General features: G+C 39.2%; 3 protein-coding genes, 2 long non-coding RNA genes, 1 other non-coding gene and 1 pseudogene across 16 annotated transcripts; 5 read left to right on the top strand and 2 right to left on the bottom strand.

The window, feature by feature from the left end:
- Window positions 1-32,224: 32,224 nt before the first annotated feature.
- METTL8 (methyltransferase 8, methylcytidine) lies at window positions 32,225-119,651 on the bottom strand. 5 transcript variants are annotated; one of them, XM_045480173.1, is made up of 11 exons: window positions 119,270-119,646; window positions 100,855-100,913; window positions 78,322-78,476; window positions 62,366-62,457; window positions 49,583-49,953; window positions 47,756-47,805; window positions 42,151-42,214; window positions 40,340-40,479; window positions 35,899-36,005; window positions 35,708-35,773; window positions 32,225-34,997 (listed from the first exon to the last, which is right to left on the bottom strand). In XM_045480173.1, exons 2-11 carry the CDS (start codon window positions 100,900-100,902, stop codon window positions 34,807-34,809), a joined length of 1,284 nt encoding a protein of 427 aa, XP_045336129.1. In that variant the 5' UTR covers window positions 100,903-100,913; window positions 119,270-119,646; the 3' UTR covers window positions 32,225-34,806. The 5 variants fall into 5 exon arrangements, with proteins under 5 accessions (XP_045336129.1, XP_045336131.1, XP_045336132.1 ...); XM_045480177.1 differs by lacking the exon at window positions 32,225-34,997 and adding an exon at window positions 35,080-35,577 and having other exon boundaries at window positions 119,270-119,647; XM_045480175.1 differs by lacking the exon at window positions 100,855-100,913 and having other exon boundaries at window positions 34,623-34,997; window positions 119,270-119,645.
- Window positions 86,877-86,985, top strand: LOC123600270. Its single transcript, XR_006713628.1, has one exon. It is a non-coding gene; the product is annotated as a small nucleolar RNA U13 (small nucleolar RNA).
- Window positions 98,656-105,437, top strand: LOC123599066. The gene is made up of 2 exons (XR_006712953.1): window positions 98,656-99,003; window positions 104,740-105,437. It is a non-coding gene; the product is annotated as an uncharacterized LOC123599066 (long non-coding RNA).
- Window positions 119,626-169,107, top strand: DCAF17 (DDB1 and CUL4 associated factor 17). Of its 5 annotated transcripts, none has more exons than XM_045480168.1 (15): window positions 119,648-120,101; window positions 120,506-120,609; window positions 123,057-123,147; window positions 127,260-127,396; window positions 128,814-128,892; window positions 129,715-129,804; window positions 132,423-132,527; window positions 132,825-132,930; window positions 140,709-140,851; window positions 144,167-144,276; window positions 147,759-147,849; window positions 148,484-148,567; window positions 150,423-150,578; window positions 151,355-151,447; window positions 165,647-169,107. In XM_045480168.1, exons 1-15 carry the CDS (start codon window positions 119,976-119,978, stop codon window positions 165,734-165,736), a joined length of 1,605 nt encoding a protein of 534 aa, XP_045336124.1. In that variant the 5' UTR covers window positions 119,648-119,975; the 3' UTR covers window positions 165,737-169,107. The 5 variants fall into 5 exon arrangements, with proteins under 5 accessions (XP_045336125.1, XP_045336124.1, XP_045336126.1 ...); XM_045480170.1 differs by lacking the exon at window positions 165,647-169,107 and adding an exon at window positions 152,838-157,042 and having other exon boundaries at window positions 119,673-120,101; XM_045480172.1 differs by lacking the exon at window positions 119,648-120,101 and adding an exon at window positions 120,237-120,396 and having other exon boundaries at window positions 165,647-166,448.
- A 10,305-nt stretch (window positions 169,108-179,412) lies between these two features.
- On the top strand, window positions 179,413-214,011 carry LOC123599067 (plasma membrane ascorbate-dependent reductase CYBRD1). Its single transcript, XM_045480179.1, has 4 exons — window positions 179,413-179,801; window positions 196,063-196,271; window positions 209,626-209,780; window positions 210,327-214,011. Exons 1-4 carry the CDS (start codon window positions 179,609-179,611, stop codon window positions 210,622-210,624), a joined length of 855 nt encoding a protein of 284 aa, XP_045336135.1. The 5' UTR covers window positions 179,413-179,608; the 3' UTR covers window positions 210,625-214,011.
- Window positions 188,194-189,637, bottom strand: LOC123599068 (annotated as a pseudogene).
- Window positions 214,012-226,871: 12,860 nt separating the features above from the next.
- On the top strand, window positions 226,872-253,748 carry LOC123599069. Of its 3 annotated transcripts, none has more exons than XR_006712956.1 (6): window positions 226,872-227,008; window positions 237,448-237,841; window positions 244,286-244,406; window positions 244,909-244,991; window positions 248,666-248,716; window positions 253,724-253,748. It is a non-coding gene; the product is annotated as an uncharacterized LOC123599069 (long non-coding RNA). The 3 variants fall into 3 exon arrangements; XR_006712954.1 differs by having other exon boundaries at window positions 226,897-227,115; XR_006712955.1 differs by lacking the exon at window positions 226,872-227,008 and adding an exon at window positions 228,800-229,085.
- Window positions 253,749-254,665: the final 917 nt, after the last annotated feature.

Here is a 254,665-nt window from a genome sequence, read left to right on the forward strand (position 1 = left end):
TGGGCCTTGAAGCCCATCTATGAATGTAAATCCTGGTTCTGCCAGGCAGGCAAGCCACTGTCCCTTTCTGTGCCTCAATTTCCTTACCTTAAAATAGATATGAAAGATAGCACCTACATTATAGGGTAATTGTAAGACTAAATTAGTTAACTCATAATAAAGTGCTTAACACAATGCCCGGTGTATAGTAAGCACCCTCAGATTAATCTGTTATTATTATTATTATTGCAGGTTAAAAGTTCTAGCCTCCTACCTATTTACCCGTTCAGTTATTTCAATAAAGACTATTTTCTTTTTATTTTTTTTTTATTTATTTTTTTTTTAACGTTTATTCATTTTTGGGACAGAGAGAGACAGAGCATGAACGGGGGAGGGGCAGAGAGAGAGGGAGACACAGAATCGGAAACAGGCTCCAGGCTCTGAGCCATCAGCCCAGAGCCTGATGCGGGGCTCGAACTCACGGACCGCGAGATCGTGACCTGGCTGAAGTCGGACGCCTAACCAACTGCGCCACCCAGGCGCCCCAATAAAGACTATTTTCTGAATATAATCACAGCCCTCCAAGACTCAGCAGGACCCGAAGACACTACTTATTGCAAAAAAACCCTAACAATTTTCTTGAGGATCAGGTGTTTAGAGCAAACTAGTTAGAGACCAGCCTCTGGCTGCTTTTTCTCTTTCTCGATGGCTTTAATGCTGCAGGTGTGGTCACTGAGTTGCACCTATTTATTCATAGAAGGATAAAGGAGCCCTCTTTGAATTTTTCTTTGGTGGGCTCCAAATTTAGAACTATATCTCCACTTCTCAGAGTTTGATTCGATCTTGTGATCCAAATTGGAAGAGATTCCATGTCCAATATCACCCAGCTAATAAGGGGCAGATAATAGGATTTGAACTTAGGTCTACCTGGCTCCACACTTCAGCATTTAACTTGTGTCTTATAATACCTTCCAACTAAAAGAAGAAAAGCTTAAAGAAGGCCATTTTATCCATCAAAACCAAAGAGTGGGACATAGAGAAGATCAGTTTGCTTCCCATTTCTTATTTCTAAGTGTCATCAACATAAAATAAATCAAGATCCAGCGTGGCATTGGCGCAAAGATCAGTTCCTGACTCTAAAACAGAGCACAGAGCAGAAGAGACCTACTTCCTTCACAAAACGGAGCATGAATTATAAAAAAGGCCCCATGTGCACCATGAATTGGGCTAGAAATCTGTGTCCCAGCATCATTCTGTCAGGGAAATCAATTTTCTCAGTTGAGGCAACAACTCTAGGTGAACCCATAGGAAGGGAGGAGTAACTCGGTGCTCTGAGAGCCTGGAGTTTCCCTAGCTTCTGCAGCACTTATAGTCCATGCTATCAACCCCTATCTGTCTGTCTGTTGTCTGTATCCCTGCCTGCTCAGTAGTATCTCTTTGACGTGTTTGATTTCTGCTTTAAAACTAGAATGCCGTCACCTCTGCACCCACTCTCTCAGGACACCTAAACTATTCCCCCCTGTACTGAGCTTACCAGCCCTGGGCCTGTTCCTTCCTGACATTGCTTCTCACACTGTGTATGGTTGTTTTCTGTCCTGTCATACCCCAGCTAACTCTTTGAGGTCAAAGATTACAACTTAATTTTTAGGGTTGATGGGAGAATAAATTGAGATGATGTAGGTAAAGTGATAGATCGTGTCTGGTACATAATAGATGTTCAGCAAATATTCTTCTGCTTTGTTGGTTCTCTCATTTGTAGACCCAGGATTCAGTGCAATTCCTTCAAGGCCATGGTTACTAAACAGATTTTTCTTGAATGAGTGAATGAGTAAATTAACAAATGATTCCACCTCTTGCCTCCAGGGCTGGTGTCACATCTTACACTGATCTCTATCCCCTCAATATCCTCTTTTATTTATATCCTCTGAAATATCTGTAACAACACTGGCCACATTGCTGGCTACAGTAAATAATTTGATCGATTTTCTCTTGTTGTAAAGGATATTGATAGATGGACCATTTACCGCTGGGGCAGCTACAGGAAACATGTCCTCTATTGTCTGTTTCATCTTGAATAGAGTGAAATTGCCAGGGGTCTTATAGAAAGAGCTTTCAGTCTCTCTAGTAAAACTTTAGCTTAACTCACTTGCCAAGGGCTGTTTTCTTTTTCTAAACAGTAAAGAGCCAACATAAACTCTAGAAGAATAAGCCCTCCAAAGCAAGAACCCTGCTGAAATCCAAGTATTTATTGTTATGATCCTAAGTAAGGCCTGGAGAGTCTCATTTATTTCTATATCCCTAGCGCCAGCCTAGTATTTAATACATAGTAGGTACTCAAAAAGCATTTCTTTAATAAATGAAGTCCCTTTTAAAGAAATAAAGGGAAGTTATGAACTCTATGGTATAATTTTGTGATGGTCTGTGGCTTTAAAGCCATACGGTACAGAGAAGAGATGAAAAACTAATTCACATATCTGGATAGCATTATGCAAGCATAAAAGCATTTTCCCACGTTATATAATATTATTTACATAGCGTTAATTGAACCCCTACTGTATAATAAGTGATTTACATACCATTGTGTCAAATCCTAACAGATCTTGAATTATGATAATTCCCACTTTATAGCTGGAAAAAATAAGCTGAGATGAGCTAAATGATTTGCCAATGACACAGACTAATAGTGATCCCCTCCACACCAAGTGCCTCTCTACTGCCTAGAACAGTACGTGGCATAGAGTAGATGCTAAATAAATATCTGTTGAGGAAATGTTGAGGTTGGATGACTCCAAAGCTTTCGCTCTTTCCATAACATTGCCTGCTACACCGGAAAATGGTCTTTTGAATCATCCAGAGAAAGTGGTACATCTTTTCACACCCATGAGGAACTGAGGTTATGGGAGATGAAGTTAATTTGCTTCCAGCTCACAAGGGTGGTTGGGCCAGCACTAGGACTCAAGGGTCCGGTTTCCTAGCAGTATTACCTGTTGGCCATTCCACAGAGAGGCCATAAGGCAGGGACAGGTTGTGGTCCACTTCCTTTCCCCAGGAAAATCCAGGGAGCCTGGCCTAGAGGTACATCGAAGACTTTCTGCCTAAAACACCAACAGGCATCCTAATGTTGGAAGAAAGTGATGTTCCCCAGTAGATGGGTGGCGATTTTAGGGTTACTTTTGATTATACCAGAATCTGATGTTTTCAGATAGGGCTAAGTCTTGTGGTGATGTCCAACCAGGCAGCTGCAACCTGACAGTAGCTACTTCATCACACAGTTGTTTTTTCCTCTTAATCATAACATTATTTTTTCTCAAGATTTTAAGTAATCTCTACACCCAGCGTGGGGCTTGAACTCACAACCCTAAGATCAAGAGTCCCATGCTCTACTGACTGAGCCAGCCAGGTGCCCCAATCGTATCATTTTAAATAGTCGTGGGCCTTGAACTTGTCAAGGAAGAGATGTGTATTCAATTAAACATCTTAAGGTTATACACACCTCTTATATATATGTTTTGGCCAAATAACTTTTTTCTACTCTTTTTTAAAACTATTTATTCCTTTTGAGAGAGAGAGTGCAAGCACGATAGCAGGGGAGGGTCAGAGAGAGAGAGAGAGAGAGAGAGAGAGAGAGTCCCAAGCAGGCTCCATGCTGTCAGCGCAGAGCCTGATGCGGGGCTTAAACTCACAAACCATGAGATCATGACCTGAGCGAAAATCAAGAGCTGGGTGCTTTACTGACTGTCTTCTCTTTCTTTCATTTTATTTTCAACACCAAAGAAAATGTCTATGCATATCCTACTGTTAATGTAAGTTAGAGGCAATGGCAACTCCTATATCTATTTGTTAAGTGCCCAACTGGGTTTGACCCAATGCTGGGTATAGTATAAAGTCAGTAAGTAAATATATACATAAATAAGTAAATGTGTACAATATTCCATATAACATTAAAGAGGCCACGTAAAAATAGGCAAACATATATCAAGCCCACAGACAACCAAATAAACCTATTATTATCTGATATAATGAACAATGAGGTTTTTATAGCTACAGTCAAGGCAATAGCTCATCTCAATGTCATTTCTTCCTTGCTTTGTTTATCTTTCCTCTTTTCTTCTTCTTCTCCTTCTTGTTTTAATCTCCAAGTATTTTGCCCATTAATCTTATCAAAGCATCAGAATCCAGGGAGACAAACCAGAGCATATTGTGGTTACATTCATCTCTGGAATCCCCAAACTGAAGTTTCTCGCCACAGCTTGCAGAAGAACCATACAAACTACTCCTGGTGGGAAAGGAAGTCATTGACCTCCTCAGAAGCTCATGTGCTGACAAAGGCACAAAAGGGGAGATTATATATGTGGTTATCATAGCACACAGACATACTATTTGTAGCCGACGCATCGGCCCCTGTATTCTCACACCGTTTCTGTCGTATGCCCTGGCAAAGCTAACTCTGAGGACGCCATGGAGTAGTGGATCCATGGTTTCTTCGGCTATTGTTCCATTCCTCATCTCCGCACTTAATAACTCCGCATGGTACAGTGAAATACTTGGCAATGCAAGAAAGAAATCAAGCCTGGGTGCCAGGGGCATCTCTTATCATTGAAAAGGATCTGTGACTAGCTCTTGCCCTTCTCGCTCCTCCTCCGTGCACTTTTGCTCTCCTCTAATTTTTCCATCTTATACATCTTTTATTGTTTTCTAAATATAGACATGCCAAAACCTCAGTGGAAAGACCATCTATTGAAACCAGAGTGATAGCAAGTAATGTGCCCAGCAGGCAAATCGCAAAACAAATAGAGGGTGCACTCAGCACTTTTGCTTCTGCTGCACAAAAGAACCCAAATAAGGCTCCTGGAAACATGGGTTGAGTAATCAAGTCCTTTTCCTGGATGTACAACAGCACAGCTTTGGGAGATAACGAATTCAGCTCGTGTAATTGTACACCCGCCTAAAAGAGTAAAAGGAAGCACAAAAAGAGAAAAAGAGGCGAGTGGGCCAAACTCTTAACTGCTTGCCCTCCTTCTGCACCTGCCATGACTTGCAAACATAATATCGTGTCCCAGCTGGCCACTTGTCCTGAATTCTGAGACCCCAAGACACCCATTGCCCTTGGAATTAAAGAATTACAAATGGAATTTTTGCACCTGCAAATAAAAAAAAAAGATAGTGAGAGAACTTAGAAAAGATCCTTTGAAACATTTCTATCACCCTTGTCAGGCTGTTTTCTGCCCCCGGTGAATACTAACCAGACATATGAGCAAGGACTCCGGAGGACCATTTGGCTGTTTCACTGAAATTAATTTTGGTTCCTACACATTAACCATAAAGACACGCACTGGCTGCAGGTGTGCCAAAGCCAGCATCAGAAGCAAACCCAGCATATTTTGCAGAGATGGTTAATGACTCCTGCAAAATTAATTTAAATTGAAATAGGATAAGAACATATGGAAAAAATCAATCATTCCCTATTTTGAGTGAATATTATTTTAGCATGCATAGATTTGATATAATTTTCTTTCTTTCCCTTAAGGGTCAGGATGGACTCACACTCTAAGTCTTTTTGCAAAAGAGGTTTTTTTCCTCCCCAGGAAAGAGGAGATATGTATTTCATAAATCTTTTTCCTTGTCTAATGCTGAAACACTCATCTGGGGCTCCACACACACTGATAAAAGCCCTTCCAGAAAACCTAACTCTGTTCTTGGGGTAATTATGCTTTCCTAGTGTCTGGACGCTGGTTCTGGCTTCCATTTAGAATAAGATCTGGGCCCACTTATTATGCATGTCCACATTAACTGGACAGTTTACAGAATTTAAATGTAAAATGAGGAGAAAGCACAGAGGCAATGGCAATAGGATGGAAAATATAAAAGAAAAATATTTTTCAAATGTTTGGAAGGAAATGACTACATTAACAAAAACCCCACAGCCACATGTTCACACTCTTGTACTCCCATTTCATGTGCAAAGCCATCTCCGAAGTTCGGCTCCAGTTTCTTTGGGAGGAAAAGAAACAGAAGTAGGCACACCCATTCTAAGGGAGGGGTTCCCAGAGCAGGAGTTACACCAATGTCGTCTCATCTCCATAGACATTCTTCTAATACTATTTATAGTTTATTTACCTAGGTTACTTATACCTTGTTCCAGGGAATATTCCAGGTAATATTATTAATATAAATCCTCATCTATATCACCCACAGATATTTACTGATATTTATTTACTGATATTTATTCATTCTTTATTCAACAATGTAAATTAAGATCTGTTCTGTACCAGATATTGTGTTAGGCACGAGGTAGCAGATGATACAAAGAAGAACAAAGACCAGTCCCTATTCTTTTTTTTTTTTTTTTTTTTTTGTCTTAATGTTTATTTATTTTTGAGAAGGAGAGAGAGCACATCAGCAGGGGAGGGACAGAGAGACGGGGAGACAAAGGATCTGAAGCAGGCTCTGCTCACAGCCTGATGCAGCCCTCAAACTCACAAACCGGGAGATCGTGACCTGAGCTGAAGTTGGGCGCTCAACCCATTGAACCACCCAGGTGCCCCAAGACTCGTCCCTATTCTTGAGGACCAGGTAATTTAGGAATAAAACCTATACGTAACCCCCTCAATTTAAATATAGCAACACTGTTCATGCAAAAATGATATACTGATTTTTTTTCTCTTTTTTTCACTTTGGATTTATTTTCACATATACTTATCAGACATCTATTATGTACCAGACAGTATGCAAGGAATTGGGGATATAAATTGGGCTATAAAAACCCAAAGAAGAATTTCAAAACAACATTCCATAACTCTAGGGATAGCAGAAAAGAAGTCAGAAGACATCTATTTGTAAATATGTGTGTCAGTGGAAGTGGAGCAGAGAACTAAGAAAATACCAAAAAAAGATTTATATATATATAAATATATATATATATAAACTATATATATATATATATAAACTATATATAAATATATATATATAAACTATATATAAATATATATATATATATATATATATATATATATATATATATATATATAGTTCCTATGTGGCTTTGGAAGAGATCCTAAATTTTGTGGTGCATAGCGGGGAATAGGGAATAGTGAAGAACTAATGATTGTCTAATTCAACTTTCCTCAGGCTAATGTTACAACTAATCCCTGAGTATTCATTAGCTGGGGGCAGGAGGTGGGAATCTGGAGGGGAAGTTTAAATCCAGATTCCACTATTTGGGTTCAAACATTAATTGCACAAAATCCACAAGAGGTAATCTTGAATTAGCTGTAATTATTTATAAATAATAACACACAGGGGAAAAAAGTGGACACAAGACAGCTAGAAAAGGTAGTCCCCAAGAGAGAAGGAAAGCTGGAGGAGAGTAAAATAAAAGACAAAATCAGATAGTAACAGACCAAAAGAATAGCACCCTTTTTCCAGTCTTGCTGATTAGAATCCCGGGGTAAGCAGGGCGCCTGGGTGGCTCAGTCGGTTAAGTGGCCGACTTCAGCTCAGGTCATGATCTCTTGGTCCGTGAGTTCGAGCCCCGCGTCGGGCTCTGTGCTGACAGCTCGGAGCCTGGAGCCTGTTTCAGATTCTGTGTCTCCCTCTCTCTGACCCTCCCCTGTTCATGCTCTGTCTCTCCCTGTCTCAAAAATAAATAAAATGTTAAAATAAAAAAATTAGAATCCCGGTGTAAGCAAGGTTTAACCAATTGGTGTCATCAGTTTATGTACTCCATCTGCCTAGCTAATCCTTATGGAGCTGTGACGGTGTTCTGGTCGTCGTATCCCCAAACCTAAGCACTGCACCTGCCCCAGAATTGACCTTCAGTAAGTGTTGGTTAAATAGATAAGAAAGTGAATCAAGGGGCACCTGGGTGGCTCAGTTGGTTGACTGTCCAACTCTTTTTTTGTTTTAATGTTTATTTATTTTGAGAGAGAGAGAACAAGTAGGGGAGGGACAGAGAGAGAGAGAATCCTAAGTAGGCTCTGTGCTGGCAGTGAAGAGCCTGACAAAAGGCTGGATCTCACAAACTGTAAGATCATGACCTGAGCTAAAATCAAGAGTTGGACACTTAACTGACTGAGCCACCCAGGTGCTCCCCAAGCATCCAACTCTTGATTCAGCTCAGATCATGATCAATCGTGGGATTGAGCCCTGAGTCAGGCTCAGTGCTGAGCGTGGAGCCTGCTTAAGACTCTCTCTCTCTCTCCCCCCCTCTGCCCCTCTCCCCTGTTCATGTTCTTAATCTCTCTAAGATAAATAAATAAAATAATAACAATAATAATAATGTGAATCAAATGAAGAAAATAGAAATAAACATGCACATGTGTTCATAGGAGGCTCTAATTGCATCTCCTAAGTTTCGGGATACTGTATCCTCATTTTCATCATCTTATTTCTCATTTCTTCCGTGACCTATTGGTTATTTAGGCACAGGTTGTTTAATTTCCACACATTTGTGAGTCTCCCAGATTTTCCATAGGGAAATGATAATGTTGAACATCAGTTTGGGGAGCCCAAGATGAACACAATTTGGAGAGGACATGAAGGCACAGATTAAACACAAAGTTTCCTGGTGACCTCTGCTCAGAATGAACTCGTCTATATAAACCTGCCCTCCAGCTCTCCATCCAGAGAACACATATGAGCTCAGCAAGTACATATTCTTCCAAAGTACAGCTGAGAAATATATGCCCAATTACACATGGTACCAGACACGGTGAGGTGGGGCACGTGGCAGAATCAGGATTCTGGGCAGGATTCCAGGCAGGATTCCAAGCTGAGGTTCAAATTCCTATTCTGCCATTTTTTGGCTGCATGAGCGTTGGAAAGGTACTTAATCTCCTTAGGTTTCGATTTCCTCCTTTATAGAATGGGGATAATAGTAGTACCTATCTTATAAGGTTATTGTAATAATAATAAGAATTCCTATAAAACACTATAGTAACACCACTGAAACACCATTGAAAGCGCCATAGTCAGCTTTCAATAAATGTTAGCCAGTATTATTTTACTTATTTATTTTGAGAGAGACAGAGACAGCACAAGTGGGGGAGGGGCAGAGAGAGAGAGAGAGAGAGAGAGAGAGAGAGAATCCCAAGCAGGCTTCTCCATGTCTGCACAGAGCTGGACGCAGGGCTTGAACTCATGAAACCATGAGATCATGACCTGAGCTGAAAGCCAGAGTTGGATGCTTAACCGACGGAGCCACCCAGGCGCCCCAGCCAGTATTATTGTCGTCAGTTTGGGCCCTGAAATCTGAAGCTTGTAATATCAACTGTGCTGCTGTACCTCTGGGTTCCCACTGAGTAGAACTGGAGCCAGATTTCTGGTCTTGACTCCTGGTTCTCCCATGTAATGGCTACGTGACCTTCATCAGATTATTCATCTCTCTCTCTCAGTGTCTTCATCTCTAAAAGGGGGTTCAGAAGGACCCTCACAAGGATTTTATGAGCAGATGGATTAATATAGGTAAATGTCTCTACAGTAGAGCCCCACTCATGGTAAGGAGAAACCCCGTCCTAGCAGTGATGAGATTTAAATTTTTGCTAAGGAGGCACACAAAAACCAAATGAGGAGGAAATGAAACAAAACAGTTACACATTGTGAAAAGTACTATGTGAACAATAAAACAGGGCTGAAATAGAGAATGGAGGGGAGGGGGAACTCATTAAAATATTAGGTGATTAAGGAAGCCTTTCCTGAGGAGGAAACATTTGAGAGAGCTAAAGGAAAAAAAGGATGAAAAGGACCAGAAATATCCTAATCTCAACGTTGCTGAGAACTGAAGGAATAACCTTCCAGGAATAGGGAATGGGAGGTGCAAATGGCCAGAAGTGCATTTCAAATGGAATTCCTAACAATATTTGTAATTGTGTAATTCTTTTTTTAATGTATATATGTTTGTTTGTTTATTTTAAGAGAGAGAGAGAGAGAGAGACAGAGTGAGAGTGGGGGAGGGGCAGAGAGAGGGACACACAGAATCTGAAGCAGGCTCCAGGTTCCAAGCGGTCAGCACAGAGCCCGACCAGGGGCTGGAACTCAGAAGCCATGAGATCATGACCTGAGCCGAAGTCGGCCACTTAACCGACTGAGCTACCCAGGTGGCCCTGCAATTGTGTAATTCTTTGATAAATATATCATATTTACAGAAACATGATACAAAATGATATAACATGACTAGACATGAGAACATGGGCAGATACACCTGCCTGAAACTTGGCATTTCACTGAGCTCTGCACATGTGCTACACTAGCATACTAATGTGTACAATTTTATGTAAGTGGACACGTGTAGTAGACCTGAATTTTCATAAAAGACTAATGCAGACCTAAATCTTCCTAATTAATGATACATTTAAGATATTCAAACAAGAGGGGCGCCTGGGTGGCGCAGTCGGTTAAGCGTCCGACTTCAGCCAGGTCACGATCTCGCGGTCCGTGAGTTCGAGCCCCGCGTCGGGCTCTGGGCTGATGGCTCAGAGCCTGGAGCCTGCTTCCGATTCTGTGTCTCCCTCTCTCTCTGCCCCTCCCCCGTTCATGCTCTGTCTCTCTCTGTCCCAAAAATAAATAAACGTTGAAAAAAAAAAATTAAAAAAAAAAATAATAAAAAAAAGATATTCAAACAAGATATAGATATAGATATATAGATATGTAAAATCACAGGAAGAAATGTCTGTGAAGTCCTGAAATAATTTCACTAAACTCTCAGTGCCACAGAATTGTATGAAAAGCACCGCTGCAAAAAGATCCCAGGTGGGAAAATATTATCACTGTCCGCCATTCTCTCCCCACTGGCTGGTTTTGTTTCATTCAGTCATTCAACATTTACTGAGCCCTATGCTGGTTATTCTTCATCTCCTGCCCCCTTCTTGCTCTGATCAATTCTCTACTCTGCTCCACACTGCTTAGTGCCCTGGAAGGTGAGAGGTGACCTCTAAGGACGGCATCATTCAGGATCCTATGCCCTCTGGCTTTTGATTCTCTACGGCCAGTGGAGCGCAGAAGAAGATGAAAGGCAGGTGGTCTCCCTGCTTGGCTCCACAGTTCTGGCGGTGACTGGCTCCCTCTATAAGTAGAGCTCCTGCTAGCTGATCCTCTAATGTGCCTGTAGTGCTCACCAGCTCTGGTGACATCATCTCCTTCCCTTGTTTAGGCTGAGTGTTAACTGCTCCCCTCTGTTGCTAGTCTCTTGATGCTTCAGCATCTTTTGTGGATTTCCTGCCCATACTTCTATAAATCCTCCCTTTGTTAAAATTTCTTCAAAGTCTAAACTGAGTAGATTTTCTTTTTGCTGCTAAGACACCGACTTGGACAAGCCTCTACTATGTTCGAAACCAGTCCTTTCCAATAAAAAACATAAAGGGCATCACATATATAATTTTAAACTTTCTAGTAAGTGAAAAAAAAAACAGATAAAATGAATTTTAAAAGGTTTAACTCAGTGTATCGAAAGTATTTATCATTTTAATGTATAATTAATTAATGTGATCAATATAAAACTTTATCAATGACATATTTTACATTCTCTTATTGCTATGTCAAACTCTGTATTTTACACTCAAAGCTTGTCTCAACTTGAACTAGTCACATTTCAAATGCTCAATAGCCCTAGTTCTAGATACCGTGTTAGGGCTGGATATATAGAGATGAAGGATACTGTCCCTATATCACAGAGTTGATGGTCCAGTAGGAATGATGGACAAGCAAATCACCCCCAAACAATGTAGTAAATGCTCAATTAGTGCTATGAACAAGATCCTATGGAAATAGAGCTCTTTCTAAACACCAGTGGTGCTGAGAGAGGAGACAATTGTGATACGAGTGGATCCTGCATGCTGATTAGGATTCCACCAAGAAAATGAGAGTGAAGAGGGCAATACAAGCAGAGGAAGAATCCTTGCCTTTCCATCTTCTCTAGCTATGTCAACTCTTCTTTGCCTCTACACCAAAGATGGGTATCCTGACCACCTAGGGTACACTTGGGTCTCCCTTGTTATTCTGGTCCGGATTTGGGTAGATCTCCACAGACTCAGCACAGGCTCTGGAATGAGGAGTGTTTGAAGGGAACTCAGCCAGGACATAATGGAGAGGGTGCTGGTGAGACATGTGTGAGGAGGACGCCTATAAACAGACATGTTGAGAAAACCTGGATCCATTTTCCTACGGTAATGTAAACCCGGCCACGGACAGACTCAGTCGGTGCAGGTTCCTGGGCACAAAGCAGAGCTATAATTTCATCTCATCTGTTTGCTCTGCTATTCAATAAGTATTGTCACTGAACGGATATTAGAGCTTATTTGTTGCAATCCTTTGGACATGCTTCTTTTGTTGTTGTTTTTCATCTATTGGCCTTAGATGAACCTCGTTTCTCTAGTGGTTCTGAGGATTTAAGGACCAAAACTGACCTTCCCAAAGTCTGTCTCTCTTACATGAAAATTCTACCGTCTATGTCCGTGTTCCCATTTCAAAACACAGATTCCCTATAGGACAGCTCAAGAAGTTCTTATCTCCTGTCTGAGAGACACTGGTGGTTCTCTGCCCTTTGAATGGAGAATATAACTTAAATGACATTAAAGGAATGGTCACATCTTTTGTGCCTCACGTTACCTTCTCCACCTACGTTGTTAGACATCTTTGGAAGATTCATCTGACTCTCCTGAGTCCCCTGACTTCTGTTTCCTAGCATAAAAGCATTTCACACATATAACATTAACAAAATAGAGCCCCGCCTTTCAAACCCAGGGCCTCAAGTGAAGTTCCTCTTTAGGATAGTAGGAAATGATGCTCCTCAGGAAGCATCTGATGCTCTTTAGGAAGTAAAGTGCCTACTGATCTCTTTAGGTGACTCCATGGTGCTTAAAAGCTGGTGATATCAGCTTAATAGGTTGATTTTTGAAGGATACCCAAACAGTAATGGGAGAGAAAAGGAGGATAAGGCACTATTCTTAGATACTAAAAAAGAAGTATGCACTTAACTCAGACAAACATTCTGGCGCCTTTCTGTATGAGCAGAGCTCTGATTTCCAGGAGGTTGGAAAACTACAGCTGTTTACATCCTTTGTCTGCCACAGTCAGATGGTATACACTGTAGCCTTATTTTCCTTGTCTCCTTAAATCAACCATAAATCATTTTCAGTGCTGAGCTTTCCACAAAAATTCCCTGTGGTTTCTTTCGGTCTCTCACTCCAACTATCATATTGCGATTCCCATTGGCAATAATGTCAGCATCTGTTCTCCATACCAGCACTATTTGCAAATACTTTGAGACCAAGTCCTTGATTACCACTCAAAAGTTCAACTTCTGTTTTCTCAGAGCCAAAACACATACTGTAATATCCAGTTTAAACAGTTTCCAATCCTCATCTGGGCAGCGGACTTCTTCAGTCCTCCCATTACTCATGTACATTTTTTTTTATTGCTCTTTATCCTTTTCCTTCAATTCACTCATTGTATAGATGATTAACTTTTGTCTTGAGCATCACTAACTCTGCCATTCTGAGCTTTACTTCCTTCCCTCCCTAAGGATCTCTTCCATCCATGATGTTGTAGAATCTAAGATGTTCTTTTACGCCCAAAGGCAATTTATTTATTTAAAATGTCCTTCATTTTAAGTAATCTCTACACCCAGTGTGGGGCTCCAACTCATGACCCTGAGATTAAGAGCTGCATGCTATTCTGACGGAACCAGCCAGGCGCCCCCCAAAGGCAGTTTATTGATGCCACCTTTTTGTTTTTCTTTTGAGTGGTCTAAGTTAGACCTCAGCATGCCAGGAATCGGGGCACAGTTGCACACAAAGAATCAATTACTCTTAAAGAGAAATTTCCATGGCTTACATCTGCCTCCCTTTCATTTTTCTGGCTTAAAACAGCCACCGTTTTGTTTGTTAGTAATGTACGTGTAGGTACATGGTTTGTTTTTGGTTTGGGTTTTGTGGGTGAGTGTATGTGTGCGGTTTGCTTTTGCTTTCGCTTATTTGTTATTTTTCTAAATGACTTGGTTGAACCATTTCTTCCGCAGAGCTGGGCGTGCCCTTCTGAGAACTGGCCACGGCCAACATTTTTGTTTTGAGCTGCCCCTTTTGCATAGACACTGTGTTTCTGGACTTCTGAGAAAACACATACTCATATGCTCATGCGTGCCTATGTACACACACACCCAAAACTAATATGGAAATTGAAACAATGATCTGGGATTAAATACTTCACCAAACCCAGCAGACCAAAGGGATCACATCTATATTATATAAAGAGCTCTTTTATAAAAGTTAATCAAAGATATGTATGTATTTATACAAGAACTAGAAGAAATCATATAAACTGTAAAGAAAACCATCACTATCCTATTGTATAACTAATACCGATGCTACTAACGCTAATACCAACATTTTTTGAAGATTTTCCATGTGCCAGATCCTGTTCTATATGCTTTACATTTAGAAATCTATTTAATCCTGGGGCGCCTGGGTGGCTCAGTTGGTTAAGCGTCCGACTTCAGCTCAGGTCACGATCTCACGGTCCGTGAGTTCGAGCCCCGCGTCGGGCTCTGGGTTGATGGCTCAGAGCCTGGAGCCTGCTTCTGATTTTGTGTCTCCCTCTCTCTCTGACCCTCCCCCGTTCATGCTCTGTCTCTCTCTGTCTCAAAAATAAATAAACGTTAAAAAAATTTAAAAAAAATTAAATAAAAAAAATCTATTTAATCCTTACAACAATTCTATAGGCAGGTACTATTATTATCCTGTGTACCGATGAGAAAATGGAGCCACAGACAGGTTGAGTGACTCACCCATGGTTACACAGCCAGATAGATGGCAGAAGGAAAAATGGAACAATTCACAGAAGATAAACTGCGATCACAAATGGAAAAATATTCAAGATTTCCAGTAATCAGAGAAATGTGCATTAAGACATTAAGTGTAATTTCATACCTCATTTTTGGTGAGGCTGTGGTTAAGCTGTCACTCTCAGATATGGTGGCAACCATGTAAATCAGTGCAAGCTTTTAGGAAAGCCATTTGTCAACACTTTCAAACAACCATAAAGAGGCTCCCTTTAACTCAGTTATGATACACCTAAAAATTTATTCTTAGAAAGTTATTCAAATGACAGTCATGCGAATAGAAAGTTTGCTGCAGTATTCTTGGTTATCAAATATTGAAAGCAATCTAAATGTCCAAATACAAGAAATAACTTAGGTAAACTATGGTACATTAATGAAATGGGATATTATGCAGCCATTTAAACTATAATTATGAGCCATAATGGTAAAATAAAAATGTTATGTAATATCAAATAAAGTGAGCCAGATATAAAATTTTACCTATTTTATGGTTACAACTATGTAAAATTATGTATACATATGTTCCAGGACCAGAATGGAACATAAAATGATAATAATTAAGATGTTAGGATGGCACCTTAAATCCATTTAATCATGTGTATTTATTTTTGAAAGAGAGAGAGAGTACAAGTAGGGGAGGGGCAGAGAGAGGGGGAGGCACAGAATCCAAAGCAGGCTCCAGGCTTGATGTAGGGCTCAAACCCAGAAACCATAAGATCATGACCTGAGATGAAGTTGGATGCCCAACCCACTGAGCCACCCTGGCACCTCCTAGATCCATTTTTTTATCTAATTTTAATTGCCTTTATTTCTGTTGTTTTCCATATGTTGGCAAAGCCCAAATTTGGGAAAAAATAAAAGATGATGTTTTTGCCCTTTGATAATGCATAATTTAGCTGAGAATTCAAAGAATCATTGACTTTTAGAGCTGGAAGGGACCTTATCAAACTCTTGGTACAACTTCCTAATTTTGGAGCTAAATATTCTGAGGCAGGAAAAGACTGACTTACTCAATGACACATATTGAATTTGGAGCCAGAACTTACAACCCAAAAATGCAAATCAGCCTTGAGTATATTTAGGGTACAATTTTCAATGAGAGATTAAATTGTGAGGACCCTATCTTGAAATATATCATGCCAATAAAAAAAAGACGATTTTTATCTAACTTTACTTTCTTACTACACTATCAGCTGCTTCCTTTCCCCACCTAAAACAAGCTTTATGCCAAAGCAAGATCCCTGTCTAATTCTTGACTATACAGTACACATCATGCATATTTTTGGCATTTAAAAAATGTCAAAATATTTATAAAGAAGATGAGCATTTCAGTAACAATGGGAAAGCTGCTAGTCATTCTCCTGTGATGGTAACAGCAGGAATTCAATTGAGATTGATAAATCAATTAAATTGAATTTCACTCTCAAACATTAAAACAAAGTTTTTTTTCAACAGTGACTAACTAAAAAAATCTATCCAAACCTCTTCAAAACTAGTTTCTGGGATAGAAATGAAGAATATGAGTGAATATATAAATGTTTACTAAGCCTTGCTGAGAGGCCCTCATCTACTCACCTGCGACCACAGAAGGAAAGTATGTCTTCAGGAAGCGACCCATCTGTCAGGTGAAGCTTTTTACTCTTGAACCCATTTAGATTATGATAGATTTTGGCTGAGCTCTTTGAAAGGGCACGTGGAAAACAATAAACACGGGAAAAGCCTAAAGAAAATTTGGAAGTTGCAGACTGGTGTGGAGGATACTAAAGTTGTTCTAGTTTGGGGGTGGGTGTGGTTTACGTGGTATCTAAATGGGATGTGGTTTACGTGGTATCATTTGGATGGGGGCTGCCAAATGTGGGGCGGTGATTGGATGGAAGCTGGTGGTGCAGGCGGTGAAGGAATTCATCTGAGGTGAAACAAAGGAGATGGAAGTTTATTGAACACACCGCAAGGAGTGGCGGGCAGGCCAACAGAGGAGAGGCTATCTACAAGGAGCCCTGGGCGGGGGCTGTTTTTAGAGGTGGAAGATGAGGAGGTATAGGGACAAATGGAATCTTCCCCTTTTTTGGTAACCGTACCTGGTTGTCAGTAGCCCATTGGCAGGTAGGGCCTGTGGATACTTTGGGGTGGGTCCCCTGACGGGCTTGTCTGTAGTCGGCCAGGGGGTTGCTGTGGCCCTTGCTACCTTCCATTGCTCAAGCCTATTTGCCTAAAAGCGGCCTCTGTGGTTTATATGAAGCCCACAAGGCTGCTTGGGAAAGGAAATCTTGAAGCTACGGTGTGTTCACTAATGGGATTCAAACATGTTTAGATGGACTGGCTTATAGCACAGTGAGCTCTGGGGCATCGACCCAATAACGCCAGTGACAGTGATGGCTGCTCCCACCAGTACCCTGTACCTGAGCCTCAGCAGCAGTAGGAACCTGCGCTGGCTTTGGGGACTGGGACTGGAGGGAGGCCCTCTCACTGAGTTTGGTGGAAAACCCTGGATGCCATTTAACAGAGGTTAAGAGAGCTGTTGAGACCCCTTTAAGGTCTAAGGAAAGAGAAAATAGAGAAAACTAAGGAATAAGAAAGGAAGACTTTTTTTTTTTTTTTTTATATTTATTTTGAGAGCTAGAGAGAGAGAGAAAAAGAAAGAGCCCATGCATGTTCGAGCAGGGAAGGGGCAGAGAGAGAATTCCAAGCAGGCTCCATGCTGAGTGTGGAGCTGGACTCTTAGCTTGATCTCAACACCTGGAGATCATGACCTGAGCTGAAATCAAGAATCAGATGCTTAACCAACTTGAGCCACCCAGGCCCCCCAAAAAAGGAAGACTTTTTTTTTTAATGTTTATTTACTTTTGAGAGAGAGAGAGAGAGCACAAGCAAGAGAGGGCCAGAGGAGACACAAAATCTGAAGCAGGCTCCAGGCTCTGAGCTGTCAGCACAGAGCCGGATGTGGGGCTTGAACTTACGAACTGTGAGATCATGACCTGAGCTGGAGTCAGATGCCCAACCGACTGAGCTACCCAGGCGCCTCAAGAGAGGAAGACTTTTAAGGAGAAACTGCTTATACATACAATCTGTAGTTTCAAGTTAATATTCACATACTTATGTTAAGAAATCTATTCAAATTTAACAATTTTACTTTGCTTTTTTATATCTCTAAGCCAGTTTAAAATTCATGGAATTCTCTGGGATATTTTTCTTTCAGTTACACTCTAACCCAGTGGTTCTCAACTCTGGCTAAATAACAAAATCTCTGGGAGAGTAAAAAACATCATCCAGGTTGCCTGGCTGGCTCAGTCAGTAGAGTGAGTAACTCTTGATCTCTGGGTTATGAGTTGGAACCCCACACTGGGTGCAGAGATTACTTAAAAATGAAATCTTTTGGGGTGCCTGGGTGGCTTAGTTGGTTAAGCGTACGACTTCAGCTCAGGTCATGATCTCTCAGTTCGTGAGTTCAAGCCCCACATCTGGCTCTCTGCTGTCAGCAGGAGCCTACTTTGGATCCTCTGTTCCCCTCTTTCTCTGCCCCTCCCCCACTCAGTCTCCTCTGTCAAAAATAAAATAAACATTAAAAAAATAAAATCTTTCAAAAAACCCACAACAATGAATCAATGCAGATGCATGAAATCAGAATCTGGTGGTGGAACCTTGGGATCAGTAATTTTAAGAGCTCCCAGATGTTTCTAATGAACAGCTAAGGTAGAGATCAATTTGCTCCAATGGGAGCAGATAGAAATTTTCTAGAACACTGGGGTGCTTGAATGGCTCAGTTGGTTGAGCATCTGACTCTTGATTTTAGCTCAGGTCATGATCTCACGGTTTGTGAATTCGAGCCCCACATCAGGCTCTGTGCTGACAGTGCAGAGCCTTGGGATTCTCTCTCTCTCTCTCTCTCTCTCTCTCTCTCTCTCTGCCCTTCCTGTGTGCGGCTGTCTCTCTCTCTCTCAAAATAAATAAACTTAAAAAAAAAAAAAAGGGCAAAACAGGGGTGCCTGGGTGGCTCAGTCAGTTGAGTGTCAGACTGTTGTTTTTGGCTCAGGTCATGATTTCAGGGTCATAGGATCTGACACTAAGCATGGAGCCTGCCTGGGATTCTCTCTCTCCCTCTCCCTCTCCCCGCCTAGCACATGTGCAAATGCACTTTCTCTCTCTCTCAAAAATGCAAAAGAATGAGGGGTGCCTGGATGGCTCAGTTGGCTAAGCATCCGAGTCTTGATTTTGTGAGATCGAGCCCCTCATCAGCACAGAGCCTCCTCGGCATTCTCTCTCTCCCTATATTTCTGCCCCTCCCCCACGCTCTTTCAAAATAAATAAATAAACACTTCTATTAAAAAAAAGATAAGCATGAACTCTGAAGGGAGATGCAAGGTCAGAGAAAGGAAAATGAATACTCTGGTCAGAAGGCAGGAGGCTGGAAGTTGGAAGAAACGTAGTGCCTAAAATTCCAAACAAAGGCCCTCAACAAATGCTGGAGTTCTTTTATGTCATGCCAGCACGCTGTGTGGGGAAGTCAAATGTTAACAGCTTTGCTTCAGGCCCTCTCCACTTACCCATCACTTCCAACCATGAGGGTTTGTGGAAGGCCTGAAATGTTCCCACGTTTGCTTGGTAAAGGGTTTTGATGATCCATACTTAGGGGTGGAAGCTTATGAGAAAGTCATGCAGTGGGGGAAGCCCAGCATCTCCTGTCCTTAAGTCCTCTCTCCTGGACCAGGCAATGAATGTGTACGGAAACTGCCAGGCCAAGTCCAAGTGGGCGGGCATAGTGAGGAATAGCAGGAGGCAGGGTGGTGTGTGTGGAAAGCAGGTGGGAAGGGCCAAGAGCTAGAGCCAGAAGGCGGCAAGTTCAAGATTTTGGAAGGCTGAGCTGAGCATAAGGGCTGATTTTCTTTTTCCTTTTTAAAAATTGTGGTAAAATATACCTAACACAAAATTTACCATCTTAAACATTTTTAGTATGTAGCTCAGTGACATTAAGTGCATTCATTCACGCTGTTGTGTTACCATCACTACCAGCCATCCACAGAACTCTTTTCATCTTGCAAAACTACGACTTTACCATTAAATGCTAACTCCCCATTTCCCCAGTCCCTTGCAACCACAATTCGACTTTCTGTCTCTATGAATTTGACCATTCCAGGTACCTCAAATGGAGGTGGGGTGGAATCATACCATATTTGTCCTTTCGTGATTGGCTGATTTTACTTAGCATAATGCCCTCAAGGTTCACCCATGTTGTAGCATGTGTCAGAATTTTTTTTAATTGTTAATTTTTTTTTTTTTTTAATTTGAGAGAGAGAACATGAACAGGGGAGAAGGACAGAGGAAGAGAGAAAAAGAATCTTCAGCAGGCTCCATACTCATGGAGCCTGAAGTGGGGCAAGATCCTATGACACTTATATCGTGACCTGAGCCGAAATCAAGAGTCAGACTCTCAACTGAATGAGACACCCTTCTTCCTAAGGCTTAATAATATTCCTTTGTGTGTATGTATCATGTTTTGTTTACCCATTCATCTGTTGATGGACACTTGGGTTGTTTCCATCTTTTGCGAATAATGCTGCTATACACATGGATGTACAAATATCATTTTGGGTCCCTGCTTTCAATTATTTTGGGTATATAACAAGAGGTGGGATTTCTGGTCATATGGTAATTCTATCTTTCATTTTTTGAGACACCACCATCCACCATAATGTTTCCATAAGTGCTGCACCATATTACCTTCCCATCAATAGTGTATAAACATTCTAATTTCTCCATATCCTTGCCAACATTTATTTTCTGCTTCTTGGTGGTCTTCATCCTAATAGGTGTGAGGTGCCATCCCATTGCTTTTTTAGTGATGTCCAACACCTACCTGCCATCTGAGTGCCTTCTCCTAAGAAATGTCTATTTAAGTCCTCTGCTTATTTTATAATAGGGTAGTTTTGGTTTTTGTTGTTGAGTTGTAGGAGTTCTTTATATATTCTGGATATCAACCCCTTATCAAATACATAATTTGTGAACATTTTCTCCCATTCTGTGGATCACCCTTTCACTATGTTGAGTGTGTCCTTTGATGTACAGATTTTTTTATTTTGATGTAGCCCAGTTGATCTTTTTGGATTACAAAAAGATTCTTTCGTTGTTTGTGCTTTTGGTGTCATTTTCCAAGTAATCACTGTAAAACTTGTGTTATGAAGCTTTTCTCTTGTTTTCTTCTAAGAGTTTTATAGTTTTAGGACTTACATTAAGTTTTTTTTAATCCATTTTGAGTTCATTTTTCTATGTTTTACAAATGAAGGGTCCAACTTAACCCTTTTGCAAGTGGATATTCAGTTTTCCCAACATAATTTACTGAGAAGATTGTCCTTTCCCTATTGAATGGTGTTGGCACCCTTTAAAAAAATCATTTGATCATATATATGCAAGGTTTATTTCTGGGCTCCACAGGGGCTAATTTTCGAGTTTATGTGAGACTCAGGTGATAAATGTGACCAAAGGTAAGCCAGACCGGGTTCCCTGCTTGGATGATCAGGTGAATGGTGTACGTGCAAGGAGTGGGGCTTTGTAGCACTATTAGGGAGAGTCTTGTAGATCTCTTGAAGGCAGCCCAGATATCATCTCAGTCATGACCAGTTAGATGGATTGTGGTGATGCTGAATGGTGCTGAGAGATACTGTGAGTGGAAGCCCTAAATGCTGTGAAGGAGGTGGTCTGTGTAGAGTTATGGGTAGTATTATTAAAAGTGATGGGTATATGGTACAGGGGCTACATCTTGAGGACTTTTTCTCACATGCTTTGTTTGTCTTTCACTAGGTATCACACGACTAGATTTGTTCATGGAGGGCCTTGGAAAGGGTCTCAAACATGAGGATGCCAACTGATATGGTACAGTAGGGTAGACTGTGGCAGTGCTGGCCAGTGGAGCCAAGAGGTTTAAGTAGGTGCCTGGAGCTAGGCAATTTACATGAGAGATAGTTGCCACATCTCAGACAAATGGGCATCCGGCCTAAGTTGCAGGCATCTAAGAAGCAAGGGCCCAGGACTTATTCACCCTAGTATTGTCAGTGTCCAACACAGTTTCTGGAACACAGTGGGTGCTTAATAAATGTTTGAACGGAATTGAATCTAAGCCAAGGAAACAGAAATGACTTTCTGAAATAAAAAACTCAACTCTTCATAGTTAGGAACAGTTTCTTATGGCTAATTTATTTATATTGCAGAAAGAGTCCATTTCTCCTCCTCTCCCCAAAAGAGACAAAGACTTGGTCACCATCCTTTGTTAAAAAAAAAAAAACTATTAGTGATAGATTAATAATTATCACTTATTAAGCACCAATCATCTCCAGGCACCATGCCTTACATTTGATGTGCTTTGTATTTTGTATTTGCAACAATCTTCAGGTAAGCAATATTGTCTCCAATTTATAGTTTAGGACACTGAGGCTAAGATACCCAGATAGGTTCTGTGTTTCTTCTCTGAGAACCGTTTTTGCCTGTTCCTCCCTGGGAACTATCATTCTCATCTTCTAGTGTGCTCTTCTTCTAGGACAAATAAACATTTTCTTTAGCTTCTAAACACAGCCTTATAAATAAACTATTAATAATCTTATCTATCTCTGGCCTTCCCCAAGTTCCCCACGTTCTTTGAGTTTGGCATCAACTCTGTCTTTAAAACACCATTCAGTGGGGGAAAAAATCACAAGTTTTGACTTCAACACAAGAGTAATAGAATCATCTCCCTTCCATTTTAAATCGGGATAGAAACTATTAAGCACCTATTCACAGATTCACAAAAAGCTATTTTTTAAAAAATGAACAAGTAAAAGGAACAATAATCACCAGAAATCCTGGTGAGAGCTGGGTGGTGTGGTGTGGTTTTGGGTGCTTAATACAACCAAGTGTGTAAAAAGGATACCAGGCAACAGCACTGAGCACCTGAACTACACATTTTCTAGGTGCACAAGCCGGGTCCTGGTGCCGTACACCCAAAGGTGAAGGGACACAGGGTTCAGGAGGTGAAGCAGAACAAATACTGTGATGTGGGTTTAGTCGTCTCCCGTGGTCTAGAGTAGGGCAGCTCAAGGTGTGGGCTGTGGGCAGATGCTAGTCTGTTTTATTGCCAGCCTGTGTCAAGGTAAGTAGAGAAACTGAATAAACTTACGTCTGTTGAATCTAATAAAAATCTTGGGCTTGTATATTACCCATCTTTATTTTTTCCTGTTCATCCCTTTATTTCCAAACACTAGAGCAGCGCTTGACATGTAGCTGGTATACACTGGCTGCCTGGGAGATAATAAGGAGAGATTGCTGGGGAGAGGGCAGAGACTAGGAAACACAATGCCAGGAACTGGAGGACGTCTTTTTTTTTTTTTTTCCTAGTAATTTATCTTTGAAAAGTATTGGTCTATGACAGGTTGCAAATAGGCAAAACAAAACAAAAGGCAACAACTCATCCTTTACCTCAGATAGTTTGAGAAGTGCTGGGTTAGAGCCAGTTATTTGTTTTGCAAGTCAATATAGAAGCGGGGCTTGGCAGAGTTGTTACATCTCCTGACCATTTATTTAGCAGTCTAGTAAAGATTTAAGTGTAGTAGGGTTCCCAGAATAATTCACTGGTAATACCTTTGGAAACTCACTTTTACTTCCCAGCATGCCAACCATCTACATATGTCAGTGCCTACCCTGAAGATTCCACCCATCACCAAGGCAGGTGCTCATAGACCTCGTCCACTGCTGCAGGATTATAGGTAAATGCTGAACAACTAGTGAAGGGGTAGCTCTCTAAGCCTACTACTCAGCAAGTCACAAAGGGCATAGTAGAGTCCACTCCACATTGCTCTAGCCTCAGTAGATGTGGCATAGGTTTACTAGGCACTTCTAAACATTTCAGGTAACGCCCACTCCTGTTGTTTCTCGCCATGTGGAGGGACCCACCTGGTTTCTTTAATCCTGCTTTCTTCATTCCTGAGAGAGGTAGAGTACCTTATACAGGTGAATTTGCGAAACAAATTAGGCATGCTTAACCTAGTCCTCCTCCTCTCTCTCTCTCTCTCGGAAACTGGCTACTCTGTAAGAGGCTGTACAGGGGCAGACCCCCATGAGCACAGTCAATCTGTGGGTCTTGATTCTTGGATTGAGTAGTAGGAAGCCAATTTTTCCCATGTACCCTGGCCCATTTTTCTCCAGTATCAGCTTCTCTCAGCTGGTTTGAAGTTTGGGCAGGAACACAGAGAGATTTTGGGGGCTTCTCTCAAACCTAACTAAATGGTGGTGACTATACATTGAGGCCTTGTCTCATAGGCTATGCTGGCCTGCATTCTTCACGTGCCTTCCATTAATCTTCTCGCAGAGGGTCAGAAGATCATGAATTACTTGGTGACTACATCATATTGATATGTAATCTGTACCTTCCTCTGTCATACTGGTGAATGAGGGCAATCTTCTGGCTCAGTCAATGTCCCCTTCTGCCTGCACTTCTCTGGGTGTGTTTCTCCTAAAGCTGTGTCCCATCTTTCCAGGTTTTTGAAGATCAATAAACTCACACTTTGTGACACATCATGATGGAAAACATAAGGGTCCTGGAATCAAAAGGAAGAATCAGATAAAAGGGAGTCTTTGCTCTTCCAAAAGGTATCAAGAACAAAATGTCTTACTAGCTGTTTCTATGGTATAATTCAGGTAAACAGAAAAAAGCTCATGGCCTCTCCAGCCTTTCCATTTCCAAGGCCAACTTAGGGCTCTTTTTTGGCTCTTTCTGAGCTAGGCCAGGGGGCATTTAAGTTTACAGTCCATTTCTCTGAGATTCAGTTACAAGTCACTCTTGCTATAATTTTCTCTGACCTTGCATTTTTCTTTGGGTCACTGGAGCAGTATTTGGTTAATCTGCCTGTGAACACTGCCTACTTTCTCTAAGCCAGAGTGTGGCTTGCTTCTTCTGGTAGCCCTTCCTAGTGATGACTAGCTATGCCTGGCTGAGGTTGAGAAATGACTGACCCTAGATTCCTTGTCACCATATTGACTCTGTCAACTAGATCCTATTTATGCCCATGGCTTTGTATTTCTTTTCCCCACCCCCAATTATGGCCTTATTACTTTGTATTACAGATTAAGTCCTTAGGTGTGCCTGAGTGGCTTAGTCCAAGTGTCTGACTCTTGGTTTTGGCTCATGGTTCATGAGTTTGAGCCCCACATCGGGCTCTGCAATGACAGCCTGGAGCCTGCTTGGGATTCTCTGTCTCTCTCCTTCTCTCTCTGCCCCTTCCATGCTTGTGCTCGCTCTCAAAATAAATAAATACACTTAAAAAAAGAAAAGACAGTACCCACCCCCTTGATGTAGTTCTTTGTCAGTGTTTTCTATTTTTATCATTCAACTTTGCTAGTCCAAACATATTTTAACGTAAAAATGCATTAATATAGAAAAGCATAGGCTTCAGGTTTGGAAAGTGGTCCCTTTGGAAAGTTACTGACCTCATAGAACTATAAATAAATTCCCCAAGGTAGGATGAACCGAAAGTAACTTATATTCATATATAAACATAATTAAGTATAGATAGATACAGTTGCATAAGTAGAATAAGATTTAATGTAAATGTGCCAAAGAGAAGAAAGCACCAAAAAAAAAAAAAAAAAAAAAAAGCATAAAACTTGAAATAAGAAAATGTCCAGAGGCACCTGGGTGGCTCCGTTGGGTGAGTGGCCGACTCTTGGTTTTGGCTCAGGTCACAATCTTACAGTTTGTGAGTTCAAGCCCCACGTCTTGTTCTTCACTGAGCATGGAGCCTGCTTGGGATTCTCTCTCTCCCTCTCTCTGCTCCTCCCCTGCTCACTCGCTCTTGAAATAAATAAACAAACATTAAAAGAAAATGTCCACCTGGATAATAACCAAAGCTTCATTAACTTAGCAGTCTTGGGGACCCAGAAAGTGGGGCAGCCCAAGCCAAATTCCTCTGGTGTTGCAGGTCCTTCTATACCAGTCCAGGCAACTGGCAATGGAACCAGAGCAGGGGCAAATGTTGTGCAGCACACTGTATTGTAGGTAAAAACCAGCAAACAGGGAATTCATTATTCTTGAAAGTTTCTCTGTGTACGTGATCAGCTTCTGCGTGCACTTGGAGGAGAGACAACCCTATTAAAATGCCTTTTAAAAAGTCAGAGTTAAATGACTATAAACATTAAAACTTTGAGGAATGGGGGTAAAATCTATGAGGAAAACATCAGCTTATGTATCCAGGGAATGAGCAGAACTTAATTCCCATTCCAGCATGGGGATGCTGGGCACCAGGCTCCTTCCACTCTGGGTAGAAAACAAATCCCCAAGTTGCTACTGAGCCAAACTTTAAAGGCCAGTCAGGAAATGAGCAGCACTCCCGAATGGGAAAGACTGGATCAGTGTTTTTTTCTAAAGTAAACAAAAGATCTGCAAAAGTATTTCCTTGCACTATTTGGCAAGAGAAAGAAGCACCTGGAGAGTGAGTTAGGATGAGAAACCATATAAGACATGGGAGTAAAACAAGGATGGTTATAATGAAGCTTTGTCTCACTAATCTCCAGAGCCCAAGTGTTCTATTAGGAAACAAAGCTGCAAATGAAGAGACACTCAGAAAGACTGGTTGATTAAGAATATATTCAGGGAAAGGATAAATAGAATAAATGCTTTTCTGGATCTCGAATTGCATCCTTCATTTGGATTTTTTAAAAACTTTAAAAATATCTTCTAGAGAGTCAAAGTGGAATATATACATTAAAATAAATGAGGGCTGTGAAGGAAGAAGTATGAGCAATGAAAAAGCAATTATCCTTGGAGACAGAAATTTCCTTGCTTCAATGCAGCATGTGATGCTGGCAATTTCAGCCATTCTCTTTCAGGTGCTTTTCAGTGTGAGTTCCAAATGCTGCTTGAGGGGACTCGGTCTCAGTTACCTGAGGGACTGGGGCATAACTAAAGATGTATGGAGAGCTATCACATTCTTTACGCCAAACATTCTGTTCGGTAGGATAGCCTCAGGAGGAAGATAAGTCACCCTTGGGAGACAGGTAAGAGAAATGAGGCAGCAATTGCATAGCGTTGACTGTGGTAAGTACATAGCATTAAAACAAAACAGAACAACAACAAAAACCCAAAAAAACCTCAAAGGCATCTCATCATTAATTTTATGAAGTCACACAGTTTTGGCTCTTTTTCCCAATGAAAAAGGCTGAAAGACTTGAAGTGTGATTGCCATTCCTCAATGATTCTGAAACAACCAATAATCAATACATAAAGATTAACGGAGAAAGAAAATTCATTTCTGCTCTTTGTGCAAGGAGCTAGGAAGTGTCACATAAGGGAGCAATGGATTGAAAAAACTGCCAAAAAACTTGTATAAGCCTAACAAAACTTACAGTTTTCCTGGACCAAACCCATCGGCCCAAGTAGGAGAGATGGTGCTTGGGGCTTTTAAGGAGGCAATCAATGGCTCACTTCATTTGATAGGCAACATCTGATAGAAAAACGTGTATTTTCTGGGGCCCAGGCTCAACTTGGTGCCTACCTGCTGGAGAAAATCAAAGATAAAGATGCAAATCCCTGGGAAGCCAGGACACAGCTAACTGGACGCTTTTTGTGACTCTCTGAAGTCCATGTGCTCCTAAAGCATGGATTTTTTTTCTCCTTATGAAGTGTTAACATGTATTTTTATTCATTCACCTGCCTCTAGCTGTTCCTTACTAAAGGTTAAGTGGTTGTGAAACCACATGCACTAGAGAATCCAAAGCAGCTGTTTCAAGCTCTTGAACAAGTAGTGGTGCCTTGTAGTTCCAGGGGAAGAGGCGGGGGGCTCTCTTTGACCACCTGCAGGTTTTACTGTGCTCCATCCATCTCATGCCAACCTGGCTTGCCAGTGTTAGGGTCACTGTGCTCTGAGACACTTCAGAATGGTGCTCTGGGGAGCTGTGTTCTGCAGCCTCCTGGGCCTCTCCGGCAGGTGCACTTGCGTTTTCAATTTGATGCTGTTTTTCTTACCCTCTGCCTGCACTCATACACAGAACTATTATTACTTGTTACTGCATGTTGCTGATTCATACTCGGAGGAAAAAGTAATTTTGTCTTCAACACCTCTTCCCTGTCATTTAAGGCATATGTTAATGAAAGACAGATTTTGGCATCCATTCTCTTTTGCAGCTTTGAAGCCACAATATAAGATTCATTATAACTGAAGATGCAACTGTTATTTTACTTCTATTTATAACAACACCAAAGTCATCTTGCAGGTACCTTTGTGCCTCTCAAATCCCAAACCATATTCCAAGAAATGCTCAACATTTTATGCTTGAATTGGCATTAATGTACATACAATGTTTTAAATAAAGATGTTTCCACTTGTATTTTATTACTGACAACCCCTGAATTCACATATTTTAGATTATACAAAAGCTGAATCCCTTTGAAGACATGTTAAGGGCTTTTTCAGACTGATTTTTTTTTCTTTAAGTGAGGAGCACGCAAGTGATGGGTGCTCTGCTCACTCGGAGGGGAGCCAAATGGAAGCCAAGCCTGAAGCCTGAAGCCTGAAGCCTGAAGCCTGAAGCCTGAAGCCTGAAGGGGGGGGGGTGAGAACAGAAGTAAACATATGCAGAATGCTGAAAAGAACTGATTGAAAGCTTTTGCTCTGTCATTCCTCTCTTTCCTTTCCTGCTTTTCCTTCCCAGTTTGTGACTGTGGACCAAATGCAACCTACTTATTTCAAAGAATCACTGGATCTGGAATGAGCTGTCACCTTGTAGATTGTCTCATCCAAACTCCTACCCATTGCTATAATTCTCCGCTTGATTCAGGAGCACTTTTTCTCCTCCAGCAGCTTTCCCAGCAGCATTTGAGCCTATCAATTAAAAGTGTGCTGAGGAGACTAGAGGTTTCGCAATCAGTTCTGGGTCCAAACTGTGGCTCTCTCACTGACTTGTGATATCCACGGCAAGTTATCCCAAATCTCAGGGCCCCTGTCTTATCTGTTAAATGGTCATAATAGAAATGAATTCACAGCAGTCTGAAAATTAAATGAAGTAATAGTTTAATATATAAAACTGTAGTCTATAAAAGACTCAGCACTCAGAGCTAAATTAAGAGTACCTAAGTGTTGGGGCGCCTGGGTGGCTCAGTCGGTTGGGCGTCCGACTTTGGCTCAGGTCATGATCTCGTGATTTGTCACGCGATTTGTGAGTTCGAGCCCCGTGTCAGGCTCTGTGCTGACAGGAGCCTGGAGCCTGCTTCAGATTCTGTGTCTCCCCCTCTCTCTGTCCCTCCCATGCTCTTACTCTGTCTCTCTATAATAAATAAATGTTAAAAAAAATTTTTTTTTTAATAAAAAAAAGAGTAGCTAAGTGTTTCAAAAGGAACTAAGACCCAAGCTTTCTGTTGACTCCAAGGCAATATTTTTCCACCGCATCTTACTGTCTTTCTCACAAGGTCTCATGAAACCGCTGAAAAAGTTTCTGTTGCTGGAATACTCTGTATGCCGTCTTATAGACTGTAAATGTTGTTACTAATCACAATACCTCACACATATTCAGTGCTTTGGAATTTACAATGCACTTTCACATGTGGGGAGGGAAAATCCACGCCAACATGTCGTCTACGGATGACTAATAGAGGCAGGAAGCAGAAGGAGCAGAGGTTCTGAAAGAGGTCTATTAGTGATGCAAATGTGAAGTTATCTGCACTTGTGAGGAGCATAATAAACATTAAAACCAATTAGAAGTAACAACGAGTGATAAGTTCCAGTTTCAGAATTCGGCTTTGATGAGTTAGAAAACCATAGGAAGACAGCATAAGAGTTTGGGGGCAAGAATTTAGCTAACCTGAAGTTCCAGTCTAAATGATTCAGATGCCCAGGGGGGCATCTCTTTGCCTATGGGTGAGGTTTCACAAACTAAAGTAAGTAACTATTTAGATTGCATAATGGTAGAAACCTCCGTGTGTTCATAATTCAGAGACAAAGCATATGGACCAGAGTAGAGCAACACAAATAATTTCTCAGAAGTCAACATTAACTTGGTGTTTCAATACAACAAATGTGTCATACTGAATGCAAAACTTTTAATAACAGAAACCGTTACCTTGGCTTTTTTGCAAACTTCTGAAAACAGTTTGTGTAGGAGAGTTTTTACATTTGGAAAATACTCAAAAGCGAATTTTTAGAAGTGTGGAAAAATAGAGGGTGCATTTTTAATACAGAATATTTCATTGTTTCTATCTTGCAAGAAGATGAAGGAACATCTTTTTCTATTAGAAAGAAAACTGTCCTTTTGGAATTCAGCTCCCTCAGAAGAATTTTTAAATATCAAACTCTGCCTAACTGGTCCTAGCTTTATGTTTATGAAGAAAAAAATAGAATTTCATGCAGTTATCAAATATTTTAAGCTAATACACAAGCAGATATATTTGCAACACTTCATGATTTTTTTTTTTTTTTGATTTTTTTTTTCAACGTTTATTTAGTTTTGGGACAGAGAGAGACAGAGCATGAACAGGGGAGGGGCAGAGAGAGAGGGAGACACAGAATCAGAAACAGGCTCCAGGCTCTGAGCCATCAGCCCAGAGCCCGATGCGGGGCTTGAACTCACGGAACGCGAGATCGTGACCTGGCTGAAGTCGGACGCTTAACCGACTGCGCCACCCAGGCGCCCCAACACTTCATGATTTTAAAACAACTCAAACTTATTACTTTCTGGAGGTCAGAACTCTGAAATGGGTCTCACTAATCTAAAATCAAGGTATCAGCAGGGCTGCTTTCCTTCTGGAAAGGCTCCAGGGAAGAATACATTTCCTGTCTTTTTTTTTTCTTTTAATTTATTTAAATCCAAGTTAGCTAACATATGGTATAATAATGATTTCAGGAATAGAATTTAGTGATTCATCACTTACAACATTCATTCACCGAGTGCTCATTCCCACAAGTGCCCTCTTTAATGCCCCCTGTCCATTTAGCCCATCCCCCCACCCAACACCCCTCCAGCAACCCTCAGTTCATTCTCTGTATTTAAGAGTCTCTTATGGTTTGTCTCCCTCTCTGTTTTTATATTATTTTTGCTTCTCTTCCCTTATGTGCATCTATTTTGTATTTTAAATTCTACACGAGTGAAATCATATGATATCTGTCTTTCTCTGACTTATTTGGCTTAACATAATACACTCTAGTTCTATCCACATTGTGGATTGGATTGGAAAGAATTTCATTCTTTTTGATCACTGAATAATATTCTATTGTATATATACCACATCTTCTGTATCTATTCATCAGTTGATGAACATGTGGGCTCTTTCCATACTTTGGCTATTGTCGATAGTTCTGCTATAAACATTGGGGGGCATGTGCCCCTTTGAAACAGCACTCCTGTATCCTTTGGATAAATACCTAGTAGTGCAATTGCTGGGTTGTAGAGTAGTTCTATTTTTAATTTTTTGAGGAACCCCCACACTGTTTTCCAGAGTGGCTTACACCAGTTTGCATTCCCACCAGCAGTGCAAAAGGGTTCCTCTTTCTTTGCATCCTCACCAACATCTGTTGTTGCCTGAGTTGTTAATTTTAGCCATTCTGACAGGTGTGAGGTGGTCCCTCATTATGGTTTCGATTGATATTTCCCTGATGATGAGTGATGTTGAGCATCTTTTCATGAGTCTATTAGCCATCTGGATGTCTTCTTTGGAAAACTGTCTATTCATGTCTTTTGACCATTTCTTCACTGGATTTTTTTTTTGAGTGTTGATTTTGATAAGTTCTTTATAGATTTTGGATACTAACCCTTTATATGATATGTCATTTGCAAATACCTTCTCCCATTCCATTGACTGCCTTTTAGTTTTGCTGATTGTTTCCTTTGCTGTGCAGAAGCTTTTTATCTTGATGAGGTCCCAATAGTTCATTTTTGCTTTTGTTTCCCTTGCCTCCAGAGACATGTCAAGTAAGAAATTGCTGCAGCCAAAGTCAAAGAGATTGTTGCCTGCTTTCTCCTCAAGGATTTTGATGGCTTCCTGTCTTACATTTAGGTCTTTCATCCATTTTGAGTTTATTTTTGTGTATGGTGTAAGAAAGTGGTCCAGGTTCATTCTTCTGCATGTTGCTGTCCAGTTCTCCCAGCACCATTTGCTGAAGAGATTGTCTTTTTTCCATTGGATATTCTTTCCTGCTTTGTCAAAGATTTGTTGGCCATACATTTGTGGGGCCATTTCCGGGTTCTCTATTCTGTTCCACTGATCTGAGTGTCTGTTTTTGTGCCAGTACCATACTGTCTTGATGATTACAGCTTTGTAATACAGCTTGAAGTCTGGAATTGTGATGCCTCCAGCTTTGGTTTTCTTTTTCAGGACTGCTTTGGCTATTTGGGATCTTTTCTGGCTCTATATGAATTTTAGGATTGTTTGTTCTAGCTCTGTGAAGAATGCTGGTGGTATTTTATAGGGATTGCCACATGATTTTTTATTATCTATGGGCAAAAGGTTACCCCCCCCCCTTTTTTTTTCCCCTCTGCCAAAAATCTGTTATTTTGTCTAGCAGCAACTTTAAGTAGGGGGCTGATTTAGGTGGGCTAAGCAAGACAAAGACTGACCAGACAAGCAGAAGACACTGGTAGAAATGACCTATTGAGCAGCCATGTGGATTAAGAGGTCTATGCTAGACGGAGCCCAAAAGAGCCCAGTTTGTGTCTCACAGTCCAAATTTGGTTGATGTATTTTTGAAATTTCTAAAGGTTAACTACATGCTATAATACATTATAGAAAGACACAAAGCTGAATTTTACTGTGCCAGTCAAAAGCCTGGCTTGAATCTGCTATTTAGGACTGAGAGAGAGAGAGAGAGAGAGAGAGAGAGAGAGTATGACTTACATGTGTGAGGATGTGAGAATGATTTTATCTTCTGTTGTTTTTAAAACCACCTTAGGCCATGATTTTTAAATTGAGACACAAGAAGATCTACTGGGGTTCCCATAGCAACATTAACTTATCTAACTGCCCTTGTTGTATGTAATGCGTTCATTAGTTTGGCTTTAAATGTACACTTTAATTATGAAATACAACAGAGTGAAGAGTCTCAGGCAAATTTCAACTTTTGGATTATTGACGGAAGCATATTTAAACAGAAACCTTAATATTGTACTTCTGAGGAATTGCTACCAAGGCAAGTATATGCAAAAAGCTTGTGATCCTCCTTGCTCCCACGTCTGACCTCACTGCATTCCATTCTACATAAGATGCCCTAATCTCTCTAAATATATTCATAACATGCTATCAGTAGGATAAAACAGAAACAAAGAAACAAACTTCAGATTGCTCCAATCCAGAGACTAGAACCCAATGTGTCCCCCCCCCCTTTTTTTTTTAAATTTATTTTGAGAGAGACAGAGAGTGAGTGCAAGCAGGGGAGGGGCAGAAAGAGAGAATCTCAAGCAGGCTCCGTGCTGTCAGCACAGAGCCCGACGTGGGGGCTCCATCCCACAAACCGTGAGATCATAACCTGAGTAGAAATCAAGAGTTGGATGCTTAACTGACTAAGCCACCCAAGTGCCCCCCCAAAATGTGCTCTTCTATTCAAAGCTGTCTATAAGCTGACCTCCCTATCTTCTGTCCATGATTCCTCATCTCGAATGGTCCATACCAAACACACTTGTCTTTCATCATCTTCTGAGAGCACATGTTCAAGGACTAGCCTGACACCCACCTCCCCCAGAATGCTGATACTTCCCCTTTTCTTCCCACCAGCTAATCTTTCTCTCTCTTTGGAACCACTATTGCTGCTGCTACCACTACTACATGACATGTTTATGACTAGGCAGCATCCCTCTTCTCTTTTTTTGATAACAGGGTCTTCATTTTCCTTTGAGGAACTTTTCTCCACTCCATACATTCAGTCGCATCGTCAATGAAGCCACCCTGCCCCAACCTGTCAAGAGATGAATCCATGACCCAAGTGGGACCAATCACATTCTTACAGAAAACTGAATTTTAAGTGAATTCAAAAAGGAAAAAACAGTGGGAACTAAATTTTTCCCATAGTGGTCCTTCAAGAGACTATCCATTTCTTCCAGATTTCTGTGGCTCATAACCAAAGTCCACTAGCTGATAAGTTCCCTATTTGAGTACCTGTTCATATATTATCAGAGATTGTGATTGAGAGGCTTGGGATGTGCACATTTTTCTTTGCCAGCCAGATCCTATTTATGCTCCCTGAAGACAGGACTGAGTCTTTGTTGTATTACTCCATATAATTTAGCACAATGTAAGTACCCAGTAGATGTTGTATAACAAACGAAAAACCAATCTTAGAAACTCTGTTTTTACAAAGTACAATTTGAAAGCCAACTTATACCCTTTTTGAGGCAAGGTGGTAAATAAATTTTTAATTGCTACAATTTAAGAATTTTCTCGTGTATAGCAGTTGTCTTAAAGAGAGATTACAATTTGTATGCCTAAGAATAGCCTGAAAATAATGTTAGCTTGGGTCATACTTCCCCAATTTTAGGAAAGGAAAGAGAAACTAACATTCTATTTCAGACATTAGTTTCTGAATCAAAAAAAAAAAAAAAGAGTTTTGGGAAAAAACAGACAACAACAAAACAAACACCTTAGTCTTCGTTTTGTGACTGGCCAAGGAAACGAGGAGAGCTGCCTTTCCGTTATCAGATAACAGAGGAAGAGAATTTAACTGTGTTAGACTAATGTATAAATAGATGTTTTTTTCCCACTTCTAAAAAATGGCAGGGTATAGTTTCTCAGAATCATCTGACTTATATCAGTCATTTAACTGAATGCTTATAAAATTCAAAGAACAAACAAAATGGTTAGACACAATAAACCCAAACAAGCTTGAGCACAGAATATGGTATACTCTTCCAAATAATTTACAAGTGCTTAAAATGAACAAAAGAGCTCACCCATGATAAACAGCAGGATATACAAATTCTCTTGTCTTCCCTTTCAAAAATGAAAGATTTACAGAAGTCTTTGAATAGTGTAATCCTCTGGTTTGTACCTTAACATGATACATAACTCAGCCATGAGAAAGGAGTGGTGATACCAATTTGGAGGGTTTTTGAGTCAAGTGTAATGGTTTCTGGAATTTGCCTTGAACCCATACTCGGTGCATTTTCACTTGTTTTTTCCTATTAACTTGTAAGCGACGATCAACCAGATTTTGCTTCTCATCTAACCCAGCCTTGCAGAACATAGTGTGGACTTCCCCTGTTGAGACAAAAGTGGCAATCAAATGTATATGTGACTGGGGCTTGGTGGGGGGAAAAGGATACAGTCAAGAACAATGGAATGACTGACCATCTAAATTTCATTTAAACCAAGAAACTCTCTAGTACAAATTAGTTAAGGAAACCTGTGAAACCAAATAGGTTTCTTCTACTTCACAGAAATATACCATTATACACAGTTTAACATAGCAGGCATAAATAGATATACATTACTTACTACTGGTTGCAAATTTAAATATTTTGAAAGGTGCCCTCTCTTCTGAGTTTTTGTTAGTTTGCAGAGACCCCAAATGGCACATTTTAAAAGTGCTCACATAAGTTTGGAGAAAATCCTTGCATGCAGAATTCATTTAAAAGTTTTTTTTTTTTTTTTTTTTTTAAGGAGAAATTGACAAGAGACAAGTAATTTTCTATGGACTCTTAAAATCAAATTCCCTCCTTTGGCCGTGGTATGTCATCAGCTTCTTCATATCTGGGCTAACAGTACTTCCAAAATGGAACAGACTACATCTTCATTTGGGTATAAGATGAAACAAGTGATTCTTTTAAAGCAGTTTCAGCTGGGAAAAGATTAAAAGGCAAAAAGGCCATTTTCAAGCTTTCATGTAGAACAGCTACAGTGTGATGACAGACTAACCAAAGAGTTTTTTTTTTTTACAGCTAATTATTTCCCCTTATAGATAAGCATACCTTTCGTAAAGAAATATGCTCTGGTACCATCTCCTCGCACATAAAAATTTTCAGATAAGCAATGCCCTAAAAAAAATAATTGTGATCAGAGAAACCTAGTATTCCTTCAAACAAAACAAACAAAAACTTGAAATAAAATATAAACAAAGCATTCTTTAAAACACATGAAAATAACTCCAAACTGAATATACCCCTTTTAAAACGAAGCTGAGTCTTATCATATCTTCCATAGTCCCGAAATAGCAGCATTCCCCCAGGCTTCAGTAACTTGGACAGTCGGTTTATAACACCTTGCATCCTTTGAAAACAAAGCAAGACACTGTTTACAGAAATCTTGTTTTACATGCCACATCCTAACCTACTTAGAGATAAAATAAGGAAAGCTCGATGGGGCCAAAAAATCTAACCCACAAAAATAAGGGCAACAAAAATATATATATTTTGTATAGAAAGGAAAAAGGGTACCAACTTGCTAAATGATAAGAATCAAAAGGCCTAGAGTATCAAGTAATCACCCAATGACAAGAGTGGTGACTTCAGAGAGCTTGATATATGATGTCAAAGCTGCCCTGCAAAACCACAGATGGCTCCTGATATTTACATCAAGTTAAGGTAGTTCCAAGGCAGATAAACACTGAAGTTGCTTCATTTTCCTTGAAGATAAAAAAAATATTGTAGAGCTATTCCAAATTGCACATATCTAAACAGAGATCATCTTTCCTCCCAGACTAGCTCCTTCTCCTTTATTTAGTTCAAAGGTACCATCATTCATCAAAGTGTTAACACCTCAGAGACATCCTTAACCCCTTTCCTTTTTCTCCTCTTCCACTAACCTCTCCATAACCATCTAGTCATCCAATTCTAGGTGTTCTTTTTTTAACTGATGGCTTTTTTCTCTTTTTTTGTTTCCCTTTGGTGCTCCTTTAGTACAAACTTCTACCTCCTTAGGCCTGAAAACACACTACTTCTTAACATGCTTTATTATTCCCCTTGTTAAGCCTTCCTGTATATTACTGATGAATTATTCCGCTTAAAATGATGGTTTTGTCAAATCATCCCTTTGCTCAAAAATGTTCATGATTTTAACCCATAGGATAAAATCTTAATTTCTTAGTTGGGCCCTTGAGATCTCCTACAACTGGTCTCAATCTCTCTAACATCTTTACCATTACTTCTCAATGTGAAGCATCAACTCTCGCCAAACTGTTATATGCTTGGCTCTGAAGCAGTCCATGCCTTCGTTCACATGGTTTCCCCTCAAAGAATTCTCTCCTTCTTACTTTCTGCCTATTTAAATTCTATTCACACTCCACCCCCAGCTCAATACTGGGAAGCCTTTACTTTCTTTCTTTTATTATTTATTCTTTTCATTTGGCTCTCAATCAAATATGACCCCTTGTGACTGCTCTTGACTTAATGTTTTTGGTTAAGTTTATGGTCTTATGTGTGATTATGGGCCAGAGATGGCAAAGATTTCAGATCTCATATTAATGCCAAGTGACTGACATTGGCTGCCTACAGAGCTCTATTGAGAAGGGCTCTTAGGGCTCACTGGGAATGACAATCAGGGTACAAAATCAGTTATCAGTGTCTGCCCTGAGCAGAGAATGGTAAATGGCAGCCTGTGTGCTAAGTCCTCCCCATCTCTGCTTCATCCATGCTACTTAAAGCTTCTAGATTTTTCTTATTTTAAAAATGAGGGTTTTAGATTAGATAATCTGTAAATCCTTCCAGTTAAAACACTGTTCAGTGGAATAATGGAGTGAAAAGCCAGATTTATGTCAGGTTTTGAAGGAAGTAGTGAGGAAATTAAAGTAACTATGAAAACAAGACAGAAATATAACAGAAAGAGGTGGCATAATTAGATGAAATGCTCTTTTAAAAAACTGGAACATAAGTACATGAAAGGGAAAAAAGAAAAATATTTTTCCTTGTTTATTTTATTACAGGTTATTTTCACACTGTGCTTATGGCCTTAGGCTTTGGCAATTAAAGAAAACTGTATCTAATCCTTAAAATATCCACTTTCAGAAGAAATGTTTTATGTACTGAGAAAAATATCTTTCTGCAACGATTACTAAAACAAGCATGAGACAAAGATGCAGAAAAACAAAGGGCCAAATACAGCCATCTCCGTCTGTAAATCCTTTCTTCCCAATTATCCTTTAATGTCTGGGGTTGTGAGTAAAGGCAAGGGTGGGGAGCTGCTTTTCTTCATCATCCCATCTTGCTTGGCTCAGCGCCAACTTCCAGAGCCACTTCCTGAGAACTGTCGGTGGGAGAGGGCTGGGGGAGATGGACAAGACAATAATGGGTGAAGGCTCCTTTTCTTTCTTTATTCCACTCAGGCCAACTCTGCTATCCTCATCTACCTCTAGTTGGAGGGTGAGGAAAAGGAAGAAGAGATTTTAAAAAGGAGTGTTTATTGACTACCTACTCTCTGCTTGGATCTGTGGTAAACATATTATACTGTATTTTATTTTAATGATAAGGACAGTTAGCTCTTCTTTTGTAGCCTCCTGTGGTTTATTCCCATTTAGGCTAGGATGCCCAGACTCAAGGTCTAGCAGAATCGCTTGCCATTCGTTTGTGCATGGATTTTCCAAGCTGTCAAGAAGACACTTTTCCAAAACTTTCACGGGGCTAAATATATCACTGTCCCAAATGACTCTAAAGATACTGTCCTGCCTTCTCACTTACTACTGCCCTCCTTCTACACATTCACCCTTTTTTTAGGTCATTTAGACCATTTTAGGCAAGAAAATGGCTAGGGACATGATACATGTAAATTTATTTTATAATAATTACATAGAATGAACATACTATAGAACGACAGTAATCCTTCCAAGACATCTGCTTCCCCTTCTTTTTAACATTCAGTTCAAATCATAAGAAAATACATTATCTAAACTAATTTCAAGTAGTGGTTTTGTGGTCTTATTTGGAATTTAAACACTTCCTGTTACAGGTGTCAAAAAGAAAATCTTGTTCTCTATCCACCTACTCCATCCTTTTAACTATTCATTCTTTTAACTATGAGATAAAATACATAGATGACATCTTTCTACCAGTACCTGAATGATGCCAATATTCTACCCAGATTAGTAGAAAGACATAGATTATAGAAACTGGGAGGAAATGTAGCTTCATGGAATGTGATATATCTCACCAGGTACAAATATGTTTCATTCAGATTTATTTGAAAATTTAATTTGTCTTTCAAAAAGCAACCAAAAATCTCATCTCTGAATGAGAAGTAAAAGGACCGTAAAGGGTCTTAATGATTTTATAATTGCAAAGGAAAACGCACACATTAACCCACTTTCTTTGGGAAAGTGTCACACTCATCAAAGAGTGGTTGATATCAAGTCTGTATCTACCAGCAGAGGAACATTCCTGGAGCTAAATCTACAACCAGAGCAGCAAACCCAATTTTAAGAAAACTTACAAATGCACAACCCTTGACACCACATGTGTCTTAATATACATGAGGTGGCAAAATTCTAAGAGAAGTGATCATTTTAATAGCTGGTAATATGTCTTTCTACTTCCTCTCTGAACAAAAGCTATGTTTACTGTTTCAAAACATTGTGTGAACAGGGCGCCTGAGTGGCTCAGTCAGTTAAGCGTCCAACTCTTAGTTTTAGCTCAGGTCATGATGTCGCGGTTCATGGGATCAAGCCCTGTGTCAGGCTCTGCACTGACAGTGTGGGGCCTGCTTGGGATTCTCTCTCTCCTCTCTCTCTCTCTCTCTCTCTCTCTGCCCCTCTCCCACTCCCACTCTCTGTCCCTCTCAAAATAAATAAATAAACTTTAAAAAAAAAAACACTATGTGAACAAAAAATCAAAGTCATAAATATTTAAATGACGGCATTAGGCCAACCTTAGATTATAAAGGTCCAAGGTTAATCTGGCAAATCTTGAGTACCCCTAATTCCCTAGAGGGCTCTTTAAAACACATTCTTTTTTATTAGTTTTCTTTATTTTTGAGAGGCAGAGAGAGACAGAGCATGTGTGGGGGAGGGGCAGAGAGAGAGGGAGACACAGAATCCGAAGCAGGCTCCAGGCTCCGAGCAGTCAGCCCAGAGCCCGATGCAAGGCCCGAACTCACGAACCGAACCGTGAGATCATGAACTGAGCTGAAGTCAGACGCTTAACTGACTGAGTCACCCAGGCGCCCCTAAAACACGTTTTTTTAAAGTCTTGTGACAGACTGGTATGAAGCCAAACAGATTCACAACCCACCTCTTCACGAACATTCAGTAAGATGCTAAATCAAAGAAAGATGTTTGTTTCTGATCACCAAGTACAATTTCCCTCTTGGGAGTCTATTAGGCTGTTCTGAATTTGTAATCTCCTTAAAGTACTGTCATTTTTAATAGGTATGTGTCTTGCCAGAATATGCTCACTTCACTCTGACAGTGATAGAAAGCTCACTAATGAAGCAGTTTGACCGGTTTCTTTCTAAAAGTCTGAAGAAAGGAAAAACTGCACTTAAAAGGCTGCATGTTATATATGGTATAGTTCACTAAATAATAAAGTTAAGAATTGTCACTTTTGATAGTTCTGAAAACCACGATTGATAAAGGTGCTTTACACATTTGCTTTGCCCTTTCTCGTGTCTTCAGTTACCTGTCAGGATGAATGGAAGAGAGCACAAAGACAAGGAGAATGACGTCCAGGATCCCATCTGGAAAAGGGTACGGTGAATCTTCATCACAAACATCATGAACAAAGGCGCAACACTGAGCTGCTCTGTAGGATGAGTGCAACTATCATGATAAAGGAACAATAATAATAAAAAAGCAGTTAGCAGACTTTCAGCATTTTTCTTAAAATAAAGAGGTCAAATTTTATATTTCTCCCTAGTGTCTTCCCTCTGTAAATATGAATGCATTTTATTTCAGATTCCATATTCTGTTAGCTTATTTCAAGCTGCCATAAAAAAATTAAGTCTAGCACTTGGACTCAACAACAAGTATTCTTCACAATCCCTTTTTAATTTTAAAAGTGGAATAGGGCAGGCTTTTGAGGCAGCATTGCTGGAAGCCTACCCTATGTGATTTCAGAGGCACTGAGATCATCCTGTTTTCTCTCCCACTGCTTGTCCATGCCTCCTTTGGCTTAAGATACAAATATCCTCTAATACACAATCAGATAATAGTAATGACTGTACAACTCTGTAAATATACTAAAAATCACTGAATTGAATACTTTATTTTTTGAAAGAGATAGAGAGAGAGAGAATGAGCGTACAAGCTGGAGAGAGGGGCAGAAGGAGGGAGAGAGAGGGATAGGGAGAGAGAGACAGAGAGAGAGAGACAGAGAGTCTTAAGTAGGCTCCGAGCCCAATTCGGGGCTTGATCCCACAACCCTGGGATCATGACCTGAGCTGAAATCAAAAGAGTTGGATGCTCAATTGACTGAGCCACCCCAGTGCCTCTGAACTGTATAACTTTAAAATGGTGAATTTCATGGTCTGTGAACTATATCTCAATAAAGCTGTTATTTTCAAAAAATTAGAGCAGGGGTGCCTTGGCTGGCTCAGTTGGTGGAGCATGTGGCTCTTGATCTCAGGGTCATGAGTTCGAGCCCCATGTTGGGTATAGAGATTACTTAAATAAATAAACTTAAAAAAAATAAATAATGAAAAAATTAGAGTACACACACACACACACACACACACACACACACACACACACAAATGCACATGCACACAGTTTGAGTACAAAACAACACTAGAAGCATATATACCAAAACAGTAACCTCGATTCACCATAGGACTCTAGGAAGTGTGACTATAGGTGAATTTTATCTTCCTCTTTAGGTTTTTTAGTATTTTAGAAAATGTCTACCATGAATAACTATTACACTTGTTATCAGAAATTAAGTTCCATCTATTGACTACACATTTCTGTTAGCAGAATTTCCTTTCCTTTCCCATTTCCTAAAAGTACTTTTTGCTAAGGTAATGCTTACTAGCTTTTGGGGATTGGTCAAACAAACCCAGGCTCCCCACTGTTTTCCAAATAGTCTAGGACATTTTACATTTGTATCATACACTTTCTCAAAATTTGTTTTACTTTCAAAAGTTTCAATTTAACTAGTGCCTACTATGTGTCAGTCTGTGCATAGGGCTCTAGGGACATAAATATGAATAAGATCACCTCATAGGACCTGTTGACCTTTCTAGGTGTACCAGTCCCTTCATTTTTATTTCATTTTATTTTCCTTTTTTTCCCCAGCTTTATTTTGAATTCAAAATAACTTCTATCATTTTAGGGTAATACCTTAGGCATCAGGTGATGATGTGATTCCCAGAATTAGTAAAAGCTCAGTTAAAAATGGTTACAGATAACACTGAAACATTTAAAAAATATCACTTCAACAACAAATAAATTATATCCTTACATGGCTCTCTTTAAAGAAAATATGGGGCATACCTTTACTAGTTCCACAGCTCCGGAAGCAAAATCACAACAATAAAGAAAGGACTCTGGAGCATTCCTATAAAAATGGAAGAAATATTTAAATCTAGAGTTCACATATGCTCAGGTTACAAAAGAAAGGAAATTGTAGGCTTGAACTTGTTAAAAGGTATTTCTTTAATAAAATTTTGGATGACACCTGGCTTACTGTTTCTCCTTTTAGATGGTGTTCTCTATAATGGTGTATGGGTGCCTTCATGTTACTTCTGAAACATCATTGTCTCAAATACTTATTAATTACAAGGTAACTTTCAAATTCCTGTCCTGGTTTTTTTTGTGTGTTTTTTTTTTTGTTTGTTTGTTTTTTAATTTTAGAGAGAGTGTACATGAGTGAGGGAGAGGGACGGAGGGGGAGGGAGAGAGAAAATCTTAAGCAGGCTCCATGCTCAGCACAGAGCCCGACACAGGGCTCCATCCCATGACTTGAGCCAAAATCAAGAGTTGGACGCTCAACAGACTAAGCCACCCAGGTGCCCCTTCCTGTCCTGGTTTTAAAGCTCTCCGTTGCTTGGGCCTACCTGCCTTACGTCCCATCACACTCTCACACAGAAACCCTCCAACGCCATGCATCATCATTGCTCCATCTTCCTCCCCCTCAGTCTTTCTTCTGTGCCTCCAGCCAGCAGGGCCTATAGTTCCTTGTTGCCTAGTCAAGTGCTACCCTTGCGCAAGGATGCTCAGACCCTTGTGTTCTTTGGTGCTTCAGTCCCCTTTCTGTGTGTACAACTCATTTGGTTCTTGAGCTTCTCACAGAGGCTCTGATGCCCTAATGGGACAGGAATACATATGTATTTTAATAGCATGTAAATACAACTTCTGAAAAAGAGTAAAAAAATACTAATATATTAACTCTTAGTTATCTTTTCAAGTTTTTTCAAACATTTATTAAGACTCATGTATGTACCAAGAATTAGAATACAAGTTAGTAAATGAAATTGTCTAATAAAATAGTAAGAGTATGGATTTTGAAGCCAAACAGACCTGCGTTTAAGTCCTGAATTTGCCATTTATTAACTCTGTGAATTTGACTCATCCTCTCTAAGACTCAGTTACTTTATTTACAGATGTAAATAAATACAGTTATTTTTTGGTTGGAGGATGTTTATTCATATAAAAGTCTTGAGTAATCTTAATTGGCCTCCACTGAACTTAGACAAGTTCTATTTGGCTTTTTACCTGAAATTCAGTAACAATGTCTGGACCATGGTTACTCATGGGCATGCATATACTTTGAATTTTGTGAGTCAGTACTCTTCCCGGTCATCCCTCGTATGCTTGTATCAAATAATTACTGCATCATGTTGCTTAGCACCATGCCTGAATCACAGAGACTGGCATGTTATGAAACAACAATTATAACTATAGTTCTGGCTCCTGTGGGTTTTACAGCCTAGTTGGGGATATGATTGGTTTTATCTAGCTTCTACAGGGTTATGGATAGGGCAGACTTCCTAAGTCTTACCTAAGGTGTAAGTTTTAACAATTCTGAAGAAGGGGGATAGCAATGCTGAATGGGGAGAAGGATAAATGGTATAGGGCTTAAAGGTGGGAGTCATGTGCCAAGGATGAGAAGCAGAGTTGATCCTGAGAGCTCAAACCAGTATGTGGCAGGATATACAAGTGGGCCTTGAAACACATAATTAGAACTTTGATTCAGGAGACATTTCAAGCAAGGAGAACTAGTAAATAAATATGGGATACAAGCACAAATATGAATTCCACAAATAAAATCTCACCCAGGCTCAGATAATACTCTTAAATGCTACTCATGGATGAGTACTATGAGAAGGAGTCCTTCATTCTGTGGCATTTGGAGATTTGCGTTCAATTTAAGATCTGTCCAAATAAGTTAAAGTATAATGAACAGGATTTGGTTATGACTTGGTTATGATTTGGTTATGCACTGCTTGTTTTTTTTTTCATCTGTCCCAAATAAAAACAGTATTTAGGGGCACCTGGGTGGCTCAGTCGGTTGAGAGTCCGACTTCGGCTCAAGTCATGACCTCACAGCTCATGAGTTCGAGCCCCACGTCGGGCTCTGTGTTGACAGCTTGGAGCCTAGAGCCTGCTTCAGACCCTGTGCCTCCCTCTCTCTCTCTGCCCCTGACCCACTCGCATTCTGTCTCTGTCTCTCTCAAAAATAAATAAACATTGAAAAAAAACCAACAGTGATTTCTCGCAGCCTGTACCGCTATTGCTTCCTATGAAATCCATATATTCATGACTCTTAATTTGCTGGGTGGTCATATGTGTTTGAAAATTTTCCGTAAGCACTCAGATGCACGATGTAATATTATGGCTAAGGGCAAGGGCTCTGGAAACAAACTGTCTATGGTTTGAATCCTGGCTATACCACTTAGTTGTGTGACCTTGGAATAGTTACTTAATCTCTTTGTAATCCTGTTTCCTCATCTATAAAGCAGAGATAAATATGGCATCTAAGGTCACTGTGAGGATTGAAGGGATTCTTAGAAGTTTCTAGGAAGGTTCCTAACTCAGAGTAAGCACCTAATAAATGTTAGTCATTATTATAATTGTTGTTGCTATTACTATTATTACTATTATCATATTATAGGAAGATCTGCCTTTGCCTTCTAGGAACTTAAAAACTTAAGAAATTATCATGGTTCTATAAAAACTTCCATATAACTCAAAATGCTTCTCTGGACACTGGCACATCTAGCTCATTATAAAAGGTATGCAGTCAACCTTTGGGCAGTGGTTACTAAACACCCACAAGATATAGAACAGTCTAGCAGTTAAAGAAAGTATGTGCCATTTGCCATGTGGTCCTACCAGGACAGCAGCATGACCTCTGAGACTGAATTCCCATGCATCAGCAGCCCAAGTTGAAGTCTTGTGACCACCCAATGACTTTCCAGAGCTTTTCTGTAAAATCAGCTGACTGCCTTGGCCCTTCTCCCAGCAAGCAGGTGTAAATATCACTACTAACACCACACCACAAAGCACTCCCTTGGCAGGGGGTTTAAGAATTAAATGATCCTTGGAGAATGATATGACCTCTCAATTCCAGAGGTCTAATTATGGTAAAATATTCTGAAAATGTAAAACACTAATCCTGTACTCTCCAAAAGTAATAAAACATAATTTCTTAGGTGGGAAAAAAAAGTCTAATCCTCCCTTTGGAAGGCTAATCACTGATTGCCTTTTAATGATGAATTAATTATCTTGCGTTATCGAACTACAATGACTTTTTTAAAAAAGACAGAGCCACGAAGAATCAGGGAGCAAGGAAGCAAAAGATTGCAATTATTAGCTGGAGGGAGAAGTAAAAAGGGAAAAATATTACTAACAAGTGGGGATTCAGAGATATTAGTCAATATGTATTGAGCTCTAACTATCTGTATTATACTGTTGGGCTACCTGGAAAATCAGATTAGGGTAAAATATGCTTTCTATCTCAAGGAATACAAGCAGTGGCTGGAGACACAAGACATAAAGAAATGACATGCTAAATAATACCTTGGGATGAGTCATAAAGTAACACATTATCAACTGCCAAGGTAGTAAATTTCTGTGTACCGTAAGCTCAGAGATAACTCGGGTGAAGGAAACTGGCTACGTGATATAATAAAACCGGAAACATTGGCCCAGAAATGAGGAAAAGGGAAAACAAAGAGAATAAAGACAAAAGGAGAAAGGCCATTCAGACCTGCAAATGTGCAGTTCTATCACTTCTGCCTGGCCACTTTAACTGGTAATCTGATGGTATTTGGAAATTACTATTTATTATGTTAGTAATGAAGAATATCCTGATTATTTTGGCGCTACATCATAAGTATTTAAAAATAGTGTCCTGGGGGCACCCGGTGGCTCAGTTGGTTAACTGTCCAACTAATGATCTCAGTTCAGATCTTGATCTCAGGGTCATGAGTTCAAGCTCCATGTAGGGCTCCACACTGGGTGTGAAGCCTACTTACTTACTTACTTACTTAATTTATTTATTTATTTTTAACATTTATCTATTATTGAGACACACAGAGAGACAGAGCATGAGCATGGGAAGGGCTGAGACAGGGAGACACAGAATCCGAAGCAGGCTCCAGGCCCGGAGCTGTCAGCACAGAGCCTGACGTGGGGCTCGAACCCACAAACTGAAAGATCATGACCTGAGCCAAAGTCAGACGCTTAACCGACTGAGCCACCCAGGTGCCCCTATGTGAAGACTACTTTAAAAAAATAAAATAAGGGGCACCTGGGTGGCTCAGTCAGTTAGCATTTGACTCTTGATTTTGAGTCAGGTCATGATCCCAGGGTTGGGCTCCACACTGAGCGTGGAAGCCTACTTAGGATTCTTTCTCTTTCTTCCTCTGTCCCTTCCCCCTGCTCACAAGTTCTCTCAATAAAAATAAAAATAAATAAAGAAAAAAAAAGTGTCATAATGTTGGCATTGTGTTAACTGTTAAATTGAGGTGGTGGGTATATGAGAATTCATTGTATTACAAGGAAACACTAAAAAAATAGCATCATTAGAATTTAAAATACACATAAAGACTGAAAGGAATTATAACAAACAGTACCTATGTTAGGATGATGGGTGATTCCCACCCCTCTGTCCTCTAATGGAAATGTTCTGCAATGTGCTCATGTTGATTTTATAATGGAAAAAATAATGTGAAAGTTATTGTATAAACTTAAAAAAAAAAAAAAAAACAGAGGGGCGCCTGGGTGGCTCAGTCAGTTGAGCATCCGACTTCAGCTCAGGTCACGATCTCACAGTTTGTGAGTTCGAGCCTTGCATCGGGCTCTGTGCTGACAGTGCAGAGCCTGGAGCCTGCTTCAGATTCTGTGTTTCCTTCTATCTCTGCTCCTACCCCACTTGTGCTCTGTCTCTCTCTGTCTCTCAAAAATAAATAAAACGTAAAAAAAGAAAAAAAAAACTAAAAAAAAAACCAAAACAAAACAGAATAGGTAAAAGGTGCTAGAAAAGCTTTGTAAGAAGTGTCTTCATCATGGAAATACCACAACATATACGTGAAGCAGTGAACAGGAAGGATGTGTCAGGAAAACACCTCTGTCCCTTTCATCTCTGTCTGCTTTTTTGAGTTTTAGTCTAGTCTTAGACTAGTTGCTGTTACCTTCAAACATTTTCAAGTTATTTGACAAAAGAAGGTCTTCTACTGGGTGTGGCTCCAGAAGTGATGACAAAATGAGGGTTAAGGATAAGCTTTAAACTCAATTCTGTGTGTGTAAAATGGCACCTACATACCTGGAGGAGCAAATCGATTTCTGAAGTTAGCAATTCACAGCTTAGTGGAAAGGTCAAATCCCTCGCTCTTTTCTTTTTCTCTCATCCATGCAAACACAAGCTTTAAAAATTACTTTGACCCATGGTGGACAACCCATAGCTGTGAAACATTCTTTTCATAGTAATTCCTCGTTTACGTGAAATTAGACACTGAAACAATTCTTTGAAATTTGCTTCAGTGATTGTTCATATGAGAATAGAACACTACCAGCATACACCTGACATTTTCCCAGAATTTCTGAACACCCCATACATATGTAAAATTTTGTAGGAGAAAACTTTAAAACTCACTGTAAAGTGTTCAAAATTGGAAAAACACTATTTCCAGCACCACAGCCAACCTAAAAAATTGAAAGAATAAACAAATATCATGAAAAGAAGGTTAAATTTTCTTCACCAATGTTAGATTTTTTTCATTAAAAAAAAAAACTAGAATAAATTTACTGGATCTCTAGGTGTAGGAGAGTTTTCTAAACTCAAAAGGAAAGGAATAAGCCACAAGAATAACAATGATTACTTTAACTATGGAAACATGTGAAATTTTTATACACCAAAACTCAAGCCAAATTAAAAGGTGACCAATACACTATGAAAAAAAATTGGCAATAAATATGATAAAAGGGTAGAATTCATTAAAAAAACAGTAACAGATAAATTAGCAAAGGAAATAAATAGAACACAAAAGAAATACAACTGTCTTCTAAACATCTGAAGAACTATCTGACCTAGTTAGCAATCAAAGAAATGCAAATTAAAACAAGGTGTAATTTTCATCTGTCAAAAAGGAAAGCACTTAAGTAAGAATATTCTAACCAATGAGAGTGTGATGAAACAGACATATATTGCCGTGAATTGGTATTAATACAGCTTCTTAGAAAATTATTTGGCAATATATTTTAAGAGCACTAAATTTATTATTTTATTATTTTTTTAAGTTTATGTATTTATTTTGAGAGAGAGAGAGAGAGAGAGAGAGAGAGAGAGAGAGAGAATGAATTACAAGGGGTCTCCATGCTGTCAGCACAGAGCCAGATGCAGGGCTCGATCCCACAAACCATGAGATCATGACCTGAAATCAGGAGTTGAATTCTCAAATGACTGAGACACCCAGGTACCACTAAGAGCATTACATTTTTAAAATAAATTACGAATTAGTAAATCTGACCCAAGATAATAGAAGAAATACAGAAAAGTCTATACCCAAAGATATTTTCTGTAGAAAACCTGAAAACAATTTAAATGCTCAGTACTGTAAAAACAGATAAGCAGAATTAAAGTACTCCACATAATAAAATATTTTGCAGCCACAATAATGTTCATAGAGAATTTTTAAGATAGAAAAAACTGCTTATGATATAATGTTAAATAGAAAAAAACCAAAACCTCAAAATACAGGTACAGTATAGCTCAACTATATAAAATAGTATAAATGAAAAAAAAAAAGTTAGTAAAATGTGAAGAGTGGTTAAATCCCTTGTATAGATACCTTTATAACCAAAGGAGGAGATTTACTTTTAAAAACAGAAAGTCAAGGGGCACCTGGTGGCTCAGTTGGTTAAGCGTCCAACTTCAGCTCAGGTCATTCTCTCACAGTCCTTGAGTTCGAGCCCCATTTTGGGCTCTGTGCTGACAGCTCGGAGCCTGGAGCCTGCTTCAGATTCTGTGTCTCCCTCTCTTTCTGCCCCTCCCCTGCTTGTGCTCTTGCTCTCACTCTCTCTCAAAAAGAAATAAATACATTAAAAAAAAAAAAAGAAAGAAAGAAAGTCAAGGTCTACACTGGATTATAGCTAATTATATCTCACTTATTTCTATTTCACTTAAAAAGGGGTAATAACAGAAAGAGACAGAAATTAAGGCCAAAACTTTACTGGTATTTAAAACTGCCTTCAAATTAGAAATGAAAACAAATTAAAAAAAAAATTAAAATCACAAACTTAGAGCCTGATTATACATGTGAGTCCCTTCAATATTTTTTATGCACAAAGGCATACTGAACCCTTTTCTAGTTAGATTTGATCATTATTCCCCCTAAAAAATCTGGACTGTTAATAAAGTAATATGCAATATACATTTTAAAATTATTTGCCACTTCCCATCTTTGCCCCTGCAGGACAGTACCTCAAGGATTCTGAAAGTGGCACTGCTACCAGGAAACAATTCAGTCTTCAGAGGTCTTTCGCTGTGTTCTTCAGAGTCTAGGTTGGAAAAATGAGATCTTGCTTTGCTTGGACCATCTGATGAACCACACCTTTTCATACCAAGATTTTTTTCTTCAGGCATAATAGGGCAGTGCGTTCTTGAGAAACAATTTGCAGCACCAGTTTTCACATTATCCCATGATGATTCTTGTGTCTTCTCTTTAGTTTTTTGATCAACTGGAATAATTTCAGGAAATTCCCTCAACAGCCAATTACGATCCTTGAAAAACTTATTCTTATGAATCTTATAAAATGTATCCCAATATTGACTAGCTTCATTCTCATACTTAACTAAAATAAAGAGAAAAAAAAAGATTTATTTTACTATAAATGATGTTTACTATTAGTTACTACTTTAATAACTAAATATATTTAATAATTAAATACTGTTAAATATATTACATACATTTATAACAATTACATTTACTACTGAATAACTTTAATATTATAATTTTTATTTATCTGTTTTTTTTTTGGCCTCTTACAGGTTAAAACTACAGAGTATTATTTTTCTCAAAATGTGTCAGTGTATGGGGTATTATAGTTCTATCCCCTACAAATCTGCTTCTGTCTTAATAGTTTGGCCAATACATTTTTGTGAGGAATATAATCATTGCAAACTACTTTTTATAGTTTAAATCGTGAATTTATTTTTATTTATTTTTTTAAGGAAGATAGATTTAAAAAAGTTTTTTAATGTTTATTTTTGTGAGGGAGAGTGCATGTGTGCACACAGGCACAAAGGGAGGAGGGGCAGAGAGAGGGGGAGACAGAGGATCTCAGGAAGGCTCTACATTGACAGCACAGAGCCTGATGAGGGGCTTGAACTCATGAATCAAGAGATCATGATCTGAGCCAAAGTTGGAGGCTTAACCAACTGAGCCACCCAGGCGCCCATAGATTTTTTTTTAAGTTTATTTATTTCTTTTGAGAGAGAGAGAGAACGCACACAAAAGCAGAGAAGGGGGAGAGAGAAAGAATCCCAAGCAGCCTCTGTGCTGTCAGTGTGGAGCCCAATGGGGGGCTTGAACCCACGAACCATGAGATCATGATCTGAGCTGAAATCAAGAGTCAGACACCAAATGAGCCACTCATTTAGGCACCCCTAAATCTTGGATTCTTAATACTCATATTTTTACCAATAACTTGTAGGACTCTTAGAGAAAGGACACCATTTTTTATGTCTCTGTATATGCAGTTTCAACACAATGAATATCTTGGTAATCAGACAGGAAATTGCAGAATTATAAATTACACAATCTTAGAGCCAGAATGGCCCATTGAAATAATCTACTCCCAACTCCCTTGTTTTGCGTTTGAACAGAAGATAGCACAGATATGAACCCACTTGTTCTAGGCCCCAGAGCCCAGTCACAGCAGAGCTAGGACCACCTATCTTAACCCCTGGAGCTAAGAGCCATCCCATTCTCCCCCTACCTCCAGAGGAATCTCTTCCTATTGACATCTCCTACTATGAAACCTTAAAGAGATATGCCTTTTTAAAGGAAATTTGCGTTTCATGATGTTATCCCTTGGATTTCCCTCTGTCCAGTGTCAGCGTTAGTTCAACCATCTCAGAACTTCAGACAATTCTTAGCTTTCTGCCTCTTTTTTTTCTTAGCCTTATTTATTTATTTTTTGAGAGAGACAGAGTGAGCGGGGGAAGGACAGAGAGAGAGAGGGAGTGAAAGAATGTCAAGCAGGTTCCACGCTGTGGAGAGTCTGTGTGAACATGCACTGCAGAGTCTGACGTAGGGCTCAAACCCACAAACCATGAGATCACGACCTGAGCGGACACCAAGAGTCGGACGCTTGACCAACTGAGCTACCCAGGTGCCCCAGCTTTCTGCCTCTTTTTATTTGTACCTTAAATTAATAAAATAATTCACTCACTCCTTCACTCAACAAACATTTCTTGGACACTGTTATGCATGTACCAGGCCTAATCCCTGGGTTAAGAATTATTCTCACCTGGGGCACCTGGGTGGCTCAGTCAGTTAAGTGTCCAACTTCGGCTCAGGTCATGATCTCATGGCTTGTGGGTTCTAGCCCCACATTGGGCTCTGTGCTGACAGCTCAGAGCCTGGAGCCTGCTTTAGAGTCTGTGTCTCCCTCTCCCTCTGCCCCTCCCCTGTTCGTGCTTTCTCTCAAAAATAAAATAAACATTAAAAAAAAAAAAAGAATTATTCTCACCCAATATAGACACATGACCTTTTTATTTTATTTTATTAAAAAAATTTTTTTTAATGTTTATTTCTGACAGAGAGAGAGACAGAGCATGAGCAGGGGAGGGGCAGAGAGAGAGAGGGAGACACAGAATCTGAAGCAGGCTCCAGGCTCCCAAGTTGTCAGCACAGAGCCCGATGTGGGGCTGGAACTCACAGACCGCGAGATCACGACCTGAGCCAAAGTCGGTTGCTCAACCGACTGAGCCACGTAGGCGCCCCGACACATGACCTTTTTAAAGTGCTTTCAAAGAATAAAAAAGATCTTCTATCGATATAATTTCCAAGATCTAATGTTGGGCAAAAAAGCAAAGTGTAGCACAGTGTGTATACGATACAATCATTTATTAGGAAAAATGAAGATAAAGAACACATGTGTGTGCATACACAGAAACACAATGCATACACACACACATATTTGCTTGTATACATACAGAATACCTCTGGAAGGATAATCATATAACTAGTAATACTGGTTGCCTCTAGAAAGGGGAACTGGGTTGGCTGGGGCCAGGAATAGAAAAAGAATTTTCATTTGGGGGTGCCTGGGGAGGCTGAGTCGGTTAAGTGTCCATCTTCAGCTCAGGTCATGATCTCATGGTTCGGTTAGTGAGTTCAAGCCCTGCACTGGGCTTTCTGTTGTCAGCATAGAGCCTGCTTTGGATCCTAAAGCCTGCATCAGATCGTCTGTCCCCCTTGCTCTCTGCCCCTCCCCGCTTGTGCTCTCTCAATATCGCTCTCAAAATAAACAAACAAACAAACAAACAAACAAAGGCTAGGAAAGAAGAAATTAAAAAGAAAGAATTTTCATTTGAATTTTGATCTGTATGAAATTACTGTCCCCTAAATAAAGTTATAAATAAAAATAATGGAATCATTTCTTTCATAATTGTAAAGAAGCCCCAACCCTCAACAAGCAGTTGCCAGCAGTGACAGTTCATCTTTGTTGTAGAACCCTGTCCTGAAGCCTTTATAGTTTTCCTTTTCTTTCCATTTTTATCTTTATGGCCTTGTACATGGATCTCCACCCATCTGGCCACAAGACTTCCTTCCCATCAAGGCTGAATTGTATCTGGCAGCAGGACTGCTATAAAGACAGAAACTCCCATCTGTATTTAAGGTCTGAGAAATGAAAGTAGATCTCTGTAACAAAAGAATTATATGATGCTGAAGTCCAAAACATGTTCACATCTGCACTAATGGAAGGAAGCCCATTTGTGGTTAATCTGAAAATTTTATATATTATCTTTAAAATAGTTCTATCTCTACTTTTAAGAACTGGAGTGTGCCTGGTATACTGTGTGAGGAAATAAAACAACATTCTGAAAATCAGATTCAGGAGGAATTAGGAAACTATCAAATTTCCCCAGGGTTTTCTCACACCTCCCCTGTTCCTTTTTCCTTAAAAACTCTCTTTGTAACTCACTCTGTGCTGGTAAAAAATGTTTCAGTTTAATAAAAAGCAACCACCTAAGAAGACCTACATTTAGTAAAATCTCTAGTATCTGAGTTTTCATTGCCAAGCTACTTGTGAAGTGAGTTTGAACCTAACTATCAGTAACTAGAATGTAACACTACATCTCAATTAATCTGTGGAAATATTCCCCTCGGAATTAATTGGGAGGAAGGAGGTAAATAGCAGGACAGCAGCTTGGAAGAAAAAATGTTCATAGTAGTGCTATTTAAAATAGGGAGAAGGGGGCAGCTCCTGGGTGGCTCAATTGGTTGAGTGTCTGACTCTTGATTTTGGCTCAGGTCATCATCTCATGGTTCATGGGTTTGAGCCCCAAGTTGGGCTCTGTGCTCTCAGCATGGAGTTTGCTTAGGATTCTCTCTCTCTCCCTCTCTCTGCCCCTCCTGTTTGTACTCTCTCTCTCTTTCTCTCTCAAAATAAATAGATAAACATTTAAAAAAAATAGGAATAAGTGGGAAATAAACTCAAATACCCAACAACATAGGAATGACCAAGCAAGCCATGCAGGTCAAAACAGAGTAATCTTCAATAGCCACTAAAATCTAAAGGATAATGATATTAACAGAAAACATTCACACAGACCAGTCTATACACTGATTACAATTCTAAAGTTTATTATATACCAGGGCCCCTGGGTGGCTCAATTGGTTAAGCGTCCAACGTTGGCTCAGGTCATGATCTCACAATTTGAGCTCCATGTTGGGCTATGTGCTAACAGCTCAGAGCCTGGAGCCTGCTTCGGATTCTGGGTCTCCCTCTTTCTCTGCCGCTCCCCTGCTCATGCTCTGTCTTTCTCTCTCTCTCTCTCAAATATAAATAATTTTTAAAAAACATTAATATTTATTATATACTCATTTATAATAATAAGATGAATATTTAGAGTGATGGCAACAATTTAATGATTATTAAGTAGTTCTTTCTTTTTGTAAAGTTTTATCTATATCTTATACACAAAACAAGAATTTTAGATGAATTCTTCACTCAACTTGCCGACAGTTTCCTCATTTGATGAAGGGTTGAATTAGTGTTTCTCTATGTTCAAGGTCTAAAAGTCTATGTACTTTTCTTATTAAACCCCATGAATTTATGGAGAACATTAAACATTGTCAGTTCTACAAACTACAAAACCTTGGGTCAGATTGCTGTCTTAAATATGAACTTGTACTACTACTGTTTTAATTTCTACAGTTTATAAAGATGAATCTTCAGTAAGGTGACTGGAATCTGGTTCATTGCAAATACATCAAGCATCTAAATTCAACCCTAGATTATGCAATCTTTAAAAAGGATCTGATTACTATGAGAAGACTACTGTCAAGGTCTGCTAATATGTACACTTCCAAGCCTTCTTCAAGTATTTCCCACTATTCAGGAATTAAGAGAAAAAAACATAAATCATTATATCATTAACAGCAATAACACATACTGTTTGTTATGTGCTAGGCACTATGTCAAATGCTTTATTTGGATTTTTTCCCATTTTAATCCTAATGATACCAATCAGACATATTATTACTCCAATTTACAGACAAATTCAAGGTCAGAGGGGATAAAAAATTTTCCAAGGTCATCCAGCTAGAGCCAGGATCTGGACCAAGTCTACTGGACGTTTTTTTTTTTTTTAATATTTATTTATGAGAGAGAGAGAGTGTGTGAGCACAAGTGCACACAAGCACGCATGAGTGGGGAAGGGGCAGAGAGAGAGAGAGGGACAGAGGATCTGAGTCGGGATCTGTACTGACAGCAGACAGTGCAATGCGGGGCTCAAACTTATGAACCGTGAAATCATGACTTGAGCTGAAGTCGGACGCTTAACCAACTGAGCCACCCAGGCACCCCCCAAGTCTACTGGACTTTAAAGCTCATGCTCTGGGGTATCTGACTGGCTCAGTCAGAAGAGCATATGACTCTTGATCTTGGTGTTGTGAGTTCGAGCCCCACTTTGGGTGTAGGGATTACTAAAAAATATAAATTTAAAAAAGAATAAATAAATAAAGTTCATGCTCTTAACCATTACACTATATTGCCTTCCTAACACAAAATCAGAAAATTTTTAAAGTTTATTTATTTTGAGAGAGAGAGAGAGAGAGAGAGAGAGAGAGAGAGAGAGAGAGAACACCAGCAGGGGAGGGGCAGAGTGAGAGGGAGAGAGAGAATCCCAAGTGGGCTCTGCATTGTCAACACAGAGCCCAACCCGGAGCTCCATCTTAAGAATCCTGAGATCATGACTTGAGCCAAAAATCAAGAGTTGGATGCTTAATCAACTGAACCACCCAGGCATCACAACACAAAATCAGTAACAATCCCTCCAAAATATCTCTGAAAATAACCTGTTTTTCTGATTTTGTACTTTCCTCTCACTATAAAGCATCCAATTGAAATTAAAACTTCAGTATGACATAATCAGTATAAATTGTAAAAATAATGCTGATTGGAGTGAACCTTCATAAAAACAGACAAAAAATACAGAATTAAACACCATTTGATTTATATAAAATATAAACTATGCAAAATTATATGATGAAATTATAATGAGCAATGGAAACATAAAATGTTCTATGAGAATAGGTGGGTTTGTGGGATAGAAACAAAACAGAAACAGCACCCAGCATGGGCTGGGGTAAAGGCTAATGGGCCAGAACTTTCTTGTTCTTTACTTTTTAAAGTTATGCTTTCAGCAGTATCTCAATCAAGGCTGGCAATTCATAGTTCCCAGTTATGTGTGATGGCTTCTGAGACCCCACCAGAAGCTCATTCACACTCACAGATCTGGTTAGGAGCAAGGTAAACACCTTCAGCATATGATTTAATTTCCTGAACATTAAAGGTCTCTGATAACAGGGAAGTGGAAGAGCTATTTTTCCTGACCATGAGTGAAAAATTTAGTTTCAACCTCCTATTAACTCATCTCAAGTTCAGGCCAATAATGATAAATATAGTGTGGAGAATCTGCCTGTTCTTAATCTTGTCCAAAATACATACATAATGTATGACCCTGAGATCAAGAGTCGCACGCTCTCCTGACTCAACCAGCCAGATGCCCCAACCGACTTTTTTTTTTTACCAACTGATTTTCTAAATAGGTGTATTAATGATCAGTTTTTCTTGGAGAAGCAGTTTTTCCTTTCATATTCCTAGGCTATGGACTCAGAGTTAATTGCTCAGTGCCAATGGCAGTAAAAGGGATGTAGTGATGTGCTTAACCACAGACAGATGAAGCAAATTTTCAATTATTCATTTATTAAATTTAATACTGCTGAGGGGAAGAAGGACTATGACATACTAACTATACTTAAATATTCAGAACTCACCCTGAATCACACTGAATATCACAACTAAGAAACTGAATTAAACCACTTATGTATCTAACATATGAGATATGATTAGTATGAATTATGAAAATTTATTCTGTTACAGTGAAACAAAAGGCAATTTAGAATTATTTTTACACATCATTTACACAAACACCTGAGCTCTCAAAGTTAGAAATTTCCATATATCACTGATAAAGTTCATTGTCTAATTAAGAAAAAACTCTTACGAAAAGTATATATATATATATATATATATATATCTACATATATATGTATATATATATACACACACACACATATATTTTAAGATTTTATTTTTTTAATTTTTTAGAGACAGAGAGAGCATGCAGATTGGGGAGAGAAGAAGAGAGAGAGAGACAGAGAATCTTAAGCAGGCTCCATGCTCATGTGGAGCTCATGTGGATCCCACAACCCTGAGATCATGACCTGAACCACAATCAAGAGTCAGAAGCTCAACTGACTAAGCCACCCAGGTGCCCCAAGATTTTATGTTTAGGTAATCTCTACACCCAAAGTGGGCTCAAACTTACAACCCTGAGATCAGGAGTTGCATGATCTACTGACTGAGCCAGCCAGGCACCCCATGAAAAGTGTATTTCTAAGAGCACAGCATGAACTTTCAAACAAACAAAGCTGACTTAAAAATAAGTACCCTATGGGCACCTGGGTGGCTCAGTTGGTTAAGCATCTGACTTCAGCTGAGGTCATGATCTCACAGTCTGTGAGTTCAAGCCCCACATCGGGCTCTGTGCTGACAGCTCAGAGCGTGGAGCCTGCTTTGGATTCTATGTCTCCTTCTTTCTCTGCCCTTCCCCAGCTGGCGCCCTCTCTCTCTCTCTCTCTCTCTCTCTCTCTCTCTCAACTATAAATAGACATTTTAAAAAAAAGTACCCTAAATTTATCAGCACACGAAACTTTTAGCTACTCTTTTTTTTCACACAGGACACTTTCAAGTGGTAAAGGTATTCACAAGTGGTAAAGTTATTCTTTTACTATTTTGTTTAACATAGATAACTCACCCTAGATAGGTAGTTATTTGAAAGTATATTTTAAAGTAAAAATAGCAGCTGCTTTCGTTATTAAGTTTTAAAAGCCCATTACATTTGCTAAATGATCAGCTAAGATATAACACACTGGAGATGTTTTTAGGAAATTATAAAATATAAACATGTTAACTCAAAAACTGCCAAATGTGTTTTTCTTATTTCTCTGAATTAATATGCTTTTAAAAGAAATATGAGCTATTGTAATATTTAAAATAAATTACCAAAAGGAAACGTGGAATTAAAACTATTAATCTGGGCACCTAAGTGGAAGAAATATTGCTAATGAGAGCTTGGATGTTATACACTTTAATCACAAACATGAAATGTCAACCATCTCTCAGCAAAAAACTACACTATTTGTGATGCTTAAGTTCCTATTTTCAGAACTGTGAGGGTGTTTCCTGACTTCAGTTCTCACAACATCTGAGACAATAGGTGAGAAATGAGAAATGGGAGTGACAGGAGGGAGTGACACACACAAGACCAAAAGAAGTGTGCTAGAGAGTAGGCCAGCATGGCAGAACAACGAGTATTTCCTCCCAGGGACATTAAAATAAGTGAGATAAGATCAATAAATAGTCCTTATGCTATATAATGATCTGCCAACGGAATCCTCTGTGATGGGAGAAAACAGGCTCTTTCAGAGACTTAGGGCTCTCCTGGAAAAGAAGAGATGGTGGTTAACAGAAGCACCAGAATAAGAACCGGGTCAGAGCCTCCTTTGGGTTTTTACAAAGTTTACGAGCAGAGCTTTTAAATGGATCCATTCACCTTGACCTGTATTCATCAGAGACACTAGATATCAAATTAGAAGCTTCCCCCCGGACTTCCACAGCCTAGCAGGACCTGGCAGAGACCTGGCTGATTCCTGGCAGAGACTAGCTGGGTGGCTGAGAAGGTATTTAGTCTCACTGTAATGTCTTGTCACTGAACATAGCTCCTCAGAACAGAAGTTCTCTTTCTTTGCCATCCCCACAGCAGCCTCAATTGCTGCTCTATGCAATCTTACTTAAATGGCATAAATGGCCACTCTCCCTGTGTGGTCCCCTCCTTGTGGCAATTCCCTGACATGTATGCAGTCCACCGCACCATGTTCTATTCCAGGGTGGGGAAACCTCAATCACTTTGAGTCATTTTATTTCATTTTACTTTTATTACTTAAAACAAAATTTTAAGTTTATTTATTTTGAGAGAGACAGAGACAGCACGAGTGGGGGAGGGGCAGAGAGAGAGAGGGAGAGAGAGAAACCCCTGTGATGGGGGTCTGTGATGTCAGCATGGAGCCCAGCACGGGGTTTGAACCCATGAACTATGAGATCATGACCTGAGCCGAAATCAAGAGTCAGAGGCTTAACCGAATGAGCTCCCCAGGCTCCCCATTTTGAGTCATTTTAAAATGGAGTCTTTAGTTCTGGGTCTCCACAGCAGCCAGAAAACTTGCTCAGAAAGAGACTGTATGTGCTAATAAGCAAACCAAATGCTTCAAAGCAGTATCATCAGTCCTCTCCAGCCTGCTTTTCCTGCTTCTGTAGAGAGAGGCCAGTCACCACCTTTCTATTTCAGTCACACTATGGTTCTGTGGGAACTGTCATTTTCCTTTACTGCGGTTTCCAAGCCCTAAAATAACCTTCTCATTAGCTTCACTCAAGTTCATTGTTAACATAAATAGGCCAAAATAGGCAGCCTCAGTACAGAGCACGTTAAGGGAACATTATCAGCACTGCTCATCTATTTATGTCCTAAACAAATATTCAAGAGAGCATGAAAAAAATTCTTGGTTTTTCATATCAGGAAATATACTGTAGATAATTTTTAACTTCCTGGAAACGAATTAAGATGACTGATAACTTTTAATTCTGTTTAGGCTTGACTCTCTCTGTCACATCCAGGTGGCCACTAGCAGAAGCTTGAGTAATGTGGAAAATATGTCTGTGCAGCTGCTGGCAAAGAAGCAAAATTATACTTCCTCAGAAACAGTGTGACAGAGTTCCTGCAAAGGAATGCAATGTTGGCTGATTTGTAAGCAGAACTGCCACTGGTATGCACCCTCAAATCCAGCCCCAACACTCCCTGGCTATATCCCACTCTGGGACTGCATGGCTGGAGCTCATAAAAATAGAATGGTTCCATCGTGGATCAGGTGCTCTTCTATCCTGCCCACCCGCCAGGACATATTCATGCTTAAGATAAGGAAGGAGAACTAGCTCTAAGGAGTACCAAACAGTGCCAGAGGATAAAGTAAGTCATTAATGGTGGCAGAGAATAAGATAGGGAAGAAATGCCCCCTTCATTGATTAAAAGCTGTCTCATTAGCTCAGTTTTCAAACCTTAGCTACAATTGTATACTAAAGTCACTAGAATAATAGTTGACTATTGGTGAGATTAGTGATTTTCACTATGTTTGGCTTGCACAGAGGAATTAAAACATCTTTCCCTGGGGGGTTTCAGAACATAGGATTGATCTGGAAACCAAATTCTATCTCAGGAGTTGGCAAACTTTTCTGTAAAGGGTCGGACAGTAAGTAGTCTTTGTGGGCTGTGTACAGTCTCTATTACAACTATTCAGCTCTGTATATATAGCTCAAAAGCAGCCATAGACAATATGTAAATAAATGATTATGTCTGTGTTCCAATAAAACTTTATTTATAAAAACCGGCAGTACACTGGATTTGCCCCTGGCCATAGTCTGCTGACACTTGCTCCATCTAACAGGTACTCTGATACTGCTACAAGAGTGATTGAGAAATCATCATGACCAAAACCAAGCTGTTCTGGCAAAATTAATCTAGGGTATTAGAAGCCAGAATAGTGGTTGCTCTTTGTGGAGTCGGAGGGGTTGGAAAAGTATTGTTATTCGTTCAGAAAATGAGGAAATTTGGGGGTTAATGGTAATAATCTGTTTCTTGACGTGGATATTGGGGAAATTCAATGAGCTTTGGGACAATTCATTTAAGAGTTGTGAAAATTTCTCTATGTATTTGGTACTTCAAACAACTTTTTTTTTTTTTTTTTTTTTAAAGAAAGAACGAACCTGTTTGAAAGGAGAAATCACTTTAGGAAAAACAAGGTAGAAAGTCTTATCTCGAGAGTACACAGGTTGGTCAAAGTGTATATGGGTTCCTAGCTATGAAGTGAGAATGACACAGACCAAGTTTTTTCTAGTGTGCTTTAAAAAAAATGTGGTAAAAAACACATCACATAAAATTTATCATCTTAACAATTTTTTAGTGTACAGTCCAGTAGTGTTAAGTATATTCACTTTGTTGTGAAACAGAGGTCCAGAACTTTCTCATCTTGCAAATCTGAAACTCTGTATGTTTTAAAACAACAACTCTGTGTTTCCTCCTCCCCCCATCCCCTGGTAACCACCATTCTACTTTTCATTTCTATGAATTTGACTACTTAAGGTATCTCACATAAGTGGAATTATATAGTATTTGCCTTTTTTGTGACTGACTTATTTCACTTAGCATAATATTCTCAAGGTTCATCCATGTTGTAGCATGTGATGGGATTTTCTTCCTTTCCGAGGCTGAGTAATATCCTCTTGTGTGTATACCACATTTGGTTTATCCATTTATCCGTCAAGGGACATGTGGATTGCTTCTACCATTTGCCTATTGTGACTAGTGTTGCTATGAACATGGATGTGTGAATATACCTTCAAAACCCTGTTTTCAATTTTTGGCTATATATCTAGAGGTGGGATTGCTAGGTCATATGGTACTTCCATTTTTAACTTTCTAAAGAACTTCTATACTGTTTTCCATAGAGGCGGCACCATTTTACAATTTCACCAATTGCACAGTGCATAAGGGTTCCATTTCTCCACATCCTTACCAATGCTTGTTATTTTCTGTTTTTGTAACAGTAGCATTAGCCAATTTTTTTAGAAGCCAGATTCGAAGGTTGGCAAGGTCTTACCTCAATTAAACTCTGAATATCAAAAGGCCTCCAAGAAAAGTACCTTGATGTTTAGCCTAAAAGGTCACAACATTTTAATACGACTTTACCTTTTTTGCTCAAAGTTTCTGAATTTATTAAATATTCCTGGCCAGTAAAATGCACAACAGCATACCAAAAGATGCATAGTGAGGCACCTGGGTAGCACAGTCAGTTAAGCATCTGGCTCTTGATTTTGGCTCAGGTCATGATCTCACGGTTCGTGAGATCAAGCGCTGGGTCTGGCTCTGCACTGACAGCATGGAGCCTGCTTAGGATTCTCTCTCTCCCTCTCTCTCTGCCTCTCCCCAGCTTGTGAGCTCTGTCTCTCTCTCAAAATAAATAAATAAACAACAAAAACAACTAACTAAATAAATAAAAGATGCATAGCAAGAGGGAAATTTCAAAATTTCCTTGTGTGTATCTCTCAGAAAAATGTAATACTATGATTACCAAAAAAGCAAGTAAAGAGTCAATACATAATTTATTTCACTAACTTTGCCCCACTACACTAGAATAATGGAATTCTCCCAAATGGAACAAGTGGATTGGCATAGGCAAAAGCTAAGAACTCTCCAAAGTAATGACACAGGAGGAAAACAGACTAACATGTGAACTGAATCAGCGGAAGGTCAAAGAGAAAAACCAGGCTCCAGAAGCTACTACATGTAGTTGCCTACCCTGTTCTTCCAGAAGGACTCGCACAGCTGAGTTTTCCTCTACTCTTTTTCTGGCTGCTGCTTCTTCTTCTTTTGACCACTGCATGTGATCCCTACCAAAAAATGAAAAGATTGTAAAACCTGCTTTATAATTGAAATCAGAAAGAGAGTGACAAAGGATACATGTTTCATTCTAGCAGAGTCAAAGACAAATGATACAAACTAATTCTGTGTTGAATGAATATATTTTGTGTCAGATGTTTCTTCTGAGAGTGCTGGTACAATCCTGGAACTCCTATAGCTCTTCTGTTTAAATCTGGCTGTGTTGCAAGCCCCAGTCACCCTTTGGAAATGACTGCGAAGTAATGTCCCAGGAGCACTATGGTGCATGATTATTTGAGTACTAGTATGGTTTGCTCTATTTTACTCTAAGGCTAAATTTATTTGCCCTTTTGTTTATGAATATGGCATTCTTTAACAGTTTTAAAATCTCTTTCATAATAATTGTATTCTAATACTTCACTGTCAAAGAGATATAAGTTTTAAAATATTTTGCACTTACCTTCAGTCTTTTAAGTAATTTTATATTTTTCTTATTAGTTGCCTTAATTTCTGTAAATGGATTCTTTTACATTTAAATGATAGAATAATTCACATAGTATATAAGAAGGTCAGCTTTTCAAGATCTTGCACTTTCTATAAGTATTTTCAGTTTCAGAATTTATACTTCCTATATGAGAAGATATTTTCCGCTGCTAAAATGTTTTCATGGAATAGAAGCAACATCTTTATACACAAAAGGTGAGTTTTTTGGGTTTTTTTGTTTTTTTTGTTTTTGTTTTTTTGTTTGGTTTTTACAAAGTTTGCAATGCCTTTTTCTCAATTGGTAAGACTATGAATGAGTGATGTAATTTTCAGGAATAAACCGTTTTTCTAAACAACAAAGAAACTACATATCTAAAATTCAAGTTCCATGTAGCTTATTGATAAGTGTAAGAAAAATTAACATTAATATCATATGATATTTGTAGCTACCTCATTGATTATAAAGGGGCAAAATATCAACATTTTGACATGCATCATAATGGTGGCTGATAAACATTAACTGAGCACTTAGCCTGGTCATAATTATTATACTGATAAGCTACTATTATTTATTATGTGCTAAGCATTGTGCTAGTAAGCACATTACATACATATATGTCTTACTTAATTCTTTCAAAAACCCTATGAGGGGGTTATAATCATGCTCATTTCTCGTAAGAGGAAAGAGAAATTTAGTAACTTAATCAAGGTAAGATAGCCATTAAGTGACAGAACCAGAATTCAAATCCAAGTCCATCCTCTTGGCAAGTAAGTAGTCTATTAATGTCTACCAAGACAGTGGGGGATACTGAGAGATTTAAGACTTATCTTTGGCCATAATGGGGTTTATATTCTCCTGAAGCAGGCAGATTAACAGAAGTAAATGAGAATACAAGGTAGTCTACTTGGTTAGCATCTACTGTATGCAAATATAGCCAATTAATGCTAGCTGGGGCAAATAGGAAGGCTTGAGAGGGAGGGCAGTTTGGGCCCAGGTTAGAGGGAAAGGAGGTGGGGCAATTATTCATGTCATTATGAAGCTGGGAATATGGACAGTATATACAGGAAACAATAAAAAAATCCATTTTGATTGCTTCTCTTGGGTAACGGCAGATGAAGTTGGCAGCTGGGTCATGGTCAGATTTCAGAGGATCTTAAGTGTGAACAGTTTAGTAGTGTACAAGAGAAAATGACGTGGGGAGGTGGAAGGGAGACCAGTGAGAAGTCTGTTCAGTGGTCTAGGAATAATAAGTCCCGGGACTAAGGCGGTGGCAACAAACAGAAAGGCAGAGCAGAGGGAGAGACACCGACAAAACCTGTAGCTGTGACCTAGAGGTTAACTAGCTGCAGGGAGGAGAAGAACAACAGAGTCAAGAATGATTCTAAGGTCTCAAAACTGAGTATTAATCAAGTAGGGGTAACCAAGACAGAATAAGGAGTTACTTTGGGTGGAATGATAAGCTTGGTCCTATTTTAAGTCATGTTTATGCAATCAGATATGAGAGGGTATATTCCAATGACCTGGCTATAAATACACCACTGGAAGGTGAGAAACTGCTTTCCTTTAAGTAGAATCAAAACTGGTATACTGAAATTCTCAAGAAAAGTAAATGATAATGCAAAAAAAATCAGAGTTCCAAAGATGAAAATTTAACCACTGTCGTTTCAAATAAAACCCAGTCATTCACAGCCTAAATAATCATTCAGCAGCTTTGTTCACATGCTTCAATGAATGAAATTAGAACAGATTTTTGTTTTGACTTAACTTATGTGAGCAATCACATACATAACTTGGAACTGGCAATTATACTTTATTTTCTGTATATATAAATCCATATAGAGCATTATTAAATGATAGTTATGATATTAAAGGCAACAGGTCATTTATTGAAAAAATAGGATTACTAAGGCTGGGTACAAGCTTCTCATCTATGAATTTCTACAGCATATAAGAAAGAAAATAGAACAATCCATTTCCCTGTAACAAAAATCAAGCTCTGAGACAATGAGAGTATATATGGTCTTTAGCTTTAAGCATTTGTTTTAAACTGTTAGTTTAACTTGCTTCTTCCTGAGTATTTAATAGATTTAGCTACTTCTTAAATTGCTCTAACTTCCTTACACTGTTCTTTATGTTGCTTCATTTTCTTAACTGCTAAGTGAGGGGAATATTATACCCTAAGCCCCGGCAGAACAGATTTTCCACTGTACAGTTACCAAATCCCCACAGAAACCTATAAAATGTTTCTACTGTATTTATGAGAACTTCCTCCAGACCTGCTGCTTTATGGCATTTCTTTATATTAGAAGAGTCTGATTCACATATACTAAAACCCAACAGACGGCAATAAGAATCATTCAGGTTTGTAAGTAATAAATACAATTACAATAGAATTTAAGCATAGAGACAAATAACAAACAAACTGAAAATAGTCAGGTATTACAACCACCATCATTAACAACAAAGGAAAAAAGTGTTCCATACTGTTTGACCTATGAATTGCGCTTCTGGGAATTTATTGTAATAAAGTAACTCAAAAGAACAGAGAAATACCTATAAAATGATATTCACTAGAATACCAAATATAATAGCAAAAAATTGGAAATAATCTCAGTGACAGGGTAATGAAAAAAATATGGTAACTTAAAGGAATATTATGCAGATATTTAAAATTATAAATACAAAGTTTACATAGCAACATGGAAAAGTATTTATGACACATGAGGTTAAAACAGCAGATCCCAAAATTGTATATGTATTATAATCAGAACTAAATAAAGTTATAAAGATATTGGATGAATAAAAACAATTGTGTTCAAATAACAGAACTGAGATTACTGTTTTAAAATTTCCTTGGGGCGCCTGGGTGGCTCAGTTGGTTAAGCGTCCAACTACTGATAGTGGCTCAGGTCATGATCTTGCCCCACGTCAGGCTCTGCACTGACAGTGCAGAACCTGCTTGAGATTCATCTCCCTCTTTCTTTGCCCTACTTGTGTGCTCTCCCTCTCTCTGTGTCTCTCTCCCAAAAATAAACAAACTTAAAAAAAAAAAAAAAGAGAGAGAGAGAATTAAGCAGAAAATACAAAATACACTTAACATTTTTCCTGGAAAGTTGAATTTGAGAAAAAGAAATCTCAAAAATAGGGGCACCTGGGTGGCTCAGTTGGTTGGGCATCTGACTTTGGCTCAGGTCATGATCTCATGGGTTTGTGAGTTCAAGCCCCGAGTTGGGCTCTGTGTGGATAGAGCCTGCTTTGGATTCTGTGTCTCCCTCTCTCTCTGCCCCTCCCCACTCATGCACTGTCTCTCTCTCCTTCAGATATAAACATTAAAAACATTAAAAAAAAGAAATATCAAAAATAAAAGAATTTTTGAGTAATAAATTTTTACAATATGGCTGGTAGAATTTGTCTTATAATTTTGTAGTAGTCATAAGTCTTATGACCTCAGTTCATGAATGTGCATATGTCCATACTTCTTATTCCTTCTATATGTAAAGTGTAATCAAATGATGATTCCTTGCTTCAGCTTTAAGTTGATTGCAGTTAACAGTCTAAATAATTGTGTATTTGGTTTGGTTTGGAAAAGTTAAACACAGACACACACACACATACACAGACCTCAATAATTTGGCTTGGGTACTAACATTTTTGAGGATCCTGCCTATTGAAAATTCTGCTGAATGTGGTGCCACTATTATAATTTTTAATAATCAGATATAAACTAAAGTACCCAGTATAAGCTATATGAATAGAATGCTCTTCTGTCTTTGTTACTTGTTGGTATATAAAAGCCTCATCATAAGACAAAATTTAAAGACAAATTTAACAAATTTATTAGGTGACTGGTGAATTAAAAATAAAATATTCTTAGGTAAAAAGGAAGAAATGGAGGGTATTAGTTTCAGCTTAAAATTATATTAATAATCCTTAATTCCATGACAAAATCATATGTATTGCAGTTATCATTATAATAATAATAGAAAATTTTAAAGAGAAAAAGTCTTTCCTTTCATTTAAATATCCTAACAGATTAATAGTTCTTAAGTTCCCTTCCTGTATTTGTATATGTACATATACACAAATATTTTTCTATAAAGCTAAAAAAATCTTCATAATTATGACTTAAAATTGCTGAATAGGACTTGTAATTTTGGCCATGACAGAGTACGTAGTAATGGGCTTACCCTTCTACCATAAACAATGATAAAACTGGATAAAATATATGAAGGAATTGTTTTTAGGCACTGTATTACACCTCAGACAGTGCAAGACTGTGATCCCTAGGAGAAGAGAAACACAAAAGGTCAGTCCCCACATTCACCCTGGCCTTCTGTCTAGGTCATGTTCTAGACGATATTACAGAGGTACAGCCCATCAGAGAGTGGCTGTCTTACTGAGTGGCACTTTTGTAAGCTGAGAAGGCAGAGATCAGGGTTCAGAGTTCCTGAGGTGGTGCAACTTTGTGCAGCAGAATAATGAAGAGAAGGCTGGACAGAAGGGTAGGCTCCTGAAATCTGCAAGAGAGTTCTCCTAGTGTTTAATTAGTTCTGGCTATTTACTAACAGCACTGACTCCACAGGTCCTGATGGATTCTGGAGATGAAGGCAGAGAAAAAAAAAAAAAAAAAAACCTGACTGGACATAGGCAGTGCAGTACTCAGAGTTATTGGAATTTTGGCTAAGCCAGAGTGGAAAGACCACTCTGAACACCTTCATTATTCAGTTAAGACCCTAGAAATGCCATGTGATAGGAATAAGACCCAAACTGGATTCAGGACAATATCAAAACAGTCTCACCCTAACAACACTTAAAATTAAATCTCTGCCTGGGTGGCTCAGTCAGTTAACTGTCTGACTTCGGTTCAGGTCATGATCTCACGGTTCATGGGTTCAAGCCCCACATTAGCTCTATGCTGATGGCTCAGAGCCTGGGGCCTGCTTCGGATTCTGTGTCTCTCTCTCTCTCTCTCTGCCCCTCCCCCACTCATGCTCTGTTTCTCTCTCTCTCTCTCTCTCTCTCTCTCTCTATCTCCTTCAAAAATAACTAAATATTAAAAAACAATTTTTTAAAGTTAAATCTTACCTGACCAGAGAGATTTGGCAGTAATTCAACCACTTGCCAGAAAAAAAATCCAACACCTTTAAAGTTAGAAATAATCCAGATTCCATAAAAGATATCATCCGCAATGTCCACTACACAATCAAAACTATTTGCATTTGAATAATCAGGAAAACGTGATCCCTAATCAAGAGAAAAGGCAGCCAGTAAATACTGACTAAGAAAACTCAAATGTCAGAATTAGTACACAAGAATTTAAAATAGCTTTTAAAAAAGGTTCAAAGGTTTAGAGGAAAAGATGGACAGAATTGATGAATAGATGGGGATACCTCAGCAAAGAAATGGAAACCATTAAATGGAAATTCTTGACCTTAACCATATACAATATCTGAAATGAAAAATTCACTGGCTAGGCTTAACAGCTAATGGACACTACAGGAAGAAAAGGTCAGTGAACTTAAAGACTTACAGGTATGGAAATTATTCAAACAGAGAACAGAGGGAAAAAATTGGGAAAAAAAAGGTGCAAGTCTTCATAATCTATGGTATAATACAAATTGGGTCTAAGAAACACACAAGTTGAAGTCCCAGTAATAGAAGAGACAGAGTGAATAGGAAAAAAAACTGAAGAAATACTGTCTAAAGTTTTTCCAAATTTGATTAAAAACAAACAAACAAACAAATAGTAACCAATAGTAAATCCAGGAAGCAAAGCAAACTCCAGGCATGTTAAATACACAGAAAAATTCTAAAAAACAAAGGTAAAAAGAAATCTTTAAAAAAATTATAGAGAGGGGAAAAGCACTGCAAACATCAGCTGACTTCTCATTGGAAACAATGGAGGCCAGAACACAAATGAACATCTTTAAAGTACTGAAAGAAAAATCTCTATCAACCTAGAATTCTATATGCAGTGAAAATATCTTTCAAAATTTAAAAATAAAAACATTTTCAGATAAACAAAATTTAAGAGAATTTGTTACTAGCAGAATCTATAATATAAGAAATGTTAAAGTTCTTCAGGCTCAAGGAAAATGGTACTAGATAGAGACACAGAGCCACAGAGTAGAATATAGAGATGAGAAGTGATAAATATGTGGGTAACTATAAGACAATTTTTTTATACTTTGTCTTAATTTCTTAACAAAATTACTAACTGTATGTAGCAAAAATAATAACAATGAATCATAGAGCTTATAACATACAGAAGTAAACCAAACAGCAACAATATAACACAAGTTGAATACATAAGTAGAATCATATTACTGTAATCTTTTTAACATTTTATATTATGTGGTACAATATTAATTCTAAGTAAACTGTATCAAGTCAAGGAAGCACCTTAAGATAATGACAGTAACACTGTAATCTCTAGGACTATAGTTATCAAGGTGTTGCCCACCGTGTCAGGTGGTTCACTAAGTCAAAACTATATAATACTGCTATTTGCCTTTTTCACTGATTGATGTTTACACTGATAGTATAAAAAACAATGGTAGGTAAAAGTGCAGCTGCCCTAATATGAAACAAGACAGTGGTACCAAAATGTGCTAGTAGTTGTTGATTCTACACCACCATCCAGTGGGTGGTAAAGAATTCACCAGGTTTTGTTCTAAAAAACAGAATTCACTGGAGAATGTGTCTGATAAAGCAATAAAAACTATTTTATAAAATACTGACCCTTGGGTATACATATGTTTAATATTCCATGTGACAAAATGGGAGGTATACACAAAGCATTTCTACATTGTGAAGTACGACAACTGACTTATAGAAAAGAATTTGTATGGTTGTTTATGTTGTGAACTGAATTATCTGCTTTTTTGTTTTCAGGGAATCCTATTTTTAGTTGAAAATGCAACTATAGACAAACTTAGTTATTCAGACTTGGGTATCTGACATATCTTAAAAGTAAATGAAATGTGCTTCCACTTTAAGGAAAACAAATGACAATATTTGCTGCCAAAGATAAATTTTGTGTTTTAAAACAAAAATTAGGATTTTGCAAAAGTTGTGTCCACCCATGAATTTGATAGCTTTCCAATCAATACTTCGAGATTTTACTGATGAGAAAGTGGTTATATTACAAAAGCAATTCTTAAATGTTGTATAATGAAATGTGTCAACATTTGAAAGATTTACATAAAACAGAGAATCAAACTACTCAAAATTATCCATGCATAATGTTATAAAATGATGCAGAAATAAAATATCCAAAGTGTAAAATGTATCAATGAGTTATAACTAATATGGTTTCATATTCCGTATTGTAACTAAGAAACTACCATTGCTGAGATTTAGTATAATATCAGGAAAAATACCTACAATTATTTTTAAATGCTATGTGAAAACTCCTCTCTTTTACTAGCACATATCTGTGTGTGGCCAAATTCTCTTCATATAATTCAACTGAAACAACATATCACAACAGATGGAATGAAGAAGCAGATATGAGAATCTAGCTTTTTCCATTAAACCAGACATTAAAGAGACTTCCAAACATTTAAAATAATGCCGTTCTTTTGGGGGAACAAATAGATATTTTCATTAAAATATGTAATTAAATAACATGTAATGGATTGTTGTTTTAAAATGAATTAAATATTTTTAATGGCTCAGTTTTAATTTCTAACATGGAAAACATCACTAGATATAATTCACAGAATAAAAGTTCTTTTAGTGTCCTCAAAAGGTTAGAGTCTAAAGAGGTTCTGAGATGAAAATGTTTGAAACTATTTTCTAGAATAGTATCTAAAATATAAGGTAAAGATATATAGCCAAAAAGCTAGGAGAGGAAATAAAAGAACAAATGACACAAATAAAAAAAGAAAGATAATTAAACACATTATATTAACTTACAATGCTCAGAATTGAGTGTTATCTTAAATTTCTCTCTCTTTTTCTTTTTTGATACTATTTTAATAGATATAAAAAGGTACCTTATTGTTTAATTTGTATTTCTTTTACTCTTGTGTATTTCCTCATATGCTCACATGGACTTCTTCCTGGATCAACTCTCTATGTCTACTGCCCATTTATCTGTAGAGCAAAAACCTTAATGCTTTTTTAACAATGTAACAAAGATTCTATGTGTTCTATATGTTAACTTTGACATATGGTAGTGAAAAGTCATTTAAATTTTCTGTGTCTCTCAGTTTGTGTATTAGTAAAATAAGAGCAATGATTCTCAAAACAATATATAATTAAGATTAACTACTTCGGAATTATAATTATCCTAATTCGTCAAATCTAAGACAGTTATTTTCTGTACCGGTAAGAAAGGAAAAAAAACATTCCAATTATAATTGTAAGATGTCATCAGTTGTAAGAAATATCATGATTTCAGAGATGTTAATCAGTGAAACAAATGTGAGCCTCAGATGGATGAAATACAATTATTACAGGTATATCAGCTAATAATTTAACTAATTTCAATTAAATCTTTTCTACTATTGACACTAACTTATACTTATGACTCCTGGCTGCCCACTTGTCTTTTTGGCTATAGTTAAGCATTTCCGTTGATTATTTTTATTAGTAAATCTGTTTCTTCCTTAGGAATGAATGACTTACAAAAGACACACAGAAAGAAGTGATGCCTTCCCACTTCTGCATATTCTGCATATTCTCTATTCCATTAAATAGAGGTCACAGCTGCTGGAAGAAGCTAATACCCACTTCCATCATTAGACATTTATTGAGAACCTGTATCTTTCAAGCACTGAAATGTGAATTGGAGACATAAAGATGAAAAAGATTTGGTAGAACTCAAAATTTTAATAAGATGAGTTCTAATCAGCTATTAAAGAATAAAGAATTTATCAGGTAGAAAGTAAGATGGGAATAGGTGTATGGAGGGCATTCTTTTAAAATTGCAACAGTAACTAATGCATATAAAATATAAAGTTTAATCTCTACGTCTCATCCTCATGCCCATTCCTCAGATAAACAGTATGATGTAGACATTTCCAGACTTTTCTCTGTGTATATAAAAACAAAGATATATATACACATATAGCACACGCACAAGAATTCCTTACTAAAATGAGACCTGCGATACTTTTCTGCAACTTGCTCTTTTTGTTGTTGATATCTCTTAATATCAACATACATAGATCTCTCTTTTTTTTAAGTAGGTTTTACGCCCAGTGCAGAGCCCAGTGTGGGACTTGAACTCATGACCGTGGGATTAAGACCTGAGCCGATGACAAGAGTCGGATGCTTAACTGACTGAGCCACCCAGGCACCCCAGATCTCTCTTATTTTTATTAACTACTACATTATTTTCCAATGTATGGATATAACTATATTTTAATGGGTTTATTGAAGTATAAATGACATATGGTAAACTGCACATATTTAAAGTGTACAATTTGAGAAGTTCCGACATATGTTGGCACTCAGGAAACAATCGCCACAGTCAAGACAATGAATATGTCCATCACCCTCAAAAGTTTCCTTGTGTGCCTTTAAAATTCCTCTTTTCCAGCCCTCCCCTTCTCATCACCACCCTCAATTCCACTGACAACCACTGATCTGCTGTCTGTCTCTATATATTATCTTGCATTTTCTGGTGTAGCACTAAGAATACAATATATACTCTTCATTTTTAGCTTCTTTCACTCAGCATAATTATTTTGAAATTCATCCATATTGTTATGTTTATCAGTATCTCATTCCTTTTTATTACTGAGTAGTATTCCATTTTATATATATATATATATATTATATATATAATATATATATATATATATAATATATATATATATATATAATACACAATTTGTCCATTTACTTACTCATGGACATTTGGGTTGTTTCCAAATTTGGCTACTACAAATAAAGCTGCTATGAATAATCATGTATAAGTATTTGTACGGACATATGCATTCTTTTCTCTTGGGTAAATATCTAGGAATTGAACGGCTGAATCATATTACAGGTTTATGTTTAGTTTTTTAAGAAACTGCTAAGCTGTTTTCCAAAGTGGTTATACCATTTTATATTCCCACCAGTAGTATATGAAAGTTCCAGTTCCTCTACATCCTCTCTAATATTCAGTACAGGATTTTGAATTTTAGTTATTCTAATAAGTTTGCAGTAGTATCTCATTGTGTCTTTAGCTTTTTTTTTTTTTTTGAAAGCTTTTTATTATTTATTTATTTATTTTTAAAGTAATCTCTACATCCAACATGGGGCTCAAACTCATGATGGGAAGATCAAAAATCACATGCTCCACTGACTGAGCCAGCCATATGCCCCTCATTGTTAACTTTAATTTTCACTTTCCTAATGAATAATGATGCTGATCATCTTTTCATGTGCTTATTATCCATGTATCTTCTTTTTTAATCTGTGAGTCTTCTTTGGTGGAGTATCTGTTCAAATATTTTGCCCATTTTTATTGGGCTCTTGTTGAATTTTGGGAGCTTTTTATATATTCTTATCACGAGCTTTGTTTACTGAATTTTGAGAGCTTGTAAAAAGCTCTCATGAGTCTTTTATCTACAACGAAAATGAGCAAATTATTGATACATGCAACAACATGGATAAATCTCAAAGTAATTATGCTTAGTGAAAGAAGCCAGGCAAAAAAGAGAATACATGTGATTTCCTTTAAATACTGGAAAATGCAAACGAATCAATAATGCTTGCTATGTTCTTTCTCCCTCTTTCTGTCTTTCTGTTTTTCTGCAGATAAATTCTCTTGACACCCAACCTTACTCAGAGACCTCTTTATCTTTCTCTGTAAATTCCTAGTTTGAAGGCTCGGCGTTATAGATTGTATCCACTTTCCTATATTTTGAGGGTCTTAGAATTGAGCGAGATGGAGGAAACTCCACTGGGTAGTGGACAGCCTTTATGAGGGTGTGAAATCTGTTTTCTCTTCCCTCCCCTCCCCATGCCTCCTCTCATTCTCTCTCTCTCTCTCTTTTTCTTTCTCCCTTCCTTTCCCCTTCCCTTCCCTTTCCTTTCATTAAGTCCTATGCTAGGTTTCACTCATCTAGTTAAGATGTGTCCTATTCCTAAAAGGGTTTCACTTGGGCTTGGGATAGTTCTCCCAATTCAGCATGGAACCCCAGAAAATGGTGAGCCTCAGGATTTTCCCTGCTCTGCTGAGACCTTAAACTCTGCTGCCATTGGCAAAACCATTTATTTTCAAGAGTTCTTTTTCAACCTTTACTGGGCTGCTAATGAGTATTAGTAATGATCTGCCAGCTGATCTTCTTTTCCTGGTACTGCTTCTGAGAGATGAAGGTGAGGTCAGGAACCACTCTGAGCCACATATGAATCTACGGTTTCTTTACTTGATCACTAATTTGCCATGTTTATGGACTTTCCTGGTTGCTATTGGTAGTTTTGCTTGCTTTTATTACTTTTTATTCATTTTGTTGAAGGAAGAATACTTTGTTTTTCAGATTCATTCCATCTTCTTTATCTGGAGAACTCAGGCTTCTTAGTGAAATGGGCTGGAGGGCAATTCTTTCTCAGGATATCAGAAACTGAATAAAAAGGGGTATATTTATTTTTTCCTCAAAAAATATTTGTAAAAAGTGGGTCACATATAGAGTAAATAGTACTTACTAACTAAATTAGAGGCTAAACAGAAAAATAAACTGTAGACAATTTTTACATCTCTGAGAAAGAACTGACAGGTACAGTAGTTTTCTAAAAACATCTTTTAAAAATCAAAGTTTGGCAAGAGAGGAAACATTCTTTTTTTTTTTTTTTTCAACGTTTTTTTATTTTTTATTTTTGGGACAGAGAGAGACAGAGCATGAACGGGGGAGGGGCAGAGAGAGAGGGAGACACAGAATCGGAAACAGGCTCCAGGCTCTGAGCCATCAGCCCAGAGCCCGACGCGGGGCTCGAACTCACGGACCGCGAGATCGTGACCTGGCTGAAGTCGGACGCTTAACCGACTGCGCCACCCAGGCGCCCCAAGAGAGGAAACATTCTTAACTACAAAGGAGGAAATGAGGAAGTCAGAACTTTTGGACAGAACTTGGACTTGAAGGAAGGGGAAAGTAAACCAGTCTTCTGGTTTTCAGTTTAATTTACAAATCTTCTCTTTAAGCAAAAAACAAAAACAAAAACAAACAATAAAAACAAACAAAAACCAAAACCCAAAAAACAAACAAAAAAGCAACCACAGCAAAACAGGTACATGAGGAGATGATAGGAAGCAACTACTTTTACTTTCCTCTTTCTTTGGAGGAAATTATTTTTATTATTACAGTACGAATCCACCTTTGGAGAGAGTTCACTACAAGTATCCTGGCATGGGCTGCACAACCTTTTAGGGAGTATGCTGTGGAGAAGGACAGCTGTCGAGACTAGATTAAGGTTTTTCAAACTTCAATTAACAGAACCCTAAGAGGCCATGAGGCTTCTACAGTGAGGGAGGCACGTGGGAGAGGAAAAGGGAGGTGGAGCTGTTGGTGCCTCAGGCCTCTACATGCTTCATTAAGACCAGGTTTGTTTTTACCGCTTAAATATTGGGATTCCATGATAAGACTTCACCTGGAAAAAAATTCCACTGCTAAAGAAAAGTTTGAAAACCACTGGACTGGATCAAAGATTCCTAAACCTGGCTGCTCAACAGAATTACTAAAAGAGCTTTTTCAAATTACAAATTCCTGGGCCATACCTCTAGACCTAGTGAAATAATAACTCCCCAAGGGATTCTTGTACTAGCCCACAATGCTTGAGAGGCATTGACCCAGAGGACCCTTGCTTCCCTGACAGTCTATGACAAAACAGAACATAAATGGGTAGGCAGGAACCTTGGACAAAAGAGCTGGTGGTAGCAGATGGAAGAAGAGAACATAGACCGCTAAATCACGAGACTCTAATGAAGAATAAAAACTTGGTAAACGAAGATCTTGCCTAGGACCAGAAGTTCCTGTGGAGGTTTAATTGCCTGGCAATGATCTCACAGCCTACTCTAACTGTCCATACTGGTAATGGCAGGCAAAGTAGTTTAATTCAGCAACTGTCCAAAAAAATATAATGTCAACCATAGGTGTAATTTAAAATTTTCTAGTAGCCATTTTTAAAAGAGCTAAAAGAGGGATGCCTGGGTGGTTTAGTCGGTTAAGTGTCTGACTTAATTTTGGCTCAGGTTGTGATCTCACGTTTCATGGGATCAAGTCCCATGTTGGGCTCCGTGCTGACAGCACGGAGCCTGCTTGGGATTCTCTCTCCTCCCCCCTTCTGCCCTCCCCATCCGCTACTCACACACATGTGCATGCACACACTCTCAAGATAAACAAACTTTAAAAAAAGCTAAAAGAAATAAAATTAATTTTAATAATATATTTTATTTAATTCAATATATCCAAAACAATATCATCTTAACATGTGGTTCAGTATAAAAAAATTTTAATGATATATTTTACCTCTTCTTTTTGTACTTTCTTTTATTTTAATGTTTATTTATTTATTTCGAGAGAAAGTGTACATGAGCAGGGGAGGGGCAGAGACAGAGAGAGAGACAGAGAGAGAGACAGAGAGAGACAGAGAGACAGAGAGAGAAGCCCAAGCAGGCTCCACACTATCAGTGCAGAGCCCGATGTGAGGCTTGAACTCACAAACTGTGAGACCATGACCTGAGCCAAAATCATGACTCAGATGCTTAACTGACTGAGACACGCAGGTACGCCTCTACTGTTTTTTTTCTTCAGCTAAGACAGCAGAAGAGATGATTTATTGTACACATGTTACATTCAGCCACAAATGAAAACAGAATTATTTCTGAAAGTCACGGGTCCAGGGCAAAGGACCAAAAGGAACTGTTTGGTATAATAAACAAGGTGGGTCGCTCAAAGGTGGTCCTTGTGATCAGATGGTGATGGACATTCTAGACCCATTGAATCAAGTTCTAGAAAGTTGGTATGCAATTCAACAATTTGTAACAGCATCCCCGCCTCTGTCTTTCCTTATTTCTGCTCCTGTGGCTTCCATGGGTTCACAAGCTAGTGGTTTCTTTGGACCTCTACCTCATCTTCTTTTACACTTCAGCCTGAACATTTGCTTTTTCTTCCTCATGGTGCAGAAGTTTCCAAAAAGATGGCACTAAGGCTGAGAGAGCCCATACTAAGTCTTCGAAATGTTACAGCACATATCACTTGAGACTAATTAGGTTTCAAGTGCTCAATAACCACATCTGGCTAGTGGCCACATATTGTATAGTGTGGAACTAATTAATAACTTTCAGTTAGTCATCTTGGATCAAAACTTCAGAGTCAAATGCTTTCTTTTCCTTTACTCTGCAAAAGCATCAAGTTCTATTTATTCTTCCTTTGAGATCTCTCTTTCATTGGTCCTTTCCTGCTTCTAGTTCTACCTGCTGATCTATCTAGTTAGTATACTGTTAACCAAATAAATATACAATAGTTAATAGCCTATGTATGCTGCCATTTCTCTTTAGTGGCTCTTGAATGCCTTCTACTTCAGCTGTGAATTCCAGAACTCATGCAATCCTGCTCCCACCCCCATACCTGCTCTATATCATTCCAGCCTTATCATTTATAAATCTTCTAAGAGTCCTTATTTTAGGAAAACTATCCTGTTCACAGTCTCCTGAATATGTCTTATACTTTTCAATCTCTGTGTTTTATGACTTTTTACACACCTAGAATGCCCTTATTCCAGCTTTAACTATCTAAGTCATTACTTCACAAATATTTATGTGTCAGGGACTGTTCTAGGTACTGGAGACAGAATAAATAATCCTGATCTCAATTTCTCCACTTAAAGAAAGCTTCCTTTATATATCAGTGATACATCAATAAAGCTGAAATTGGGGGGGGGGGGAATCCTCCAGCGTCAAAGGAGAAGTGGTTTTGCACTACTGAGTTATTCTTAGAAGACATACAGTGCATATGCCTTATAAGAACACACTGGGCCCTTACAATCTGCTGCTATGTACTGCATGTATTTTTTTTCCTAGAAATATCTATCCTTCCGAACAGAGGCTGGATTTCCTAAAAGCACAGACTAGGGTCATACCAGTGTGTTCTCCCTGCTCAGTAAGCAGCAGGTGGTGAATATACAGTTTGCTGACTGACAAGTACTCAGGACCAGAGGTGAGCAGGAAGGGTCTGCAAGAACACCAAAGCTGAGGAAAGCACTTGGGAAGTCATTTTTCCAATTCCATTTGTGAAGAAATTCAGAATTGGCAACACTTAAGTTAGGATGAGTTACCCTGCCTTTGGACCTTAACAACACGGATCAAGTTTAAAAATCCTTTCTTGGCACTAAATGAAAATAATACCACTGTTAATGTTTAACAGGCATATATATTAGACCTTGAAACATAACTCACCACATGTTGTGTTCAAAAACTTTGGCTGGGTCAGTTAAAATCCTTGATCCCAGAGGGGCCGCTGGGTGATTACCACTTTGGTATCTATGTGGCACCTTTCTTATCCTTAGACAGGAAACAGAATTTCTCCAAATCACATTCATCCTAATCAGTACCTGTAAAGTTACAAATGATTAATGAGTCAATATGGATTACACAGTGTATTGTTTTATCTAAGAGCCAAAAACTATTCTAAAAGGTTTGGAATCTAAGACATGAAAACTGATCATTTTTAAATGAAAGATGGGTATGATAGCTTCTCTCCTGAAGTATTTTCAGGCCAAGAGAAGGAAAAAGAATATTTAGGGTTGTACCATTGGCTGGTATTCTTCATAAGTCATAGCCTTGACCAACTTTGCTTTGTTTGGTATTTGTTTATTTAATTTTTGCACACAGCCAAAGCATATCAGCCCAGAATATGAATTTTGTGTATTAAAAGGTTTTTTTAAGTGATTTTATTATTTTGTTTTGGGGATTCTAAGCAAACATATTTGTAAGGAATATTTCACAACCACTAGACCGAAAACCAAAGTATAGTAGTATCAGAATAAGAAAGCAAACCTACTAAATCTCCTTCCCTGGGCTGAGCTGAATAATATGAAATTTAGTCAAATAATAAGTAAATACTGTAGTAGTAGATGAGCCCAGCAATTCTTAATTATAACAACCCTGTATACATTTATTTGTAAGAATAGTCAGTAATACATTTGCAAAATAGATTTCCCTGTACAAAACATAAATCATAGCTCAAGAGGAGAATCATCAGTTGGTTAGTCAATTCCATCTCCATTTCTGGGAGAATAATTTTAACATTAAAGAGTATGCCATCTTAACTATGTACTGGCAAATATGTTGGCTTACAATCTTTACAGAAAAGTATCAGAAAGAAGCTGTGAAGAGCTTACTTTTTATAATAAAAATCCATTGTTCTACTGCTCAGCATTTCACCCCGACTCAGTTGTTCACCAAAACATTCAGCCTAATGCTGTAAGCTGCCAGATAGAAAGAGATGCTAAAAGGTGTGTGTACATAATACACATTAGAGACTATCTAAGGTACTATTACGTGTAAAAATGACGTGTATTATATACATCCTTTACCACCTTACTGAAAGGCAATGGATTTTGACTGTGATTTTCAAAATGAACTGCAGAATGTCAAAAACATCTCATTGTGCTTTTAAACATAAAATTCAAGATCTTCTTTTTGGAGGAAAAAGAAAGGCTTAGTTATACACCAAAAAGACTGTAATGGTTCCATTCAAATGTGACTAACGGTGATGAGAAATGAAACATTCAATAGCTACTGCAGATCTCCTGTTTCTTGTTTGTTTTTCCTTCTCTGCTAAATGCAAGCTCTTTGGTGGAGGCAAATGAAATTAAATGCTCTGCCTACCACTACCTTTCCTCTGATGTGCCTTTGTTCTTTTCTCCTGCCTGTGTTCCATGTAAGACTAACAAAATCCTACCTGCACAATTATTTTTAGAGCTCTCTTTCTGCACTGAATATTACTCATAAAATCTGTATGCTGAAGAGTAGAAACTGATTACACCTAGAAAGAGAGGCAATTCATGCTCAAAAGTGTAAAATGATGTAAACGTTTTCCACCCAGGAAAGCCAAATCAAAATGAAATTTCAATCTTCAAATAATCATGTGATACTTATCTATATCTATCTATATAAAAGAGGAAGACAGGGGAAAAAAGATACGAGTTTCTCTCAGTATAAATGATCAAGAATCTCTATAGGCAGCTGTTTAGGCAGCTTGTTTTTCTAATTAACTACATAAACATCTTTACCTCATTTATTTATTATCGGTAACAGTTACACACAGCCTTGTATTGCTCTTTATCTTTCTTATTATATAAATATGATACACTTACATAATACAACATAGAAAAATACATAATAAAATTATATAAATGCCTTAACCAAATTGCAAGCTTCTAAGGGCAGCACCAAGCTGCTCATGAATTAACTGTTTGACTGATAATACAAAAATGATCCTTGCCTGACATAAATTTCATAAGAAGGAAACAACTTCATATCTTCCAGGCTGGCTCCTAAGCAGCATACAGCATGGAAGAAGGACATGACAGAAGAATGTGGCAGTATACAGACAGCTATCCAGTTACATTGATTACAGTGATTTAAAAGGGTGTGTCTTATGTTATAACTATCATGTTAGCTTAATGTCTACTAGGTCTTGGTTTCATTTTGTGATGGGAAAAGAAAAGATGGGCAAGGTCAACCCCAGACAGAATTCCGGTACAGAAAGCTGTACATGCGTGTACGTAACAGAGCTTCAAAATACATGAAACTGCATGAATAAGCAGTATTTTTTTTAATGTTTATTTATTTATTTTGAATGCGAGCAGGGGAGGGGCAGAGAGAGAGAGTGTAAGAGAGAAATGAGAGAAATGCAAGCAGGCTCCGCGCTGTCAGCGTGGAGCCTGACAGGGGCTCGAACTTATCAACTGTGAGATCATAACCTGAGAGGAAATCAAGAGTGGGATGCTTAACTGACTGAGCTACCCAGGTGCCCCAAGTAGTATTTTTATTTGAAATAAGACAAAGAAGTATAGCTAAAAATATTCCATTCACCCAAAAGAGGCAGGAAAGGAAGCACAGAGAAACTAAAAACAAAAGAGACAATTAGAAAACAAATACTAGGATGGCATATTTATCTTTTTAAATTTATTTTTATTTATTTTTTTGTTTTAGAGAGAGAGAGAGCATGCAAATGGGGGACACAGGCAGAGGGCGACAGAGAATCTTAAGCAGGCTCCATGCTCAATGCAGAGCGTGATGCAGGGCTTGATCCCATGACCCCGGGATCACGACCTGAACTGAAATCAAGAGTGTTATGCTTAACTGACTAAGACACCCAGGCACCCCTAGGATGGCATATTTAAACCCAACTATATCAACAGTTACATTAAATGTAAATGGACTCCCATTAAAAGACATGGATTGTCAATTTGTATGAAAAAGCAAGACTCAACCACATATTGTCTATAAGAAAAGCACTTTCAATATAAAAATACAACTAAATTAAAATAAAAACAGATACTAAGCAAATGCTGCATGAGAAAACTGGTGGAGCTATATTAATAGTGTTAAAAATAAAACCATGGACCCAAATGGCATCACTTAGGGTAAGGCCCCAAGTCAGTAAAATAAGACTTAATACCTAACCTAACTGTAGTTTTAATCCCCCAGAAATGTAACCTTTAATCAGTCAGCATGAGACTTTCCTTGTCAGCACTAGGGACTTTATTGAGACACCCTTTCACTTCTCCTTAGGAGGGGAACCTTGCCTAAAACAATGAATTCTTTGCTAATAATTTCCTTTTTTCTGCTCCCTCTTTACCTTCAAAAACCTTTTCCTTTCTGTAGCCCTTCAGATCTCCTTTCTACCTGCTAGATGGGATGCTGCCTGATTTGTGAATTGGTTAATAAAGCCAACTTGATAATTTATTCAGTTGAATTTTTGTTATTTAATAACAAAGTAGACTAACACAAAAAAGAGTATTACAGATATAAAAAGGGACATTTAATAATGGTGAGCCAATTTATCAACACATACAATCCTAAATGTGCATGTACATAATAACAGAGCTTCAAAATACATGAAGCAAAAATGAACAAAACTTTTTAAAAGGATAAATTAACAAATTCACAGTAATTCTTCAAGATTTCGATACCCCTCTCCCAGTAATAAAAAGAACATTTAGAAACAAACTATCAAGAAATCAGTAAGTATATGGAAGAATTAACATTATCAACTTGATCTAAATGACACATAGAAAGAACACTATACCTAATAACAGCTGAATGCACATTTTTTCTTTTTTTTTTTTCTTCCTTTCTTTTTTATTACAGTGTTTCCCCCCTTGCGGCTAATGATTTCCTCCTGCATGGAGTGCTCTCCCTCTTCCTCTTTGTCCTTTGCCCTATCTACTCTTGCGTCTTAATGGATCCCTTATAACCCTGTCCCACCTTCTCTACAGCGTTGTCCTGGGCCAGCCCAATACACAGAGACATCTTCCTCTGACTGTTGGGGGATCTACCAGGCTACACCACTCAGGAGGCATTAACTTGTTAACTTTTTGTGTGTATTTGCATGATTCGACCATCTAGATTTTGATGTTTTAAGGATTCTGTTTTATTTTATTTGTATTTTTTAAAGACTGATTATTTTTATTATTATAATGATTTTTAATTCAAATCCAAGTTAGTTAACAGATAGTGTAATAATAATTTCAGAATAGAATTTAGTGATTCATCGCTTACATATAACACCCAGTGCTCATCCCAACAAGTGTCCTCCTTAATGCCCCTCACCCCTTCCCAATACCCCTCAAGCAACCCTCAGTTTGTTCTCTATATTTAAGAGCCTTTTATGGTTTGTCTCCCTCTCTGTTTTTATATTATTTTTGCTTCCCTTCCCCTATGTTCAACTATTTTTTTTCCCAATGTTTATTTACTTCTGAGAGAAAGAGAGAGAGACAGAGGCGTGAGCAGGGGAAGGGCAGAGAGAGGGAGACACAGAATCTGAAGCAGGCTCCCGGCTCTGACCTGTCAGCACAGAGCCTGATGCGGGGCTCAAACTCACAGACCGTGAGATCATGACCTGAGCTGAAGTCGGATGCTTAACTGGCTGAGCCACCCAGGCGCCCCATCTGTTTTGTTTCTTAAATTTTACATATGAGTGAAATCATGTATTTGTCTTTCTCTGATTGACTTATTTCACTTAGTGTAATACACTAGTTCTTCCATGTTGTTGCAAATGGCAAGATTTCATTATTTTTGATCACCAAGTAATATTCCATCATAAATATATACCTCATCTTCTTTATCCATTCATCACTAGATGGAAATTTGGGATCTTTCCATACTTTGGCTATTGTCAATAGTGCTATTAACATTGGGGTGCATGTGCCCCTTTGAAACAGCACTCCTGTATCCTTCAGATAAATACCTAGTAGTGCAATTGCTGGGTTGCAGAGTAGTTCTATTTTTAATTTTTTGAGGAACCCCCACACTGTTTTCCAGAGTGGCTGCACTAGTTTGCATTCCCACCAGCAGTGCAAAAGGGTTCCTCTTTCTCTACATCCTTGCCAACATCTGATGTTGCCTGAGTTGTTAATTTTAGCCATTCTGACTGGTGTGAGGTTGTATCTCATTGTGGTTTTGATTGGTGATTTCCCTGATGATGAGTGGTGTTGATGTTGGGCATCTTTTCATGTGTCTATTAGCCATCTGGATGTCTTCTTTGGATAAGTGTCTATTCATGTCTTTTGCCCATTTCTTCACTGGATTATTTGTTTTTTTGGGGTGTTGATTTTGATAAGTTCTTTATAGATTTTGGATAGTAACCCTTTATCTGATATGTCATTTGCAAATATCTTCTCCCATTCCATTGATTGCCTTTTAGTTTTGCTGATTTTTTTTTTTCTTTTGCTGTGCAGAAACCTTTTATCTTGATGAGGTCCCAATGGTTCATTTTTGCTTTTGTTTCCCTTGCCTCCAGAGGCATGTCAAGTAAGAAGTTGCTGCAGCCGAAGTCAAAGAGGTTGTTGTCTGTTTCCTCTAGGATTTTGATGGTTTCCTGTTTTACATTTAGGTCTTTCATCCATTTTAAGTTTATTTTTGTGTATGGTGTAAGAAGGTGGTCCAGGTTCATTCTTCTGCATACCGCTGTCCTTCTCCCAGCACCACTTGCTGAAGAGACTGTCTTTTTTCCACTGGATATTCTTTCCTGCTTTGTCAAAGATTAGCTGGCCATAGATTTGTGGGTCCATTTCTGGGTTCTCTATTCTATTCCAATGATCTATTTGTCTGTTTTTGTGCCAGTACCATACTGTCTTGATAATTACAGCTTTGTAATATAGTTTGAAGTCTGGAATTGTGATGCCTCCAGCTTTGGTTTTCTTTTTCAACATTATTTTGGCTATTTCTTTGGCTTTTCTGGTTCCATACAAATTTTAGGATTGTTTGTTCTAGCTCTGTGAAGAATGCTGGTGTTATTTTCATCAAGATTGCAGTGAATATGTAGATTGCTTTGGGTAGTATCGACATTGTAACAATATTTATTCTTCCAATCCATGAACGTGGAATGTTTTTCCATTTTTTTGTGTCTTCAATCTCTTTCATAAGCTTTCTATTGTTTTCAGTATATAGATTTTTCACCTCTTTGGTTAGGTTTATTCCTAGGTATTTTATGGTTTTTGGTGAAATTGTTAATGGGATAGATTCCTTGATTTCTCTTCTGCTGCTTCATTATTGGTATATAGAAATGCAACCAACTTTTGAACATTGATTTTATATCTTGTGAATTTGCTGAATTCATGTATCAATTCTAGCAGGGTTTTTTTGGCAGAGTCTTTTGGGTTTTCTACATCGAGTACATGTTATCTGTGAAGAGTGAACATTTGACTTCCTCCTTGCTGATTTGGATGCCTCTAATTTCTTTGTGTCGTCTGATTGATGAGGCTAGGACTTCTAACACCATGTTGAAAACAGTGGTGAGAGTGGACATCCTTGTCATGTTCCTGTCGTTACGAGGAAAGCTCTCAGTTTTTCCCCATTATATTAGTGGTGGGCCTTTCATATTTGGCTTTTATGATCTTGAGGTATGATCCTTCTATCCCTACTCAAATCCCTACTCTATCCCTCAAAAAGAAGGTTTTTAAGAAGAAAGGATGCTGTATTTTGTCAAATGCCTTTCAACATCTATTAAGAGGATCATGTGGTTTTTATCCTTTCTTTTATTAATGTGATGTATCACACTGATTGATTTACGGATATTGAACCAGCCCTGCATCCCAGGAATAAAACCCACTTGATCATGGTGAATAATTCTTTTAATGTATTGTTGGATCTGGTTTGCTACTATCTTGTTGAGAATTTTTGTGAATGCACATTTTTGTGAATGTGCATTGGCAAATACCTTCCAAGGCAGACCCATATGGCCATTCTACAAGATAAGTCTCAGTAAATTCCAAAGTATTAAAATCATACAGAGTATGCTTTCTGGCCATTAACAATGTTTAATGTTAATATTTCTGATGAATTGATTCATTAATAAATATTCCTCCTGAGTTTTGGTAATAGTTATTTTCTTGAAGTCTACTTTGTCTAATATTAATATAATCCTACCAGCTGTCTTATGCAGTATTTCATATATTATATATATATATATATATATATACACACATACACATATATATACTTATATATATGTGTATATGTGTATATATATACTTACATATATATGTGTATATGTGTATATATATATATATACACATTCTAAATGCATTTGTGTGTTTACATTTAAAGTGCATATTGTTGGTTCTTGCTTTTTTTTTTTTTTTCGTTTATTTATTTTTGGGACAGAGAGAGACAGAGCATGAATGGGGGAGGGGCAGAGAGAGAGGGAGACAGAATCGGAAACAGGCTCCAGGCTCTGAGCCATCAGCCCAGAGCCTGACGCGGGGCTCGAACTCACGGACCGTGAGATGGTGACCTGGCTGAAGTCGGACGCTTAACCGACTGCGCCACCCAGGCGCCCCGGTTCTTGCTTTTTTAATCCAAACTTTAAAGGGTAAGATATCTAGAAATTTTCCCAAATACTTAGAAATTAAGCAACACACATCTAAACAACATATAGGTCAAAGATTTACATGAGTTAGTAAATCTTAAGGTAAATTAGAAAATATGTTGAACTAAATAACAATGAAATGTTAAAATATCAAAATTTATAGGATGTACCTATATTTAGAGGAAACTTGATAGTTTTAAATGCTTCTATTAGAAAGAAAGAAAGATCTCAAATCAATGATCCAGTTTCAATCTTAAGAAGCTAGAAAAATAGTAAATGGGATGCGAAGCAAGTGGAAAGAATGAAACAACAGAAACTAAAAGCAGAAATGGGGGCACCTTGGTGGTTGAGTGTCTGACTTCAGCTCAGGTCATGATCTCACAGTTCCTGAGTTCGAGCCCTACATAGCAGCTCTGCTGACAGCTGGGAGCTGGGAGCCTGCTTTGGATTCTGTGTCTCCCTCTCTCTCTGCCCTTCCTTTGCTTGCATTATACCTCTCTCTCTCTCAAAAATAAATAAAACACTGGGGCGCCTGGATGGCTCAGTCAGTTAAGTGTCTGACTTCGGCTCAGGTCATGATCTCAGGGTTTGTGGGTTTGAGACCCAGTGGCGTTGGCTCTGCACTGACAGCTCAGAGCCTGGAGTCTGCCTCCGATTCTGTCTCCCTCTCTCTCTGCCCCTCCCCTGCTTGTGCTCTCTCCTCTCTCTCAAAAATAAATACTTGAAACAAACACACAAATAAATAAAATATTAAAAAAAAAAAATAAGGGCAGAAATCAATGAAACAGAAAATGGACAAAACAGGGAAAATCAAAGTCAAAGCTGATTCTTTGAAAAGATTAATAAGACTGATAAGCTTCTGGCAAGACTAATCTCCAACACTTGTGTCTCAAAAAATGCAAATTTCTGGATCCTTTTGTAGTTCTTAAGTGTAAGGATTGGGTGTTCATGCTGTTGTGTTGTGTGACATGTGCTTCCCTCAAACCTTGTTATGACCTCAGCACATTATTCATCTAATGTGAAAAAAAATGAAAAAAAACCCACAAATTTCCAATAACAGGAATAAAATAGGAGGCATCACCACAGACCCTATAGGCATTGAAAAGCTAATAATGAAGTATTACAAAAAATTATATTCCATTTATTAGATGAGATAAATGTCATCAAAACCACAATGTAGCAATAACTTACCAAAACAGCACAAGAAAAAAAATTCAAATAGCCCTAAATTTATTAAATAAATTTAATTTGTAATTAAAAGCAAAACAAACATCATACCCATTAGGATGGCTATTATTTAAAAAAAAAGGATGTGGAGAAACCAGAACCTTTGTGCATTGGTGGTGGGAATATAAAATGGTGCAGATGCTGTGGAAAACAGTATGGCAATTCCTCAAAATACCAAACATGGTATTACTGTGCAATCCAACAATTCTACCTCTGAATGTATATCCAAAGTAAGTGCAAGGAAAGACTTGAAGAGATATTTGTACATCATGTTTATAGCAACATTACTCATAATAGACAAAAGGTGGAAAAAAACCTGAGTGTCTACCAAAAGATGAATGGATAAACAAAATAACATATACGTAAAATGGAATATTATTCAGTTTAAAAAGAAGGGAATTTTAATGCATGCTGCAACATGGATGAGCCTTGAAGAAATTATGCTAAGTAAAATAAGCCAATCATAAAAGGACAAATGTAGTATCATTCCTCTTACATGAAGTTCCTAGAATAGTTAAAAATTCATAGAGGCAGAAAGTAGAATGGTGGTGGGCTACCGGGATGAGAGAATGGGAAGTGTTTAATGGGTATATAGCTTCAGTTGGGGAAAAAGCTCTAGAGATGGATAGTTGTGATATCTGCACAACAACGTGAATATACTTGATGTCACTGAACTGTATACTTGAAAAAGATTAAAATGGGGAGCACCTGGGCAGCTCAAATCAGTGAACATCCAACTCTTGATTTCAGCTCAGGTCATGATCTCACAGTTTGTGGGATTGAGCCCCACTTGGGACTCTCTCTGCCCCACCCCACTTGCACACATGTCCGCGTGCACGCTGTCTGTCAAAACGAATAAACTGAAAAAAAGATTAAAACGTATGTTAAATTTTATATATATTTTACCATGATAAAAAACAAAAAACCTGCCTACAAAGAAAACTGCAAGCTCCAATGGCTTCACTAGTGAATATCAAACACTTAAGGAAGAAATAACAAAATCTTACACCGAGTCTTTCAGAAAATAGAGGAGACAACACTTATCATTTTGTTTTATGAGGCCAGCATAACTCTGATAAGTAGAACAATTGTATATTTGAATAGTTTGAATATTGGCTACATTGTTACAATGCAGCTTTTCTCACAGACTTAGCGCTTCTCATTGTAGTTTCAAGTTATCAAGTGTTTGTCAGAAATAAAACTTGAGGGTATCTAAAAGGGAGAAGCCTAAGTAAGACTTTTTTAGACGTGTTTTAGTGTGCTTTAATTGCTAAGGCTGATACTTAGTTTGAGGTCCTTCAGTTCAGAGAAGAGAAAAATGAAGGTAACAAAAATCTTCACAAATCCTTGTTTGGTGTTGAGAAAGTTTTTGTTTATTGTTGGAAACACCTGAAAGAGTTTCGTGGTCTTCACCCTTCATTTAACTTAGCTCAAACCTATTCTGCCATATCAAATTCTAGTCCATAAAATCATACGGTATTTTTTTTACTTTTTACTTTACTTTCTTTTACTTACTTTGCCTATAGGTTCCTACTTGCAGCTCACCATCCCATAGTGGTTCTTCCTATCAAGTCTTGTCAAGGTCAAAGTGAAGCAGAATGAGCATGACTTCAGGGCCATGGCCCTCTGAGAGTTCAATGCCACGACTCAGTCATGAGTAGTTAATTGGCTAAAGAAATCACTAAGGAACAGATCCAAAAAGGAACTGAAGCTCAGATAAATATCAGAGTGATAACAGAATTTATCAGAGTAAATATCAGAATTTTATTATCCATAACATTATACTTTTTAGTTGTAAGTACACAGAGGCATGCCATGAAATGCTGACAGACTTTCTGCCAGCTTAGATATAGCTAAGTGTGGACCTATTTTAGAATGCAAGGAAAAGCACAAATGTACAAAATGCCTCAGGTTCCACATACAGTATGACAAGCCAAGCAGAAGATGGTTTTAATACCACTCTGCGGGGCTCATCACTTGTGCATAGCAAAAGAAGGAGCCTTGGTATAGAAGGAAGATCTCTGCCCTACCTCTGATTTTGGCAAAAGGCTTTGCTTTCTACTAAAATGGAGCCCTTTTCACAACGACTCACCCATCTGTTTTACCATACCAACAAACTATACCATATTCTACCAGAATATGTAAGATGTACAAGGATATTTCATGTTACAAACATGCAAAAGTGTTTCTTAAATAAATGCAAATTTAATTTTTATAGACTAATAGTTTTAAGTACTTTTTAAGTAAAAAGGATAACTTCAGTTGAAGGAAACACTCCATACTAAATTTTGAAAACTGAAAAAAATATTTGAGGAAGTAAAAGCACTGATCCCAATTTATCTTTCATGTAAATCTCAACTAATAAAAAAGCTAAGTATTTGCCATGTGTGAGACCCTATTCCAAGCACTTTACATGTATTATCTTATTTAACCTCTATTTCCCTATCACAGGGCATTATTTTTATGCCCACATTACAAAGGAAAAACCCATACAGGATGACATAAAACTAACATGCTTAATGGTCACCCAACCCATAACTGATGAGGCTTTAATTTGAACTCAAGCAGTCTAACTGGAGAGTCCACGCTCTACTTTCATTGCATGTTGTTTTTACATCTTTGTTATTCACATACATATAAATCACCCATTTGCCTTCTACTTTTGTGCATCACACCTGCAAGCAAGAAGGATTACAGCATCGATTCTCCAGTCTTTACTGGGGTTGCTAATTTGCTCTAACTGATTTAAGGAGGCTCAGAATTCCTTCTCCTCCTTCATTTTTTGCAATTGTTTCTTCTCTTGGGCCTTAATTAAATAGCAAGCAATTCCAGTGGGAGACACTAGTCCCCAGATTTAGGAAAGCATCGTTACACTTTTGCCAATACTCAAATCTCAAGATGCAGGCAAAGAGCTCTTGTATCACCTAAATAATGTGACATTTTAATACCCATTTTATTCTCGCTGGTCTTCTACTTTTACACAGCTGAGGGTTAGAGGCAAAGGAGGACCTTACTTGCCTTCTATCTAAGCTTGATCCTAAGATTGCTGTCTCACATCTCAATACTACCAGAAAAGCACCAAAGAACTAGAGCAAATAGTACTGCTGTTTGTGTGAATCTGTAACAGTTATCCTTGGAGCATTCAGCTGGCTCTGAGCAAAAACTATTTGTTAGGCTCCCCAAGAATGATTCCCAGTTGTCTCAGCTAACTGAAATCACAGGAAAAGAAACTGCTGTTAATCATACACTAAATGCCTGCCCTCCACTTAAAAGTTAACTCCCCTTTGATGTTTCCTGGGTTCTGAGCATCTTAAAAGATAAATTAGCGAGACATTTGTGTTTTTACCTTTGTCACTGTTTAGCTTTTCTTCTCAGTTGGGAAGCTGGTACAAAGGTTTCATTCAGAGGAACAAACATCATCTAGATAAAACTGCACTAACATTACCTGAGAGGCTAGCATTAATGAGAGCAAATTAAAGTGCTATTGTTGTACTGTTTTTGGATAGTGAAAGCCGACAGGTAAGAAACACTTAAGTATCAACTACACTGCAGTGAAAACTAAAGCTTCAATTAACCCTGGCAATTTCTAAGAACTCCAAGGGTGACCATCTGTGAGGCAAACAGCTCAGAAAACTTATACATCTTGTTTTAATCTTTCTATGGATGATTATAATTTCAGGGTATAAATAAGGCTATTAGCAAGAACAGAACAACAACAATAATTACAGTAAGTATTTGCAGAGCACTTTGATCACACCATGACATCAGTCACTTTGCAGCTTCAAAATGGAAATCTCATGCTCAGTGTTTGCTCACTATGACTGCCCTTAAAGGGGGCCACACCATGTACTCACGAGGGTCTACTGGGACTCACAAGTTCTTTAAGGGATTACATGTCAGCCCATCTTAAAGGAGCCTCAATCCTAAACATCTGAAGGATATACCATTCTACTTACGCTGGAAGTTGTTTCCAAAATCATTATGCTGGACCAGAATGAAATCTGTTTTAACTCATTCACCTGGCATTTCACATTTGTGTGCACTATAGTAACCTCTGGAGGCATTAATTAGATTTGGTGGGCTGAGAAAGGGTACTAAGTTACAGGCATACTTTATGTGCTATCAGTCTCGACAAGTGCTAGTAAAAAATGCACATGGATGACATTGATGTAGTTCATCTGTTAACGAGACTTCTGCTTTTTGTTCATTGCAAAGGTCTCTATCCCTAGGTATAGCAGATGGCAGAAGGTACTTGTACACATATGCAGGATTTACCCAGTCACATTTTGGACTAATGTATCAATAACGCTCCCCTGTTACAAAATGGAATATTATAAAAACTTTATATCATAAATGGATGTTGGGTATAAAAAGCCTGAAATACAGAATCAGTGAATAAAGGTGTCCAAATGAATGTATTTCTATAATTTCAAAATAACATGGAATTTAGGTAAGCAGAAGCTATAGCACTGTGTAAATTCTACTTTAAAGAACTACAACTAGTTATAACTTGCAAAAAAACAAGGCAAACTGCAGCATGGACTATCAGGGAAAATTCTAACTGCAAAACCACAGAAGGCGTAACAGAAAAGGGGCCAAAGAATAAAAAGTAGAATTCACATGAATGGTATAATTTCTACATGAGAAAAGACAAGATGAAGGTCTCCAGAGAGGAATATTGAATTGTGTAGGATTATAGAGTGGATGGCCAGAGTATGTTAGATTCTACAAAAGATGAACCTGTGCTTTCTACCTGTGCTCCCACTTGGATCACTCATGTTTTTTTCTTGTATTGAAGAGCCTTCTTGGACTGGTTTTCTATCCTTAGGCCTTTTATCCAATAAGAAACAGATCCCTGATTTCCTTGTGGTCTTGTGATTACTTGGAGCATCTGTGATTATTCCAACATCTTGTTCTTATTCAAAAGATTAGTCTTCCTAAAAACTCACTTTTCCAGCTTCTCTTACAGCTAGAGGAGACAAGACACCAAGTTCTAGCTGACAGAAACCTGTTAAGGAGCTAATGTCGTTGCTTTCCTACAGAGGAAAAGGGGGCAGAGGATATCCTGCTGGCACAATCTCACCCTACCTCTTTCCTGAACTTAGATGCAATGCTATGTACAAAGGAGGAAAAGGATCTGATTCTTGATGGCAACCCTGAACAGGTAAACTAATGTTAGTTACCACCTTCCCTCTGGACTTCTTGCTAGGTAAGAAAATAAGTCCTTATATATTTTAGCCACTATTAGGTTTTCTGTTATTTTTTCATCCAAGAGGATTCTAAGATACAATATCCACTACTGTTAAGTCCTGGCAATCCAGGGACAAATCCATTTGGTTTCTGACCTTAAGGATCTTACCACCCAGTGAAGAAGAATGAGATGCAAACAAGGAGTCCTGACGCATGTGTGGTAAAAGTGGGTACAAGGTGCTATTAGAGCAGAGACGAATGAATGATTAAAGGCTATTGGTAGTGGCCAGGAAAGTTTCTGGGTGGAGGCAAAATCTGTGCTGGGTCTAGAAGAATGAGTGGCAATATTCCAAGGAGATAAGGATAAAAGCCAGGACATTTCAGGCAGAGGGACTGGCACAATTAAAGACAAAAAAGTGTGAAAGCATATGGTACATTCAGGAAATAAAAATTAATTTGGAAAAAGATGCTAATAAGGTAACTCTGAAAATGAATTAGTCTTTAAAACTAAAGGCGAGAAGTATAATAAGCACTGTAATCCAGCTGAAAAAGGGTTAACAATTCTGAAAGCACTATAAAAACACATTGGAATTGAACAATTCAGAAAAAAATAGTAGACGGTGGGAACCAGGTTTCTCACTGGGAATGGAAGGTTACAAACAAAGGGAAGAAGCTTGGAATGATACATGTGGTAATGGATTAGAAATGGAATCATCAGTATGAACTCATGTATAGCTTTATATAAATACAGATGTCATATATAGAAATATTTGTAGATATGTATATACATGTTAGCAAGTTAGGATATATACATATATTTCCTTACTCTGCTGGCTGAGAAGGCCTGGAAGTAACCACATCACAGTAGCAACAAGCACATGAAGCACCCAGATCTTGGTTTCTAATACTATTCTCTAATAAAAGGAACTAGTGCTCCCTGGAGAAATGACTGATGCTAGGACTGGGGCAAGGAATATACAAGATGAGTTTGGAGCATCTAATAAGTGCCAGAAAGTAAGGAAGTGCTCAAAAATAAAATAAAACAAACAAACCCCCAAACCCCACAATGAAAGAGGTATGTTAACGGGACATGTGAGCCAACTGAAAGAGCTCCTAATGGGGCCAAAGCTGAAAAACTATGAGCAACAAAATAGTTTGGGTTATAACCCCCAAATAAAATAAATATCCATATGTCCATATGGATACAAATGATTGATTAAATAAATAAATGAAGGAAAGGAGACAAATTTCCCATGCAGAAGAATTCCAAATAACTTATGTAGATACTCCATCCTCAAGGGGGTGGACCATAACTTCTCATTCCTTAAGTGCAGGCTGCACAGAGTGACTTCCTTCTAAAGAGTACAATATGGAGGGGCACCTGGGTAGCTCAGTTGGGTAAGCGTCCGACTTCAGCTCAGGTCAGGATCTCAAGGTTCCCAAGTTCGAGCCCCATGTCGGGCTCTGTGCTGACAGCTCAGAGCCCGGAGCCTGCTTCAGATCCTGTGTCTCCCTCTCTCTCTGCCCCCTCTCCCACTCACGCTCTGTCTCTCTCTCTCAAAAATAAATAAAACTATTTTTTAAAAAAAGAGTACAGTATGGAAAGGGGGAAAAAGTTAACTTTGAAGTAGAGAAACTTGACAAACACTAACTCAGGTAATCAAAGTTAACATCAACAGTGATGTCATGTTGATAGTATGTATTCTTTTTTTAATGTTTATTTTGAGAGAGAGAGGAAGAGAAAGAAAGAGAGAGAGAGAGAGAGAGAGAGAGGGAGAATGAGTGGGGAGGGGCAGAGAGAGAGAGGGAAAGAGAGAATCCCAAGTAAGCTCCATGTTGTTAGCACAGAGCCTGACTTGGGGCTCAGTTCCACAAACTACGAAATCATGACCTGAGCCAGAATCAAGAGTCAGACACTGAACTGACTGAGCCACCTAGGTGTGCCAATAGTATGTATTCTTGACATGATGTAATGAGAATGGCACTTTGCCTCTGTGTTCTTCTTCCTCCCCGCAAACCCATAACCCCAGTCTAATCGTAAGAAAAACATCAGACAAACCTCATTTGAGGAACATTCTTTAAAATACCTGATAGTACTCTTCAAAACCATCAAGGTTATCAAAAAAAACAAGGTAATCTGAAGGGTGCCTGGGTGGTTTAGTTGGTTAAGCATTGGACTCTTGATTTTGACTCAGGTCATGATCTCACGGTTTGTGGGATTGAGCCCTATGTTGGGCTTTGCACTGGCAGAGCCCGTTTAGGATTCTCTCTTTTCCTCTCTGCCCTTCCCCTGCTCATGCTCTATTTCTCTCCCAAAGTAAACATTAAAAAAAAAAAAAGTTAATCTCAGAAACTGTAAGGGCCAAGAGGAACCTAAGGAGACATGACAACTAAATGCAATGTGGTGTCCTGACTGAGATTCTGGAACAGAAAAAGGATATTAGGTGAGAACTAAGAAAATCCAAGTAAACTATGTACTTCACTGTAAACAGTAATGTATTGACACTGGTTCATTAATTGCGACTAATATGCCATACTAATATAAGATGTTAATAATAGGAGAAACTTGGTATGGAATACATGGTGGCTATGCTATTTTCACAATTTTTCTATAAATCTAAAACTGTTCTAAAATTAAAAGTTTATTTAAAAGAATTAACTTTGTATGCTTACAGTCTATGATGTGAAGGGCAGACAGAGGGTGAGGGTAGGGGTGGGAGGTGTTTATAAGGCGGGAAATTTAGGCCGGAGCTAGATAGGAATCTTTCTACCAAATTGAGCAGTTTCAATGTTTTTCTAAAGGCATTGACAACAACTGAAGAGTTTTAAACAAGGTGAGCAACATGACCAGATTTGTATTCTATAAAGACTATTATGATGGTTTTATACTACCAAACTACCAAAGTCGGACACTTAACTGACTGAGCCACCCAGGTGCCCCTTTGCATGTATAGCTTTTAAAATCTTCATATATGATCCTGGTGCACATCAATGGTTGAGAACCACTCCTACACAGAACTGATTAAATGAGGGCTCCACACAATAAGAATTTGTCAGAGATCATGGGAGCTAGAGAAGACAGTAGCATGAAAATCAAGGAAGGGGCCAAGTCAAGACATATTTTAGAGTCAGAATCAATAGTTTTGTTTTGTTTTTTTTTTTTTTTTTTTTTTTGAAATGCCTAGATGTGAAAGCAGGATGAAGCCAAACATGAAACACAACTTCTGGCTTGGGTAGCTGGGTAGAGGATGAGACTATTCATGACAGAATTCAGAAAAAAGGTTATGACAATGGTGGGACAGTGGTAGAGAAGAGAAGATAGTTTGTTTGCACATGACAAATTTTAAGGATCCCACAATATATTTAAATGGGTATTGCAACATGAATTTAGGTAGCTGGTAGGCACTAGAGATGTAGATTTGGGAGACAGATCACTGGTTTCCAGGTGGTGGCTGAAGTCATGATGAATTGACCAAGAGAAAAAATGAGACAGATGGAACTCATAGTAATACAACACTTAGGAGACGGGTAGAGGAAGAAGAATCAGCTTCTGTGATCAAATACTAAAGAACACTAAAAGAAACTAAAAATAACAGGTTTTGGAAGCAGAGATCAATGATGACCTTTATCAAAGTGTTTTGATCCTGGCTGTGCCAGCAGAAGGCAGAGTTGAGGAATAAGTAGGTCAATATGAGTAGGGGAGGTAGTGAATAGAGATGAGTCTGATAGGCAGTGGAAAGGAAAAGAGAGAACTTGGCTAAATCTTGAGGTGTCACCTAGATCAAAGAAGAGTTATTTGTTAAGATGCAGAGAATCTTGAGTATCTTTGTAGAATGAGAGAAAACCTAATATTGAAAAAAAAAAAAAAAGAATGAAAACACTGGAAAGAGATGGATGGTTGACAAATTTCAAAAAGTGGGAGGAAGGGTGGGGAATTAAGTATACCAAAAACATAGTTAACTACATAAGATGTCAAGAACAATCTCATCCTCTGATGAGTGAGAACAGGTGAGTTTGTGGTGGAAGGGAAGATTGTTCAATGAGTCCTTTCCCAATACTCTCTTCTTAATAACTTTAAAAAAAATTGTTTGTTTTTATTTTTTTTGAGAGAGAGAGAGAGAGCAAGTTGGGGTGAAGGGCAGAGGGAGAGCAAGAATCTTAAGCAGGGCGCATGTCCAGCATAGAACCCAATGTGGGGCTCGATCTCATGACCATGAGATCATGATCTGAGGAGAAAGAGTCAGATGCTTAACCGACCGAGCCACCAGGCACCCCCCACCCGAATCCCTGATGCTCTCTTTGTGAAGAGGCTGCAAGGTAGGGAACTTGAGAAAAGGAGGAACAGAAGAAAATGTTAAAGAAAACTAACAACATTTGAGTAAAGGAATGTTAACAGCTAATTGGTCCATCTGAAGTTGTGACTCACATTAGTGATCATTTATTGGTGGCCTCCTGAGCACTCACTCCCCACTAATAAATAGCTCATGTATTTGAAATCTTTGAGTTTGTAGAGAAGCCACAGGAGACCTGGCTGAAACTAGAGGTGAACTGTTTAATCTATGCTAAGCCAATCAGACACATTCCAAACCTATGGGTATAGTGATTGGTTTAGAGGTAAGTATGTGACTAAACTTGTCCAACAGAGTGCACCTTAGGTCTACTGCCAGAGATTTTAGGACAAGGATGGTTTCTCGTATCTGTTATGGATGAAAGAGGAAACATGATGCCCTGTAGCTGCTGAAAGCTGTTACTAGTTAGCTCAGGCTGCCTTAACAAAATGCCAAGGACTGGATGGTTTAAAAAGTAGAAATTTATTTTCTCACAGTTCTGGCAGCCAGAAGTTCAGTGTCAAGGTGGTATCAGAATTGGTGAGGTTCTGGTGAGGTACCTCTTGCTGGCCTGTAGACAGCTGTGTCCTCCATGCATGCTTGGGGAAAGAGATGTCTCTCTAGTGTCTCTCTTCTTATAAGGACACAGTTGTTTGTTTTTAATTTTTTTAAATGTTTATTTATTTTTGAGAGAGAGAGAGAGACAGAACACAAGTGGGGGAGGGGAAGAGACAGAGGGAGATACAGAATCTGAAACAGGCTCCATCCAGGCTCTGAGCTGTCAGCATGGAGCCAGACAGGAGGTTCAAACTCAGGAATGGAAAGATCATGACCTGTGGTTGAAACTGGATGCTTAACTGAGCCACCCAAGCACCCCAGGACACAGTTTTATTGGATTAGGGCCCCACCATTATGATCTCACTTAACTATTATTACCTCGATAAAGGCCCTATCTCCAACAGTCACACTGGGGGTTGGGGCTTCAACACATGAATTGGGGCAGAGTTGGGGAGTCACAATTCAGTACCTAACAAAAGCCATCCTGGTCTGGCCTCAGGATGGTACAACTTTAGGGTGAAACTAACTCTGAAAGAAAAATTGAAAGATAAAAAGAAGTTAGATGCCATTGTTAAGTAGCTGGATTAAGTTTCATTTGAAGCCTGTCCCACCTCTGGCTTTTTCAGTTATTAAGCCAATACATTCCCTCAATTATTTAAGCCAATCTGAGCTTTCTGTTATCTGTAACCAAAAGTAACCTGATAGTGGGGCACTTGGGTGGCTTAGTCAGTTGAGCATCCCACTCTTGATTTTGGCTCAGATCATGATCCCAGGGTCATGGGATTGAGCCCTGTGTTGGGCTCCGGGCTGAGCTTGCAGCCTGCTCAAGACTCTCTCTCCCCCTCTGCCCCTCTCCCTGCTTGAACTCTTTCTCTCTCTCTCTTAAAAAAAAAAAAAAAAAAAAAAAGTAACCTGATAAAGCAGTTATATGATTTCCTCTACCACCTGGCAGTCTGGGGGCAATATATTTGTTTTTATCTAGATTAGGCCTGTCCAGGCTGGTAGTACAGAAAGTAGTGGTGACTTAGGACAGTGGAATTGAGGGTGAACAGAACTGATGACCATGAAATAAGCCCCAAATGACCAGAAACAAAAAAATAAAGAGGATAGAGGAGAAGGAGGGATGAGGGTGGGGGTGCAGCTGATGGACTTCACGGGGCTTAAGTCTGGGTTAAACAGAAATAAGGGAAAGGGGGGGGCACCTGATGAAGCATGCAACTCTTGATCTCAGGGTTATAAATCAGAGCCCCATGTTGGGTGTAGAGATTACTTAAAAATAAAATCTTACAAAAGATTTTATTTTCTTTTAGGAAAGAAAAGAAAAGAAAAGAAGAGAAGAGAAAAGAAAAGAAAAGAAAAGAAAAGAAAAGAAAAGAGAAAAGAAAAGAAAAAGAAGGGGAAGAGAGATAGAATGTATGGGTTGATAATGAGGCCTTCTGAGTTTATTAACCCATGTCACCTAGTAACAAAAACAGTAACACTGTAACAATGGGAAGGAAATCCTGCTTTCAATGAGAGAAGCTCTTATATGTGGCTAGAAAGAACCACAAGTTTATAAACACCCATGAAAGAGAAACTTTAGCATGGACAGGAGCTAAAAACATGATGGCCATCCACCACCTCATTTTAACCTTCTGAAGGTCATTACAACAGATCTCCATTCCTTGCTCTTCAGGAAAAATCTCCTACTGGACACACCTATGAAAACAGCCTTTGGGGTGCGTGGCTGGCTCAGTCAGTAGAGCATGTGACTCTTGATCTCGGGGTTGTGCGTTGGTATAGAGATGACTTAAAACAATTAAAAACAAACAAGCAAACTGGGTTTGTCAAACTGAGGTCCTATGACAATTTTTTAAATCGTGTTTTTATTATGACAATCTAAAAACAAAATCAATAGGAGCAAAGGTATAACTGCTACTTGATTTCAGTGCCTGGGTTTGCATTTTTGATCTTGTTGGCAACAAGCAGCACAGATATAATATGGAAATGAAGCATCTGAGTATATAGCACACCGCAAAAGATTCTGCAGTATTTCAAATTGAGAAAAGTGGTAAGGGAATTGAGAAGATACACAGCACGTGATAGTAAAGATGGGCTGAAGTCAAGTGAAGCTACGTGGAGGAGGTCAGTACCTAATTAATAATGAGAGCTGCAATTTAGTTTTGGTAACACATCAGCAGTCACATTATGCTGTTAATTTGAATTTTATTGGCCTTGTGATGGTATTTATACTTATTTTGATTTTATAGTTGAAAAAGAGCTCTATGCACAAGGACTTTTACCTAGATTTGTATAACAATATGTCAATTTAAGTCAACCCAGAGATCTGAGAATTTTTTCCCCTTTAAATAGAGGTTTATACATTTTTCAACATTGAGAAATACTGTATTAGGAGATTCTGTTCCAGAGAATTCTCTTATTCCTTTTTTTTTTTTTAAGGTTTATTTATTTTGAGAGAGAGAGTGGGACAGGCACAGAGAACGAGGGAGAGATAGAATCCCAAGCAGGCTCTGCAATGTCAGTGCAGTTCCCAACCAGGGGCTCAAACTCACCAACCGCGAAATCATGACCTGAGCTGAAGTCAGACGCTTAACTGACTGAGCCACCCAGGAGCCCCTCTTATTCCTCTTTAATAGCTGAAATATTGCAAAGTAGGGCAGAATCACCTCAAGTCTTCTTGGAAAGCAGTTTCAAGTGGAGAGGCAAAGGGTTTGGACTAAGTTGAGTGCAGGCTCTGCCACCGGCTACCACACAACCTCTGACGGGATACTTTGTTAATGTACTCAAAGGTGGCTAATAAGAGTATTCTAAGATATAGGAAGGTCACAGAAGGTGATCTATGTAAAATATATATGTAATGTAGTGCTGGATACATGGTAAGTGCTCAGTAAACTTTAGCTGATATTACTGTCATTATCATTAACTTATAACTTCCAGAAGGCTTCATGAACACCACAGAATCAAGCCTTGCACTATACTTCTTAGTTTAAACAGCCCTAAAGTCGTCCCAAGTTCCCAAGAAGGTAAGACTAATTTAACAATGAAGTAGGGAAGCAGAGTAGAAAGTACTAAGTTAAGAATATAATAAGCCTCAAGTTCAAGTCCTGGTCCAACCATCTATTATCATGACTTTTAGAAAAGTCACTTACTGTGCCTGAACCTATTGGCTCATTTGCAAAATGGAGATAATTCCTAAGTTACAAAGTTCTTGCACAGAACGTTATAAAATACATCATACCGCACAAATATAAAGTCAAATTATTATTCAGTGAATTCCAGAAACATTTCTATATGGCACTTGTTGGGATGAACATTGGGTGTTACATGTAAGTGATGAATCAATCACTAAATTCTACTCCTGAAATCATTATTACACTGTATGTTAACTAATTTGGATTTAAATAAAATTAAACAAAAATAAATGGCACCCCTTAAAGCTTGAAAAGGAAAAAAATCTATCAGATGAAAAATTAGTAAATTATTAGGAACACTATTCCCACCTCCTACTGTTGAGCAATCAGGTACTGAAATGGTAAATTAGGACAACAAGCCAAACTGAAATTAACAGTCGAGCCTTTTACTTACTGCAACGGTGTAAGCAAGAGGCAACGAGAGGCACCAGCTCTCCAGCATTCCATTTTTCCCTGCGGAATGGCACTCGGTAAGGATCACGTAGATGCAGCACAGATGGGGGAAATTGTCTCCTGCCTTTTTATGGATCCATGGGCAAAGGGGAGTGGGGCTGGGGGAAGAAGAGCTAAGAGGGGAATAGTACTGAGCCACCAAAGTGGAGAAAGTATCTCAGCAGCAGTCCTCATTATTGAGCATGACTGCCCAGGGGAGCCTTGACTGCAATCACTCCAGAAAACGGCAATGCACTGGCTGTACCCCAATTCTTGTGTGGGAATGGTAGCTCTTCCCATGAGGCCTTCCAGGAAAATCTTGTAATTGCCTATGGTCAGGCCTGAAACATCACACATAGGATTCTGACTTGGAGCCAGACTCCTCACCCAAAGAAATAAAGGATACAAACACTCTTTACCTAAACATACAATAAACCTTATTCCAAGAAATTATATAAACTAAAAAAAATCAATAAATTTAGGAATTATTTTTTAAAGCCCATGAATAATAATGCCATAGCAAGTTGCTTAAGAACATTATATATATATGTATAGATAGATGCATACTTACATACATAATGTTATATATGTATATATAAAATATTTTTTAAAGACTTATTTTTAAGTAATCTCTACACCTAACATGGGGGTTGAACTCACAACCCCAAGATCAAAGTCACATGCTCTACTGAATGAACCAGCCAGGAGTCCCAAGAAAGAATTATATATTTAACCTCGATCACATCATGTAGAGAAACCTTTGTGATCTTCAATCTATAAAAGGTCTTATTTCTAATATTATCTGTAAGTCAGCTGTTAAAAGCTCAGAACTACATTTTCTTTCTTTTTTTTTTTTTTTAAGTTTATTTTGAGAGAGAGAGAGAGCACATGTACATGTGGGCACAGGGGACAGGGTGGGGGGAGGAGAGAGAGAGAGAGACAGAGAGAGAGAGAGAGAGACAGAATCCCAAGCAGGCTCCATGCTATCAGCACAAGCCTGACCTGGAGCTCGATCCTACCAATCGTGAGATACTGACCTAAGCCCCTGACCTGAGCAACCCATGCGCCCTAGAACCATATGTTCTACAGAAACATTTTAAATGGTGATTAAGATACAAGACTAGCCCACACATGCTTTTTAAATCCATAATGTGGATGAAAAGAAATTTGTTTATTTTAAATGATCTTAGAAAACTGGCAAATTTCATTTTCCCAACAGCTGAAACACTGCCAATCCATAATGCCTGGGGCAACATGAATCTTATTTAATACAAAAACAATATGATTCTTTTAAAACAACAACAAAACACATAAAACTTGTCAGCCATTTTTTTGCCACCTGATAACATAAGGTGTGTCTAAAAGTGATGTTGTTTAACTAAAAACTAGATGTGGACATCAAAATAAGTGTTGACCCTTCAAGTAAGTCACTTTGAGAGATTACCATTTATTCCAATAATAAACATCTTTGAAATTTTATTTTCAGATAATGTCTTCATAGCAGGCCTATTAATTCTTTTTCATATCCTCAGTGGTGGCAAACTCTTTGCTTGAGGATAATACCCTTAATTTTTTTTTTACAGTAAGTTGTTGTTCTTGTTGCTATAACATAACCAGCTTAGAAAGATCATATTCATTGAGATCTAGTTTCTGGTATGTTCTGTTTCCTTAAACAGCCTTAAACAGTCATACCTCATAAATCAAGTTCACACAGTATATACTGTACTAACACAAATGATAGTATCCTGTGTGCTTATTCTTTTTTAAGAAGCCAAAACTATCTGGAAATATGAGCTGAATGTTTTTTCAACATCAATAGCAAAATAGAAAATATACAGGGGATAAGGTTCCTTTTATGATTATAACAAGCATAATATGAAATACGCAGGAATAAACTTAGCCAGAAATGTATAGAACTGATATGAAGAGAGCTATACAACTCTACAGAGGGGCATGGAAGATAATTTTAATAAATAGGAAGACGGTACATGGGTTTCTGAAGCTGAAGATTAATATTGTAAAAATGTAAATTCTCACCAAAATCATCCATAAAATTAAAGAAATTCATTCAAAATTCCAAAAATGTTTTTGAGAAGCTTAAACAAAAAATTTTAAAGTTTATCTGGAAGAATACACATGCAGAAAGTGCCAGGAAAATACTGGAAGGGAAATAGTGATGCTAGTTGCGGTGGCATCGGGGAAAGGGGGGTAGGGAAGTACTCATTTTTCCAGACATTAGAGTACACTATACATCAAGTATGTGTATACTTAGCCATGTCTCTAGTGCTAGGATATATAGTCAAAGCAGTGAAAAAGAATAGATAATCCAGAAACTAGTCAAAATGCATGTAAGAATTCTATTTGTAATAAAGCTAGTATTTCAAATCAGTAGGTTATGGTTGGACTATTCAAAAAAGTGTTTGAAGAACATGGGCTACCAGGGAGCCTGGCTGGCTCAGCTGGTGCAACCTGTGACTCTGGATCTTGGTGTGGTGGGTCCAAGCCCCAACTTGGGTGTAGAAGAAAGAAAGAAAGAAAGAAAGAAAGAAAGAAAGAAAGAAAGAAAGAAAGAAAAAGGGAAAGAGAGTGAGGAAGAAGAAAGGAAGAGAGAGAGAGAGAGAAAGGAAGGGGTGCTTGGCTGGCTCAGTCGGTGAAGCATGTGACTCTTGATCTCGTGATTGTAGGTTCAAACCCCATGTTGGGTATCGAGATTACTTAAAAAAATAAAATCTTTAGGGGAGGTGCCTGGCTGGCTCAGTCAGTACAGCATGCAACTCTTGGTCTCGGGATCATGAATTCAAGCCCCATGTTGAGCGTAGAGCCTACTAAAAAATAAATAAATAAAATATAAATCAATAAAATCTTTAAAAAAGAAAAAGTCCTACGTATTTGGAATAATAAATTTATATGCCAATGCTATATCTAACACCAAAATAAATTCCAGGTAATGTAAAAAATACTCCTTAATAGGCCTAAAAGATATATGTGCTTACTAAAAAGTAGGGTAGAAAAGACTCTTTTGAACATGACGCCAAAGCTAAAAAGTTAAAAATGAAAGAAAAAGACTAATACATTGTTTATAAAAGCTTATGGGAAGATATGCTACAAAAGACTCCAGTGGAGATACTGCAAAACACTACAATGTACTATTGATATATAAGGAACACTTAGAAAATACTTAGAAATGACCTCAGTAGAAAATGTGCTAATGCCATCAACAAACATTCACCAAAAAAATGCAAATGGCCACCAAACACTTAAAAATATTCATCACACTAATGAAAAATGTCTTTGGGGGGTGCTTTCAACTGCAAGTAACAGAAGATCTTGGCTTAAATAATGAGAGAAAAATATCTCTCATGACTGGAAGTCCAGAGGTTGGGCCAGTTCTAGGTGTGGTTTCATCTCTAGTTCAAGGATGTCATCAAGGACCCACGTTCTTGCCATTTCTCCATCCTGCTCTTTGAGCATCACCTTCACCCTAAGGCTCGTTCCCTTTGCCAATTACGACATGGCTGCTGCAGCTCCAGGCATCACACTGACACAGCAACATCCAGAGGAAGAAAAGGACTATTTCTTTCTTATGTCTTTTTTTAGGGATGGAGAAATTATCTCACAAGCTCCTCAACAGGCTTGCTCTCGGATTTCTCTGGCCAGAATTGAGAGTCACAAACTATCTCTAAATCAGTCTCTGAAAATAGAATGGGTTCCTATGATTACCTTGGACTAGAGGTTCTCAGAGTGTGGTCCAGGGATCCCTAGGGGCCCAAAACACTTTAAGGGGGTCCACAAAAGGTCAAAATTCTTTTCCTAATAATATCAACATATTCTTTGTCTTTTTTTACAGTGGTGACAGGTGCACTGATGATGCATAGGCAATGGTGGATGAAACTGCTGGCATCTTAGTCTGAATCAAGGCAGTGGCACCAAACTGTACTGCAGGTGACTATTTTCTTCACCAACCGTGCATCGACAGGAGAAAAAAAAAAGTCTGTTTCACTTCGGCATATCCTTGATGAAGCGAAACAATTGTTTTCATGGAACACCATTTGTACTTTGGCATTTTCTCAGAAACAAAGTAAGCCTGGCAGGAAAACAACTGACACCATTTGTTGCCATTAATAAAATTCAAGCTTTTAAGCAAAAAGTTAGAATTCTAGAAAACTTGTGTCCACCATGCTTAGCTTAACAGCTTTCTGACACTTCAACACTGTTCTGAGGAGAATAAGGTATTTTTGACATGGTATAATAAAATGTGTCAACGTTTGGAAGACATGCACAACTCAGTGAACCAATATTTTCCAGATGACACATACGGTATCACAAAAATCATACATGGTTTTACTAAAAGATCCATTCAGAGGGCAAGACAATCAATGGATTTTAATGTAACAGAGTAAGAGAAGTACACTGATATGGTTTCAAGTATTATATTGCAATTCACCTTTAAGAAACTACCACTTATTGGAATTTGGTATAATATCAAAGAAGAGTATTCACATTCATCCTAAGAGACTATTAAAGTACTCCTCCTCTTTCTAACTACTCACATTTCTCTGTGAGATCAGCTTTTCTTCACATATCTAAAAGAGAACGACAAATCACCACAGACTCAATACAGAAGCAAACATAAGAATCCAGTGTAACAGGTGAGAGGATTAAGAGGTACAAACTTCCAGTCTTAAAATAAGTTGCAGAGACAAAAAGTACAATGTAAGAAATATAGCCAATAATATCATCATAACATCACATGGTGACAGACAGTGACTTATCACAGTGAGCACTGAGTAATGTACATATTGTAAATCAATATGTTGTACATCTGAAACTAATATAACACTATGTGTTAGGTATACTTAAAAAAAAAAAAGAATCTGGTCATCTTCTCTTAGAGGCCAGATATTAAGGAGATTTGCAAAAATGTAAAGCTATGCCATTCTTCTAATTAACTTGTTTCTTTTGGAAAATATTTTTAATAAAAATGGTATTCATGCTAATATGTAGTGGGTTTATTACTGTTATTTTAAATGACTTAATAAATATTTACATTTTTCTTCGGCTTAATTTCTAATATAGTAAACATTGACAACTATGATCCATATAAATAAAAGCTCTTGGGGGTATAATTTTTCAGTGTCAAGGAGTCCTGAGACCAAACAGTTGGAGAACTGCTGCCTTTTGGCTTAATTTTCTGGGGTGACCAGGAGAATGGCAGGACTACTAATTTTTTTAAAAAAGAGCATGATGGGGGCGCCTGGGTAGCTCAGTCAGTTAAGCGTCTGACTTCGGCTCAGGTCATGATCTCACAGTTCATGAATTCGAGCCCTGCATTGGGCTCTGTGCTGACTGCTTAGAGCCTGGATGGTGCCTGCTTCTGATTCTGTGTCTCCCTCTGTCTCTGCTCCTCCCCTGCTCATGCTCTGTCTCTCTCTCTCTCCTTCAAAAATAAATAAAAACATTTAAAAAAATTTAAAAAGAGCATGATGGCTTCATTAAGTATTTGACTTATCATTTTGGCAAAGTGAAATGTTGTGATCAGTGGTATAGAAAAACAAGCATACTCACACACTGTCAGGGGAGACTGCATTGAGAAATCTTTTGAGGAAACTGTCAATACAAATGAAAATTCTTTTTTTTCTGAATTTTTTAATGTTTATTTATTTTTGAGAGAGGAAAAGAGAAAGAGGGAAAGAAGAAGCAAGCACAAGCGGGGAAGGGCATAAAGAAAGGGAGACACAGAACCCGAAGCAGACTCTGCACTGTCAGCATAGAGCCCAATGTGGGTCTTGAACCCACGAATCACAAGATCATGACCTGAGCCGAAGTCAAACATTTAACCGACTGAGCCACCCAGGCGCCCCCGTATGAAAATTCTTGAAGAATAAATTTGATGGAAAATTCAATTTCTAGAATTATATCCTAAGAATGTAACCAGAAGAATATATTAAGCATTTGTCACGGCACTGTTGTACATTATCCTGAAAAACTGTACACCATCTAGTCATCTTCAGAAAACTGACTGAATTACTGTATATCCATGTAAGGGAAAATCATGTAGCTACTTAAAAATGTTACTTAGGGACTCCTGGGTGGCTCAGTGGGTTGAGCATCTGGCTCTTGATTTCAGCTCAGGTCAAGATCTCATGGTTTATGAGATAGAGCCCTGCATCAGGCTCTGTGCTGACTGTGTGGAGCCTGCAAAAATATTGCTTATAAACCTAAATTTACTGATATGGAAAGAAGTCCGTGATTTTTTTAGGTGGGGGAAAAAATAGGGTACAAAATCGTACCTTTAGTAAGATCTCATTTTTAAAAATTAATATATGTAATAACAAATATACATATGTATAGGAAAAGTCTGGAAGAATTTACAGTTTTCTCTGATTGAAATGCTCAAGGAGTTCCTTCTATTTTCTTCTTCACACATCTCAAATGTTCTTTTTCTTTTTAAGTAAACTCAAATAACCTTTATATTCAGGAAACTTATAAAAATATTTTTACAATCGCTATGTATATAAACTCTACACAATATCCACAGGTAGAGGATCCGTGCTTGGGAAGGAAGGAAAAAAAGATGGTATGGGCAGTAGTAATAGTAACACTCGAAAAGTCTCAAAGTCTTTTTTCTAACAGTCACCCATTTACATGGAGGAAAAGATGCCATGGAACCTGTGAGAGCCTTGAGAGCCTTGGTAAGGGGACCCAGACAGGGTGCTGTAGACAGTTGGATCCAGGACCCATTTACCCTAGGGCCATAGAAGTTCAGAGAAAGATCAGTTTTAAAACACTTCGATTTGTTAGACCACATAAGGCCAATAACTGCAGATGCTCAGACGGTAGGGGCAAAGAATCCAGAAAGAGAAAGAAATTATTGGAAAAAGCAAAGAGTAGCAGGAGGTGGTGCTAGAAGGAGGTGGTGCTAGAAGACCCATGCTAGAAGACCAAACTCCAATTATCTAGAAACTTCCTACTCACCAACTATGGCAGGTACTTGCCACATTGCTAAGTGACATTAAGACTGCTCTCTCTTTCCATTTGGTAACTGTGTTTTTGGTGTGCCAGAACCTTTTCATTTATAGTACTTCTTAATCATCAGACAGCAAACACAGATGGCACCAGTCAGGTCTGCCCAGCCTAGCCTTTGAAGCCAGCTCCTGGGAAAGCTTGTGCACCCTCTGCTGGTCAGCTCCACTCCAGGACAAGAGGGTCTGTGTCCTACAGAGACAATTTCACAAATCACAGGGATACACTTTTGTGTTCTCTATATAGCTAATTTCAGCAAAGAGCTTGGAAATCATTTCCTCAAACTGCCACCTGAAGGAAACAATTACAGATAAAAACAATGCCTTCCTTTGTTACACCAAAGAAAAACATCATAAAAACTAAAGTACTGTGAGAAAATACACCATAAAAGGCATGTTAAATTCAAATGATTTCATCTTATTATATAATTAAATAAGTAAAGGCATGCAACACCTAATCTGACTATAAGGCTCCATTAGAGTTTTACTCTGGTCGAAAACCTGAGAATTACTATAACAATAATATCTGCCTAGGTTTTGTAATTTACAAAAAGCTCTCACATTCACTTTTACAACTCATCCTTACAATAATACAATAAGTAAGGGAAGGAGGCAGGACAAGCATCTTTATCACCATTTTACAGATGTGGGAGACGAGGCTCAAAGAGGTTACATGTGTTGCCTCATTCGCACAGCTATCAGACTCCATACCCCAAGCAGGCTTCCTGACTCCAAATGCTATGGTCTACTCAGTACACTATTACACCTAAGCTGCTGATCTATAAGGAGTTTTCAATAGAGCTGGTATGTATTTCAGGCAGAGGAGTAAAAAGCCTAAAACCTATGTTTTTATAATACATTCCATTTTGTTTCAAAAGTCACCAAAACTTCAGATGCTGAACTCTAAATCTGGGGATTTGTACTGTAGGCAGTGCTTTGTCCTAAAATAACATGAGTGTTTGTTTGTTTTTTTTTTGTTTTGTTTTTTTTTTTTTGAGAGACAGAAAGAAAGAGAGAGAGAGAAAGAACGAGTGGAGGAGGGGCAGAGAGAGAGGAAGAGAGAGAATCCCAAGCAGGCTCCTTGGTACCAGCAGAGCCTGATGTGGGGCTTGATCTCACGAATCATGAGATCATGACCTGAGCTGAAATCAAAAGCCATATGCTAAACCAACTGAGCCACCCAGGCGTAACCAAATACCAGTTTAACAAGGGGAGTGGACATTTTAATAAGAAATCTACTGAAAACCAAATAACATTAACTTCGGAATTTCTATATGTGGCATGTCTATGCCCATAAAGGGTAGATCCTACCAGGCTTTGTACCTTCTGCATTCACTTGGTCAATTCTATTTATTTGGTTTGAAACGGGGTGGGAATCCTCACGTTCTGGTCCTTTCTCTTGAATCTTTACAATCTTAATAATTTCTCCCTTATGAAAAAAGCATTATGGATACTGTTTTGTTGGACACTTCAGCATGCTGAAAAAGATTCAGTGTAATTCAGCTATAAACACAGAGATCCCCAAAACGAAAGATCAAAACAAAGTAGTAATGATAAACAGAATCAAACATTATATAGCACTTGCTATGTGCCAGGCATTACTTTAAATGCTTTACTATGTTACTCATTTAGTCCTCCCAAACAGATAAATAAGTGAGGCATAGACAAGTTAAAGTAATTCTAGTTAAGTAGGATACCCTGGTTGGTATAGCTAGTACGTTTTGAGGCTGAGATCTACACACAGGCAGGCTGGTAACTGAGTTCATCTTAAGTTTACTTTTAAAATGCAATAGGGGTACCTAGGTGGCTCAGTTGGTTAAGCATCCAACTCTTAATTTTGGCTCAGGCCATGCAATCATGGTCTGTGAGATTGAGTTCCGTGTCATGCACTGCGCTGGCAGTGAGGAGCCTGCTTGGGATTCTCTGCCTCTCTCTCTCTCTCTCTCTCTCTCTCTCTCTTTCTTTCTGCCCCTCCCCCACATGTGCACGCACGCCTATTGCATTTCAAAAGTAAACTTTTAATTTTAGAATAGTCTAAGATTTACAGAAAAGTTGCAGATAGTACAGAAAGCTCCCATATTCTAACCTAGTTTCCTATATTACTAAAATCTTACACTAGCATGGTAATATGTTACAATTAATAAGCCAATACTAATACATTACTATAAACCTAAGCCCATACTTTATTCAAATTCCCTTTATCTTCATTCGATGCATTTTTCTCTCATAGAATTCCATCTAGGGCAACATGTTATATTTTGTGATCAGGTCTCCTTAGGCTCCACTTTGGCTCTAATAGTTTCTCAGACTTTCTTTGTTTTTGAAGACCTTGACAATTTTGAGGAATACTGACCAGGTATCTTGTAGAATGTCCCTCAATATTTATGAGATGTTTTCCTCATGATTAGACTGGGGGTTTGGGTCTTAGGGAAAAAAACTACAGAAGTAAAGTGCCATTCTTATCACATCATATCAAGGGTATTCACGATATGAATATGACTTATCAGGGTTAATGTTAACCTTGATCACCTGGCTGAGGCAGTGATTGACAAGTTTCTCCACTGTAAACTTATTCCCTTCCTCCTTTCCATACTGCATTCTTTAACTTTTTTTTTCAGTATTTATTTTTGAGAGGAAGAGACAGAGCGTAAGCGGGAAAGGGGCAGACAGAGGGAGACACAAAATCCAAAGCAGGCTCCAGGCTCTAAGCTGTCAGCACAGAGCCTGAAGCGAGGCTCGAACTCAAGAGCTGTGAGATCATGACCTGAGCTGAAGTCGGTCGCTTAACCGACGAGCCACCCAGTGGTCCCTCCATACTGTATTCTTTAGAAGGAAGTCACTATGTGCAGTCACACTTAGGGAGTAGCGAGTTATGCTCCACTTCTTTAAGGGCAGAATAGCTACATAAATTATCTGGAATTCTTTTACATGGGAGATTTGTCTCTTCTCCCCCATTTATTTACTCAATCACTTGTTTCTATCAGTATGGATTCAAAGACATTTCTTTTACACTGTGGGTTATAACCCGATACTATTTTATTTATTGCTCAAACTGTTCCTGTTTTGGCTATTAAGAGTTCTTTCTTCTATAGTTTCTTTCTATAGTTGGCTCCTATGTTCTTTTGACATATTCTCATCATTGTGTTTTTGTTTTGGAGCACTTGCCTTATTTTCTGGCACTACAAGATACTGCAGGCTCATGTTGTATATTCATTAACCCAATCCTAGAATCAGCTACTTCTCCAAAGAGTGCCTGTTTCTTTTATTGGGGAATGGACCAGGTACTGGGTGTGCTCCTTGCTACAAGATTGCTTCTAGGCCCTCTCAACTGACAAAACAAGGAAATATATGTGGGAATACTAAACCTTGTATAAACAGGTTTTTATAAATGCTTCTACATGTATCTACCATTATCTATAGCAAGCTAGAGTTCATACTTTATCAACTAGAGTACAGTGCTTATGAACAGTTCCTACTGCCTTTAGTTTTAGTCTCATTTTCAAGTTACTTGGCTCCTTTCAGTGAAGTTATTAAATACATTTATAATACAATTAGATTCTTTTATCAGTCTGCCCTCCATCCTGAATCCCATTTCCCCTTATTTATTTTTAAAATTTGCATGTGTCAAGGTTTACTCTTTGTGCTGTAGAGCTCTGTGGGTTTTAACAAATGCACAGTGTCATGTATCCACCATTTCAAAACCATGAAATAGTTTCACCACACAAATCAACCCTCTTCTCTCCTTAAACTACCTGTTTTGGTTACATTTCCCTAACAGAGAATGTACTAGACATCATTGGTTCTCATCCTTTCCCCTTACAACAACGAGTTGACATTTATAAACTCATGTAATTCTCACTTCAATCCTGAGTATTTCCTCTTAGCAGGTGATTGAATGAAACTCAGAGAGAATAAGTGGCTTGGTTAAGATCCCACTAAGTGGTGGTGCTGGAGCTACAACTTGTGCCTCTTGACTCCTGGTATGATGCTCTTTCTACTACATAACACGGCTTCCTTGCTTCCAGCTGGAAGAGAGATGGTTATGCATAGAGACAAGAAGACAGAAGTGATGGTAAGTGATCATATCTTACATTAACAGAAGTCTTTACACTAAAAATACTAAAGTGGAATTGTAGGGGTGCCTGGGTGGTTCAGTTGGTTAAGTGACTGACTTCGGCTCAAGGATCATGAGGTCAAGCCCCACATCAGGCTCTCTGCTGTCAGTGCAGAGCCCGCTTCAGTTCCTCTATTTCCCTCTCTGTTCCTGCTCCACTCTCATGGTGTGTGCACTGTCTCTCTCAAAAATAAATACATAAACGTTAAAAAAAATAAAGTGGAATTGTAGTTCTGGTAATTTGGTGAACTGACACCCCAAAAACCTTTCTGTTATAAAATACTCCCAAAGGCTGAATAAAAACATTAAAAAAGGGGCGCCTGGGTGGCTCAGTCGGTTGAGCATCTGACATTATCAGATTAAAGGAAAAAAATTATATGATTATGTCAGCAGATATACAGAAAGTAGTTGATTAAATTCAACACCCATTCATGATTAAAAATCAAATAAACAAAGGGTGCCTGAGTGGCTCATTAGATTAAGTGTCGGACTCTTGATTTCAGTTCAAGTCTTGATCTCATAGTTGTAGGATCAAGCCCTGAGTAGGGCTCTGAGCTGAGTGTGGAGCCTGCTTAAGATAGTCTCCCTCTCTCTCTCTCTCTCCCTGACTCCCCTTCTGCCCCTTCACCCAACTCATGCATGCTGTCTATCTCTCAAAATAAATATTTTTTTAAAAAAATCAAATAAGACTTTTAGCAAATATGGAATGGAAGAGAATTTCATTAATCTGATTAAGAGTAGCTATCAAAAACTTACAATGTTATCTTAATGGTGAACTGTTAGAAATATTCTGTTTATAAACATGAATAAAACAAGAATGGCCACCTTCACCAGTTTTATTCATTGTATTAGAAGTCCTGGCCAGCACAGTAAGAAAAGAAAGAGTAATAAATGGGAAGAGTTGAGAAGGAAGTAATAAAGCTGTCACAGTTTCCTGAGGACATGATTATCTACATAGAAAAATCCCCCAAATCTTACAAATGACTTTTTTTGTTTTTGTTTTTGTTTTTTTACAAATGACAATTATTATTGCTAAAGATAAAGTTTGTCAAGGTTGCTAAATAAAAGACCAATATACAAAAAGAAAATTTGCATTTTTATATGCTAGCAAAAATATAGTTAGAAAATCTAATTTAAAAATTTACCATTTATAACACTGACCAAAAATATAATGTACTTAGGAAGTTTAAAATATGCAAATCCCTTATGAAAAAAATTATAAAACTTCATTGAAAGACACTACAGATCTAAATAAATGGAGAGACATATGGTCTTCATAAGTAGGATAATTTGATATGGTAAAGATGTTAGTTCTCTTCAAGTTGATACACAGATTTAATGCTATTCCAATCAAAATTCCAATAAGGTTTTTTTTGTGGAACTGAAGCAGATTTAAAAAGGTATTTGAAAATGCAAAAGGCAAAAAAGAAATAAGATACTCCTGAGAAAAAGGAATAAGGTAGAAGATTTGTCCTACCAGCTCTCAAGCCTTACTATAAAAGTGGTCAGGTATTAGCCCAGTAATAGAAATACAACAATGGAACAGAAAACACAGACTAGAAACAGACCTAATTACAAATGTAAACTTGATATACAATGAAGTTAACACTGCAGATCTGTGAAGAAATGAGGGAACCTCCAAAAAAATAGTTCTGGGACAACTGATTTTTCATGTAGGAACAAAAATTAGGAATAATAAATGGGTGTTCATTTAAGCTGCCAAGTTTGTGGTACTTTGTTACACAGCAAGAGAAAAGAAATACATTCTTTAACATGTATACCAGGAGACAGGTTAAAGGATGTCTGTAACAGTACTTTTCTAGGAATAAAAAACTTGAAAGAAACAAAAGCCCAGTCAGTAGAAGATGGATAAATTGTAGTAAATTCATACAATTAAATACTATATAGCAGTAAAAATAAATGAACTATAGTACTTTGTCAAGTATAATGTTGAAGAAAAAATAGGTGGGGTGCCTGGCTGGCTCAGTTGGTAGGGCACGTGCGGCTCTTGATCTTGGGATTGTGAGTTCAAGCCTCAGGTTGGGTGTAGAGATTACTTAGAAATAAAAAATTTTTTTAAAGGGAACTTTTTTTTTTTTGACAGAATGCAGGTGCAGGGGGTGGGGAGTGGCAGAGGGAGGGAGGGAAAGGGAGAGAGAGAGAGAGAGAGAGAAGGAATCTTAAGCAGGTTCCATACCCAGTGTGGAGCCTGATGTGGGCTCGATCTCACAACCATAAGTCCATGACCTGAGCTGAAATCAAGAGTCGGACGCTTAACAGACTGAGCAACCCAGGCATTTGAGAAATAAAATCTTTAAAAAAAAAAAAAGAAAAGAAAAAAATAGACAAATTGTAGAAGAGTACACATATATTGTATGATTCAATTTATATATGTTCAAAAACACTTATAAGTTAACAATATTTTATTTATATAAAGAGGAAAGAGGGATCTGGGAACCAGGAGAGGCACCTAGGAGATGTCAAAGTTGCAGGTAATGCTCTAAAGTTTTGTTTTGTTTTGTTTTTTAAGTCAGAGTATAAATCATGACCGTGAGATGGAGATCTGAGCTGAGGTCAAGAGTCAGACGCTTTACTGACGGAGCCTCCCAGGCACCCCTCTTCTGGGTTTGTTTTTTTTAAGTTGATGATAAATACATGTGCATTCATTTCATATTTTTTATACATTATGCTATGTTATCTATACATGTTCTTTAAATAAAATAATTTTAAAATAAGAATAGTTTATAATCATTACTATCAATCTTTAAGCCTAATCTTTCTGGATTTTGTATATGCATGAATGTACTTCATGTTTAAACAAAATGTGAAAATATACAGTGAAAAGGAAACATGAGAACCAAACTTGTGGTCAAAAGCCTCAGTAATTTCAAAATAAATTTCCAAAAGTGATTCTCACCTAAAGTACACCAGCTACCTGCTAACTGGCCTATTTCACTCTTGTTGTTAAAGGGAATGTTAGCCTATCACTAGTGATTTTTCCATCACACTATCATGGTCCCACATGCTCTGACCCCTGCCCCTTCTGGGACCTGATTTTACTTCCTTCTTCCCACATTCCTAACCACAGAACAGAACCTAACATTCTTTAGCATCAGTGTGTAAAAAGCTGATATGTACATTTAATAAAATCTAGGTATTGTTTCATAGACACCACATCATAAGTAGTTCCCTATTTTCCATTTGTTCTGGGGAGTTTGGAGAGGGTTATTGTGGTTCTGCTTTATTATGATTTCACTTGAATCTTTTATTTTCTTCATTGTTAATATCCACTACATTAGGAGTCTTATCAACTCTACTTCCAAGATATATCCTGAATCTGTTCACTTTTTTCCATTTCTCCCGCTACCACTCCAGTCGAAACACTATTATCGCTTACCTGGACCAAGTGAACAGCCTGTTCACTTGCATTCTTATCTCCTCACAGTACATTTTCCACACTATAGCCATAAAGATCTTATTATATCACAAATTAGATCATGTCACTCTCCTTCAAAGCCTCCTTTGGCTTTGAATAAAATCCAAAATTCCTTATGCCTGATATAACTTGGTTCTGGCTTACCTCTCCAAGTTCATCTCCCTCACATGCACTATAGAGTCACACTGGCCTGACAGTTTTAGAATAAGCCAAGGTTGTTATTGCTTTGGGAACCTTGCATTCAAGCATTTTCTGCCTGGACTACTCTAACCTCAATTCTTTGCAGACTCACTCATCCTCATCATTCAGGTCTCAGCTCAGAAGTCCAATCTGCAAGAGGCCTTCCCTGACCACTCTAGCTAAAATAAAGCAGGGCTTCCTGGGGCGCCTGGGTGGCACAGTCGGTTAAGCGTCCGACTTCAGCCAGGTCACCATCTCGCGGTCCGTGAGTTCGAGCCCCGCGTCAGGCTCTGGGCTGATGGCTCAGAGCCTGGAGCCTGTTTCCGATTCTGTGTCTCCCTCTCTCTCTGCCCCTCCCCCGTTCATGCTCTGTCTCTCTCTGTCCCAAAAATAAATAAACGTTGAAAAAAAAAATTAAAAAAAAAAAAAAAAGCAGGGCTTCCAACCATACTCTACCAAGCACATCACCCTGTTTTGTCTTCTTCATGGCCCTTATCACTACCTGAAATTTTATTTTTGTAATCTATGTATTTATCGTCTAACTCCCTCCACACGTAGAGGCTTTGTCTATCCCATTCACTGCTATACCCTATGCCAAAATAGTTCCCAGCACAAAGTACATGAAAATAATTACATGCTGAATGAATGACCTCTTGTGGTTTTGTCTCTGAACAATTTATCTCTGAACAAATGTTCAAGTTTAATAACCTGAGTGCTTTACCATGCTTCTTTAAACAAAGAACATGAACAAAAAGCATTTTATTAACTTCTGAATTCATATCTCTTTGTCTTTAAATATCATGATAGGGGTGCCTGGCTGGCTCAGTTGGTAGAGTATGTGACTCTTGATCTTAGGATCATGAGTTTGACCCCACATTGGGTGTAGAGATTACTAACAAAATAAATTTAACAAAATATATATTAAAAAACATCGTGGTAAAGATAGCTAAGTATTCTGTTAAAACACATGACACAGACTGAAAAAGAAAAACAAGAAACAAAAAAACAATGTTTGTTCTAGGTCTTAAATTGAGAAGTCATTTTCAAATCCTAAACTAGGGATATCTGTGCATGCCATTTTACCCTCAACAAATGGAAAAAATATCTACTTATAGGTAGAACTGTTGGGGATTCAAGTTTTTAAAAAGTTATTTCTTCTTATGAACACTGTGGTTTCCTACTGATTTAAAGAAAAAAGGGAGACTAAATCTGCATGTATGTTGAAAGTACTTAGTTGCCAATAATAGATTCTATACAATGTCCTTAGAACAGTCAATTTATTCAACATACATATGCATCTTTTGTATACTGCCTAAAATGTGGTTAATGCATATGTATGTCGAATGAACGAATGGACTACTCTAAAAACAGTATGTTGGGGGGCACTCAGTACAGCATGCAACTCTTGATCTTGGGGTCCTGAGTTCAAGCCCACACTGGGTGTAGAGCCTATTAAAAAAAAAAGCATAAAAACAATGTGTTGGGAAGACCAACAAACAATAATTCTAATACAGTGCTACAACCAATGTATGCAGAGAAACATGTTAGAAGAAGCAAGTCTATACCTGAAGTGAAGGGGTCAGGAAAAGTGTGAGTGGAGGTGTGATACCTGGGATGAGTTACAAGATAAAACAGACAAGAGAAGGAAAGGGAGGGAGTTCCAAAGAAAAGTTGAAAGGCCCATTGGCTTGAGTAAGTGAGCAACATGTCAGAGCCACAAGAGCAAATGTTAAGTAACGATGGACAAGGAAATAAGGCTGAGAGTGTGGGCAAGATGCAGATAGAAGTGCCCTGTACACCACATTAAGGGATTCAGATGTTGTCCTGTTCGGCACCTATTCAGACCCCTAGGGATTTGTACAACTTGATAAAAATCAACAACAAAAACATTTTTTTAAAAAGGATACTCTGGATTATCTGAATGACCCCCTTATAATTGAATACTGTCATAAGATTTCAGTTTACATGTTTGTGTTTAGCATTGCACTGGCAAACAAGTGGTACCATTTGTCACTGGCATAGGTTAATGAGAAAGAAATGGGGACTACTTTGTGTAAATCATGTTGTTTGACAAGTGAAGATCAAATGAAATCATGACACATTGAACAAAGGCAGGCTTTGCCGTGGTTTAAAAAAAGAAAAGAGGTGAAGGCACTGAGTAATCTCAACACAAGTACAATATGGACAGGGCTTTTGTAAAGAAGTTATGCTATGGAGGACAGTGAATATTTGCTTTTGGAGCATATCAGGTCCAACAAAAACTGTCTCATTGGTAACAATGAATAAGTATTCATTTGAATTTATTTGTTTCATAATTGTGCTTCATTTAACTTATAACTGGGAGTTATAGTTGTATAAGATATACAACATAAGGAGTGTATATATAGTTTTATATTTGCATATATTTAACATACTAAAAATATTTTAAGTTAACAATGGAGAATCCTGGGTATCCACTCAGGCTTCAGAAATTCTGCTCTGAGTGATTGGGAGCCACTGAAAGATTTTAATAAGGAAATGACAAATTTGTGCTTTAGAAAAATCACTCTGGCAGCAGGATGGAGAATTCGAATTGAAAGTACTTAAGTAAGGCAGAAAGGAGGGTACTTAATATAATAATGTGATGAAGTGGTGGGGCCCTAAATTACGCAGGGGATATAAAAAGGAGATGGAAAAGAGAATCAAAAGGACTTGGTTGTGGGTGAGAAAGGGAGGGTATCCAGGATGACTGCCCTCTGGGTGACTTGGTGGTGAGATAAAGACAACAGGAAGACAAACAAGTGAGGGTGAAGGGGGATGAGAAAAGAGAGAGATGATGAATTTAAGTCAGCAATGATTTGAATTTCATTTCATCCAAAGAAAATCCAGTTCTCCTTTCTGGGTCCCAGTTTTCTCAGTGACAGCTGCATTCATGAATTACCAAATTAACTATTACAGTGCGCTCTAAAAATATACAAAGCGCTCCACAGTATGCTGTAAATAAGTCATGAAAAATCAGCAAAAGCTCAAGCCCTGAAGGAAATATTTTAAGTTAACAATAGAGAACCCTGGGTATCCGGGACACAATTTTTACCAAACACTTAAATTGTGACCCAATGCACTCACCCAGTACTGCACTCTTTGCTGTCAGTCAAATGCAATCACTCCCTTGCCCACGTATGAAAGAGAGGTGGCATGTTAAGCCCACGTGGGAGACGCAAAGACACGACCCTTAACGGACTTGCAAAGCAATCCCCGAGGGCACATGTAGTGCATGATTACGGAAAATGTAGTGTAGCGGGAACTTTGACCCTATAGGCAGGGGTAGGCGACCAAGTTACCTTTTACTTAGAGGAATCAACGTGGAGTATCTTACAGTCCATTAAGAATGTAAACATTTCATATTTTATTAGCAAAAGAAGAGAAAAAAGAGGCGAGAGGAAGGAAAATGCAGCAATTATCGCAAAACCAGCCTTGTGTCCCCCGCAGGCCACAAAAGGAGAGAGTAAGTCAATCCTAGTTTGGTGGGAATGCCAGCATCTTCCACCACTAACTCCTACTACAACAGCATTGTGCTTCTAGACCCGAAATGTTTAACCGTCAACCTCATCCAAAGTGCGACTGAAGGGAAAGCCGCGGGCCGTACCTTTAGCACAGGACACTGCTTTGGAAAGAGGGGGGATGGCTTTCAACACAGCGCCCCTCCCGGCGCTCGGCCAGGGCCTCCTAGAGCGAAAGTCGGGAGCTGAGAGACTCGAGGGTAACCGGGCGGCAAGGTTTACACAGCTAAGCGAGACCAGGAGGCGGCAACACAGCGCCCCTAGGGTTCTGCCCCGCTCGGTACGCAGACCCGGAAAAGGGGGGGCGAGCTCCACGGCGCAGCCTCGGCGCCGCCAGAGGAGGAGGGGCTGGGCGGGGTCTCGGCTGGTTGGGGCGGGGCCGGCACCAGAGCTCTCTTCCCGCCGCCTGATGGGAATTGTAGTTCTGGGAACGAGCCAGGTTCCCTCAAAGGGCTCTGGGAACTACATCTCCGGGTGAGGAGGGTACGGCTCCGGCAGGCCGCGCGTTGCGGGGGCGTCGCACTGTCCGCAGCCCGGTCCAGACTTGCAGAGTGTTTAAGTGGCAGGCCGGGAGGGGTATCTTTTCCTTTACTCTGCGCTCAGGCAGCGCCAACCCCTCCTTCCCTCCCCCCACTACCGTGCGCTCCCTGCCCGGCTCCCCGCGTCAGCTTTTCCTGGGCCCCTGGATGAGCTGGGGCCTGGAGGTTCGAAGGTAACGGCCTCTGCCTGGCGCGGAAGCGAGGGGCGCGCCCCTCTTCAGCCCGGCAAACCCCGCCCCCGGCCCTTGCCTCCATGGGCCCAACTCAGAAACCCAACGTGTGCCGCCAGCTGAGCCGCCGGGCGCTGGGCTTCTTCTCGCGGGACGCAGGCGTGGTGCAGAGGACGAACCTGGGCATCCTGCGGGTGCTGGTGTGCCAGGTGACCGCCGGCTGCTGGGAATGGGGCCAAGGGCAGAGGGGCGACTGGCGGCTAAGCCTCCTGCTGGGGTGCAGTTTTTACTCGTTAGCGCTTCCTTTTAAGAAGATCACAGGTGATGGACAGGGGTATCCAGGCCCTGAACCTGGGGAATTAGTAAATAGCTATTAATAGAACCACCGTATGCTTTTAGTTTTAAGCTTCTTATGTCTTCCTGCAAACGGTCTTCCTAAAATTTGGTCACACCGCGTAAAACGTGAGGACAGAGTGAGGGAGAAATGAACATGTTTTAAATAACGTACGTGGAATTACTTTGAAAACTGTAGATTTAATTATCCCACTTAATATTGCTGCAGGGTAGAGACTTACGAGTTATTTCCTAAACCAAAATTCCTTGTGTCTTTCAGGAAAGTACTAAATTTAAGAATGTTTGGACAACTCATTCCAAGTCACCTATAGCCTATGAGAGAGGAAGAATATATTTTGACAATTATCGGTGCTGTGTCAGCAGGTATCTTGGTGAACGTTTTTCCTGTAATTCACCTCACTGTTGATCTTGACTCATTTTTATAGAACCACATGCTTTATCAATGTTTAATGAAATAGGAGAATGGAAAAATGAGCCCAAAAGAAGAGTAGGTGGTAAATGGGTATAATTTTAAAATCTTCTTAAACCCAAAGTTAGAGGTTTCATCTTTGCAAGTACCAATTTAGAATGAATTTACTTTATAGTGCAGGCAAAATGATAGGTTACTCAGAGTATGGTGTAGTGTTTTATTCTGCTTAGAAGAGGGCAGAGTCAAGGAAGTCAGGTATCTAATAATTATATGCTGCTTTAGAGAAAAATTTCTTTAAATAAAAAAAAATTTTTCAATGTTTATATTTGAGAGAGATAGAAGGACAGTATGCTAGTGGGGAGGGGCAGAGAGAGAGAGACTGAGACTGAATCTGAAGCAGGCTCCAGGCTCTGAGCTGGTGCGACAGAGCCCCAAGCAGGGCTCGAACTCTCCACCCTTGAGATCATAACCTGAGCTGAAGCTGGACGCTTAACTGACTGAGCCACCTACGTGCCCTGGGAAGAAGTTCTATGTTTTGTTTTGGAAGTACTTGCCTTTCTTTGTTTTAAGAGAAAATTTTCGAACATGCTTCAGAGAAAATAGTGTAGTGAGCGCCCATGTACTAATTACCTAAATTCAAAGATGATCCAAATTTTGCTGCATTTGCTTATCTATGCCATTGCTCACTTTTCCTTTATCTTTTTACGAAGTATTTTAAAGCATATTCTAAACACCATGCTTTGCTTCTATAAAAAATATTAGACATTTTCTTTCTCTTAACAGCTTGATTAAGATGTAATTCACACACTGGTGCCTAGGTGACTCAGTCGGTTAAGCACCTGACTCTTGATTTTGGCTCAGGTCAGATCTCTCAGTTCCTAGATTCGAGCCCCATGTCAGGCTCTGCACTGACAGTGCGGAGACTGCTTGTGATTCTGTCTCCCTCTCTCTTTGCCTCTCTCTCTCAAAAATAAATAAATAAACATTTTTTAAAAGATATAATTCACATACTATACAATTCGCCAGTTTAAAGTATACAATTTGATGATATTTAGTTCATTGAATGTTCATTCAATGATAGGAATTTTGGTGAACCCTTGTGGTTCATATAGGCAGCCAACACTACAGTTGACTTTAGAACATTTTCATCACCTCAAAAAGAAAGTTTATTGCCTTTAGCTATTGCCCCAATACCCACATCATCCTCAGCCCTAAGCAAGTGCTAGTCTGTTTTCTGTCTCTATAGATTCATCTGTTCTGGACATTGCATATAAATTGAATCACATAGTATGTGTCTTTTGTGATTGGTTTCTTAGTAGATTACCAGTTGATAATAAAAGATATAATTCAAGAACAGCCAGATGGAAGAGTTGCATAGGCAAGTTACATGCGAAAGGGCGTGGAATATCCATGCTCTTTGAGCACTCTACTCTCCCTGAATGTCCATGTGTTTACCAACCTAGAAGCTTCTCCCTTTGTTAATATATACATTTCAGGGTGCCTGGTGGATCAGTTGGCTGAGCATCAGACTCCAGCTCAGGTCATGATCTCGCATTCCTGGTTTCAAGCCCCATATCAGGCTCTGTGCTGACAGCTCAGAGCTTGAAGCCTGCTTCAGATTCTGTGTCTCCCCCTCTCTCTGCCCCTCCCCTGCTCGCACTCTGTCTCTCTCTCTCAAATACAAGCAGTAAAAATATTTTTTTTAAATAGTAGCTTAATTTTAAAGTGCATCAGTTAAAAAAAAAGGAAAATATCTATGATCATATCTCAGTAGTAATCAGAGAAGTATAAATTAAAAATAAGGGACTATTTTTCACCTAAAAATTGTAGTTTCAATACTGGCAGAGGTATAAACTTGTTCAATTTTTCTGAAAGGCAGTTTGGGAATTAAAAAAAAAAAAACACCTTAAAGGTATTTCTTTTTTTAACCTATTAATTTTCATTCTAAAATAAAAGGACTCTTTTTATCTAATTTTCATTTTACAATATTGGAATAACAGTTTATGAATGCCATGGAATTCAGCAGAGATATTCACCGTAATCATTCAGGGTTAAAGAAAGAAATCAATATGATCCAACTTTGGAAAATAATCTGCAGGTAAGTATATGTATATAAAGAAAAACCAGAAGAAAATGAACCAAAATGTTAATAATGGTTATTTTTATAATTTTATAGTATTCTAATCTATGTTACTGTATTTTTCAGATTTTTTTCCAGTGAATTTCCTTTTGAATTATGTGATCAGGAAAAAAATGTTAACATTTAGTTAAGAAAAGGAAGACAAAGTAGCAAGTTGTATCTTGGTATTCCAAATCTCTAAATAGAATAAATCACTCAAAGCTGAGCCAACACTGTCTCAATGAATAAGAAGAATAATCATTCATTTTTCTTTTTTCCCAGTGTTGCATCAGAGCCAAGAAAACTTTATGAAATGCCAAAATGTTCCAAATCAGAAAAAATAGAGGATGCTTTATTATGGGAATGCCCAGTGGTAAGATTTATTTTTAGAGTATTTGTTTCTAATGCATTTTTTGCTTAAAAGAACTGATCATTGTTGATATGTAGTATAAAGGAATAAAGCTTTAATATCGTAGTGATTCCTGAATCTTGAAAGGAGTCAAAAGAGAGAGTGTATCCTTTGCTTGTTTTCCCTCAGGAAATAACTTGTATCTTAAAAAATTATATATTAATATTATGAATGTATTTTAAAATTTTGATGCTATTTGTAAATCTTAAAAACTAGAAAAAAGTTATGAACTGATTAAAAGTTTTGCAAGCAATATAAGCTAGTTTAGAGTTATCCTCAGTGTTTAAGAGATCATTCTACTGATTTAAGAGATCATTCTATCAAAATAAGATATTTATTTAGGACAGCAGTTATGTCACATGGCTCTGTGAAAGTAGACTTATAAGTTTCCTCTGTGAATCTTGTTAGGAAAATACTAAGTCAAAAATAAAAAATAAAATAATAAAAGTAATACAAAATACAATAAAATAAAATAATAAGATAAGCTCACTCCATCAGACAGACTAACATTGCCCTGATGTGTATTTTTCAGAACCGTGTTTTCATAAATAGCATCTTCTACTTGCTAGAGGAGTTGAGAGAATTGACTTGTACACAAAATAAGTTTGGAATATTCTGAGTTTAAAAGGCTAAACAAGTTTATTTATAGAATTACTTCTCAGAGCCTTTAATAATACTTACGATAATACTAATGTTCACAGTGATTATCAAACCATTTTCTGAAACTCTTGATTATAGGACTTCCTTTTTTGAGGTATATTTCTACATATTAGTTTTTCATGGGATCATTGTTTTAAGAACTGTACTTATGACATATTGTAGCAAATTAATCAGGTTTTTGAATCTGGCTGGTTGTTTTTTAGGAAAAATAGAACTTAAAATATGTGACCACAAATAATGTTTAAAAGAAAAGAAGCTATCCTTTGAATTTACTATTAAAATTCTCTCTTTTGTCAAAGACTACTGTTTTTACATAAAATTGTAGTTTTCCAGAGCTGCTGCTTTCTTTTCCCTTAGACACTTACTCTTTTTAATTTTTTTTTAACGTTTATTTATTTTTGAGACAAAGAGAGACAGAGCATGAATGTTCAGGGTCAGAAAGAGAGGGAGACACAGAATCTGAAACAGGCTCCAGGCTCTGGGCTGTCAGCACAGAGCCCGATGCGGGGCTCGAACTCACGGACCGTGAGATCATGACCTGAGCTGAAGTCGGACGCTTACCCGACTGAGCCACCCAGGTGCCCCTACACTTATTCTTTTTAAAAAGAGACATGTTTTTAAAAATCAGAAAGTTTTGAATCTGTTTTCTTCCCCAATTTCTTACTGAAAGCTGAAAATAACTGTTGTGCCCCCAATATCTAAAGCCTTTTAATCTGTTAAAATTGGTTGGGGGAGGAAGGTGACAGATTTTTTTTTTTTTTTTTTTTATGTTTATTGATTTATTTTTTAAAGAGACAGCAGGGAAGGGGGCAGGGAGATAGGGAGAGAGAAATTCCCCAGCAGGCTCCTCACTGTCAGCGCAGAGCCCCACGTGAGGCTCAATCTCACTTAACCCTTGAGAGCATGACCTGAGCTGAAATCAAGAGTGGGTCGCTCAAACAACTGAGCCAACCACGCACCCCAAGGATGACAGATTTCTTAATTGAGAAAAGTTTTGAAGACACAGTATAAAAACACAAAAAATTTAGAGCAATCCTTGAAAAAATAGAGTTTCTAGTAATCTAATTCCTATTCTCACTTCTCTTTAAACATTTTCTTCTCATTTGAAGTTAAGCAAGATTTTCCATTAAGAAAAACTAAGAAGGTTATCATTTATTGTTGTTAACATATTGATGTGAAACTACATTTAAATTAGGACCCTTTTAGGGGCACCTGGGTGGCTCAGTCAGTTAAGCATCTGACTTGGGCTCAGGTCATGATCTCCCCATTGGTGGATTCGAGCCTCGCATTGGGCTCTGTGCTGACAGCTCAGAGCCTAGAGCCTGCTTCAGATTCTATGTCTCCCTCTCTCTATGCTCCTACCCTGCTTGCATTCTCTCTCTCTCTCAAAAATAATATTAAAAAAAATTTTTTTTAATTAAAAAAAATAAATTAGCACCCTTTTCTGAGACAATGTGTGAAATGCAACTTTTGGTTTAGGAAAATACCTCAAACCTATTATATATGCTACTTCCAATTCTTTTTTTTTTTAAATCTCCAGGAAGTGAGTGGTGCCTGGGTAGCTCAGTCAGTTGAGCATCCAACTCTTGATTTTAGCTCAGGTCATGTCACAGTTTGTGAGATCAAGCCCTGCACTGTTAGTGCAGAGCCCGCTTGGAATTCTCTCTCTCTGCCTCTCCTGTGTATACACACACACACACACACACACACACACACACACACACTCTTCTCTCTCTCTCTCTCTCTCTCCCTCTCTCAAAATAAATAAACATTAAAAAAAATCTCCAGGAGGTGATACTTATGTAAGACACCACAGACTAAAAATGTTTACATCATTATATGTGATTTTAGTGTAAGACTTCCAGTAGTTAAACTTAAACACATATACACACACAACCAAGAAACAAACACAAAAACTGAAAGGAACGACAAATCTTTAAAACCATATATAAAATACCTATGCTTTTATTCTTTTCTATTCACTTTTTAGCCAACGCAAATAGTAGATTAATTTTAACTTCCCTATTCTTAACTTTCGTCGTAGAATTTCCTTTTTCTTTTTAATGTTTATTCATTTTTGAGAGCGGGAGAGAGAGAGTGCAAGCCGGAAAGGGGCAAAGAGAGAGGGATTCAGGGGATCTGAAGTGGGCTCTGTGCTAACAGCAGAGAGCCTGACGTGGGGCTCAAACCCACAAACCCTGAGATCATGACCTGAGCTGAAGTGGGAAGCTTAGGAAGCCTAACTGACTGAGCCACCCAGGCGCCCCCCAAGAACTTCCTTTTTATTTTACAAATTAAAGTAGAACTCTTTGCTTCTCTTTCTTTTCCTGCCTTAGACTTCCACCTTGTGGCAGCTGATCAGTGGCAGGTATGCCCAAATAGCCATTACCTCCCTTTTTGGGGGGTAATGCACTAACAACAGAGGGCATCTTTTTTTAAAAAGTTTATTTTATTTATTTTAGAGAGAGAGAGCACAGAAGGGGCAGAGAGAGAGGGAGAGAATCTCAAACAGGCTCCACGCTGTCAGTGCAGAGCCTGACATGGGGTTCAGTCTCACGAACCATGAGATGACCTGAGCCAAAATCAAGAGTCAGACACTTAACCAACCCAGCCACCAACAGAGGATGTCTTTAAAACCAGGTCCATCTTCTGTTTTTCTTTGGCTGCCTTGATTATGCATTCTAGCTTTTCATTTGGGTTAAGAGTAGAGCTGCAGTGAATCATGGAACAATTTGCCCTCTTGCCATTTTGACTTCTGTCAAAAAGACAGTCTTAGAACAAAGAAACATCTATTCTAGCAGATGACTCTTTTTATTGTTTTTTAAATTTTTTAAAATGTTTATTTTTGAGAGAGAGAAAGACAGAGCACAAGCAGGGAAAGGGCAGAGAGATGGAGACACAGCATCTGAAGCAGGCTGCAGGCTCTAAGCTGTCAGCAGGGCTCGAACTCATGAGCCAGGAGGTCATGACCTGAGCCTAAGTCAGATGCTTAACTGACTGAGCCACCCAGCTGCCCCTTTAGCAGAAGACTATTAATTCTTATGGTTTTAAGAACTGTTATTGTTGTTATCATTGTTATCACAACAGCATTGTTAGTAATACTCCTATTGTTATGATGATGATTGGCTTACACTTGTTGAATTACTTAATGATAAATAACAATAAATAATAAATTATTTCAGGTACTGTCTAAGCACTTTATGTGAATAAACTCAATAAGTTAATGATGAAAATAATAACCTACAGTCTTTCCTTGTCTTAATTCTCTATTTGTACATTTAATATTTCCTCTTTGGTTTTACATAGCTGTTTCTTTAAGGTTTTAGCTATTTTCTTTGGACATAGATTACTGCAGATTGTTCATGACCAGCCAGTTTCATTTTTACACCTTGATTTTTATTTATTTATTTTTTTAGGGGGAAATACTTCCCAATCCATCAGATTATAAATCCTCACTCATAGCACTGACTGCACATAATTGGCTATTTCGCATATCAGCAACTACTGGAAAAGTCCTTGAGAAAATATATCTTGCTTCATATTGCAAATTCAGGTATTAAATGTGGCTTTATTACTCAAGATCTTATTTACATATATACATATGTAAATATAAACCTATGAAATAAATTTGAGACTTGTGGCCCAGGAAATTTCAAGCTTTTTTTTTTAGTTTACCATTGTATACCTGGATCTCAATTTATAAACCTATTCTATTTTTTTTTCCTCATGAGTACCTTTGAAGGTCTGAGGATAACAGACCTTTTATCATTTATTGTTGTATCACTCTTAAGTAACTAACCTGTAATAGTTGGCAGATATCACCCCCACCCTTTTTTTTTAAGTAGGCTCCATGCCCAACGTGGGGCTTGAACTCACAACCCTGAGATCAAGAGTCACATGCTCTACCAATTGAACCAGCCAGGTACCACCCCTCTCCCGTTTTCATTTCCCATCTTTTTTAAACTTTAAGTGTTTGTTTTTGAGAGAGAGACAGAGACAGAGACAGAGCGCAACCAGGGGAGGGGCAGAAAGAGAGGGAGACACAGAACCCCAATGAAGCAGGCTCCAGGCTCTGAACTGTCAGCTCAGAGCCTGACGCAGGACTCAAACTCATGAACTGTGAGATCATGACCTGAGCAGACACTTAACCCACTGAGTCAGCCAGGTGTTCCTAATTTCCCTTCTGCAAACAGTATTTTATATGTAGGTTGTACTTTATGGTTGAGTTTCCTGAAGGTTAGTCTGTTTCAGTTAAATATCTGCCTAGTACAATCTAAGAAGTATTTTTGTTGTTGTTTGTTTTTAAGCAATCTCTACATCCAATGTGGGGCTTAAGCTCACAACCCTGAGATCAAATCACATGCTCTTCTGACTGAGCCAGCCAGATGTCCCTATGTCCCTAAAAACTGTTATTTTAACTAGTAGTTTTTAAATTTCATATATATATATATAGAGAGAGAGAGAGAGAGAGATACACACACACACACACACACACACACACATACCTATATAGGTGTGTGTATACCTATATACACACACCTATATAGGTATGTGTGTGTGTGTGTGTGTGTGTGTGTGTGTATATATATATATATATATATTTGGAGTGAATAATGCATGCAGAATGTGAAAGTAACATTTTTAATGCTTTTCGTAACTTCCATTTTAAAGCAGGAATAGTTTTTTGTTTTCTAAGTTGGAATACTGTTTGATCAAACACAGAGTTTATTCACTGACACTAGAAGGATTAAAGTTAAATATATATATATATATGTATATATATATATTTTTTTTTTATAGGAGTTATTGCATAAGGATCTAGAGGGAAATTTTAAGTTGTTTTTGTTTTAAAATAAATTACTTTGCTTTTATAATTTAAATAACTAAAGAACTATTTAGAAAATACTATTATATTTTGATTATAAGGAAACTGACCCCAATGAATAACCTTCTCCTCATTCTTTTATAAGATACTTGAGCTGGGACACTCCTCAAGAAGTCATTGCAGTCAAGTCAGCTCAAAACAAATGTTCAGCATTGGCCCGGCAGGTAGACATCTTTAAGTATCAATAAATAAATCTTAAGCATTAATGAAATGAAGAAATTGTCTGCAAATTTGTTGTGAAAGAACTAATGGTCTTTGATTTCTGAAAAATGGTATAAAAGTTGTTTACCACGAGCTTAAGAAATACCCTTTAAGCCACTCTGGAGAAGTACAACAGATTATTTTACATTCCATAGTGGAAAGAAATTGAACCTTGTTCTTCAAAGTAAGGGAGCTATCTTTTCCAAACAGACAAATCATTCAAGCTTTAACTGTTGATAATTTCTTCTCATCTCACATAGACATGTCAGTGTAATGCTACTTTCGGGTGATACGACCATAACTATGTGTCTTTTGATTAAGGTCTTTATTATTAGAACTCCAACTTACAATATAACTTATACTACATTAATATGCCATAATATATGTATAATAATAATTTAATTATATGGTATATGGTAGACATTATAAATATATATTTATGCTGTAATTGTAATATGGAAAGTGTATTTTGTTATGCAGTAGATAAAATGTTTTTGTACAGTATGTAAAATATGTTTCATTGTTAAGAAATGTTTACTGTTAGGTTTACTTTTATAGATTTTTGTGTGTATGTACATGTGTGTTGAAGGGCTGAAGGTTTAATGGACTTATTTTGAACACATATGCCTTGCTGTTTAAGTAACTTTGCAATGTAGACGGAGGTTTTCATGAATTGAAAACATCCACATAACTGTATGCTAGGATAGATGGATGTTTTCAACTCATGAAAACAGTGTTTCTGAAATTCTTTTGAGAGCTGCCTATAATTTAATCTTTCCTTGTAGGCAGGCATTCAACAGCCTATTTTGCTGTACCTTGCAGTGTTCCATGTTTTACCTTTTTCACTCATAGGGATTCTGGAGATCAGCAAGAAGGTAAGAACTTACTTCTGATTTAATTGCAATATCAACTTTTTTATAAAAGATCAGATGCCATTGGTTAATTATTTATTTTATTAAGTCATTTGATTGCAAGTGTTCCCCTAATTGTAAAAAGCTTTCTGATCTAGCTTGTTTCATATCAAAACACATGAGAGTGTTTCATTTAGGAAGAAAGTCTAATCATTCCTTCCACTTTCTACATGTTTTTATGCCATTCAAGTGCATAGTGTTGAATTACCTTTGGTGTCATTAACAAACCACTACTTTACAAAATTATGAAATGAGGAAGGTGGTTTTTTGCAGAGGGATATTCCAAAGCTCATTTAAAATGACCATTAAGAAGGTGAAAAGCTAAACAAAAAGCCTCATTTTAATTGCAAGGTATAGATCTAAAACTTGTTTTATGATACAGAAACAGGCTTATAATTAAATATGTGAGTTTTCCAACTCATTCAGTTTTAGGTTTTATTCTTGTCATTGTTCTTGATTTATAGGCCATGATATGGGAGGAAAGAAAGGACATACTTCCTTTGAGTAAAAGAATCAATAGCCTTCTACTTTCCATTTAAAAATTGTTACTTAGTCTGGGGGGATAGTTATTTATTGGTCTATTCTACTAGTCTTTAAGTATTACTGAAGCAGATCTTCAGAGTCCGCTAATAGTCATTAGCAAATAAGATGAACATGTTAAAAAATTTTTGTAAAAGCATAGTATACTAAACTACATAAGGGCAAATGAATAGTATCAATTACTTGTTCATTCTTGGCTTTGTGCCAGGCACTTTGAGTAGTTTACAACTTTGTAATGTATGATGTATTCCACTAGGAAATTAACCAAATCCTAAGTGAATGCAGAAACTGGAATTAGAAACTAGAGTTGACTCCAAAGTATGAACCAAATTTTAAAATAGTGTGGCTACTTTATTATAGCACTCATTATTTGAAAATATGTTTGAATTACACAAGTCTTCTTTTTCAAAGTGGGAAACCAGGATCCGCCAATAAAAAATTATGAGCTAGTCAAGATCAAAGCAAAGAAAGCATAATTATCCTTCTAAGAGATGACAAAAAACATAACTTACGAATTTAATTGTTTTCTTTGTGCTCGTGGATTAAGTAATTGTGTATGCTTATTACAGTCCAAAACAGGAATGAACACTTAGCTAAGTCATAAATTGTTTCTATCTATTTTTACATGCCTACAATAATCATTGCAGGGATTTGGTTTTGATTAGGGTTAGTTGGAATTGAAGCGTATCTTTCACTTACCATGTATAAAAGACTACCCATGGGCTGGCTTAGAATGTACTTTAAGCTATTTATTGGGGTAGTAAATTTTCACTAAGTAATTAGAAACAGAAACAGATTTTCACTTAATTTCTACTTGTTCTTTCATTGCTATGAAAATTTGTCTATGTTGGCTTTTGTAAATATTAAAATAGGCACAGAATCAAGTTCTTTGTCAGAGCTCTGTGGAGGATTATGACAGGATCCGTTGCATAGAACAAAAACAGAAAGGGAACAAAGAACCAAAGCTTTACTCAAGGTTAGCCGGTCTAAATGTCTCTATAGGTGTTGGCTTGGTCTTTAACATGTTTGGGTTTTATATGACTAAAACACCTAGCTGTGTTAGATATTTAAAGAACAAAGTAATAATAAAATTCTGGAATTGGCTGTTTCTCATTAGAAGTACTTTCTCAGAGCCAATCTTTTCCCTTCTAGCTAAAAACTGTCTCTTTATAAGTAACATTTTAGCATGAAGAATAGGTCTCTATATTTACTATGCATATCCTGTATGGTAGAATTAGATGGTCTCAGTGTATGCCTACGTCCATGAAGAATAGGATTTGTTGGGTTTTTTAAATTTTTTTTTAATTTTATTTTTGGGACAGAGAGAGAGCATGAACGGGGGAGGGGCAGAGAGAGAGAGGGAGACACAGAATCGGAAACAGGCTCCAGGCTCTGAGCCATCAGCCCAGAGCCCGACGCGGGGCTCAAACCCACAGACCGCGAGATCGTGACCTGGCTGAAGTCGGACGCTTAACCGACTGCGCCACCCAGGCGCCCCGGATTTGTTGGGTTTTTAAAAATTTTTTTAATGTTTGTTTATTTTTGACAGAGAGAGAGAGAGACACAGAGCATGAGCGGGGGAGGGGCAGAGAGAGAGGGAGACACAGAATCCAAAGCAGGCTCCAGGCTCCAAGCTGTCAGCACAGAGCCTGATGCGGGGCTTGAACTCACGGACTGTGAGATCATGACCTGAGCTGAAGTCGGTCGCTCAACCAACTGAGCCACCCAGGCGCCCCAGAATAGGATTTGCTATTAAAAGATATTGGCAAACAATAAAGCAAATGGATGAGGCAAATTAATGCTGCTGAATCATTTTGAAGGTTATATGCTACACTGCCATTAGTGTTCCAGTTTGAGACTCCAGTGGCCTAGCACCCTAATGACACCTTAACTTCAGGTCTCTAAATTATAATTAAGTTATAATACTAGGCAGCAGTGATGTCGTGGTGACCTGAATATTAAGCAAAGCACAAACCACTGTGAACACTCAAGAGGATTGGCCTTCTGGTCTTTTCTCAGGTGATATCTACCTTTCCCCTCAGATTTTCGGGAACGTTACAGATGCTACCTTGTCTCATGGGATACTGATTGTGATGTACAGCTCAGGACTGGTCAGACTCTATAGCTTCCAAGCCATCATTGAACAGGTACAGAAGCCTGAAATTTGCCATATTATAATAACTTGAATTTTGGACTGAGGTATGATTTTTTTTTAATGAGATGCTTTAGAGTAAGGCACTTGTGTAGATTTCAACTCTACAAAACTGTGCAAATGCAGAAAGACAAAGTAACCTTTAAAAGAGGGTGGGAGGATAAATAGAAAGGCCCTTTAAATAAAGACATTTTCTCTGTCAGATACATGTGAATTTAATTTTTTCTCTCTCCAGACAGCAAATAAGTGGGTGCTAAAGCCACCGTTTTTGTTTGTTTTGTTTTGTTTTTAGTTCATGCAACAGAAACTTGACTTAGGGTGTGCATGCAGATGGGGTGGGACTGCTGGAACTGTAGGAGAGGCTCCTTTTGGCATTCCTTGTAATATTAAAATCACAGGTATGGCTACTATGTAGCATTTTTTTCACCTTAAAAAATAAGTGGTCATATAAATAGTTATTTATTGTAATCATCCAGTGTTTTCTCATAATTTAATTATAAACTCAATTCATTTTACTTCTATATAGCTTATTCCTTGCTACTGAATAGGTATTGACAAAATCTATCAGTTATTCATTGAACTGAACACCTGGTGATACTGAGTCTTGCTTGGCATTTAACTAGCAGAAGGCAAAGCCCAACATCACTGAGAAGAGAAATGTAAATTAAAATTATCCTAAGATACATCTTTTCAGGTTTTCAGCTATCAAAAAGTTACTAATGGGGTTGTTAAAAGTGTAGTATAGAAGTATATAAGAATATAAAACTATATAAAACTATAGTCATTTATTGTTGGAGTCATTTGTGGAGGACAGTTTGTCAATATGCAGCAAAGTTTTAAATATATATACTCCTTGAACAATTCCATGTCTAGGAATTTATACCAGATACATTCATATGTGTACAAAAATGACAAATGTACAAGTGTAACATTATTTCTAATAGCAAGTGGTTAGAAACAATGTATAATTGATAGGTGACACTACTATTATTTCATTGTTTGGCCATATCATAAATTTAAGTGTTAGAAAGAAAGAATTTTTTTGTATTGTTGCAGAGCAATTCCCAGTATATATTAATAAATGATAAAAAGGAGTGTAAAACTGTACATAAAAAGCTTCATTTGTATAAAGAATTTGTATTCACATGTTAAAAATGTACACATGAGCATATACTTTTAGATTTGCTTGGAATATATGGAAGGACACACAAAAACCTGATAAACAGTAGTTTCCTCTGAGGGATACAGATGATAGGAAGACTTATTTTTCATTATGTATCTTGTGATACTTTTTGAATGTGGTGCCTACATTAGCTTCGCCAAAATGTGGTTTCATGTGTATGCATGTACACCCACACACACAGCTCCTTGAAGTTTTAAGAACTTGACCTGTGTATCATTCTATGGATGAACTTTGAATTTGTTGAACCAGTTCACTGCTTTGGACATTTAGGTTGTTTTTAATTTTCTGTGATTACAGATAACTAGTAATGCTTGAATCAATTATGTCATTGTGGGTGGCAGAATGGCCATTTGAAAAGATTCTGTCATTCCTTCTACCTTTAATAACTGACATTTTTCTGTAAATAAAAACTTTCACTCATCACCTAGGGATGAACTGTAATTCCTCCTAAAATGTCAAGGTAAATACTTACTCTTTCCCTTTAAGTATCAGTATTCAAGCAAGGATTTGGTGTTAATAGTCACGTCCAAGGTGGCAAAATATTTTAGAGGTCAGCACACATATATAATCACAGTGGACTCATGGATTTTCATCTATACAAAATTGTATAGTTACAGTCATTATTCTTCATGATGTTCAAATTGCCCCACATTTGGCCAGTGAGAACTCCATTTTGACATACCCCAAGAGTCTTGGGGAATTCCCTTGCTCTTCTGGAACAATAATGTATCCTAGGTTTACCTTTTACTTTCCTTGTCCTCGATGTGGCAAGGAGAGAACACCCTCATTGACTGTGTTAGTGTCCTAGGACTGCTGTAACACCACAAACTGATAGCTTTAAGCAACAGAAATTTAATCTCTTACAGTTTTGGAGGCTAGAAGTCTGAAATTAAAGCATTGACAGAGACCACCTCAGGTCCTCTGAAGGCTCTAGGAAAGAATACTTCCTTGCTTCTTCTGGCTTCTAGTTGTTGCTGACAATCCTTGGCATTTCTTGGTTTGTGGCAGCATTGCTGCCCTCTCTGCCTGTCTTCACATGGCCTTCTTCACTCTGTTGTCTTCAAATCTCTCTCTCTCCTTATAAGAACACCAGTCATGGGTTTTAGGACCCACCCTTATCCAGCATGATCTCTGCAAAGACCCTGTTTCCAAATAAAGTCATATTCACCAATACCAGGGGTTAGGGGTTCGACATATCTTTTTGAGGGGCACATTTCAACCCAAAACATAGACCAAGATCTAGTTGTGCTCAATGCAGCTGGGTGTCTTTATTTTTGGTGAACAGAGCTGGGAAATATATTAAAACAAAAACCTTTTAGTTCATTCTCATATTTCTAAATTTAATTGTTCTTTGATTTTTTTTTAACGTTTTTTTTTTTTTTTTTTTTTTGAGAGAGAGAGAGAGAAAGACAGACACAGAATGCAAGTGGAGGAGGGACAGAGAGAGAGGGAGACACAGAATCTGAAGAAGGCTCCAGGCTCTGAGCTGTCAGCACAGAACCCAGTGCAGGGCTAGAACTCATGAGCCGTGAGATCATGACCTGAGCCGAAGTTGGACCCTTAACCGACTGAGCCACCCAGGAGCCCCAATTCTTCTTTGATTTTATATTTGTATTTCTTTTGGCTCCCACTGAACTTCTTGATTCCTAGTGAAACTTTATCCTATAATATATATGTGATAATCTTAAAATTGCCATATCAATGCTACTACTGAAAACTAAAGTACAGTGTGAAGGTTAAGATTTCTCTGCAGGTCCTTTTGTCCTTAGTGTACAGCCCAATAAGTGTACTATCAGAGTAATGTGTTCAAAGATTGCTTGAAATTATTTTTCTGTGTCATTAGGTTACCAATTTTATGTAATTAGGTTCGTTTGTTTTAGTTTTCAATTTTAGGTTTATTTTTTCCCTTTTGACTTTATTCTTGAAGTTGTAAAATGTGTATGTTTTAATGGTCAAAACTATATAAAAAGATACAGTCTGAGAAACTTTGCTGCCATCCATAAAAGTCCTTCCATTCTGTTACTTCCCTCCCCCAATTCCACCCTGCCCCTATAAGTAATCATTGTTTTTAGTTTCTAGGTTATCCCTCTGTTGTTTCTTTTCATAAAAATAAGCAAACATGCAGGGGCGCCTGGGTGGCTCAGTCAGGTAAGCATCCAACTTCGGCTCAGGTCGTGATCTCATGGTTTGTGGGTTCGAGCCCCGTGTCGGTCTCTGTGCTGACAGCTCGAGCCTGGAGCCTGCTTCGGACTCTGTGTCCCCCTCTCCCTCCGCCCCTCCCCCGCTTGTGCTCTGTCTCTCTCTGTCAAAAATAAATAAATGTAAAAAAAAAAAATTTTTTTTTAAATAAGCAAACATGCATATGTATTCTTTAAATGTTACCTTCTTGGGGCGCCTGGGTGGCTCAGTCGGTTAAGCGTCCACCTTCAGCTCAGGTCACAATCTTGCGGTCCGTGAGTTCGAGCCCTGCATCGGGCTCTGGGCTGGCAGCTCAGAGCCTGGAGGCTGCTTCTGATTCCGTGTCTCCCTCTCTCTCTGCCCCTCCCCCGTTCATGCTCTGTCTCTCTCTGTCTCAAAAATAAATAAACGTTAAAAAAAAAAAATCTTAAAAAAAATTTTTTTTTTTTTAGAAATAAATAAATGCTACCTTCTTTCTTACACCAAATGTAGTATATTGTATACTCTGTTCCGTACCTTGTATTTTCATTTAACATGTAAATGTTAAAACAAACATTTATTTAACAGAAGAAATATATAAGATTAGCTACCTATATTTTATTGAGATAAAGTTGATGTATAGCATTAGATTAGTGTCAGGTGTACTTGCCAGTGATTCCTCATAGTTAGAATATTACTAAGGCCAGACGTGAGGCAAAGAGGAACTCTTGATGGTTTTGTTCCTTAGCCGTATCTGTCCCGGGAGCCACCTCTATACCTGTAAAATTACAAATAGAGACTGTAGTCAAGCATATGGTAGCCACCTTTAGCCAAACCCGACATGCTGTCACCCACAAATTCAAAAGGTGGCCCTCCAAAGCCTTGATATCCTGACTACAGCTCAAGAAGACACTTATGCTAATATTGAGACTTAATGTTATGTATGTATCCCAGGTGACTCTAATCTCCATCAAAAGTTTTAGCAGACATGCACACACAAATTAAAGCAATGTCTGACTCTTCTCATTCTCTCAGTGAGTGGGTTTCTTTCTGGTTTAGCGGACATGGATAGTCTTGGTGGAAGACACTTCTTCTACTAGCTATGATAGTAATTATGCTAGTCTTTTTTATTATGGGGACTATTTTTGCTACATGCTCTGCGTAAAGATGTCAGACAAATTATCTCAATGATGACTGTAGGAAACATCCTATTCTTATGATGAGACCTCATGCATGCCTCCAACTCAAAAATATCTGCAACTAGGAGCCCTTCCTTTAGTGAGATAGCTCAGGATTTTTATGCCTCCCATTAGGTAGGACCTACAATCCCTTTCAGCCTGAAGAAGCTACAGGAGATGAGACCTTCACCCTTCAACACCCCTTAAGAATAAGGACGATAAAAATCCCATAGCAGGGAATGAGACAGGGAAACTGAAGGGGATGCCATGAGAGAAAAAGCTGGGTTTTTTCCCCTTTGCTTCTTTTCTGGCTTCTCTTCCTGCTAGGACCTGCATCTCTACCCCACTTTACACACGCCTTATAATGAAAACAGCCTAAGCCCTTCTTGTAAGGGACGAGGAGTTGATGATGCTCTAGAATAAATGACATCTAAGGAAGGTCCAGGTGAGAATGACTGGACGAAACTATCATATGTGCATTGCAGGCCATGAGAGCTAGACATCTCTACACCAAGACCCCCTGGCTCCTAGGAAGAGAACCTGAGCCCTCATCTTTGTTCTAACCATTTCTTGGATGCCTGAGAGGACACATACACAAGACTGCCATCCTCAATAAAAAAACCCAGACCCCAAGCAGTAATGAGACTCGTGCTTCTTTCCTCTCTCAGTCTCCCGGACAGTTCATCTGTATCTGTTTGCTCTATATCTTCAATAAACTCTGCTTTTACCTAAAAAAAAAAAAAAAAAAAAATTAAAATTTTTGTGTACACTACAAAGTGACCACTGCAGTAAATCTAGTTACTACTTTCACCGTATAGTTGACCCCCTTCCCCTATGATAACCATCAGTCTGTTTTCTGTCTCTAGGAACTCCTATAAATAATGCCCCAATGAACATAGGGGTGCATATATCTTTTCAAATTAGTGATTTTATTTTCTTTGGGTAAATAACCAGTAGTGGAATTGCTGGATCATATGGTAGTTCTATTTTTAATTTTTTGAGGAACCTCCGTGCTGTTTTCCTTAGTGGCTGCACCAATTTACATTTCCAGCAACATTGCACAAGAGTTCCCTTTCCGTTATATCCTCTCCAACTGCTATTGTTTCTTATCTTGTTATTTTTTAATTTTAGAGTGTGAGTCGGGGAGAGGGGTGGCAGGGGGAGAGAGAGAGAGGGAGAGAGAGTATCTTAAGCAGGCTCCACACTCAGCACAGAGCCTGATGCAGGGCTCAATCCCACAACCCTGGGATCATGACCTGAGCTAAAATCAAGAGTCAGATTCTCAACCAACTGAGCCACCCAGGCACCCCTCTTATCTTTTTAATAATAGACATTCTAACAGGTGTGAGGTTTTGATTTGCATTTCCCTGATATATTCCCTATATTTTAAAATTACAGAAAAATCTTACTATAGCTATTCTTTTATAAACAATACAACATTTTGTACAATTTATATTAAAACTCTGAAGTATTGCTTGACCTTTCACAGACTCAAAGCATTGTAATCATTATTATTATTTTCTTTTTCATGCCTCTCTTTTCACAGTCTAGCAAGTAGGAACCCCTTTTGCTGACTCTGTTATTCTTTTAATACTACCCTGCCATCCTATAAATATCCTTTATCACAACAACTAGATGGTTCAGAAGGATCTTAAAATTTCCTCATGACAAGACATAGAATCAGCTACTCTCTGAGAACTTCTAGGACTCTAGTTGAGAATAGTATTAGAGATCAAAATTTCAGGTTACTGGGGACCCATCAGAATTGTGATTAGCAGAGTCCCACTGCTACTCTGGGGCCATTTTTAGCAACTGCTGAGAAAAGTATTTCTTTTTAAGTGTATCTTTTTGCATTGATTTTCTTCTAGTGTTAATACCTATTTTATATTCTCTATAACATACCTACTTAAAATTTTAGCCCCAAATTCAAACTCCAATTATATTTTTTCTTTTTTTTTATAATTTTTTGTCATCCACCATCATTTCATAGCTACTGTATTATCACATATGATGTTTGTATTTCTTTCATAATTTATCTAACATTTTATCTGTTGGGTTCATTTTTTCCTCATTAAGAAGACTTCTTTATATATTAAGAATATTACTTTCTTCCTAAAAGCTTTTTTAAAAAAAGCACTTTAAATATATTTGATATATTTATACCTGTCTCTTCCTCAGCACTGTCAGTTTGTGAATTCACTTTTCATTATTTTTCTCCTATATAGAGGACCCAGTAGTAAAGTGTCTTATGAAGAGGCCTAATAAAGCACGCACTTTTTTTTTTTTAAGATTATTTATTTATTTTGAGAAAGAGAACACAAGCAAGGGAAGGGCAGAGAGCGGGGGGAAGAAAGAAAATCCCAAGCAGATTCCCTGCTGTCAGCTCAGAGCCCAACACAGGGCTTGATCTCACAAAACGACAAGATCATGACCTGAGCCAAAATCAAGAGTCGGAAGCTTGAGCGACTGAGCCACCTGGCAACCCAAAGCACACACTTATATATGTAACTTAGGGCTCTTGAGTGAATGGGTCTTCCTAAGGCAAGCCCCTTTACTGGCAGTGTTGGCCTCATAACCAAAGATTAAACACTAAAAGCAAAAGGGTAAAGAAAGTGTCCCAAGTAACCACTTGCCGAAACAGAATGTTTGGTATATTCTAAAGCTGTAGTACCTTCCACTTACGCACTTGTGTAAGAGTGCATCTGTTTTGCTCTACTTAAAATTAGTTGACCTAAAGACAACTAATGACCTGAGCTAAAATCAAGAGTCAGATTCTCAACCAACTGAGCCACCCAGGCACCCCTCTTATCTTTTTCATAATAGACATTCTAACTAAAAGGCACCAACAGATATTTCTTTTATGGTGTTAGTCTCTACAAGACAGTGAATGGCTAGATTTATCTAAACTAGTTAACTTATCTAAAGATAATACTAGTATTAGTCGCCATCCTTTAATAAGGCTACCACTGTGACAGGACCTGTCCTAAGTGGTTACATTCATTATGACTAATATCACTTATATACTGGAAATCTTAAGACTGCTCGTATAAAATTTGCTAAGTATAACCTGTTAGTCTGGAATATGGAAGATCTCTTCCTCACATCTGAAGGAAATTATTAGGCCTAATTATGTTGTAGGATTGTTATGAGAGTTGGAAATCGTGTTTAACTCAGAATCGTATACATAGGTGTCTAGTAAATGGTAGCTGTTTTTATTAGGTGTACTTTGTCATTTTTTGCTATCATAAGCACCTTCGGTCCACTTTTTTATCTCCACTCAGCTGCAGGTCACACATGCCCTGGAAACAGATGTCTAAACTAGTTAACTTATCTAAGGATAATACTAGTATTAGTCGCCATCCCTTAATAAAGCTACCACTGTGACAGGACCTGTCCTAAGTGGTTACATTCATTATGACTAATATCACTTATATACTGGAAATCTTAAGACTGCTCGTGTAACATAAAGTTGACTTCTTGCATAACATTTGTTGCCTACCAGCTTTCTCTTTTCTTAGCAATCAGTTCTTTCCTGATTTTATTTCTTAAATGTAGTAATTTCTCGTTAATGAAAGTTCATAGATGATGCATGCATCATGAATGTTCCAAGGCTACCAGAACAGAGAAACTAATAAATTCCTTTTGCCCATCTCTACAGACTCACCACCACTGCTCTTTGAGGTGTCCTCCCTGGAGAATGCTTTCCAGATTGGAGGCCATCCTTGGCACTATATCATCACACCTAATAAGAAGAAACAGAAAGGAGTTTTCCATATTTGTGCCCTGAAAGATAATTCCTTGGTAAACCATGAGTGATCAGACTTTTTAGTAGTAAATATATATCAGAAATTCTTTATTTTCTACTTTGTATTAAGAATTCCTAAAAATTACTTTTTGTTTGTGTTAATAATTTGTAAACAATGTTAGGTACAGAAGGGTACAAAGAATATAACAAACACCTGTGTATACTACCAAGAATTTAAAAACATTAACATTTGAAAATACTTAGTGACCAAAGATTTCTCATGGGATCTCGTGCAACACATCTCCCAAACTCCATAGTGGGAATTATTGTTGCAATATGTTCAGGCTGCCTCTGAACTTGCTGGTGGAATGTGTAGTTGGTTCTGTTTTTTCGTGGTTTGCTGCTATTTGCTTTCCAGAGCAGAACCAGGTAGAACTCTTGGTCACAATGTAAGCACTGAAACACTTTGAATTTTCAAGAACTTTAGTTATTTATGGCAGAATAGGAAGAAATGATGACATGGTAAGACAATAGAAATTTCTACTCCTTGAATTCATTTTTATTTTCTTTTTGAAAATGATTTAGGCATTGATTTATCATTTAATTTAATTTAATTTAATTTAATTTAATTTAATTTAATTTAATTTAAAGAGTGCCTAATGTGGGCCAGGCATGGCTGGGGACACCTTCCTTCCTTCAAGTTGCTTATGCTCTCTAAAGCGCACATGTAGATAAGTAAGATGCAGTCTGTTAATGTACAGTAATTAAGATAAGTGCCAAAGAGTGAATGCACAGTGATGATGGGTAGAGGGGTTCCATCTTTGTTTTCTATTGCTGAGTTAGTGTAGTTTATTTCTGGAACCTCCTGATATATGAGATGAACTTAATTTTTCTGAAGCAGACTCCACTTATTCCATATCCATCTCTTCCAGGACCGTGCTCAATCAGTCACTGTTTGATTCAGTGGCTTTTAGAGTCACAGGCCACCTTACACCACACTGAAGATCAACATAGTCTTGGGTCCAGTTATCTATTTCTGTTGATGTCGCCACCAGGGAACACTGTGTATAGTGTCTTCTAGTTTCCTTCTGTCGGAACATTGTTCCCTTCCATTTTCTCATTTACCTGTCACATGTGGCAGCTCCAGTGACGTCCTCTTTTACAGTGGCCTCTCTAGATAGAGGCTGTCATGACAAGTCTGTGATTTGATTATTCACCTCTCAGCCAGTGAACATTCTTCAACCACCAGGACCTGTCATAGCCCTCTTTCACTTAACTTTTCCATCCTGTCAAACCCCGTACAATTCTAGATATTCTTTTTATATAAGAACAGATAATATATATTATTGTGTGTGTGTGTGCACATGCATGTGCACACACACACACACACACACACAAAATGGCTTCCAGCATCTATACCAAGCATGTCTATCAAGTACTGTCCTGTAATAACTGATTATAACATCTAGGCAAATCTGTATTTCAACATATTCATAACTAATTGCCAAATCCAGGGAAAGTTTTCAATCCTTTTGCCAGACAGCTTTCTGGTAAGGACATTAATTTAAGGATGCATATGCCCTTTACTTCCCCACCTGTCAGTCAAAAGAGTAGATTACCCAAAAACACATGCAGCCAAACTGAAGAATTCAGAAAATGTTTCATAGCTTTCTATTAAACTGAGCTTTAAAATATAGCATTCAAGCACATAATAAAAACTGCAGAAGCTGGTAATAATGCTGTCTTATATTTAAAAGATAGTATTTCTTTTGCATGTTATAGTACAATGAAGAGAATCGCCTAAAGAAAGATATGTATAGTATGTGCATGTTTGATATTAAAGGGACATCTGGAGCTAATGCCATCTTGGATATGTTAATTTTAGTGGTAGCAAACAAGGTATTTAATTCTATTGATTTTCTTATGTATATACAATGTGATAATACCACCATTCCTATTAGAAATTATTAGGATACTTATAAAAATTCCTTAAAAATTAAAACATTCACTAGTACAGAATATGTGTTAAATTCCTTTTTTTTTTTTTAAGCATGGAATTCAAAAAAGTAGCCCCCACTTACTTCTCTAGTCTCATGACTGGACACCATGCATATTTTCTAGGAGCCAGAATTAAAATTTTTATTCATGTGTATGCACACACATGCTGTATGGATTAACATTTTTGTGCTTCAGATTTTGCCATCTCTTGTAGCCATTTTGTACTCATGCTTTAAGGCTTACTTCAAGCTCTTTTTTTCATCCTGAAATTCTGCTCACTTGGGTTGAATGCTTGATAATATCCTGTGTGTGGCTTGATCACTTTGTTTTCTATACCGTCTTATACTTTTCTGTTCTGTTTGTGTCTCTGCCTCCCTTTTTGATAATGAGATTTTGACGGCAAGGGTTATGTTTAGTTCATGTGTGGTATGAACACCTAGTGTGATACTTGAGACAGAGTATCCTGTCAGTATATGCTAGTGAAATTAGTAAGTTAATATTTCAAAAATATGAGTATCTAATAGGAAAGGTGGTATCACTTCATTTTGTGTTGGAAAAATTAAAGAAATTAAATGAAATTAATGTATCCATGCTGGTATTAGTTCCCAGTGCTCCTTTGTATAAGGTAAAACATTTATGTACATATGTGATCATATGTCACGGAGGTAACTTCTCTTTATTTTAATGTCTAAATGTCCTGCCATGAAATAAATCTCTCCTTGCCTAAAAGGCTAAGCAGACCTAAAAGGCTGTTAGACCATTTCCTCTTTATTAGAGGTTAACATCTGACTTATCCAAAAAGATTATGTGACCTGTTTCTGAGATTTTAGATTGGGTTGCATATTTATTTGTGTGCTATGCACGCTTTTTGACAGTTTATTAGGGATGGGCAAGGGAAGAAGAAGTTGTAGGGGACTGCATGTGCATAATTATACAGAGTTATATAATGGAAAGTCCTTGGGCTTTGGAGTCAGAGCTGCTGTTTTGCAGCTGCAAAACATTGAGCAAATGATTTGTCCTCTTTGTGATTTTATCCTCATCAAAATGGGGGTAGTCACATGTGCTTTGAGTATTGTTAAAATCAAATGAAATGGCTCTAAAACATCTACCGCAATGTCTGACACAAAATAGATGCTTGAGATAGGATTACTGTTAGGTTGTTATTTGTGAGGCAAACTGTATGGTACAGAGCAGATGTTCTGGATTTCTCAAGTATGACTGCCCAAATTCAGTTCTTCTGCATATCCCAGTTCAACTGTTGATATTTTCTTTTCCCTGTAGCTTTGATTTACTGACCTATCATTGATGTTAGATTTGAAAACTTATTTTATTCTCCCTTAATCTTTATTTTCAATATTTTTCCCCAACTTTAGGCAAAAAATGGGATCCAAGAAATGGAATGTTGTTCTCTAGAATCTGACTGGATCTATTTTCATCCTGATGCTTCTGGTAGAATAATACATGTTGGCCCCAATCAGGTCAAGTGAGTATTTTTAAAGATTTTTTTTTAAGTTTACTTATTTATTTTGAGAGAGAGAGAGAGAGAGAGAGAGAGCAAGCAAGCACAAGTAGGGGAGGAACAGAGAGAGAGAGGGAGAGAGAGAGAGAGAGAGAGAGAGAGAGAATCCCAAGCAGGCTCCACACCAGCAGCGCAGAGCCTGATGCAGAGCTTGACTTCATGAACCCTGAGATCATGACCTGAGCTGAAATCAAGAACCAGTTGCTTAACCAACTGAGCCACCCAGGTGCCCTTCAAGTGAGTATTTTCATTAGTTGCTTTAAAGCGAAAAGTACCTTTTGGAAGCATTTATTGGCATGTTTATTTTTGCCAGCTCACTGCTGACCCAATTATAGAAATCATTAGCTTGTTGTAGGTTGCTTCCTCAGAGAACCTGACTTTATTCTTTCAGCCTCCTCATTACTGTTTGTAGATATTACATTTAAATAAATTCTTTGGTGGATGATATATGGGTAAAAGATTCAGATTGGCTTGTCTTCATCAGGTTTTAATTCTCTAGGATTAATGAGAGATGATTGTTTTTGGTGTAAAAGATAGCTTTAGTGCAGGAGTTGTTTGAAGTGAACCTTGTTTTGTTTTGTTGACCCACATCTACATCCAGGTGACCTTTCCTTCTTGAAATACTCTTCATTTGGCTTCCCTGACACCACAGTTCTCCTGAATATTTCCCTCCCTCTTTGATGTGTCTTTCTTCATGTCCTTTCATGTTCATCCTCTTCTAGAGGAAGTCTTCCAGACTTTAATTACTACATGTCCTCAGGATTTAGACCCTATTTTCTTCTCACTCTTCATTCCCTTTCTGCATGATTCTATTTATTCCTTTGGCTTCAAAGATCATGTGTACACCAAAACTCCAAAATTTATATCCTTGCCCAAATTTCTCATCTAAGCTCAGCCAAAAATCTGGAATTATTCTTAACACTTTGTTAACTTCTTGTCTTTCTTTCATCATATGCATATACTCTTGACTTTTCATATACGTATACTCATGTACATTGCCCCCCCATCTCTCTCTCTCTCTCTTTCCCTTTCTCTCTCTCCCTCTTGCTCACCCCCTCCCTGTCCCTTACATACACACACACACACATACATACACACACACACACACACACACACCTGCACCATATATCCTGTGAATCCTTTGTTGTTGTTGTATTACTAAATTTTCCTAAATCCTCCTCTTCCTGCCTTTGGCCATTGTCACCATGTTGGTCAGACCATTGTCATCATTAGCCTGGACTATATTAATAGGCTACTTCCTGGACTCCAAGAATTATTTTTGCACTCTTTAAGTCTATTTTCTTCTCAGCAGTGAGAGTGATTTTTAGGAACATTAACAAACACAAAAACCTAACTAAATGGATTCTACTTTAACCTTCTTATAGCTTCTTGTTCCTGAGATAAAGACCAGCATACTTAGTATGGTCTGGAAGATCATCCTCCCACTCAGTTTACTTCAGCAGTGCCGTCATTTCAGAAAGCTGGGGGCTGTTTCCTCTGGAATGTGTTTCCCCTCCCTGTTCTGCCTAATTTCTATTCATATTTCATGCCCCAGCTTAAATATCCTTTTTTTGCAGAGTCCTTCCCTGAGACCCCTCGTTAGATTCGCTCCCCCATCACATTTTCATTGCACCCACTGTGTCATGTTCTTCTAACACAGCAATTTTAATTAGTTATTTATGTGATCATCTGTTTAAATATCTAGCTTTGGAATCAGCAACTCCATAATGACAGAGAAAGAGTCTGTTTTGCTGATATTTAGAACCCCAGCACTTGAACATAGTGCTTAGCACAGAGTAGGTGCTCCGTAAGTTTGTTGAATAAGAAAGGTATTGTCTGCCTTATTTATTCCTCATACTTCATGATAATTAATCTACTTCTCTGGATTGATTATAAAGATGATAAAGGGACTTAATTAAATAAGATGATGAACTTTTATAAAAAGTCTTAAAATCTGTAGTTTAGCTTTATTAAACCATACTTTTAATGTTTGTTGCTACCCACCTTTTTAAAAAAAAAAAAAAAGTTTATTTCTTTTGAGAGAGAGAAAGCGTGCGTGCGTGCTTGTGTGTGTATGTGTGTGTGCGTGTGAACGAGCAGGGAAGGGGCAGGGAAGGGGCAGAGAGAATCCCAAGCAGGCTTTGTGCTGACGCAGGGCTCCATCTCACAAATTGGTGAGATTGTGACCTGGGCTGAAATCAAGAGTCAGACACTTACCCCACTGAGCCACCCAGGCACCTCTCTACCCACCTTTTAGTAGTACTTTGAGTTTAAGAAAATAAGAGCCACAGAGTGTGTGCCCTTTTGGCAGGTTCTAAAAGATAGGCACTTTTAAATAATTAAGATAATGAATTGAGTAATTTAAAATACAATCTGATTTTTTTGTCTCTGGCAAAGAAAGCCTCCTGGCTCTCTCTGGCCACTGTGGCTGCTACTCCCTGCTATTCTTTTTGCTTGCATTCTAGATTTTATGCTTTAATAACATTGTGCTTTTGAAGCTTGTTAATGCTGTGAACAGATTTGTGTGGGTGGTGAGCAAATTATTTTATTTTCTCTTGCTTAATAAGTTTGATCCATAAGGCCATTTGCACTCAGAAAACCCAAACCTTTAAATATAATCCTACCAAAAAAAAGTGTTAAGTAAATTTGCAGTTTTCAAATATTACTCTTTTATGAAAACTCTTAGTTTAGGCTTAGTTGCTAATCGAGTCTCTCCCTTTTTTTAATTTTAATATTTATTTATTTTGAGAGAAAGAGAGAGCCAGGGAGGGCCAGAGGGAGGAGGAAGGGAGGGAGGGAGAGAGAGAGGGACTGTGTGTGTGTGTGTGTGTGTGGATGAGAGGTAGAAGGGCAGAGAGAGAGAGGGGAGAGAAGGAGGGAGAATCCGAAGCACAGAGCCCAACATGGGTCTCAAACTCACAAACCATGAGACCGTGACCTGAGCCAAAATCAAGAGTCAGACACTTAACTGACTGAGCAACCCCAGGTGCCCCAAATCCAATCTGTCATATAATTAACTCTGAGTATTGGTCATTAATATCTCATGATAGATTCAGAAGTAAAAAATGCCAATATCTAGTATAATGCCATTGTTAAAACTGAAACATTAAAGAGTTGTTGCAGGACAACAAAGATAAGGTTCTTTAAGAGTAACTTTCAGTAAGCCAGTTTGAAAGATGGCTTAAGCCTGAGGAAGCTGCTTCATTGCCTACCTCAGGAGTACCTGTTGTCACAGGTTTTTCTGTCTAACAAAATCTCTGAATTTGAAGGAGTTTCTGGACACTTAAGTGATCAGACATGAACATTTCAGACTACTCAGGAGGAGAGAACTAACTCAGTGTTGTTACTGTACTTTTCATTTGTTAAGTTTTATTTCAGTAGTTCAACTTTACCACTTTGATGGTGTGTTGAGGTCTTAGGTTCTTAGAGTCTTTTTTCCTTTTCAGAGTTTTAAAGCTAAATGAAGTAGAAAATAATAGTGCCCAGCATCAGATCTCTGAAGACTTTGTCATTTTGGCCAACAGGGAGAAGAACAAAGTAAGTCAGGAGTACTTTAAAATTCTTTGTATATCACTGTCTGTCTATTTGAGAATATAGTATGCAAATGTGTTTGTCTTTCGGTGTGGCTGAAAAGAACAGCACGATCCTGTAGAAATCTGAGTGTTTTTGTCTGCATAGGGAGCTAGGCTTAGCCTCATGCACAGTTGAGATTTGAAAAGGGTTGGTTATATTAAGCTGTCTTTTGCTAATTTCTGTTTCCTTTCTGGGTTTCTCTTTTGGTTTTTATTGATGAGTTATCGACCTTTGGGTTTAATTAATTGTGCAAACTTGGAGTCAGTTGGGTTAAATATGAATCAGAAATCACATACCATGCTTTAACTCCAGGTAGTTGTTTTCTTTTAGTGTGCAAATTAAGAGCATGAAGAAAATTATGTGGAGAGAAATTTCTAAAAGCAGATCCACTGCTTTTGGTATTTTATCCATTAATTTATTATAGTAAAGTATTTTTGCTAATTGGAGGATCAGAAATCTGATTTAGAATTTTCTCAGTAGAAGAAAGAATTATGGGTGTTGGAGAAGGGTTGATTGTTTAACCAAATTTAATACAATTTTGCTATTTGCTGTACATGATAGGACTCATCATATCTTTTTATTTGTCTCCATATGATAGAATGAAAATTTACTCACTGTTACAGCTTCTGGACGGGTGGTGAAAAAAAAATTTAACCTTCTGGATGATGACCCAGAACAAGAGGTATTACTTTAGCCAGACATAGCAAACCAAATGAGTGTGTACTAGCCCTATGGTTTTTAAATTATGCTTCCCAAACTCTGGGGTAGAGGTTCGGGGTGAGCAGTTCCATACGGACTTCGTTGGTAGGATTGTGCGTGCTATTTCAACCAATGCGTCCCCATCATCTGCTCTCCTCATATTAGAATTATTCATAAGATTTTGTTTGCAGAAAGATTTATAGAGCCAAAATAATTTGAAAACACTACTAGCTTATTGCTTGTTAATATATACAGGGTCTTTTCCTTTTCTTTCTTTCTTTTTTTTTTTTTTTAAACGTGCACACTTTGTAGGGAAATATATCCTGATGACTTTATGGCTTTTCCTTTAGAAGACACAGATATGTTTATTAATGATCGTGGGCCAGGGAAGAAGGGTGTGAGGGTGTGGTAAATTAGTTCAGCCTGTGGCCTGAACTTGACATCGCCAGCCACTGAGCTAATACATTTTTATCCTTTTCTTTTAAAGAGGCACTGAAAGTTCTTATGAAATCAACTGGCAGTGATAATGCTTTGAATATATAACCACTGCATGAATACAGAGTCTATTTAGACCAGATAATTGTATTCGTTCTGTGACCATTTCTAGGTAGATATATTAGAGTAGCCTTCTAAGGATAGTTTTTGAAAATCTTTTTCAAAGGTTAGAGGTTTCCCAGTATGTGGCTGCACTCCAAAAAGTGTGTGGCTGCATGCCATATATATATGGCAACAATAATTAACAAGGAGAAGGTGGTAGCAAAAAGAGAGATAGTCTCCATCAAGAGCTTAGAAAACAAGGTTTAGCCTGCAAAGGAAAAACCAAAAGGGATTGTAACTAAAAGCTATAAAATCACTGACACCCAGGCAAGAAGTCACTCTTTGAAGTTTGACCAAGGTAATATTAAGGCAAAAAAGTAAATAAAAAGGAACCATGTATAATAAATCTGATAAAGTTTTATGTTATGGGTAGTAAAGGCAGAAAATATAAGTGGATTAAAAAGTGGTTTTACCAAACGTAAGTGAAGGATTAGTATGTGGTGGTTAAAAGAAACTTGTGCCTGCCAAAATGTGCCTTCCTGTAGCCCATCCTTGGATGGCTGGCACAGATCTGCTTCCCCTGTGAGGCTATTGGAGTCCCAGGTTTTCTTCTTTAAACAGAGTTCTGAGGTTAGATTTTTCTCTTGTAAGTCTTTACCATCATTAGTCATTTCCAAGAAATATCTCTTATCCCAGTTCTGTTCTGTGGGTTGGATTTCAGTTCCTAGTTAATATTCTTCCTCAAGTGTAAGCAGCCATTTTTACTTTTTTTTTAGAGAACCAAAAAGAGTTAAAAAAAAAAAAAGATGGCAAAGAGAGTCATAAATAGTATGTGATAGGTCATCAGTTCTTCCTGAAATGACTTGTGATTTTCTGGTGTAAGACTCTTCTGACACAGTAGGTAGTTTTTAGGTTCCAGAACTGAGCTGCATATATTTAGTACTATCTGGGAACCAGTGAACACACACGTCAGAGGCAGCAGTTGAACACCTCTTTGGAACTTGGAGAAGTTCTGGGTTGCTGTCATAATAGAGAATTTCAATAATACTTTGGCCAAGATCTGCATAGACTTGAGTCTGTTAGAATCTGTGGGATGCTGCTTAAGTCTTCAGAATCTTGGGACTTTTACTAGGCATAAAAGTAGAGACACATTTCTACTTATGCTCTCACCCATTCGTTCTTCTTTCCACATTTTTAAAATAGAAAGAGAATAGAAGAGTTAAACTATGAACAGGAATAATCCTAAGTGGATAACTGGATTTTGCCCCTTTTTCCTCTACCTAACCCATCCGTTCCCTAAGACTTTTAAAATTGTGGACTACGAAGATGAGCTGGATTTGCTTTCTGTGGTCGCTGTTACCCAAATAGATTCTGAAGGAAAAGCTCACCTGGATTTCCACTGTAATGAATATGGAACTTTACTTAAAAGCATTCCACTGGAGGAGTCATGGGATGTGGTGAGTAGAGTCCGTGGAATTCAAAGTTGTAAGAATTTTCTTCATAGGTGACATTCACTGAAACACGTGCTACTGTGTTCATGTCAGTCCAGGCTCGCCTGTACCAATGACCACATCAAAGAGGTATCATCCGACTGGACAAAAACGAGTACTTCTTAAACCTTCCTTCCCTAGGAACTAGAGGACGCATCCTTTCTGGAGGCCCTAAAGATAAAGTTTTATGTTTTATTCTGAGACATGCTGTTTATTTCCTTACCATAGTCTTAGGTTTTCTCACATTTTATAAGTTTGATAACATTTTTAAAAATAGAAGCGTACTGTGTTGAATCCCCCCAGTTATTTAAGAGAAGATATCTAAGCATGTAGGGTTTCTAGGCACTCTCAGAAATATCTGTTTACTTTTTTGATGATTATAGAATATAAAAGTGATAAGGAAGAGTAGCTGCCATTTTATCCAGTCGTTTGTTTTATCAGATATCTGAGAGGTTTAGCAACTTGCCCACTCTCACACAGTGAGATAGAGTACAGGCAATGGGATCCAGGTGTTCCGACTCCTAAGACCAGGGTTCTTTTTATTTTCAACATTTCATGTAACGCCTGCCTCATAAGGAATCTGCATGTTCATAAATAATGACAATAAACTATTTCTAGCAACTGTTTTGCTTCCATGTATATATTTGAAGATCTCTAGCATAGGTGCTATGACATTTTAGTGACACAGTTGTGAATATGGTTGTGTGAAAAGGAGATTTCATTTGGCTGTGTTTTCATTCCAGACATACAGCCACGAAGTCTACTTTGACAGAGACTTGGTACTACACATAGAACAGAAACCCAGCAGGGTCTTCAGCTGCTACGTTTACCAGATGGTATGTGACCCTGGTGAAGAAGAAACAACAAACAGAAGTTGTGAAAAGGAGTGAGATACTTTTAAAACTTGAGATGTAACTCCTGAGACTTTTAGCCACATATCCAAGCAACTATGTTCAGTCCTCCTCTCTGTTATCTGTGTAGCAAGTTCTCCAGTATTTTCTAGAAAACATCTTGTATTGACCTCACATGACTGTGACTTCTTTTTTCAATTATTGCCATACCAGTGGTAAGGACTTCATTTTATGGAGAGAGTTTTTTAGAATGACATCCCAAGAAGTCTAGCATTTAGAGCTTTTAGCTAGGTGGTGAGGCAAATATCAGGTGTTGGGGAGCACAAAAAAACAGATCGGTGCCAGTTGTTGGGAGAAGGTTACTGATGGAGAAGTGTTAAACATGGTTCTTAAAGGATGGTATGGAATTTTGATTGGCAAGACGATGCAGAAGAGACAAAAAACCAAAAGATGTAAAGGATTCAGAAAGAAATCCTCCATCCTGTATACCAAACTTTGCCTTAGGGTGAGAAATGAGATCCATAATGTGAAATAATACCTTTGAGCCAAAAATGTGTCATCATGTTTTTTTAATCATATATGTGTATATATGTATATGTTTATATTTATATGTAGCATTAGGAATTGGTTCTAGTTCTCAGATGATCTTTTCTTCCATGGTTTTATTCTCTTGGCTTGGTGTTCCCATTGGTTATTTACATTTCTATCACAGACTAATGTAAAAGATGCCAAGCAAAATTCAAGTGAAAATTTTTCCTGATATGTAGCCTGTTTAGCTCTGAATATACCTAAGAATGTTGTACTCATTTCACCATTCTGTTTATTTGGTAAGTTTCCCAGTTCTGCTTAGGCAGTATTTTCATACCTATGCAATAAGATAAAAGTATCCTGGATCCCCCCAGTTCTGTTCCTTGTGGAAGAGTAGATAAAGTCTCAATTCCTACTGGCTTGGGGACTGACTGATTAGCTAGAAAAGGCTTTTGACTCTGGCTTAGTTGTGAAACCAGTATTTTTGCTTCTTTGTTAGGACCAATATAGATATAATCCTTGAACTCAGATAATCATTCGTCAGATTGTTAAATAAAAGCGATATAAGTCATGGGAGAAAATTGTTTCTTTTTGCTTCCTGTTTGAGAAATCCGGTTGCTGAGATCCACACGTTCAGCACATTTCTCTGATTCAGCCTCAAAAGAAGAACCAGTAAAAATAGAAGGGGAGGAAACAGCAGTGAAAATCATTGCTGAATCAAATTTAAGGTTAAAATATGGGATTGTAGCTTGGATAATTTGCATTAAACCCCTTTAGTTTTCCCTTTGGTTTTGGCCTGACCCCATGTTAAGAATGATGTGAATTCTTCCCTTTTCTGCCCTTGAAGTTTGCAGATAAATGTCAAGCTAATTATGATCAACAGTGCTGAGGAGAAAAAGGTGTTAACCTATTCCAGACATCAAGAAATTAGTAGCAGAGTCCATAAATTTAAAAGAAATACAAGGAACAAACCTAAAACTATCTTTTGTGCAATAGGTAAGATTGCTAACGTTTTAGAATAACAGAAAATATTCATATGTGGCCAAAGATAAATCTTTTTGCATCTGACCTTAAGTGTAATAACCATTTGGGCAAGTAGAAGTGATTACCTTGTGAGCAAGGTATAACTATCTTCATATATTAATTCTAATCCTTATATCTCTCCTAATGGAAAAATCCATTCTTGTTTTATGCATATTTAATATAATATTTGAAGCTTTCAGAGCATTTTAGAGACCTGATTGTGGTTACAGAGCAGTTGAATAATTATGATGTACTGGATATTGCCCCAAACTTCCAATTAGACACTAGCTATAGCTAAACAGTCATGCCCAATGAATTTGCATCTTGAAAAACAAGTCCAGTAAGAGGGAATAGATTAAAATACCAGAGAAAAGAAAGAAACCAGTGTTGTATGGGTTTCAAAGCAGATGCAGTGCTATGTAAAAGCTGAAAGCCTATTCTCCATTTCCAAGAGTGTTTCAGAAAAGGTTAAGACTTCAGTCCTGTTTGATTTTTTTAAGAAGAGGTTTATTGAGTTTCCCCATCTCCTTTAAGTCACTCTCTTCTTTTAATGAAATGATAGGAACTCATCTGCTCAGAAAGGCATCTGAGAATTAGCTGAGATTCTTGGCTGCTTTTTAGGCTGGGGGCAGGAGTGGGTGGGTGGCTAGAATACTTCTAGTCTAGGTATGAACTGACCACTGAGAAACTCCGCATGTTTCACCACTGCTAAAGTCAGACTAGACCAGGATCCTTATGCCGTATCAGCCGGACACTTTTACCTCAGTGTAAAAGACCACGGTGGGGAGGAGGGGGAGGTCAGTTGTGGGCACTGTAACAAACAGAAGGGTTATGCCCCAACTGGAAGGACAAGCTGTTCCTATTTAGGTTCAGCTGACTGTAACATTTTGTGGGAATGTGGGCTGCATGACTTTTAACAAGATGGTTGATAAAAAGATGCCAAATGATACAGAAGATAGTAAAGAATGTGGGAAATTTACAGATAACACACACAGCAGGAGACAGTACAGCACGCTTCCCAAAAAAGTGTGGGTGTCCCAGCCCCCCATAGTGGCATCGCAGCTGTTCATTCCGCCACCTGCCAGCCATGACACCGCCATTCTCTTGGGGTGGAGGGACGTGGCGGTTAATATCCTCCTGGCCCCGCCTCAACCCCCACTCTCTGCCTGACTCTTAGAGTCTTCAGTGGTGTGGCCCGCCTACCTAACAGGCACTACTGATAGGCATAAAACATTATGGGCAACGTTTCTGAGTGTTTAATGCAAAACTGAGGGAAGCAATTTAGCTTCTTCCAGCAGGTCTAGATATTAAGCTGATGAGAAGCGTATTGCTACATTTCACTCCTTGTGATGCTGTGTTCTCACAGTATCGAGGCAGCAAGATTATCCTTCTTTGACTCGAAAACGTTTCTCTCAACTCTGAGAGAAAACAAAACAAATCCTATTGTAGTTGCTGTTTGAACTGCCTAGTGAGGAGATGATGTTCTATTTAAACAAATTAAGGTACTTGACATTCTTCCACCAACTGAATGTTTTGTTTCTTGTACATATTTTTTAAATGGTAACTTACATTTATTGACTGCTTTCTATCTACCAGTCACTGTGATAACATGTAAAATGAAATGGTTCACTCAACATTCAGAATAACCATATGAAGTGTGAAACTACTGTTATCCTTCCACATTTTGTAAATGAGTATCATGAGGCTTATAGAAGTTACTTTGCCACAACTAATAAGTGCAGAGATAGGAAACACATCCAGATTCTTTTGACACAAACTTATGCCAGATTTCCTCCAAAGCTCTCAAAAAGCAAATCATGTTACTTTATCTCATATAAAGCATACCAATAATGATAATATTAGGTACAAGAAAATACTTAGTGTTTTTTTAATGATGTCTGGATATCCAAATTTTGGACAAAGTTTGGATGAAATACAGTTGGCCTATTCACATATATAACTTGACATAAATGATGGTTCTTCATTCAGTAGTTAAAAGTAATTTTTTAAAAAGGTACAAAATATGGTACTGTCATCCTGTTTGTGGTAATAATGAACACCAGTATTGGTAATGATTCATAAGTTAATTTGACTTCCTTTTTAATAATCTTTGTATTTCTTACCTTTCTTAACCATGTCTACATATGTATCTAACTTTTAGAATTCTAGGGAAAATTCTGGGGCTAATTTCTGGTCCCTGTATTGCTACAGAATCTTACAGAAGGAATAATTTATTATAGGCAAAGGATATATATTAGAAAGATAAGACCAACTGAGGGCTTTTCTCCATCATTTTATAATGAAACTTTTCAAACATACAGAAACGTTGATGGAATTTTACAGTAAATACCCAAGTACCAACTTCATGGATTCTAAATTTTACGTGTTTTATTACTATCTATCCATGTTACTTTTATGATGCATTTCAAAGTAAATTGCAGACCTCAGTATACTTTCCCCTGATACCTCAACATGCATACCACTAAATAGAGTTTAATGTTCAGTTTTTAAAATTTTTGATGTACATTTACATGCAGTGAAATGCACAAATGTTAAATATAAATTTGCTGAGTTCTTGCAAATGCGTACATCTGCGTAACCCAAACCCTTTTCAAAATTTAGAACATAGCACTCATTCCGGAAAGTTTCCTCCCGTTCCTTCCCAGTCAATCCTCACCACACCTATTGGGGGTTAACTACCGTTTTGATTATTTTGCCTCACAGATTAAATTTGCCCATTCTAAAACCTTATATGAATGAAATCATACAAAGTGTAATGCTTCCTTCATTCACCGTGTTTTTGAAGTTAATTCACTTTGCATGTACCAGTGATTCATCCCTTTTTATTGCTGACCAGTCTTTTGTATGAATGCGTCAATTTGTTTTTTCCAGTTTTCTGTTAATGGACACTGGGCTGTTTCTGTTTTTTTTTTCTTTTTTTTTTTTTTACTATTGTGAATAAAGTGCTGTGAACATTCTTGTACACGTTTTTTTGTGAACATATTTCTTTATTCCTCTTGGGTAAACATCTAAGAATGGAATTATTGGGTCCTAGGTAGGAGTGTGTTTAGTTTAATAAGCAATTGCCAGATCCCCCCCGCCACCGACCCACCCCTGAAGAATTGTATCATTTCACATGCCTGCAACAATATGCAACTTCCAGTCGTTCCACATTTTCTCCAACATTTGTGATTCTTAGTCTTCTTTATCTTAGCATTTGTGGTGGGTGTATAATCATCTCTAGTTGATACGTAGATTGTTTCTACTTGCCTCTAGCAGCCCTTTCTCGGGTCACCCTCTTTATCTTTTTTAACCCCACCCCCACCCCACCAGGAACTGCTGAAAGCATTCTTTCTTTGTGATAATAATTAAGATAACTCAAAAGCCAGCTTGCATTATTCTTTCTCAAACATAGAATACATTCTCATCAAGGAACCCTGTTTCCTTTAATGAGGACTAACAGAACAAACCTGGATTGCTAAAGGCTTATGTTAGACTGTTCTACGTGACTGCTGGAGCTGGACAGGATGGCACCAGAGAAGGGGCTCCATAAAACATTGTAATAAAAGCAGAAAGTGATTTTTTTTCCTTTAAAGGCTGGGAGTTCATGTTATTTGTAAATCGGATGAATTTTTGCTATAATATGATATTAGTATTAAATAAGCTTTATCCTTTCCCTAATAACTACATTGATGTCGGTTATGTATTTTCTTTTGAGAGAGTAGGGGAGGGGTGGAGAGAGGGAGAAAGAGAATCCAAAGCAGGCTCCTCACTGTCAGCACAGAGCCCAATGCGGGGCTCCAACCCACGAACCGTGAGATCATGATCTGAGCCAAAAACCAAGAATTGGTTGCTCAACCAATCACTCATCCAGGCACCCCCTCAGTGTGATTTTGATTTATATTTCCTGATAAACTAATGATAAGCATATTCAGGTGTGTTTATATGCCATGTGTAAATTTTAAATTTTCTTAACATAGATTTTTTTAGGTATAATGGACATACAATAAACTGCACATATTTAAATTACACAGTTTGGTAATTTTTTTTTAACTTTTTTAACATTTATTTATTATTGAGAGACAGAGCATGAGCGGGGGAGAGGCAGAGAGTGAGAGAGACACAGAACCCGAAGCAGGCTCCAGGCTCCAAGCTGTCAGCACAGAGCCCGATGCGGGGCTCAAACTCACAGACCGCGAGATCATGACCTGAGCTGAAGTCGGATGCCTAACCGACTGAGCCACCCAGGCGCCCCAAGTTTGGTAAATTTTGACATGTCCTGTATACACCCATGAAACCATCACTACAATTGAGATATTAAACACATCCATCACTCCAAAAAGTTTCCTCTTGGTTCTTCGTGACACCCCTCTCTTGCCTTTCTCTCCTGCCTTCCCAAAGCAGCCACTAATCTGTTTCTGTTGGTTTAGGTTAGTTTGCATTGTCCAGAATTTTATATAAATGTAGTCGCACAGTAAGTACTCTTCTGTTTTTCTCCTGGCTTCTTTCACTCAGTATAGTTATTTTGAGATCCATCTGTATTACGTGTATCATAGCTCATTCCTTTTTGTTACTTAATATTACTCCATTGTGTGGTTATAACCACAGTTTTTTTACACATTTACCTGTTGATGTACATTTGGGTAGTTTCCAATTTGGGGCTACTGCAAACAAAGCTACTGTGAACATTTAGTACAAATTCTTTGTATGGACATAATGCTTTATTTCTGTTGGGAAATACCAAAGAGAAAATGGCTGGATCATATGTTAGGTATATGCTTAATTTTTTAAGAAGCTTACAAACTGTTTTACCAAAATGGCTATGTCATTTTATATTCCCATCATCCCATCATCAGTACATGAGAGTTCCAGGTGCTCCATATCCTTGCCAACACTTGTTATGGCCAGTGTTTTTAATTTTAGACATTTAGTTTAGGTTTTACATTACAATTTTTTAAATTTATGTTTATTTTTGAGACCGAGAGAGTGCGTGTGAGCGTGTGAGTGGAGGAGGGGCAGAGAGAGAGGGAGACATGGAATCTGAAGCAGGCTCCAGGCTCTGAGCGGTCAGCACAGAGCCCAATGCGGGGCTCAAACTCACAGACCACAAGATCATGACCTAAGCCGAAGTCGTATGCCCAACCAACTGAGCCACCCAGGTGCCCCAAGTTTGGGTTTTACATTTAGATCCATAATCCAGTTTTTGTTGATTTTTGGCTACGGTGCAAGATATGGATCAAAGTTCTTTTTTTCTATATGGATATCTAATGCATAGTGGGTAGCATTTGGTCTTTCACCATTATGTATGATATTAACTGTTGGTTGTTCATAGCTGCTCCTTATTAATTTGAAGAAGTTCCCTACTATTACTAGTTTTCTGAGTTTTTATTGGATATAGATGTTGGAGTCTGTCAAATACTTACTCTGTTGAGGCGACCATATGGCTTTTAGTCTGTAAATACGGTAAGTTACATTGATTGATTTTTTTTTTTTTAAACTTTAGACCAGCATTGAATTCTTGGGGTAAACGCACTTGATACCTCTAAAGTTCTAATCATATTTTAAGTCAGACGGTCTCTGCAGTTCTACTTTGTCACATGTGTCATTTCCACAACAACAAATTCATAAAATTTACCACTGTATTGGCACCGTGGTACATGGTAATCATTTCAATTGGTAAATCATTACATTTAGATGGCTTTCTGCCTTTACAAATAATTTCCAAACACTTTTGGACCCTTTGCCAAATACTTCATTCTCATATAAACAGAATTTAGCAAGTTGGGACTCAAAGCTCTGGGTATGCTGCCAGCCTCTCCCTGTCTTACCTCAGTCCAGAAAGTTCGTATACTAAATAAAATTATATCTGAGGTAGAACAGTCAGTTAATACCTGCTGTGACCCCAATTAATGCTTTGAACCCATTATAGTTCAATATACTTTGAAACCTTGGACCACCACAGAAGTGATGAAACTTACAGTGAGCTAAATTCACAAAGGTGACAATCCGTGAAACAAGTCATATGGAGGACAATCTACCTTCTCCGGTAATAGGCATCCATAAATTGATCTCTCAAATGAAACTTTCAAAAGAAAATGATTTATCAATAAATTCTTTATCAGTTCTTTCCAGTAAAAGTTTTAAGGCTCAATTAAGGATTTTAAATTTTCTCTTAGGAGGGCACCTGCTCAAGCAGACAATCATTTCTGAATCCTATTTTAAACACCATTTTTTCTTTGAAAAATCACAAGCTCCAAGGGCACAGCTTTTCAAGCTTCCTCTGTAAGAGTAATAAGACTGGTTAAAGCACGTTAGAAGAATTACAATTTAAAAGCCATTCTAACACTTAATTTTCCTGTCTGTAATCTGTCTTTATCTCTGTAGAGAGCAAAGTCAGTGAGAGTTAAAGCATTTCCAGCTCCAACCTCTCCCACATCTAAAACCTCAGATTTTACACAGTAATGACACAAGATCTGCTTGAAGATATGCTGACTGACACTATCATGAACTTAAAGAGGTCCTTGAGACCACTACCACATCTAATATAAAGTCCCAAATATCTCAGCGTGCCTGGGTGGCACAGTTGACTGTCTGACTCTTGCTTTCAGCGCAGGCCATGAACCCATGGTTTGTGAGATCGAGCCCCATGCAGGGCTCTGCGCTGACAGTGCAGAGCCTGCTTGGGATTCTCTCTCTCCCTCTCTCTCTCTGCCTCTATCTTTCTCTCTCTCTCTCTCTCGCAAAATAAATAAGTAAACTTGGGGCGCCTGGGTGGCACAGTGGGTTAAGCGTCCAACTTCAGCCAGGTCACGATCTCGCGGTCCGGGAGTTCGAGCCCCGCGTCAGGCTCTGGGCTGATGGCTCAGAGCCTGGAGCCTGTTTCCGATTCTGTGTCTCCCTCTGTCTCTGACCCTCCCCCGTTCATGCTCTGTCTCTCTCTGTCCCAAAAATAAATAAACGTTGAAAAAAAAATTTATATTTAAAAAATAAATAAATAAATAAATAAATAAATAAGTAAACTTAAAAAAAATAAGAATGTCCCAAACGTCTCTTTTCCAGAGTCTGTCTTGTTTCCCTTACCGGACTCCTGATCTGATGGTTTCCATTTCAGTTTCTGCCAGAAGGTCTTGGGTGCCTCTTCCACTTTGGCTAGCGTTCGAGTGATTTATTGTGCATATACAGACACTTTTGAGAGTGAGAGGAAACATTACCAATCATTATTGATTGGACCACTAAGAGCAACTAAATGCTTAATCTCACGGACCAGCCTCCAAGAAGCCACAGAGACTGCACCTCAGGGCAGTGTGTGAGGGATAGGTTAGGGAGGAAGGGGGAAGAATTTACCCCCAGCTCTTATCTGCCACTCTCCAAAGATTCCAACATAACTCCCCCGAATTTCCAGATTGCACAAGGGCAGAATTCACCTTGACACCAATGGGTAGGAAGCAAGGGAAACTCAGCAACAGGACATGAATGAGGTCCTCGCATTGGCAGGCTGTGTTGGCATGAAGTTTGCAGGGTCCGCACAGAGCAGTCTTAGTAGCAGTGACTGAAACAAGAGAGGGGGTGAGGCCAAGAGAATCTGAATTTGTGCAGGATGTCTGGTTAACGGGAGAATTGGGAAGAATTCTATTTCTTCCCACGTGTCTGGGTTCTGGTCTGCTTTCTGTCCGGTGAGCACGGCTTAAGGCCAGAAAGATGGCAGAGAGCCCTAATCAGCAAACTCCAATCTAAAGAAATAGACCTTAGCCTTACATCCAAGATAGTTAAATGAATGTACCCTTCTATGTTTTAAGGTGACATATGATCTGGAAACATTTTATTTTTATTCACACACTGTGAAGTTCACCTTTTCTTTTTTTTTTTTTTTTTCCCAACGTTTATTTATTTTTGGGACAGAGAGAGACAGAGCATGAACAGGGGAGGGGCAGAGAGAGAGGGAGACAGAATTGGAAACAGGCTCCAGGCTCTGAGCCATCAGCCCAGAGCCTGACGCGGGGCTCGAACTCACGGACGGCGAGATCGTGACCTGGCTGAAGTCGGACGCTTAACCGACTGCGCCACCCAGGCGCCCCAAAGTTCACCTTTTCAAAGTGTACAATTCAACGATTTTTAGAATGTTCACAAAATTGTGCAGCCATCACCCCTCTCTAATTTCTAGAACATTTTTGTCACCCCAAAGAGAAACCCTGTATACATTAAAAGTCGTTCCCGTTTCCCTTCCCCCCACCTCCTGGCAACCACTAATCTGTTTCTGTGGATTTGCCTATTCTGCACGTTTCACCTAAGCAGAATCATGCAAAATGTGGCCTTTTGTGTCTGGTTTCCTTCAGCATGCTGTCTTCAAACTTTAACCCATGTTGTAGCATGTATCAATACTTCATTTCTTTTTGTGGCCAAGTAATATTCTCTTATGAAACTAAACACATTTGTTTATGCACCTGTTGATGGACATCAGGTTGATTCCAGTTTTTAGCTATTGTCAATGATGCTGCTATAAACATTTGTGTGCACATTTTTGTATAGATAGATATTTTCAGTCCTCCTGAGAAATGCCTAGGAGTGGAATTAGTGGGTCCCATGGTAGCTCTAGGTTTAACTTTTTGAGGAACCGACAAACTATTTTCCACAGCAGTGGTACCATCTTATATTCCCAATAGCAATATACAAGAGGTCCAGTTCCTCCACATACTTGCCAACGCCTGTTATTTTCTATTTTTTATTATAACAATCCTAGTGGGCATGAGGTGGTATTTCATTACAGTTTTGAATTTTATTTCCCTGATGACTAATGATACACATCTTCTTATGTGCTTATCAGCCATTTGTATACCATCTTTGAAGAGACATTTACTCCAATCCTTTACCCATTTTTAATGAGATTGTCTTTTTATTATTGAGTTGTAAGAGTTATTTATATATTTATATATTTCTGTATATATTCTAGATACAAGTCTCTAATCAGGTAATGTGATTTGCAAATATTTTCTCTCATTGTGTGGGTTGTCTTTTCTCTTTCCTGATGGTGTCCTTTGAAGCACAAAAGTTTTCAATTTTGATGAAGTCAAATTTTGAATCTATTCTTTCTTTTGTTGATTGTGTTCTTGATGTCATATCTAAGAAACAGTCGCCTAGTCTAAGGTCATAAAAATGTACACTTACGTTTTCTTCTAAGAGTTTCTTAATTAGCTTTTACATTTAAGTTGATGATTTTAATCTATAATCTTGAATGAGGGGCACCTGGGTGGCTCAGTCCGTTAAGCGGCCGACTTCAGCTCAGGTCATGATCTCTCAGTCCGTGAGTTCAAGCCCTGCGTCGGGCTCTGTTCTGACAGCTCAGAGCCTGGAGCCTGCTTCGGATTCTGTGTCTCCCTCTCTGCCCCTCCCCTGCTCACGCTCTGTCTCTTTCACTCTCAAAAATGAATAAATGTTTAAAAAAATTTATAATCTTGAATGAAATTTAATGGTAACACTAGTTACTCTTTTAGTCCTTCTTCGTATTAACACAGGAAAATAAGTTGTAGTTTGATTCTAAGTTTATTCACAAATGTGAGGCTTGGGATTCTCCTGGGAAGGGTGAGAATGACAGCTATGGGGGATATTGCTGGGAGTCCATTCCCCGTAGGTGTTGGTGAGAGAAATAAGCACCAGCCACTGACCTCACTAAGAGCTGGAAGAATAAGATTTCATCTGCTCCTAAAAGGAGTGTGAGGGAAACACAAAGATACTGCCAACCTACCAGTCCAGGCCCACTGACAGGAATTATCTCTTCTGTAATTTTTTAAATATTTTTTAATGTTTATTTTTGAGGGGGGAGGGGCAGAGAGAGGGGGGCAGAGGATCTGAAGCGGGCTCTGTGTTGACAGAAGAGAGCTCAATGTGGGGCTCAAACTCACAAACTGCAAGATCATGACCTGAGCTGAAGTCCAACACTTAATGGACTGAGCCACGCAGGTGCTCCTCTTCCCTAATTCTTAATGTTTCCCCTAAATTCAGATGGGTGTGGTTTTTGCATGCTCCTACAATGAGTAAATACGCATTCCATGATCAAGTGAAATTAATACCTGTTATTTTATAAATATTGACAGCAAAATAGTGACTGTGTTACAAGCTTGTATAATTTTCTGAGCAATTACTTTTTCTGTCTCAGAATCTTAGACTTTTTACACTTAATAGATTACACAGAAGTGTCTAAGAATACTTTTGAGTCATTGCACGGACAGGCTTGCTAATAACTACTAAAACATTTAGATGCAGCAACCTCTGTGGCTATCTCTTGAGTTTGATCACTAAACTCATTAGGTTCTCTATCTGCAAAGGACAGCATTGTTAATGTTGCCTTTATGACATCAGAATAAAACAAGATGCGTTTTAATAACTAGTGATACCTGCTGCACGACAAGTGGGTTACACAAGGAAGTGCAGCTAATAATAAAATGTTCGTGTCAGTGAATACTGTCATTACATACAGATGAAAGAAATAAGACTATTTTTAGTTAATTGTTGGTATTAATCTAAAATTCCAATGAATCAGAGGGGCGCCTGGGTGGCGCAGTCGGTTAAGCGTCCGACTTCAGCCAGGTCACGATCTCGCGGTCCGTGAGTTCGAGCCCCGCGTCAGGCTCTGGGCTGATGGCTCGGAGCCTGGAGCCTGTTTCCGATTCTGTGTCTCCCTCTCTCTCTGCCCCTCCCCCGTTCATGCTCTGTCTCTCTCTGTCCCCCAAAAAATAAATAAACGTTGAAAAAAAAATCAGCAGTTTTAAAATTCCAATGAATCAGAAATCCTATATTTAGGTGAGTTCAGAAGTGCATAGTCACTACCGTCATTCTAATAAACAATGTCATTTGGGATATAGTACTACAATCAGTATATTTTTAATACCTAGGACAGTACTTATTTTTGAGGTTTTGAGAAATGTATTGATGAATCAACAGATTCATCAGGTGGGAGGGGAATTTCCAAAGAGGTGTTTTGTTGTTGTTGTTGTTGTTGTTGTTGTTTTTAGCATAACAGTCCAGACTCATAAAGGACCATGAGGAACAGGGAGATAACCTTAATGCTATAGGGAACCAAGGTGTTGGAAGCAGGTGGAAACGACCCATGTGGGATTGGGCTGTGTCAGGGTATAACTGAGGACAAGAAACTTGAGAATCAAAGCTCAGTGGAGCTTTTTGGGCTCATAGCTTTTGTCGTAGATGAAGCTTAATTTGAAATGGTTTTTGACAGTGTCTTTGCCAGATTTGGATCTGTATTTTAAGAATGAGGTCTAGATCTCTTCAAAGAACTAGTTACTATGAACTGCCATGTCCGTGTCCCTTAGATGTGCTGTAACACACCGGGGCACAAAATTCAAAATGTTTGAAAGTGAAAAGTGATCTCTCCCTCACCCTCTTTTTGGGTCTGTTTCTGGGCTCTTTCTGATCCTTACCTTTCACATTCAGAGGTATATTTCACCTGGAATTGGTTTTTGTTTATGGTTAACTCTCTTTTCTCCCTTTTTGTAAAAAAATCTACTCTACCCAGCACCGTAAATCCCAGCTTTGTAGTGACACCTTTGTCACCATGTGTCTATATGGACTCTATTCTGTTCCATTGATCTATTTGTCATTATTGTCACCAATATCACACTACATTGATTACTGTAGATTTATAATATATCTTAATATGCAGTAGAGTATGTCCTCATAAATTGTTCTTTCTCAGGAATGTTATGGCTATTCTTTACCCTTGACATATTCTGTGCCTTGGAGTCTAGAATCTTCTTGTCAATCCCACAGAAATTAACTCACTACAATTTTGATCGGGATCAAATTGACTATAGATAAACTTAGGGAGAAATGACATCCTAACTATTTTGAGTCTGCTAATACATTGATGTAATAACATCCTTCCATTTATTTATGTCATTTTCAATTTTTCTAAAAGTGTTTTTAAGTTTTCTCTATAGAAGTGTCATCTTTTTTTATTGCTAACTATTTTATGTTTTGATGCTATTGTAAATGGTATTGTGTTTAAATTTCATTTTTTAAAAATAAATAATAAATTTCATTTTTTAATGGTTTGATGCTCAACCAAAGAAATTCCATTGATTTCTGCATACTAATCTACATCCTGTAAGCTTATTCAAATCACCTAATAATTCTAATACTATTCTGTAGATTTTATTTTCTAAGAATGCAAAGAATTCAGTTCTATTATTTTCTCTATCTATAATACTGTTATCTATTTTTCTTGCCTTATTATATTGACCAGGTCCACCAGTATATTTCTGATTTCAGAGTAAACAATATTAACATTTCACCATTAGGTACTATGTTTCCTGTAGGTTTTTTTTTTCCATAGATACCCTTTAACAAGTAAAGAATTTTTCTTCTGTCCCTTGCTTACTAAGAGGTGTTTTTTTTTAATGACTACATGTGCAATTTTATCAGTTTACATCTATTAAAGATAATCATGATTTTGTTTATTTCTTCTGATAATGTTGTGAATTACATTGATTTTTATATGTTAAAACCATCATATATTCCTGAAATACACTCAACTTGGTTATGATGTTTCCTTTTATATTTTGTTACATTGTTTGTTATCACTTTAATGAAGACCTTAACTTCTTCTTCTTTTTTTTTTTTTAGTGTTTACTTATTTTTGAAAGAGAGAGAGGGAGGGGCAGAGAGAGAAAGAGAGAGACTCCCAAGCAGGCCCTGCATCAGAGCCTGCTGTGAGATCTGCCAAAACTGTGAGATCATGACCTGAGCTGAATTCAAGAGTCTGATGCTTAACCGACTGAGCCACCAAGACCTTAACTTCTAAGTAAAATATGTTAATTAGCAGCAGTCTAATGCTTTTGCTGCAACAACCAGAAAATGAAATGGATGAATTTTAAAATTATATTTGTGAAGATATCAGAGAATTGTGGAGCAAGGAGGAATAGACGAACTACAGTTCCAGAACAGTAAGAACTCTTCCTAAGTAAGCCAATGATTGTTTTTTTGTTTGTTTGTTTTGTTTTGTTTTTCCTGATGGACTTGACTTAGCAGAGAGAATCTCCTAGAGGGAAAAAAAAGCCAGCATAATTTTTGACCATCACACAGGGCTGGTGTGACCTATTAGAAACTGGAAGAGCCTGAATGCAAGGCAGGTTTTCCCCCATGAGATATTTTTTGAGTTTTAGGGTGATGTATGAGGCTGGAGGCTGGGCCAGAAAGTCAGACTTTAATCTATTGTTCCGTGGTGCCTGGAGGGGAACATCCTACTAGGGGAAAGGAGCCTTTCACAAACTCATAACTAGACGGTCCCTGAGGCATGTGTACATGGGTGTATTAGTTTGCTAGGGCTGCTAACTGCAGCAAAGTACCACAGGCTGGGGAGCCTAAACAAAAGAAGTTTATTTACTTATGATTCTGGAGGCTAGCAGTCCAAGATCAAGGTGTCAGCAGGGTTGGTTTCTTCTGAGGCCTCTTTCCATGGCTTGAGAATGATGGTCTTCCCTCCATGTGTGTGTGTCCTGATCTCTTCTTACAAGGACACCAGTCATACTGGATTAGAGCCTACCCTACTGAACGCATTTTAACTTAATTACCTCTTTAAGGATTCTGTCTCCAAATACAGTCCCACTCTGAGGTATTTAGGGTTAAGACTTCAACATATGAATTTGGGGGATACAATTTAGCCCATAATAATGGGGTTGGAGGCTAAAGAGCTACACTCAAACGTCTTCTGAAGGACTACAGTAGTTTCAGGCCTGCAGAAACAGAGACATTACAAACTCTCAATTAGGCCCTGACCCAACTAAGTCACTAAGTGGATTGAAATCTGTCTGCCTAACTGAGGAAAAGGGGACTCACTAATGGGAACTATCAGCTGGAGACTTCTTCTTTTACACATAAGTTGTGTCATATAATAAAGGATTATTAGACATGTAAAGAAGCAGGAAATAAATGGCCTGTGACCAAGAGAAAATACTAATAATAGAAGCAAACCCTTCCTTTCATTGAGAATGTTTTTATTATAATTATAATTGTTATTATTATCATTATTAATTTTAGAGAGAGAGCCAGAGTGCACGAGCTGGGGAGAGGAGCAGAGGGAAAGAGAGAGAATCTTAAGTAGGCTCCACACTCAGGGCAGAGCCCAATGCGGGGCTCGATCTCACAACTCTGGGATTATGACCTGAACCAAAACCAAGAGTCAGATGCTGAACCAACTGAACCACTCAGGTGCCCCTCATTGAGAATCTTTTAAATTAGAGATTCAATTTATTTAAGAGTTAGTGACTTAATCTGGTTTTTCTTTCTTCTTGTGTCAATCTTGAATAATACAGTCTGGCTAAAAATCTGTCCCTTTCATCACATTTTTCAAAGCTATAATCATGAAGTTGTTTATAATATCCTTTTGACATCTTTTAATAGCTAAAGAGTTTGTAATGCTGGTGAGCAGGTGCAAAGCACCTGAAAGCTTGATTCACAGCTGACCCAGGGGTTCTTTTTTTCCCATGATCAGTCTCATAGGATGTTTATTATGCTCGTTAGCCTTGTTCAAAAAGCTGTCTTTTGGGAGGCGCCTGGGTGGCTCAGTTGGTTAAGTGTCTGACTTCAGCTCAGATCATGATCTCGCCTTTCATGAGTTTGAGCTCCATGTTGGACTCTGTGCTGACAACTCAGAGCCTGAAGCCTGCTTCGGATTCTGTGTCTTCCTCTCTCTTTGACTATGGTCTGCTTTCTCCTCTCTCTCTCTCTCTCTCTTTCAAAAATAAACATTAAAAACACAGTCTTTTGGCTGTGTTTTCTCCATCAATGTATTTTTCTGCTACTTTTCTAATTTTGTGGATAGAGACTTAGATAATTGTTTTTTTTAGTTTTCCTTCTTTTCTAATATATGCACTTTATATGCTAAAAATTTCCTTTTCAGCATGGCTTTTACTATATCTTACAAGTTGTGACAAGTTTTATTTCAATATTAATCTAAAATATTTTCTGACATCCTTAATGATTTCTTGTTTGCACGATGGAACTCTGTAAGAGTGTATGTCTTAATATACAACAAGTGAATTTTCTACTTTTAATCTTGTATTCATTTCTAGCTTGATTCTACTGTGGCCAGAGAATATACTCAATATCATTTTAGTCCTTTGAAATTTGCCGAGAGTTGCTTTGCGGTCCAACATTTGGTCAATTTTGCTTAATTTTGCGTAAGCACTTGAAAAGTTTTACTTTTGCTCACAATTTGCCTGTTCATTTCTGGTACTCTCCTGTGGCCTGTTTATCTTAGTGGTGGTTTCTCTTGTTTCCTCTTTAAAAAAAAAAAATTAAACTGTGAAATATAGCATGCATCCCAGAAAAAGCATAATTCAAAAAATTGCCACAAAACAACCACACAACCCATCGTACAGATCAAGAAATAGAATATTATCAGCATCTGAGGAGCCACGTATGTATGTCTTTCTGTTTACAGTTTTACCTCTTTTCCAAGATGTCACCATTATCCTGATTTATAATAATTTTCCTGTTTTTCTTCATAAATGTACTACCTCTGCATGCATCTCTACAGGGTTTATTTGTGCCTCTTTATAGAACTACACTGTATATATTGTTTTGTGTCTTGCTTTTTTCCTCAACATTAGGTATATAAGTTTCATTTATGTTGTTTTATGTATCTCCAGCTACTGTGTTGCATTCAGTTGTATAAAAATTTATCCATTCTGTTGCTGGTGGGCATTTGGGTTGTCTCCGGTTTGGGGCCAATTATTAACAATACCACCATGAGTGTTCTTGTACATCCAGATGCACATGTGTATGTATTTCTCGATGGTATATATCTTGGATTAAAATCCTTGGATCAGAGGGTATGTATATGTTCAACTTTATTGGATGCCACACAATTTTGCAGAAAGATCATACCAGTTTATAATCCCACCAAGAGTGTCCAACACTTAATATGGTCAGACCTTTCATTTTCTGCCAATCTGATAGGCATATATCCCATTGTGGTTTTAATTTGTGCTTCCCTAATGACTAAAGGTAGAGCTCCTCTGTTTATTGGTCATTTGAATATCAACTTTTGTACAGTATCTATTAAAGTCTTTTACCCATTTTTCTATTTGGCTGTTTGTCCCATCAGTTTGTAATAGTAATGCTCACTAGGGTTTGCTAATTATGTGTATTCTAGATATCTTTTCCTATCTTTTTTCTTTTTTTACTCCAATAATTCCTAATAATAATGGAGTCTTTTGAGGAACAGAAGTTCTTCATTTTAATGTGGTTAAATGCACCAGTCATTTATGGTTGAGATAGTTTTCATCTTTTATAAACTTTATTTATTTAGAGAGAGAGTGAGAGAACAGGAGAGAGGGGCAGAGGAAGAGAGAGAGAATCTTTAAAAAATTTTTTTAAATGTTTGTTTATTTGAGAGAGAGAGAGACAGAGCACGAGTGGGGGAGGGGCAGAGAGCTAAGGAGACACAGAATCTGAAGCAAGCTCCAGGCTCTGAGCTGTCAGCACAGAGCCTGATACAGGGCTCAAACCCACAAACCACGAGATCATGACTTGAACCAAAGTCAGACACTTAACCGACTAAGCCACCCAGGCGCCCTGAGAGAAAGAGAATCTTAAGCAGGCTCCGTGTTCAGCTTGGGATCGTGATCACCCTGGGATCATGACCTGATCTAAAATCAAGAGTCAGATGCTTAACCAACTGAGCCACCCAGGTGGCCTTAATCTTCTTTTATAGATTCTTTACTGTCCTGGACCAGGAAGATACTCTCCTACATTCTTTCCCAAAAGCATTATAGTTTTGACTTGCTTATCTAGATCTACCGAATACGGATTTTTGTGTTTATTTCTTAAACATTTTATTCACCACTTTTCTATATTTTATTATTGATGCAGATTCTCACGAATGGTGGCTTGCCTTGCTCCCTCATGATCTTGATGATATTGTGTACTTGGTCTTAATCCATGAGATTCCCATAGCCCCCAACTGGGAAAGCTCTCCTCCAGAGAGGATTTGTTTCTATTTCTGCCTATAGCCAAAGCTGCCACCATCCTGGGGCCACTTCAGGGCTTTGGCTCAGTTCATCCTTCCCAACCTTGTGTTGGTCCAAGCCTCCATATCCTGACAGAAGTATCACTAGTGTCATCATTTCCCTCATGACAACTGCGTTTTTGTTTTTGCTTTTGAAGGAGAAAGGTCTGCAGAAACCTCCCGTACCTCTCGAGAGATGAACGATGCCTCAAAGAAGTGGGTTGTAATTAAGGTCCACTTGTTGCTTGGTGGATGGGTGCCTTGGTGCATCTGATTAGCCATAACACCGTACTTGGAAGTCCTTAGTAATAGATTTTGCATAGTGCTCCAGATCCATACATATAGAGCCTCATCATTGTTTTATAAGACTGCATAATGATCTGTTGTACAAATTGGGGAGGAGGGGCAGAGGGAAACACATGGCTCAGTCCCATGAACCCATGAGATCCCAACTGGAGACGAAACCAAGAGTCAGGTTTGTATTTTTGGATTATCTTTTGATGTAGTGTGGGAAATGTGTGGCCTGGGGGAGGTGTGGCAAGAGTAGAAGCCAAGAAAACCTGTTGGGTGGTTGTTTGCTCATCTAGGTTTCATAACAGGGTTGCTGGAATTAAGCAGCACCAGAAAAGATGGAGAGAAATGAGTGGATTTCTCAGGGGGTAGAATGGACCCATGTAGGGTCTAATAAGGGAAGACAACCTCAAAAGACTGCTCTCTCGCTCTCGCTCTCTCTCTCTCCAAAATAAATTTAAAACAATTTTTTAAATATAGAGCAATAATATTCTTCATTGGCAATGATGTGAAGGGACATGATCATACAGTTCTGGTGAAATCGCTACAATCTTTTGTAGGATAATTAAGCAATTTGGTTAAAAAAAATTAATGGGATAGATTCTCTTTTAGGAATTTACCCTAAAGAAACAACCAGAAATGTAAAATTATCTATGTATAAAGACACTCATGGAGGCAATTTTCTAGTAGTGAAAAACTGTAAACAATATAAATGCCAATTCAACAAATAGGGAATTTGTTAAATAAATCATGGCAGTTTAGCATAGTATCGACGAGTGCAGGTCTGGAGCCAAAATACTTGAGTTTGGATCCCAATACCGCTACCTCCCACTACCTCCTTGCTATGGGAACTTGGACAAATTGACTGCTGCACAGCTCAGTTTCCCCATCTGTAAAATGAGGTTGTTGTAAGAATCAAATTATTTAATACACGGAAAGTTCATAGAACTGTGCCTGGGGCATACTAAATTGTCAATAAGCGTTAGTAATTCTCATGATGTTAGTATGATCATCAACCATTAATACTTACCGTGAAAGAGACCTACAATTATTCCATATTGATAGACGGTGAAGGAAGGTTGAATCTCCATCCGGAGACCATGATGGTGGTAGGAAGTTCTGAGTGCTGGACGTTCTCATACAAAATGTGGGTTCTGGGAAGAACAGCCAAGAGAGGGGAGAAGGAGGAGGCAACAAGACACCCATGACAAAAAAGTTCTGTTTGACACTCTTGCCTGGCCTGGCTATGCTTATAGAATACATCTACCAGATCGTCAGTAAATAAAGATTAAACAATCAAGGGACAGACAGGCTTTTATCCTTGAGGAAGTATGACACTTAGGACAATTCAGCATTTAACAATAGCTCTGGATAAAGAGGATACAAGGTTTTTCTAGGTTGGTTTTCCAAGAGATGTATCAAGTTCTTCAAGTGTTGTCTTTTACATTCCTATCACAGCAGGATGGTGACTGCACTTGGTAAGATGTGAGTTGGATTTAGTTCATAGCTCCCCACCCCCCACCCTCTGCCCTGGATTTCTGGGTACGAGTGTTGAAAGTACAGATTTAAAAGGAAAAATAAGACTTAGAGGTCATTTTACTCAGGCATTCTCAAACTTTTGTGTGCCAGGGACTCCTTCGGCAGGCTAAATAAAACCTATGGACCTCTCCCATAAATATTGTTTTAAAATATATAAAATTAAAAAAATAGGTTTACAAATAAAACCAATTATGTTAAAATGGAATTATCAGAATTTAAAAGAAAATTCTAATATAATAGCATACGTGTTTTGTTATTGATGCATTAATAAGATCTGCTAATAACTGCTGAAAAATGCTAAGCATAAATGATATATTGAGATATCCTTAACAAGTCTTTTTCTTTCTTTTCTTTTTTTTTTTTTTTTTTTTTTTTTTAGAGAAAGAGAGAGCATAAACAGGGGAGAAAGGCAGAGGGAGAGAATCTCAAACAGGCCCCATGCTCAGCACAGAGACCAACATGGGGCTCAATCCCATAACCCGGGATCATGACCTGGGCCGACATCAAGAGTCGGTGCTCAACTGACTGAGCACCCAGGCGCCCTCCTGTAACAACTCTTAAGGCATAAAAATATCAGTGGTTTTTATTGGTGAAAGAGTATTAGCCACTATAAATACCAGTGGCGTTTGTTGTCTGCATTCATAATTAAAGAAATTGTTAAATTTCAGTTATAACTTAAGGAAATAAAGATGCAGTGCCCCACCCCCACCACGTCCCCCCCCCCCCCTCACCAATCCAGATTCTACCCACGGACCAGATCAAGAACCTGGATCTAGTTCCAAGCCGTCCTGTCACTGCAACCCGGTTTTTGGCCCCTGTAAACTGTCTGATTATATAGCAAGCCAGTAGCAGATTGAGGCCCCAGAGCAATGAATACTTCCTCATTTCAAACTGCTTCCTGTTGACTGGAATCTCAAGGATCTAGTCTTGGAGGCAACATATAAATGACAGACGCCAAACTAAATTATTCTGGAGCAAAAATAAAATTTGGACTTACACCCTTTGCGTTTCTCTTTCAAAAGAACTTCTAACAGGAATTCTAGTCTCTTCCCGAGATCCAGTGAGGTCAGTTTAAGTTGTTTGCAGATAGTTTATTCAGCCAAATATTTGCGTATTGGACCTTCTTGTACAAAATGTGGGTGCTAGAAAGAACAGCCAAGAAAGGGGCTCAATCTCATGACCCTGGGATCATGACCTGAGCCGAAATCAAGAGTCAGGATGCTCAACCAACTGAGGCACCCAGGCATCCCCTTTTCCATATTCTTGCTGCTCTGGCATTTGGGGCCTTGTGGACCTCGGGACTGCCCCTCTCAGGGTTAACTAATTCCTAGAGATAACGATTTGCTTGCCAGCATGCCTCTGATATGCAGATCATCTACTTCAGAGTCCTTTCCCCTATCCAGCTCTTTTATCCAATTCCAGTATTGTCTGGGCACTATCCCCTAGCCTAATGACTACAGGGCCAGGTACCAGACCAACTGGGGGCCACCCCTATAAACCAGAGCCCACGGAAATTCTTCAAACTATCCAGTCATAAGTGTGTTCCACTTGCCGATCTTGCCTTGTCCATTTCTTCCCTGGAAAACCACAATAAAGACTCCTCTTGTGTGGGTGCTTCCCTGCGTGGCCTGCGTGGCCCTGCGGGGCATACTTGCAGTGCCTCCTGTTCGTAGGGGACCGTGAATATAAAAAAGTAACTTATTCCTTCATGACAGTCCTTTTCATGTCTGTGTCTCGTACTCACCCACACACAACACATCTCAACACATTTTTAGAATACACACCCTAAAATTAGAGCAGCAGCAAATAAGGTAGAGCAAGTCATCACCTCCAAGGAGTTTATAGTTTAATCTAGGGTTTATAAGTGTGTGGGGTGGGGAGGGCTCTAAAGTAAATTGAACCGGGGCGCCTGGGTGGCTCAGTCAGTTAAGCGTCCAACTCTTGGTTAATCTCATGGTTTGTGAGTTCAAGCCCTGCAGCGGGCTCAATAGCTGGCAGGGTGGAGCCTGGCTTGGGATTTTCTCTCTCTCCCTCTCTCTCTTCCCCTCCCCAGCTTGCACTGTCTCTGTTTCTCTCAAAATAAGCTTTAAAAAACATAAAAAATAAATTGAACCTAGGTATGATCAAACCCCATTCTTTTCTTCTTCAGCTGGTTAGTTCCTGTAACCTATAAAGGTGGTAGATAAGAATCGGGGAATCAAAGAATTGAATCCTGTATCTCTTCTGCCTGGACAAAACTCCACCTGCTAATGTCTGGGCTGAGGAGATAGGCCCAGAGTAGGGCCGTGGTAATTTTATTTTGCCAGATGATTAAATGATTAGGAAGAGTTATCAATCCCTTTCCCAAGTGCTTCCTGCCTCACCAAACTCTCATGATGATGATGGAAGCAATTTTAAAAAGTAAATGAAGGGTCAGTTAGATCTTACAGAGCAGTATGGCATGGGTGAACAAAACTAATGCCTTGATCTAACCCGCTCCCCTCCTCTATGTCCTACGGGGAAGAGGCCCTACTGAGTTAAGCCTTTGGCTTGGGCACCTTTTTAGGTGATTTCCTCGCTTCTTCTGTTCTCCCCAGACATCTTCCTCTTCTTGTGTTTGCCTCCCAGGCTGGTGCACCATTCTGCTCCCTCAGGAAGAGAGTTACTTTCTACCTCTTCCCAAACTGGGGTTCCTGAAATGAAGTCTATTCTTACTCCAGCCCTGCCCTCTTGGGGCAGGTAGACTCGGAGAGTCTCTTGAGTTAGGGAGGCAGTAGAGGCTGATTGCACAGCTAGTCTCCCCACAGCCAGAGCTGGAGATAATCTCCTCACCAGTTCCCTCAAAGGAGAAACACCTTAGCAAAGCACACATTATTTTTTTCCCCAAAGACGGCACAGACTAGCCTCACATAAGGAAGTATATTCCACCCATTAACATGGGTTTTTGTTCTTTTCAAAGTCCTAAACTCTGCTTTATTTTGCTAGGACACTGTGACCACTGCTTGAGCTTGGTTTACATCATGCGTCATGGTGTCAGCTGTGAGTCACTGAGACAGCTTTCTGATCCCCAAATCTCCTGTCCAGTAGAAGGGAGAACAGGAAGATGTGTGAGCTCATTCCTCCTACTTGTGGTTTTTTTCTTGTTTCATATATTCCTCTTTTCATAATATGTCCTAAAAAGGCATAGGCAGTTAGGTGGGGCTAGGGGAAGAGTGGTATTAGGTGAGGTAATTTTTCTACTTGTCTCTGTCAGGGTCCTGCAGGGAACAGTGGGTTTGCACAAAGGTTTAACTGAAGATAGTGTAATAAAGGGAGTATTTAGAGAGGTGCAAACGGACTTAAGAAAACCCAACAAAGAATGGTGAAAACAAGGGACAAGCAAGGGGGTGCTCAGCACCACATACAGGCCCTATATACGCAAGGAGGCATGGTGTTACTGAACTCTGGGAGAGCTATAGCTATGGAAGAGGGGCCACTCAAACATTGTTGTGGCAAAGGAATGCAACCACTGCAAAAACCATGGCCTAGCAAAGGGGCACAGATGGGTAAGTAGGTTGACCTCTCTTTCTTCCTGCCCTCTAATCTCCCTCAGTGTACTGGCCACAGCCAACTGGAAGCCAATGGGCAAGGAGCCTGCCAGAGCAGAAGGCAAGCCAAGGAAGGATGGAGAATGGAGGGGCAGAGTCCCCAACACACAGTCAATATTTGAATTAAAAAAACAGTCCACTTGGGGCGCCTGGGTGGCGCAGTCGGTTAAGCGTCCGACTTCAGCCAGGTCACGATCTCGCAGTCCGTGAGTTCGAGCCCCGCGTCGGGCTCTGGGCTGATGGCTCAGAGCCTGGAGCCTGTTTCTGATTCTGTGTCTCCCTCTCTCTCTGCCCCTCCCCCGTTCATGCTCTGTCTCTCTCTGTCCCAAAAATAAATAAACGTTGAAAAAAAAATTTTTTTTTAAATAAAAAAAAAAAACAAAAACAGTCCACTTATCCAACAAGGCAAACCACTATGCACAACTTATTGTACTTGACATTAGAATATTGGACTTCTGTATGCACCAAGAGAAATGCAACATTACCTCATGGAAATTCAGTAGATAAATGGCATATAAAACACCTGGTTCCTAATCTCATGACAGACGGGGTTTGGATTTCCTTTCCCCACCCCTTCACATCCTATCTCCTTACTCTGAATTCTATGTTTGTCAGGGACAAACAAAACAAAACAAAATCTGTCAATATGTACGTGTTTGTAGCATCACAGGTTTTTAGGAAGGCTATCGTGTTCATTGCCCACACTCCCTTCTCCCCCTACACACATCAGAAATCCCTTTGAGAGCATTGCTGACAAGTTATCTAGTCAGACTTTGGTGACCAATTGTTTACCATCTCACAAGGGGAACTTCTAGTATTGAACAACTCTTGTTTTAAAAAGCTGATACTAAGCCACAACAATATTTATTAAAAATTTTCCTCTTTCAAGTGACAAGTTTTATCAAAGTTAGGTCTTTAAAGGATGTTAAGATAAGAGACAAAGACCAAGCTTGAAAATTCCCCGAGCAAACAAAACCAGTTTAATTATACAAGCAAAGCTTAATTTAGCTCATTTTGCAAGACTGACTTGCCAAAGTCATTTCTTGCTTATGCCTCTGGAAATCATAAGCAAAACTTGAACTGTTTCCTAAGATCGATATAACCACTAATCAATTCCCTATCTTTTAAGAAAATTCTAGTATTAAAACCAATCACTGTGGAGCACCTGTGTGGCTTAGTCTGTTAAGTGTCCAACTCTTGATGTTGGCTCAGGTTGTGATCACAAGGCCCTGAGATCAAGCCCCAAATGGGTCTCTGAGCTGAGCGTGGAGCCTGTTTGGGATTCTCTCCCTCTGCCCCTCCCTCCCTCTCTCTCAGAATAAATAAATTTGAAGAAATACAACCAATCACTGTGAAAGATAAACAATCACTGCTATCTAACTATATAAGCTGCTTTATTTTTTTTTAATTTTTTTTAACGTTTATTTATTTTTGAGACAGAGAGAGACAGAGCATGAACAGGGGAGGAGCAGAGAGAGAGGGAGACACAGAATCTGAAACAGGCTCCAGGCTCTGAGCCGTCAGCACAGAGCCCGACGTGGGGCTCGAACTCATGGACCATGAGATCATGACCTGAGCCGAAGTCGGACGCTCAACTGACCAAGCCACCCAGGCGCCCCATATATAAGCTGCTTTATAACAACACACCTATACTCCTGAACCTCATTCCATGTTTTGGGTTGAATGCTCCTAGTTTACAAACTGTCTTTTTGGTGTGTGTGCAATAAATACACTTTTACTAATCACTGCTTCCATGATTCATTGGTTTTCTGTTCCTTCTGAACTTTTGAGAAGTTTAAAAGTTGAAAGTCTCTCAGTTTAGCTTCTAACTTCAAGATGATTGAATACCATCCGTACCATTTGGCCATGTTTTCATTCTCCGGAGAAGTTTTATTAAATGGAATCTGGAATCCCCCAGATGATTCTTCTTCTTTTCCTTCTCCTTCTCTATAGGTTCCATGCCTGGCATAGAACCCAAAGTGGAGCCCAACGCTTGAACTCACAACCCTGAGATCAAGACCTGAGCTGAGATCAAGGGTCAGACACTTAACCAGTTGAGCAACCCAGGCACCCCTGGAATCCCAGAGATTCTTATTTTCTGCTTCTGTGGAGAAAAATTAACTCATGAGCGAAGTGCAGATGCCGAGTTAAAGGGGTGAAGTTAACTGGGAACAAGGAGTAGACACTTTAAGGAAGAAGAATAGGGAGACACAATGACATTGTTAAGGAACTGCTAGTTAAAGATCACAAAGGAAGAGAAGCGGCATAAAGTTAAACAGGAAACGTTTGCAGCACCCAGGAACCAAAAAAATCTGAAAAAATAAAACTGGAAGATTTGGTGATAGTTTGTTTACACCTACAGGTTTACTTGTACCTTTTCCACCTCTGTTGTATGTCCTGAGAAGCTAACCCTTACGGACTAGATCAATTATCCTCTGGCTTCTGGTTAGGGTCAGCCATTTGGGACTCTGGACAGGAGACTGGAAAGAAAGAAAGCACAGCTGGAATATTCATCTTGCCTCTCATCCTCCCTGTGGGGTTGCTGCAGGCTGGCTGCGTCCCTCAACTCAAGGCCAGAACCTCAGTCATACTGCCCTCTTTACATAGCTCTGTCTCTGGATTCCAGTAACCCTCTTTCCTTCAGGCCTGGGCACTGCAAAATCCTTGTGGTTTCCCACACCCAGCCCACAACTTCGTAAATAGTCCAGTTCATTGCTAAACTGCCCAGGTGGAGTGTACCACCTGTTTCTTGCTAGGACCCTGGCACACTCAGTTTGATTCCTCTCCCCAACAAACTTTACTGAGTAACTATTACATGCCAAGGAAGAATATAATGATAAATTAGACAATACTCTCAAGAGGGCAGTTTGGGGAGCGGAGACAGCCACAGGAACAGATGTTTATATCACATCTTGATAAATGATGCAGCCAGGCATGGGATGGGGAGGTGAGTGGGTCAGGAAGCATAAAACAGAGGCAGGAGCAGATTCAGGGAAGGTTTCTTGGTGGAGATGGGAGTCAGGAAAATTTACAAGCGAGCATGTGGATAGAGTGGTCGTCTGGGTGAGAAGTTTACAACCATGGACATCAGGGGGGTAAGGGTGTGAAAGGACGAGTGGAGGGCTAGGTTGGGCCAGACCATTAGAAAACCTTGTACTGCGGGGAGGCGTCCTTCTTTTCCATTTGCTTACTCTCCCTCTGTTTCTCCACCAAGGGAAAAACGATGACCTAGGTGAAGTCTGCAGCCTCCTACTCTTAACCCTTGATCCTGCCCTACGACCAGGGCTTGACACTCCTGCTTCCTGGGCTGAAAACTGGTCTTTTCTGTTGAAAAGCACTTCCAGACAGCACCTGCACATTCTCAGGGCTTTCAAAATGGTACAACGACACAATACGGTAAACCAGTCCTTGGAGATGAGCTACAGGCGACGGCTAGAAGTGAACGTTCCCAAATGCATTCTAGAAGCCCTAACAGCCAGAGCCACGTTTTCTTTAACAGCAGATGACAACACCACGTCCCTTGTCTAATGGAGAAGGGTGACAGTGATGCTGGAAAGAGGGCAAAAGAGTGAAGAAGCTTCACTTCATCAAAGCGGGGCTTTGTTACAAATAGGTTTGTGCAGGTGAGCGCATTTAAGATCCACTATTTCTGACACTATATAGGCAAGTCCAGGGTCCAGACGATGTCTGTCTTCCCTGTCGAAAGCTCAAACCGCGAGTAGTTTGCTTTGCTAGGTAGGGCCTCCTTGGCGCATTCCTGGCATCGAAGACGGCCAATCCTCAGGGCTGGGGCTCTGGAGGCTTCCTTAATCCACATCGACACACAGTCCCATCTCTTCTCATAACCTAGAGCGAGCACCACTGCCTTCGTCTCCCCACAAATAAGAGACGAGGGCAGAGTCAAAAGCAAGCGGCGGGCATGGAATCCTCCGCGCTCTCTCGCTCTCAACAACGAACTGGATCGGTTACCGGATGCTGGGCCAGGGGGCGGCCCGAGATCTCGGGGGTGGGGCGGGTTTCTGAGCGCGAGCTGCCCACCCTCGGGAGGCCCCACACTCCGGCAGGCCCGCGAGGAAGCCCCTCCTCCCGGGCGGAGACGGCTCCCAGGAGTGTCCGGAGGCCGCCGCCGCCGCCTGGCAGAATTTCTGTCGCTGCCGAGGCGCGGAGTATGGGGCTCTGATGGCCATGGACGGCTACAGGGGCTTTCTGGGGCTGCTGGTGTCGGCGCTGCTCGTCGGCTTCCTGTCCGTGCTCTTCACCCTCATCTGGGTCCTCCACTACCGGGAGGGACTCGGCTGGGATGGGACCGCGCTCGAGTTTAACTGGCACCCGGTGCTCGTGGTCACTGGCTTCGTCTTCATCCAGGGCATCGGTACTGGGCACCTCCTGGGAGGCAGCGGGGAGGGACGCGCCGGCCGGGCTCCCCGACCGATCCCAGCCGAGTGCGGCTGACGTGGGCGAGCGAGGGGGTGCGAGCGGGTGCGAGGGGGAGCTCGGCGAGCGCGGGGGGCCGGGGGCCGGGGCGCGGAGACGGCCGGGCGTGGCGGCGGGACGGAGCCGGCAGCCGCGGGCGCGCGGAGCCTGCCCCGGGCCGACGTGGGCGAGCGGGGAGGGGCGGCGTGGCGGCGGCGCGCGAGGCGCGGGCACCGCCACGAGATGCTTCGCGGGGGGCGGCTGGACACGGCTGCGGCGGAGCTGGTGGCCCGGCGCGCCGGCCCCACTTGGTTAACTCTTTGCTGCGAGGGGGCGCGGGGCGCACGTGAGGCAGCCGCGTGACGCCAGAAAGCGGAGCGGAGGAGGGAGGCCGGAGTGCGGAGCGTCCCTGGCCCAGAAATTTGCCCCCCGTGGACGGAGCCTGCGCAATCAGGGGTGCGGAAACGCTCTTTAGGCGAGGCCTTCCTCTGAACTTTCTTCCCGGCTGCAGATTAGGAGAGGAAGGCGGAAAGGGTAGGGCGAGAATTGGTCTCCTCTTGCCCCATCCTCAGGCCTGAGTGAAGGTGGTCGGGGTGAGCGAAGCATCAGCTCTAGTCTGTCTCCTAGAGCGTTCACTTCAGTCCAGCCCAGGAAGCTGCCAAGACTCAAAAGGGGGTTAGGCTGCCCTGCCTTCACAGACTTGTTTTTGTGGCTTCCGACCAGCGAAAGTTCTCCCGCGGGGCTTCCTGTTGGGCGCTCGCCTTGAAGTGGGGCGGGAGCTGGCAGGTGGGGCTTGCGGCTGCCTGGCTCCCGGAGATGCTTGTGCTTGAGACATCCCTGGGGTTTGCTGTGTCCACGTTTGGCCCCACGAGAGTGCAGTTCCGGGCGTGTACTCATGCTCTGGGATGAGGCTAGCCCAGAGGGAGGGTTCAGTGGATGACATATTTCGTTTTTGTTTTTGTTTTGAGCTATAACTGACATACAACATGTTTCACGCGTATAACATGGTCATGTGTAAGATTATATATGTGTGTCGTAGACTCTTAAGTCTAGAGTTCTCTTTTGGCCAGCAGAAGAGCAGACACAGGATGAAAGCAAGAGATGGCTAATGTCCAGGAAAAAGACAAGAGCCCCGAATAAGGGTCCTTGCCCCGTATTTATTCAGATCAGAAGGCTTGCAAACGTGATGGGCGTGCACAAAGAGACAAAGAAACTAGGAACTTTAACTTGGGGATGTGAGAGAAGAGGGGGGTTTTGAAGAAATACAGTTTTTGGGGTTTGGGGTTTGGGTCAATATAAAACAAAACCCGGGCACCGGGCAGATGGGTAGATGGTTGTTAACAGCAGACAGGAGGTGCAGTGCCTGTTTATCTTACCTAGCCTAGGGGATGAGACAGATAGGGGGAATAGCCTCAGGGTTAATAAGGCACCTTTCTTTTTGTTAACCATCTCTGCTTCCGGCTGCTTTCCTGCAGCACAGCAGTCCATAGTCCAGTTCACCAATTTACCTAACCTGGCCCTATTCTCCTGTGAAAGCAGCTTTTCTGCTATACTACTAAATTGGGGGTGCTTTCACCCTGAACATCTAATCTTGTTTATTTCCTATACCTATGTATCAGGCACCTTTGCACCGTTTCTGTCTCAGGCCTTTGCCTCTCCCTCTCTATTTTGGGGACTCTGCACCCCCTCTCTCTTTTGGGGTGTCTTTGCACCTCCCTACTCCTGGCACCTTTGTGCCTCCCTATTCTTGGGGTGTCTTTGCATTCCCCTATTCTTGGAGTGCCAATCTGGCTTACCCAAACTCAGGTGTGAGCATTTTATGACTTTGTATGTCATTATGCCTTGTTAACCCATTGGTGTAAGCCCGGGGGATTCCTAAGCTTATCCCCCACACATGTGATTTATAAATCGAAGTGGTCTCCCCAGTAAGTCTCGTTAACTTCCAACAGCTCACGTAGCTACGCATTTTTTTTTCTTGTGATGAGAACTTTTAAGATGTACCCCCTGAGCAACCTTTAAGATCTACTTTCTTAGCAATGGCTCAAATATACAATATAATATTATTAATGTAGTCACTATGCTGTACCTTACATCCCCTGGACTTATTTTATAACTGGAAGTCAAGTTTTTTGACCGCCTTCACCCATTTCACTTGTCCACCCCCCTCCTCCTTCAATCCATGGCAGTTTTTATTGTGGTTGTGTGTGGTATTGTGTGTGTGTGTGGTTTGTGTCCTGACAGTTTCCTTCCTCCGCTGTTTGGCTGGAGGAACCTCCAGCCAGTGGCGCAAGTGCCATTTCTTTGTAGGCACTTTTCAAAAAGTGAAGTAAAGGCCTTGCAGACAAAGTATTTAGAAGAAGGTATAAAATGGTGAGCTGAGGTTATACCTCAGAAAATAATGGACAGACGGGGCGCCTGGGTGGCTCAGTCGGTTGAGCGTCCGACTTCGGCTCAGGTCATGATCTTGCGGTTCGTGGGTTCAAGCCCCGTGTCGGGCTCTGTGCTGACAGCTCAGAGCTTGGAGCCTGTTTCGGATTCTGTGTCTCCCTCTTCCTCTGACCCTCCCCTGTTCATGCTCTCTCTCTCTCTGTCTCAAAAATAAATAAAATGTTAAAAAAAATTTTTTAATAAAAAAGAAAATAATGGACAGAAGTGTAAAGGCTTCAGAAAGAGGTGCCACCGGCCAAAACCTCTAGCTCTGTCTCTGAGCGGGCTGCCTTTTCTCCAGCCATATCTGGCTCTCCGAATCAAACAAGCTAACAGAAAAGCTCCAACCTCATTCCTGAAGAAAAGATTTTTGTTTCCATTTAAAGCTCGTGCTGCAGCCTTCAGCAGGTGTGGCCAGCATTCTCCCACTCTGGGATGTAGTGGCAGACAAGTTGCTAATGCTTCCCTTACCTGGGTTGTTGTGACAGGCATGCGGGTGCGCCTGCCATTGGCCAGCCAAGTTATTTCGTTACATAAGTCCCAGTTATTTTGCCACTGACCTAAAACGAGAAAAACAGACTCAAGTCCCAAAGTCACTGTCATCAAAAACACTCTTTCCTTCGTGGTGAGGCCCTTCAGTTTGGCCAGAGCTGTGAACATCTCCTGTTTGCTCCAAGTAGTGGCAACAGTCTCTTCATCTTTTCCAACCAGCCCTTCAGAGAGCTCCTAATACCAGGAAACTTTCCAGAGTCTTCTCATAGTTGAGGGTAAGGGAAACACAGATGATATTAGCTGTTTCCTGACTTACGAGAGAGGAGACAGTCACCAAACAATCGCTGGCATTTATTGAATGCTTCCTGTATGCCCACTGAGTGCACTCTTTCACAGTTAATGTAAGAATAAACCAAGACACAAAGCAGTTAAGTACCTTACCCAGGGAAGTAGTATGTTTCCAGTGGCTCTATTTTCAAGGTTCATTTCTCTGTTTTTATGGCAATATGCTTATTTTCTGCAAAGTATTCTTAAGAGAAGCAAAAAAAGGTTCATCTCAAATACACTTTGAAATGGTTTATTCGTGTTAGAGTCCATTAGAGTTTTCCTAAAAGTTTAGTTTCTTGAAACTTCGGACTTTTCTTAATCTGTTCATACTGACTTTTGAGCAAAAACGTGTGAATGGATATTTTGGTCATCTGTTGCTTTTATGCAAACCTTGTTTCCCCTAAGCTAAGTTACGGGCTTTGTATTAGTTTTGGAATGTTTGTTCTGTCAACATTCCCCGTCCTGTTTACTATTTGGATTCCAGACTTGGAAAGCACTTTAATCAGATCATGTATTTCGTTGACATAAACATAAGCTTTCTCATACATACAGGCACATGCGTTGTATAACTGAGTCCTTACGAATCTTGGTCACCCCACACTTGCTCCTATCCAGCAGTACGAGGGCTCTAGCTGCAGGGCCAGCGTTAAAGAGTTGGCTTTGTAAGCCAGGAGGGAAACACACGTTACAGACTAGCCATGTTAAAACAGACTTTTTTACTGTTTCAGTGAGGAAATTTTTAGGTTTTGCTCTTTCAGATCCCTAGGAATGAACACAATGAAATGGAGTTTGTCTGTGATGCACAAATATTTAGAGATAAGGAGGGGAAGGCTGAAATCCAGTTATTACTCTGAGCATAAAATGCCTTACAAATATAATACACAGACAGTAGACAACATGTAAAAGCATTTGAGAACAAGTAAAGAGTCCTGTGAAGCACCTTTAAGAAGTAAGCTCTGGAGTAAGCACAAAAGTTACAAAATAAAGGCCCGTGTGTGTGTTGCGGTGATGGGGACGGGGGCGGGTACACGCATACCTAAACGCACATAGTCCAAATACATTTTGGGAAATCTGTGTATTCTAAAATAGAATATAACAGACAATAGGACATCTAAAACTGAAATAAAATTTTAAACTAGTGGGAAACCTAGCGAACATGAATGAGGAAGAATTTCAAAGAGAAGTTGAGAAGAGGCTTTGTACTTCTCTTAAAAGGAATGTTTCCCATGAAATAAGTACACTGCCAGGAAATCAGAGAAACAGCCCTTGAAAAGAAGGCCACAGAAAAGATTGAAACAAACCCTCTCAAAGTGGCAGTTGACCTTTTAAAAGGTTCAGCAGGGTGGAATATGTTATTTGGTAAAAGGTAGAAAATTCAAGTATATAAATTGGGTGAATAGAAGCCTCAGCAATCCTATACTCCTTCCCTTTCCACATGCAGAACTCTGCTGCCTGTATAAACTGAAGGAAGAGAAATTGAATAGTATGGTGATCTCAAGTTGGCTTTGTGAGAGAATCTAACTACATTTAAGTAACATTTAAAAGACTAAGAAAAAGAAATTGAGTAGGCCTTAAATTAAGGCAGTTGGCATAGCCTAATAATGTATCTCAAAATGACCAAATCCAAGTCCACTTAAATACAATTTGAAAAGGCTCTTGGCGTAGCACCTGGCAAAGAAGATGGTGGAGAAAATGCCCCAGGTACCTACTCCGAAACCAGCCTTGAGGACACTATTAATAATAATACCTACCAATTTTAGGGAAATGAGGGTTTTTACAAAGCATGAAGACACAATTCAAGGCAACCCAAAACACATTTTTTGTTATAAATACATGCAGATCTCTTTGTAATGTAACTAATAAAAATGTTTTAGAAACGATTACTTTGCTCACTGTTGTATATCTGGCACCTAGAATAACAACTAGATCTGGCAACTGGTAGGCCAATAAATAGCAATTGAATGACTGAGTGATTAGTTCTGTAACAAAATGCAATTTTACTCATTTTATAATGAGAATAATAACATCTAAAGTAAATGTGCTCTCCCTCCCCCCTCAGTGATTATCCTGTTCAGCCAGTTTGGCAGTACTGGTTTATTAGGGAAGAATGGGCGTCATATTATATTGGAAATGCATCTTTATTCTAAAGGCCTCAGGGTCATTAGAATGTTGCTAAGTACGACCTGTGCCTCCTCTTGCCTACCTAAAGACATCATCACTTCAGTTCTCCCCTTTTCCTTCTGCATCACTAAGTTTCTCCCCCCCCCCCCCCCGATGGATTATTTCCAACATGTTACAATTTCTATCATCTTAAAAACAACCATACTCTTAACCCCATCCTTCTGGATGTTTATTCAGTCATCCTGGATTCCTCTTTCCCTATCACACTTCTCACCCAGTCCTTCAGATAATTATATAGATGCCAAACTTAAAATACAGTATTACCCAGATTCTGACCATTGACTATTTTAGTTATTTATTCACTCATTGGCTTCTCCTACTAAAATGTAAGTTCCCTTGTCTGTTTTCCTCACTGCCGTATCCATGGTGTGTAGAACATTACCTAGCATGCAGTCAGAATTCAATAAATATTTACTAAATTAATGCAAGTTTGGGCAGTCCTCTAAACCAGGGGCCATACCTACAAGGATGGTTTATAAAGTAAATATGTGAAGTGGATTAGGTGTGTAGCACCCACGAGAATGTCTTTCTGTGTTCAACTAAACATTCAGACACACAAGACTGCCAAGACCACACTGGGCACCAGCCCACTTAGGAGGATGTAGGATAGGAACCAGAGCTTGCTAGCGTGACCGCATCGGGTATCCTTTTTCTTTTCTTTCTTTTTTTTTTTTAAGTGATTTAAAAAAAAATATTTATCTTGAGAGGGAGGGAGAGAGTGTGTTTGGGGAGGGTCAGAGAGAGAGGGAGAGAGAGAGAATCCCAAACAGGCTCTGAACTGTCAGTGCAGAGCCCAATGTGGGGCTCGATCCCACGAACCATGAGATCATGACCTGAGCGGAAAGCAAGAGTCTGATGCTTAACCAATGGAGCCACCCAGGTGCCCCAAACAGGCATCCTTTCTGCAGTGGTTCATGTAGCAACCATATATCCCCCCCATAAACTAGCCTCTCTGCAGGTGACAGTTTATTCACCAGGAGATGAGATCTGCATTGGTGGGATCAGAGCTTTAGGTCTCCATGCCCCAAAGCAGCCAGTATCTCTTGCAATACTCTATAGATCTGGCTTCCAGTGTTCCTGCAGGGGATATATAGTGAGTTGAACAGTGTCCCCCAAAAAGATATGTCCAAGTCCTATTCTTAAGGACCTGTGGATGTGACCATAGTGTCTTTACAGAAGTAAAGTTATGGGTCTCAAGATGAGATCATCCTGATTTAGAGTGGGCCCTACATCCAATGACTTGTGTCCTCAGAAGGGAGAAGATTGGAGACACAGACACAGAGGGGAAGGCAATATGAAGATGGAGGCAGAGATTGGAATGATGGGTCAACAAGCCAAGCAACACCATGAGTTGCCAGCAGCCTCCAGAAGCTAGGAGAGAGGTATGGACTAGATTCTCCCTCAGAGCCTCCAGAAGGAACTAGTCCAGCCAACACCATGATTTTGGGCTTCTGGCCTTCAGAACGATGAGAGAATGCATTTATTGTTACTGGAAGCCACTCAGTTTTTGGTAATTTGTTATGATAGCCCTAGGAAAGCAACATAGGGTATAACAGTTATCATTGCACTCTGGGAAGCCCAGAGTTTGGCATTCTTATCAGGTATTTATAGATGTTTCATTACTTTTCCCAGTCCAGACACGGTTTACCAATCAGGGGGTGATTTTATTGTGAGCAATGTTTCCTAATGACATTAGTGTGAAGCTACTTTATCTGTTAACTAAGACCATTAACGAAAGGTCAGATCCTCATACGGCTGAAGGGAAATGCCTTCTGTGTGTGCATGTTGAGGGTGGAGGGAGGACTGTAAAGAACTGGAGAGTGTCTACTTTTGACAAAATAGGAAACCTCTTAGCTGCAGCAGATTGTGGCTCTATGGGGATGCCAGCCCTGAGTGGCTAGAGCTTCCCATTATCCAGGAGAATACAGATTTTAAAAAACTGGTTCAGTCTAAAAGTAAACCAGCCACAAAGCCAAAACAGAACCCCCCAAATATTGTGCTGATCAAACAAAACACATCTACGGACCAAACCCACTCGATACCTCCCAGTTTACAAGTGACTTTCTGTCTTGACTTTGTGGGATTTAAATTTTTCCCTTAAAAAGAATAATCTTCTCTGTTGAGAAAATAGACCAGAAATGTTTTTTTATAACTTTTTTTTTTTCTTCCAGGAGAAACTTTCTTAAAAGGTAAAAATAGGCTTTGAAAGAACTGTACAGACTTTGGCTGTACTTTTCTAAGTTTGTTCATTCATCCAGTTTTCATATATCATCCTATTTAATTAGCATACATTTATTAAACACTTACTGCATGCCAGACACTGTGTAAAACAAATAAGTAAAATGCAGCCCTGTCTACAAGCTGTTCCCATTTAAGTTTGTTAGAGCTGAGTTACAGTTTTCTTCTAGAAAACCTGAGCCCTAGATATTTAGAGCTGGCTAAGATTTTACGTTCAGCTCCTAAGTTTAAAGATTGTCTGACTAGGGTCAAAGAGGTGATATCAGAGCCAGTACCATTTCTAATTTGTTACATAATATCGATGTGAAGCATAAGAAAATATAGCTTATGTTTCTACAATGCAGAGTTTCTGGGTATTTAAATATCTAGCAATTAATTGAATTTTTCTCTCTTCACACACTCTTCGATACCAGGTAGCCACCTGTGTGATGATTTCAGTCACTTTAAAGAGATGCTTCAGTGCCAAGATACTAAAACAAATCTACCAAATCATCCAAATCACTTCCTACATTTTGATTCTCTAAAGGTCGAGACGGTTTGAATACACAGGCATGTTCCAAAGCTCAGATTTTTTTTTTTTTTTTTTTTTTTTGCAGTGGCAGGTAGATTTTTTTGGACTGGGACACACTGGGGACCCTCACCCATGGCAGGGAGTGGGGGTGAGGTTGAAGACAAAAGTCTGATGGTCACTTGTGGTAGAATGGCGAATTCTGGTTGTGCTGGATGAAGATGTAGCCGAGGGCCAGGCTGGCTGGTAGCTGCAAAGCCCGATTCTCCTGCCAGTTGCATCTGCACAGGGAACTGGGGAGAGGCAAAGAGGGCAGGGGCTGGACGCAGAGCTTGGGGGTGCATGCGGTGCAGGGAGGAAGAGTCAGAAAATAAGTCCGTTGGTTAGTATGTTGCATCTGCGTTTGCAAGGGGTTTTGTCAGGCCAGGTCACCACCAGGCTGGAGGAACCCTATCTGGGTGGGCTGACAGTGGCTGTGCACTGCACAGGGCTGTGGCCATGACAGGTACCGCAGTGCCGGAAACGCCGAAGGTGTTCTGAGCGCAGCCTAGGGCCGGCTAAGGGGGTCCACAGCGAGGTGGGCGGTCCCATAAGCACGGCCTTGGAATTGGCCGACCTCTGCGGTCCCTGCGAAAGCTGCTGCTGAGCCCGCCTCCTGCAGGGTTGTAAGTACTTGGGGTGGGAACATCTGTTTGGCCCTGCCAGCAGCCACTATGAGGGTGCCTGGGCGACTGTGCCCTCCGGGGCTCTTCTGCATGCTGAGGAGGGGAGCTCCTGTGTGAACAGTCAGGCTCTGCTGTTGCGCGGCTGTCAGCCTGGTCAGGTCACTGTGCTCCCTAAGCCTCCGTTTCTCACCCTCAGGTAAAACTTTATTGAGCTGTCGGAAAAGCTAGTGCTTCTCTTCCTATAGGGCCCCAAGCTTCTCCTGCAACTTCAGGATTTGTTCCTTGTTCTCCTCTAGCGACATTCTGTCTGCCTGTAAGGGTTAAATTGTAGTGTAGGGCTAACGCTTAGCTTGAAAAATAACAGCTTTGTGTTGACACTGAAGGTTAAGAGATAACAGCCTTGCTTTGCTCTTGTAAACTACGCCTCATACTCTTGTAAATTAGGCTTCACCAATTAAGGAAACAAAAGTTCAAAGAAAAGAGCATCAGAGGCAGGGTCAAGGAGATCCACTGGTTGCAACTTGGAGGCAGAAAGTCTAAAATAAACACCTCATTAGGCAACTGTTTCTAACTCATCTGGCAACTGTTTCTAACTCATCTGGAAACTGTTTCTTTGTTCTGTTTTATCATCATAAAACGATGTGATCGGTTATAGAAACTCTGTACCCCGGCTGTTTGGGGCCGCACTCTTATCAAGAGTGTTGGTCCCGATCGGTCGGCCTTGCCTCTCATTGTAATAAACATTGTTGTGACTGTCACTGGTGCCCGTAGCATTCTGTTTCAGGAGTCGTGTGGGTGCAACATGCCGTGTCCTTTTTCTCCCTTCTCCGGGCTCTTCCTTCATCTTCTGTTCCATCGTCTTGTCCACCTCTTCTTACTCCGCTGGCCGCTTGCGCTCCCGCTCCATTTTGTGTGCTGGTGCAACACCCAGCCACGGCGTTGGAAAGCTTGGGGCGCTCCAGGAGCGCAGGCGTGGTGCTTTTGAGGACGCTCGGGCCGGGGGCGCCTGGCTCTGCCACTGACTGCCAGACCTCGGACTGGGCCTACGCGGAGGCGGGCGCCCAGGCGGAAGCCCGCCGGTCAGTCCGCGGCCAGCCACCGCAGCCCGGGTCACGCTCCCCCCCCCCCCCCCCGCCCGTCCAGCCTTGGGTGCTCCGCTAAGCGCAGCTCTAGCGGGCCAGGGTTTCAGGCATTCGTGCTTCAAAGTTCAGGTTCTCTTTGACAGCTACCATAGGAATCTTTGCTGTAGGATTCTCTGCTTTTATGTTTAAACTGGAGATCTTTGCATAGAGTCTGGTACATTCTTGGGTGCACGGGGAAATTAGTAAATCCTGCTCTGAGCGTATACCAAGGATGTCAAAATAATACCTCATTCAAAGGGTTAAGGAAAGTGTAACGCATACGCCATATTTAAATAGAATTTACAAGTGTTTTAAAATTCCACTGTACTTCAAACAATTACTCCTATTTTATTTGGGGGTTCATTTAAAGCATACGTCAAGCTGTTAAGTGGGCCTAGGTGTAAACTACCTTTTACTTGCTTGAAAGGACCACTTGGTCTTACACTTGGATCAGCAGTACAGGTTGTCTTGAGTTTTTGATTTGTGCGTTTTCAAAGAGGATCTGCTCATTTGCTGGGAAACAATGAATTACTGTAATTTTAATTTTTTTATTTTTAAGTGTTTATTTATTTTTGAGAGAGAGAGAGCGCACGTTGGGGAGGGGCAGAGGGAGACACAGAATCTGAAGCAGGCTCCAGGCTCTGAGCTGCCAGCACAAAGCCGGATGTGGGGCTTGAACCCACATACTGTGAGATCATGACCTGAGCCCAGGACAGATGGGTAACTGACTGAGTCACCCAGGCGCCCCTACTGTACTTTAAAAAATTTATTTATTCAACAAACACTTAATGAAGTCCTACTATGTACCAGGCTGTGTGCTAACTGCTGAGATAGGACACTGAACAAAGTAGACATGCCCCTACCTTCATGAATCACAAGACTGAAACACGGAAGAACTAGAGTCAAATTGTTTTCTATGTTTGGGGACATTTCTCCCTCCAAGTGCCTCTCTCTTCACATACGCTTTGACAGATCTAAAATTTGTATTGCCTATAGATAGTTTATGGATGGAAAGCTGGTGTCAAACCAGAGATTACATCTTAGAGAATGTATATTTTCACACATTCCTGCATTGATCATGCAGCTAGGAGCTGAGAAATTTTCCAATTAAATTCAGTGCAAGTTACTATATTTTCGCCTTCATTTGTCCGAGAAATAATTATGCACAGGTGTTGATTTCCTTTTCCCTTTCCTTCTTTGCCTTCTTTTCTCTTTTCTTTCTTCTTTCTTCCTGGTGTGTTCCACTACCAATAATTTTTCTTCTGAAGAAGATTTAAAATGTATTTCTCACATATATATGTGTTCATGTTTCCCTTCGTTTTCTGCGAGGATATGGTCTTGCCAACTCGGGCCTCTAACAGAAAACCCTTGTTTCAGTTACAAGTAGCCGTTTGATGCCGTTTCCCCTCCTCATGGGCTTATGAGACGTTTTTCTTCCTTCTCACTGAACCTCAGGAATGGTGTCTAGGTAAATGCCAAGCCAAAAAAGCAAGAAATATTTAAATTCCGCTCTCCAGGCAGTTTTTATAGCTGTTGAGAGTAGCTTCTTGTTTAAGAAATGTGGTTTGCTTTGTTAAGATTGCCCTTTTCTCTGGGAGTCCACTGTATTTTTGTTATTTATACATCTTTAAAAACATGTAAACACTTTATGCAAATGTAACATTTTGCGGTTATCCTTCATTTATCTAAAGAACACTCTGAATGATAGTCAACTATTTATATTTGGCAGAATTTCCACATACCCAGGGGAGGCAGAAACTCCAGGCCTCACTCACATGAGAGCTCCCTCCAGTTTCCGCGGGCTGCCGACTTAGTGGCTGAGATTAATTCGCTATTGGGTTTGTGAACTTACAAAAATATTGTTTTAACTTGAAAAATAGTAAGAATTCTTTCAGTCATACGGAAAGTAACATAACATCCCCATGTATCCATCACCCTGATTTAACAGAGGTTCTGATTTTTGTCAACATAAAAAGGTATAAACTAGAACTCAAGGGTGGTAGGAAGAAAAGATTATACAGGATGATGGAAGAGGAAGCACCCTAACCTAAGCAAGAAACTAAAAGAGGAGATTGAAGAACTCTAAACTAGACCCAGGGGCTGAAACATCGTAACTGCCTGGGCTCATGCGGATGGGAGGGAAGCACCTCTCCAGCTCTAGAAGCCCCTTAGGATTTTCTCCACTGGTAATAGGACAGTATGTTTTATGGGTAACCCCAAATCACCAATAAAAGATTACATTGTGTCCATTCATGCTACTGCTAGAGAAGGAAAGCTTGTGTGCAACCAGTCTGAAAGCATTTGAGTAAATGTGCAAGGTTCAAAAATCCAGTTTTAACACTCAAGGAGCAAAGATTTTAGTTTTGCAGGAAATTCAACACATTCCTCTATGATGCCTGTAGTATTTAGAAGAGTAAAAATTCTTCACTGGGCATTTTTTTTTAGGCAAGTGTTTTATTGAAGAACCACACACATGCAGAGAAGTACCTAAATCATAAGTTACATGTTTTTATAACATGAACACACTCACGTACCTGGATGGTGAAACAACATCCCAGGCACCCAAGAATCTTCCTGGTAACCATCGTAACTTCTCTCGGTCATGATAATTACTCCTGACTTCTAATATCAGAGGTTAGTTTTGATTTTGGAAATTTTTGACACAACAGGTTCCAGATCAGGGAGAAAAAGCTGTTGTGATTTATTGTTCATAATTTGCTTTTCAAGCAAACATAGTCCACGTATTTCCTTTTCATACATAGATGTTCAAGTTCCCTCATCTAAGATAAGGGCAGTGCCTGGATGATAGGATGATGATGATAGCAACAATAATAATTATTTTTTAAAATGTGAATTGAGATTAAGCAAGCTACTTAACATCTCTCTGCCTTAGCTTTCTCCTCTGTATAACGGTAATAGTAATCATACCTTCTTCACAGAGTTGAGGTAAAAATTATGATGTAAACATATAGAGCACTTAGCATGGTGTGTAAGGGTTCAGTTGTGTGTGTGTGTGTGTGTGTGTGTGTGTGTGTGTGTGTGTAATAAATCATGTTAACCCAGAAGAGGGTGAGATGTATTATTAGATTTTCATATTATCCACATTTTTATTTTACTAATACCTGATCACACAGATTGCAAAAGGCTCCACTGTGTGGATGAAAGGTCACAAAGTCATGGGTAAAGAGACATTTGCTTTCCTTGAAAACTTGAGAATCATATACGTTTTATATGATTTATATGAAAACTTGAGAATCACATGTACATATGGATATGTATATCCACTAATTCCAAGGAGAAAAAGCATAAGGAGGGGAAACCATGTGTCTGAGTTGACTTCAGTTTGACTTCTAGACTTTGATCAGCCTGAAGAAAGTATCTTACATTTATTTAAAACACACGCAAAAGTCACACACACAAATAAAATTCGTGAAATCTGAATTAGGTCAGTGGATTATATTGATGTCTGTTTCTTAGTTGTGATGTTGTACTATGGTTATGTAGGATGTTACCATTGGTAATATCAGATGTTATCAGCTGTGTGAGGAGTAGATGGGATCTGTCTGTATTATTTCTTACAACTGCATGTAAATCTACAATTATCTCAAAATAAGAGTTAAAAATCATACTTATGGAGCTACATGCTTTGAGCCCAGGGCTGTTCTAGGCTCAGGATACAAGGAGAAACAGCAAAATGCATTCCTTCCTTCAGAGAGGATGAAGTAAAGATGAGAAGGGACATTGAGCTAGATTTTAAAAGTACAGTTGACTCTTGAACAACATGAGTTTGAACTGTGCAGGTCCACTTACGGGTGGATTTTTTTCTTTTGGATAAACACACGACAGTACTGTAAACGTATTGTCCTTATGATTTTCTTAACATTTTCTTTTCTCTAGCTTACTTCATTCTAAGAATACAGTATATAATGCATATACAAAATATGTGTTAATCAACTGTGTATGTTATCAGTAAGGTTTCCAGTGAACAGTAGGCTATTAGTAGTGAAGTTTTGGGAGAATCAAGTTATATGTGGATTATCAACTTAGTTGGGGTCATTGCCCCTAACGTTGTTTAAGGGTCAACTGGTATACCTGGTTGCACTAAATGGCTTGAAAAGATTCACTGAATATAGAAATGATTATCCAAAAAGTCTCCATGTCCTCGAGGAAATATAATCGATCAACATTTATAAGGTATCCATATATGCACTAAAATTAGTAAGTAGCAATCCTTCAGAGTTTGGACTAGATAAAAAGAAGACTGTCTTAATGGTGAGGGCTGTCAAGTGTTAAGGAATGGAACCAACGAATACGAAGATTGACATCTTTTGCTGTAGGCTTTAAAGAGGCTGAACCCACATCTGTCTTTGTAGGTTTATGCCTTTGTGACTGAGAATGGACTAGATAATGCCGTAAATTTCTGTGGTCCTATGAAGTTCTATATATTTAAATTATAAATGTCTGTAGTGGGAATATGCTTTTTTTTTCATGCTGGAACTAAGCAATATACACTGCTGTTATAATGGAATCCACCTTCCAGAGGAAGTATTCTTCAGACTTTATCCACCTGTCATACATTTTCAGACCTCTAAAGTTTTCCTGACATGGACTGGAGGGGTGAGAATGAGGGTGGGTAGGGGCAGGATATTGTCTTCAGAACAAAAATTGCATGCTGCTTAACGTGGCTATGTAATCTATTGCTTAAACCAGCACATTTAAAACAATGCTATTCAAAAATGTTTTTGTTGAAGTTTAATCTACGTGCAGAAAAATGTACATACGGTGTATAGCTTGGTGAAAACTTCCCTCCGTGAACACCTATGTAACCAGCATTCAGACTGAGAAACAGAACATCAGCAGAAAGCTAGAAATCTCTTGCATGTTCCTTTTCAGTTACTATACCACTTCCTCACAAGGGCAACCATTATCCTGACTTTTCTTATTGCAGAGATGAGTTTTGCCTGTTTTTATGGTTCGTATAAATTGAATCCATACAGTCTATAACTGTTTATGTCTGGTTTCTTGGCACCCACATTATAGGTTGATCCATATCATTGGGTGATGTTCTAGTTATAGATCATTCATTCTCTTTGCTGTATGTTATTCCATGGTGTAAATATATCACAGTTTGTTTACCCATTCTATTAATGATGGGCATTTGGGGAGTTTCTAGTTTGGGGCCCCTACAAATAGTGATGCTAATAATATTCTAGTGCATGTCTTTTGGTGAACATATGTACATATTCCTTTGGGGCATGTACCCAGGAGTAGAATTGCTGGATCATAAGTTACGCCGAAGTTTAGCTTGAGTGAATACTGCTAGTTTGCCAGAGTGTTTGTTCCCATTTAAACTCCCACCAGCAGAACATGAGAGCTGTGATTGCTTTACATCCTCTGCAATACTTGGCATTTTTCATGTTTAGCCATTCAGATATGTGGTAGACATATTCTCATTTGATTTTAATTTGCATTTCTCTGTTGACTAGTGAAGTTGACATCTTTCTTATGTTTATCTATATTTGGACATACCTTTTTGTAAAATATGTGCATATACTCTTTTGTTCGGTTAAATCTTTGTGCGCATGTGTATATATATATATATATATATATATATATATATATATATATTCCTTAGTCTGTCTTTTCTTATCAAACTATGACTATATGAAGAAACCAGGTCATAAGATTAATAATTTAGTTTTGGATGTGTTGAGTTTGAGATATTTGGAGGCATCTCTATAGAGATGTAAAGAAGCTGTTGGATTTTGTGGGTCTGGAGGTAAGAAGAAAGTTCTGGGCTTAAGGGGCTCCTGGGTGGCTCAGTTGGTTAAGCGTCTGACTCTTGATCTCAGCTCAGGTCTTGATCTCAGCGTTGTGAGTTCAAGCCCCATGTTGGCCTCCATGCTGGGCGTGGAGCCTACTTTAAAAAGGCATGAACTGGAGGTGAGAATTTGGGAGTCCCTGCCATGTAGGTAGCATCTCAGTGAAGGAGTGAATGAGATCACCCACAGAGAGTGTAGAGGGAGGAAAAAGTCTTAGAATTGACCCTGAGAGCCCCCAGAGTTTGTTCATAAGTCGGAAATAAAGAAGATGCCGGCAAAAGAGCCCAAGAATGAACCCCTGAGAGGCAGGGAAGAGGGGAGAAGCAGAAGCCAGGTGAAAAGGGTTTCATGGAAGGGAGTGTTCAGCGTGTCAAACTGTTCAACTTGTGTTAATTAAAAACAACAATGCCACGTTCTGTCCCCTTTTGCTTCTTTCTAGCCATCATCGTATACAGACTGCCATGGACCTGGAAATGCAGCAAGCTCCTGATGAAATCCATCCATGCAGGTTTACACGCTGTTGCTGCCATTCTTGCAATTATCTCTCTGGTGGCGGTTTTTGATTTCCACAATGCCAAGAATATCCCCAACATGTACAGTCTACACAGCTGGGTCGGACTGACGGTCGTCATACTCTACATCTTACAGGTCAATGTCTCAGTGTATTTGTAAGCATGATATGAAAAGCAGCACAGTTCAGATACTGTAGATGTTTTCTACACATTCATATTTCTTGGAAATAATCTTCTCATTCCCTTTAGGCCCTGTTCCATTTTGTTTCCATTGTAAGTATTCTTCCCTGAAGGGCCACCAGAACTGCAGAATTCAGTCTTTAAGCTTGAGCATGAGATTTAAAAAAATTTTTTTAATGTTTATTTATTTTTGGAAGAGAGAGAGAGAGAGCGCACGAGCGGGGGAGGAGCAGAGAGAGAGGGAGACACAGAATCCGAAACAGGCTCCAGGCTCTGAGCTGTCAGCACAGAGCCAAATGCGGGGCTTGAACTCACAAACTGTGAGATCATGACCTGAGCTGAAGCTGGACACTCAACCAACTGAGCTATCCAGGCACCCTGAGCATGAGATTTTAAATATGGACATATCTATGTAGGGAAATTACTGTCTCCATAATACCATAATACCATAATACCTAGACTGCCATTATCTGGACTTCAAGTTCCATGTGCTGAATAAACAAGCATAGGCAAGATTTCTTTCCCATATTCCTCTATCATTTTTCTTTTCTTTTTTGTTTTATAAAATTTTATTTTCATGTTTATTTACTTTTGAGAGAGAGTGTGCACACATGAGCAGAGGAGGGACAGAGAAAGAATTAGAGGATCCAAGGTGAGCTCCATGCTATCAGCACAGAGCCCAGTGCAGGGCTTGAACTCACAAACTGTGAGATCATGACCTGAGCAAAAGTTGGGTGCTTAACCAACTGAGCCACCCAGGCGCCCCGCCTTTTTTTTTTTTTAAGTTTGTTTGTTTGTTTGTTTGTTTGTTTGTTTGTTTATGAGAGTGAAAGAGAGAGAGGGAGAGGGGGTAGAGAGAGAAATGGAGAGAGAGAATCTCAAGCAGGCTCCACATTGTCAGCACAGAACCTGATGCTGGACTCATGACCTGAACCAAAATCAAGAGTCGGGTGCTTAACTGACTGAGCCACCCAGGTGCTCCTGTCATTTCTATTTCCTAACTTTATGAGTGAAGACATGAATTTTACTTCTTTGTTAGATTTTGAAGGCTCAGTGATTAGTTTAGTTTTCCCCTGTCTTTTCTTCACTTATTAAAAACACATACATTTGAGAGCAGTCTATATGAACAAAAGTTAATGGAGTGTGATAAGGATTTGGCTATTCTAGGACACTAAAGTAAAAGGTGAATTTTTAAAATCTTTTTGGTGGTAACCATTTTGTTGAAAAATCTTTGTGAACTACGGCAATTCACTTCCCTTCCTTAGGACAGTATATAGCCAGCTATCTAATTGGGATATCAATGTGAACTTCACTTTTCCGTGAATATAGGAGAAGTAAGAAACTGAAATGAATAAAAAATAGAAGAAATTATAAATGAAATGAAAAGCTGGTTCTTTAAAAAAAAATAAAATAAAAGAGATAAACCATTGCAAACCTGAGAAAAAACAAAATATACAACCTTCAGAATAAGAAAAAAATTAATCATAGATACAGATATTATTTTAAAATTAGGACAGATTGTTAAATTTTAATATATCATAATATACTTAAAAATCTTTAAGAAATAAGGATTCTTTTCTTGCCAAATATAGACTACCAGATTTGATCCAAGAGGAATTAGAAAACCTAAACAGGATTGGGGTACCTGGGTGGCTCAGTCAGTTAAGCGTTCGACATAGGCTCAGGTCATGATCTCAGGTTCCCAGTTTCGAGTCCCACGTTGGGCTCTGTTGCTGAAAGCTCAGAGCCTGGAGCCTGCTTCAGATTCTGTGTCTCCCTCTATCTCCCTGCCCCTTTCCCGCTCACATTCTGTCTCTGTCCCTCTCTCAAAAATAAATAAACAAACAAACAAAAAAAAACTAAACAGGACAATAAAATATTAGATGAAATTGGTAAGATCTTTTGAAATCTATCTCTAAAAAAGGCACTGGTCCAGACTGTTTTGTATCTTTGACTTTCTAGGAACGGATACTTTAAACTTTTCTAGCACACTGGGAGAAAACAAACTCCTCTTAGATGTGGAGCCACTGTGTACTACATCTTGACATCTAAGATGGTGGCCCTGATGATAAACACCTTTACTAACATCCAACAGCAAACACCAGCTTACACTGTGAAATATTGAAGACATTTCCATTATATTAATAAGACATTGGTGCTTGCTACCTTTGTCATTCAAATTTATTTTAGAGGTTTTAGCTACAAGATAACGAAAAAAATCTATATAAGTAATAGAGAATTTGTGACTTTTTTTTTTCAGTTTGCAAAAAAAATACGTAGAATATATGTCTAGTAACCCAAGAGATGGTTAGAGTAATGAGTATTTGGGAAGGTGCCTGGATATAAGATAGCCATGCAGGGACGCCTGGGTGGCTCAGTCGGTTAAGCATACAGCTTCGGCTCACGTCATGATCTGACAGTTTGTGGGTTCAAGCCCCACATCAGGCTCTGTGCTGACAGCTCAGAGCCTGGAGCCTGCTTTGGATTCTACGTCTCCCTCTTGCTCTGCCCCTCCCTGCCCCTTCAAAAATAAATAAACACTTAAAAATACTAAAAAAAAAAAGAAGATAGCCATGCATAATTCAATAACTTTTGCGTAAACTAGAAATAACGACTTATAATAAGAAGTAGAATTCATTTATAATGTGAATATAAAATTATAAAATATGTAGGAATAAATTGAACAATGAAAGTATAAAATCTATATGTAGAATATGTAAAATACTATAAAAATTTTTTTTTAATTTTTTTTTCAACTTTTATTTATTTTTTTGGGACAGAGAGAGACAGAGCATGAACGGGGGGAGGGGCAGAGAGAGAGGGAGACACAGAATCGGAAACAGGCTCCAGGCTCTGAGCCATCAGCCCAGAGCCTGACGCGGGGCTTGAACTCACGGACCGCGAGATCGTGACCTGGCTGAAGTTGGACGCTTAACCGACTGCGCCACCCAGGCGCCCCAAAATACTATAAAATTTTATTGAAAAACAGAAAACATGGTATAGAGAGATACCATGTTACTAAAGGAGAACAATTAATATAGAAATATCTTTCCCTCTTCAACTATATTTATGTTTAATTCTAATTTTAAGCCCAATGGTAGTTTTACACTTGCAGAGCAAATATACAAGGATAATCAAACAAATTTTGAACAAGAGGTGAAGGGAGACCTGCCTTCAAAACAAGCTATTAATACAAGAGTAAACAAAATATAGTCATGGAAAGAACAGAGAGGGCAGAAACAGTCCAAGTAGTACACGAATTTTTTTCTTTGGCACTTTGGTATTTCAATTTAGTGGAGAAAGAATGCTTATTTAATAAATGTTACCATCATAATTTGTTATCCATTTGGAAGAGACCAAACAAACACGCGAAAGGACTCTGTATATAACATAAAGGAAAAAAGATTCCTAAAAATCCAATGAGAAGAGAAAAAGAAAATTAAGGCAAATAATCTATATAATCTGAAGTTGGGGAGTCCACAGGTTGACAAGAAATCCAGAAGTCATAAAGGAAAAAAAAGACATATTTGATTGTATAAAAAAATTTTTTAAAGTATATGGAGGGGGGCACCTGGGTGGCTCAGTTAGTTAAGCGTCCAACTCTTGATTTCGGCTCAGGTAATGACTATTTGTGAGATCGAGCCCCACATCTGGCTCTGTGCTGACAGCACGGAGCCTGCTTGGGATTCTCTCTCTCCCTCTGTCTCTGCCCCTCCCCTGTTCATGCTCTCTCTCTCTCTCAAAATAAATAAATAAGCATTAAAAAAGAAAAAAAATTTAATAAAAAATTATGTGGGGCAAAACATACCAAAGTCAACAGAAACTGCACAAAGGGATATGGGGATAGTCATGTCATATATTAAGGCTTAATGTGTTTAATATGTAATATAAAAAAACTCCTAAAAATTAATGACAAAAAGGCAACCTCACAGAAAAATAAACAGAAGATTTGAACAGGCAGGTCACAGAAGAAAAACTTAAATCACCAATCAACATATAAAATGTCCAACCTCACTAAGAAGCTAGGGAAATAGAAAATAAAACAACAATAAAATGTCATTTTCCCCCACAAGACTAACAGGACAACAGTGGTGATGTTCCTTGCTGCCAAGGGCGTGAGTGGTCAAAGGTGCTCTCCACTTTTGCTTTTCCACTAGTGACAGGAAAATGCGTTGTCACCAAATTTTAGGGAAGTAGTGTGTTAATATCTACTAAATTAAAAAAATATATATATGCTTACCCTTTAACCTAGCAATCCCACATTTGGAGAGAGTGGAAATAAAATACTGTAACGTAAGGAACTCTAAAAAGGATTTTTTTTTTTAATATTTATTTTTGAGAGAGAAAGGGAGTGAGAGAGAAAGGGAGAGATCATGAGCAGGGGACAGGCAGAGAGAGAGGGAGACACAGACTTCAAAGCAGGCTCCGGGCTCTGAGCTGTCAGCACAGAGCCCGACGCGGGGCTGGAACTATGAGATCATGACCTGAGCTGAATTTGGATGTCCAACCAACTAAGCCAGCCAGGTGCCCCTAAAAAGGATTTTTAGCGCAGCATTGTTTATGCAAGCAGGAAACCAGAAGCCACTAAATATCCATCAATAGGGAATGGTTAAATAATTTTTGGTAAATCCATGGTGGATATCATACAGCCATTACAAGGAATGTAGCCATGTCTACTGACCAAGAGTGAAATCATGATATATTCTTCAGTATAAAAAATACTGGAGAATAAGTAATATGTTTAGTAAAACTTCATTTAAAATAAAAAAGGAAAGAGAAAAAAAGCATGTATGTGTTTATGTGTAAAGAAAGGTATGGGAGAATACACCAACCCACTGCCACATTGTGGGAGTGGGTGGGATTGGTTTGGGGGCTTATTAAATTTTTAAATTGTGTCTTGTTTGACTTGCTTGAACCTGTGGCTCTTTTGTTTCAAATACAAATAAATCATATGTTATATACAAAGCATATATACATAATTTTTAAAACTAAACAAGCAGACAGGTGTCCCCTCACCACAGATTGTGAATACTCACGTTGTGCTTGGTGCCTGTGGTTGTTCAGGAACCAGGTGAACAGTTTCTTATCAGGAAAAGTTGACGACCTTCCAACTTTATTCCTTTGCTGCATAAAAGCTATTTTCAAGTTACTTGCATTGCTTCTCTATACAAGTGACAGAACAGATCACCCAGATGTGCTCAGGGAGAAATTAAATGAAAGCACATTTCCTTTCCCAGTGGAAAGAAATGAATTCTAGGCTTTTGGTAGGAGCTAAGCTCCCTACTTATTATGATTTACAGAGACTCCTGCCTCCGTATTCTTAGTTGCAAAAATTCATGAGCCACAAAAATATGCTTTGAAAGAGACATACTTCTGTCAGATTTCTTAAGTTAAAAAAGGGAGGGGTGCCCGGGTGGCTCAGTCTAGCGACTCTTCCTTTCAGCTCAGGTCATGATCCCAAAGGTTGTGGGATCGAGCCCCGAGTCAGGCTCCGAGCAGAGCGCGGAGCCTGCTTAAGATTGTCTCTCTCTCCCTCTGCCCCTCTTTCACGCTCGTGCTCTCTCTCTAACGTAACGTAAAATAAATTAAAAAACTTTTAAAAGTAAAAAGGGGAAGCAGTTTCTCTTTCTGAATCAAGACGAATTCTAGATCCTTGGAGCTGCCGCTTGTGGTTGGAGAACAGGAAGTTTCCACTTTCCTGGAGCGGGTGCAGGCGCTGGCTTCCTGCTGGCTTATGCGGTCACGACTGCCTGCACTTCAGTCTCCAAGTTTAACTGCGTGCAGACCATTCACCCGAGTTTGTGAAGTCAGTTTGTGCTCCTCTCCCCTTCAAAGAACAATTCAAGAAGCAATCCTACCAGAGTGTGAAGAGCGTGGGAGAGAATGTCAGGTTCATATCTTCTTACCTTAGCACTGTTGGGGTTTGGCTTAGCTCCTTTGTTTAAAGTCAGGATTTACCTGCCAAGGGAAGCTAGTGTCCGGGTGCGTTCAGTAAATAGAGTAAGGAGGGAAGGACGGAGGTAAGCAACAAAGAATACAACCAAAAAAGGCTGAAAGGTCTTCTTTCTTCCTCATGTTTACCTATGGGTTGTAAAGCATTTCAAGTGTAGAATTCTTTTCTGCTTGTGAAATCTAGCCTCTGGGGCATTTAAAAAAAAATAACAAACTATCTGGGGCTCAAAGTGTGCTCTTCACTGGGCTGTTTTCTCTGTATGTCTGACTTCTGCTTCCCTCAGTCTGTTGTCAGGACAGGATTGCTGAGCCTACCCCTAAAAGTAGAGAGCCCACCTTTCCTGAGTCCATAGATTAAACTCAGTAAAAATGTGTTTGGGTCCACTTGTGTCTTAGGTGTTCTCTTGAAGAGGCACTTTTACAGGGGGTTGGACCAACCCGGATCACCTACTCCCCTCCCACCCCTCCCCACCCCCAAACCCCAGCCCTGAAAACAGAATCACAGCAATGATTCCCCTGCAAAGCAGAGATCCTTTATTTACTCTTTTGAAGAGGAAATTAAGCTGAAATTTCTTTGTGACATTCTTCCACCAAATTTTGCTAACACATATTTTCTTATTCTTTCATTTCATCTCTCTGAGGTATTCCTTCTCTCTGCTTCCGAGGCATCCTCTTAGAGTAGTTCTCAAAATCTAGTGCAGAGAACTCTGAAGCAGGGAGTGGGGAGTGGTAACCAAGATTTTCAGGTGGTTCTTTCTGTTCAAAGCTCTTTTCATAAAACTAAGATGGTATTTATCTTTGTGTCAGTTTCTCAAAAGTGTTACATGGCCTTTTCCCGAGACTACATTATATGTGGTATCACATAAGCCTGAATGTGGAGACAAATAGAGGAATCCAATTATCTACTACTGAATCAGAACTTAAAGTGATTTGCAAATATGTAAAACATGCCACTTGGCATGTTTTTTGTTTCACATAATATAGTTATTTTTCCTAAGACATGTTATTTATGTAAATATGTAGTGAATTTATTATCATTGTTAAATGAATAAATATTTTTAGAAGTTTCAGCTTTAATTTCTAATATGGTAAATATCAATAGATGTATAATATAAATAAAAGCTCTTTGGGGTTCTCAATATTGTGTGTATTTAGAAGTAATGAATCATGATAAAATTAACTCTTAGGATTCCACTATCCAACCTAATTTAGAAAACATAGAACCCCACCCACTTCTACTTCAATCCCATATCTGTCTAACTACCCCAACTTCTAATGGTAACCGTTCTCTGGAAGTTTTTCTGTCATTCCCTGTTTTTCTTTACAATTTTTCTACATACTGTGAATCCCCAAACAATATGTTGTTTAGTTTTGCTTTTTTAATAAATTTTGAAAAACACAGTATCATAATATAAGTATCCTATTGCAACTTTTTTTCATTCTACTGATTCAACTATCTTGATTCCTTAGCTATAGTTTATTCATTTTTACTTTTGTATTCCATTGTTTAAATATACCATGAATTTACTTATCCAATCTCTTGCTATTAGACATTTGGGCTATTTTTAGTTTTCTGCTATAAACAATACTATATTGAACATTCATATACACATCTCCTGGCCCTCATATGCAAAGATTACTCTGGGCGTATACTTAGGAGTGGAATTATATTCAGACGAAAAAAGAAATGCCAAACTGTTTTCCAAATTGGTTGATCCCAGTGTGTTCCTGCCAGCAGCATATAAGAGTACCCATAAGGCACATCCTTGCCAACATGCATCGTCTTCAAACTTTTAATTATTGCCAAACTAGTGGGTATAAAATGATGTCTTCTTGTGGTTTTAATGTTTATTTCACTGATCACTCATGTTTCCTTTCTAAGAAAGAGAAATATCTTTTGTCCACTTGAAAAATGAGGGTTTTTTTTTTCTTTTCCTTGAAGATTTGTAGGAGTTCTGTGTCAGATTCCTTTTCATTTATATGTATTGCTTATATCTTCCAGTTTGAAGCTTAAATTTTCTCTTTTGTTAGTATTTGTTGATAAACAGAAATTCTTCATTTTAATGAAACAAATTAATCATCTTTCCCTTTAAGGCTATTATTTTTTATTTCGTTTTGGAAACTTGTTTGGAAATCTTTCCCTCCCCTGAGGGCCAAACAAACTATATTCTTAGGTTCTGCCTCGGAACTGTTGGATCAGAAACTCTGGGTGAGGGGCCCAGAAATATGTGCTCACAGGCCTTCCAGGTGGTTCAGAAGCATGTGGTTTGAGATCAATTAACCTAGGAGAAAAGCTTTTCTTCTGTAATCTGTTAATGTAGTCAGTTACATCAGTAGATTTTTCTAATATTAAACTTAGGTGAATTAAAAACATTTTAAATTGTCTCAAGATTCTCTTTTGCTCTCTGAAATATTCGAATTCCTACCTTTCGTTGTTTTACTTGTGTGCTAACTAGGCTTCTCAGAAAGGTCATTTCACAGCTTCGTGACTTTTGTTTAGCAGGAGGAAATCTGATCCCGGGCTACCTTCTTGCTCAGATCCAGAGAGCAAGTAGTGTTTAAGAACACAGGACGTGCAATCAGGGAGACCTCAATTTGAATCAGGTTCATCCATTTGTAGCTTGTGACCTTAAGATAAATTATTGAACTTTTCTGAACTTAGTTTGCTCACCCGTAAATTAAGGCTTTTGATACATCCTTCACAACATCATGCTCAAAGCCAAATAATGCATGGAAATGCTCAGCCTAGGGCTTAGTGTACTAGAATTACACAAGTCAGCCATTGTATAAGTCTTATGGAAGGCTCCTTTATGACCTGTAGATGGAATTTTTTATTTCTATTCTAGATCGTAGGCACCTTTATGGTTGAGAGCATACATTTTATGTCAGTGAAATTTTGTTCATTAATCCGTCCATTTATTCAACAGAGCCAAATGCCCATTGTGTATGAGATTCCTCGCCAGGCTGTGGGGGATGCATTGTTCCATAAGAAAAGCATGGGTCCAAAGAGACATGCTCTCTGCCCTCATGTAGTTTACAAGACAGGTCTTTGAGTATTTGGTAGACAAGATGGGTATGGAGCATTCTGGGAGAGCTCTCATATGGTATGGGGGGTAAAGGAAGTCAGACCAAAACCTGAACTCATGAGGTTGGTGGTGAAAGGGGAGAGAGTATTCTAGGTGAATAGAAGAGTAGGTGGGTGCAGTTTTCTTTGTTTCAGAAGCAAGAAGGAGGTCAGGCATCATGGAGTGGAGTATGGAAGATGAATTGGGAGGTTGGGCAGAAGTAAATATAGATAGACTAGCTGCAAGGTGTTTACAGAGGTTCAGATGAGAAACGATGCTGGCCTGGAGGTGTAGCAGTAGCAGTGAGCAAAATGGATGGTTTCTAAAGATATTTCAAAGGTGGAATTAATGAGATTTGGAAAGTTAACCGTAAAGGGATGAGAGTCGCTTGCAAGCATGAGCAAGTGGGGGGATGAGAAAGGGAACATTAGAGGAGGAAGAGAGGGTTTGAGGAGTGTCAGATGCTACAAGAAGCAAGGAGAATATGGTCTGAAAACCGTCCTTTGGGTTTAGTGACCTGGAAGTTACTGATGACACTAGAGAGCCGTTTTCTTAAAGGGGAGAATCCAGATTTCAGTGGATTGAGGAAGGAGTGGAAGGTAAGAAAATAGTTCAGTCAAGAGGTTTGGGTAAGGGAAGGAGAGGGTGGTAACTGGACAGGGATAGGAGTCAAGGCGGGTGTTTAGTTGAGGGTTTTTTGTTTCTTTGCTTCTTTTCATTGTGAGAAGCTTGGGCATGTTAAAATGCTCCCAGGATGGCACCAGTAGAGAAGGAGAGGTTGTGAATAGTGGAGTGAATCTATAGCTATGCCTTCAGGAAGCAGGTTGCAGAGCACAGCTGGAAGCTCGAACACCAACTCTATTGTAATTGAAGAAAGGAAGGAATTGTTGGCTTGGCGTTTTTGGTTTGTTTGAAGTTCAGCAGCAGAAAAGTGAAGCTCTGTTTTTCCCATGAGATGGTACTAAAATCATCTGCTAATCGTGAGAAGGCACACAGGACAGCCACTAGTTTGAGGAAGAGAAAACATGGAGGACCAGCTGATAAATCAGACAATAGTAGAAGGATTGTTGAGCAGTGTTGAAGTGCTCATAACTGCGAGCATCATAACCATGAATTTATAGTGCCACTGGTCTCCTTGGCTGTGTGACTTAACTCTAGTAGTACCTAGCAGACCAGAGGTAGTCCTGAAGATGGCTGAGCCAGTGTTGGAATGTTGCCAGGTAGATTTGATGCAAGACAGTGCAGCAAGGAGATGTAGAATATTGACAGAGGAATTTAGTGTTCATTTGTGTGTCCTCTCTCTCTATAAAAAAACTGTGGACATATTCTAGTTGGTGCTGATTAGATGTTTTAATCCCTGGAAGAAACATGCTTTTACACTTGAAGAATGCAAGTTGGAAATGACCTAATACAGAGCTTCTCAAAGTGTGGCCTCTAGAACAGCATCATTAGCATCACCAGGGAAATTAGAAATACGGATTCTTAGGTGCTATTCCAGACCTACTGAATCAGAAATTCGAGGGATGGGGCCCAGCAATATGTACTTTAAATGAAGGAATGATTGAGTATAGGAAATAGCAGGAAAATGAAGAGATTTCCATATATTAATCTGTAAATCGCTTGATTGCTCATTAAATCCACCTCTATAGTTAAAAAAAAGAAAAAGGAAATCATACCTAATACAAAAGCTAGATAGGCAGATATTTCCTGGTTTCATTAATGGTTTGCAAATAAAAGCTTTTGTTGGGTCTCGAAGTTCACACATACCTTTTTTTAAAAACTCTTGTTTCATAAAAGGAGATAAGACTGGCATAGTAAAATACATTTGTTAGTGAGCAAATAATAATAATTAATAATTAAGTGAGAAAGCCCAGATACTTAACACAGGAACTGTAAAAGTAAAATTTTATTGTTTATTTCCAGTTATAAAAGTAATATACATTAATTTTAACATTTATAAAAATGTTAAAAAACATTTAACATTTCTGTATTTATAAAATACAGAAAAAAAAAAAAACAAAACTCATTGGTAATGCCATAATCTAGAGGTATCATTACACTTTGGCTTACTTCCTTTGGGCTTTAATTGTGCCTATGAACATATAAGGGAAGTTCAATTGCCTGGGGTCCTCTAAGCAAATTTCTGGCACCCCAACTACTTAGCTCATTGAGCCCTACAAGAGGCACACATGATACATCCTGAAAGAAATGAGAGAAAACGGAGTATCAGGAATGAAGTCAAGAGAGCAGAAATATGGGAAATGCATATTTCTATGGACAAGTCACAGAAAAGATGTGGTATGAGTACATAGAAGTATATATGTGCTAAATCCTTGGTGGCCATTTACCTGAGACCTGTTTCCATATAGAAATCACAATCTGTACATCGGGATGCTTGCCCTTTGATACTAATAGAATCACTAAACTTCACTGGAGGAGAATTAGCAACATTCTCAACCACCAAAGGGGACCCTCTGAACCATTTCTCATACATCCAGGCATTTGTGGCATTAAGTGGACAATATGCAAACTAGCCTATTGAATGCATTTTTTAAAAATTAACTTCCATTCATTACCATTTCCCAGAAACTGATTCTAAATATATTTTAGGGTCTCAGACCCATTCTGCCTTCAATCTTCTGGTGTCCTCCATTAGTCCTTTGATCCCATTCAGGAAAGATGAACAGTGATGTTGTGTTTCTCCCTATTCTCCCTTCTTCTCATCGTTGTTTTGTTGGGGGGGCGGGGGCGGGACGGGGAGGGTAGATCCAAAGTAGGTACCTGAAAAAAATGCCCTTTAAATTCAGTAGCTCAGCAGTCACTAAGAAATCTTTATTCTCTTGAGGAGAAGAGAATAGGTAAGGGGTAGGAGGTGTGAGGCCACAAAACAAATGGAAAGTGTCACTAGACTTCAATTACTTAGGAATCTTGCTATCCTCTGCAGAGAAGCATCCCACTAGGAATTTAATTATCAAGGAAACGGCAATAACCTCTCTGTTTTTCCTCATAAAACAAAATTGTAAACTTCTTAACATGTAACTTTTTTTTTAAGTTTATTTATTTATTTTGAGAGAGAGAGAGAGAGAGAGAGAGAGCAGGACAGGAGCAGAGAGAGAGGGAGAGAGAATCCCAAGCAGGCTCCATGCTGTCAGTACAGAGCCCGATGTGGGGCTCGAACTCATGAACCATGAGATCATGACCTGAGCTGAAATCAAGAGTTGGACACTTAACTGACTGAGCCACCCAGGTGCCCCTCAGTGCTCACTTTTGTGTAGGCTTTAGGTAACTGGATTCAGGTTTATCTAGAATCTTGTACATATAGGACTAGAGTCACTGTCAGCGCAGAGCCCTATGTGGGGCTCGAACTCACGAACCACAAGATAGTGACCTAGCCAAAGTCAGATGCTTTACCAACTGAGCCACCCAGGCACCCTAACACACAATGTTTTTGATTGAACTGTCTAAATGTGTCCTATCATATATGGTTTTAGGGACTTGAAAATCTTTTATTTCCTTTTCTACTTGGCAACCTTAAGGAAATAGATAAAAACAAACAAGAAGTTCACTGAAGCTTTGTTAATGATCGAAAAAAACTAGAAACAGGAACATCCATAGATAGAAAACTGAGTAAATTATGTTACATCCTTAAAATAGAACATTAGCCATTAAAAAGAATAAACCAGATGTACATATGATGTTGATATGAAAAGATCTCCAAGATATTAAAATTTTTTAAATGTTTATTTTTGAGACAGAGCACGTGCAGGGGAGGGGCAGAGAGAGAGAGATAGGGAGACACAGAATCGAAGCAGGCTCCAGGCTCTGAGCTGTCAGCACAGAGCCCAACGCAGGGCTTGAACTCACAAACTGTGAGATCATGACCTGAGCTGAAGTCGGACGCTTAACCGACTGAGCCACCCAAGCGCCCCATCTCCAAGATATATTATTAAGGGAAAAAAAGCAATATGCAGATGCAGAACAAATACATATAGTAAGATACCATTTATACTTTAAAAATTCTCTTTCTCTCTCTCCACACACACACACACACACACACACACACACACACACACGCTTGCATAGGCATAGAAATTTTCTGGAAGGATACTTGAGAAAGTGGTAATAGGTGTTGTCTTTGAGTAGTGGAACTGGAGTGGGGGAAATTTTCATCTTATGCCCTTGGTTCTGTATGAAGGTTTTCTCATTTTACGTACGATTGCTTTGATAATAATACTTTTAAAATTGGTTAACTCTTAAAATTAAATGATAACCTTTGTACTTGTTGATGTTTAGCTTCTCCTAGGTGTTTCCATCTTTCTGCTTCCTTGGGCTCCACTTTCTCTCCGAGCACTTGTCATGCCCATACATGTTTACTCCGGACTGCTCATCTTTGGAACAGTGATCGCAACGGTACTTATGGGAGTGACTGAGAAATTGTTCTTTGCCCTGTAAGTTATATAGTTTTCCTAATTGTAATATTTAAGCTATAAAATGTTAAATACCTACCCATTGGGGGAAAATGTAACAAAATTTTTAACATTAAAAATAGAAAATTTAAAAATTTATTTTTAACAAATGTATTATACATGTAGCATAGCATTAATAATGCTTGGAAGAAGGACCAAAAAGTTCAAAAAACTGTACCACTCTTACAACTATTGAGGTTACACGTACCCCCTTAATCTTTTTGATGTGCATATCTTTATATTAATTGTAATTATAGTGTATATACATTTTGTATCGTCCGTTTTTCAATTTTTAAGTGCTACTGGTGTTCCAGGTGCTACATTATTTTCATACCTATAATTTTTAACGTCATACTATTTCATTGAGTTATTTTAGCATAACTTAAATTTCTCTTTAATATCAAACTTTAAGGGAATTTACATAGAAGCTCTACCACTGGGTATTTTTTAAGCAGATAAATTCAAGACTGTTTGACATGCTGCTGCGTCACCCTATTTGTAATTGGACATACTCTCTCTTTCTTGTAGGAAGAGTTCTGGGTACAGTACATCTCCACCAGAAGGTGTTTTCACAAATACCCTGGGCCTTCTGATTGTGGTATTTGGGGCCCTCATTTTTTGGATAGTCACCAGACCACAATGGCAGCGTCCTAAGGAACCAAATTCGATCTTTCTTCAGCCAAATGGAGGTGCTCAAGAGGGAGTGGAAGGCTCAGCAATAAACTTTAGCAACGTGGACAAATCAGATTCAGAATTAAACAATGAAGTGGCAGCAAGGAAAAGAAACTTCATCGTTGACGAGGCTGGTCAGAGATCCACCATGTAAAGGGTTGTAGAGATGTGGCCATATCACTTCACTTTTACAAACTAGCTCTACAGTTTATCGCTTCTTCTCTCTAGCCCCAAGGTGATTGGGCCACAGAGTCAATATTTATTTTAATCATAAAGTAGGATTCCTTGGAAGAGTTTGTATTGATTGAGGCCTATGAACTTACCTGAATTGGAAAGGAGATGATCGTGTAAATAATAGCAGATATAAATTGTGGTTATGTTACCTCTTTCTTGTTGAGGACCAAAACATTTAGCACAGTGCCTTGCATAAAACAGTCGATCAAAATGTGTCTCTCAAAAACAAACAAACAAACAAAAAATAAAAATGTGTCCCTCGGTTGGTAAATTTCATCAGCTGGTGGCATCTCTGGCCTCTTGTCATTTCCTGTTAATTCTGGGAGTCCAGTTCTAACACTTTAGAATTAGATCTGGGGCAGGGTTTATGCTACACAGATAATGTGAGCAGAGTACAGAAAAAAATTTAGGAAACTAACTGGTTCCCTTTTCTCAGCACTCTCTCCCCAACTAGTTTGAGCTCAGATTGGCCCTAGAGACCAGGGTTATATGAGAGCATTTTGAGGCAATGACTGAACCAAATGTAGCTAAAGAGATCTTCTCTTGTCAGACCTAGAAGTTTTTCTAAAATTCCACTTCATCCCAAAGCTCTCCCTGGGGTTTGGCGTATTTTATAACCCCAGATTCCAAACCAAATTAGAATGGAATATGCCTGAAAGCTTACGTAGCGTAAACTGCTCTACAAACCTCAAAGAGCATTTTTTCCCGACTTTCCTTTTTCATTTTAGAAAGTACTTACGTGGCACATACTACCTGCCAGACACTATTCTAAGCACTTTATAAATATTGACTTGTTCAATCCTTAAACTTTTCTCGGTAGGCACTATTATTATCTCCATTTTACAGATGGGAGATCTGAAGCTCAGAATGGCTAGTGACTTGCCCCAAGGTCACACAGCTCATCAACGGTAGAACTGAGATTCGTCACTTGGCCATCTGACTCCTTCGTCCACGACCCTAACCACTTCTCTATGCTGTATCTTCTATTATATACTAGTTTGTACACTGCTGGAGTGCAGTGGAGTTGTTAAAGTTTAACTTCTGGCTCTCTTTTCCAAGGCAGATTCCTCAAATAACCAAGGAAAGAGGCCCACCCATACCTGGAAATAGATCATGGCACCCTGATGCAGCCAACAAGCCATGGCCTACCTCAATGCCTCTTTGATCTTAAAATTGTATCTTGGTGACAAAGAAAGATTTGGAGAAGAATATATTAACTTTCAAGATGAATCAATTACAAGTTTTTTTCTTCAAGATCTTAGCTGCTGTATAGCTTTGGGTTTGGGGATAGGAGAGACTCACCTCGTGGTCTGCCCTTCCCGGTGGCAAGAGCTAAGGTCCTTCCTGATTTTGGTGGAATTTTAGGTGATATCTAGAGCTTTGAGTTCTTGGTAGTGAGGTGAGAGACTCAGAGGTGACATCTTTCATGCATGGAGATCTCTGTCTTGACTCTAGCTGACTTGAATTAAGACCTAGAGTAGTGCCTTTGCTGAAAGGATGCTTTTCATTTTGGGATTGATTTTTGGTTTCCCTGCAATTTTAAAGTGGGGCATTTTGATGTGGGTGGAAACCCTACAGTTTATACCCAATACACTTTTTTTTTTTTTTTTTTTTTTTTAAGTAGGCTCCCTGCCCATTTCGTGGAGCCCAGTGTGGGGCTTGAACTCACAACCCTGAGATCAAGACGTGAGCTGAGATCAAGGGTCAGACACTTAACCAACTGAGCCACACAGACACCCCTACACCAAACACACTTAACTTTTTTGGTGCTTCATAAAGTTCCTTTTAAGTTAAGTGGTAGTTACCTCCATAGACTGAATATGAGCTTCTCTCCATCATGTCCCTTAAGCTTCATGCCTAACCATTCAAGATTCCCTTACCAAAACACTGTTTTCTTCTTATTTAATTCTCCTTCCAAAATTGGTAATGGTGTCTTAAGTATCCCCAGTACCCAGCCTAATGCCTGCTGGCCCGCTGTGAGCACAGTTAAATTCAATATGGACAGAGCATGCTACAAATTTTGGTGTTACGTGGAAGAGTAATTGCGTTGTCACACACAAACGTATTTTCGATAAATGGATGTTTCATTACAAGGAGGTGCCCCAAATTCCAGGAGTGTTTTGGGGGAAGGCGATAGTCCCAATGACCGAAGCTGCTATTCCATTTTATGTAGGCCAAGGAAGAGGTTACTGGTGAAAAGTTAACTATGGATTTGGCATGAGAATATTCTATTCCATTGCAAAGTCTTTGAGCACATATCATCTCAGCCCTTTATTTTCTCTCTCATGGGCTAATGCGAGGGCAATCTTACAGATATTATAAGAACTTCTTTCTTTCTCAACCTTTATGAAAACAATGCATAGTAAAATATATCTAGAAAACCTTTCTGAGACTCTTCTTTTAATGGGATTTTTATTCTAATGGTAATTGTACCTTTATCTTTCAAAAGCTGGTATTTCCTACCTAAAGCCATCTCTCCCCAAAATATCTCATTAAAGAGTCCACAAAAAGAAAAGGGGAGAAGAAAGCCTTAGGTATCATTTCCAAAACAGTGATTGAAATCTTCCCAAATAATTATAGCTTATATCATCTGCAGAGATAGTCTGGCTTGGCTTACCCCATAATCTAATTTCAGAAAGAAAAAAAAAAAAAGCTTTTATTTTAGCACTCATCTAAATCAACACTAAAGCCTTTTCTCTGGGTGGGTTTTATTGAGAAACTCAAATGAATATACTTTTTGAATTAATGTTCTCAGATGCATACAGCTTTCTGTGCTTCTTGTGTCAGGCTGATTTCACCCTCCAGAATACTTTCCTTTCCGTTCCTTGTGTGGTTTCGTTTAAGCTATGCTGGTTAGAAACAGCATCTCAGACCTTACAATCAAATGACAAAGAAGCAATTGCACTTTTTAAGGGATACTGACAAGTGGTTCCTATTTTCTAAAGGACAAAAGAAAGAGAATGTCTTGTTTTTAATTAGGCTCTTTTCCCCCCGCTGAGTTGAAAATTGCAGTGCAATACCGATTGACCACAACGCCAGAGCTAAAACCTCAGAGAAAGAACTAAAGTGTTATGCTAATTTTACTGCAATATGATAGAATTTTTATCTTGTTATGTCCTTCTTGTGATAACTCTGACACAAAACTGTTAACTGCTATGTCTTAGAGGTGCACATAGGAAAGTATAGAAAAAAAGAAAACTACTATTCTTTATCCCTTAGAAGATGCCTGAACATTTTGAAGTGGAAAAGATTACTATGTTTAAATTTGCCTTCTTATGGAAAAATATTAAATAGCCTGAATATTTTATAATTTTGTAGAAAAAAGATACATCTATTTTTTCTTGACTTGTTTTTATATAGTAATAAAAGTTATTTTGGAAGCGATTTGTGTGTTATCCATTTGTCCAGGCTGGATGGTGGAGGCATTGTTCTGCAAGTTTCTGTTCTATGGTTGTTTGTTTCGTGGAAAAAAAAATTTTTAAGTTTCTTTATTGAAAATGCTGTCAGAGTACCACACCATTTCCATTGCTGGAAGGATCAGAGGATTGTTTCAAAACTGCCAGCGTATCCTCCTCCATGCAGGATCTGAACTGGAGCCATCCTTGTAGTGCAGAAGGGAGCCGTCGGTGTAGGCAACCAAAGCAAAGTGGGAAAAGCATGGAAGGAGAGCCTATTAAAAGAGTTGGTTATTACAGAACTCTGTTTACAGTAACTTGTCCTTGAGAAAGTATGTAACTCATTATGGATGAATTGTTGACTAGTCGCATCTGAGTAATCAGTACTCCTCCAGTCTTAATCACTCATTTAGCCTTTTTCTGTCTCCTGAGAAATTGTCTAGCTATAATAACATCGTTAATATTATATATACAATATGCAATAGAGCTATAATATTGCATGTGAATTGAATTTTTATGTTCCATCATATTTTGTATTCTTATTTTCAGAGAACTGTATATTATTTTAAATTTATTTTAATTGGCAAGTACTTTTGATACGTTATGACTATATGGCTCAAATACATTAACACGTAATTTTACATATATTAGCTCATTTAATTTAATTTGCGGTTGTACTGGACATTTACATTGTCCGCCATGCCCAGCCTTACAAACACAGCTGTGTTTTTTTGACCACCCGCATTTCCTCAGCCACAGCTAACTGGATGCTAGTGGGAGAAAACACATCACCCACATGTAGACTTTTCACAGCTCACCAACATACTATGAAGTAGCCTGGTATGAAATGAAAATATCCTCTTTCATTTCCTTTCAGATTGAGGAAGGAGGACTTCAGAGGATTTGGGCTCTCTCCTTTCCAAGAATTTGAGTTGGGAAATACTTCAAGAATAAGTCAGAACAGAAGTTAAATGAATGCCTGGTTACAGGAGCCATGAGGAAATCTAGACCAGAGATCAGGAAATTGTCTTTAAAGAGCCAAATAGGTTTTGTGGACCGCATGGTTTCTGTGGCAAATACTCAACTAATGCCATTGTAGTCAAAAGAGACCACAGACGATAGTAAATGGAGGAGTAGGACTATGTTCCAATAAAGCTTTATTTACAAAAAACAGTGGCAGCCCACATTTGTCCCACAGGCCAAAGTTTGCCAATCCCTGGTCTAGACCAGGGATTAGGTGGGGCTATGAGAGTTCATGACAGGCTAAAATGATAAGAAATCAAGAACTATGTGGTGAAGAGAAAATACTGATGATAGAGAGGAAGGATTGGCAGGTCATAATAGGAAACACAAGTGGGCAGTGGAGTAGTCTTGGAGAGGGTGGCCAACTCAAATTAATGGCAGGTACTAGAGTGAAGATCCATGAAATGCTGCTGAGTGTTCCTCAAGGTTGCTATGGATTCAGTTCCAGTTCCCTTGGAGACTGCTCCTCAGAATCACGGGAGGTCTCAGTCTCTTTTTTGGCACTAAATAAAATTCAGTGAGTTAAATGCCATTAATCCTGTTTTACGAACAAGGAAACTTAGGTTCAGAAAGGTTAGGTGTTTGCCCAAGTCACCCCGCTGCTGAGCAGTAGTCAGGGTATACACATAGGTCTTCTGACTCTTAAATTTAGAATGATTTTCACTATACCCTCAAACCAATACTCCAGTGCACTTCAAAATTGCTACCTAACAAAACTCTGTAATCCAGAAAACAAAGACTGAAACTGTAATGTAAACAACCATCTATTCCCTTATAAATTTTAAGTGTCTTTAATAAGGCAGCGTGGAAATTTTGGTATGCCACCGTGATAGATAATATCCAAAGATGACCACATCAGTTCCTCTTCTCCTCATATACACACACACTGCTCCTTATACCGGGAGATAAATTTATTTCCTCTTCCCTTGAATCTGGGCTGGCCTTTTGGCTTCCTTTAACCAATGGAATGTAGAAGCAACATTCTGAGAATCTGAGCCCACGCCTTAAGAGAACTCACATTCTATTTCCTCCCATTGGAACCCATCCAGTATGCTGTTGAGGGAGTCTGGACTAGTCCACCTAAAGGCCACCCAAAGAGAGACCCTAGAGAATAAGAAGTCATGTTAGGTGTTCCAGCCCCAGATGAGCTCACATGCATGAGATTCCAAATGAGATCAGCAGAACTACCCGGCTGAACTCCGGTCAACTCACAGAATCATGAGAAATAATAAATAAGCCTTATTTAAGTCACTGTGTTTGGAGGAGGGGGGGGTTGTTATGCAACAATGGATGTGATACACTACTCTTATTTTAAAAACTTAATTGGGTGTAGACTAAATCCAAATAGGAAGTATTTTCCAGAATGTGTTCTGTAGGGTTTATTACATTTTCCTTAAGGATTTTGTTGGTTTTGCTGAAAAAAGAAGTTTGGGAAACACAGAATTAAACAAAGTTAAGCAGTTTTTTTTTTTAAAGGTGGGACTTTGCACCAATAACTTTCTCCAATAACTTATGAGTATTTTCAAGCATACAGAAAAGCTGAAAGAATTATAGAGTGAACATATAGGTACCTACCACCTAGAGTCTATAATTAGCAATTTGCCATGTTTGCTTTATCACATTTCTATTTATTCATCCCTTTCTTCATCAAATACCCCATCTTAAGTTTTTATACATTTCAAAATGTTACAAACATCAGTGAATTGGCATGGGTAGACATTCTTAGTTTGTTCACTATCATAGAGGGAAAGCATTCAATATTTTATCATTAAATATGTCATACGTCCCTTCATCAGGTTGAAAATTTTCATTTGCAGAGTTCTTTTTAAAGCCATGAATTGGTTAAATTTTGTCAAAAGATTTGTCTGCATCTACTGAAATAATCATATTGTTTTTCTCCTTAGGTCTGTTAATATAATGGTGAAATACACTGGTTTATGAAAGTTGAACCAATTTTGTACTCTTGTCATGTGTGTTACAGCTACATATATTATAAACCAATAACAGAGTTAAAAGTTTTGCTTTATATAATCATATGTAATTTAAAGAAATAAAGAAGTACTGTATCCATGTTGCTCAGGCTATTTTTCAAATTTAGAAAGTCTTCTTACCAAAACAATAAAAAAGGGAAAGAAAGAAATGAAGAAATTTGCAAAAATAGCCTTCTAAAAGTTATCCACATATTTATCATTTCCAGTGTTCATCACCCTCCTGAAGTCTCCGTTTCCAACTGGCATCATTTACCCTCCTGCTGGAGAACTTCCCTTAGTATTTCTTTTGTGCAGGTCTGCTGATGATAAAGTCTTCTTGTTTTCATTTTTCTGAAAATATCCATATAATTTTTGTTTTTGAAGAATTTAGTTAGTAGATATAAAATTCTGGGTTGGCAGACATTTTGTTTCAGCACTCTAAAGATGTCCTTCTACTGTGTTCTGGCCTCAATAATTTATGATGTTTAAACAGTAGTCCTTTGTGTTATTGTTCCCATGTATATAATGTGTCTTTTGTTCCTGGCTGCTTTCAAGATTTTCTCTTCATTTCTGGTTTTCAGCAGTTTAATTGTGATATATCTGGGTGTAAGCCATTTTTTTTTAATTTTAATTTTTTAATTTTTAATTTTTTTATTTAAAAATTTTTCTTATGTTTATTTATTTTTGAGAGACAGAGTGCGAATGGGGAAGGGGCAGAGTGAGAGGGAGACACAGAATCCGAAGCCTCCAGGCTCTGAGCTGTCAGCACAGAGCTCAATGCGGGGCTTGAACTCATGAACTGTGAGATCATGACCTGAGCTGAAATCAGAAGTTTAACCAACTAAGCCACCCAGGCTCCCCTAGGCTTTTTTTTTTTTTTTTTTTAAATCATGCTTTGAGTTTATTGAATTTCTTGAATCTATAAACTGCTGTCTTTTATCAAATTTGGGACATTTTTAGCTATTATGTTTTCAAATATTTTACTGCCCCATTCTCTCTTCTCGTTTTAGAATCCCACTTATAACATGTTTGCGTTTTGATATTGTTCCCAGGTCATTGAGGTTCTGTTAGTGTTTAAAAACTATATACATTTTTTTGGGGCGCCTGGGTGGCGCAGTCGGTTAAGCGTCCGACTTCAGCCAGGTCACGATCTCGCGGTCCATGAGTTCGAGCCCTGCGTCGGGCTCTGGGCTGATGGCTCAGAGCCTGGAGCCTGTTTCCGATTCTGTGTCTCCCTCTCTCTCTGCCCCTCCCCCGTTCATGCTCTGTCTCTCTCTGTCCCAAAAATAAATAAACGTTGAAAAAAAAAATAAAAATAAAAAAATAAATAAAAAAAAAATAAAAACTATATACATTTTTAAGCAAATGAAAACTCAAGTTATTTTACATTTGTATAGGTATTATATATTCCCTCTTCTTTACTTTTAAAAGAACTTTTTATTTTGAAAGAATTATAGATTCACAAGAAGTTGCAAAGATAGTGCAAAGATGTCTTGTATCTTCCTGATCCAGTTTGCAGGCCAATGGTTATATCTTACATAAGAATCACACAATATAAAAATTGATATTGGTACAATGTGTGTATATAGTTCTATGATAGTTTATCATGTGTAGACTTGTGACCACTACCACAGCCAATATACAGAACTTTTTTTTTTTACTTTATTTATTTATTTTAAAGTAGGCTCCATGGGGCGCCTGGGTGGCTCAGTCGGTTAAGTGTCTGACTTCGGCTCAGGTCATGATCTCACAGTTCGTGGGTTTGAGCCCCGCATTGGGCTCCATGCTGACAGCTTAGAGCCTGGAGCCTGCTTCGATTCTGTGTCTCCCTCTCTCTCTCTGCCCCTCACCTGCTCCCACTCTGTCTCCCTCTCTCTAAAAAATAAAGAAACATAAAAAAACATTGTTTTTTAATAATAATGTAGGCTCCATGCCCAAAGTGGGGCCTGAACTCATGACCCTGAGATTAAGAGTTGCTTACTCTACTGCTGGGCCAGCCAGACATCTCCAAGATACAGAACCCTTGCATCACCACAAAGATCTCTCTCATGTTACTCCTTTATATTCACACCCATCACCTCTCCCCCCCATACCATTTATATCCTTTTACCCTCCCCATTTATAATGTAGTTATCTTAAATACTTCTACCTATTAAGAATCACATCCAACAGTATTATAATTTTTGTTTCAACCATCAAAGAAAATTTAGAAAACGCATTGAGGAGGAAATTTGTATTTGTCTCATCTATTTACTCTCTTCATTGTTCTTCTTTCCTGATTGATGTTCCAAGATTCTTTCCGGTATAGAGAACTTTCTTTAGCTATCCTTTTAGGGTAAGTGTGCTGGCAACAAGTCTCTTAAGTTTCCCTTCGTCTGCGAATGATTTTATTTCCTCTTCATTTCTGAAAGACATTTTCAGTGAATATTGAATTATGGGTTGATAGTTTTTCTTTTAGCACTTGAGAAATGCAATGTTGTTTGTTCCTTTTGGGCTCCATAGTTTCTAATAAGAAATCTGTGATCATTTAAATTGTTTTTCTTGGGGCACCTGGGTGGCTCAGTCGGTTAAGCGTCCGACTTCGGCTCAAGTCATGATCTCACGGTCCGTGGGTTCGAGCCCCGCGTTGGGCGGAGCCTGGAGCCTGCTTCAGATTCTGTGTCTCCCTCTCTCTCTGACCCTCCCCCATTCATGCTCTGTCTCTCTCTGTCTCAAAAATAAAACATTTTTAAAAATTTAAAAAAATTGTTTTTCTTTTATAAGGAGGGTGCGTTTTTTCTCTTGGTGCTTTCAAGATTTTGTCTTTGTCTTTTTTCTTTTGGAAGTTTGATTCTGATGTGTCTTGGTATGGATTTCATTGTCCATTCATTACAAGCATATTTTCATTTATATCCCTGAGCATAGTTACAATAGCTGCCTTAGAATCTTTGTTTATTAATATCACTGTCCGCCTCATTTGGATCATTTTGAGATGAGTTTCTATTGGTTGCCCTTTTCTCTTGAATATGGGCCACATTTAGCTATTTCTTTGTACGTCTAACAATTTTTATTGTACGCTGGACATTGAGTGTGGTTGAAGAGTCTGCAGGTTATGTTATATTCCTCTAAAGCAAATTGACTTTTGTTTTTTTTTTTGTTGTTGTTTTTTTGTTTTTTTTTTTTTTAATTTTTTTTTTCAACGTTTATTTATTTTTGGGACAGAGAGAGACAGAGCATGAATGGGGGAGGGTCAGAGAGAGAGGGAGACACAGAATCGGAAACAGGCTCCAGGCTCTGAGCCATCAGCCCAGAGCCCGACGCGGGGCTCGAACTCACGGGACCGCGAGATCGTGACCTGGCTGAAGTCGGACGCTTAACCGACTGCGCCACCCAGGCGCCCCTGACTTTTGTTTTAATAAGTAGTTACGTTGGTTACGACTCAATCTGTACGCTCTGTTTACACTGAAGCAAGCAGCAGCTGAAATCTCTGCTCTGTTCATTTAGTCTTAGATCGGTCACTTAGTCTGCCCTATGCTATGTATAGCTCAGGGTTAGCCAGAGATGTGAGTGGAGTTTTTGTGCAGAATTTAAGTCTATGCTTAGAAGCTCTCTTCTTTCCAGGGTTCTCTCCTTAGATTCAAGCTGCTGTGGTCACACTGAATTTAGTTTGCTTATTCTTAAAGCCGGTAAACCTGATCTGGGTTTTAGAGGAAATGTTGACTTTAGCTGGGCAGACAAGGCATGGTGATATTTAGGTCTGTTTTACCAGATCCTGACCATCTTGTAAGCTATTTTAGAACAGAGATTGGTCCTACATTTAGCAGGAAATCGCTACTTAGGAAAAACCCTCCCTGGTTCCTGTTTCTTCTTCTTTGCTCCTGCTCCCACCACCCCTTGGTCTGAGTGAAGCATTTCTCCCCAGAGCCTTCAAAGAATCCTGCTCCTGCCACTAGCTCTTTTTATCAGGCTGTATCTATTGCTCATTATCTCTCCCTCCCTGATTTCTATAAGTGTTGGAGAGTTGGGATTTGTACTCCCAGGCTTATGGTAGGGCCAGATAGGTATATGTTGAATGTTTATGAAAGTTTAATCAACAAGATAAGCAGACTATGAAAGCAAGAGAGATGGTCAGTGGTGGATAAGAGAAACGAGCATGGGGCAGCAGAACTGGTGAGAGCTGCTATCCCTTTTGTGGTCAGACAGAAGGGGTTGTTGTTTGGCCCTAAGCTGAATTAAATCTCCCTTCCTGTCTCACTGGCATTTTTTAAAAAATCTCTTCACTCCCCAGTTTCTCAGTTCCCTAACCCTACTATTTTGCTCTTATCAAAAGCCATTCATATTAATGTGCATGGCAAGATGAAGACTGGAGAGGGCACCTCTAATATGAAGGAATTTTCTTGGAACCACTTGGAGGGCTTAGTATGTGTCCACAGTGGACTAGTGTCTCCCTCCACCTGGAGAACGTAAAGGGTGGAGAGACAGGCTAGTTAGCTTTTCAAATGGTGGAGGCAGAGAGGCCACTGCTACACTGGGAGAAGCCTGCAGATCCAGAGGCTGTTGGGCAAAAAGTTCATCTCCAGTCCACAAGGCACTTACTCTGTCCTTGGCTAGCACCTAGAAATCTGGTGATATCGATGGCGTTTCTACTTTAAGAGGGTCTTTTGCCTTTTTAGGTAGCCCTCTTAGAGAAGACCTAAGATGACTTCTTGCTGTATACTGCCCTTGGGTCCATATCTCTTCTCACAGAGATGTGGATTTTCTTCCATGATAATCTGCATAGGGAACAGTCTTGGATCCCAGAGAATAAATTTTTAATTATGGAGTGCTAAGCTTTAGGCAGCTAGAAAAAGGAAGACAGTATGAGCTGAACACGGCCCTCCTCATTCACCAGGAAGACACAACCCATAAGGCCACCCATTATAAAGACAGGCGAATTTGGGTGGAAAGGATGCTGGATAAGTGAGGTGTATTTGTTCCCACAGTCTGTCAATCTCTGTTCTTATTGGAGGTAGCCCAATATGCTAATGTATATTGCAAATCTGGATAAGAGGGTATGCATATTTTGTTTTTTAAAAAAAGACAAAGAACACATGTGATATTACCTAAGTTTTCTTATTCAGATCTTACTATAGTTAGGGAGTCAGCTACCATCACTTTCCTTCTGGTAGAGACCTGAGGATGTGTGAAGGACGAATGAAGGTTACGGGGTAAAAAGAGGAAGTCTATGAGTGATTGAAGAATGCCCCATTAGGGTGGATTTTTTGGAAGCAGAGGAGGCTTTCTCATTGACTTTTAAGTGCATTTGGCCATCTTTGGTTCAATACCTACTGGTATATACCTGGGAAATCTCTAGGCTGAGTGGAGTCCTATGGGTTTTGTTTCAACTGGAAGGACATCTGGTCCTCAGCCTCAAGATCAGAATCTTGCATAAGCATTTCCTCCTTTTGGTCAATGTTATGGTAGAAATTTAACTTGGAGCCCAGTCCATATAAATGTTTTACATGTACTTCTATCACCGTTCTTTCCTCTTCCACTGTGGCTCAGCTGGGGGAAAGTGGAGACAGGTGAAAGCATCCTTGCCTCTCCCAGCTTGACCCAGCTCCCTCTCTCTCCTATCAGAACTCCTCTTTCCCCTCATGTCTCTGGCTAGGGGGCAGACTATGAAAGATTCTGGGCCCAGTGAACTCACCTGGAACATTCAAATAGAGGAAGGAAAGCAAAAGAGGGCCGAGGTAAGGGAAGAAGTAACAGCTTTTAAGTGTGACTTTACTCACTCCAGAAGAAGCAAAAGTACAGTATAATTCAAGCATGTGCAAAAGTTTGGAGTGGTGATCATGATTCAGGCCCCATGGGTGGAAAATTATCCCTGGCCTTCCACTCCCACGCCCAGTCTCTCTCTTCCCTCTCTCTATCACACACACACACACACACACACACACACACACACACACACATCCATCTCTCCCTAACATGTAGTTTATCAGTTTAAATCAGCATGCAAAGCTGGATATGTTTCTTTGTTTCATTAAAAAGATTTTTAAAACATTCTATTTCTACCCTGCAAGATGATATTGCATTTATAAAGTTGTTCTCCTCACCTCCCATTCAATTCCCTGACTCCGATCTTACCAAGTACCAATATTTGATTGATTTTGAGAAGAAAACCCTCCTCCACAGATTAGGAAAAGGGCACTGAGGTCAGATGTTCAAGATCCATTTTCCCCCAGAGGTCTGGTGGATCCTGGTTCCCGGAGGCAACACAATGCACACAGCCATGCTCTCTCTTTCATTCCCTCTTGTATCCAGAGCACTGGACTGCAGGTGAGGTGCAACAGGAGACTGAGAATCACTACTGTGGTGATCATCGGTATGGCAAATCGTCTTTAAAGATGTCTTGTCTTGGGGCGCCTGGGTAGCTCCTTCAGTTAAACTCTTAATTTCAGCTCAGGTCACGATCTCACAGTTTGTGGGACTGAGCCCCATGTTGGGCTCTGCACTGACAGAGTGGAGCCTGCATGGGATGCTCTCTCTCCCCCTCTCTCTCTCTCCTCCCCCACTCATGCGCATGTGTGTGCTCTCTCTCTCTCTCTCTCTCAAAATACATAAACTTTAAAAAAAATAAAGATTTCTTATCTTTGGAAACAATGTACGATAGAAAGAGAGTGGACAAATACAATGTCATACTATAAAAAGCTATGTGGCCATAAATTATTGTATAGGTAAGTATTTAACAATATGGAGAACTGTTCATAAAATATTATTAAGAAAAATAAATATTATATAAAACAATTTGTAAATGTTAATGTGCATTATGTCTCTCTCTCTCTCTCTCTCCCTATATCTATCTATCTATCTATCTATACACATATGGTTATATGGTTCTCACTGGGACAGTGTAGGATAATGGATATTTTAAATATCTCTCTTTTTAGGGTGCCTGGGTGGCTCAGTCAATTAAGCATCCAACTGCGGCTCAGGTCATGATCTTATAGCTCATGAGTTCAAACCCCTCATTGGGCTCTGTGCTGACAGCTCAGAGCCTGGAGCCTGCTTTGGATTTTGTGTCTCTGTCTCTCTGCCCTTCCCCCACTTGTTCTCTCTCTCTCTCTCTCTCTCAAAAATAAATAAACATTACAAAAATTTTTTTAAATATCTTTTTGTTTTATCTGTATTTCCTACAATCAACATGTATTGCATCTATGTTAAGAAAAACATCACAAATATTTAAAAATATGTATTATCAGAAATCCATCTGTCCAGTTGACATCATCCAAATCTTTGTTTAGTCTCATTTAACAAGAAATAAAAGCAATATTTTTAAAACCAAGATAAGTAATTTCCCAACACCAGGAAAGAGGAACCAAAGCATTTGCCAAGAGTCCAACTTGGTCAGACACCAGACTGGCCTGAGGACCCATTTGTTCTGCAGTACTGATGATCCTCAGATCTGGAGGCATCAACATTCTCAAGGCTTTCAAAAGTAATGTAAATTACCCGAAGCTGGTCAGTATCGAATCTTCTCAACTGGATAAAACAGAAAGATCTGGATTCTTGTAAGAACTCCGTCATGGTCCAGGAATGTAACCTTGGACAAGCCACTTGATCTCTCCATCTTCTGCAAAAAGAGGCCCTTCTTTTTCACTCACCAATGATTCATGGAGGTGCTCCTCTGTGCACAGGCATTATCTGTAGGCACTGCCCTCGGCTCATGCTAGAACGCTATGAATCTGTGTTATTTTATAGACTTGCCCTCAGTTTAGCTTAGACCACCATTGCCATGCTTCAGCACAGAGTTATCCAGAATTGTCAGACCTTAAGAGTAGAGCAGAACTTTTGTAATCTAAGCATTGAGAGTTCCAGGAAGAGGAGAAAATTAGTGTGGGCTTTTTAAAGATGACAAAAGAGTCAGACTGGGGTAAGAAATAAACTGAATGAAGAGTCAGAGATTGTAATCTACTTGGCTTAACACAATGTGGAGGAAGGGGACAAAAGGGAGAACCCCTGAGAAAAAGCAATGGGGAAAATTATTGATCATTGTAGTAAATTCCCAAGCCTAATAGTCTAAATGCCTTATTTCCCCTCAACGTACAATTCATTATTCTTTTCAGGCAAGAACAATCTGAACCAAACAATGTTCCTGTGTTTTCTATTATCGCAAGAGAGAGAGAGAGATCAAATCAAACATCTTTGTCCTTGAATATTTAATATCGTACATAATGATAAGATCATAGGATTTGACAAATATAGGAAACATGGGCCCAAATCAATAGACTGGTGCTTTGTTCCAGAAAAACTGCACAGAATAAACGTGACCATAAAGAACATAATAGGGTCAGGAAAAGTAATTTTTACACTTCTCAGAAGATATTTAGATACATTACGAGACATAGCATTTTCGTTTGGTTTTGGTATATCATAATTTGATTGCTTTTCTGCATTGCACAACAACATGCTTACCAAGAAAATTCAAAGGCCCACCGGTAGTAAAAAACTAGTTGAAAAATGTTCAGGGGCGCCTGGGTGGCTGAGTCGGTTAAGCGTCTGACTTCAGCTCAGGTCATGATCTCACAGTCTGTGAGTTTGAGCCCCGTGTCGGGCTCTGGGCTGACAGCTCAGAGCCTGGAGCCTGCTTTGGATTCTGTGTCTCCCTCTCTCTCTGCCCCTCCCCTGCTCATGCTCTGTCTCTCTCTGTCTCAAAAATAAATAAAAACATTAAAAAAGTTTTTTTAAAAAAAGAAAAATGTTCACATAAGGACAGGTACTGACACTCAGATGTCACAGACACAGATAAAAGTCATGTAAGAAAAAGAAATATGAGGTATTAAATAAGGGAAACTGACCACTAACCAGAAATTTAACGATGAGAACAAAAATTCCTTTGGGCAAAAGTTGGTAAACACATTCCCATTTTATAAGACTCCTAAGAGCCCAAGGTCATGGAAAACAAACTAGTTGAAACAATGTCATGTTATTTGAAAGAAACTTCACTGTGCTCAGTTGTCTTAGCCAAATACAGGGGTGGTAAAGTAAAAGTGCATTGTACATCAAAGTCGAGTGGAAAGTCAAACCTAGTTAGATGCTCCGAGGTCAGGATTGAAGATATTTCTGGCCACTGTGACACTTTGATTCATTAAATGAACACTAACAGTGAAATGAACTCATTTTTCATTATATAAAAATGCAACAGTGTTCCTTGATTCATAACTACGTGGTTCTTTTACTTGTGTTAAGAAGTTAAGAAAGCTCAATTGAGATCATACGAATATTTAGTCTTTCGAATCCAGAAGTGTGCCATCTGAGGATTTTTGCAGCTATTACATGCATGGACAGGTGCTCTGTACATATTCTAGCATTACTGGAGTATTTTGTATGTGCAAAGACTTGCTAGAAAACTTCTGCCCTTGCCTGTCTCTCCTTCACACATCTACATCACGGCTTTCCTAAGTAAAATGTTGTAGCATTATAATACCTTATGGGTTGTACATTATATATTATGTCATTAAATATGTGAAGTACATTTTATGGTCCCGAGCCTTATCACTTACTAGTTGTAAGATCTTCAGCAAGTCCGTTTCTGAATTACAGCTTCTACATCTGTAAAATGGAGCTAAGAATACCTTTTTATTGGTGGTTTTATACAGTTTCTGGAAGTTTTTGACACTCCTCCCATTGAAAGGTGGAGTTCATTTCTGCTCCCTTAAATATGCGCCAGACTCGGTGACTCATGTCTGAAGAATGGAATGTGGCAGAGATAATACCATGTGACTTCTGAGACTAAATTTCCCCTGGCTGTCTCCCTTGTAATGATCGCTCTTGGAAGCCAACCATTTCACCATTTGGTAAAAAAGCCAAGCCACCACAAGGAAAGCTCATGCATAGGTTTTCCAACAGTTCCGGATGAACTTGCAGATGACAACCAACATCAGCTAACAGACATGTGAGTGAGTTTTCAGATTATTCTAGCCCCCACTCTTTGAGCCACCCCAGCTGACACTAGGCACAGCAGAGATAACCGGTCTCCTCCGAGTTCTTCCAAAATTATGAGTAAGTGGATGTTGTCACTGTTTTAAGCCATTAAGTGTTGGGGTGGTTGGTTAGGCAGCAACAAACAACTGGAACCGATTTTGCTAATGTAATAAAACTGAAAACATGCGGCAATGACTTCGGGACTGGTCAGAAGGCAGAATTTGGGAAGGTCTTCAAGAAACTGTCAGTGGACGCTTCACGGTTTTTGGAGACATCATTGGTTAGGGTTGACAGGAAAGTGAGGAAAATGTTACCGGAAGCTGACATACAGTGGTAGAAAGTTCAGCAACACTGTCATCTGTGGTTATACGGAAAATAGGAATTACACAAATTAACTGCATGGCCAAAGGAGACTTTCAGAGACAGCACCGAGTGCTGCCTGGGTTTTCTAACTGACTATAGTAAAAGGCAAAGGAAGAGAGATAAGAAAGAACTGTTACATAGTATAGGAGCCAGGAATTGCTGGATTCAAAAATCACGGCTCCAGGGGCACCACCTGCGTGGCCTAGTGGTTTAAGCCTCCGACTTCAGTTCAGGTCATATTCTCACAGCTCATGGGTTCAAGCCCCGTGGAAGGCTCTGACTGACGGCTCAGAGGCTGGAGCCTGCTTCGGAGTCTGTGTCTCCCTCTCTCTCTCTGCTTCTCCTCCGTTTGAGCTCTGTCTCTGTCTCTCTCAAAAATAAATAAAACATTAAAAATTTAAAATAAATAAATAAATAACAGCTCCTCTTTCCCCGCCTCTCCAAATGGCAAAGGAAATGGCTTCCAGGTGAAGATCAAATTCAGAGTGTTACCTGGAAAACAGTTCAAAGGCAAAGCCACCAGTTGACTATAAAACTGGCAAGACCTCACAAAGATTTCAGGCGTTGCTTCATCGACCTTTGCAAGCAGACGAAAGGCATGCAAACCGAAAGGGTGTTACCAGACAACAGCTTTGGAGAATCTAAGGTACAGAAGGGCTAAGCGAGTGGCTTATGTCTTATGCAAGTGGCTTTTGTCTTTGTTAGTTATCCACTGATTGATAAGAAGCCTACAGCGTTTTAAAAAAAAAAAAATTTGGGGCGCCTGGGTGGCGCAGTCGGTTAAGCGTCCGACTTCAGCCAGGTCACGATCTCGCGGTCCTGGAGTTCGAGCCCCGCGTCAGGCTCTGGGCTGATGGCTCAGAGACTGGAGCCTGTTTCCGATTCTGTGTCTCCCTCTCTCTCTGCCCCTCCCCCGTTCATGCTCTGTCTCTCTCTGTCCCAAAAAATAAATAAACGTTGAAAAAAAAAATTTTTTTTTTTAATTTTTTTTTTACACTTATTTATTTTTGAGAAACAGAGTGAGACAAAGCGTGAGCGGGGGAGGAGCAGAGAGAGAAGGAGACACAGAATCTGAAGCAGGCTCCAGGCTCTGAGCAATTGGTTAGCACAGAGCCTGATGTGGGGCTCGAACCCACAAACTGTGAGATCATGACCTGAGCCGGAGACCCACGCACAACCGACTGAGCCACACAGGTGCCCCACCTACAATGTTTTTTAAAAGAATTACAATCGGCTTAGACTGAGAGGGACATTCAGGCCGTCGGTCCGAGACTCCTAAGGGCAGAGCGCCGCCTAAACAACTATTAGCCCCAAACGTGCTACTTTCAGCGAGGACAGGCTCCAAGGGTGGAACTGAGAGCGTGGAGGGCGGAGCCAAAAGCTACGTCCCGGAAGTGGGACTGAGGCCTAATTGAACTGGCGCCGTGCTCCCCGGTGGTATCAGAGCGGTGGCTGCATGCCTCCCATTTTTCTCTTTTTTGAACAGCAGTGTGCACAGTGCTTATCCTGGGCGTGTCCCACCACTGTGTATTAGATGCGGTTGGCAGATGGCTTGTCTCTTGATTCATGGGTCTTCAGATTGCCAGGAGCTTCGTCTGGAGAACAGCACCCAAGGAGCCTCTGCTGCTGGACCTGATTTATGTGTCCAGATCGCACCCTCAAGCCTGAGCGTGAGGCTACAGCAGGTGCAGCGTTTAAGGGGTCTAGGTACAGGGCGGGCTGGTGGGGGGTGGTTGGGGGAGGTGATGAGTGTATTTTACATGTAGGACGAAATGTAAATAGTTTATGTGCAGTGGGTGAATTGTGATAATCTTAAAACATGTCCACAAGTTATTTGAAATTCTTCCCAACAAAAAGTACAGCTTAATTCCTCCCTTTTTTGAACCATAATTGGCCCCAGTGATTTGCTTCTAACAAATACAATACACTGGGTGACTTCTCAGACAACATCACAAAACGAGAGACAGCTTTCACCTTGTTTTCTTTCTTCTTGGGATGTCTGCCTTTGGAACCCAGCCACCATCTTGGTAGGAAGCCAAGCAGCCACATGGAAAGGCTGTGTGTAGGTGTCTGGCCCCAGCTCCACCCAAGGTCCTGGCTCACAGCCAGTATCAACAAGCCAGCTGTGAGTAAGCAAGTTTTGAGCCGGCCTCAGCCACCAGTCTCAAGCCGCCCCAGATGATGGCGTAGGACAGAAACTGTCCTTGCTCAGAGCTGCCCAAATTACAAGTTCACAAGAAAAATAAATGCGGTTATTGTTTTAAGGCACTACGGCTTGGGGTGGTTTGTTATGCAGTGGCAGATACCCGGGTACTGACATGAAAACATCTACTAAAAATGTTCTAATGTCTAAACAAAACCTGGTAACAATTACATCATTTTATGCATTGTAAGTTACAACTACTTTATGGTCCCTGGCTTTATCACTTCCTAGCGCTGGGGTCTTCGGTAAGTCAGTCTCCTGGGGTTTTCTGCAACTGTAAGATAAAGATAAAAATACTTGTCTTTTAAAAAATCATTTATGGGGGCGCCTGGGTGGCGCAGTCGGTTGAGCGTCGGACTTCAGCCAGGTCACGATCTCGCGGTCCGGGAGTTCGAGCCCCGCGTCGGGCTCTGGGTGATGGCTCAGAGCCTGGAGCCTGTTTCCGATTCTGTGTCTCCCTCTCTCTCTGCCCCTCCCCCGTTCATGCTCTGTCTCTCTCTGTCCCAAAAATAAACGTTGAAAAAAAAAATTAAAAAAAAAAATCATTTATGAAGCAACAAGGAAAATGATCTATTGTAGGTTATAAAACTAGATTCAAATGATTACAACTTTAAAAATGTGTAGGTGAGAAATAAGTGGATTCTATTAGTGGGCTTGAAAGCAACTTTCCTTCGGGGGGCACCTGGGTGGCTCAGTCAGTTAAGCATTGGACTCTAGATTGCGGCTCGGGTCATGAGTTAGAGCCCCACATGGGGCTCTGTGTGAAGCCTGGTTGGGATTCTGTCTGTCTGCCTCCCCCACCCTTCCTGCTTGCTAAACTTTTTAAAAATAATTTTCCTTCTATTTTCCAAATTTCTGTAAGATTAGTTGCTTTAGTAATCAAAAAAATGTAAGTGCTAAAAAAAAAAAAAAAAAAAATCCCCTTGTGCATTCCCAGCCCAAACCCAGGGAGTGGGTTGGGTTATTTCTTCCTCACTGACCTCCCTGCTGGTTCAATCATGTAAAGTGTCTTGTAAGAGTAACAGAGACAAAACAACATCCTGTTACTTGGGGTTTGGAAGTCAATGAAGGCCTGACTCCAGAACCCAGATATCCTGCCTCCCTAGCCAGTGCACCATTCCCTCACACTGTACCTCTCAATACGAGTTAGTTTTCACCTATATGGGCTACACATTAAAACCAATGTCAAGTTAAATGCTCATCTTTTAAATAACCAGAAGTCCCAGCTGTCTGAGCTCAGAGGCCATGTAATCCAGTGGTCAGGGGAGTTGGTCAAAATGCGTGGGTTGGAAACCTGCCTCCCTCACGTATTATCTGGGGTCTTTGCAGATGTATGTAAGGATTTTTTTTTTTTTTTTTTTTTTTTTTTTTTTTAGACTGTGCGAGCAGGGGAGGGAACAGAGGGGTGGAAAGAGATAAAGAGAGAGGGAGAGAGGGAGAGAGAGCAAATGTTAATCTACCAGGCTCAGTGTAGAGCCCGATACGGGGCTCCATCCCATGACCCTGGGATCATGACCTGAGCCGAAATCAAGAGTCAGATGCTCAACTACAACTGACTTAGCCATCCAGGTGCCCCATAAAGATCTTGGGAGGAAATCATCCTGGATTACAGAGATGGGCCGTAAATCCACTGGTTAGTGTTCTTATAAGAGAGGAAGACAGAGAGAGCAAAACCCCATGTAAAGATCGACTAGAGACTCGGGTTATGTAGCCACAGACTGAGGAATATCTGGAGCCAGAAGAGGCAAAGAAGGGATTCTCCCTTAGGGCCTCAGAGGGAACACAGCCCTGTGGACACCTTGATTTCGGGCTCCTAGCCCGCAGAACTGCGAGAGAATACATTTCGTTGTTTTGTGGTAATTTGTTACGGCAGCTCTGGCAAACTACCAGAGTGGATGAAGCTCAGTCACAACACTGGACGAAAAAAACACTGAGGTTACAGGGGGAAAATGATATTCAAATAAAGTTTTTAAAACATGCAAACTGATACTTTATATTATTTATAGGTACATGTAAATAAAAGCATAAAGAAACAAGTGGGAATGATAAGCACCAGATCTAGGGATTGGGAACCGTGAGGAAAGAAGGGCACACAATGGGGGTTCACAGAGGGCTTCAGCTGTGTTGATGATACTGAGTTTCTTTTTAAGAGGGAGAGAGAGGGCGCACGTGAGCAAGGGGCATAGAGAGAGAGAGAATCCCATGAGAGGTAGAGAGAGAGATGTGGGGCTCACCCGAAGCAGGGCTCAAGCTCACCTGATGTGGGACTGGAACTCATGAACCTGACAATGGCCTGAGCTTAATGACTGGGCCACCCAGGCACCCGATAATACTGGCTTTCTGAAGCGGAGTGGTCAGGTCAAGCATGATCAATATCCTGTTTTTAATACCATTGTGTAGGACTAAACGATTTCATGATTAAATTTAAAATAACATTTGAGAGGAGAAAGAGAAGGACGTGAAGGGAGGTGGATAGCCTCGAAGGTGGTGAACCTCCTTCTCGGGTAGCACATGACCTTTCAAATGTCAGCCAGAACAACATGATTTGGTGCGAGTGTTCTCTCCCGTCACTTAATAAGCAGTTGAAAAGCACTTTGTTAATATTCAGAGTTCTGATGTCGTTTATAAATAATTCCAATAGTAACCTTTTTCATTGGAAAAACACCTGTATAGTGCTGACTCTGATTACTCCCTGTGGATCTTGCTTAGCTAAAAATTAATATATCATACTTTCTAGAATGACAGACTGTGGGCTGGAATCAGAGAAAACAGTAATTTATAAGATGGAGTAATTACTGGACGATCCAGGTACTATTTACTGACTTTCTTCTTCTTTGTTCTCAAGCCAGCAAAATTATCGAGTCCACATTCCCAGAGTCCTTTTATTAGCCTTAATCTTAGGTTGTCTATCAAAAACAATACTGTCGTGGATTAATAAACACCACAAACCCATAATAAGCGGCACAGGCCCTTCGTCCTCCGCGGTAATAAGTGAGCTCAGCTGAAGCATTATCAAAGTGTGACTGACTAGCTGGGCTTTTGAGCGCTTGCTCCCTTGGCATGACTGAGGCCACCTCCCTGGCTGTGCTATTTGGAATATCCACCAGGTGGCAGCAACTCCTTGGCTGCCAGTGGCCTCCAAGAACAACTGAGGCCGCCATTGACTTCCTCCTCACCAGTTGGGCGGTTGTGGTGTCAAAGTTAGATTTAGTGGTTTCTCTTTGAGCTGTGATTTAGAAAAACATTGCGACCATTTTCAATTAGAAAGTATTCAGGTTTAATCAGAACTAACATAAACAATAATTTGATATGGGATATCTGCAGTCTCACATTCTTTCCCTTTTTTTCAGTACACTTGGTGAAATACTTCATTATTTTTCAAACATTCCTATTTCCCACAGTGCACTAGGCATGTGATCATTTTAAATAAGGAGCCATGTATATTGTGAAGGTACAGTGGAAGTCAACATCCATAATAAAGAAACAGCTAATCTTTCAAACAATTTGAATTTTATGAAGGGCAGAATCATGACAGCAGGTAAAATACGGCTGGTTCCAGTGGTCTCTTCTTGTAGAGCACTATTGCTAAAATCCAGATTCAGCTGGGAAATGTCACATCAAGTCTCTAGTTTCCTTATTCTGTTTACAGTGCCCAGATTCAGAAGCTCTGAACCCTTGAGCACCCTAAAAGGTCCCTAAAAGAATGATTAAGATCATTGTCCTCAGAAATTTCTGAGCTTACACAGGCTAATTTTCAATTTAAGGAAGACTCTCTCACATCCCTCAGCTATAAAAATTCTAAGCATGTTTGAGATGTATAAAGAAAATAACCATGAACTAGAAAAATGCCTTCTCTAAACTAAACATAAACTAAAAGAAATGTGGTGACAGAGCTACCACTGGCTTTGGCATCTGACAGATTTGAGCCCTTTCCCTAATGAACCATGGGATCTGGGGTATCTCTTCCGTGTAATGGATTTAACATTTTCTCTCTTCCTGACCTCCTGGGTCTGTGAGACTCACACAGAACAAATAATCTAGATGCTCAATAAATGTTTGTTGAATATTATTAAAATAAGCATAAGTCATGGTGCCGGGACTTTAAAATCTGTAGTTTAATAAACAACCCTAAATATATAAGCATACAAGTTTTATAACTAAAACATAAGGCAGTACTGGTTTTCAGAAATGAACTATGAATATCCTTCCACCCATACCGAGTAGTGGTTTTCAACTCTGGGCAGCTTTTCATAAGTCCCAGTGCCCAGGGGTTTTGGGGTGGGAACAAGCTATCGTTTTCATGCTGTTTGGTTGGTTAGTTCTTTGGCTGGTTGAGCCCTCGGGGTGATAATAATAAGCAGCCAGGATTGAGAACCACTGTTCTACTGCAAAAGTAAGTTAGTGTCGTTACTGAATATTGGTTACAATTCAATCAGAGTAGAAATGAGTTTCTAGTTGAAATAATTTTCTACTATTTATGGCCAGAAGGACGGGGCTATGTCCAGATCACTTTTCTTTGTTCTGACACTTACTCTTCTATTTCTCTTTGTACAAAAGAAAAATTGCTCGATGCAGAAAATGTGAAAAGCACAATGAAAATAAAACAACAACAAAAAAGCATTCCAAATCTGTAGCCACTGAACACATTGGGGCATGTCCTTGCAGTTTCTTTTTTCGTGTGTATATGTGTGTATTTTTAAAATGAAAATAGAATCAGGCCACGTTTTATAGCCAGTTTGTTTACTTGAGAATACAATGTAGTATCTTCCCATACCAATGAACTTTCTTCAGTGACATGGTTTTTAATGGTTACTTTGTAGCTATTAGATACATGATAATTTCTTTAATTTCTTATTACTTAACATTAGATTGTTTTCAATTATTCTATTATTTTTTGCACAAAGCTCTCATAATTTCTTTGAATAAATACCCCACCTTTTATATTTACTCCCGATCAGTTTGAGCAGGCTTTAGATAAATCAACAAACAGGAGGATGAGTTTCTTGGAAGTACGGTTACCAATGACCTGTCTCCGCCTTCCAGAAGTACCTCCAGAATAGCTGGCTATCTTAGCCGATACCATCAGGTAGGAAGACTCAGAATTAGCTGACTATTCACTAGGTCAGCGGTTCTCAAAGTTTAATATATATACGAATCACTTGTCAAGTGCAGAGCTTGTCAAAACGCGAATCTGGGGTTGAGGCTGAGATTCAGGTTGTCTAACAGGCTCCCGGGTGATGCTGATGCTGCTGGTCAGTGGACCACACTTGAGGAGCAAGGACCAAGATTATATTCCCATTAGATCGAGTATACCTGTGTCTCATCTTTGGGTTTCCTCATAAAACACAATGATGTCCACAAATAAAGGGGCAGATATTGAACTGAATATCTATTTTCAATAATGTATTTATTCAAGCCAGTTCATTTGGACCTTACTTTTGTAAGAAAAAATTTTGTTCTTTATTTTTAGCATTCTCTCTAATTTCTAGATGACCACAGGCAGCTTTTCTTTCAATGTTAGAAATTCTATAAAAGAGAAAGTTCAAGGATTTATATCTGAGACTGAGATATGTCATGGATCCCAGAGGTGAATAAAGCAGCATACCCTTTCATCCATTCATTATAGGAATCTTTCCACTTTCACAGGGGCCGCTGGAAATCTGAATTGCAAAGAGTATGCTTAGTGATTGATGGGATTTTCCAGGAAATGTTACATTATTTTTGACCAGGAAAAACTAAATAAACAAGTACTTCACAGTTTTTGTTTTAACAAGGCAAGGTAACCCACCCTGTACTTTGAATATTGACAACACTTAACATTGAAACAACTTCTTACAATTTATTTATTTATTTAATGTTTATTTATTTTTGAGAGAGAGACAGAGCATGAGCAGGGGAGGGGCAGAGAGAGAGAGGGAGACACAGAATCTGAAACAGGCTCCAGGTTCTGAGCTGTTAGCACAAAGCCTGACGTGGGGCTTGAACTCATGAACTGAGCCAAAGTCAGATGCTCAGCTGACAGAGCCACCCAGGTGCCCCTAAACTTATTTTTTATTTAAAAAATTTTTTTAAGTTTATTTATTTATTTTGAGAGAGACAGAGACAGCCTGAGTAGGGGAGGGACAGAGAGAAAGGGAGAGAGACAGAGAGAGAGAGAGAGAGAGAGAGAGAGAGAGAGAGAGAGAATCCCAAGCAGGCTCTGCACTGCCAGCACAGAGCCCCATGTAGGGCTCGAACCCACGAACTGCAAGATCATGACCTGAGCCAAAATCAAGAGTCAGGTGCTTAACTGACTGAGCTCCCAGGCACCCCAAATCCAACACACTCTTAAGAACTATTTATTTTTAGGGCATCTGGGTGGCTCAGTCAGTTAGGGGTCCAACTTCAGCTCAGGTCATGATCTCACAGTTTGTGAGTTCGAGCCCTGCACTGAGCTCTGTGCTGACAGCTTGGAGCCTGGAGCCTGCTTCAGATTCTGTGTCTTCCCCTCTCTCTGCCCCTCCCATGCTCATGCTCTGTCTCTCAATAATAAATAAATGTTAAAAAATTTTTTTTGAAAAAAAGAGCTATTTCTTTTTCATGTTCTTTGTCAGTCGTATTAAATGTTTTCTTTGGAGAAAATTATTATTAAATCCCGTAAATTTTTATAATATTTATTCTCATAGTGAAATTATTCCACTTGTTTGTACAGGTGGAAATTTAATTGTTTAATGATTTCTGGTTTTTTTTTTTTTTTAACATCAGGTTAGCATCCCTTCCCTCAGTCAGCAGCCCACAGTACAAGCTAATTAAATTAATTAACCCCTGCATGTCAGCTCACATACTGTGTTCAATCAGTTAAAATACCAAAGATACTGCAGAATAATTACTAGACTCACGATTTGATCAGTGTTTCAGACTTTTCAATAGGTCCACATACGGATATTTCATATGTACTTTATTGTGTTGTCACCATAGCAACTCTGTGAAACATTAATTTTATCTCTGTTTTATAAGTGACAAAGCTGAAGTGCAAAGATGTTAAGTGACTTACCAGAAATCTCACATTCAGGGAGTGGCAGAACAGTGAAAATAGTACCTTTTAAAATTTTCTACTACCAACTCATTTTCTTCTTAATTTCCCTATTAAAATGTTCAGAATTTAAAAAGCCTTAATTTAAAAATATAAGATACAAAAATGCAGATGTTTTATCCTTCTTGTTATGCTGTGATAGATTCCTTTATCTCTGAAAATAAAATAAAAATATAAGATACAGGGAGCGCCTGGGTGGCTCAGTTAGTTAAGCATCTGACTCTTGATTTTGGCTTAGGTCATGAGTTCGAGCCCTGCATAGGGCTCTGTGCTGAGAGTGTGGAGCCTGCTTGGGATTCTCTCACTCGCTCTCTCTCTACTCCTCCTGCACACACTCATTCACTCTCTCTCAAAATAAATAAGTATCCATACATATATATGATACACATATATGATACACATATGATACACGTATGATACACATATATGTATGTCATACATATATGTGTATATGATACATATATGATACATATGTATCATACGTGTATCATTGGCAGAGCCCAATGTGGGGTTCGAACTCATGAAACCGTGAGACTGTGACCTGAGCTGAAACCAAGAGTCAGACACTTAACTGACTGAGCCACCCAGGCACCCCGAAAACCGTTCTTAAAAAGTTTATATAAATGTATCACTTCTTGGCCTATTGGCTAAGATCAAGTGTAAAAAGTTTATATAAATATGTAAAAAGATAATCTTATAAAGTTACACATATTGTGTCAAAATATCTTTTATGTAAATAGCTCTTTCCTAATTTCCATTTCTGCTTTCACAGCTTTATAATCCTGTGATGTCCTACAACCACAGACCTCCGGTTCTCTTGATATTCAAGACTAGACTGCTGAAACCTTCCAGCCAAGAGACACGTCCCGTAGAATCCGGAGTCTCTCAGTAAAATGAAGCATCTTCTATAGTATGGCCAAAGACATATTTCCCGTCTACGTTTCTAATTCTTCCAGTCCCAGAAATACACTGGTGTCCATCAATTACATTTCATCCTTTGGAAGATGAGCATTGCTAGGGATGACTGCCTCAGTGCACTGGCCTAGTTCAACATGCACGCGCCCCCTCACTGTCCAAGAAGAGCCCACAACATTGCCTCAGGCTTGTCTGGAATTGCACAACAACCGGCTGGAAAGTCTTCCTGTAGAGTGGTTTCACAAGATCAGGTCAGTTTGCCTGCCTGATAACATTATACTAAAAGTGACCTTTCTCTTAGGAGTAAGAGAAATTTAAGTGTCCAGCAACCCCTTTTTGTTAAAAAGGACCCATCCTTGCCTATTCTTTTCCTTTCCAACTTCTGTCTTCCAACAAAGGATCTGCCAGACAGGTTCTTGGGGCATTTGGGAACTTGAATTTGGAGGAAAGACTGAAGACAAAAAGCACTCAGGCTAGTGGTGATAGAAAAATTTCTCAGAGAGAACCTGATTTTTATGTGGGCACGTGACCTTCCAGAACCTCTATCTCCTTTGCAGCTAGGCGTGATATGGTGTGGCCATATGACTAAATTTTGGCCAGTGGGATGTGAACCAAAATAACATGTGTAACTTCTGGGTTCTGCCTTTAAGAAGAAGGGGTGTGTCTTTCCTTCTCTCCCTCTTTTCTTCTTTTCTTTTTCTTTTTTTTCTTTTTTCTTTTATTTTTAATTAATTTTTTAAAAATTTACATGCAAATTAGTTAGCATGCAGTGCAGCAATGATTTCAGGAGTAGAATCCAGTGATTCCTAGAACCCAGTGCTCATTGCCAACAAGTATCCTCCTTAATGCCCCTTACCCATTTAGCCCATCCACCCCCCACAAACCCTCCAACAACCCTCAGTTTGTTCTCTATATTTAAGAATCTCTTATGTTTTGTCCCCCTCCCTGGGTTTTCCCTTTTTTTTTATGTTTATTTATTTTGAGAGAGAGAGAGAGTGGGGAAAGGGCGGAAAGAGAGGGAGAGAGAGAATCCTAAGTAGGCTCTCTGCTGTCAGCACAGAGCCCCACATGGGGCTTGTGAGCTCATGACCTGAACTGAAATCAAGAGTTGGACTCTTAACCCGACTGAGCCACCCAGGTTCCCCTCCTTCTTTCTGCTGGCAGAAATGTGGGTGTGGGGGGCACCTGGGTGGCTCAGTTGGTTAGGCGACTGACTTCAGCTCAGGTCATGATCTCACAGTTTGTGAGTTCGAGCCCCATGTCGGGCTCCGTGCTGACAGCTCAGAGCCTGGAGCCTGCTTCAGATTTGGTGTCTTCCCTCTCTCTATCCCTCCCCTGCTCATGCTCTGTGTCTCTCAGTAATAAATAAACGTTAAAAATTAAAAAAAAAAAAAAAGAAATGTGGGTGTGGGAATGGACCATCATGGTCAGAAAATGAGGGCAATATCCAAGAGATAATAGAATAACAAGAGAGAAAGAAGAACTGGGCCCTTGACTACTTTGCAAAGGAAAGCCACCAAACTTTCACGTGGGAAAGAAATAATCTTCTAACTTCTTTTTAAAAAAATTTTTTTTTCAATGTTTATTTATTTTTGGGACAGAGAGAGACAGAGCATGAACGGGGGAGGGGCAGAGAGAGAGGGAGACACAGAATCGGAAACAGGCTCCAGGCTCTGAGCCATCAGCCCAGAGCCCGACGCGGGGCTCAAACTCACGGACCGCGAGATCATGACCTGGCTGAAGTCGGACGCTTAACCGACTGCACCACCCAGGCGCCCCATAATCTTCTAACTTCTTAAAGCCATTGCATACCATTCTTACCTGCTTGAGTGGATTTCCTCCCAATGTCTATATTTGTGTCGGTCCCTGCAGTACCTTTCAGGCTCCGGGCCCTTCCAGCACCCCGTACGCCACTATGATTGACTAGGCCAAGTTCAGGATACTGCAAGGTACAGTTTGTTCTGTACTTGCTCTGCTCTCTCTTTCCCCTGGGGTTCATAGATGTGTTCTCTGTGAAAAGCATTACACAATGTTCTTTCATTCTGTTCTCTGCTCTAAGCTTTCAGTCAATCAATCAGTCTTTCTCACTTTCTCAAAGGGTCTGTTATTAAGTTCACCACCTTTGTGTTGTTGGCATCTATTAAGGCTGCAATTCTGTGGTTCTGCTGCTCATTCCTGACTGACTGGTTGCACAGTAGAATGGGGGTAATTCATTTATCACCTTCAGAAAATTTTATCTGCACCTACATAGGAAAAGGACAGGCTCTCTCGCATAAAAGCACTGGGAAGATTACTTTCCCAAGGAAAGCAGACAAATTCTCACTGTCATCTCTTTGTCATCTCTCATGACACAGCCACTCTTGGCAGAAGTAACTGGATCTCAACCAGATCCAGAGACTGAAATAAGCCCCACCTCATCCCTGCAGGAAAGCTGGCAACTGTGGGGGATGGAGGGCCATTCACCCAAGCCAGAGAAAATTGTACCTTGAAACAGAACAATTGGTAGTCCAGGCAAGCTGTTGGTACCAGAAAGATGCTGCAAGAATTACAGTGGCCTCTTTCTTGGAAGGAAGAACGTGGCATTGAGAAATCTAGGAGCAAGTTATATTTGAAGAGCTAGGTGTTTAGTTGGTACTCTCTAGAGAGGTCTGTCAGCAGATAGCAGGACTCTAGGCATCAGGCAAAAGTTCAATGACAGGACTTCGGGTCCTAGAGTAGTGATTCCCAACTGTGAGAGGTGATTCTGTCTCTCCAGGGAACATGTCTGGAGATATTTTTAGTTGTTATAATTGGGGGATGCTAATGGCATCTAATGAATAGAGGACAGGGGATGCTGGCCTCTAAATGCATAGAGCAGCCCTATACACAGACATACACAATAAAAAATTGTCTGGCACAAAGTATCAATAATGCCAATGTTGAGAAACCCTACCCTAGAAAGACTGATATTAATAGGGCATGACCCCTATTTCAGGGATGACAGGGGTCCTGAGAAGTCTGCTAAGGTACAGACTCAAGAACAGGAAAGTAAGACCTGGCCCCAATACCAAAGCTAAACTGTAGGTGAGAGAGGCAAGACTGAATCCCATTTATCAGGACTGAGGCACAATGTCATGGCCAGACTAGGAGCTAAGTATATTCATACCAAATCCCTAGGGGATCCAACTAGAACATCTCAAACCCCTCTAGAAAACTAGGAGGATCGTTTTCTAGCAGGATTCTTAACCTGGTCCCATAGATCTTTTGGAGGCAGAGGAAGATCCATGTGCATAGATAAGGGGATCCTCAAATTTTATCCAAAATTATGTGTTTGCATCTTCCTAGGGTAAGGATGGAAAGCTTCCTCCAAGATCTAAATGTGGCTATAAGACCTTCAAGATCTAAATGTGGCTATAAGACCCATAAAAGGTCAAAACCCACTGTTGATGGCCTAAAATATCAGGTTGAGTCTGCAGGAGAGAAATACAAGGTCTTATGGAAAGAGGAAAGATGACAAAGTAATGATAACAGCCAGTGGTACTTAAACACTGTGTGCCAGGTACTGTTCTGTTGCCTAACTTGGATTAACTCCTTTAATCTTCATAACAATCTTAGGAAGCACATACTTTTTCAACCTCATCTCATAGATGAAGAAACTAAGGCTAGACTTTCTCTAAGACAGTGCTTCCTAACTTTCTTCATAACACGCCACACACACCCAAAAGCTATTATATAGAAAACCTGTTAGAATTAATAAGAGAGTTTAGTAAGCTTGCCATAAATAAGATCAATAAACTACAATTGCAGATCTATACTTTATCAACAAATATTCAGTAAGCACAATTAAAAGAAAGATGCCAGTGTTGATGACAAATTACAAGACATCTTGGGATAAATCCAACAAAACATATGCAAGATCTTTATGGAGAAATCAAAAAGTGTAATAGTGTATGTCAAAGGCATAGTGGGCTAAAGGGACAAAGATGCTTTTGACCAGAGGCAACTTGGCCATGGGATCTTGCAGCCCCATGTCTATTTCTCACCTGTTGGCTTTGATCTCTTCAGGGCTAAGGGTTTTAAATCTCTGAAGCCCATTCAGGGCAAAAGACATGCATAGACACTTTTCCAAAGAAGACATCCAGATGGCTAACAGACACATGAAAAAATGCTCAACATCACTCATCATCAGAGAAATACAAATCAAAAACACAATGAGATACCACTTCACACCAGTCAGAATGGCTAAAATTAACCACTCAGGCAACAGCAGATGTTGACAAGCATGCAGAGAAAGGGGATCTCTTTTGCACTGCTGGTAGGAATGCAAACTGGTGCAGCCACTCTGGAAAACAGTATGGAGGTTCCTCAAAAAACTAAAAATAGAACTACCCTACGACCCAGCAATTGCACTACTAGGCATTTATCCAAGGGATACAGGTGTGCTGTTTCGAAGGGACACATGCACCCCAATGTGTATAGCAGCACTATTGACAAGAGCCAAAGTATGGAAAGAGCCCAAATGTTCATCGACAAATGAATGGATGAAGAACATGTGGTGTGTGTGTGTGTGTGTGTATATACATATATATATATATGTGTGTGTGTGTATATGTATACACACACACACACACACACACACATACCACAATAGAGTATTACTCAGCAATCAAAAAGAATGAAATCTTGCCATTGCAACAACGTGGATGGATCTAGAGGGTATTATGCTAAGCAAAATTAGTCAGAGAAAGACAAATAGCCTATGACTTCACTCATATGTGGAATTTAAGATACAAAACAGGTGAACATAGGGGAAGAAGCAAAAATAATATAAAAAGGGAGGGGGACAAAACATACGAGATTCTTAAATACAGAGAACAAACTGAGGGCTGCTGGAGGGATTATGGGTGGGGGTGGGCTAGATGGGCAAGGGGCACTGAGGAAGACACTTGCTGGGATGAGCACTTGGTGTTATATGTAGGGGATGAATCACTGGATTCTACTCCTGAAATCGTTGTTGCACTATATGCTAACTAACTTGGATGTAAATTTTAAAAAGTTTTTTGAATGACAGTAAGGAAAAAAAAAATCTCCGAAGTCCATTCAGAACATATCAGTTTGTTTACATGGCACACCAGATAGAAAACTTTGCTATTACCATTAAAGAAATTTAATTATAAATCTTCCAACAAAGAAAACACCAGGCCTAGCTATTTCTAATGGCAAGAACAGTAAAGACATTTAAGAGGCAATTTCAATCATACTTGAAATCTTGCAGAATAGAAAAAGTGGGAATAGTGTCTACCTCATTATTTGAGGCTAGTGTAACCTTGATACTAAAACCAGGCAAGAATTGGAAAAGAACCTTTCAGGCCAATACAAGGTCAATAGATAAAACATAATTGCAAATCTACACTTTAGCAACTCATATACAAAAAGGAACGATGCTGATTACAATGGCAACAAAATGTGTAAGGCGTCTTGGAATAGATCTAACAAAAGATGTGCAAGTCCTTGATGGAAAAAATCATAAAACTTCAGTAAAGGACATTAAAGATGTAAACAATATTTCCCTAAAATGACCTGTAGACTTAAGGATATTCTATTCCTGGAACTTGACAAGCTGGTTCTAAAATATAGGTGAACAAAGAGCTAAGAATGGCCAAAACAATCCTGGAGTTGGACAAATAGAAGCAATGACCCTACTACCAACTATTAAGATTTGTGAATTAAGTCATTAGTAATTTGGAACATGTTATCAGTTCAGAGATAAATCAGTGGACCAAAACAGAGTCCTGAGTAAGACCCATGAATAGAGGAATGTACGGAAAACTTATCTATGGTATTGCAGATTAGGAGGAGGGGGACAGACCCTTCAGTAAGTATTAATTGATTAGCCAGAAGAGGGGAAAAGTCAAGTGAACTCCTACCTCACACTATACACAAAAATCAATTCTAGATGGATAAAAGGCTTAAAGACAAAAGTTTAAAATTTTAGAAGGATACATAAAATATTACCTTTCTAATTTTGAGGGAACAAGGGATTTCTTAACACAAAACTGGAAGCATAAATTCAACTACATTAAAATCATAAAACTGCTGTTCCTCAAAAAATATCAAGAGAGTGAAAACTGAAGCCAAACACTGGAGGAAGAGATTCACTACACATATAGTGGACTCAGGGTTAGTCTCCACTCATAAGAGCTCCTTTGAACAGATAAGAAAAAGATAAAAACCCACTCTAAAGATGAACAAATATGAACAGCTTTGAACAGAACACATCCAGGTGGTAAACATATGAAAATATGCTCACCCTCGTTAGTTACAAGGGAATTATAATGAGTTCCCGTTTTATAGTCATCAGATTGGCAAAAAAAAAAAAAAAAATCTGACAATAACAATGTTGGTGAGAATTTGTAATAATGGTAACTGTTAGATGGTAATCTGGAACTAACAAGGAAAGCTGAACATCAACCCTCCCACCAAGCAGGGTCTCTTCTGGTGTGGTAAGCAGACTTTTAGGATGGCCCCTAATGAGCTCCACCTCTCAGTTTCCGTGCCCAGTGTGTAATTCCCTCCCCTTAAGGTGGGCTGCACGTATAACTTGCTTCTAACTAATAGAATACGGCAAAGGTGACGGGATGCCACCTCTGAGATGAAGCTTCAGAAAACTGACTTCTGCCCACCTTTCATTCTTTCTCTTGCTCACTTGTGAGAAGCAAGCCGTACCTATGGAGAGACCCACATGGCAAGGGATGAAGGTTCCGGCAAACAACCAGAGAGGACCTGAGGCCTAGAGCCTAACAGTCCAGGAGGAACTAACTCTTGCCAAGAACCCAAGTAAGTGAGCTTGGAGGCAGATTCTTCCCCAGAAGGTGACTGCTTCGGCTGACATCTTGATAGCAGCCTTGTTAGAGCCCAGAGCCAGAGGCCACAGCTGAGCCATGTCTGGATTTCTGGCTCATAGTAACGGTGAGCTAGTTACTGTATGTTGCTTTAAGCTGTTAAGCCAGGGGGTAATTTTTTATGCAGTGGTAAGTAACTTCTATGAGTAAAAGCACATTGGTATGCGGAGCATGGAGTACAGGTGAGCCCAGGATGTTAATCCTTCAATCACTGGGGCTGCCAAGAGCAAGTAGGTCAAGGCAGAGCTGGGACAAATAGAGTTCAGGAGCAGGTTAGCTCCAGCCAACAACAGCCTCATCTGTTTACCCCAGTGTGCCATATAGTGCTATGGGGTTTTTGCATATGTGTGCCATTATGTGAAAAAAGTAGAAAAGCACTAGACCATAAAATAATTTCTATTTCCTAGCAAGTGTGTTTGGTAATTTATATTTTCCAGGACAATGTCTTCAGTGTTTGGTCACCTGAGAACTTGCTAAAAATGCAAACTTTCAGACTCACATCTCAGATCTATGAAGTCAGGTAATTTTGTGGGGCGGGGGCAGCGATCTGTGTTTTTAAAAGGTTCCCAGGTGGTAACGATATAGGTGAAAGTTGGAGAAACATTGTTCAAAGGATTTGTGCATTTCATCTGTTTTCGTATTTATTGGCAAAGGTGTCCCAAATACTTTCCTGAATCCTTTCAGCATCTTAAGTTATGTTCTCTGTTCACGACTCTGTTGTTTGTGTTTTCTCCTCCTTGGTCAAGCTCTCATAACGGTTGTCACTACTGTTAGTCTTTTCAAAACATGTGCTTTGAGGCTTCTGTATTTTCTGTGTCAGTAATTTTTTTCTTTTATTTCTATCCTTGTACTTTCTTTAGGTTTATTCTGTTATTCAGTTCCTGTTAACCAAATATTTGGGAGCACTTTTAACCAAATATTTTTCTTAGATTTATTAGGGAGTAGGTAACACATGTGGTATAAATTGTGGCCCCAAACACGTGTTGTAACAGATTTGTGATTAGATATTCTCCAAGTATTTTCCCTCTTTTATACTTTTTATGAAAGACGTTTTACATTTTGCTAAAGACAACGGGTAAGTTCCCCTCACTGTCTCTTTCTGTAGGGTGCCCCACCCTCACCACCCCCACACCCCAGTTCAGCCATCTTGAATGTACCTACTATAATCTTTCTGGGTTCATGTGGAAGTTTTCGAGTCCATCCTCGCAGCGTTTACAGGCCTTGTGTTTTTGTTTGTCCTCTTCAGTATACGGTCACCAAAGTTAGTCAGAAACCTCTGTGGCAAACTGATGTTGGTACATCAGATGGGCCTATCTCTGTGGATTTTTACTTTTTAAAAAAAATGTTTATTTATTTATTGAGTGAGAGAAAATGTCAAACAGGCTCCGCACTTAGTGTGGAGTTGATGCGGAGCTCGAACTCACGAACTATGAGATCGTGACTGGAGTCAAAACCAAGAGTCAGGTGCTTGACCGACTGAGATACCCAAGTGCTCCAGATTCTTACTCTTTTATTACCGATAGCAAGGATAGTCTTCATTTTCACAGTAGGCCAGCCAAATCTTTTAGAAGATTTAAAAAAATTTTTTTTAACGTTTATTTATTTTTGAGACAGGGAGAGACAGCATGAACGGGGGGAGGGTCAGAGAGAGAGGGAGACACGGAATCTGAAACAGGCTCCAGGCTCTGAGCTGTCAGCACAGAGCCTGATGCGGGGCTCGAACTTACGGACCGCGAGATCGTGACCTGAGCCGAAGTCGGATGCTTAACCGACTGAGCCACCCAGGAGCCCCTAGAAGATTTTTAGAAGTATGCTTTGTCCAGAATTTTATTTTATTTTTTATTATCTTTTTAATTTAAATTTTAGTTAATATACAGTGCAATATTGGTTTCAGGAGAATTCAGTGATCCATCGCTTGCATACAACACCCAGTGCTCATCACAACAGGTGCCCACCTTAATACCCATCATCCATCTAGCCCATCCCCCACCCTCTTCCCTTCATCAACCCTCAGTTTGTTTTCTGTCCTTAAGAGTCTCTTGTGGTTTGTTTCCCTCTCTCCTCTTTTTTCTCCTCCTTCCTGTATGTTAATCTGTTTTGTCTCTTAAATTCCACCAATGAGTGAAATACTATGGTATTTGTCTTTCTCTGATTGACCTATTTTGCTTAGCATAATACGTTCTAGTTCCATCCACATCGTTGCAAATGGCAAGATTTCATTCTTTTTGTGTTTCATCCAGAATTTTAAATTCCATACTGGAAGACTTTCTCTGGACATCTAGTCTTCCATATATCTAGAAATAGAAGTTATCCAGTTTATAACATAAACATCTTCTGTCTTTTCCATAGTTTTTCAGTTGGATGCTTGTTTCATTTTTAAAAGCTTTCTTATTTTTTTATATTTTTGAGCTATAAATTTCCCTCTGAATACCACTTTACCCTGCAATAATGATCAAGGTAAAATTTCATTACTTACTATGCGATATTCTTTGCATAGATGCGGTGCATCATGATCTTTATGTACTGCCCCGTTAGTCTCCACGAACCCCAAGGAGATCTGTACTATTATTATTCATCATTTTATCAATGATGAAACTGAAGTAAAGAAAACTTAAGTAATTTCCCTAGGATCATCAGAGATAGGGAAACTAGAATTCCAATCCAGGTTTGCCTGAATTCAAAATGAGTTCTTGCAACCACTTTAATCTAGCTTGGAGGGGGGGTGCGCAGGAAGCAGGGAGGCATATTTAAGGGGAGAATGAAAAGGAAAAAAAATTGACATCATTTGGAAAATGGTGCAGGTTGTTAAGGGGATAATAGCAATCCCACCCAGCCTCAGAGAACATGGAGCAAACTGAGGTGTGCCAAGCAGTAACAGGTGTGCAAGAGCACCGCCTGGGCTCTCGGGTGCTCTGACAGCAACTCGTCTTTCCCTCATTCAAATCGTCATTGATTTGTACTTTCTTGGGAATATCTCAGCTTATGAAAAAAAAAACAACGTGTAATCCAAGTGGCCCTACTTGTAATGTATAGAACCATCACGGACCAACATATTTTTAGCCCCAAACAAAATAGTCTCTTCTGCTAATCCCAGACCTTGGCTTCAAGCCAACTGGCTTCTTGCTTTTATTATTTGCAATAGAATCCAGGATTCAGAGTGAATAAAAGAGCTGAACAGGAATATAACTCCTGATGATATTGTCTCTGCGCCTTGTGCACTTATCCTTTTTGTCTCGCCCCAGGGGAAAAGCAGTTTTTCTTACTTATGCTAAATCCAGTTGTTCCCCACAGCGACCATGTAAATCTTGGCACCGAGTACGCAGCAGAATAAAAAGTCAAGGCTGTGGGAGGTGCTCACATGAGAGCAACAGGCAGCTGCAAAGCCCCAAACTGCTCCATCCATTTTCTGCTAAAAATAAAGGGTTCTATTCACCAAAAACTTTTATATGTTCTTATGATTTTTCTTACAAAAAAGCCAACATGATATGCAGGCAAAGAAGAATAACTGCCGGTTCACAGACCATGCCATCCTTTCATTTCCCAGAGTAAGCAATCCAGACAGAGGACAAGCAGGAGGGGCTTGCCATTTGCCGAATGTGCCAGACCAAAAAAAAAAAAAAAAAAATGTCTTCTGTAAAAAGGGATCTGACCTCAAATTAGACATCGAAATTGTTCACTTCAAGGGAAACTGTCTCCTTTCTGCACACCCATTTAATCAAATGAATTACCCTAAGCCTGCATGCAAGAGATGTTTCAGCTTTGTTTCAATGTGTTTTCTAAATATTATAGGTTTCTTATCGTTTTTCCCCAGCCAAGGAGAATTGGTTAGAATTTACCAAAATTGAAAGGTTGTTTACACCTGATTCTTTTACTGTCTCCCATTTCCTCCCAGTCTTTCAGAATGATCTTTTTGTTGTAGATCCAAATTACTGTAGACTTTAGAAAGCTTCCTCTACTTATTAACACAATAGCATTAAGGAAAATTTTTAAAGAGTTAAAAAAAATCACAATCCCACCTCACTAAAAAGGCAGCTGGTTTACACTCTAGGCTTCTTCTCTGCCCCAAATTTGCATGCATTCATCTTATATACATGCGTACATATCCTAGTATGTAATCCTAGTATAGATTGGATTTCTAAAATCCCTAACATTTTATCACATCCTGACTATTTTCTGTTTCTTTTGTGTTTGCAGGTCAGCTTGCCTAGAGAAGGAATTACACTGGCCCAGAAGCACTCATTCTTTGTAAGTGCTCCACATATATGTAAATCCTACCTCTCTAACAAGACCAGAAAATCTTTTGGGAGTTTTTTCTATTTCCTTTTGGGCTTTCCACAGACTCTGGGCAAGTGTTAAGTGCCTAGAAAGTGCTTCATTGATAGGATGTTTTCAGTTATTCATTCAGTCTGCTAGGTGTTCACTTAATAGAACTGCAACATTATTGAATTGAATTTAAATTCCCCATTAATAGGGGTGTCTGGGTGGCTCAGCCGGTTAAGCATCTGACTTCGGTTCAGGTCATGATCTTGCTGTCTGTGGGTTCGAGGCCCGCATTGGGCTCTGTGCTGACAGCTCAGAGCGTGGAGCCTGCTTCTGATTCTGTGTCTCCCTTTCTCTATGACCCTCCCCTGCTCATGCTCTCTCTCTCTGTCTCTCTCAAAAATAAATAAACATTTAAAAATTTAAATTTCCCATTAATAAGACAGTAATTACTTGAAATACACAGGAATTTGACTAATGAACACCTCCAAAGCTATGAGTCACTGTGTTCACGGTCTCTCAAACATACCAGCTTCTTCCATGCCTGTCTGTCTTTGCTTCTGCTGCTAACCTGGAAAGCACGTTTTCGTTCTTTCAAACTGTTGTGCAAATCACCTTCTTTAATGAAGTCTTTCATTAACACCACCCCAGGATATAAATCACCAATCTCTTCTTCAGGCCACTCTAAACTTTGTGCTTACTTTATTATAGTAATTTATGTATCATATGACTACCTCTCCGTAAGAACATAAGTTCCCTGAAGTCAAGAACTGTATTGTATTCATCTCTGTACTTCCAACATTTGCCATGTTTCTTTGGATGCCATGATCACTTCAGAGTGTAGGTTGAACGTTAGATGGTTACTGGACACCTACCTTAGTGGTCTTACAGTTAATGTAATGGGAAAGCAAGTTTAAGTAACTTGTCACAGCATGAGAAGCAAGTCGGAGAACAATGAAGCCCAACGTGATGCCGCCATTTCTATGCTTCAAACATTCTGACACAGGGAATAAAAAAATGACAGCAAAAAAAAAATGCCAAATGGTTTCAGACCTATTCTATGAATCTAAAAGATAAGCCAGTCACTTTTAAAATGTTTCTTATAGAAAACTTCAGACATATATAAGGACTAGAATAGTTTAATGGAATGTCAAACATCAAGAGTTATTAACATACAGCAAAAATCGTATGCCGTTTATGCCCTGATCCATTTTCTCTCCCTACTGGACTACTTTAAAGCTAAATCTAGACATCAAATCATTCTTGTGTAAACATTTAGGATGCAGCTCTAAAAGATAAGGGATCTTTCATTAGACACTAAAATAATATCACTATCCTAAAAAAATAATACTACTTTCTTAGTATCATCAAATATCATCAATGTTTAAATTTGCCTCATTAATGTTTTTTTTTTTTCAGAGCTTTACCATCAGGATTCAAAGAGGCTCATACTTAAATTTGGTTGATGTTTTTCTTAAGTCTCTTTTAACTTAAGACTTTTTTTTGCCCTTGTAATTTATTTGTTGAAGGAGCTGGGTCATTTGTCCTATAGTTTCCCATATCCTGGATTTAGGGATTGAATCCTCATACTGCGTCAATCATGTTCTTCAGTTCCCTGTACTAGTTGTAAATTAGTAGTTAGATTTTAGTCCTGTCTAGTAGAATTTTCTGTGATGATGGAAGTATTCCATATCTGCACATGTGACTATTGCACTAGTGTGACTGAGGGACTGAATTAATTAATTTTGTTCTAATTAACTTATACTTACACAGCCCCAAATGGCTAGTGCCTGCCATATTGGACAGCACATACAGGTTAATTGAAATTGAAGCTGAAATAGACATATGTTGCAAATGGTTACTGTACTGAATTCAAGTTTGCTGGTTTATCAAGAATATTGCGTAATGGTGCATTTCCACAAGAGGGCGAACATGTCTGGTTGTCTCTGCAATATTAACAGTCCTTTGATGATCATGGTCTATATCCATTAATTCATTAGAAGGTTGCAAAATGATCGTATACTGTTTTTATCATTCCTTCTTCACTTATTAGCTTAACTCTATCAAGAAAACTTCCTCTTGTCAACAGTTTTATTGGCCTGAGGTATAGTTTTTACAGGAAAGGCAGAATAAATGCTTATTTCCTAGCATTCACCAAAGACGATCAATTTTTTTGTTTGTTTAGCATCATTATAAATTCACAGATTTTAATGTTTCATTCCATTGCAGTTATTATTTATTCATCTTGATGCTTAAATTGTACCATTTTTGGCTCATGGGAACCTCTTCAAATTGGTTTCTGAATCCTTTTGTCATTACCCCATAGTTCTTCATAGCTTCCTTGCTTTCTAATATGACAAAATATTCCAAGCTCATCATAATCATTTCCTGCCCCAGTTAATTAGCCATTTACCCAAAAGGCCGATTCCTTTTGGTGGAAAGGTGTATTTAGAAACTACAGTCTGAGGTCGCCTGGATGGCTCAGTTGGTTAAGCATCCTACTCTGAATTTCGGCTCAGGTCGTGATCTCCCGGTTTATGAGTTTGAGCCCTGCCTTGGGCTCCACGCTGTCAGTGCGGAACCTGCTTGGGATTCTCTGTCTCCTCTCTGCCCCTCCCCAACTCATACTCTCTCTCTGTCATAATAAATAAATAAACATTAAAAAAAGAAAGAAAGAAAGAAAGAAAGAAAGGAAGGAAGGAAGGAAGGAAGAAAGAAACTACAGTTTGGGTGCTAGGAGAGACCAGTGAGCCTGGATTCATCATTATCTTAGGCTTTTCTAGTAGATAGAAACCAGGAAATATTTTTTTAATAGAAAATGAATCATGCATTTATATTTCTAATTCAAATTTAGGATTACATGGTTTTTATTTAAATTCTCTGATTTTATATTTGTCATTTTTTTAATGTTGACAATCTTGGCTCCTCTTGAATTAACATGATTACTTATTTGCTCTATCCTATTACATACATAATAGTTTACAATAAACTATGCCAATATTACTAACAATATGACTATTGGAAAAAATTTAAGTTTGTTTATTTTTGCAGTTCTTTTTGTCTTAGAGTACATCCCAGTCAAATTGTGTTTTAAAATATCTTGAGGATGCCTGGGTGGCTTGGTCATTAAGGATCTGACTCCGGCTCAGGTCATGATCTCATGGTTCATGATTTGAGCCCCGTTTTGGGTGAACTAATGCCCCACTTGGGGTGAGGTTGAGCCTTGCATCCGGTGAGCCTGGATTCTGTCTGTCTGTCTGTCTGTCTCTCTCCCTCCCTCTTTCTCTCTCTCTTTTTCTGCCCCTCCTGGGATTCTCTCTCTCTCTCTCTCTCTCTCTCTCTCTCTCTCTCTGCCCTCTCTCTCTCAAAACACAAAAAGAAAAGAAAAAAACACTTTGAAATAGTTCTTCTCTGTACAATAAAGTTGCCTACTCAATACACAATTAGGTTTACTAACTTCATGTTTTAATTTTCATAGTTATTCCATTTTATTTTAATCATGCAAAACATTCACATGATTCCAAAGTCACATCTCTAAGTAAAGTAATTTTAGAAATGTCTGGCTTCTGGTACTATTCCCTCCGTTTGCTCCTTCCACCTCTCTGGGATATTTTTTTTTTTTTTTTAGACTGGAAGTTGGCTTATCTTCCACTTAAGCTATAAATCTGGAACATTAAAAAATTACCGTGTACCCTGAGTCACAAGGATTGCCATCTTATTTCAGCAGGGCTCATCCCATCCTTCCTTCTTTCCATTTGATTTGCCCAAAATGAGGATGATAGCAGCAATGACTCCAATGACAGTTTGCATAAGTGTGGCTCTGGTCAGCAGTTGGAAATACCAAGTTGTTTCCTACTACTTTTATGTTTGTTAGGGTCACAAAGTAGATCTGAAACCATTTCGTATTTTCTGCTGACATATCCTCTGCTCTCTCAGAAGCAGAACCGTTGCAGCAGTGAAATAGCAGCATCAAAACTCTTGTACCCTCAGTGAGAACATCAGGACCCTGCATTTACTGAATCCTGGAAAAGGAAATCATTTGGGGAAATAATTTAGCCCATCACTCTGCTCAGATCTGCACTTAATGCATTTTAGGTAACTATTATGATCAACACCAAAAATATACTTGTAATAGAGCTTCATGTGTGGCAGCCATGAAAAGGCACCTCCTAGATCTGCAACTGCAGGGGAGTGTAATTGACTGATGTTCCCGTGCTGGTGTGCTCTGAAATCCACCGCGGCATTAAAAAAAGTAGCATCTTTATTGAGATACAATGCACATACCATAAAACTCACCTTTTAAAGTGTGTAATTCAATAGTTTTTACTACAGACACAAAGTCACGCAACCATCCCCATTATCTAATTTCATAGCATTTTAATCACTCCAGAAGGAAGGTCTGTGCCGTGAGCAGTTGCTTCACGGCCCCTACTCCCTCCAGCTATGGCAACCACGAACGTGCTTGTTATCTCCGTGGGTTTGCCCAGCTTCAGCACTTCATGTAAATGAGATCATTCAACATGCGGCCATTATGTCTGGCTTCTTTTGCTTGTCACAGTGGCTTCAGGGTTCATCCATGATACAGTATGTATCAGTGCTTCATGCCTTCTTATTTTTCTGTTTCGTTTTGCCCTTTTTGAAATTGTGGTAAAATACACATAACATAAAATGTACCATTTTAACCATTGCAAGTTCAGTTCAGTAATGTAAAGTACATTCACATTGTTGTGCAACCCGTCTCCAGAACTCTTTTCATCTTGTAAACCTGGAAGTCTATACCCATAAAACAGCAGCTCCCTACCCCCTCCCCACCGCGGCACCTGGCGGCCACCATTCTACTTTCTGTCTCTATGAGTTTGACTACTCTAGGTGGTCCTCATACAAGTGGAATCATATACTATTTGTCTTTATTTTTATTTTTTTATTTTTTAACTTTATAATGTTTATTTATTTTTGAGAGAGAGAGAGTGGGGGAGAGGCAGAGAGAGAGAGAGAGAGAGAGAGCATGAGGGAGAGGCAGAGAGTGAAACACAGAATCTGAAGCAGGCTCCAGGCTTTGAGCTGTCAACATAGAGCCCAACACAGGGCTCAAACCCACTAACCGTGAGATCATGACTTGAGCTGAAGTTGGACGTTTCACTGACTGAGCCACCCAGGCGCTCCTTACTTGTCTTTTTGTAACTGGCTTATTTCACTTGGCAAAATGTCTTCCAGGTTCATCATATTGTAGCATATGACAGAATCGCCTTCCTTTTTAAGGCTGAATCATATTCTGTTATTTATTTCCTTTTATGACCAAATATATTCCATTGTATGGATAGACTACATTTTGTTTATCCATTCATCAATTGATGAACACTCTTTGGTTAATATGAACAATGCTGCCATGAACATTTGTGTGTAAGTTTTTGTGTGGAAGTAGGCTTTCAGTTCTCTTTGATATATACCTGGGAGTAGAATCACTGAGTCTATGTTTAACTTAAGAACTGTCAAACTGTTTTCCAAAGCAGCTCCACCATTTTACATTCCCACCCACAATGTGTGAAGGTTCCAAATTCTCTACATTACAGCCAGCCCTTGTTTTTTGTTTTGTTTTGTTTTGTTTTGTTTTGTTTTGTTTTTAGTTTATGTATTTATTTTGAGAGACTGTGCCAGTAGGGGAGGGGCAGAGAGAGGGAGAGAGAGAGAATCCCAAGCAGGCTCTGCACTGTCAGTACAGAGCCTGGTACGGGGCTCCAACTCACAAACCATGAGATTATGACCTGAGCCAAAACCAAGAGTCAGATGCTTAACCGACTGAGCCACCCAGGCAACCCTATTGTCCATTTTTTAAATCATAGCCACCCTAGTGGGTGTGAAGTATATCTCGCTGTGGCTTTTATTTGCATTTTCCCAATGACTTATGATGCTGAGCATCATTTCATACTTATCGGC

The sequence above is a fragment of the Leopardus geoffroyi genome, chromosome C1 (assembly GCF_018350155.1).
Source record: "Leopardus geoffroyi isolate Oge1 chromosome C1, O.geoffroyi_Oge1_pat1.0, whole genome shotgun sequence".
NCBI lineage: Eukaryota > Metazoa > Chordata > Mammalia > Carnivora > Felidae > Leopardus > Leopardus geoffroyi.

Bases quoted from the DNA above. Each gene is read 5' to 3' on its own strand.
- METTL8 (XM_045480173.1), bottom strand. From the start codon at position 100,902: ATGCTGGAGAGCTGGTGCCTCTCGTTGCCTCTTGCTTACACCGTTGCA. The intron at 78,477-100,854 runs GTAAGTAAAAGG...GTAACTTTACAG, and splicing joins CTCTTGCTTACACCGTTGCA to GTACTGATTAGGATGAATGT. The intron at 34,998-35,707 runs GTATGCTTATCT...TTGTCTCAACAG, and splicing joins AGCATATTTCTTTACGAAAG to GGGAAGTCCACACTATGTTC.
- DCAF17 (XM_045480168.1), top strand. From the start codon at position 119,976: ATGGGCCCAACTCAGAAACCCAACGTGTGCCGCCAGCTGAGCCGCCGG. The intron at 127,397-128,813 runs GTATTAAATGTG...TTCTTTTATAAG, and splicing joins GCTTCATATTGCAAATTCAG to ATACTTGAGCTGGGACACTC. The intron at 129,805-132,422 runs GTAAGAACTTAC...CTTTCCCCTCAG, and splicing joins TTCTGGAGATCAGCAAGAAG to ATTTTCGGGAACGTTACAGA.
- LOC123599067 (XM_045480179.1), top strand. From the start codon at position 179,609: ATGGCCATGGACGGCTACAGGGGCTTTCTGGGGCTGCTGGTGTCGGCG. The intron at 179,802-196,062 runs GTACTGGGCACC...GCTTCTTTCTAG, and splicing joins CGTCTTCATCCAGGGCATCG to CCATCATCGTATACAGACTG. The intron at 196,272-209,625 runs GTCAATGTCTCA...GTTGATGTTTAG, and splicing joins TCATACTCTACATCTTACAG to CTTCTCCTAGGTGTTTCCAT.